At 42.2% G+C, this 288,358-nt stretch overlaps 3 protein-coding genes across 10 annotated transcripts; 1 reads left to right on the top strand and 2 right to left on the bottom strand.

Annotated features, from left to right (window-relative positions):
- Window positions 1–45,127: 45,127 nt before the first annotated feature.
- ankrd40 (ankyrin repeat domain 40) lies at window positions 45,128–58,837 on the bottom strand. The gene is made up of 5 exons (XM_028819311.2): window positions 58,394–58,837; window positions 55,714–55,862; window positions 50,553–51,068; window positions 49,476–49,657; window positions 45,128–47,853 (listed from the first exon to the last, which is right to left on the bottom strand). Exons 1-5 carry the CDS (start codon window positions 58,534–58,536, stop codon window positions 47,704–47,706), a joined length of 1,140 nt encoding a protein of 379 aa, XP_028675144.1. The 5' UTR covers window positions 58,537–58,837; the 3' UTR covers window positions 45,128–47,703.
- Window positions 58,838–60,552: 1,715 nt separating this feature from the next.
- On the top strand, window positions 60,553–78,277 carry luc7l3 (LUC7-like 3 pre-mRNA splicing factor). Of its 2 annotated transcripts, XM_028819309.2 has the most exons (11): window positions 60,553–60,764; window positions 62,236–62,302; window positions 65,306–65,345; window positions 65,447–65,591; window positions 68,391–68,465; window positions 69,141–69,245; window positions 69,688–69,849; window positions 70,716–71,044; window positions 74,708–74,868; window positions 76,195–76,391; window positions 77,661–78,277. In XM_028819309.2, the coding sequence occupies exons 1-10, from the start codon at window positions 60,666–60,668 to the stop codon at window positions 76,356–76,358; spliced, it is 1,347 nt and encodes a 448-aa protein (XP_028675142.1). In that variant the 5' UTR covers window positions 60,553–60,665; the 3' UTR covers window positions 76,359–76,391; window positions 77,661–78,277. The 2 variants fall into 2 exon arrangements, with proteins under 2 accessions (XP_028675142.1, XP_028675141.1); XM_028819308.2 differs by having other exon boundaries at window positions 76,195–78,277.
- An 8,354-nt stretch (window positions 78,278–86,631) lies between these two features.
- On the bottom strand, window positions 86,632–238,236 carry abcc3 (ATP-binding cassette, sub-family C (CFTR/MRP), member 3). Of its 7 annotated transcripts, none has more exons than XM_028819893.2 (31): window positions 237,916–238,145; window positions 187,920–188,096; window positions 185,133–185,258; window positions 178,423–178,560; window positions 158,546–158,671; window positions 157,365–157,426; window positions 156,847–156,978; window positions 156,540–156,758; window positions 155,503–155,680; window positions 149,942–150,103; window positions 149,755–149,847; window positions 146,127–146,330; window positions 142,710–142,856; window positions 139,177–139,264; window positions 137,373–137,439; window positions 131,824–131,950; window positions 129,263–129,439; window positions 128,232–128,399; window positions 127,212–127,404; window positions 124,842–124,950; window positions 122,490–122,643; window positions 119,085–119,292; window positions 105,952–106,265; window positions 95,623–95,822; window positions 94,320–94,446; window positions 94,076–94,177; window positions 90,786–90,932; window positions 89,649–89,807; window positions 89,367–89,533; window positions 87,815–88,009; window positions 86,632–86,751 (listed from the first exon to the last, which is right to left on the bottom strand). In XM_028819893.2, exons 1-31 carry the CDS (start codon window positions 237,949–237,951, stop codon window positions 86,643–86,645), a joined length of 4,611 nt encoding a protein of 1,536 aa, XP_028675726.1. In that variant the 5' UTR covers window positions 237,952–238,145; the 3' UTR covers window positions 86,632–86,642. The 7 variants fall into 7 exon arrangements, with proteins under 7 accessions (XP_028675726.1, XP_051774742.1, XP_051774743.1 ...); XM_051918782.1 differs by having other exon boundaries at window positions 86,638–86,751; window positions 124,842–124,944; window positions 237,916–238,144; XM_051918783.1 differs by lacking the exon at window positions 105,952–106,265 and adding an exon at window positions 112,765–113,075 and having other exon boundaries at window positions 86,638–86,751; window positions 124,842–124,944; window positions 237,916–238,144.
- Between the last annotated feature and the right edge of the window lie 50,122 nt (window positions 238,237–288,358).

The following is a 288,358-nucleotide window of genomic DNA, read 5'->3' on the forward strand; positions in this document are numbered from 1 at the left end:
TTTCAGCAGCAGCTCTCACGTTCTTAAGGGACTTTGGGGGGTTTGTTGTTTGTTTTAACTGTACTTATTTATTCTTTTTTTTTTGGGGGGGGGGGGTGAGCTTAAGTAAAATTTTAATTTCCCCTTAGAGACAAATGAAGTATAATCTAGAACTCTTGTGTAACAGTGTATTTAATTTCTTCGTGTTGTACAGGTACATCCTTCTGGAACTCATGTCATTTATACAATTAAACATCTGCCATGGCCTTGATTCAGCTTCCATTATTGAAGTTCTCTTCACCTTCCCTAAGGATTCCCTTATTCATATGGATTGCTCTCAATCCATATATATGGTATAGTATGCAGGATTAGATAGATAGATAGATAGATAGATAGATAGATAGATAGATGTAGTAGGCAGGATTAGATAGATAGATAGATAGATAGATAGATAGATAGATAGATAGATAGATAGATAGATAGATAGATAGATAGATAGATAGATAGATAGATGTAGTAGGCAGGATTAGATAGATAGATAGATAGATAGATAGATAGATAGATAGATAGATAGATAGATAGATAGATAGATAGATAGATAGATAGATAGATAGATAGATAGATAGACAGACTTTGGTGTAGTAGGCAAGATTAGATAGATAGATAGATAGATAGATAGATAGATAGATAGATAGATAGATAGATAGATAGATAGATAGATAGATAGATAGATAGATAGATAGATAGATAGATAGATAGATAGATAGAGAATGGGTGAGTTGTGTGTATGTGTGTTCACCAAGTGATGGGCTGGTGCTCTGTACAGTGATTGTTCTTGCTTTGTGCCCAATGCTTGCTGGGTTTGGCTCCAGCTGCCCTGTGACCCATCTCTGGATAAGTAGATTTGGAAGATGGATAAATGGATGGATGGTCTTATATGATACGATAGATTAATAATTAAGTAGACAGATGGATGGATACATATAAAAGGCACTATACAATACATAGATAGATAGAGTGCCATGGAGCAGAGACAGGCTTTTCGGCTGAACAACATCATGGCCACTTGCCAAGATGGAAGATGCCAGGGGAGCAGTTCCATCCCCCATACATTAGGTTGCAATGGGCAGCTGGATGTGTCACAGCTTGGACACCAGCAGGGGTTCATGGAAAGTGGAGTCTGGAAGTGCAGCTCTATAATGGTTCCTAGGTGCCACAAGGGGACACTGTTGGAAGAGGACTTTCCTGGTTATTAAACAACCTAGAAGAGCTCCCCACAAGTCATGCCAGGGTCCCTTTCCGGGTTCAGCATTAAAGAAACCTGCTGCCTTACCTTGAGGAGTCAGAGTTGGGAGACAGCAGGAGACACTCAACTGGAGGCAGAAGGAGAGGAAAGAGTTTCATTGTTTTGTATGATTATTGGTTGTGCTTCGTAATATAATCTGCTTGGTGGATTAAAGATCTATTGTTTGTACCTGTGACTGTGTTAATGGGTCTGGAGTTTGGGGCTCGGTGGCGCCCCTACTGGTTACAATAGATTATACTTTACTTGTACCCATGGAGAAATGAAAATTTTACAGGAGCTCCCAAAAAATAAATACATATAATAAAAACTAACACCAACCCCCCGAAAACACCCTAAAGAATGTGTGGCTTGGTTAACAGAGAGCTGCTGCTGCCAATGACAGGCCTGTAGGGGGCAGTAAGATGAGGTCAGACCTGCTCAGGTTGTCCCACGGGTTTCTAGTTCAAGTCATTAACCTTTGGGTGGAGCAGCTCCAGCTTGTAGTGTCCACGGATAGCACATGCCTTATGGACATTCGATTCCATGACTGAAGTCACTGGCATTCAGAATGATTCATCACTGAGATGCTAGCACAGGGTGACTCGTTTCTGTGGATGACTTATCTCCCTGGACAGTGATGTGGATGAATTCAGCTTTCATTTCAACGTCTTGGTCACACACTTGTGCCCTGTGTTCCCTTTTACGGCCATGTTCTGAAGGGGCCCTGTAGTGTCTGAGTATGGGGTGTGAGACTTTGTCAAAGGCATTTCTGGAGTCATTGGATCCTGCATGTAGCCTTCTGCGTTGTTTCGCATGGCTGCTGGATGAGCTCCTCCTCGCCTCCCATGGGTTGCTTTCAGCCGCCTTTTTGTTGCTCTCTAAGTATCTCATTATCTATGATGAGAGTGTAGATTTGGCTTGTTCTGCATGCAGTACGTATTTTGTAGAGCGTAAACAGAGAGGTGATAGGTGTAGTTTTTGGGGTTTTTTTGACTTGGTTATTATTATTATTGTTGTTGTTTATTGTCTTTGTCATGTTATTTGGCAGTGTTAGCATGAACCTGTGTAAAACGGAGCTCATTTCTCATAACTAATAACTCTACCTTTATTGTTGAACACTAGTGTGGCTCATTTCTTAGTAATAACGGCTCTGGTGTCATGCTGACCCTATCATAATGACTCAGTAACACTACACACAGGACTGCCATTGTGTGTTTTTTCTCCATCTCTTTCTCACAGGTCGTTCACTCGGTTTTTAAATCATCGAGCGGCGCCTTTCCTGGTAACTTTGGCTGCAAGGCCACCACAGTTCACTGTTACATTGTCACTGTCATTTGTCACAGGGCCCCATGCCACATCGATTTACACGCTCCTGGTTGTTGGTCACAGTAGTCGGAGTGGCAGTAATTTGGAAGAGCAGAGGACAATGGGCTCTGTGGTGGACAAAGAAATCACTTCAGGTCTTTTGATGCGCGCAGACTACCAGTCTGTAGTAGCCCGTGTGTATCGCTCCACGCAGGGGTCTCCTGGGGAAGCACCTTGAGTTCAAAAGACACACAATGCCTGAACAAACTGATCAGGAAAGCCTGCGCCGTCACACATGCCCACACTGACATGGCGAATGCCGTCATCATGGCATGTTCTTCAGATGTTATTTTAAAGGAATTAAATGGACTGGCGAACAATCTGGACAAGAGACAAGAGACCATTCAGCCCAACAAAGCTCGCTAGTCCTGTCCACATCAAGTCGATTTTTGACGGTCCCCAAAGTCCTCCTGTCCACCACACTACTGGGTCACTTATTCCAAGTGTCTGTGGTTTTCTCTGTAAATAAAAACTTCCTAAAGTTTCCCCTTAACAAGTTTCCAGCATGCTGTAATGTAGCATTCCCAAATCCCTGTAATCACAATTCAGGATTGCTGGTTTGGTGGGCAGCACCTGTTACAGCGGCCCCGGTGGTGGGCAGGAACCAAACTGGGGCACATCTTCTTTACAAGGCCCCCTCGAACAAACACCAGTTGATTTAACATTCATGTGTTTGGCATGTTAGAGAAATGGGGAGAACATGCATTTTCAATGTGGGCATGGGGTTCAATACTGGGCAAACATTGTGACCACAACACCAACATCTTAATCTCATAACATAACATTCTCATACCCAATTAATCTAATTGAGGGTCACGGGGGACCAGAGCCTATTCTAACAGCACAGGCTGTCTGGCAGGAAACAACCGAGAACAGAGCATCAGGCCATCATTGTCAACCCACTGAACCAAGACATGTTTGGGAGTGTGGGTGGAAAAACCCCACATAGACACAGAGAGAACATGCAAATCTATACAGATGGGCACAGGACTTCCAGCATGCCACTCACTGTCACACCATTTTAAGACATGCTCTCGAGTCATTCCTAAACTCAGAATGAGTGACAAAGCATACAAAAAAAAAAGATAAAGATACGACATGGGGGCATGGTGGGCACACTGCTGCCTCACCACAAGCGGACCAGGATTCGTGTCCTGCATGGAGTTTGCATGTTCTCCCCGTGTTTACGTGTGGTAGACTGCCAGTGTCAAAATGGCCCTGATGTGTCCAGGGGTAATTGCTACCCTGCACCTGATGTATGCCTGGAGAGGTGCCAGCTGCCCCTCAACCCTGCCAGGGTTAATTAGGTGGGCTAAGCAGATGTTGAAACAGCACAAGGGAAAAAATAACAAATCATACAAAATAAAGAACAAAAAATGACAGCCAGGAAGACATTTGTCTTTGCATTTTCTTTCTCAGATGTATACATTTTTAATTCTATTTGCTTATCGTGTAAACTGATTTGTGTCAGTCAGTCAGTCATTTTCCAACCCGCTATATCCTAACACAGGGTAACAGGGTCTGCTGGAGCCAATCCCAGGGCGCAAGGCAGGAACAAACCCCAGGCAGGGCGCCAGCCTACCGCAGGGCACACACACACACACCAGGGACGATTTAGGATCACCAATGCAGCTAACCTGCATGTCTTTGGACTGTAGGAGGAAAGCCACGCAGACATGGGGAGAACATGCAAACGCCACACACGGAGGACCTGGGAAGCCAACCCAGGTCTCCTAACTGCGAGTCAGCAGTGTTACCACTGCGCCACTGTGCTGCCCACTGATTTGTGTGTTTCTAGTAAACAAAACAATGTTGTGTATTTTAATAAATCCCCTGGGTATGGGTTTGTGGCAGGATTGGCACTTCAACCAACCGTAAAAAAAACCTGTGTGGTGCTGAGGTGTCACCCATGGCATTCGAGTTGAAATCCAGGTGGTTCGGCTTGTGGTGGGTGCAGCAATGCACTATCGGCGCACACTCCAAACCTTGTTTATCGAATGGGGGGTTGGCAGCTTGTGGCACATTGTGCAGTGATGCCAGTAAGGATTTCACTGCTCTGTAAACATGTAACAATACGACGGCTGGCACCATTTGCTGATGCGCAACATGAGTAACCCCCTTTATAGTTGCACCATCTGGCACAATGCAGGCTCCACACCAAAATGGTTTTCTGAAATACTAGGTAGGGCATGGTATGATAAAGTCCTAAAAATCCAACAGTGCAGATGGAGCTGGGCCTGGCAGGTACTGACACTGGATGCGTTGCCAGTCCATCGTTCAGAGTTGCCAGTGTTCCGCGTGCACCTCATAACCTTTGGATGATGGAGGCCGCACATGGCAGGAGCTCAGTGATTTATGGCTGCTTGCGGATTTCAGATCCCACACTCAAACGCGGCGTACCCGACCACTCGACGAGCGCATTCCTGTCTACCTTCCTTTGGCGTTTTATGATTACTTTCCCTCCGAGCAAACGCCTGACAAGGAATATGGAATTTAAAGAGCAGCAAACCTCATTTCTGACAGAATAAGCTCAAGTATGCGTCAATTCTCCGAAACCGTAGGTGTTCCATTAGCAGCACCTGTCCGGGACTTGTACTAACGTGAGCCGCCAGTCCCGAGTCTCGCTTGTGGGCTTGGCTCGAAAAGGAAGTAGCTGATCTCGTCCAGGTGGGGCAGATTTGCACTTTTGGGGGGAACCGCAGGATGAGATTTCTTCTAAAGAAGGTTGCGGCAACTCTACAAACGCAGAGGTAACGTGGGGCACTCTGACAGTTTTTAACATTCTGTCAGTGGTGGTGGCAGTACCCTGGCATTCTTAAAAGTGAGTGCAGCACATTATACAGCTGGGCATAGGTAAATAAAAAAACAAATTCAATTTTACTCATCACCATTTTCAACACCCAATGTATCCACGAATGTGAAATTTGTGCCATGGAGGAGTACCACCTGGACAGGATGCCAGTTATTCTTTGTCCTGTATGATGTCATCTATTAATGGTTTAATGGTAAGAAGCCAACAAGTGACATGAAGGAGAGGTCACCTGACTCAGTGACTGACAATGTGAAACGGGCCTCAAACAGCTGCTGTGAGTGTTCAGCCCAAAATAACTGGCAGCTTCACGATTTCCATGATGTTTTAGCCTGTGCTTGAAGTGGCAACAAATACTTGCTGGTACTCTCTGCTTTTGTCAAATTCTTGGTCCTTCTTGTGATGTGGTGCAAATTTTACACAATTTCAAGCAAGCTCACTTACAGTATGTTTATAATATCTATGACCATCCTGAGGGTCCACACCTTGGAGGTCAGAGCCAGAGCTGCCAGTAGGCACCTGGGCACAACCTTTAACTGCCAGTACTCCGCCACTGAAACAGAATAAAGCCCGTTCACCGTGGCTGGTGTGTACCAGTCCACTTCAAGCCCTGGTTTTAGCTGATTTAGAGTCAAGTAGCGTAAAGCAGTGGCTCTCAAATGAAGAAATAATTCAGACAAATGTCGTGCATGCATGTCAAAGGGTCACCCCTCCAGGTTCCTCCTAGGTATGGAGTTCCAAACCGGACCAAGAGGGGGCGCTGACACAAACTGTGCTGTCTTCCTTTTCTTTCATGGTACTGAGAAACCACCCATTGAGGGCAACTGACTACCCCTTCTGCTCCCAAGGCCATAAAAGCATAACTGCCCAGAAGGAGGCGTCACTTCATGACCGAGTGACCAGAGAGACGAGGCTCCTCTATAACTTAAAGAAACTCCCAGAATCAGTCAGCCCCACGTTAACTGGAGGCTATTATCTTGTTCTCTTCTGACGCCATTGAGTGTTTGTTTTTGTTTTCCTTTAAAGTGAATACCGACAGCCGGTTTGGCACCCCAAAATGTATTTTTGTCAAGTCTGTCATTCCCTCAGATGCAAATAAATAAATGTGCTGTGAAATTTGACAATAAATAAAAAACAATAATGTGTGAGTACAAATAACTCAATGTTTCATGCAATACTTTTTTAATCGCTTATTTCTTTATGTATATATTTAATGATTTCTTCATTTATTTATTTCAGTGACACTCAGGCAACACAAAGTAAGCTCTGAAATGGAGACCTGTCAAAGTTGAGAGGATGGGCGCTAGTGAGTCCTGCGTCCTGATTGGTGAATCGTCAGTGAGGCGCACGTTTAAAGAGGTGACTGTGCATGTCAGTGACAGATAAGTGCAAGAAAAAGCTGCCCAGAGTTACTGGGCGAGGCAGTGACTTGAATTCAACGAGCTATAAATCTGCCATCAGCATCCTGCGTCTGGGAGGAACTGAAGACGTAACGCGCACTCTGCCGACAATTAACCAATCAAATCGCAGGATTCACTAGAGCCCACCCTCTCAACTTTGACGGGTTCATTTATGCTGAAGACACCTATTTCTTTACTCTTTATCATAAAGGTGTCATATCTTGGATAAAATAGGGGGCAACATTTAGTGTTTTTCAGGTGTAGAGTGATAAAAACAGGTGGGAACCCCAAGAAACTCAATTTCTTGCCTAAATTAGACATTAAGATGCGTCAAATGGAATATCAATATCTGGGGGTTTTCTTATACCGGTGAGTCAGGAGGCACCAGAAAAAAAAATAATGGAAGCTATATCAAAGTGTGCAGAAGTAATTATTAAGAATATAATAAAGAACAAAATCACATTACTGTGTATTTCATGATGTGTGTAAGGAGCAAAATTTTTATCTATCTATCTATCTATCTATCTGTCTATCTATCTATCTATCTATCTATCTATCTATCTATCTATCTATCTATCTATCTATCTATCTATCTATCTATCTATCTATCTATCTATCTATCTAATCCTGCCTACTACACCAAATTCTATCTGTCTATCTATCTTAGTCCTATTTTGACTAAAGAGACTTCCTTTTGCTCAGAACTGTTACCTTCCAGGCAGATCCCATTCAATTCACCTACAGCAGCAGTCAACAAAGAGTAACAGGTGAGTGGAATTCATTTTGGAAAGGGTGAGAAGCTGGTGTTCTGCTTTACTGTTTACCTAAAGCAGGGCTGCCATTCTGGCACAGCCTTTGTGTGGCACTTCCCACGCGTTCCCAACGCCTTGCTCTCAGGCGCGCTGCTGTTCTCCAGCCGGTACATTCTTTTCTTCCAAGCTTAATGATATTCCAGACGCTGTGCTGTGCTGTGAAGCGTTGCGCGGCGGGAGGCCCTGAAATTAACGAGTCTGTACCTGATTATCTTGCAAAACCTCCGCCGCTCCCTTCGAGGGCCTTCCACATCCTGTTGGCTATTTTCTTTCAGTTTTCAAGTGCCCTGCTTTCCCCTGTCTCCACTGGAATCTGAGACCCCACATTCTCAACATAGTATGGATAGATTTAAGTGAAGGCTGTCAAAAAGTGAATAACAAATCTGTGGAGGGCCCCCATGGAGAGGGGCTTACAGCACGTCTATATTTCACACAAGCTTTATCGGCAGGCAGACCTTGGCTTTGACCTTCTTTGATCAGTTACAGTCTTTATGAACTCACGCCCACATCTTTTGTCTCTTGACACCTAATTGCCAGACATTGTAACACTCAGCTACTTAAAATCAACATTTATGTTCATCTAAGAAAAGGTTTAACATAATATGCCGGCTAAACCGCTGTCAGTCAAGCTTTAAGAGGCTAATCCACTTTTTAGTGACGAGAGATCGGACGTTCACAGAGACAGGAGCAGCATGGGAGTGTTGGATGGGCCTTTTCGCTGCTCGCTCCTGCCAGGCTTTGAATGTCATGAAAGAAATCAGCAACAACAAGACAGAATGGTACAAAGTTAGGGAAACACATCATAGTCAAAGGACTCAGCACACATCTCAAGCTTACTTTCTGTGTGCTCACACCTGCCATTACTACAGCAGTATGGCAGCTGGTGAGGTTCTCTGACTCTGAGGTTAGAGGTCAACCCAGAGGGCATTAAAAGGTCTCTCCCCGGATTTCACTGCCAACTGCCAACAGGGTGGCCACGTATCCAAGATAGTGTGCTGATTTAACTATGCAGCATCCAAACCCTTCAAATGGTACAAAATGCAATTTAGGAGCACACAGGTAAGATATACAACAAGTGGAATGGAAAGGAACTACGCTACGTCTGCCATGTTGAGATATGGTTTTCTTCTGTTAATGGTGACCAATCAGAGAATGAAATGTTATCATGAGCAGGATCCATGCTCCCACTTCTGGGATCCTTGCTACTTCTGCTAATCATTTAGGGTAAAGTCTGGAGCAGAAACCCTTTTCGCACTGTTTATTATACAGAAGAGCCTCAGCTTCATATATGAAATAAAAATCAAGGGTAAAAGTCACTCACAATTAGTTGCTGTTGTGATTTTCAGACCACAGAAACTCAAGACAGTGTATACACTCTAAAGGGCCGAGGCCTAAACTAAAATCACTCAAAGAGAGAAGGGAACCAGCTAAACCCCTGGCCCAAAATCACAAAACCTTAATGACGTAATTCACTTTATTAAATAAAATCATGAAGAAATCCTATAAATCAAAATCCAGAAATATAGATATAAAAATAATCACAAATTCCAACGCAAAATTATTAAATAATCACTCGGAACAAAAGAAGCTTATTAAATGTTATTCTGATAATTACCACAAACTCAAAAGAAAAGCAAATGATCAAGAGCCTAAAAGAGCAAAACCAAAATAATCAAAAGGCCGACAAAAACTGGCAATGATTGGGAAGCACAAAAAAGTGAGTCGCGCAACAAGAGATAAAAAAGGGGCTCTAATGACTCAACAAAGAGCAGAGGCGATCACAGGACACACAGAGACGAAAGCTAATGGTGTGTCCCCCTATTACACTTGAGATGTTTAAAAAAATGGATTAAGCCTATACTGCTGTGGGCTGGCACCCTGCCCGGGGTTTGTTTCCTGCCTTGTGCCCTGTGTTGGCTGGGATTGGCTCCAGCAGACCCCCGTGACCCTGAATTTAGGATATAGTGGGTTGGATAATGGATGGATGGATGGATTAAGCCTATAATAGCTTTTTAGTCTTATCATAGCCTGGATACCAAAATTGCATGCAGTACTCCAGGTGAGGCCTAACCAGTGCATTAGGAAGTTTCAGAATCACCTCGTTTCACTTGTACTCCACACATGGGCAGAGTGGTGGTTCTAAGGCTGGGCCCTTGAGCAAGAACCTTAACCCTGTTTTCTGCAACTGCTCCGTCGTGGGTCTGACGTTAACCAGCCCTGCAAGCAAATCAATACGCAATGGGGCTCCGTACTACTGAAATAAGAGTCATGGAAAAAAATTAAAATAAGTAACTTGAATGAGTTACATAACTCATTTGAATGGTGTGGCGTACGGCCGGGGTCCATGATCGGCCGGGACGCCCCTTCGTTATATGCTCAGGGTGAGCAGCCATGGACGGTGCAATACCTCCCGCAGGACGCTAGATGGCCGCCCCCCTGGGTTGGAGCGGTGCCTCGGTTTCCCGCATAGCTCCATGGGAATTGGAGATGGGGGTAGCCCTGTTGGGTCCCGCAGGCGCCGTCAGGGGGGGCTGCAGCTGGAACTCCTGAGCCCTTGTGGGCAGTGTTTTCACCACACCCGGAAGTGCAGCCAGAACTCGGCAATCAAGCATCTGGAGCACTTCCGGGTGAACTATAAAAGGGGCCAGCAGCCACCACTCGAGGAGCCAGAATCGGGAGGAGGAGGACGAGGTTGCCTGGGAGGAGTGGTGGAGAAAGAGAAAGGCAAAGAGTGCTTAGCTTGGTGTGTTGTGCTTGGGACTGTGTACTGCCTGTGGGACACGGGGAAGACGTCCACCCACAGGTGAAGAAAAAATAAATCATTTATTTATTTTACGTGTGACTCCGTGTCCAGCCAATAAAGCGCCTTTTCACAACAGATTTTTTTTTTTTTTTTTACTTGACACCTACGTGGAGCTCCACACACAACTGAATGGTGCAGTTAAATTAAACAATTTCATTGAATGTAGGTCAACTGGGTTATGAAGGATATGGTGATAAATACTGGACCAAACTGGCCCAAAAACAACAGGCCTGGAGTCTGTGACGAAGCAAACATCATACGACTTGTGTGAAAAACAGGTCAAATATTACAGAAGCTATCACTGCACACAGGCCTGTGTGTTTAGGGCGGACATCTCGGAAACTTGTTCTAAACTTTTGGATCTTTGCTAAAATGTAGTCAATCCAGAAGGTCTACACCAGGGGTCGCCAAGTCTGGTCCTGGGGGACCACCATGGTTGCAGGTTTTCATTCTGGTCCTTTTTTTTAATGAGTACCCTATTTGTGCTACTAATTAACTTTCAATTTTAATTGAATTGCTTTTTTAAGATTTGTTCCCCTGAATTTCTTCATCATTCCTCTGAATTTCTTCATTTCTTTCCTTAAATGGCACTCAAACAGAAATGAAACGTGAAGTGAGGGAGCCGAGAGAAGACCACCTAAGTCAGGGCCTCAAACTCCAACCAATTTCACTCCAAGCAGTTGCTTCATGAGGTTTCAGTTCTTGTTGTTAAGTAAACTCGTTCTTTAATTCCGTGGCTTGTTGCTGCTCTCGTGGTGCATTAGCAGACATTTTCTCTTTTCTAAGAGCCCTGATAAAATGTTTTGGGGACCTGAGCAGATCGACATTCCTGAGACCTTCATCTTTCTTTTGGCTCATTTTGTATCTCATTGTTGTTTGGCTGCTAATTAAGGAAAAAGAAACAATTAAGGCATCTGAGTTTTCAAGAGCAAATCAAATAAAATGAATTCAAAACAAGTTAATTAGCAGCAAGAACAGGTTAGAATGAAAACCTGCAGCCGCTGTGGTCCTCCAGGACTGGAGTTTGCCAACCCTGGTCTACACAATTGAAAACAACACACCATTGTTGTAATTTTAAGATGTGAAACTGAATTTTGACGCTCTACAGACACACTGTCACTGTCTTTGATTTTCATAAATTCTTCATGACCTCTCTGAATGCTTTCCAGACAATCTGCATAAGGAATCATAACTTTTGGTGATCAATGATCCTGAATATCTGATGCAGAATTTCTAAAAAGTATTACAATGTCGCCATTTTGTTTTCCGCTCTTTCAGAGCTTTCGTATTTGCTGTCCATCTGGCAATGGTTCCCAGAGTGCTGCACACTTTGCAGGTTGGTCTTGGTCTTGCCATTGGATTGCCAGCTTAAAGATCATCCTCAGCAGTTTTGGGGTATCCAAACTTGACGGACACAGCCAGCTTCACGGTGCTACAGAACTCTACTTTTGGCCTTCTTGGTTATTGAATTTCTGCTCTTGTTTTTTGCCATTGATTTCTGGTTCTCGTTTTGTGTTTGACGCTCAATTGTGTGATCTCCCGGTTTTGACCTTTAACCCCGTCACTGACTACGATGCTCCTGGTCATTTCCCAGTTTTTCGTTTACTGTCTCTCGTGAGTCAGGATACAGACTCAGACACCATGCTACATAAACTCAACTTTCCTCGATGTTTTGAACCTCTCGACGGCAAATGTTAGTCCGTCAAGTAAAACAGAATGCATTTGTGTGTTTTACGTCCACAAATCTTTAACTCAGTTCTAGTTTTGGCTCTGAGCAAGACTTACATTTTCAGTTTTAATGCAAGTTGTTCTGTTCTGTCGATTTCAACTCCTGTTTATCTCCCAGTGTGGCCTTATGCCCTTGTGGTGTGATGTGAGACGCGATAAATTCACCGGGTGCTACTGAAAGATTAATTAAAGGCACCTGGGGCTTGGAGTCGAACTAGAAAGCTTGATAAAACAAATAGCAGCATGACTGATGGATACCGTTACATCTAGATACGTTCAGCTAATTTAAAGCTCATTAATAATTACAACACCGTTAACAGAAATAAAGTGGAACATTTAATGAGAAACAGAAACAGTGAAAAAAAAACGAAACCCCCAGGTGAGACCCCGCTGTATCAACTCCACTCATTTTGGACATCACTGACGTGTTGAGAGGTGCACAGTAGCCAAAGCACTCTTTGTAATATTGATTTATACGTACGCACTACTTCAAAATAAGCATTTGGCATTTGCTGTACGGTACTCAGTGTCTTACAGAACTTGTTGAAATACATTTTTAGCATATGGCCACATTTCCAGTAAGGAGCAATTTTCTGCAGGATAATGAATGCGGTTTTCCTTCTCTCCCCTTTCTTGAGGGTCCAACTTTTATAGCCATATGTTGCTCCTTGGAAGAAGACAACTTTAACCCTTTAGACGTTTTGTTACAACGTTCTCTACATACCAAGTGTTCTTATTTTGTGTCTCGGTGGCACGGCTTCCTCACAGATCCGGGATTCGGGGTTTAAATGACATCCCCTGTCACTGTATGTGTAATCTTCATGTTTCTTCCTGTGTCTCCGTGGGGTTATTCCTAACTGAACTTAAGGAATGAGTACCTCAGGGTAAGCTGCTGAGTGATTTCTATTATTTAAAATGAAATAAAACAAAGTTCTGTATTTGAATACATTCTTGCACTTTCAGTAGGACATTTAAAAATGTAATGATGTTCAAGGATTGGCTTTCTATTTGCAGGATTTAGGTGAAGCAGCTATGCGTAGCTTTCTTTGGAGGGTATGCCATTAATTTCAGGTCAGTTATTAAATGTTGACTACAGTTTATTTATTTATTTATTGTCAATTTCTGTTCTCCTAAATGGAGAACATTTGAGATGATGCTGTTCAGGTATTCCGGATGCCAGTCAGTGAAGAACTCAAGATGGGATAAAATCTAGATAAGAACACACAGATGCTGCCTTTGTTTGTCATGGCACTGGAGATTGGCACCTTTACCCGCTGGTGTGACATGCAAGTAAGAATTTCACAGCATTCTGCATGTGACAGCAGCCTCACTGTCTACTACTACTGCTGCTACCACCCTGACAGCCCAGAGATGGCCATGTTAGGTTCCCTGGTGTTTCAAACTCAATACATGTGAGTGAGGGTGTGAAACAAGCAAAACTCATTCAGGGTGGGTTTCTGCTTTGCACCTGATGCAGCTGAGACAAGTTTCCAATTCCCAACGACCTCAGATTTGAGAATGCTAAGTTACTTTAAATGGCAATGGCACAGTGGCACAGTTATTAGCACTGGCGCTTGGATGCAGTGTCCGGTGTGTGAATCCCATGCCCAGTCCATGTGGAGTTTGCACGTTCTCCCTGTTTCTGTGTGGGGGTTCCTTCAAGAAGACATGGACGTGAAGTGAAGGACGCTGCCAACGTTGTCCAGGGTTGGTTCTCGCCTCGTGGTCTATGTGGCTGGGGCAGGCGCAGGTCTTCAAATATCCTGAGTTTAACTAAGTGGGGTTGGGGATGCCTTGTGCTAAAACCATTTACATTCATTTTCCTCACACCAAGCAGCACTGAATGTTCCAGAATGACAAGGAGAAAATGGGATTTTAGAAATGATTGCACATTTATTAAAAGTATAAAAAAATTGAACAATTGCATTGACACAAGTACTAAATACTTAATTGAAACTCCTCTGGCAGTGATTTCAGCCTGGAGTCTTCTTTATTATTCACTCTGATAGCTTCAGAGGTCGTCTTCTGAGAGGGAGAACCTGCTGGAAGGATGACCACCCATCAGGTGTTTATGGTAGAGTGACCTAACAGAAGCCATTCTTGAATAAAAAGGTTATGACAGCCCGCTTGGACTCTGAGAGCATTGAGGAATAAGATTTTGTGGTGAGACAAAAACTAAACTCTTTGGGCAGAACTCCAAGCTCTATATCTGCCGAAAGTCATGCACTGCTCATCAGCTGCCTACTACCATCCCTACGGTGAAGTGTGACGGTGGCAGCAATTATGATACAGGGACATGGAGACGAGTCAAAACTGAGGGGAGGACAAAGGCAGCCAAATACTGAGAGGTCCTAAAAGAAAACCTGCTCCGGAGTGCACGCCACCTTAGACTAGAGAGATGGTTTCTGTGTGGGGTTTCCTCCAACAAGACATGAACTTGCATTGAAGGACTTTGCCAACGTTGTCCAGGGTTGGTCCTCGCCTCGTGTTCTGTGTGGCTGGGGCAGGCGCAGGTCTCCAGATGTCCTGAGTTTGACTAAGTGGGGTTGGGGATGCCTTGTGCTAAAACCATATGCTGTATATTCATTTTTCGTCATACCAAGCAGCACTGAATGTTCCAGAATGACAAGGAGAAAATGGGATTTTAGGAATGATTGCAAATTTAATAAAAATTAAAAAAACTGAACTATCGCAGGAGTTTGCATGTGTCTGCGTGGGGTTCCTCTGGGCGCTCCGGTTTCCTCCCACAGTCCAAAGACATGCAGGTTAGGTGGATTGGCGATTCTAAATTGGCCCTAGTGTGTGCTTGGGGGTGTGGGTGTGTTTGTGTGTGTCCTGCGGTGGGTTGGCACCCTGCCCAGGATTGGTTCCTGCCTTGTGCCCAGTGTTGGCTGGGATTGGCTCCAGCAGACCCCCATGACCCTGTGTTCAGATTCAGCGGGTTGGAAAATGGATGGATGGATGAACTATCGCATTGACACAAGTACTAAATGCTTAATTGAAAACCCTCCAGTTTCAGGTGCACACCACCTTAGAGTAGAGAGGTGGCTCATCTTCCAGCACAACAATGACCAGAAGCATACAGCCGAGACAAAAGTGGAGTGGCCTTGGGTCAAGTCTCTGAGTGGCCCAAACTTAAATCCTACAGGACACATGTGGAGAGACCTGCAGATGGCCATCCTATCTAACAGTGCTTGAGAGGATCTGCCAGGAAGAATGGGATACGCTGCCCGAATCCAGGTGGGCAAAGCTTGTAGGGACTTACCCAAGAAGAAACAAAGCTGGAATTGCTGCCAAAGGGGATACTATAAAGTACGGAATTGAGAGTCTGAATATGTCTATACAGGAGAGGTTTCAGTTTTAGAGTCTTAAAACATTTGCAAACCTTTCTAAAAACAGATTTTCACTTTATAATTATGGGTCACTGAACGTAGGCTGATGGGCAAAAATAGCAAACGCATCCATTTCAGATTAAATCTACAACGCAATAAAGCGTGCAGAGAGTGAAGGGGTCTAAATACTTGCTGAATCCATGGTATGTATAAAGTGTCTGTTTAAAATTAATAAGTAAAGCATATTACAGGAGACTCTGGGTACGTGGAAGGGATTTCGGTGAATGACGGCCCCAGCTCTAGTGGCAAACGGTGCCAACATGCCAGGTAGTCTCAGTGGCGCACAGACTTGGCGTTCTGTGCCTAGCACGCAACCTTTGCTCAATAATTTAGCAGAATTAGTCCCATGTGCCCACTCGCTACCTGACTCCTACCAACACTAATGAGTCTTTTCCAAGCTTAGAAGGAGACTCACAGACAAGCCAAGTAATCTGCTTCACACGTCCCTAATCAAAGTCACAAGGAGTTTTGTTTGTTGACTAATAACGCCGTGGCCTGTTTTCTGAGAGACCTATCGTTGTGCTCTTTTGCAGCTTACAAACGGTCACCTCAGGACGCGGTAGACTACAAATCCACACAATTATTGCCCTGTTGGTGCTTTTGTTTGGATGGTTAAGTCTTTCATTGGAACAATGTGTGGTAAAAAGATGACCCCGATGACAGTCAAGGAATAATCTGCATGAGAAAAGGCACCGCTCGCAGTATCGGCAGCTCTCTCGCGACGTGATCAGGGAGGGCTCTTCGGTTTAAGGCTGCACCTGCTTTACAGGTTGACACTTTGTCTCTGTGGATTGTCGTCTGCCCATTGTGGCTGTATTACACATTTAGGATTCCCGCAGATATCATCAGTCTAGCCTCTTCCCTGACGTCACCTATGTGGACCGTTCTCAGTCCATGTTAAGCCAACTCTGTTCTTCTACATGGTCCCTGATCCCTACACATTTTAGAGGAGTTTTTCTTTGTATCTATACACAGTAGTCATAAATGATGAGCAAAAAACAAATAAAATAAAAAGATAATTTCCTGGATTATAAATGAGCATTTGGCTGCTTGTGTCCATCTCTGTAGGTGGATCGCTGTCTGTTTTGTTACCAGTCCATTTTCACTGTCCATGCCTCTTCAAGATACTCGATGGTCTCCTAATATGTGATCAGTCTGTTAATTTTTTCTGTTTCTATTAATAGATGCAGAGAAAACTCTACCTGGACCATGGCCTGTCCACTTTGACCTTATTTGTCCTTTCTAGATGTTTCTTGGTGTCCCTCAGTTCTCCTGTTTTTGGTAGATTTCACCTGCTACTTGGTCACTAATTGGGGTCTGTCCTCGGTCCTTTTTGATTGAATGTAGCCATTGTAGATGGTCTTCATTATCTCTTTATATAGCCAGTCTATGTTCTTCTCTATGTGGGTGACACCTTATCCTTGGTAAGTTCTCTGTATGGCCCTTGTTGCTTGTATTTTCACCGCATTTTGCTTCTCTAGCAAGCCTCTACTCTCTCTATATCCCTTTTACCAGTCCACTTTTGTGACATTTTGGATTTCTGCTAAGCCATGACTTTCTGTACATGTGATCTGTTCAAGTTCTTCCTTCCCTTTGCAGATGTCACTTGGTCTTTTTGGTCAATAATTACTGTATACAGACCATTCCCTGTATATGTTGACAGTATTAGGTCATTGTAGATGGACGCCAGTCTCTGTGTATGTGATCTGGTATAGTTTCAGTGCCACTTCTGCTGGTCACAAACTAATTTCTGGGGTTCATCCATTTTGATTATTTTCACCCCGTCAAGATTATTTCGTATTTGAATCTATCTGGTTTTCTCTCTGTCTTTGTAGATGTTATCTTACAGGTATATATAAACGTCTACGTGTGGAAGTGTGTCTGTCTGTCTGTCTGGCCCAGAAGCGCAAGGCTACAGCGTGAATCTCAAAGAAAGCGATTCTGTTGCCAAAGTGAAACCTCCAAGAAAAGAGAGAAACTCGCTTGGCCGCTAATACACAAGTGAGGCGAGCACATCGGCAAAACGAAACCCCTGAGGAGAGAGAAACTTGCTTAGCTGCTGATAGACAACCGATGCGATTGATTGATTGATTGACTGATTGATTGAAGTGCCAGAATCCATGGTTTCTAGGAGCCTGGGCTTTTTACAGCATATGGTTTCACAGCTAGTATTGTGTAACTGGTTGATATCTCATCGTGGTGGATTGCGTCAGTTGTCACTTTCACTGCATGTGGTCTTATTTAGTTTTCCCTTACACTCATTACACATAAATGATTTGGTTACTTCCATGTCTCTGTAGCTGATGCCTAGTCACTTGTTAGTCCAGGTGGGCCTTTGCTGTTCTGTTTTGACTGCATTTGGCTCTTCTACATGATCCAAATACTCTCTATGCATGAGCAATATGGGTGTCTCCCTGTCTCTACAGAGGGTGCCTAGTCACTAATTAATCCGTACAGACTACTGTCCATCCATTTTGGCCATACTTGGCATGTCAGATCTTCCCTAGTCTCTCCACACTTGATCAGTCATCTCTGCTGACACTATTCGGTCACTTGATAATCTTTGCATTCTACCTGCCTTGGTGGTCGCTAGTATCACAATATATGTGGCCAGCTTCTTCTCTATGCATGAAGTCTGCTCCTGGTCTCTAACTAATCAATGTAAAATGTTCTCAGTCCATTGTTAACTATATTTGAACTTTGTAAATGGATCTTATTATTGCCATGTTTGTGTTTTTTTTCTGTCTATGTAGCCAGCACCTTCTTTACCTGGTCAAAAGCCAAGCAAAATGACACCTTTTATTGGCTAACTAAAAAGATTACAATATGCAAGCTTTCGAGGCAACTCAGGCCCCTTCTTCAGGCAGTACATCTTGCCTGAAGAAGGGGCCTGAGTTTGCCTCGAAAGCTTGCATATTGTAATCTTTTTAGTTAGCCAATAAAAGGTGTCATTTTGCTTGGCTTTTCTCTACATTCATAATGGCTAACACGGTACAACACCCTAGTACTACAGATTTACCTGGTCAGTAATTCATCTATGTGGACTTTGGTGAATCCTGTTTTTATACTTTTCTAAAATCTCTCTGTCTGAGGTGTTCAAGCTCTTCTTTATCTTTGTGGACAATACCTTGTCAACCCTGTGAATTGTTTCTCAATATAGAACATTCTCAGTCCATTTGGATTGTATTTGGCCCTACAAGATGTTCCATAAACTCAGCTTTAGGTTGGTTTAGATTTTTCTCTTGCTATATTGATGGTCCCTGGTTGCTAACTAATCAACGGTTGTCCATCTGTTTTCACTGAATTAGGCCCTTTGCTGATCCCTAGTATCTCCACTTGTGATCAGCCTTCCCTACCTCTGCAGATAGTACCTGGTCACCAATTAATCCACATGGCCAGTTGTGCTTCTATTTTAGATGAATTAGGCCCTAATTTCTCAACATGTGATCAGCCTGGTATCTTCTCAGTATCTGTAGTGCCTGCTCTCACTTTATTTGACTGTACTTGCCCTTTCTGGAACATTCCTAATCACTTCACCTTTGATCTGTCTGGATTCTTTTCATTGTGTCGTGTCAATCTGTGAACAATTCTACACATAGAAACAATTCCTGGGTTCAGAAATGTCTGTAGAGTCCAGAATTTGCTTTAAATTGCCTCCATGTAATGTTTTTCTGAGCTGCCCACTGCGACTGTATCTGGGGAGTTCTGAATCGGTCATCATACCCTGAGGACTGCCATTTTCCTCTGCTTCGGGGAGACGCAGCACAAGCAAATGGCAGGAGTCACGATACAGGAGGCCTGCAGCAGTGCTGTTTGTGTGCCGAAAGGCAGTTAGTTCGTTTGGCACTCTAAAGGAAGTCTCCATTGATGAAGAGGGATCAAACAGAAAGGCAAGATGGAAGGAACGCAAGCAAAATAAATTCTACTAGCAAAACAAAGTAAAAACCGCTTAAACATCTGAGAGACATGCATCTGGAAGCAAGTTCTGTGCTACACTGTCAAAGCCGTATTCAGTGTCATGGGGGTTCAATGAGTTCTGTTGAATATTCTCTCCTGGGGAGATCAGAAAGGAGCAGCAAGCATGAAATACAGCCGCTGCCGATTCACACCAGTGAGGTCGTCGGGTTCAAGTTCAGGGTAGACTCGTTTCTAGTCTTGCTAAAGCCTGTTTGACATTTTTGAGGCAATCTGCGATTTGGCGTTTCAAAGCGCTGGCACACTGAGAACCTGACATTAAACGTACCTAAGCTTCTGATTGATTGCCGCACAACTCCAAAATACAACATTCTTGCTTGGCCAATGCAAGAGCCATTGTTTACCTTCCATATGCTTCAGTACCTGAGAAATATAAAATGACTTCACCCCTCTCCCGTGCCAATAATACCGAATCCGAAGAACCCAGCTGTGCTTTTGGAAAAACACTTAAATCATTGATGTGGAGGAATTAATCGGGGTGGGGCTGCCATAAGGCTTGGAGTAGCCTAAGTGTTTTAATCCATCACGTGCTCCTTAACTCTTTCTCTTGGCTCCTAAAATGAATGACCTAAAGAGGTTTACTCAGAGAGATGAGTCTTTAGCAGTACAGGTTTGGCACTGTGCAAGCAGCTGGAGGTCCATGACCCACATGATAAGCCACAGTCAGGAATGGCCCATGGCACTAGGCCTAGTAGTTTTATTTTTACAATGCTTGGACAACACTGAAAGCAGCCATCAATTAGGAAGGGCAGTCTGGTGGTGGCTGCACTTTTACACCATGAAGGCACCCTTCATTATCCCACACTGAACTGCTGTTGACTGTACAGGTAAACATCACCGTCAGCAAAGGCTTAAGGTTGGTCTTACTGTGTGCTTTAGATGGAGACGCCATCAACCTGATTATCCCCATTCTTCACAAATCAAACTGCATTACAAACACTACATATTGGAGTCTCCAGTTTTTCTCCAGCATCGTCACAATGTGAAGATTAGGTTCACTGGAAATTCTAAATTGGTCCCATGTGGGGAGATGGGAGTGTGCACTTCATGACTGGCCAGATACCCCGTCCAGATTTGGTTCTGCCTTGCATTTCGTGCTGCTGGGCACCCTGAACGGGACTGAGACGGCTCACTAATGAATAGCTGGCTGGTCTACAGCTCCATATGTAAGTAATCAATGGAGTCCTCGGCTGACCATTTAGACTCCCAGCTCAACTGTCTATTCAGTTCACTGGGGTGACAGCAGGGTTAGGTACATCCTGAAGATGGCGCTTTTACTTTAATGTGTTAACTTATTTTGTACTTTTTAAAATATTGTTCTATTTGTTTAATATTTAGTGTCTATGAGTTGTGATATGTTTATTCGTCCATCTTGTGTTTTGCAGGTGGAGCTCCAAGAGGCGGGAGCACCGTGATGTCACAGCTGAAGGACCGCCCTCAGCCTTTATCTTCCCAAGCTGAGAGCAGGTCCTTTAGTGAGTCATTGACAATTTGAAGTAGGCTTTGTTTCCTGTGAGTGTTGATCTTTCTGGTTTCGTGAATTATTGCTTGTCCCTGTAGCTCTTATTTTACAGATTTGGCTTTGCTCACCTTGGATTGCCTTCTAAGCAGATCCTTTTGCCTTATTTTGCCATTTTGTCCTAATCACCGCAACAATTTAATCACTCAAAGCCTCAGATAATATGAAAAAATTAAAAAAATAAATCATTCAATAAATACACACAAATAATATTGTCACTTACACAATCATCAGCTGTCACTTACCGGGAAAGGACATAGCAATGGGCCGAGTCTCATCCTGGAAGCCTAACGTGTGAGGAGGTGGAATCGCACACATGGACCTGGATATTCTAGGATTCTCCCAAACATCATTTTCCCACAAGACAATGGCAGTCTGACCCTAAGCCTAACATGAGATTGTTGGACCAGGCTACAATTGAGAGGGAGAGAAAGCAAAGACATGCTAAGTGGCTGTTTTATCTGTAATGTATATTACAGACAATCATTTGTTTCTCACTATCCCTTATCCAATTTTTTACCCTTTAATTGTTTTCCACCATAATGTGTTAAGAAATGGGGACCCAGCTGGTCACCCACCTGTTATTCGGTGTACTTACTCCAGGTTCCTTCAGAACTCCAAAACACTGAAGACTTCATTTTGCCCACCATTTCCTCCATCTATTTGATCTCTTAATTTCTAGGATGATAGATGGGCAGTCATCTCTAGACAATACCAACTTACTGACCTATGAAGAACAGCGATGTTGCCCCTCATTCAGATGAACCTTCATATTACCAACACATTTTCTCCACTACATGACCCTCTTCAGTTATCAGTGTATTAAGGTAAGTCTGGTGTGTTGCCACCTAGTGGCAGCAATGAGCATTTAGGACATCAGAAGATACTTATTCATGGATGGATGATGGATTTCATGTAAATTGGACCCAGCAGCGGAGGTCCGGTAATTTTTTTGTCAGGGTATGAATGTATGCTCAGTGGTTACTTAACTGGGTCCACCTCCTCATTAATACAAATGTGCTCCACTCAAACAGTGGATTACGTGGCTGCAACTCAATGTCCACAGCATGCAGGTATGGCCATGAGGTTTAGATGTTGTTCAGCCAAACTTTAGATAATGCAAGATGCCATTTTGACCATGATGTGATTATAAAGTAGGCACCAAATGTAGTGCTCTGAATGTCCTCCTGGAGACTTTTTATGCATCTTCTGTCTCCAGACAAGAGCCTATTCAATGGGCATAAGGCAAGAATCAGCACACACACTCACACTTGCATGTATAGGGAGGCAATGTGGATTTCCCAAGCAGCCTAACCTACCCATCTTTGAGAATGTGGAAGTAAAACACATAAAGATGGTACTAAATAGAGTAGGTGTACCTAAAAAGTGGCCATCTGACCCCAAACAAGAGATGGTCGTGCTGTACATATCGTGTCTGTAACAATGGCTCTTATCCACAGTTCTCTCCTTGGTGGTATCACATATCTATATAAACAATGAACAGGTGAGACATTCATTGAATTCTTCTTCATTGAGTTTTTGGCCACAGGGGACAGACAGAACAAGATAATTTCCTCATTATTCCAAGTAAAAACGATAGCTGCCAGGAATTACATTTAGACTTGTTCTTAAGATGTTTTTAAGTTTTATGACCTGAAATGTCCTATAGAGCAAAGTTTTCCATTTGCCAAGTTCAACTGCAAAAACATATTAAAACAACAAAAATATTGGCACTGTTTCAATACAAAAAGTCATTTCCTGCAGTGACACTGTTTTAAATATGAAGTCAGATGTGTGTGCCTTTGAATGGCACCCCGCAGCACTGAATGTTCTCCAGCTGAATGCCAAAAACACGCTCTTCATTTGATGTGGCTTGTCGATAGCGTAAAACATTACTTGGCCTCCTGGCAGAGTCTCTCCACGGGCATAGTAAATGGCATCAGATATCACAGAGCGGCATTCTTGGAAGAGAGACATTAGATTTGAAAACAAAGGTGTTTTATTCCGGAAACTCAGTACTCATGAAAACTTTGATTTTCTTTTTTTTTTGCAAAGACTTTTTCCTTCATAATTAAGACAAAATACTCAAATGAAATTATAAACCCTGCACAGCTTCATGGACCTGAGTTTGATTTGCAGCCTGACCACTGTCCATGTGAGATCTGTGTGCTCTCTTCAGGTCCATGTATCTTTGCTCCAAGTGTTTCAGTTTCGTCCGAATTCTGTGTCCTCTTAAGTCGACCTGGTTTAAATGAACGTAGGAGTGTGCATTGCACCTATCACTGCCACAATGTGCCCAAGTTCCTCAAAGCTCTCAAAAGGGCAGTAAGGTAGCACAGTTACCGCTCATGTCTGCATAGAGTGTGCGTGTTCTCCCAGTGTCCAAATGAGGTTTTCTAAAATGTCAAAGACAAGCGGATTAGCTTATCTGATCATTTTAAAATTTTAAACTGGCGCTGAATGGGCAGGTGTCGGTGTGTGTGTGTGTGTGTGTGTTCTGCAGTGAACTGGTGTCCGATCCACTGTTGGGTCCTTCCTTGTCGAGTGTTCATTGCTGCTGTTACACTTTCTGATAAAACAGTGAATTAAAGGCTATTGTGTGGGTTTACCACTATTTTTATTTTATTGTGAAGTCTGACACAAGATTAGATTCAAATCCTGACCCAGATTCTCTGTCCTGGGGCCTCTTCTTTTTATTATTTACCTTCTTCCCCTTGGCAATATCTTTCGTAAATATAACATTAATTTTACTGTTATGCTGATGACACCCAGCTCTGCCTTGCTAGTAAACCCACCTCTTCTTTTCCATCATCTTTGTTTATTGACTGCATTGCTGAAATTAAATCCTGTTTTTCTTCAAATTTTCTTAAACTAAACAGTTACAAAACTGAGGTTCTCCTCATTGGTGCAAAATCATCATTATCCAAAGCCGATAATCTTTCACTTGCTATTGATAACTCCTTTGTTTCCCCTTTACCTCAGGTCAAGAGTCTGGATGTCATCCTTGACAGTACTCTATCTTTCCAATCTCACATTAATAACATCACCTGGTCTGCTTACTTCCACCTATGTAATATTAATCACATCCGCCCTCCCTCACTCCTCATACCACTGCCATTCTTGTTCACAGTCTTGTTACTTCTTGTCTGGACTATTGCAGTTCACTCCTCTTTGGTCTCTCTAATAAATCTCTCCATAAGCTTCAGCTAGTCCAGAATTCTGCCTCCCTCATCATTACTCAAACTCTGTCTATTCATCATATTACTCCGATCTTGCAGCAGCTTCATTGGCTCCCGATTAAGTTTTGAATTGATTTTAAAATTCTGCTGTTAACATTTAAGGCCATTCATAACCTCGCCCCTCCATATCTGTCCAACCTTCTTCATGTTGCCATTCCCTCCCGTAACCTTAGATCCTCTTCCTCCATCCATCTGACCGTCCCTCTTGCCCATCTAACCACCATGGGGAGAGGAGCATTCAGCCGTTCTGCTCCCAAGCTCTTGAACTCACTACCTACTGAGCTTTGAAATATCGAATCATTTTCAACTTTCAAATGTAAACTGAAAACCCATCTGTTTAAAATCTCTTAATGGCAAAGCATTGGTGCTGTCAGAATTCATCATTGACACCAAACTTGATATGCTGTGGTTAACGAAGACTTGGCAAAAACCACATGAATTTATGTCTCTCACGGAGGTGACACCACCTGGTTACACTTTCCTCACAGAGCCTCGTAGCTCAAGACAAGGCGGAGGACTTGCAGTAATTGTCAGAGTGGAGTTAAACATCAAAAGAATCCCAATTGACTGTCCATTGTCTTTCGAATGTCTGGCTCTTAAACTAATAACGGAATCAGGTCCTGTCTTACTCATTGTTCTTTATCGTCCTCCAAAATACAATGTATCCTTCTTATCTGATCTGACTGAACTATTAACCCACTTAAGTTCCTTTTCCCAGAGAGTCATTCTTCTTGGCGATTTCAACATCCATATTGACATCCCCACATCTAAACTGAGAAATACTGGATTGTTTTGACTTGACACAACATGTTAATTTTCCCACCCACTCTGGTGGCCATATATTGGATCTGATCTGCACATCTGAACTATCTGTTGCCAACACCTACAGCACTGATTTGGGACTCTGACCATAAAGCAATACTTCTCACTGTCTCATGACCTCTCCCTCCTCTTACCTGTAAACGACAAATTTCTCAACAGAAACCTTAAAAATATCTGTCCCTCTATCCTTTCTGGATCCATTTCTGATCTTTTACTCTCTTCACTTATTCCATGAACACTAGATAGTCTTGTTGACCACTATAACTCAGCCCTTCATTCAGCATTAGATAAAACAGCTTCTTTAAAACATAAGGAGGTTTCCTTTAAGCGTTCATCTCCTTGGTATAATTCAGAATTGTGATCTATGAAAGCAGCTGGCCGACACCTTGAGAGAATGTCACGTAAGTCTGGCCTCACCGTGCACATCCAGGGTTTCTCTGACCACCAAAGAGCTTACAGAGAAACGCTAACTGCTACCAAGAACACCCATTATGGCAGAATAATAGACTGTGGCCATGATAACACGAGGGTTTTGTTCTCTGTAGTTAATAAACTACTCCAACCCGCATCTGGCCCAAATACCTCTTCTACTGAAGTCTATTCCTCCACTTTTTCCGTAACAAAGTGAAACATCTAAATAATTCAACTAACATAAATAAATACATCATGTTTATATCTCTCCCTGTTTTCTCACTCCATCCAGCTCCTTCTCTAAGTTCTCACCAGTCATATCTGCTTTTGTTAATGACCTGCTTTGTAAGATGAGGCCGACTACTTGTGTACTGGACCCCATCCCCACCACATTACTTAAATCCTGCCTTCATGCCATAATCCCGACTATTACAACAATAATAAACTCATCCCTCGACACTGGCTCTGTGCCGCTCACTTTTAAAATCGCTTCTGTAACCCCAATGTTAAAAAAGTCTGGTCTTGATGCTGACAATCTTAACAATTTCCGGCCTATTTCCCACTTACCTTTTCTGTCAAAAGTTCTTGAGCGTGTTGTAGCTTCCCAACTCACCAATTACTTAACTTCTAATAATTTGATGGAACCCTTTCAGTCTGGTTTCAGGGTGCAGCACAGTTGTGATTTGCTTATGGCAGCAGACTCTGGACAGACCAGCATATTAATTCTGTTAGACCTCAGTGCAGCATTTGACACTTGGGTTAGACATGACATTCTACTGTCCAGAATGGAGAACATGCTGGGTATCTCTGGCACTGCCCTCTAGTGGTTCAAGTCCTATCTGACTGATAGGCAAGAGTTTGTTAGTCTTGGCAACAGCAGGTCCAGCTCAGCGCCAGTCACACAAGGAGCTCCTCAGGGCTCTGTCCTTGGCCCTCTTCTCTTCTGTATTTATATGCTTCCCCTTGGCCATATTATCCGTAGCTATGGATTGGGTTATTATTTTTATGCAGACGATACTCAACTTTATTTCAATGTTAAAAGTGGAACTTCATATGAGCTTTATCAGCTCACAACCTGCCTCAGTGAAATTAATACCTGGATGGAGCAGAACTCTTTAAAATTAAATTGCAACAAATCTGAACTCCTGCAAATTGGGACTAAAGTGCAACTTAATAAAATGAGCTCCTTCCCAGTCCATCTTGGTGGTGATCTCATCAAACCTGCCTCTACTGCAAAGAATCTTGGTGTTATTTTTGATTCCTCCCTTTCTTATTCTGCCTACATAAACCACATTAAGAAACTTTCTTACTTTCACCTCCGTAACATATCCCGTGTTCGCTCCTTCCTCTCCGTTTCTAATGCTGAGAAACTTGTCCCTGCTTTTATCACATCCCACATTGATTATTGTAATTCCCTACTGGCAGGTGCCCCTTCTAATCTCATATCACAGCTCCAGCTTATTCAAAACTCAGCTGCAAGAGTCCTGACATGATCCAGCAGCAGCGAGCACATCACACCCATCCTGCTTCGCCTTCACTGGCTCCCTGTGTCTTACAGAATCGAATATAAAATCCTATTAATAACATACAAAGCCTTAAATAACCTCGCGCCAAACTACATCAGTGACCTTCTCCATCACTATGTGCCTGCCCGCCCACTAAGGTCCTCTGATTCTGGCAATCTTGTTGTGCCCCACACTAATCTACACTCCATGGGTGACAGCAGGGCTTTCAGCTATATAGTGCCCAGACTCTGGAATGACCTACCGAAATTAATCAGCTCAGCTGACTCCATGAATTCTTTTAAAAAACAACTCAAAACTCATCTGTTCAGGAAGGCTTTTAGCTCTACCTGATTTTACTACTCCTCTCTCAGTTTACCTCCATGTCAAGATGCTCATGTAACCTGTATGTGTGTGCTGGACCACCAATTATGTTATCTATTAGGCTTTTCTCTGAATTTACTATCTTACTCTTCTTTATTTATTTATTTGGTTTAGTACAATGCTCCGTACTGTATACCCTGCCGTTCTTTCTTAAATTCTGTTGAAGTGCCTTGAGCATGGAGAGGCGCTATATAAATAAAATGTATTATTATTATTTATTATTATTAAAATGGCTTTTTCTTTATGATTACAGTGGCTTTGTTTGGTTTTAATTTTTATATTTTCTGTATTTTCTGATGTTTTAAGTTTTGTTTATAATGTGCTTTTTTATTTATTGTTTGTTCAATGTCCTTGAGTTCTTAGATTGGATACTAACCCTCACCTATTCTGTTTCTCTTCTCGGTACTCAAATGTGGCACTTGGTGCCACAGCCCACCTGCCAAGTTGTTTTGCCTGCCTAAGGTAAAGTCATCCCTGATGGACAATCACAGGAATCGTGAGAAACAGGGGTCCTTTCATCGGATTGGCTGTCCCAGCGCTGTTTCAGCCGTGGAATGGCCAATAGGGGGAGGCAGCTTGATGGATGAGGTCTCCAGGACTCTAAACAAATCCAAATCATATTATGTGATATCTTCTACTGTTAAATTCTGCTCCATACTTCTAAAATTTTTATTTTTATACTGTATTGAGGATTTGTTCTGTTCTGTGTATTGTATTGTATTGTATTGTATTGTATTGTATTGTATTGTATTGTATTGTATTGACCCCCTTCTTTTTGACACCCACTGCACACCCAACCTACCTGGAAAGGGGTCTCTCTTTGAACTGCCTTTCCCAAGGTTTCTTTCATTTTTTCCTTACAAGGTTTTTTTTGGGGGGAGTTTTTCTTGTCTTCTTAGAGAGTCAAGGCTGGGGGGCTGTCAAGAGGCAGGGCCTGTTAAAGCCCATTGTGGCACTTCTTGTGTGATTTTGGGCTATACAAAAATAAATTGTATTGTATTGTATTAGAAAGGCACCTTGTATAAATAAAATGTATTATTATTATTGTTATTATGTCTCTATGATGTCTGCTCAGACTCCCTGTTTCTGTGTTGATACTTCTGCCAAACCCCAAAAAACTGCAGATTAGGCTAAAGGATTGTGCCATTGTCATTTTTCAATAATTGTTCCGAAATGTATTTGTTCCTGTGTTTGTGAATGGTGTGTTTCAAGAAACCACAAACATGCCTGTGCCAAAGACATTTGTTGTTTCCTGCCTGAATGACTACTGGCCCATTGTGTTAAACTCCGTGGTCATGAAGTGTCTGGAGAAACTGATCATGGTCCACATTATCCACAACATCCTTACTATCCTGGATCCACTACAATTTGTATAACGGCATAACAGATCTTTGGATGATGCCATCTGCTTCACCTTGCAAACTGTTCTGAGACATCTGAAAAAGAAAAACACCTACGTCAGGAAGCTGTTCATCAACTATAGCTCTGCGTTTAACACCATTACGCCCACCCGCCTGGTGCTGAAGCCCAAAGACCTCGGTCTGAGCGGCTCCATCTGTAGCTGGGTGTTTCACTTCCTGATAAATAGTTCCCAGTCCATGAGAACTGGCAACAGGAACTCCTCCACACTGTGTTCCACAAGGCTGCGTCCTCGGCCCACTGCTATACATCTGTTTACCTATGACTGTGCAGCACAGTATGAGGACAACAGCATCCTCAAGCTTGCTGATGCCACCATCCTGAGTGGCCACATCAGCAACAATGAGGAGGCTACATACAGGCGGGAGGGTGAAGGACTTGACTGTGCTGTGTCATGACAACACCCTCCGTTCTGAATGTCAACAAGACAAAGGGGCCACTGCTGACTTCAGAAGGAACAAGGGCAATCATGCCCCACTCCACATCAGTGGCTCCTTTATCCGGACAGTTAGACACTTCAGGTTTGTGGGTGTCCAGATCGCTGACTGCCTTTTGTGGTCTATCAACACCACCTGCAACCTCAAAAAGGCTCAGCAAAGCTAAAGATGCTAAAGAGCTTTGAGCTGAGAAAAAAAAATCCTACTGGACATCTACCTCTGTATCATTGTGGCCATCCTGACCGGATTCATAACCTGACTTGCCTGAATTGCAAGCTCCTCCAAAGGACTGTCTGTACTCCTCATACAATCACGGAGGCTGACTTTAAGCCTGGCATACACTGCCCAAACTGCAATGTCTGACAGATTTTCTGAGTCGGCCTGTATTTCAGCTTCATGGGTCAATGTGTCACACGCAGTACAAGCAGTTGTGATTGCTCTCAAGAGCCAATTTTCTGATATCGTCATCAAATTTTCCAAAATGTATTATGCAGAGAAAGTCACAGAACCCTTTTGCACCATCTACATATATTACAACATGAAAAGAAGTTAACACCATGATTAAAAAATGATAATTACTTCAACAGGTCAGCCAGGTGACATATTAAATATGACTCTGAAGAGAAAAATAACAATAACAGCAGCGAGAAATGATTGGTATTGTATTTCTGGACTTTGTACATCCGGTATTATGTTTGTCCTGCGTATTTCACCTTTCTGATTTCAAAAAGCTAACTATCGTATTACAACACACATACAACTAAATGCCAATTTCAAAAGTATCTTAGTAATGAGAAGTCAAGTAAAATGACACCTTTTATTGGCAACTAAAAAGATTACAATATCAACTCAGGCCCCTTCTTCAGCTTTCAGGTGCCTCAGAAGCTTGCATATTGTAATCTTTTCAGTTAGCCAATAAAAGGGGTCATTTTGCTTGGCTTCTCATTACATCCATAATGGCAAACACGGTACAACACCCTTGTACTATAAAAGTCTCTTAGGAAATGTCAGAAATAAACACTCACAATGGTAATTTAGACAGATTACCTACCTCCAGTTCCTTCCATAAAATAGACAGATCGCATTGTCCGCAGCTTCCCAACCATCTGCATGTCCACTTAAGCCTTTTGCTTTTCTTTGTTGTGTGGGAGAATAGCAGTCACAAGTCCACAAAGCAGCTCTTTTCCTTGTTGACATGTTGAGAAGCTGTTGGCCATCATGTTCTTTTTAAATGGGTAAAGCTTAATTGCAAAATGCCAGTGGGTGAAACTGTCTGTCTGGCACATGTACACATACAGTATAGTCTGAGTACCATGTTGCAGCATGTCAGTTGCACCAAATCTGCTCTTGCAGTTTGAGCACATATATGACTGGTGACTCTCTTGTGCAGAGTGAGTAGTCACTTTCTGAAAACTGCACAGTGTATGCCCGGTCTTGCACATCTTCATAACATCTACTGCACCTGATGTCTGAGGAGGGCTCAATCCATCATCTCTGATGCCAGTCATCCATCTTATCCTCTGTTGTCTATTCTAGTAAACCTCACCACACACACCGCCCTGCCTCAGGGTCAGCTTTGTCCCCCAAGCCATAAGGTCACTGAACTCTCAATAACCTAAATGTACCTGCCCTGTAGTGTGCCCATCTGCTGCTTATCTACACTATTTTTGCACTACCAGCTCTGCACCATGTACATTAGGCCATTCCTGTGCTACTCACCTACTTATTTTAATTATTTTTTATACATCATTCTGTTGTTTAATAACATGTATATCCTTCCCTGTACCACAATTCTCCTAGCCACAGTTACACAAGAATTTTACTATGTTCAGGTCGTGTATATGACCATAAAAGTTTAATCTACTCTCATCTCAGCTAATTTCACACGAACATATTGTGATCATCCGTCCGTTTTTAAACCTGCTCGGTCTAAATCAGAGCCTATCCTGGCAGCTCGGGCATAAGATGTGATCGTTCGTTCTGTGCCCCCGTAGACCTGAAGAGCACAATGAATGACCCAAGAGATGATCGCCCTTCAATACTTTTGCGGCTAACTTAACCTGCGCATGCGCGCTTCTGTTGAACCGCGAAAAGGTCCGTGACACGCGGCTCACTTCCTGCTAGAGGAGTGCAACCAACGCACAGACGATGTCAACCAGAGAGCGGATGACCAAGTATGTATGTGTTCCATACTAATTGGCCTTTGCTTTTTACACTGTGTTTAAAGTGAACCGTTACAATTTGGGGGCAATGTGCCGTTTAACCAGAGTCCTTCTGTCGTTTGCATTGCATGAAAGGTTCGCGCGTACAGCTACCTGGCCTGGTGCGACAGTTCGGATTGACGCCAGAATGAAATCGCTTTGCAGTGCATGGCTGACTAGTCTGCTTATCGACAGGGTAAGTAGATTGGCAGGTGGGGGTTAGTTACGGGTATCCGCATTGCCAAACTGGGAGGACGGCTAGTTTTTTTTTTCCTTCTGTCTTCTGGAAAGTTCTATTCAGGTGGTCGGGAAACCCCGCAGCTTCCGCGCGGGTGATTTAAACAGAAGAGCTGCAGGCGGGATGACACAGACAGGGAACGAGTGGACCGACTAGTCGAGATTAAGAAAACGGCACTTGACGAGGTGAGGAGAACGCAGTTTTATCGTTATAACGTGTGTTTGCCATTTACGATGCGCGAGCTGAGGTTGTTCGCTTTCCCCAAACTAATAAATGCCTCCGTACAGTAAAGGGCCGAACACTACACACGCGATGTTAATACATTTACTGTTTTGATGTATATTACAGTTATTGAATTCTGATATACAGTTACGTTATAGTTCCATGAAGTGCATTTTAGGATTAACCTAAAGGAAAAGAGCTCACTTAAAATTACGTTGAATATGCAGACAGTCGGCGAGTGGGCCAGGCGGGGACTCGTAGCCATGACGCAGTGTCAATCATTCAGTGCTGCGCTGACCTTGACGGACGTTCACATTTTGGGTTTTAGCGATTTTCCAGCCAAGTGAGAAATGAAAACCGTGGAAGAGCTCAGTGAAGGACTATTTTCCTTTTAGACAACAATTAATAATTTCAGAGACTGGGTTTGGGAGGGGATTGGGATACCCCTCTTTGGAGTTTTCAGACATTGGCCCTTGGTGTTCAGTGGTGAAGGAACGGGTTGCCTGATACACTTTTAAAAATACCCTAAAACTGAACACCTCCACATCAATTTGTTTTTTTCACCCACACAGTGCTTTCAAAGAAAGGCAGAAGATTTGGCGGTTAAATTCACACATGGTAACCCTGCTGCTGGTTACTGCTCCAAGACTGGACATTTCACTGGGAATGTGACGGAATTCTATGTAAGCTTATTCCCATCCCTGAAAATATGTTTGAGTTATTTTGCAATGTATATTGCAAAGAAATCCCTTGCTGCCATTGTTGTTATCTGGCAGGCGTGTGCAGCAGTGGTCTGGTGATGGCTATTGAAGAAGAGGGTTTAGAATGCGCATAATGTGCAATCAAGTGAGAAGACCTGAACAGATGTTGTAGGCATATGCTGTACATTTAATCCTACATGTGCTGAGGAGTAAATTTAATCTTCCCAGTTTATGGTGACAAGGAGCCAGTCATTATTATAGCAGTACTGGGTGTAAGACAAGAAGTAAATGTGATGCATAATGCAGCTTTCCTTTGCAGGGCTTGGTCACACAGCCAATCGGAAAAGAGTGCTTGCTTGCGTGCAATCCAGTAACCAAAACCTATAAGTTACCAGTTCAGTTTTAATCCTACTTTTTCGCTATAGACATTTTAAAACCGTGCAATCTGGTGGCACAGCAGCCTGTGTTTTAGGACAGATTTCAAAATCCTTGCTTTAACATACAGTATAATGCCTTAAATGTCTAAGGTCTGGCTTACCTATCTGAAATTATTATTACTTACAAGCCAGTGTGCACATTAAGATCTCAAGGTGCTGGTCTGCTTATGATTCCAACGATTGATAAAATAACAGTGGGAGGTCGAGCTTTTAGTTACAGGACCTCGAAGCTGTGGAATGGTCTACCTGCTACTAGAAGAGATGCCCCTTGAGTCTCCGCTTTCAAATCCCTCACAACTTTAGTCTGGCATACCCTGACTAGAGCTGCTGATTAGCTGTGCATACTGCATCTCTGTTGTTAGTCATTAGTACTAAAACATAAGTGGTGCCACTGCTCTGCTGGCAAGTTGTTTGCCTGCCTGTGGAAAAGTCAGCTTTGGTTAAAGGAGCCCTGGAATCATTTGGTTAGAGAGGAGTCATTTCATCAGATTGGCTGGCCCAGCACTGACTCAGCTGTGGAATGGCCAGTAGGGGTGAGGCAGCTTGTTGGCTGAAGTCTTCAGGACTGAACAGATCAGAATCCTCATGTGATATAATCTACTCTTGCATTTTGCTTTGTAGCTGGTACTGTTACTATTGTAGTATTGTATTCCTGAGGTGGCGATGATAGATTGGCCATCTAGATCTGTGAAGTGGATTACTTGTTTTGTGTATAGTATTTACCCCATTTTTGGACACATATTGCACGCCCAACCTACCTGGAAAGGGGTCTCTTTAATAATTGCCTTTCCCAAGATTTCTTCCACTTTTTTTCCGTAGAAGGTTTTTTTGGGAGTCGAGGCTAGGGGGCTTTCAAAAAACATGGGCTGTTAAAGCCCATTGTGTCACTCCTTGTGTGATTTTTGGGCTGTACAAAAAAATAAATAAAATTGTTGTGTTTATAACTGAAATCTTTTGTAGCCTTAGGTTTGGATTGGAAAAGGGGCTGGATGTTATTTACTTCGCAGCACATGAAGGACTAAATGTATTTAGTTAATCAAAAAGTATTACTGACACATTTCCAGTATTCAGTGTTAAAACGGGTAATCGTATTTGGTTAAGCATGCTCTCTTGTATCAGTCATTCCACAAATGCACAGGACGAATATTCAAACCTCATGCAGACCTTACCACACTGCCTAAATGTTAAACTTAACATAAGTATTAAACTTACTAATCTTTAACCTGATTAAAACTAACTAAACCTATAACTTTTGTTCACTTTTTGTCACTTGATTTAACTCTACACCAATACTTAATTTCTCTCACAGTAGTGGTCATTAGATGACCGGAGCATGCGTGAGTATAATGCTACTGGCAGTAGCAGACAATATTGCTGCAAAGTAAAACAATATTTTTGTGAAGTAGCAGAATAATTATTGCGAAATGCTTTCTTTTTTTTTTTTTTCTTGGAGTGGCATGAATAAGCTTCTGTAATACTTACTTTGACTTGGGTGGGAAGTTTAGTTTGGCAGCCATGTGCTGTCTTTTTAGTACAGTGAAAACATAATGCTTTGATTAAAAACTAACAACAGAACAATAATTCATACTGGTTGGAAGACTGTCACGTAAAGACCTGTTAAGAGCAAACAATGAAACAGTAATTAAAACTATCTGGAAGAGCTGCACTTTCCTCACACATGGCTTCCAAATTGCACTTCTCAACTAAATGAACATGAATGCGATCACATTCCCAGCAAAATGTCCTTGTTCAACTCTGGACTCAAAAAATGGCCAGCAGATGTCACCAAAATACGAAATTCTGCCAATACTGTACAGAATAGTAAATTTGCTGCCCACCATATTGGATAGCAACCCATACGGTTGAATGAACCTTCACATCAATGCTTGGTTGGATGGGTTTTCAAAATGGATTAGAAATGATCTTTAATAATAATAATAATGCATTTTATGTATAGGGGCACTTTACATTAGCAGTAAATCTCAAAGTGCAACATAAAAAGTTTAAACAAAGGCAAAGCAAGATAAAAACAGAGAGAAAACAACAATAATTATAGCATTCTTGTTAATAAGCTTTCCTAAATAGAAAAGTCTTTATTTATCTTTGTGACCTTCAGTGCCACATATATAGTAAGTATGTGTGTGTGTGTGTGTGTGTGTGTGTGTGTGTGTATATGTGTGTATATATATATATATATATATATATATATATATATACACACACACACACGGGGCTATTCAAAGTAAAAGAGCAGATTTCAAAAATTTATTTCAAACAAACTGTATAAGACAGAAACATATTCCGCACATCACTGGATAGAAGAAAGTTTAAAGTTTGGTCCTGTGGTCCTTGAGGTTGCATGCACTCAACATGAGCACCACTTGTACCATGACAAACATCAAAACGGTAGACCATTTCTTGCCACACACTAGTCAACTGGTCCCTAGTTACGGAATTCACAGCTTCCTCAATTCGATGTCGCAAATCTTGAAGATTAGCAGGCATAGGTGGAACAAACACTCTTTCTTTAATGTACCCCCATAGATAAAAATGACAGGGGGTAACGTCTGGAGACCTGGGAGGCCATAGACGATGAGCAAGATCTTCTTGTCCACCTCTTCTAATCCATCGTCCTGGAGTGATGTCGTTCAGGTAACGCCAGACTTCCAAGTAGAAATGAGGCGGGGCACCATGTTGAGTGCATGCAACCTCAAGGGCCATAGGTCTGGTTTAAAAGGAAGCCTGCTGGCTTACTTGAACTGAGTCAGAGTCGGGAGGCAGTAGGCAACACTCAGCGAAGGAGAAAGAGGTGGGGATTTATTGTTGGTTTATTGTATAGTTGTAGCCAATGGTTGGAGAGGTGTTCATTGGAAGTTGCTTTGTGGAATAAAAACCCTTTATTTTTTTCCTATATTGTGGGCTGTATTGCTATTGTCAGTTGTTTGGGGCTCTCTGGTGCCCTCTTGTGGTCACTATATACATGTTTGAAATTTTATTCGTTTCATACTTTGACATCCCATTTTTATAGATTTACTAGGCATTCTACACAATGCTTAATTTCACACATTGATGGTAACATATATACAAAAGCACACTGAAGGTTGTGGCCTCTTTACATGGAAACTAGACAGGATGGGAATCTTTCCCAGTAATATTCACTCTTTTGGTTTAGTGTAGTTTTGCATTGCATTTTTTTACTGAGTTTAGGCTTTGAGTGCTATAAATTACAGATTTTACAAATGACATGATATGCACACATTCAACTTCAGATCAGTTGAAACACACTTTTAATATGATATTTCAAGTTAATTGACATAAGTGGATGCTAAAGATATACGGTACAAAAATTAATAATAATAATAATACATTTTATTTAAATAGCGCCTTTCCCATGCTCAAGGCACTTACAGAATATAATAAAGAACAGCAGCGTATACAGTATATAGCATTGTACAAATCAGATAAATAAATAAAGAAGATTGAATTCTGAAAAAAAAACAGACAACATAATTGATGGTCTCGCACACACACACACAGGTTACATGAGCATCTTGACAGAGAAGTAAACTGAGAGAAGGGTAATAAAGTCCGATAGAGCTAAAAGCCTTCCTGAACAGATGAGTTTGGAGTTGTTTTTTAAAACAATTCATGGAGTCAGCTGACCTGATTAATTTCAGTAGGTCATTCCAGAGTCTGGGTGCTATACAGCTGAAGGCCCTGCTGTCACCCATGGAGTGTAGATTAGTGAGGGGCACAACAAGATTACCAGAATCAGAGGACCTTAGTGGGCGGGCAGGCACATAGTGATGGAGAAGGTCATTGATGTAGTTTGGCGCGAAGTTATTTAAGGCTTTGTAGGTTATTAGTAGGATTTTATATTTGATTCTGTAAGACACAGGGAGCCAGTGAAGATGGAGCAGGATGGGTGTGATGTGCTCGCTGCTGCTGGTTTGAGTGAGGACTCTTGCAGCTGAGTTTTGAATAAGCTGGAGCTGTGATATAAGATTAGAAGGGGCACCTGCCAGTAGGGAATTACAATAATCAATGCGGGATGTGATAAAAGCATGGACAAGTTTCTCAGCAGTAGAGAAGGAGAGGAAGGAGCGAACACGGGATATGTTACGGAGGTGAAAGTAAGAAAGTTTCTTAATGTGATTTATGTGGGAGGAATCAAAAATGACACCAAGATTTTTTTACAGTAGAGGCAGGTCTGATGAGATCACCGCCAAGATAGACTGGGAAGGAGCTCATTTTATTAAGTTGCATTTTAGTCCCAATTTGCAGGAGATGTTTTATTACAATTTAATTTTAAAGAGTTCTGCTCCATCCAGGTTTTAATTTCACTAAGGCAGGTTGTGAGCTGAGAAAGCTCTGGTGAAGTTCCACTTTTAACACTGAAGTAGAGTTGAGTATCGTCTGCATAAAAATGATAACCCAGTCCATAGCTACGTATATAATATGGCCAGGGGGATGCATGTAAATACAGAAAAGCAGAGGGCTGAGGACAGAGCCTTGATGGACTCCTTGTGTGACTGGTGCTGAGCTGGACCTGCTGTTGCCAAGACTAACAAACTCTTGTCTATCAGTCAGATAGGACTTGAACCACTGGAGGGCAGTGCCAGAGATCCCCAGCATGTTCTCCATTCTAGACAGTAGGATGTCATGTCTGACCTGAGTGTCAAATGCTGCACTGAGGTCTAACAGAATTAATATGCTGGTTTGTCCAGAGTCTGCTGCCATAAGCAAATCATTGGTTACCCGTAGCAGAGCAGTTTCACAGCTGTGCCGCACACTGAAACCAGACTGAAAGGGTTCCATCAAATTATTAGAGGTTAGGTAATTGGTGAGTTGGGAAGGTACAACACGCTCAAGAACTTTTGACAGGAAAGGTAAGTAGGAAATAGGCCGGAAATTGTTAAGAAAATTGTTAAAATTGTTAATTAGTGTCATCACTGAGATGTGGCCAGCTAAGAGCTATTATAACAGACAAAGTCAGACACAGCCATAATTCTGGTGACCAAGGCCAACCATCTGTCTGCCCCCTGCCTGCCATTCAGCAGTATTATTTGAGAGTCTAATAAGACAGCTGAATCCTTTCATCCTTGGACTCATCCTTGGATTCCAAAGCTTCCAAGTATTTTTGGCAGCTTTGTCATGGACAGAAGAACATTTGAGCGGTGTAACAGTGGTACGAGAAGCGAAGTAGAGATGAGACAGTAATAGTTTATCATTAATTATTGTAATATTTGTAATATTGTGCAAACAACTAAAAATACTTCCAAGAACATCTAATCAGTGGCTGTAATTAGGGTGTGCTAGATGAGAGCAGTTGAGTCTTCAGACTGGTTTTAAAAGTTGAGGTACGTTGCGTTGTATGTTGGTGAGACATGAAAATAAGCATTTCACAGTACTCCACATGTGAAAATAACATTGAACACACACACACGATTGGTATCTCTCTGTTGACAAACGGCTTTGTGAAAAAATGTTTGTATTGTATTGAAGAGGCCAGAATGTTCTATTTGTCTTTAACTCCATCGTGGCCCTTGGGCAGTGCAGCAATGTTCAAGTTTAATACTGATTTACTTTAGGTAGTGTAAAGCATTTGGCATTCAGGAGCAATTCCACTGCAATCCCTTATTTCTGCTTACCTGGCAGCTTGAAATGCATCTGGTGTGTACATTCAAATTCCATTTGTAAGGAAAGATGAACCACGAGCATTCCACAAAGTGTTTTCATTTGTTTTTGTCCATTTTAAGGATTGTGCCATTTCATCCTAGACAGCACCCAAGGTAATGGTCACAATCCTGGCAGAATCTGGCACGGTGGGTCTCACCTGGACAGTATGCTGACCTGTCACAGGATTTACCCATCTTAGGGTAACCTCTGAACAAAGTAGCCAATAATTCTTTCCAGTCTCTAACTCCAGCAGTTATGTGATTAAAATACTCCCTCTAGTGGTACAATTCCTTAAGATTAAACTTTAGTCAGACAAAATTAGTAATATCTAGGGAAGAACATTACACATCTGTTGTTTGGAAGAATCTTGCCTGATGTACTACTTATCCCAGTTTCAATGTTACTGTGTTTACATGTGTGGTCTTCTAGGTGCTCAGTTTTTCTTCTTGCATCCCCAAAGACATGTGGCAACTCTAAACAGGCCCCGTAAATGAGCTGGAGTGTGATAAAGTGGCACCCTGTTGAGGATGCTGCCATGAAAAAACTGTAGCAGGGGGTAAATGAAGCAAGGAATATGACTGGTGTATATAGCTGACTTCTCTTCAGAAAAATACGGCATTTGCTGCCTTAGAAAGGCAAACAGGATTGGGAAATACCTTCGCCAATCCTGCACAGTCACTTTGTTCACTCCAACAAATGGTACCGGACCAGCGGCTTTTGCACCAGTTGGTTTCAGTGAGAGTTTTCATTCACGGATCATAAGGTTACTGAACAGCCAGCCAGAATAACAAATATTGTAACATAAACACAGTGTGTATAAATAATATATATACAGTATATTTACTTACACAAAATAGTACACATAGAATACAGCATATTGTATCTGTTGATATTTTATTTTTACTGTTTTAAGGAGACTTGCAAATAAGTTTAATTTTACTATGTGAAGTATGTACACATGACAAACTTCATCTTGAATGTCTCCTGCACTTCATGATGCTGAAGAGACTAAGCAGGTTTGAAAATGTTATGTGAGAATGAAATGTAAAATCACTGTAAAGATAACCGTCTACAAAATTGATTTTGCTCAAAATCAATAAGCCTCTGTTCTTTTATAATGTTAAGCTGGCCTTCATTTTTTTCCATGATGGTTAATTTTTTTTCAGCCATCATAACCATGGCCTGACATCTTGACCTGCGTAAAGACAGCCTTCATTTCAGCTTAGACTGCTTACAAGAGTCAAACTGTTTCTGAGACACTCTGATTTGAAGTAGGTATGCCATGCTTTTATCATATCACGCCTCGATTGTTGTAATTCACTTTATTCTGGAATCAGTAAATTTCATCTTTCTCGGCTACAGTTGGCTTAGAATGCTGCTGCTCGTTTTCTTACTGGGTCTCAGAAAATTGTGTCCATTACTCCAATTCTGGCCTTGCTTCATTGGCTCCCAGTTGAATTTGGGATTCATTTTAAAAATTTACTTTTGTTTTATAAGTCGCTAAATGGTGTTGCCCCATCTTAACTGGCAGAGTTGCTGGTTCCATATACACCAGTCCGCTCTTTACGTTCCTCTCAACAGCAGTTGTTGGTTGTGCTGAAGACAAGGGGTGATCGTGGCTTTGTAGTTCTAGCACCAAAGTTATGGAATGCTCTGCCAATTGAAATTAGGTTAGCTTCTTCAACTGAAATGTTTAAATCAAGACTTAAAACACACTTGTTTTCGATTTGCTTTTAACTGTATATGAGTAACTCTGGTATCAATTTTATTTATAATTTATTAATTTTTTCATATCCATTGTTTTTCTATAAATTGTTTATCTTCTAATCGGTTCTTTTAACCTATTTGTTTTAGTATTTATGTAATTTTTGTACTTTGTTTGTCTACTGATTCATTATTAATATTTTTGATTTTATTGTACAGCACATTGGTTTACACTTATGCTGTTTTAAAATTGTGCTTTATAAATAAATTTTGATTTGATTTTGATTTGAAAAGAAACGATGGCAGGGTATTCATTCTTCATGGCCTATTTAGATGATTTTCCCAGAAAGGTAACATACTGGCTGGATGGTATTTGACACCACAGAATAGTAGCAGGTAAGGAGTGGAGTGTCTATGTAAACAGAATGTGGCATAAAAACATGGGTTTTAATTAAGCAGCTGGGTTGCAACAAAAACCTGTAACCACTGTGGCCCTCCAGGACTGACGTTGTTCACCCTGCTGTAGATCGTCAGTTTAGTCTCAGTGTTATTCATGTTTTAGGAGCACAAGCAGATTATCACTGAAACAGTGAAGCACATTTTTTCCTTACCCTCACTGCTTTTTTTTTTTTTAACAAAAAAGACCATTGCTGTCTATTTTTAAATATATACCTGCATAATATTCATCTGCAAAGAGCTGCAAAATTATTTTCATACAACTGCAACTCAGTTTGTAGCACACGTTTTAAACTTAAAGGGATGATAAACGAGAGAGCATTTAGTCCTTCAAGCTAATTTCATTGGCTAGTAGCTAAGCTATCCCTGTGAAACATTTTTAAGGCCGTCAAGGCTTTTAAGATCAAAGATATGGCTTAAGAGTTTATTCCAGACTCCCTGAACGTTTTGCGTAGAGAGAGAGAGAGAGAGAGAGAGAGAAAAAAAAGGGAGATTTCCACTGGGATCCTTGACAAAGATTTGCTATTTAGTGGGAAGAATTCTGCCACATCCACTTTACTGATATCTTAAGAAAATCTTAATGAGGTCCCCATGCAGTCCGCTCTGCTCACAACTCTCCAGGTGCGGTCTCAGAAATGCATTATATAGTGTCCCCAGATTTTTATTCAATAGCTTTTACAATATATTTTATTTGTCCTCCTAACTGCTTCTGCACATTGCTAAGACAATAAGAATATTGCATCAACGTTTTCAGAGGTCACAGAGAGAGCATAAATTGAGTTTTACAATCTATAAAAGTTCTCATTTTAACATTCCTTGCTCTCTGACCTGGCAGTGGTTTATAAACAAAGTGCTTCCATTGGCATCTGGAAAAACACCAGCTTCCTTGTGTAATGTGACAGTCTACCCACGTGGCACCAAGAGAAGATTTCAAATCACAGTTTTGGAAAGCAGACATTTTACAAGATTCAAATGTGAATATCAGGCACAAATTGGAAACAAATTTTAAAAATGCACAATGTCTTTTACCATGCTTTAAATTTTATTTGACAGTTTTAGTAATTACCATAGGTTAGAAAGTGACTAGTATTTATCAAATTACATTTATAAAAATATCAGCCTCTGAATGCATAGGTTAAGTCAGCAAACACCTTTTCTGCTTTTTATATATATATATCTATATTCTAATAATGTAAACACTTTAATTTTAGAACCTGTCATTGTTGGGTAAATGTCCAACATTAACAAACATACAGAAATGCAATCCTTTATTGTAAATGAAAATTAAATGACCATCCTTTTACAATTTAAAATGTGTTAATTTCTCTTTATCCATGAAAAAGCGAGTCCTATAAACACAAAAGAGAGAAGTCAGATGGTATTCTGGCCCTCCAAGAGCAGCATATAGTAAGCATGTGCTGAAAGATACCAGGATACTTGGCTATAGATTTTTTTTCTTCTTTATAATAAAGCATTTCAACAAGGGTTTCTGATTTTTCATAAGAAACCATCACAAGTAGTAAGTTAATGCAATACCTGATGTGTTAAGTATTAAAATAGTTAAGACATTATAGGACTAAACCCATCAATGTTAGTTACTTGAAAAACCTGAAATCCATAAGTACAGCTGACCAAGCTGGGCTTGCCAAAAACAATATAAAAACAGTGGGAAAAAAAAAAAAGTTTGTTTTTGTATTTACTACTTTTTTGGAGTGTATGGTTGTGTGAATTAAGACTAAGATTACACTGAGTCCACAAACAAAGATCACACAACTTTTAAAGAAGTGACTGGAGACGCCACATTGCAACACAGGAGATCCGGACGGTCCGAGTAGTAGTAACTAAAATGGGTGGCTGAGAAGCATTGGTGTGTTGGGAGAAACTTAATCTTACAGCTGGAAAAGGAAAGTTAGGCCTACCCTACCAAGTCCCTACTCCCAAACATACATCTTGTAAGTGTGTATCACACAGATGATATAAGTCCGCTTTTAACATGTACACCAGTGTTACATGATCAAACATCCACAAACATATATTCAAAACACTTTCTCTTCAAATACTGAGCCTGTTATTTTTCAAACACAAACAAAAAATATATGTTCAAATTCTCATGATCAGATTAATAAAAACTAACAGAGGACAACACATGACTGACAGGTATAATTCTTCCTCTGCTACTACCTTATTAGAACGGCAACTGCAAATCTGCCAAGCATTTTAAGGACCCACATATATGAATACATTAGTGAAAGCAGGCTAGTTGCAAGAAAAACTCAATAAAATGAAAGCATCATGATTAATGGTAGCATCTGCTTATGCCAAAAGCCAACTCAAGCATTAATCCATGAATAACAAGACTAAAGAGACATAAAAATTTCAATTTAACTGATTTTTTATCTTTAAGTGAAGGTTGGAATTTTGTTTTGCTCATCTCCACTGCCAGCAATCCATAGCCTACTATACATTTTAAATAACATTTATTACTCTTGAATACTTAAAAGGGAAGTTCATTTTTTTTTTTTTTAAACATCTGGACAACTGTCAGAGCCCATGTCAAGGACAGAGGTGTAAAGGATGTTTGGTGGGTAGTACCGCTGCATAGCTTTTCAGAAGGTGAAGGAGGGAGTACAGGAATATAAAAATATGTATCAGTGTAAAACAGACTAAAAAAACAGAGTATTGATATTGGACACATTAACAGACACTGTAAGTCCATATTGATGTCAGCTTGAAGAATATAATTTAAAAAATACTCTGACATGTATGTATTACAATGATTTGTTTTTGTTTGTAATTAGTTTTGTGGTTTATTTTTACTAATATAATTTTGTAAATGGATGCACTGCTCTCATCAACTAATGTAGAGTGTGCCATCTGACAAATTTGGAGATATGCCCTCAGAAGCCAAAACTATTAGCAGTGTAGCTGTAATGGCTGTTTGTAAAACAAAGATCAATTACATGTCATCTACAACCTGTGAAAGGTGAGATTCTCTTTGTAATTGAACAAATCTTTAAGGACCATAAGAAGCAAAAACAAAAAAAAAATCCCACAAAATAGTATTTCCATATTTTGTTTGATCTGCAATACTTAACATTTTGAAGTGTGGTTCTCTAGAAATGCAAACACTGCATTAGCAGATATTCACTCCAACTTATACTTTAGTCAGAAGTGACTGTCGGCCTTTAACAGTTGTCTGGTTTTCAACATCTATGCTCAGTCTACAGGTTCAAGTATCGTCTAGTGTGCACTTTGTCTTCTCAATAACCTAGTGTAGTGCTTTCATGCATTTCAGCACACCAGAGCATGTAATACGCCTTAACATTGATTAGAGCTTACAGTTAGAGGTGGCTTCATTTGGGAAAAGTTAACATGCATTATATTTTGCCTTCTTATCACAAACAATAATAAATGAAACCTCTGTTTTGTGTTGTACTGTATTCCTGTGCCTTATGATGGTGCTTTCTGTAAATCCCACAACCTTACCTAAAGATTAACTGACAGAAGCAGCTGCTTTCTAAGAACAATTCAAATACAATGTAAGCTAAATCATAAACAACAAGTAGAATAGAGTTTTATTGGAATAGTTATTTAAATTCAAGGATAACTGCAAATTTTATCCAAGAGAACTGTTTACGAAATAGATTTTTGTAGTCTGACTAACTCACTTCCTCCATTGATAATTTTTGCCATTTTTTTTTTTTTTTAGTATATAGTATATTTTAGGAAGAATGATTATCATTTAGAATATGTAAATATTCTGTTATTTAATATTTCAGATGTAACTTGAAACAATCATTAAATGTAACTAATAGGCTATGTTATACAATATTCCAAGGAAAACAGAAAAATGAATTTGGCATAATGAACAAACACTGTTATTTTTTAACACCATGATAAAACACACAATCGCTTACTTTGGGAGGTGAATGTCTATATTAAATATGAAAGTACTAGCCTCAAGCCTATACACATTAAACCAAAACTATGACATGCAGGTTGTAGGCATTACATACGCAGCAACTTCAATGAGCTGCTGCAATCAGTAGTTCCATGCATTTAAATATTACATAAATAGATGAAATCAACCTAAAGAGTATGAATACAACACTAATGGAGAAGTAACGCCATGAGATTCTGGCCTGTTTAGCGGCACTGGTTTTCTAGGCTCTGTATGTTGAAACTTTGGGCAACTGAAATATCCCTGATTTTCTTTTTTCATCTGCAATTATTTCCTTGATATTTTATTACTTTTTACTCAAAGATTAGTAACTGGTGATATATCAATTAAAAATAGCACAAAAATGAGTTTAATTTAGTTTAACTTTGGAAGTGACATTTTGGTTTAAGTTAAAAAAGGAAATTCAGTATTTCTAGGGAAGAGAAGACTAGTTTGTTTTCCTTTGAAAGACTGGCAACCGCACCTTAAAATAAAATAAACACATACAACAGGTTAGTAGCAGCTGCAAAGACACGAACCTTCAAAAACTGTGTAACACTTATTTATCTGATTGGGCAGGTCTCATATTGTTGCAGTTGTTCATAAATTGTAACTTGTTAAACACTAACCCTATATAAACTCCCTATTTTTACATATGTTAAGGGGTACATCATAAATGCAGAGTAATAAGGAAGATTAGGACTGCACACTTTAGTAATAATTATCTAGATTCATCAACCCCACGTTTAAAACTACAGTTTGGGAAGTCAAGTCAATAACAGCATTACAATATTTGTTTTCATATACGAATTTACTTTTGCTATAAGTTTTAACTATTTTTGTTAATGTGTACAACATTGTGCATGTCTGAACTGAATGTGCTGTAATAATTATTAGCTTCTCAGAGATGTCCACCTGTTTATAAGAACAGCTTATAAAATACCACATGAAGATGTACTGTACATAGGAGTCAAACCATTCGATATCTTCTGCACAAATGTAATGTGGGAAGGAAATGTAGGAAACGTGATAGTCTATTATAATTTATATGCAGCACTCATCACTTACTGGCCCTCCTTCAAATGTTTAAAAGAACTTTCAGCTACAGACATAAACCTGACCAAAAAAAAATGCATGATAGAAAAGGTTGTTTTAAACTACTGTTGTGATGAAGGTAGTAACAAGTCTAAAAATAACATGCAGTGCAATTGTGCATATATTGAACCACTAATATGGAGAAATGCACGGTTATACTTTGTACTGAAGGTAAACAAAACATTTGTCCATAGGCTGTCTAATAATTTCAATACTCTATTGTTTTGAATTTTTGCCTTTGAAAAAAGTGCTACATGACAGTGACTCCTTATTCTGGGAAAGAATCCGGCAACAGATTCCTAAGCAAAACTGAAGTCATATAGTGGAGGAAAAAAGCAGCTTCAACAGAGACGGGGACAAAGTTAACATGACATTTAGGTCTCCTCTGCCAGTACAGAGGTATGTGAACAGACTAAAATACCAAATTACAGGCTATACAAACCATAAAACAACAGCACCTATATTATCCTTTCTAAAATAACAGTCATACTACTATTAGCCATTAACATAAAGTTACACCAACAGGTTATAAAAGAACTAATGAATTACTATATTACAGTAAGATTAAATATAAAATTCTTTAAATTGATAGTACTTTTCATGAGGTAAGCTGCCTTTATTTTACAGTCACAAAAGGGTTTGTGTATATAGAAACATGTAATTTAGGTTAGTTATAATCTAATGCTTTAACATAACAAGGCAAATATTAAACCTGAGTGACTGGTTAATAATGATCACTAGCTTTGTCTAGTGATTTAGTAGATCAACTTATTTAAAATAATTGTGCTTTTTAATAGTCACTGTTCCATCCTTAATCCTAGTAATTGTAAAATATGTTAACCCAAATACAAAGTTAAAAATACCAATCATATACCTCTGAAAATAAGATTAAACGTCTTTTTGCAAGTGATAACAAATGCTAACCAAACAGTTAGCCAACTAAGAAAAGGAAAATTGACTTTGATGGCAAATTGCGAAGTGTGATTGGGCAGTACATGTTTTTGTTAGTCAATTTAAAATTAAACAGAAAATTCAAGTAGGAAATTAGACATGGGGAGATAAATGCTCGATTCAACTAAATAGGAAAGCAATGAAGTTTACTTGGAAAGCTGATAAAATCTAAATTGTCAATGGATTTGAAAAAAATTGTTCAGTTTTGCTTTTCAGTGTGCACAGCATGTACTGCTCAAAGCAAGACCCTGTACGTCCACTAACGTAGTGCATATCAGGCTGGGATAGGCTGCATTTTTACACAAAAAAGAAAATGTCTCAAACAGTATAGATGAACACCAACTTAAAAATGTGCAAAACATAACATGGGTCCTACTTTTCAACCTAAGACCTATCAAAAAAAAAAAAAGTGCTGCAAGAAGGGACAAGAACTATCCACTGGCTTGATGCAGGCAGGACCAAACTTGAGAAAAACTGCACAAAAAAATGTATTCAGTCTGCAAAAATATGAGAACGCCTTGACCATTAACTACTTAATAGATAAAGAGTAAGAAACAGCTCATATGCAATTAAATTCCAAAAAGGTTAGTTGAAAGGGCCTTCTTAAAGAAAAAAAGGTGTACATCACAGTTTCTAATGGATAAATCACTCCTTTGCCATCTTATTAAAAAGAAAACACAGAATAATAATCTGAAAAATTATATTATGCAGTATATAAAACAGTAAATTAGTGTTATAAAGAATAAAAGAGAATTTCACAAAAATCAAGAAAGTATCTAAATCACTCTGAATAAAAATTTAGTACGTGAGCTTTGAAGCCTTCATGTTGTAGCAAGGCTTCTCCGTTAAAGTGGCTTGTCCAGCATTGGCCAGTAAAGAAAGATTTTCACTTTTATCTAAAACCAGTTCAAGTTCCTGGAAGTCTTGCAGTCTTGCAACATCTTTGTCCTTGAAAGAGAAAATTACACAAGAAATGTTAAACTCTCTGCAAAGGACTGAGTTTGTATATTTTACAGTTAAGCATACATACGTAATAATACACCTTGAGATATTTGCCTGTTCCCACCAATAGAAACCAACTGTCTGAACACACCACTATATAAATGCTTTATGGCTGATTAGATTTGCTGGAGCACATAGGAGTGCCTGCAGATAACTTATACTGTTACTAACTTTTATCCTTTCTGTCATCCTTTTTTTAATTTGCCATCACTCTAAAATAAATATGACCTATGTAAAGTTAACCCATAGGTTACCAAAGAGGGTGGCTCACTTGTGTGCAACTAGTATGCTTCTATACTATTGCAGCTTGAAAACACTTTGCTTGATTAATGGATAAAGTGAATTCTTGTAAGTAAGCACTAAACAGTGGGCCAGGAATATCTGTCTCAGTCTTGCATCTATTAAGCCTTGCATATGGCCTTTTGGATCTGGATCACACAAATCCTAGGGTGTAAACGGCTGGAAGAGTAACATAAGAGGGCACAGGAGACTCTTGTGAAAGTGGTTTCATTTTACAGGCCATCTGTTTTTACCTTTCCCCTCTGCTGCCCTTCTCTCCTCCCATGTGTTATACATACTACCATATTGCACTGCGTGATTCAAATTTTGTTCCTTGGTTTGTAAATAAACTTGAAAACTGAAAACTTTGCTCATGTTCTTGGCTCTGTTTGCTAGCATAATGTGCAAAGTCTGGTTACCACAGACCGATAGGACAGGAGCAAATACCTCATTTGTCTCTTGCCTTTCTCCTGTGTAAACTTACAAATTCCACAACACAGGAAATTAATAGTTATACTAATGGCATTTTCTTTTTTTGTTTATAACAAATGTCATAAAAAATCATTTTGATTTTAAGTGCTTTGAAATAAGAAAACAATTTCGGCAAATCATGCTATTCAGGAACACTAGAGAAGGTGCAAGGTATTACATCCATCCAGAAATATCACATAAACTTGACAGAATCATAAAACTTGTGCTGGAAGAAAATCTTGCTGTCCTTTTCACGGCTTGTTTAATATTACTACTATTAAATCTAAATGTCCATATTGATATTGTATTGGGTGCTTAGTAAAAGGGAGCATTATATCAAAAACCACATACCTACTGTGACACCACAAGTAAATATAAATTCTGTCAGCCAAAACGCTGTGCTCGCTCAATATATGGTATGCAGCAACATCTTTCTTTAATGATGACTGCAAAGTGCTATACCTGTTCACTTTCCACTGGGCTACAGTACATTAATAGGGAGTCTACAAATTCCTGAATTTCTACAACAATATAGAATAGAATTTGACAAAATACTTCACACAGAAATAACTGTATGGCACTCGTGTTTCTTTATTTCTGGTAATATGCAGAAGAGATCTGCACCTGTTTTATGGGCAGCTTTAAACAAGATATAATAAAAGCTGCCTTCTATAATGAAGTCTTTCAGTTTAGTGAAGACCAAAAAAAATGAAACTTTAAAGTGATTGGACTTTATAAAACATAACATTTGTTTAGAAAACATACCCTATTAGAAATTAAAGCATGTTTTTTAGTAAACCATCTTTAAATCACCTTACTTTTCTTAATATGGTGTTTGGTAGCTTTCTTATCTTCTGCACGTGATCGGTGCTGACTTGAAGTTCTCGACAGCACACCCTGAGCAAAGATCTGTAAGTAAGCTCTTGCCGATCTAGTTCAACTTCAATAAAGTCATTCTCCTTCAGAGCCGGGTTTTGGATTCGAACTTTCAGCACCAGTTCTGAAATATTTGGAGGAAAACAAATGAGGAAAAGCTGCAATTCCATCTATCAATGTAAGCTCTGCCATATCCATGGCCCTCTATACCATTATGCAGTTATGGAAATCAAATAAATTCCCTTTCATCTTAGTAGCCACTTCTTAATTTGAAAATGCAAGATCAAAACTCAAGAGGTCCATAATTAGGAACCCAGGTGGTGTCCCTAATGGCAGCACACCTAAATGACTGAAGGTCTTGTGCAACTTGGCTCAACTCTTAAAAATCAACAGAGACTAACATATAAAGCTGGATGCGTGTTTATCTGGTAACCCATACCACTAAACCGATCTCTCCCAAAGTTTGCACGGATTCCTCATTTGTGCAGGGAAAGACCACAGGCTGCATTTCTTTGTGAAAATTTTCCCCTCTGGGAACATTATTCAGTGACTGCACCTATGCTTTATTATAGAAGTTCCCCTTTGAGACATTTTGGGACTTGCACAAATATGCCAAGTTGCTCCCCACGGTGGGTTTAGTCAGTGTAATTTTAGTTTGGAGCCAAAATTTCCCCCTTAGGGAATTTATTCAGTTTCTGCACTTTACTCCACCCTGAGCAGCACTGGTTCCCCTGCTATTTAAAAGGAAAGGCTGTTAACAAACAACTAACATATAAAGGTAACTAACTACTCATAAATGATTAGATTGCAAAAGGTAAAACAAATTACAGTAAGTAATAACAGAAGAGGTAAAACAATGAAAAAAGTTGAGCATATCATAAAACTCAAATAAATTAGAAACACCTTAACAGCCTATCTACAAATAAATTAGAAACACCTTAACAGCCTGTCTACACAGAAAAAAGACAACAAAAGAAAATAACACTTCCAAAAGCTCTTCAGCTAAAAGTTAGATTTACCTTGCATATTCATGGGAAAAGCACCCGTGAAAAAAAATGGCTGAAAAGCTGGCATGGCTCCCACCTGGGCACTGTGCAGCTGCTGAGGTATTGACTGTTGTCGTGTGGGTGGGACAGGTGGGCCTCCACTTGCACTTGGTGAAAGTAGCGGTGTGCAAACCAGTCCATTCTGTGTTCGGTATTCCCCATGGCTTGGGAGAACAGCTTCTGGAGCTACTGCAGTCACTGCACTTTGAGGAGGGGCGCCATTGTGTTCAGCTGCATGCACGTGAGATTCTCCATTGTGTGAAACTGTGTTGTTGTGCACATTTGCTTCTTTAATTGCTGGAAAAATTGTAGTGCCTTCATCGTGGACAGCTTCAAGTGCCCCATTGCTCTCAGTGTAACATCTGCCTTGGGCGCTTGATGCCGGTGCACTCTTACCACTTACTGCATATGGGAACTGCGGATGTGTAAGGTAGTTTGCTGTTATAGGCAGCTCAGCTTCTTTTGCTTCAATTATTTCATTTTCTTCCACTACACAAATGTAAAAGATATTGTAATTAATTACAAAGCTACATTAGACAGAGAAAAGTGCACACCTTTTATTTGTTATTATTCTGACTTGGCCATTCTGAAGTTGTGCTACAACCTGCATTGCCAAAGTGACTTGTACAGCAAGAAAATGTTAATACAAGCAAATCTGCCAAAGCTCTATGTAATCCTTAGAACTGTTTGTAAAGAAGTAGTGGGAAACATAATACAAGTTTCTATTAGGTGACTGAAAATAGATCGAAACCACAAAAAAACAAGTTTATACTGCAATGTGGTACTAACCCTGACTGACTTTATAAAACAAGTGAAAGGCTGACAGTTTTGCTTTAACCAATTTTTCAGCCCCCTTCCTCTGTCCCAGGCTATGCCAGATAAAAATCTAAGTAGTCGTCGGATGACCATTTCAATGAGCTACACACTTATCTACAGGGCTTATACAGACTTCAGTTTCTGAAATGCAAACAGCAAACATTATGGTTAGATAATGGCAGCATTTAAAAATACCTCACAGGATAGTATAGTATATAAAGTTGCTTTTACTGTTACGCCCAGTTTGCCTTATTCCACATTAAACACATAATTCTGTTGATGTGACACACATTTTTCTCAGGTCATTGGACACCACTTATCCAACTCCTTTAGGCTTCTCTCTTGGTTTCATTCCACCCACCTTTTACCACCTACTGTTTTTGACTCCATGTTCCCAACTGTTTCTCCATGCATTATATGTTTTGCTTTACTACTTTTGTAATTCATTTACAGTATTTTTATTTAAAACATTCCACTAATTAAAACAACCTTTTCAGTAGCAAAATCTTATTTCATGAGAGGCTTATATATCATAATTAAAATAGCACTGTATTTATATGCGTACTGCATATGCAGGATTGAGGAGTTGTTGGAAAAACACTTCTGGCAATCAGACTTTGGAAAGCGTAAAGAAGACCAACTCCAAATGAGACTCCAGTCTTAGTATATGACATCTTTCAAACTATACTTTTAAAGGAGACATTATTGTTTTGATTCTTCAGTTATCAATAATTATTAGTGTGGAAAAACAATTTTATGGCAACATAAATTCATCTTAAAGAAATAGCATAAAAGGTTAATACGTGTCATATAACGGTTCAGGCATATCAAGAAACGAGATAAAGTGAATGACAGAGACAAAAATGTAATACACAAAAAGATGACTAAGAGATCAGATGACTTGTATTTAGCAGCACTGGACAGTTGTTATATACACAGAAATTTCAAAGGTGGTGGCTCAATCCAAATGGTATTAAGAATAATAAGAAAAATAATAAAATGGACTATTATTTTATATAGATCATTTGGGTAGAAACAAATGAACCAATCAAGAGTAAATGTATGCATTGATTGACATCGTATGTAAATTCAGCTGTTTATAAAATTAACCCATATGCTTTATTTCTCATCATGCTGTAACAGACTGCTGTGAGAGATGCTCCCTCCTCAGCATGGTGCCATAGGTGTAATAAAGGAAGCAGATGGACAAGCTTTTCTCCTGCCTGATTAATGACTTAAGGGTTTTATCAGATCTGTCCTGTTAGAGGATAGGTTTCTTTCTTTAATTAAGATGTCAATCTCTTAGTAAAGTAACACATGATGCACACACCCGTGTCATAATAGTATATGAGGGTGCTAGCAAATGAGGGGACCCCATGGCACTCTGGGACTCCTTCACTCTCATGTGGGAAAGAATTGGCTGAATGAAAAACTACATATAATGTGTGATAAAACTCCTGTAAAAATGTTATTGTTTTGAATATGAACAAAAACTATTACAATATTAAAAATAAAACATCCTGTATATGTGTTAAAAATCCAATCATAATGGTGTTAATTGTATTCACCAGATATTAAAAAAGCACACTGAGAAAACAGAACAGGCAGATGGAGAAATGACAATCAAAAGCAAACAGTATTGTGCAGCAGAAAAGCTAGGAAGTCAGAGAATTGGAGCAGGCTGTTACTGAATTGACACTGAGAAGCAAAGGAGCTGAACTATCTGAGCTGTGTTTAATGCTCCCTGGCTAAACCAAATTGTGCTTCAGGGAGAAGCAAGATGTTCTCCACATTTGCATTAAGCAACTGAAAAAAGCAAATTGTGTTGAACATATGGACAAATGTTTTCACACACGTGATCTTGTAGCTGCTAAAGGCTTAGTGAAGCTTGCTCAATACATTGTTGCCACGGTTGCGTAATACAGCCGATTTGAGATCCACATACAGTATGAGTAATGCTTCTAAATGCAAAGCACATCAAAGTATATCCAGAAACCTTTTTTATTTTATTTAATTAACAGCAGCTCTGAAATGTTGGTGTTACTTTTTAAGGGACGCTGTGATACATCCTTCATGAATGTAGCCCTACTACAATGGACACAGTTTCCACATCAAACCAAAGTAAACAAAAGTGTAACTTGGCACCTCAAGCCAAACAAACTCTTTCAGTAAATAAGTGCCCATCTCAGAAACGCATGTCTATGTTAAGATATTTAATTTTGCAGTGACTTAACCACTGCTAACAAATGTTAACTTACTGTGCAGCAGACAGGAGAAGTCAGGGTCTGCTGAAAAAGAATTAAAACAAAACAGTCGAGGGGCCCAGCACTGATGTACACTTAACGGTGACAGCCTGGAGCTGCACTAGCACTTTATAGCTTCCTTTGCACGTTTAGCTTGTGCTGTGTGGCTTAAATTGTGTTTCATTCCCTGCAAAGTTTAAATGCAGTTACATTTAGATAGACTGATAGAATTTTGTATAGTAGGCAGGACTAGATAGATAGATGGATAGACAGATAATTAATCCCCAAGGGGAAATTCACACTTACTTCAGAAATTTACTTTTACTGTTGGTGTTTCGGTGTGTTGTTATTAATGTGTTCACCACTAGAAAATGATAGCTGCCAAGATGGAGTTCTAGTCCTGTTTATTTAAAGATGTTGGACTCTTAAGTGCCAGAGTCAAATGGGAATTTACCAGCAGAGCACATTTGTTGCTGCACTTTTTGCACTTGATACTTTTCTCATACCACCAAATACATGCCTGGGATGGCGATTTTCAGATTTAGTCCTGGGGGACACCCTTGGCTCTAGGCTTTTATTCCAACTAATTGTACAATTAGTGCATCATTCTTACTTTTCTTCATCTTACTGCGTAGACAACTGTCCTACAAATAGTTTTTGAAATCCATTAATATTTGCATTATTTGCTGTATCTTTAAATACTTGTGTTTCTGTGGCTGTTTTCTTCTAATGTTCCCTTTGTTGTACAGTTTGCTGCCTTAATTGTATCCAAATGCCGATGGTTAGCAATGAGCAGTATAGACACAGGTGCAAACAACACTGAATGCTAAAGAGGAGTGAATATTTCACTTATCGGTGCATTAAGAAAAGTTTCAAGCAAATGAGAAGACAAGTGAACACAGTACTCAAGTTATTGGCCTGCTTCAGCTTTAAGATTCAATCAATCAGAGGTGAAAATGTTATAGAAAAAATGAATTTGGAAAAAAAAAAAAAAGCATTTAAAGTTTTGGCAAAAAACAAATATTTCAAAATTTTCTTAAAAAAAAAAAAAAGACAACTCATTAAAGAGTGTGATTACTTCAAAGTGACAATAATGCAAATTGTGAAACTGGTTGGAATAAAACAAAAAAACAGCAGCCATAGTGGTCCAGGGAACTCTTTAGCAGACACTGTTACTGTTTGGATTACCTCAGCCAAACGTTTATCATTGCATCCTAGAACACCCAATCTCTGGTTTCATATTCCAGGAGTGTCATTTGGCACCACAGCAGTGGTACTAGTACATCAGGATACACAAGTTTATTAATGTGTAGATTTTAATTGGAATGTAAATGTTACACAGTTTATTTTCTGTTACTTTCTTACACCTGTAAATCAGCATAAGCACTCTGAACTAAAATTCAGAATAAATGTATTTTTAAACACAGTCTATACTCCCTTTTCCTTTCAATGCCAGACAGCCCTGTCCAGAACATAGGAGTGGCAACAGCTCCTGGACCTCCCATAGTTAGCACTGCCAATTCTGTTCTTCATCCACTTTGGAATTCACCTAACCAATAGAACATCCTTACCTTCTCCAACACAATACCAATGTCCACACCACATTCCTCCACTATACCCAAATAACAAGCCCGGTCTTCTTTTATTTTCAAGGTCGAGAGGGACAGCAAGTATTAATTAATGTTGTTGTCACAATGACATTGTGCTGGGGAAGTATGTTTATTGTGCTGTGTTCATTAAAAAGTGGACAGACACGCAGACTTGGAGGTGCTAGCTGAAGGCGAGATGGGTGTGAAAGGAAGGTCTAGAAGCTGTCATCCATTCTGACTTCTAAAGGACTCTCTCGGGCACTTAGGGGCAAAGCTCTTACAAGCCATTGAAGAGATGTGTTTTACTTCCATAAATCGTAATAGAAAAATGATAAACTAGATAGATAGATACTTTATTAATTCCAAGGGGAAATTCACAAAAACTAGCAAGAATACATGCAACAGCAGGTAATTAACTTGAAAGGCACTTAATGAAAACAACAAAAAAACCAAAACAATATGTCCTTTTCTACAAAAAAGGCTTACCTCCCAAAAGTTTCCTGATATCAGGTTTTGAAGTTAGCTGCGCAGCTCTTTCCCCCTTTGCAGTGAGAATCTCTTTGTCGGCACCTGCATTTAACAGGTAAGACACAATCTGTCTGTGATTCCGCTTGCATGCCCAATGCAAACAGGTCCTAGAAATAAGAAATGGGTGCAAGTATTTAAATGCTAATCTGAGCACCACTGTACATCATGATTGTGCAGTATACTTTGAAAACAACCAAGAGGCAGCTTGGAAAACCACCAACTACAGGTCTACAGGTATCTATTCTTATGTCACCCTTTGTGATTTTCAGCATTTTTTTCATAAAAAAGCTTTTGAATTTAACTACATTACATATATTTATGCAGCTAGTTGAGACATCTTTTGACCTTGGACCCCGAGAGATTTTACTCTTTCCAACATCCATGCTGGCTAGAGTTTCCTCCCACGTCATCACACCATAGCACTTGTTTTTAAGATGGGCAGTTACTTTCTCAGGACTATGGTCTTAAAAATACTCTTTTTCATTTTCTTTTTTGTAAATGTAATGTTTTAACAACTATTATTGTAAAGCACTTTGACCTGCTTTTGTGTATGAAACTGTGCTACAGAAATATTGTGTTAGAAATGTAATATTGTTAAACCTGCTTAATCCAAATCCGTGTTATGGGGCTGCAACTCATTCCAGCTTCATCAAGCACAAGGCAGGATTCCACTCCAGTCCAATGTATGGCCCACTCATGTACACAACCTTACTGGGAAAATGTACTACTGCCCAGCAGCCTACCATGCACCTCTTTGGAATGTGTGAGGAAAATTCTGCATGGACAACAACCAGCCCCTGGTTTCAAACCCAGGACACTGGTCTGTGTGAAGCAGCAGCTACCTACGGTGAATGTTAATTAACATGTTGGTCCCATAGGAGTTAATGCTGCTTAACAACTTTTGGGGTGGAGTGGTGGCTCTGAGGCTAAGGATCTGCGCTGGTATCCAGAAGGTTGCCGGTTCGAATCCCCGTCACTGCCAAAAGAGATCCTACTCTGCTGGGCCCTTGAGCAAGACCCTTAACCTGTAATTGCTCCAGGGGCGCTGTACAATGGCTGACCCTGCGCTCTGACCCCAAGGGGTATGCGAAAACTAACAAATTTCTAATACGAGAAATCGTATAAGACGAAATAAAGAACAAAAAAAAAAAAAAAAACTTGGCTTTGTCAACATTCTACTCACACACCACATTCCAATTACATCTATTGTGATATATATTGCAGTACACTGATATCCACCAACTTCCTGAACCTTTTTATTGCAATACAGGGATGCAGCAAGAAAATGTCTACCCAACAGCACTGGGTGCAAGGCAGGAATGCATACACACACATCCGCCTACACCGATATTAAACAAAAATGCACATCTTTGTGAATGGGATAAAACTCAAGTACTTCAAGAAAAACCATGCTCTCAAAGGGAGAAGGTGCAGACTCGGTTCAGACAATGTCCAGGACTGGAATCGTGCCCAGTAACCCGAAAACTGTAAGTCAAGTGGCTTTATTGTCATACTCTCCATACACCGTACTGTAGCATACAGTATGGCACGAAAAAGGACAGCAGTGTGACAGAAAGAAACACAAGTGCAAGACAAGTAAAAGTATCCAATAAATAAATGGTAAATTAATAGATAGTAATACATACATACGTAATAACATCTACTTAAATAAACAACAGTAGTAACAAATGCACTGTATTTAATTAAATAAATTTGGGGACCGCCAAGGGGTAGACACTTTTACAGGACCTGGCAGAACTGGTTTGGATGCTACGGTTCCTTCTGCCAGACGGAAGTGGGGACAAAGAAGATTGTGGGAACGGTATCATGGACTTTCACAATGATGTTGGGTTCACGGATACAACACTTAATAAAGATGCCATTAATGGAGGGCAACAATGTCCCGGAGACTTATATATAACTATTAATTTACTGGCAAATAGCCCTACCAATTAATACCTTTAGCATATGGCCAATAAAGATGTTAAATGGGAGAGGCGCAAGAATCTTGATTGGCAGGGCAGTACAGAAGTTTATGGCCGTCGCCTCACAGCGCTTGGCCCAGAGTCCTGTTCCTTAACTGGAGTGTCATCTGCGTGAAGTCTGCATGCCCTCCTCTTATTTGTGGGATGTTCTTCACACACTTCAGAGGTAGCTGTGACTGGTAACTCTGTATTGCCATGATTTAAAGGAGTGATGTGGCAATTCCATTCCTGGTATGTTTCTGACATGGTCTCCCTGCTGACTTCCCAATACACCGATTCAGAGGATTAACAGATGGCTGAATCCCACAGTGAGTCTACACTCCGATAAATTGTAAGACAGAAACTGCAATAAGCGAGGAAATACGTTCAAAACTTTATCACCGATTGGGAATGAGGGTATTCTGATAGCCCCTACCAGTCCATGAGGACGTGCTCTCCTTCCATCCCCGAACTCTCGAGTAACACCAAGATAGCAAAGCACAAGCAGAGTGAGCATTACAGCACATACACTGGAATACGACGGGAGCAGCGGAAAGGCAGAGGCAGTCTCTGAGAAGAACCCTCGGGCATGTCGACGGAATTCAAACGCGTCGCATTCATTTTTCAGGAGCGGTTTAGTTCGAGGCCCCTCTCCTCCCTCTTGAGTCACTCACCAGCCGTTGATCTCATTTTGCGAGTTCACATCAACTCCCCTCTCCACCAGGGTCTGAACCTCGTCGATATTACCAATGGCTGACGCCTCCCTCAGCTGTTCCTGCAGCTCTTTGTCTTCCGACGGACATGTCATTTCAGCCATCCGCCACGGAAAACAACATCCACTCACTAACCGGCAGGAAAGACACCTTCAGGCTGCGGTAGTGAGCCGGTCGGCCAGGCGCCCTCCACTCCTACGTGAACCGTTTAAAGTTAAAGTCTGTCATCGCACACAGCGCGAGAACAACCTCAGAAAGGATATATACAGTGCATAAGAACCAACGTAAAGTCAGCTGGTCTTCTTTTTTACTTCCTTCTCTCCCTGTTTTTTTAATTCTTGTAATACCAACCGCGAAAACGCAAACAGTCTGTCCAGCCGCTTTTGCGTCTCCCAGGGGACACATTTCAGTGTAACACCCGCGAGGTGCGGCGCCCTGGTTCCTACCATAATAGGAGTTCTGCGAAGAGCGAGGGAAGAGCTCGTTCTGGGATCTCACCTCGGCAATATCTACACGTCCTATACAGTTATCTATCTATCTATCTATCTATCTATCTATCTATCTATCTATCTATCTATCTATCTATCTATCTATCTATCTATCTATCTATCTATCCATTTATTATATAGTGCCCTTCACATTATCAATCTATCTGCCAACTGGTACACAGGGTAGTACATCAGTGTCTCTATTTATATTTATCTGTGAGCTGTTTGCAAATTCTAATAGACATTCCTAAAGTAAAACTATCTGTCCATCTCTTATCAAACTCGCTTCATTCATTTCAGGCTCATGGAAAGTGAAGCACGTCTTGACACCATCAGATGGAAAGCAGGCACCAACCGTGGACAGACTGCAGGTATTTTACAGAGTGACCTGATAGGGTCTCAGATTAACCACGGGGGCAGATTTACTATGAAACTCTTGAAGCTTCAGTTTCAGGGCCGTCGAAGAGACTTTAATCCACGATGTTTAAAATTATGAGTTTTTTTTTAAAGAAATAAGAATATTAATAATATAGTGTAGTTCAATACAAAGTAATAGTTAAAATGAAAACTAAAAGGTTATAAAAGTTTCGTGTAGGCTAGCGATGTTTCATTCTAAATGTATTTAATATAAAATAATATGTAATTTGAAAACAACATTTATGACAGAAGTTAAAATTATTTCTCTTACGTGAGACGTATTTGACAAAATGAAGGCATATTTTTTTGCTTGCAGTCAGTCATTGTAAAGGACAACATTTCAGTGAGCTTTAATTTATTTCTCACACGTTTCTAAAATAAAATATTATATTGACTGTGGCCTTTTCCACGTCAATATCGTCTTTTCCATATATATATATATATATAACATTTCTCTAATTTTCAGTCCCCCATAACTGAAAAACTGTAAGACATTGGAAATTTTTATTCCCATCAGTATCTTTGACATGTGAGTTAATCCAGTACAGCAATTTTAATCAAAATGTGAGTTGTAGTGATTCATTTTTTTTAACAAATGTGTGATGATCTGTCGTGGAACATTCCCATTGAAGAAGATAACAGTGGCCACCCAGATCTTGCTGCTGGTTGTGAAGAGGCCCCCATAAGAGTTCTAGCTTCAGGGCCCCACACATGTGGGTCTGCCACTGATTAACCTACTAATACAAATTTAGGAATATGGAGGGTAAAGGTAGAACTTAGAAAAAAAAACATTCCAGCTCCTCACAGACAGTGCCAGGGTGTCAAAAGCCAACCACACCAGCTTCACCAAACTATAGAAGTGATCAAAGGGTTCCCAGCACTGAAAAATAAAAGCAAATGGGCCATTCTGCTAGAAGAGAATGCTCAGACAACAGATAGAGCAGCCAGATACATCCCTGCTTGCAAGAGACTTAGAGAAGGAAACACAAGGAGTCCAAGACATTACCTGAGTAAATCTGTTTGAAAATCTATATGTTTGCTGGCATAAAAAACAACCTTTTAAACTCCACGCAAATTCTGTAACTGTCAGCCGTCATTACTGTACTTGCAGCACAGACAGTCCGCCTTGGCACACGGGGGCGCGACAGCACGTGATGTTGCGCGCGCCGAGGCCATCCGTTTCTATGGTGAATAGCTCTTGTTCGCGGTGTGTTCTGGGTAAAGTCTGTTGCACCGTCCGCCATTTCGTCGGTGAAATCAGTCGGTGAGGTGTTGGGAGAGAATTTGTAGGCGAGAGAGGGAGGTGAACAACGCCATTGAGTCTAACAATGCTTTCCGCCGCCCAGTTGCTCGATGAGTTAATGGGCCGGGACCGGAACCTGGCCCCAGACGAGAAGCGCAGCAATGTTCGCTGGGATCATGAAAGTGTAAGTGTTCGGCCTTACAAGAAAGCGGGATGGCGGGGAGATTTGGGGGAAGATTCCTTGTCAGTGAGTTCCACAGTCGTAGGCAAAGACAAAGAATAAGGACCAGATAAAAGTCATAGATCTCGGAGGCTTCGCTTGCTGGCATATATTTGTCTCTTTTTTTTTTTTGCTAGTGAGACTACATTAGAATACTGAGCGTCTCCGTGGGCTGAAAGAAAAACGGCACGAGAGAGCACCTTAGCGAGGGAGGGGGAGGCAGTGATGGCGTGAACTGTTCGCCGTTGGTCAGCACGAGCAGACAGGCGTTCAGTTCTTTCCGTAAAGACTTTTTTTCTTGTGATGTCTGATGTATTGCCGGGTGAAGGACGGCTGTGGTGGACGCCGGCCGCATCTTCAAGTACATTTCCACATCTTACGACTTGGTCGCTTTCGGCCAGGAATTGTAAATGAAGTGAAATCTTTGTAATGTTTGAAAAGAAAGCCGTCTGACAACCACTGGGGCTGCGATCACGTTGTGTGTGTCCTGGAAGAAGCGCCACCAGTGCCTGTGAAATGTCTGAAGTTTTAGAGAGTTTGGTGTCATTTCGCATATTTTTAATAAAATACGCTCCCTGTTTTGAGCGAAGTGTTTTCGGCAAGTGTCCACATTTACTTTTACTCACTGTTGTGCATTAGGACGTCATAAATTAAGAGTAAAACGTGATTTAGAATTTGAACCGTTTTTATTTTGTAATGGATTTTGCACGTTAAATGAAGATTAGTTACACTTAACATTATATTTAACATAAATATGTGTATATTTAGTGTTTGTGTTGGCAAAGTAAGCTAATAAAGTAATCTAATTTTTAAAAACTCTTGTAGATTACCAGACTTGCTAACGATATTGGCGCTGACGTAGATGATTTGGTGTTTATCAGGGGACGAGGTTGAAAAAGTTGGAACTACTCTCAACTGATGACAGACCCCCGTTACACGCAGATCTTTAACTTTAGAAACTCAAGGCGGATGATCGAATTAAAGACCAACGCCAATTCCCCCCGAAAATTGTCCCCCACCCCCGGCCTTGCGTCTTTTTAATAAGGAATGTAGAACATGAATAAAATTCCAGACGTGTAGAATTTTTCATATGCTTCGTGTGACTATTTTAGGTAAAAATGCACCCCCAAACTGCTAGAAGAATTTCTGTGCACATTTTAAATCAGTCTTGTCGACATTTAATCATAAACCTGTCTGTTATAGGATGCAACTAAAATAGCAGATTACATGTTTCTTGGGTGAACGTGACTAAATAAAAACCTTCATCTGTCTTTATGTCCTTTGTAAATCAAATTAGTGTCCATAATGCCTTTAATTCTCATCAACATCTTCTACAGTTGTGTGCTTTGTTTTCTATAACCCACGCATAACTGATCATTGTGTAAAACACTGCAATGTGCTAAATTTGTTTTCTTGGTGTTTTTTTTCTCCATAGGTATGTAAATATTACCTCTGTGGCTTTTGTCCTGCAGAACTGTTCACAAACACAAGGTCAGATTTAGGTAAGTTTAACCCTTCAAAGTCAGTCCACACAGAGCTGACTCAAGCCAATATTTGATATTCTGTCTTATGGGGGTTTGCTTTGTAACTTCTGACATTAACATGCACTGTGGAAAAAAAATCTAATTAATGGATTTGAACAAAAAATAGCAGCATTTATCACCAGAGGTTGACATTTGTAAAACTAACAGTCTTAGTGCTCAGTTCATTGTGATGGCAGAACTTGGACATTTAACCAAAAACTAGAAGTATCTAGAGTCTTTGGGCAAGTTGCACAACTTAGTGGCAAACTGGTCAATTCAGCATCCAGCTGTCATTTTGCATTTCTTTAAAGCTCACAACCTTGTCCAAATCAACATGGATATTTTGAAAAGAATAATTGGAAATGAAGGAGTAAAATTAATAAATATGTTGGGAAAGAATCCAGGTGATTAGATAGCATAAAAAGTACTTGTCAAATTCAGATTCTACTGACTCAAGGATACCTAATTGACTTTACAATTGAAGAATGATTTGTTATTCTGCCAAGTATTTCTCTTTTTTATGATCAAATATTAAGAACATATACATGGAGAAAGTCAAACCAATGTAAGCAAATGATAAAAACCTTAAATATAATGGAATGGACAAATCTAGATGAAAACACAATGCATCGCCTTCTATCCAACAGTACTTACTTACTCCTCTTTTACCATTTCAGAGGCATCCCTCTCCTCTCTTAGTCGTCTTGATGCCTTGTAATTTTCCTATGCTCCAGAGACACTTTGTACATCTGCTGATATTTGATTTTATCTGTGCTTTCTTGTGTTTGTCATAGCAATTTTAATGTGCAAAAATATCTAATAGTAAGGTAATGTGTTGTGTGAGGTAGATGGTTCGTTTTTCTTTTCTTTTTAAACTTTTTGCCCCATTGCACTCCTACTGTGTATGTGAAAACCTCCTGTACTGTCCTCGTGTCCAGCAAAGAGTTAGTGCAGTTTTGACTCCATCGATGGACCAGGTTGAATTTGACTTTTATTCATGATGGATTTATTTATTTATTTTAAGTATATGAGTACTTGCTGCATTTAAAGCAAAATCATAGCATTAATTAACAGAGATCAATTCATGTTTTTATTAGATAGATAGATACTTTATTAATCACAAGGGGAAATTCACAGAATATTAACACAATACAATAATTATTTGTAAAATATTTAATATGAGTTTTTGGACAATGGATTTTTTTTAAGTATGTGTCTACTTGCTGCATTTAAAACAAAATCATAATAATTAAGAGATTTAATTTTTATTAACACAGTACAATCATTGTAAAATATTTGTTTAAAGTAATATGAGTTTGAGTGTGTCCTAAATCCTTTAACAAAACCTAAAGCTGCCCCTTTATTAGTTTCTTTTAAAGCACCTTTCTCACTGATTTTAAACAATTTGGGAGATGTGGCTAATTCAGACAAAACTATGCAGTGAAAGAAGTGCAAATAAGAGCTTGCTTTTCAGACTTCGTGCCAGATGTAAAAACTGAACCAATCATTAGATTTTCTATCTGGATGGTAGTCTGGTACAGTTTAGTTGGAATACTTAAATACATTAAAATGTGGAGACTGTACTGTACTTTGTGGTCAGTCACCCTACCTGTGTGCATTACTGTTGTGCTATAAAACTGGGAGGTTTGATTGTCAGTTACTTGTACTGACTTGGCACTGGGCACTACTCTTTGTTTCTCACCACTCCTGTGTGTGGTTTGATTTGATCTGATCACAGATTTACACCATTTTTTTAAACGTGATAAACTGCTGTCTAGTTGTGGGAGAAAAAAAAAGCCTTAAGCCCGAGTCAGATGGTAGCTTGATGTGACTTAATGGTACTTTAACAAGTTCTGCTAATTTGTATGTGTGTGTACTGATACGTTTTTACTGTTGTTAATACCTGAATTTGTTTGTTTTAGCTAACCTTTTCAATTGTGTTCACTATTTTTTCCCTAAAATAAAGACTTCATTTTGTATCTGTTTTTTTTAAAGCCCATTGTTCTGAGGTTTGTGACTCAGATGATGCAGTTTATTTTCTCATTATCATTCCATTCACCCACTTTTTTTTTTTTTTTTTTGCTAAAATATCTTGTACTAGACAAAGAGCCCGTTTCGACAACGTAAGATGAAATGGGCACGAGTTTGTGTCAGCAGTGTATGAAGAACAAATGATAAGTAACGAAGAAGTTGTTTTGTAATGATTGTAGTCTGCTTTACTCATTACTGTACAGGCTTGTACTGTTAGTTGATGAATTTTCCAGGCCTATAGTATAATATTGAATGATGAATGTTCCAGTACAATATGGAATAGTAATAAGTGTAAGCACCACAAACCTGATATAGGTGTATTGAATGAATGCGTAATTGAATCAGAATGCGTAATTAGGCCTCGAGCTGTAGTCGAAATCGCCTTTCAGGCCTCTAGAGCTTTAATCGAATTTGCCTTTCTCTTTGAATTTTTGCGGCCGTAAATCCGCTGCCTGCCGCGATGTTGGGGTTGGATGTCGGTCTCGTAAGGTTTTTCGGGCAGCTGTGCAGAAGGCGACTGCGCGTTCGGCTTCGGGCGTGCGCAGAAGGGGACTGCGTATTCGGCTTTGGTCGGATGTGAGTGAGTGAGGAGGCAGGTGAATTATGTATTAAGATTGTGCACTTTTTCCAGTTCATTCATAAGCCCCTATAAATGTCATGATGTGTAAAATTTATTAACCCCCACCCCCAAACCTCCCAGTGTTCAATGGTGGGAAATGCTCTTTGGATAAGACATTACACTTAGAGTGTTACTTCAAAGTCACAACATAAACAAAATAATCATGACTCAAATTAATTTAATTCTTAACTTGTTAAAGAATTCTTCATCATACAAAAACGTAGTAAGGCTCTGCTGGAAGACCCCAGATAAAAGTCAAAAGGCTGAAATTTAAAAGTAGAGGAGCTTTGTTATGATGTATTAAGTTATTCTTTAATTTTCTTTCCTCATAGGTCCATGCGAAAAAATCCATGATGAAAACCTACGTAAACAGTAAGTTGAACATTTCAATTTTTGTAAGCTTAAATTTTTTAGATATTTACTTAAGGTGAAATATTGTGAGGTGAATGGATTTCTTTCATGTTTTTTAACAGGTATGAAAAGAGTTCTCGCTTCATGAAAGAAGGTTATGAGAGGGAATTCCTTCGCTACTTACAAACTCTTTTAGCTGAAGTAGAGCGGAGAATTCGTAGAGGTCACGCACGACTGGCTCTGTCTCAATCCCAGCAAAATTCTGGTGTAAGTTGTGGAAAACGAGTGAGCAACATTTAGTTATTCTGAATATATAGTAAGTTATTTGCAGAAAATGTGTGTGTATTCATTACATCACTGGGAAATCTTGTCTGTTTCTTGGTGCTTTGTGGCAGTCAATTAATGCTTAAAGGAGGTAAGTTTGTGTAGTGTAGTGTAGTTTAGTGGTATAGAAGAAATCCGTCATAAAAGGAAAGTATCAGGGCCAGTTCATCTTATTCACACCTGCTCATTGCTAATAAATAAATAAATTGTTGAATTAAAGCAATGACCGTACTTAGCAATGGCCTCAGCTCGGTCTTCTGTTAATGGGTATCCATCTGTCTAATCCTGCCTACTATACCAAATTCTGTCTGTCTGTCTGTCTGATAGTGTGAAAGGCACTATATATGTTACATAGTGCCTTTCACACTATCTATCTAGCATCTATTATATTTGTATATTATATCTCTGTGCTGTATATGTTAATATTTTGGGTGTTTTCTTGACCGTGGCTTAGATGAGCAGAAGGGTAGCTTAATGTATACCTTTTTATGAAGATGTGGTGTCAGGATTGCATTCAGTACTTGTAGGAGACCATTAGGAGACAATTGAATGTCTAGTGAAGGAGAGGTGGCTTGTTGCTCTGATTTGGTTTTTGTTTCCCTTTGCTATGTGACATGAATCCCTGGAAGTTTTTCTCCTGGAATATTGTGTCTTTGCTAACTGGCCTTATTCTCCCTCAGTTCACCTTTGTGTTACATCGCCATTTACTTATTTCTTGCAGTAGGAGTCTTGAGAACACAAAAAGCTGCAAGAACATCACATTTTTAATGAGTGTATATATGCGTACATGTTTGTGTATAACGCACTGTGGCACAGTTGTTGTTGCTGCCTCAGTCCCTGGAAGACTGGGTACAAATATCTTGTCAGTGTGTATATGGAATTTACAAGTTCTGTCCATACTTTTTTTTTTTTTTTTCTGGAGTTTTATGCATTATTCCAAAGATGTGTCCAGCTAACCCAATGCTTATTACATACTGGACTGTTTGAGTGAATGGGGTTGTGGATGAATGAATGGTACTGTATTATGGGCCAGTGTCCAATCCACATTAGTTTCAAACGGCAGATCTGGTCAGGATTGAAACTGCCAATTTAGGATTTAAAGATCAACTGCCTTAGCTACTGGCCTCAATCAAGCCTGTATATTAGTTGTGTTTAAGTTGTAAATCTGTTCATCATTCGGAGACTGTCCAAACAGAAGAGCTCTGTGTTAAGATATGGTGGACATGTTTATATGGTTATGTGCAACAGGATGAGCACCCATGATCAAACTGCCATTTTTGTTGATTTTCTAAGTGGAAACAAGTTAACAAATTCTGTGCAGGGAACCAGCTTGAACACGGACTATTCCTGAAAATTGTAGTGTGCTGTGTTGAAGTGAACAGATTAGGACAAGGATCTTCACTCATGATTCTGGAGGCCTGCAGTGGCTGTAGGTTTTCATCCCAAACAGTTCCCTGATCAGAAGGTTGCCTTTCTCTCTTATTTCTAAACATTATATAAATATTGTTACTTAATGTTGCACATTTACCATTGTAGATGAACCAAGGATCCCTGGATTAGGAAGCAAAAGCCAAAAAAAAGTGACAAGATTGCCCACCCTCCCTGTTGATCCACTAGTGCTGTTTTTGTTAAGTCTTTACAACTTAAATGACTGATTAAGCAAACTTACTTAAAGAAATTCCAGATCTTAATAAGTTTTGCAAACCTTCGAAACTCCATGTGCTGTGCTTACACTCAACAGCCATAGGCTGCCAAACTGATTTGAAGTAAAGGTATCAGTACCTTACAAAGTAGGGGGTGATTATAAGAGGATATTTATATGCTCCATGCTTGCAGTTTTCACTATCCAAAATGTCATTAAGAAATGTAAGTTAAGAGGAAGTGTTGAAAGAAAGAAAAGGTCTGAAAGGTCAAGAAAAATCTCCTTTAAACCTGTGTGTAGTTTGATCTGGTGTGCAAAGAAGCTGCAGGAAGGTTTCACTGGCACAGAGAACAGTGGTGAGCTAGTCAAATGAGCAAATGTGATCTGCACCTTTCCTTTCCCTCCTTCCATCTGATGATTAAGCTTGTCAACAAAAGGAAACTTTACCTGTAATCTCCTTTTAAACGTCACCCTCTGAACTTTGCAACACAACACTTGCATACGCCAGAGGCATTTTGGAACCAAGTGTTGTGGTCTGATTTAACAAAAACAAATGTATGACTGCAGTCACCAAAGTACATTTGCAGGAACAGGGAGACGGCAGTTAAGGATCAGGCAGTACTGCGCAAGCAGAGGGAAGAATTGATTTGTTATGCATCTACAAATCCTGGAATCTAATGCCCCATAGTTGATGAAAAAAGCTGAACAGACATTGGATGTTACAAGACAATAATCCAAAACCTCCCTCAAAATCGCCTATGAACACAAGTGATAAAGGTTTTAGAATGGCCTTCACAGTTCTTTGCAGAAATATGTTGTTTAAGTTTGTTCCCTGCAGAGGTTCTGTTATATTTTTACTTAGAAAATCAAAGCATGTCATTTTCTTTGGATGCCGAAAATGTTCATGTGCGTATAGCGTTTAATTTTCCGGCCTTTCTTGAAACAATATTTAATCTCATCCAGTCCTCTCCCAGAGCACAAAGTCATTATGTGATATCTGCTTTGTTACGGGTGGACTGTATCCTGAAATTTATCTTAATGTTTTATTTTTTATAAATCTTTAGCTTTTTTTTTTTATTCTTCCCATTTCTGATTTCTAGGGTTCTGGACCCTCGGGCAAAAATGAAGAAAAAATACAAGTTTTGACAGAAAAAATTGAAGAACTTTTGCTGCAGGTATGTTTTAGGGAAATTGAAATTCTGATTGAACATATTTTTCTAAGCATTGTGAACCATACTGACCTAACCTCCAAAAATGCACCTGGGGTATCTTTGTGTTTTTGACAGTAAAGTATTGATATTTCAACCTTTCAAGTTAGTGGTCTCTGATTCTGTATAAATTAATGGTTATGCAGTTATTAATGGCACTGTAAAACAGTTACTTAAAAGGCTTTACATCTATAAGTATATGCCTTCTTTTTCTAGCCTTCTGGATTATTTTTTGGGACTCCGGGCATATCCTTGTATTTGGCTGTAAAGCAGTACTAATATACTTATAAGGTTTGGCAAATGTGGTGTCAGTGCCAGCACACATGGTCAGAAACGTTAATGCCATTTATTTATTGTACTCTTTTTTTCAAATAGGAAATGTAAAAGCTTCTCTGACTAGGTTTCTGTCTGTTAAATTATCAACACCAACACCCTCTCCAATTCTGTATTTCCTTCTTTTCCTTTTCCCTCCATCTCTGTGGCAATTTGTTGTTTCCTGCGTGGTGCCAGCTACTGTCAGGATGAGATCTGACTCCTATCCTGGGGCTCTCAGATGGATTAAGGGGGTCTGAGAATGCTGTGTTAAGTTTCTTTGTGGCTAAATTGTTTGAGGTTTATGGGCAGCATTTTCTTTTCCTCCAGATTGAAGAGCTTGGCTCAGAGGGCAAGGTGGAAGAAGCACAGGGAATGATGAAACTTGTGGAACAGTTAAAAGATGAAAGAGAACAGCTTCGATCAACAACATCTGTAAGTGAACTAATCACACGTTCAGCATGGCTGGATTGATGTTTGCTGTATGCATTTCATTACCTTTTATTCAAACAAGGGGTTCTTTTTAAGGAATGGAACTGCCCTTTCATTATTGTTTAGAATGACAAAGCACAAGAAAAAAATACACAATAAAAATAATCTCTGCTTTGGATCATTAGTTCAAACTAGAAAACAAAATTAGGCTGTGGGTATTGGTAGGTGGCTTGTGTTAGTTGTATGATGATTAGAATACTGATGAAAGAAGCCAGTGTTTGTCTACACAAATCATTCGAAGGGTTTATAACCTGAACTAGGCCTAGCTGGCCAGATGTTTGAATTTGAAGTTTAAAGTAAATATTGCACTAATAGTTTTTTCTCATTTTTGTAACTGAGGTTTTGTGTGTCTTTTGATGCTAATGGTTTTCTCTGTTTCCAAAAGACAATAGAAAGCTTTGCTGCTCAAGAAAAGCAGATGGAAGTATGTGAAGTCTGTGGCGCTTTTCTTATTGTTGGGGATGCCCAGTCAAGAGTGGATGATCATTTAATGGGAAAGCAACACATGGGTTATGCCAAAATTAAATCAACTGTTGAAGAGTTAAAGGTATGTAGGAGTCATTTTGTTGAAGGCTAACCAAATATGTAGCAGGCACTGAGGGATTACCAGACTTAAATAACATTTATGTAGCCCCAATTGTTAGATAACAGACTAACTTTTAGGTTTACATTGACTGATTTTTGTTTTATGCCTTTTAGTAGGAGAAATTTGATTTGGATTGATCTTTTAATGAAAACCTAAAAAAAATACCTCATTGGATGAGAATCTGTGCTTGGGTACAACTACAGTACAGTTCAGGCCTAAAACACACAATTGAAGTAAAAGCTATTGGCCACACGAACACTGTGTTTGTGTAGCATTCTTTTCAAAATACACACAGGGAATTTTAGATGGTTCTGTTTAGAGCTTCAGCTGCATCTCAGATTTTTAATTTTTCTTTATATGGTATTTAGTAAAGAGAGACATTTTCATTTTAGATCAATCATCGATATTAAATGAATTCTCCAGAAATGCATTATGCAATGTATGCCTTAGGTGAAATTGTTGTTAATGGTGCGAATGAATTACAAAGTACGATTTGCTGTGCTTTCTTTGTCTTGAGAAAACAAATGAGTGACTGGGGTTCTTACGTACACCTGAGTGACCGTCACCTGAGAATATTTCTTTTAACTGAAATGTTATGTATTTTAATCTGTTTGTATTTGGAAAGAGAAAGTCTGTTCCCGTGGGCTTGAGCTGTTGTGGAATTAATGTTCTAATATCAATTTGAAACTTCACAAATTTGAAAAAGTAAAAATGGATACTTTTTGATTTAATAAAACGTCCAACTTTCACTCCCTTGAGCGCCTTCCTGTTTAGAGCAGATATATTTGACTTCCCTTTTGTGTTTTTTTTTTTTTATTCAATGAAAGGAGAAGATAAGAAGACGGTCCCATGAACCAGAACGTGAAGACAGGGGAAGAAAAGAAAGGGAAGATCGTGAAAGAGAACGAGAAGAGAGAGAGAAGAGGCGAAGAAAGGAGGAGGAAGAGCGAGAAAGAGAAAGGGAGAAGGAACGTGAGAAAGAGAGAGAGCGGGAACGAGACCGCGAGAGGGAAAAAGAGCGAGATCGTGACAGAGATCGGCGTCGGCGCAGTCATTCACGCAGCCGCCATTCAAGCAGGACTTCTGAAAGGCGTCGTAGCCGGTCACGAGACCGCAGAAGGTCCAGGAGTAAGGATCGTGAGAGGAAGCGCAGCAGGTATTTATATTCTCCGCTTAGATGGGGCTGAAATTACTTCAGTTTAAGGCCCTTGCATTGACATTCACTTTGTTGGCAAAGTAACCTAGGAGGACGTTTATTGTTATGTGACAAGCTTATAATTAGCCTTGTAACATGGTATGTATAAATATACAACTGAAGCCAGGAGCCATTAAAAAAAGTGATACACGGTTCACATTTTATCATTTGTATTATGAAAACAACATAATTGAGTGACACCCCTGACTTTTGAAAACTTTATTAAAGGTTTAAGAAAATATTCAGACACTTCTCTATACATAACCTGTGTGACCACCAAGGCTGTCCTGCTCCCCAAACACCCGACACAACAGGCATAGTCCTTAACGTACCCCCACAGTCCAGCAACACACAAGGCTTTTAATAAAGTTTGGGAAGCACTTTCTTTTTTGGTTTTCCACCTGACCAAGCATAGTTTGCAGTCCAAAGCACAATAAGTACAATTAAAGCACCGAGCACTTTGTCTTCTCCCTTTTCTTCTACTGTCTCTCCTTCCACCTCCACTCCTCAAGTGAAGTGAAGTGAGGTGGTCCTTTTTATGCTCTACGTGGGAGCACTTCTGGTGATCCATCATCATCATCTGGAAGTACTTCCATGTGTGGCGGAAATCCAAAGTAGGGCTCTGCAGCTCACCTTGGTGGCTCCCACAGACCCCAACAGGGCTGTGCCAAACTCCAGCTTGCGTGGAGCCCTGTGGGGATCTGAAGTGCTGATGCAACTTGGGAATGGTTTGGGGCTGTCATCTAGTGCTCCAGGTAAGGCAGTGCCCCGTGTACATACATATGCTCCCCTAGCCCTTCTGTTATGATGGCCTCGCGGCTGTCAGTCACACTTGATGATTCGAAACATCCTTACATTTCTTTAATTCTTGTAAATTATCAGAAAGCAACAAAGACTTGATTGACATTTTAGACAATGTATATTTTTGATTGGTGTTTGGTGTCCTGCATTTTATACCCCCTTACACCCCTCCGCCCCCAACCCAGCTCCATTAGGTTTCAGGTGGTTGTAGCACAACCAGACACTGTTGTCTGCATCAGTCAGCTAATGATGTAGATGGGAGGTGAGCGGTGTGCTTTGTATGAAATGGAGTCTTTGGTGGGTAATCTCATCTAGAGGGAGTTGTGAGACATGTTCTGAGCTTTATGGAGCACCTTTGGGATCAAGGATAACTTGCGATGTTAGACAAATGAGAAGAGTTTTCCTGTCAGACATTTCACACATTTCATTTCAACACCCCTAAGTTGTGGTTTCTAAATGTGACAATTCAGAGAAAGCAACTATTTTGAATTCTCTGTGATATAATGCTGACCATTCACTGCCATCAATGTATGAATAATTGGGTCAGCCAGAAATTGCGTTATGGTCCAGTTGTATTACATGGCTCCAAATGCACTTTTAATGCGTTTAATTAGTTCTTTATATTCACATAAAAGTTAGCTTTGTCTTTAAATGCAGACCAAGAAGCAAATTAACATCATCATCCTCGCAGTTCTTCCAAAAATCCAACCTGAAGTTCACATGAATGAAGGTGGCACATCATAGGTAGGAACTTTGAAAACTTCCCAGAACATGTGAGCACCACTCAAGACTGAACTGTGATGTTAAGGCATTGAATCAGAACAGAATAGCACAGCAGTAAATAATTATCATCTTTCAAAGCAGCTTCTCCATGTCATGTTTTAATTGTGAGGCAGCAGTCCACTCCACCATGTTAGCTAGAAATGCAAGGTGGGAGTCAAGTGTATGGATAAGATTATCTGAATGAAGACTTTGCATTTTCATATTGTAAAAAGTGCTATTCTCCATTGAAGTGTTACTGTGCCAAACGTGGAGACTTGCTGGTAATACCCATTTATGTGAGACCAGGACTGTGTACCTAGTGTAGGTCAAGAAAGTGGAAGACTCGACTAAAATAATAATAATCATAATTAAAGGCATTCAGAATCTGTATTCAGGACAGCCCACAGCATTTGGCCTTAGTGGAATTAGACATGCACTTGGGTTGTGAGATGCATAGACAAAAGTTTTATTTAGAAGTAGTTTTTACATTTATCACAGTTTTCTATAATGGGATATTTGAAGGCTGTGCAAGTTTATTAATGGTGGAAAATAAAATGTATATTTCTGTTAATATTCAAAAAATGTTTTTTAGAAATGACATTCCTGTCTTAGTAAGATGTGCCCTTTGTCAAAATGCCAGATCTTCCAGTACATACATGCATGCCAGAGCTAACAATGTAATTCCGAGGCAGTACAAGGTGCAGGCCATGTCAAGGAAACTAAATAACATTTAAAAGCAATAGCATTACAAGAAAGGATACCCTTGATAATAGAACACCCAACGATCGATGGAAGGGAAGGTAATAATGAACATCTACAAGAGAAGATTTTAACAAGTTGTATGTTTCTAAAACTGATGATCTGCTTAGTGCCAAGGTCGGGATGTGCATTTAACACTTCAAACAGAATAGTTATGCAATCTAATACAAGATCCAGCAATGAGGAAAACATACCAGGTGAGGCGTATGGCCCTTGTTTAGTGGGTGGGTGAGCAAGCAGGAAAGTTTGAGTGAACTTGAAGCACCCACTCTGATTCAAATAAAAAGCCCACAGCACGTGTTTCATTGGGAAATCAGCATGGAACTTGCAATCAAGATGCACTGATACAGCAAGACACACGAAACAGGAAGATCTCAGCTGCTCAAAGACATTCTGTAGGCAGTGGATAAGTAAAAGTCAGAGGTCATTCAGAGGCATGAGTACAGTAATCACACTACTCCACCCTTTTGAGCAAATCCTGAAGAAATGTCCTTATTGAATGATATATCCATGCGGCGCTAGTTGCTTTCTCAATTAAGCGTAATATGTTGGGAATTACTTAATAAGGCGTAATGCGGAGACTTAGAAAACTGCCAGTTAGCAAGTGTGTTTTTTTTTATTTATGACTTCAGACTGTAAAAGTGAAATTCTGTTATGTAAGCAGGTACTGGTTGGTCGAATGGCGTGTTGTTCACACTTTCATTGAAATGTCTGCTTACCTCGTGCTGTGTGTGCTGTGTGTCCTGTGCAGATTACGTCTTATGGCTCCGGTTATTTTGAGCTTTTTCTTGTGATCCAAAGTTGCTGTACTTGAAACTATAAATAAGCACCAGGTCCTTCTACTCAAGTAGATTACCAGGAACTGGTCTAAAATATATTTATAGTTCAGTAGAATTAGAGAGCAGTTCATTTACAGCAGGTTAGTCAGATGTCTGAACAACAAATTATTGAAGGTCCACAAAGGTTGAGGGATGTTAGATAAAAATCTGGGAATAGAGCAGAAATGAGAAGGAGCCGCGTCGTTGCTGTGATTTGTGAGAAGCAGATTGTAAATGTGTGGTGAAGGTTTTTCCTTTTCTATTAAAGGAAGTTAGTTGAAGTTGTAGTAGCTGGGCAATTCACTTCTAACTTGATTTCGTGTTTTGTGAGGACCTCCTTCTGAAATTTAATGCATTTGATGCAATGTCACTTCCAAGGGAGAGGGGATTGGGTGAATAATATGAGAACTGAATGATGAACAGTTAGGTGGATGTGTGTTCTGCCCGAGTCACAAGCCAAAATTCTGATGTGCTTTCTTAAAAGGAGCAGGGATAGAGATCGTCGGCGGAGTCGTGACCGCTCTGAGAGGAAGCAGAGGTCCCGAAGCAGAGAAAAGCGACGATCCAGAAGCCCAGAACGGAAATCTCACAAACACAGGAGTAGGAGCAGAGAGAAGGAGAGGGAAGGCAAATCAAAAGACAAAGGTAAGAGCTGAGGAGACTTTGTAAATTACAGGTAGCATAAACGTGTAATTCACATTTCAGTTTGGCATTGAAGCCTCTCTTCTAAATACAGGACGTGGCTACAGATGAAATATCGGTGCCCAAAACCGTAACCCTGATTTATGCATATTGGTTTTCTGCAAGTCTCTTTGCATAAAAGTGCTAAATTTTCAACAAACTATTAGAATACACGGCCCATTCAGCAGTTTAATTTATGATGTGTATATAAGAGTGCCAGTTCCTATCCTGCTACCCTCAGTTGGGTTGGGCATGCTTGATAATGGTAGTGGTGTGGTGAAGGGCCCTCCAGCAGCACTAATGGCAGTTGACAAAACTGCCACAATTGGGTAATTGTGGTACCCCTAGTCCATAAAAAAAAAAACCCCCACGATGTGCAGCAGACTGAATGACACCTGTCGTGAGAAGCAGGCACATTTCTGCTGTCTAGCTGGTCACCTCAACTTTCACTGGACACTCTAGAAGTTGCCTCCACTTGAAGTCCTGTAGTATCCATGCACACCTTTGAGCAGCCCCTTGGATTCTGGGGACTCTCACACTGGCCAACTCCACCAGTTGAAAGAAAGGTTTTGCAGCCCCACCTGGCTTTTGGAAAGAAAAGGAGGGATCTGATGCTGGGCTCAAGGTTGTTCGTTTAACTGATGACCAACCCGACCTACCTGGAAAGGGGTCTCTCTTTCCCAGGGTTTTTTCCATTTTTTCCTTACAAGGTTTTTTTTGGGAGTTTTTCCTTGTCTTCTTAGAGAGTCAAGGCTGGGTTGCTGTTGAGGGCCTGTCAAAGCCCATTGAGGCCCTCCTGGTGTGATTTGGGCTATATAGAATAAATTGTATTGTATTGATGACCATTGTAGATATTTGGCCAAAGGTGTGAACAGGCTTTAGTTTGAAAATGAAGTACACATATGAGAGTTGTGTGTTGCAAGTAAGCATCTCACTGTTCTTAGAGTGTGTGTGACAGAAATGAATTCTATGAACCTACGAGATTTGAAAAACTGAGCCATTTGTGACCTCCAGAGTTGCAGGACACTTGCTAACTAAATGTTCTGATCAGATGATGTGTTACAAGTTTGGAATGATGATTGCTACAACTGGAGCTTGGCTTCTCCTTCCCTGTTTTGGTCTCTGTGTACCTTCATGTGGATTCTCTTTGGTAACTTGATTGTTAGCTTTACCGCTTGAATCGCTTCAGTGGTCGTTCATCCAAGCTCAGCCTTTGCTATATATACCTCTGTGAGTCAGCTGCAGTTCTTTTCAGTCATTTCAGTTTTTAATACTTCATCTGCCTTTCAGAAAAAAGGGATTCTGATGAAAAGCGCAGTAGCAAGAAGAGCAATACAGATGAAAAATCAAGTGATGCACCCAAGGTGGAACAAATGGAGATGGATGCTCCAGAGAGTGAGGTCAATGGCACAAACGAAGACCTAAAATCTGAAGGTGACACTCAGTCCAATTAAAACTGATCTGATATGACCTCAGATCAGGCCGAGGTAAGTGGATTTTTTGATTGTTGGTTAGGTTTTTTTGTTTAATAGTGCAGCGTAAGTATTACGTGGAAGAAGATGGAGCTGCGAAGAAATAGAGAAAAAAACATACCCAGAATGGAAGGACAGTGTAGTCCTGCAAAACATGCGGAGGTACCTTATTTTATACACATTCCTACTGGAATTCCCCCGAGCGTTCTGTGCCTCTATAGTATAGCTCCAGTTCTATTTAGATATAATTCCTTGTTAAATGTATATCCTTTTTTTTTTCTTTTTCTTTTTCACAAACTCTATAGGGTCTCATTAATAACTTTTTTTTTTTTTTTTAACCTATATATTTTTGACTTTAGCCCTTTTAACATTTTAAGTCCCATTCTTAATTGACCTCTGAGGCACATGTAAAGGACCTTTGTTATAACTGACACTCTTTGCAGTATATATCTATTATTTTTGCCTGATTGCCTTGCATTCTAATGCAGTTTGTTCTGTAACTCGAGAGCCAGTAGCATTGGATTGCTGGAAGTGTAGGGTTTATGAATTATTGCAGCTGACTTCCATACCTCACACAGCGTTGGTGTTGTGAGCGACCCATGAAAAGCCAATTTAAAAATCAAGGATTCAGTCAATCTGTGCAGGTACTCACGCCAGGTACTCCTTTCTCTACCCAACTCCATGTTTGAATGCTGTTGCCTGTAAACCTTAAGCTTGCTGTTGTGTTTTTTGTTTTTATTTGTTTAGACATTTCTGAAAGGCTTTTTATTTATTTTTTACTTTCTGTGTTTTACTTGTTAACTCATCACCACAAAACTCTCTCTAACTGTAACTGTAGGGGTGCAGTGATGCCAAGAATTATTTGGCATTAAAGAGTAATTTCCTAAATAAACGGGCTGCTTTATAGCATTTACTGAGGTATGTCTTTAACTTCTCCTGCACTGTAGGAAACTACCTTTTAGAAATCTTGGGTTAAAAGAGCCACGGCTTTACCTGTTCTGCTTTATAAAAATGTCCTTACTAGTGTGGGCAGAGGAGAAATGGTGAATGCAGGTAGTGAAACTGGAGCTTCACCTGCGGCTCACTGCTACCTTAATGAAGGAGCCGCACGTCTACTCCGTGGCCGCTCTTGTCAAGCCGACGTAATCTTAAAATGTCCTCTGACCTGTTGTGTAGCTGAGGAAAGCAGAGACTGTGTTTGTTCCATTTGGCCTGAATGCTTCACTCCCATCTCGTGTTTAGTTGTCCTAACTCACTGTCTCTTTAACGTGTTTCCTTTTGTAGGCCGATCTGAAGTTTGAAAGAAGACCTGAAAACTGTCTGAGCTGACGTGCTGCCGCTGCTGCCGCTGTTGCTTCTGCTTAAAACAAGGTGAACAAGAGCTGTAGTGGCCTAGAAAGAAAGAGAAAGAGAGAGAAAGAAAGAAAGAGAGGGAGAGCTCAAGTGTAATATAAATCAGTTGCCATTATTAAGCTCGTTTCAGGACTGTTGATGTAAACACGGATTCGATCGCACACCCACCAAGAAGTAAATTTGATATTGTACTCATTTTTTTTTTTTTTTTTTTTTAATTTTAATTTTATTTTATTTTGTTTACATGTATTTAGCAGTGAACAAGCAGCACCTGTAAATGTAACTTGTTCGGTTTGTCGTTTTCGGGTTCTACTTTCCCGTTATTCAAGGTCTCATTCGCTCTGTCTAGAAAGTTGTGTTCAGTGTTCTGAATGGAAACATTTCGAATCCCTCCTGCCCCACAGGCGTAAAGCAAACGGCCTTTTTGATCACTTCTACTTTTCAAAGAAGTGCAATCAATATTTTTCATTTCGTTCAGACTGAAAAAAAAAAAAAAACTGTATATTTTTGTGTTATGAATAATAAATTTTTTTGATCAGTGTCTTAAAGCAGTTTGGCGTGACTTGTGTTTATGGAGTAGCGCTTACCGTCAGGATATCGCTGCGTCTTTTCGCTCACTTTGTTTGCTCGGGCGTCTCCAAGGTTGGCTCCTTTGCTGGTGTTTTGCCAAATTGCACGGGTGACTTCCTGAACATAAGTTGGGTCGTCGTTCGCATTAGAAAGGTTGTGATGAGAACAGGCAGCCACTCGGCCCAGCAGGCTCGTATGTCCTACTCACTCAGATTGTCCAAAATTATGTCAAGTTGAGATTTGAAGGTTTCCTAAAGTCCTGCTGCCCACCACGTTATTTGGTCATTCCTTTCAGGTGTCTGCGGTTCTTTGCTTGAAGAAAAACTTTCTAACATTTATGCAAAAACTGCCCTCAAGTTTCCAGCCATGCCTCTGTGTTCTTGTTGTGCCAGCAACATGCAGCCATCTTGTTTTATCATTACAATGATGTTGGGAAAGAAAACATGTAGTACCCCTAAAATGACAGTCCTTTAGACCCTGCTAAGACCAGAGAGGTCAGCGCTGTGTGGAAGATCATTTCCATTGTTAATACTTGGAATTCAAAGATGTGAATAACCTGAGCAGACCCCGTATGTGATGTGCTCAGCTGCTGGATGTTTGGTTTCGTAAAGTCGGGTGAGAGCGACACTCGAGTGGATTGCCATGGGGTATCACCACGGTCTTTCTGATCATTAGGGCACCCTGGTGTACTCCTAAGAAACGCTGGTGCCATGTTGTTAGGCCAGGATGTCAAGTGGGAGCTGAACGTCACTTCAGTCATTAAGAAAGCTCCCCAGAGGAGCAGATGAAGAACTTGAACCTGCCAGTGACAGCTTTGGCGCCAGCCTACCTGATTGTGATGGTGGCACCACTACTAAGGTCCGAATGCAGCAAATCGTCCAAAATGCAGAAAAGGTGCTTGGCCGCCTTCACCCCAGGGCCTGCTTACATGCTGCCAGAATTGTTAGGTGTCACAGCCGACAATGGACCATCCTGACATAAACCTCGTGCCGCAAGAACCCTGGATGGGACCTGATGATTGTTGATTTATTTGTTCAGTCTTGGTGTCACTCTAGATGAAGAATTGTCTTTTTCTCCACACATCAGCAACCTCTCCAGGTCCTGCAGATATATTCTTTACAACATCAGGAGAATCCGCCCCTTTCTCACTACAGAGGCTACTCAGCTTCTCGTCCAGACCTTGGTCATCCTAAGCTGGACTACCGCAACTCTCTGATGTCTGGACTTTCACTCAAGGCAACACGACCACTTCAATTGATCCAGAATGCAGCTGCAAGACTCATTTTTAATATTCCCAAATTCTCACACACTACACCTCTGCTGCGGAACCTGCACTGGCTCCCTGTGGCTGCCCGCATCAGGTTCAAAACCCTAACACTTGCCTTTAAGGCCAAAACTGGAGCTGCACCACCTTACATATCAGCACTGGTTAAGCAGCGTGTCACTTCTCGCTCTCTCAGAACATCAAGCACTGCTCGTCTCGAACCACCCTTACTTAAAAGAAGAGGACGACATGCATCAAGACTCTTTGCAGTGTTGGCTCCTCAGTGGTGGAACGAACTTCCTCTTGCTGTACGAACAGCGGAGACCCTCACTGTCTTCAAACGTCGTCTGAAGACACACTTCTTTAAACAGCACTTGGGGGACTAAAGTCCCCATACTTTTTTTTCTACCCTTTTCTCAAAAAAAAAAAAAAAAAATTTTGTACTAACAACTTATTTTCTTCTAGCAGGGTTTTGTGTACAACTTGGTCAGCGGTAACTTGTTTAATGACAGTAGATTTAATCCTAGCCTTAGACTGAAGAACAGTCGTAGACTACTAAGCACTGTTGGAAGTCGCTCTGGATAAGAGCGTCTGCTAAATGATGTAAATGTAATGTAATGTAAAATGTTCACTCTCGGTTTAGCCCCCCTTTCTTTTTCTTATGTCTGTAGTACTAAGTCAAATTCCAGTGCATGTAAGTGTATGTGGACCGTCATCCATGACTCCTGGTGAATTGCAGTTTGGGATTCTGAGTCCTCGGTTCAGGTGAGTGAGCCTCTTTGATAGATGGCTGGACATGGAGGACACCAACTCTTGCCTCAGCGATGAGGACACAAAGATGGCCGATTGTGATGTGTATTGTACTGATGGGGTGATGATGTGTTGAAGATGTAGGCTTTCACATGAACAGGTTTAACATTGAAGTGACGGGCGTCTCACTCGCTGAAGTGTACACTGCAGGTGCTGTGAGGACAAGTGTGTTGATTTTTGGTTCTCTACACTTCACTAATCACTGAGGGGTGATGGTCTTTTTGCAGGTCTTTTGGAGGTCAAAGCGCAGTGTTAGCCATTGTGCAGTGTCTCTGGAGCAGTTTTCAAGTTAAGGGCCCGACAGAGTAGGATCCCTTCTGGCATTAATGGGATTTAAACCAACAACCTTCCAGGTACCAGCACAGATTGTTAGCTTCTGGGCCGCCACTGCACCTTATGTTTATCAAGGTAATAATAATCTGTAAAGTCCATGTGAGGAAAACACTTCACTGATTATATGGCTGTTATATTATGTACACATGTCCTGATTATATGAAGTGAGATCGTTAGGGGATTAATGAATGAACAAATGGATCTGTGCACTCACGTGTCTGTTCTGAGAGATGTGTGTGTGTGTGTGTGTGTGCAGGAATGGAATTATAATTAAACTGAAATGGATTGCTCTTCATTGACCTGCCTATAATTGGGGGTCCCATGTAATGTAGATTATTAATATTGTTATATGACCAGGAGTGTCCTGTGCTCGTTTTAGGATTAGCCAGCTTTATTTATCAAAATCGGTGTCATTTGCACATACAGTATGTGTGACGGCTGAAAGAGTAGCCGTTTGATAGGCCACTGGAGCTCTGATATTTGCATATCTCCCAGACTACCACAAGCCAAGATCGTAGGCTGGAAAACACGAGGAGCGACCGCCGTGTTTTAATAACAGAAGCAAAACAAAAAGACCATCAGTCTTATTACTGGCATTTAAAGTTGTAATCGGCCTGAATAGAAAACAGCCAACTGAGTGGCCTCATCTTAAATGACTTGACTGAAACTGGCCTTCAAACGTCGGTGCTCGCTCTTTAATTCTGCATTTTTGTTGACGTGTGTGTACAATTGTTTTAGTAAGTCGCTGGCGGCCAGGAGAGCCACGCCGTTTGCTGCTTGTTCTTTTCCAGACTTTATACGCAGGACCGGTAACGAGCACGTAATGCACACAAAAAAGCTAATGGGAGGGAAAATGTGAAGAACAGTTGCGCTTAGTAAGGGTGTATAACGCGGGCCGCGGTCACTGTGCCAGGCTGACCCAGACACTCGACCTGGCGATCATTTCCGAGCCGATGCGAGTCAGCAGAACGAAGCGCCGCGCAACCTCCGTGTGAACAGCCGACTCGGACTTCGTGAAGTGACATCGTCAGGGACAGCTGGCTCTGTCCCCGCAGCCACACACATCTTGGTGCACCAGCTGTAGCCACAGCGGCGTAAACCGCACAAGCGATGCGCCTTCTCGCCCAAATACATACGGCGGATACTAGCGCGTCCCTTTTCTCGGTTTTAGTACCACGAGTTTTTTCCCCTCGTTACTTAACCGTTAATATTTTTACCTAATCTTATTTTTTTTTCTTGTAACTTTTTTTACATAGAGTGGAGCTTTGCATCAAAAAGTGCCGATAAACGCTCTCTCATAAACATGACGTGTTCTGCTGCTGTTGGACGGATGCGCAAAGGTTACCGTCCGTTGTGACAGGTCCCGTGTACATGTGAATGGGAACCGTCAAGGAAAAACAAAAAAACTCGATTAGCGGTGTAGTAAGAACGGAGACACGAAGAAACGACGGTTAGTCTGACAGGTCGAAGTAGGCATTGTGGGAAGCTTATTTGCATACGAAGTGTGATTGGTTCAAAATAAGGCGCGCGGCTCGTAACTGCAGTTTAGCCGAAGGAGCCGCCAGTGTGAAAACGCGCCATTGAGTCGAGGAGGAACGTCGCGGCTTGGCGGGCATTTATCGATTAAAAAAAGGAACCGTTCGCTCGTTCACCAGACTGGCGTTTTAAAAATCGGAACCAATTAGGTGGCCGTCACCTTTGCAGCTGCGCCTCCCTCCGAGAAGAAAACGAACGTCGGCGCCTGCTGGCCTGCTCAATGTCCCCGTGAAAAAGCTCGAAAAAGACAACAAGCCGAGGCGCACGGGACACGCGTGTGACCGCCACTGTGATAAACACCAGGCCGAGACAAAGACCACATCACCGTTACAGAGTGAGGCGCTCCTGCACAGCCACTGCGTGTCGTAGAAGAAAGTGACATATTAAAGTTTAGCAGGACACTATTGAAAGTAAATGAATGGCCCACAGCCTTTATGCGCCGTTGGTCCTGATAAAGGTGGGTGAAGGTTGGCACGTGGAATTGCTCCGTTCGCGACATCAGGTAAGGGGGCGGGCGTGGGGTCCTTCACACGTGAACATTACGTAATAAACGGGCCGCATCATAATATCGGTGTCTGCGTGGAGACCAAGCGGCCCCGTAATGGCAGGCAGCTCTTCACCTCAGGTGGCCGTCACTTTGTCGTTTTGATGGCCTGATCGGGTGACGCGCCGTTGACTTGCTGGTGGGCGTTTGATGTGGCGCCCACTTGGGTGCTTTCATTCTCCCCTCTGTGCTTTAGGCCACGGGAGGAGTAAAAGCGCCTTGAGCATGGGAACGGCGCTATATAAATAAAATGTATTATTATTATTGAAAGGTAAACTGAGCGGCACAAATACACGACAGAGTGAGTCGTCTCTGCAGTTACGAGCTGTGGAGGCGGGGAGCGCCGCCTGGTGGTCTCCCGTGCGGTCGGTTTGAGCTTTGAGTTCGTTTTCATTCAATCAGTTCTTTAACTGTTTTTAGGGTTGTGTGGTCACAGTCGGCTTGAAGGGGTCCTTGTCGTCTTCCTCACTCGAGGCTCATCAGTACTTAATGCTGTGGACTGCTCGGTACGGGTGTGTGTATAGAAAATATTACCACTCTCCATATACTGTAATTCATTTGTGTCGTGTTACGGGCAAGTCTGACAGACACATTGTTGGCCGTTTATAAATGATAATAATAATAATAAAATGGTTTGGACGGATGGATCAGCGTCTGAGCCCTGAGGTGCCTCACTGAAAAAGTATTTATATATATATATATGTGTGTGTGTGTGTGTGTGTGTATACAATTTATTTAATGAATGAAAGCCAAGTTTCCTGCTGGGGACGGACAGACACTCGTTTATCTAGCTGAGGGGCTTTCGTGTTCGGCTGTCTGTCTGTCTACCACCACAAGAGGGCAGCACTTCCCCCCCGCCTTTATCTACTCAGTGCGGGCGCCCCCCTGTGGCTGCTAGTTTTTATTCCAACCACTTTCACAATGAACTTGTTTCTAGCATTTTCTTTTTCTTTCCTCACCTGCTACTGTTCATTGTCATTTTTTTACATATTGGATTTTTCCCCCATCGTTTTAAATGCTGATCTCTCTCTGTTGTTGGTTTCCTGTTAATTTGTCCTTTTTCTGTGTAGTTTGCTCCCTTAATTCCATCTTAAAAATGACAACATGCAGAGAAGATACGGGGACAAAGGACACGGCCGTTCCTTCAGCGTTAGACCCACCACGCTGATTATTATTAAATGATGGACTGCAAAAGCAGCAATCAAACTAGAAAAGGCGTTTTAAAAAGCCAGTTCTGCTCCTGTCTGACTCCCACAGGCGTCTGCCCTTCTAATTCAAACTGTCCCAACTGAGCTCAGTAGTTTGGCCTCGGCTCCTGTGTTTAGTGCTTCAGGTACAATCAGTGCACTTTAATTAGGCCGCCACAAGAGGGCAGCACGTCCTTCACTAATTTGCCACTCGTTTCTTTTTGCATTGTGTTTAATGAGAAGGGACATCAACTCTGGCCGTCCCCTTTATGACCTCTTTATTCCAGGAGTGGCGCGTGTCCACTTTGTCACACTGGATTATCGGCCCCATGCTTGGCTTACCTCAGCCTTGATGCTCCTTGCAGGTTAAACTCGGCTGCTTCCTTGTGTGACCCCGAGTGTGTTTTTAGGGTGCAGGGCCGGCTGTGAAGTTCTTAGGCTGGCTGTAGTGTTTGTATGAAAGTATTAAAGACAACAGCTGAGCTTCTTTTTGGATGGGAGGTCACAGGCCGGGGGGGCTGCAAACTCACACACATCATCTTGGGAGGACTGAAGAACCCACATTGAGATCCATTAGTGGAGAAGTCTGGTGGTGGAGCAGTTAGTGTGGACCACACAGGGAATAAACAACTGGGAGGACTAGCAAGCTTACCAGGGGGCTAGCATGACTGGAGGAGATGATGATGATGATCTGCTTAAGGGGTCACCTCAAAGCTGCCACCACCACAGTGACACAAAGACAGGCTCACACTTTACTGGTACTAGAGAGTCACTTGCAATACAAAGTAGGTCAGGAGATGCCACTGAGTGTTGGCAGGGTGAAGGGCGCTGCAGTGGTCCACACGTCTGTTGTCTTCTTCTCAAATGGCTCTGGTTATTACTGCCAAGGTTAGGGGGTGGCAGTTTATGGGGGACCAGAATTCTGGGCATCAAATCCATGTGATTCTTTTTTTTTGGGGGGTGTCTTAACACTTAAGTTCAAGAGGAAGCAAATCCCATTTAACCAGGAGTTTCACGCTCCTGGCCAGCCATCTCTGGAAACAAAGAAGTTTCTCCTGGCAAAGCCCACCAACCACAACACAAATAAAAAGACAGCAATAAAACTAAAGATGAAGCCGAAGTGAACTCGCATATAAAAAGGTCTCCACATTATCTGCTCTTCGACACACACACACACACACACATGGTGTGAGCAGACCCCCTTTGTGGTGGTGGCACACCTCTTGCTGGGCTCACACACCCCCTTCTCCTCCACGTCGCTCCTTCTTTCCAGCTTCAGCATTCAGACCTCGGTGGCCCAGGAGGCTCCAGTTGCCCGTCTGGCACATTTGTGGCTTTCCACTTCCACACGTCCAGGCAGGGTGGGCTCATTCTGCTGCTCTTTGAGCTTTGTGTCCACTCCTGGAGGGCAGCGGTGCCACATTCAGGTCTGCGGTCTTCTTGGCGTATCACTTGAGGACCCCGTGACGCGGTTTGTTTTGTGGCCCCTCGCCTGTACCCCTGAGTACACTCTATGTGTATTTTTAATAGGTGGGTGGTCTTTAGTTCTTTGTTTTTTACTTTCCTTCTCTTATCAGTTGTCAGGGTGGGTGCAGTTGGGTACTGGCAGTCCAGACTGGCCAGTGTGGCATCTCCTTTGTGGCACGTGGTTCAAGTGGGCTACAAGGAGAGTGTCATGTGTGTGGACCACCGTGATGCTGTGATCGCTGGCTGAGCTTCGATGGAAAGGCGACTTAGCGATGAGTGCCGTGCCGTTATGCGCCGACTGTAAAGCAGGGTCCGTCCAAGCACAGCACGACGTGTCCCTCGGGTTTTTATTTAAGACCCCCCTCTGCATGGTTTCAAAGTTCTAGTGGAGAGAACCTGTGGCCAGACTGTCAGTCACGTCGGACCCTTCATGTGAATTGTAAGGAAATGTGTGGAGTGCTGAGACCGAGGCCACGGAGGGTCCATGGAGCCCCTGAAAAGGCAAATGTGCAGAGCAGCAGGCCCGTTTCACATGAACATTCATGTGACAAGTTGACCCGAGACCCCCAGTTGGGCCGCCGCCGCACATTTAGTCAGGAGACGCATCCCCGGGCCCCTTCTGTGTGTCGTGGTCATCAGTGAGGGCCTCTGCTCTTTAGAAATAGTCCTGGATGGTCTTTTGGTGGCCTCGGAGGTCCACAGGCCGTATGGCCATCCCACCCATCGTCTCTAAACCAACTGACCACACTTGACACGCCTGCAACATCAGCTTAGTTGAACTTAAGTGCAGATTTTTGACAAACTAAAACTCGTGCCGTAACGGCCGCCAGTGCTGCGGACCCCCAGGCCTCCCCTGTCTTGTTGGTGGGATTTCTCAGTTTACAGTCAGAATTGACACGAAGACGGCGGCCCGCCCACCTGGTGCTGCAGCCCCCCTTTATACCTGATGATGTCCCAGCCCACCCGGGCAGTCGGCACAAGCCCCACCCCCTCGTTTAAATATTACCCGCTGATTAAGACAAAACAAGCCGTAAATGGAGTATAAAAATATGAACATCCTTTAGTTTCATAAAAACAGAATAAAATTGGCTTCCTAGCTGCATAGTCTGGCGTGTCGCACAAACACCCGGCGTGTAAAACTCTCGACACGTACATTCACTTCGGAAAAGGCACAGCAGCACGCCCGGCCCCCCCCAGCCCCGCTACACCAGGCCGGCGTCTTTGGCCATGCTGTAGAAGATCCCTTTCTTTGAAATCAGGTTTGCTGGGGTGTCAAATTCAGCGATCTGTCCCTTGTCCAGGACGAGGACACTGCAAAAAAAAAAAAACAAACACAAAGAGGTGGCTTTACAACATTCAACACCAACTTTAGGAGATCACATGAACACCTGATCAAAATAAAATAAAGGACACAAGCGCACGTGTGGGCGCCGACGCAAAAACCCAAACGAGTGTGGAGGGAGACCTTTGGGTACCAAAAAAAATGGACAAGCTGCACATCATTCATCTGGAGCATCATGGGAAACAGAGGTGGCAGAAGCCAAACGTGTGACCCGGCCCTACAGAAATGGAAGGTGACAGACAGACAGACGCCGCGCTTCCTGCCTCCAGAACAATGTGTGGACGGTGGCTTTGATTCCCCCCCCCCTTTTGGATTGCCGTGATGTTCACATTTTCAAGGCCTCTGTAAGAAGACAGCGGGGTCACTGTGGCTAACGGGCATGTCGGGTAAGTGGATTTGCATTTTCTTTCAAAAAATAAATAAATTTAAAAAATGGAGTTCTACAGCAACCTAAAAAAAAAAAAAAAGGTGTCTGTGTGTCCAGGCATTCCAACAGATGGCGCATCACAAACATGCCTAGCATTGCACTCACTGACTCACTTCAGCCATCATAGGCACAGGTTTGCTGTTGGTGCTAACGAGGGCACCGTTGTGGTTTTAAAATCTTTGCTCTCATGGACTGGTTTAGAGATGTCACACCAGTTAACCGCCTGTAGGTCACATTCATTCATGGCTGGCTCGAGTGTCGTGGATGTGGGGCGGGTGCGGGTCCCGCACAGAGGACCTCCCTGGACAGCGGCAGCAACAACAACTTGTGTCCCTTAAGGTTGGGGACTTTGGTGTTGCTTTTTGAAGTAAGTGGCTTACAAAATGGCTGTCCGTGTGTCTGACGTGAAGATTTTCTGACGGTTGCCGCACTCCTCATGTCAAGATGCCTGACGTTAATCACGGTGTTGGAGTGAGTGACACACGGTCAGCCTTGGTGAAGCTCACCCACGTAACACACAAGTAAGACCCCAAACACGTCACCCGAGCCCCAGGAGGACATTTAAACGGGTGTGAGCCGAGGTGCACTGCGTCTTGAACGCTTACCGAGTGTAGTCCATGATGGTGTTGAGCCGGTGGGCGATAGTGAACACGGTGCAGTCTTCAAACTGCGTGCGGATGGTCGACTGGATCAGGTTGTCTGTTTCGAGGTCCACGGCCGCCGTCGCCTCGTCCAGCACCAGAATCCTCGTTTTTCTCAGCAGAGCCCTCGCGAGACACACCAGCTGCCTCTGGCCGACACTGCAGAACAGTAAAGATGGCGGTTAATGGCAGCCAAACCCGTGGGACCACAATGCATTGCAGCGGATCGGCTCCACACAGCCCTTCGTGGTCCTCTCTCCGTGGCATTGGCACCTTTTGACATTTTGATGAACTGCTGGTAGGAATTTCAGCGGACGACGGGCACTTCTGGAAAGCCATTTGAGGTGGGAAAAAAATGAAAGAATTATTCTCATAAGTTAGAAAACTCAAATCGCTCCACTTGTAGTTAAACAAACGGGCGCCGCGAGTCTTTGTGTGCTTCGCAACAACGTTAGAGAAAACGTGTCACAGTACGAGTGGCAGCAGCAGCAGCAGGCGATCCCCGACCTTCCCTGCAGATCAGCGCCTCCCAAACTCGGTCCTGGGGACCCCCCCATGGCTGCAGGCTGTCATTCCAACCCAATTCCTTCATTAGAAGCCAATCTCAGACCTTATTGAATTTGATGGCTTGTTAGTCCGCACTGTAAGGCTCTCGTATTTTCCTTTCCAAGGATGTCGTCCAAGTGATTTGAGGCCTAAAACGTGTCATTTTCAGCCTGTCACTTTTTCTATTAAGTGTTTAAATTAATTCAAACAGAGCAGGATGAACACACAGAGATGGGAATGGAGACAAGCGAGGTGGTGAACTGCTAACTGCTTTGTCTTTATTGCTGATAAGGAGCCATTAAAACAGAGAATGCAGCTGATAAAGATTGAAATAAGCAATGAAGGGTGGGGAACCTTAACAAGCGAGACCACTAAAGTGAAGCATCAGAGTGTCACTTGGGCAATAAGAGCGTCATCGGCAGTAAGTGACTTGTCATTAAGAACACAAACCTGCAGCCACTGCGGCCCTCCACCCCTGCTCGTGTGTATACGTGTGTGTGTTTTACTTGTTCAACATCAGTGTCCCAACTTCACAAATGCAAAATTGTTTAGCAAAAAATGTTTTTTAGTAAGAGCCGCATCCTAGTGGTCTCCTTGGTAGTGCCACGTAATTCACTCAGAAATGAAATGAATGCACTTCACCAGTTCATGATCACCATGGGGGCAGGAGGCTCTTCTGTCAAGAACAGCATAAAAGCCGACTGTGTGGGCACAGACACGCATGGCACATGGGGGGTAAGCTAGACTGACCTCACACACACTGCGTGGGCAGCACTTGTGGGCACAGGACTCAAAGCCAGGACGCCCACTCATAAAGGCTTCCACATTACCCGCTATGAATACTACAGGTGGTAATATGCGATACGTTTCTAACATCCCAGTACGTCTTCACATGCCACACCACAGCCACTCCACCATGATGTGGTGGTGTGATGAGAGGCAGCTGGCAGTACCCGGACCCCTCTGTTACCTGAGATTTTCTCCACCCTCGGAGCACTCAAGTTCGAGTTGGGCTGCTTGACTGCTGACAAATTTATTCAGATGAGAAAGCTGCAGTATCTTCCATACTTCTTCATCTGTGTAATTGTTGAAGGGATCGAGATTCATCCGCAGGGTTCCAGAGAAAAGCACAGGATCCTGGGTTCATAAAAGAAATAAGAGCGCAGGTTTAGTTGCAGGTCACACGCGCACATAAGGCGAGCAGCGAAGGGTTCAGCGAAACAAAGCGCCAAGTGACTGCTGGTCCCCACACCTGAGGTATGATGGTCAGCTTGGTTCTCAAGTCATGGAGGCCGATGTCCGATATCTTGACTTCATCTACTGTGATTTCACCTGCCGCGGCTTCCAGTATTCTGAAGAGAGACAACGTCATGGAGGACTTCCCAGCTCCAGTTCTCCCCACAATGCCAATCTGTAAGAGATGGATATCATTTAATGACTGGATAAGAAATGTGACCCACGAGAGGAGACCACTGAGGCCCTCAGCTGCTTGTCTGGCCTTCATTTGTGACGTCTTTTAATGGTGACTGCTGTGTGCGTTTATACACTCAACTACTTGCACTAAATCTACTAAATGTAATTAACAATAAGGGCTGAACACTACTGGATACGTAATAAAGTTTGTGTTTTTTGGGGTCTCCCGCTCAAAGGTGCGCCACAATGGACCTGAGCCCGTGACGTTTCGGTCCGTCTCACCACCCTGCTGCCTTACCTTTTATTTCAAATGGCTTACAAAGCCCAAGTTCACAGCACAGTTCTGACCGACTCAGCCAGGAATCTTGTGCTTTGGTTAAATGCCACGGCCGGGCACCGGCTTCTTGTTGTTCTGTCCCACTTAACTTGCGCTTGGTGTGCAGTGCATCACTTCTGGAAGACACTCGGCACCACTGAAAAGCTCACACAGCCGGGGGTCAGCCGGTCAGTTTTATACCAGAATACAGTTATAAATAATAAAATGAAAAAAATGAAACGTCCCCAGACTGTGAAATGAGCGCGTACGCTTTGTTGTGTGGGGCGTCACGGTGGCATGGAGCTTGCATGTTCTCCTCATGGTGACACCAGCTTGGCCCGTGTGTGCACCCTGGCTAGGGTTCTGTTCCTGCCTTGCGCTGTATGCTAGCTGGGTGAGGCTCCAGCCCCCCACGACCCTGGTCTGCATTGAGTAGGTTAGAAAAATGACACGACCTTGTTGTGTTTTGCACCGCAGTGCATGCTATGATTTATAAGTTTTATCTCCATTTTTGTTATTTTAAAGTACATATTTAATAATCAACTGGCCAGGCAGGCACTTAAGAGAAGAAGTCAGCTAGGAGAGTGAGTGGGGCCTGACGTCTCATGTGCGCCTTGTCAGTTTGTTGGCAGTTCACCGTTTACTAGCAAGGACTCCCACCTTCTCTCCGCCTTTGACTTTGAGGTTCAGGTTCTTCAGCACGAGGTCCAGACCCTCTCTGTAGCGCACGCTGTAGTTGTGAAACTCCACGTCTCCTTTGCCTGGCCATTCCTGTGGTGGTCTTTTTTCTTTAATGATCCAAGGGGCCTACAAATGCAGGGAAGAGAATAATGCAGAGTTATGGGGACGGTGAAGACTTGACTAAACTTTCTGGAGAAATAATATGCTAAACTGCTTAGGGCCAAACTGTTAAGAGTATTTACAGTATTATTATAGAGATTTGACTTGATACACTTTATTAATCCCTGTGGGGAGCAGTTTTCAGGTTAAGGGTTTTGCCCAAAGGCCCAACGGAGTAGGATCCCTTCTGGCAGTAACGGGATTTGAACCGGCAGCCTTCCAGATAGCAGCGCAGGTCCTTAGCCTAAGAGCCGCCATTCTGTCCTTTAGAGCAGGGGGTCTCAGAGTCGGTCCAGGGGGCCCACTGTGGCTGCAGGTTTTTGTTCCAAGCAGATCAGTGACAACCACTGCTAACACTCGTCTCAGTTCATTAGCTGCCATTTGATTTTTTGTCTTCTTCTGTTCTACATTACGAAGGCACAGAGGCCTGATGTTTACCTTTAGGAGACATTCACAAATATTTCTGCTTTTGATTTACTAGGGGGCTCTGCACTCTGCTCGCCCACCCCCGGGTTTGGATAACTGGATATACAATTTAAAGAGATTATTTTCATGGGAAATGTTACATATGCATTACTTTCACTTTTACTTTAAAACTTTTAGTTAAAAATAATATATGCAATTAACTTTTCTTCACGATTGCATTAAATTTTGATTCCATGTTTGGACTTACATCGTGACAACACAACGTAGAACTTCCTGTGAGTGAATGTCGTTTCTTTCTCTCTAATAAATACAACGACTTTTTCAAATGTTTGTCCACACTCTTTCTTCTTCACTTAGTCTAGAATGTATAAAATTATTGTGCTGAGAGCACACGAAGTGTGTCTGCCAAAAGCATTCACACGACTGAGGTTAGATGACCGCAGTCCTGTTTGAAAGTAGTTGTAAGTAGTGTGTGACTTGAAAGAATCTCATGGGAAAAGTCGCCGTCTCACAGGACTTCATACCACGCCAACGTTTTTGGAATCTTTTAATTCTCGCTGGCATCACGAATTAGACGATCTACAAGTCTCCGACTGTGCCCACTAGAATTCTCTTTTTGCTGTTCTGTTATTTCACCAAATAATAATTTCCATTTCTTAGCACTAATGCATTTTTTTGAGACTTTCGAATTTTCATACTTTCGTTATCTCTAACCTGCTCTGCATGTGTATCACGCCAACGTTTTTGGAATCTTTTAATTCTCGTGGATACACCTCTTCATTGGGAAGAAACAGAACTTTTTTTTCCTGATGGCAACACGACTCTGACGATCTACAAGTCTCCAACTTAAAGTTTAAATCTGAACAATATATTCGATCTCTTTTCGTTGTTCTGTTATTTCACCAAATAATAATTTCCATTTGTTTGTGCTAATGCGATCTTTCCTACCCTTTTTTTGAGACTTTCGCATTTTCATATTTCCATTATCTCTAACCTGCTCTGCACGTGTATCACGCCATCATCTTTGATTTCTTTACGACGTTCTACTTTGTCATCTACTCTTTGTCTTTTAGTTCCGGACCTGGGCCTGGTTAAATCTCTTGGCACAAAGTCTTGTCTCATGGGGCGTGAAAGTGTCTCTCCGAGAAAAATCACGTCTCGTCTCCTTCCAAGATTTTTTTTTATAAGAGAGATATGCTTTCATTATATTTTGCCCTTTCTCTGTGCAGTCCCCCCCCCCTCATTTTATTAAAAACGAGCAGAGCAGACACCCAGGAGATCAACACGGAATCGTGAAAGGCTGAAACTTCTTTAGTGTCAGACACACTAGTTAGTAAATAAATAATGGAGTAATTAAACAATTAGAACACCTGGAAAAATAGACAGACCATCAAGATGAAAATATTGTTAAATAGAAAAAAAAATACATTATTCCCACGTAACTGCTTTGTACATTTTAATATATATTTTTTGTTTTTTTACCAAACTTAGTTTTCTAATTTCTATATTGTTCCCAAAACACAGAACTTGGGAAATAACACTTCACTTAATGAGCCCAGGAGTCCAATTAAAAATATATATATATATATAAAAAATACTTTTTAAAAACTAAAGTTAAAAAGTGTACTAAAAAGTAAAAAATAAGTCTCTTGTATATCACTCGTAAAATAAAAGGTGGGTGCTTTTGGTAACATTTTAAGAAGTGTTTTTTGAATGTTGATTGATGAAAAGCGCCCACACTTTTATTTTATGAGTGATGTACGAGAGACTTATTTTTTACTTTTTAGCACACTTTTTAATGTAATATAAGTGTGGTTTTTAAAAAGTATTTATAGATATCTATATGTATATATATAGATAAAATTATTTTCAGCTTTTTAGTCTTGGGCTTGTTTTACTATAATTTAGTAATCAATATTTGAACACTTCCTTTAATATTTCTATCTGTTACTAGCGCCATCTATTGGTGAAATCTTTAACTATTCTTCATATGAAAATTTCATTTCTTAATTAACAAACTGATCAATTAGTGAAAGTGATTATTGATTCAGGTATTGTCATCAGAAGTGAGTAAGTGTGCAACATTTCAAGTCATCTGGACAATATGAAGTGAGTATCGATTACAAGATTTGTAGCAGACAACAAACAGGTGAAGTTAAAAGAAGCCTGCTAACAAAAATCTGCAGCCACAGGGGGACCCCCCAGGGCCGAGGTTGAGAACCCCTGCTTTAAAGGAGCACGTCCACGATTATGTGCGTCATATTATACACACACACACCCTTTTTAATTCATTACACTCATTTCCTAAACTACCTCATTTCAAAGCTTTTTATGATGGCCTTATTTTTTTTTGGATTTTGATATAATTGTACTTTTGTGTGATTTTTTTAGGGTCACAGCTCAGAGTCAGCCCCTGGAATTTATGACTAGTAACAAAGCTGCGCCAGTAGGCAGTTTAGTAGCTGTGCGTTATTATCAGGCAAGGAATGTTTTAGATATCAAAGCTTCTGACTTTTCAGACGATACGCCGAAGAGACAGCCATTAGACACACCACTGAAAGCAGCTTCTAGTGCAACTTTGAATGTTTCTCCGGAGTTCACCAAAGGTATTTGTGCAGACATCTTCTAGAGGGAAGAAAAGTCTGCGTCCAGAGGTGAATGGCGCTCCCTGCACAAACGCTTACCTCAGTTGGGGTTTCTGAATACTCCTTTACTCTTTCCACAGCCACAATGTTGCTTTCCAGGTCAGAGGTCATACGCACCATCCAGTTAAGGGACATTGTCACCTGAAATTAACAAAACATGAGCTGCTTCACATTCAAACAGATCCTGGAGTGTTTTTAAAGCTGTGGTTTTTTATTTTGTAATTATAGACATGTTGGCAGAGTGGCATGGAGTCTGAGCTGGCATAGGAGTAGAAAGTCTTACCTGCAATGCGTACGACACGGAGAGTCCCACGAGCCCAGGGTTCAGGTTATTTTTGCCAATTACAGCAAAGAGTGCCGCAAATAATACGACACAGTTCCCAATGAATTCCACTCGAATGCCGAGCCACCTGCAAAGGCATCAGAAGAGCCCCCATTACTCCATCCGTCACAAGTGCGAATCAAGGAATGTCACATCTCAGCTGTACAACCTCTAGAGAGACGTCGTCACGTTGGGTCTGCTTACTACACATGACAAACTGCTAGACTGATTCAAGGGCTGTGGCATGTGAGCCGCAGGGAAAGAGCAAGGAAGCTTGTGCCAGTGATCACAACGTGGGGGGCACCACAAGGAGTACGTGTTTAAAAGGGGGAGCGGTTACTGTGAAGAGCAGCTGGGATACGCACAGATCCGTTCCTTCAGAGGAGCACTGGCACAAATGGAGCTCCTTTAGAAACGGTTTCCTCACACAGTCAGCCAGAGACACTTGGGATTCTGAGACCTTCAAATCCTGACCTTAACAATATTTTGCAAATCGGCAAAATGGGGACCACCAAGCTACGCTGGGCACTTGTTAATGATTTGTTCCGTCCACAGGTAAATCATTAGGGATGGACAACTGTGCACATAAAGTGCCTGTGAACTTGAAATAAAGAAGAATGGCAATCATCAGGTTAGCTCTCAAGGAAAGCGAAGTAAGCAAGAGGCGCCCGGGGTACACAGGTGGGAGGCTGGCGTAACATTTGTTAAGATCGGTTTATACAAGTGCTACTTTATCAGCATGCATGTCAACTGCAGCTCTAAGTCAGATTCACTTTATACCTGGCAAGAAAACAAATGACACTAAAGAACACGAAACAAAGCAAAGGACCATTTCACTGTTGCCATTGTCTTCTTTCTGTGGCTGGTGGACCAAGTGGTGCTCTCCAGCATCTGCTCGAGGCCCGTAGTCCGTTCAGCCCCTTTATCAGCTTGCTGCAGTTACAAATGGCGCTCGTTCCCTTTCATTTCTTTATACAAATGATGCTATTACATATACAGTACATGCTTAATATAATTGTTGGGGATTACTACTAAATGACAGGACGGCTTCAGAATAAACGTTAGAGAACAAAAGCTCTACGCATTCTTTACACTGTTGATTACACCGAACCTTGCAGTGAATGATCTTTCAGGGTCAAGTGCCAGCCTGTGGGCACACAGTGTGGTGTGAGTCTATCCAAGACCTTCAAAGCTCCTGTACCCTCAAAGAGAAGAGAGGTTTGTTTTAAAGAGTGCGCCAGAGTAAGAATTGATTTGCACCTACCTGTTTGAAACAATACCAGGGTAATAGCTTTTCTGGTTTTCATCTACTTTCATGTCACTTAGGAGAACAAAAGCATTACAGCGACCATAGGCCCGGATAACACTGGTGCCAGTGATCGTTTCTGAAAAGTGAGAATAGATAGGAGACCTACTGACAGACTCCAGTCGCTTAAGCTGACGCGACGTCGCCACATAAAATCTCTGTATGGGGAGAGAAAGAGGCACCGGAAAAGCGTTAAGCATCTCACACACGACATGTGATACAAACAGGTCATAATCCACGACAAATTATTGGCAAGCAAAATTAACAACTGCACATCATTTCAAATAATGCATCCTTGCAAGGTTTTAAGAAGCAAAGTTTAATAATCGACGTGTGTGTATTGAAAAATGGTATACAAAAAGCACAAGCTCAGCTCGGCGCAACCACCATACTTGTGGGGTCCTCATTATAATGTGGAATACAGTAGAGCCTTGTAGTCTGTGGAGCTGCTGTTTACACATTCAAGTGCTTGTGAACGTCCCACTGCCAGCAGTAGCTGCGGGTCAATGGTGTTGGCAGACTGGAAGAGTCCCCTACCATAATCAACAGCGCCAGCATCCCGCTCTCCCCTCGTTGATCTGTAGCGTATTTCTCAGCACTACTGCTCGTTTTTGGTTTTACAATCTTATTTACCAAAATGAGGTTCATTCTGGTTACGTTTCTCATTGGCTAAAGTTTTAATTCAATTTTACAGGAGTATGTGGATGCTAACGCTCAGACCACATCTGTGCCCACTTTTCATGTTCATCCTGTACTGCACTGTACGACTGAAGCGGCGCACTTTAGGGTTCATCATGTGCTCTTAAATCCATTTGATAAACGTCTCCCACAATTCCCTCAGTGGTTTTGCCCCTTCTGGAGGAGTTGGGCTTGGGGCTTACTCTGGAAGTCTTAATAAATCATGTCTCTCTATAATATAAAAAAATCCTTTGACGCGACAAGACTTTAGATGAGAGATTTTTTCATGTCCCATGGGACGAGACTTTTGCCTTGAGATTTTTTCAAGTCACACCCTCCTCTCAAACATTTTCAAACAAGACCACGGTCCTCTAGCACAGAGAAACGAGGAAGTCAAACAAATTTATGTCAAAAATGACAATCGGTTACACCGCAAATTGATTAAATTTGCCCAAAAATGACAATTTGACGTGTAACCGATTGTCATTTTTGGACGTATTTAAACAATTTGACGTGTAACCGATTGTCATTTTTGGACGTATTTAAACAATTTGACGTGTAACTGATTGTCATTTTTGGACGCATTTAACTTATTTGATGTGTAACTGATTGGTTAAATTTGTCCAAAAATGACAATCAGTTACACGTCAAATAAGTTAAATGCGCCCAAAAATGACAATCGGTTACACGTCAAATTGTTTAAATGCGTCCAAAAATGACAATCGGTTACACGTCAAATTGATTAAATGCGTATCAATAGACTCAGTTGGTGGTGACGGTGCGGAAGATGAAAACATCAACTTACAATATCACGAAGAATATCGACAACCATTAACACCGTCTGTTCTCCCATTGGCCAAATTACTGCTGAAAGGACGATGTATCCAAGAAAGGTCATGTAGTCCATCTTGAGGATAACATCAGACGACAAAGGAGATCTTGATATGCCATTGGTATTAAAACGTTTACAGTTTTCCGTTAGAATAGCTTTTGCAAAGACAATTAACAAATCTCAGAGGCAAACATTCGAAAAAGTCATTTTATTTAATAGAGAGAAAGAAACGAGATTCAATCCCGGGCAGTTACTGTATACGTTGCGTTGATGCCCATGTAACAATTCCCATGAGAATAACAATCTATTTAAATTGTAGATCTGCATCCCCACACGTGAACGGCTGAACCACACAGAGGCGAGTGTGTGGCGCAGGCCCAGGGGGTTGGCGAGTGAAGCCCCCAGCAATTATTATTTCTTTACTCACTGGGACGTGTCTAGAAACAAACTGCACACCACAAACAACAAGGATCTGCTGTACTTTGTCATTAACTTTTGGCACTAAATAGATTTTGAATTTTGCTTTCTGCCATTTTCTTTGCAGAAGATAAAAGATGTAATCAGTTGTATACTAAGATGTTAGGATAACTAATTGGAAGGATTGTTTTGTGTTTTAGACGTGGAGCAGATATTTCACTTGGCCACGTCTCTTTGCTGAGCTGGTGCTAAGGACGTACAGTGCATCCGAAAAGTATTCCCATCGCTTCATCACTCTTTCCACATTTTGTTACGTTACAGCCTTATTCCAAAATGGATTAAATTCATTTTTTCCCTCAGAATTCTACACACAACACCCCATAATGACAACGTGAAAAAAGTTTACTTGAGGTTTTTGCAAATTTATTAAAAATAAAAAAATTGAGAAAGCACATGTCCATAAGTATTCACAGCCTTTGCCATGAAGCTCAAAATTGAGCTCAGGTGCATCCTGTTTCCCCTGATCATCCTTGAGATGTTTCTGCAGCTTCATTGGAGTCCACCTGTGGTCAATTCAGTTGACTGGACCTGATTTGGAAAGGCACACACCTGTCTATAGAAGGTCCCACAGTTGACAGTTCATGTCAGAGCACAAACCAAGCATGAAGTCAAAGGAATTGTCTGTAGACCTCCGAGACTGGATTGTCTCAGGCACAAATCTGGGGAAGGTTACAGAAACATTTCTGCTGCTTTGAAGGTCCCAATGAGCACAGTGGCCTCCATCATCTGTAAGTGGAAGAAGTTCGAAACCACCAGGACTCTTCCTAGAGCTGGCCGGCCATCTAAACTGAGCGATCGGGGGAGAAAGGGCCTTAGTCAGGGAGGTGACCAAGAACCCAATGGTCACTCTGTCAGAGCTCCAGAGGTCCTCTGTGGAGGGAGGAGAACCTTCCAGAAGGACAACCATCTCTGCAGCAATCCACCAATCAGGCCTGTATGGTAGAGTGGCCAGACGGAAGCCACTCCTTAGTAAAAGGCACATGGCAGCCCACCTGGAGTTTGACAAAAGGCACCTGAAGGACTCTCAGACCATGAGAAAGAAAATTCTCTGGTCTGATGAGACAAAGATTGAACTCTTTGGTGTGAATGCCAGGCATCACATTTTGGGAAAACCTGGCATCATCCCTACAGTGAAGCATGGTGGTGGCAGCATCATGCTGTGGGGATGTTTTTCAGCGGCAGGGACTGGGAGACTAGTCAGGATAAAGGGAAAGATGACTGCAGCAATGTACAGAGACATCCTGGATGAAAACCTGCTCCAGAGCGCTCTTGACCTCAGACTGGGGCGACGGTTCATCTTTCAGCAGGACAACGACCCTAAGCACACATACAAGATACCAAAGGAGTGGCTTCAGGACAACTCTGTGAATGTCCTTGAGTGGCCCAGCCAGAGCCCAGACTTGAATTCGATTGAACATCTCTGGAGAGATCTTAAAATGGCTGTGCACCGACGCTTCCCATCCAACCTGATGGAGCTTGAGAGGTGCTGCAAAGAGGAATGGGCCAAACTGGCCAAGGATAGGTGTGCCAAGCTTGTGGCATCATATTCAAAAAGACTTGAGGCTGGAATTGCTGCCAAAGGGGCATCGACAAAGTATTGAGCAAAGGCTGTGAATACTTATGGACATGGGATTTCTCAGTTTTTTATTTTTAATAAATTTACAAAAACCTCAAGTAAACTTTTTTCACGTTGTCATTATGGGGTGTTGTGTGTAGAATTCTGAGGAAAAAAATGAATTGAATTCATTTTGGAATAAGGCTGTAACAACAAAATGTGGAAAAAGTGATGCGCTGTGAATACTTTCTGGATGTGCTGTCATACAAAAAGCCGCACAGGTGGCCACTCAACAGCAGCAGCAGACAGCGTGCGCAAAGGCAAAAGGACTTCAGCAAGTCAGCCCGGCCAGCCGCTTGTTGTTAAGGATTTAGATTTGGTGTATTAGTGGCCTCTGGAAAAATCAAATTATAGGCAGTGCCAAGCCTGCTTTTTAATGCCTTGCAGCTTGGTTTATATTTATTAACTTCAAATCAGTTCTACTTTTATTACAAAACAGACTGTTAGGAAAAAAAATAAAAGTAAATCACAGCTACAATGGACATGAAAACAGGGTGAGGAGAAGACACCGCAGCGTTCATGTTTGGAAAATGCAACACAGTGAAGGATTTGGTAAGCGTTAGTAAAGTGAGAAAATAAAACGCATGCAGAGTTAAAGAGCAGCAAAATCAGGAGACAGACAGACAGACAGAAACAGACGCGTGAAAACCCCAATGACAAAATAATAACTGAACACAACTCCTTAAACTGAAAATCAGCTCTCGTATTCCACTTGGTCTTACTTCTTGACCCGCCGGCCTGCTTTATATTAAATACTCTTAGACTGGTCATACTGCCAGTAAAGGAGATTTATAGCACTTAACGCTTCGCAGACGGAGAGTGTTGCACAGGTAAGATTTTGTTAACAAAATAAAAGAAGGACCAGCGAGCACCAAGATCTTCAACACTGTCACACACCCTGATGAACTTGAATTAACAAACGCTCTGTACGCGTGTGGGATTCACGAAGGGCAAGCGTATTAAAGACTGAAAGCAGCAAGCAGCCCTGGATACAAAGGATTGTGGGAATTTGGAATATCCTATGAACTTGTGAAGGACTTCGGTGGTGTCTGAAACATGTCTGGAGGAGTCGACCTACGCCAACGCCACGGGGCCCCCATCCAAGCGTGAAGAAGAAGTAAACGGTCATTAAAATGATCTGCGGCGGCCCAAAGTTCAGAACTACCCGTCAAATAAAGAGCACCGCGTGATACGTAACTTAACCAGCAGACACTGAGACTCTACCTTTTATCTGCAGTAACTCCCTGGAGCAAACATCAACTTGTAAAGATGACATCAATTTCAGTCAAGAGACTCTTTGCTGTGAGCTCGGCTGTCAGCCATATTGAGCAGCGGGCTAACAAGAAGAGCTCGTCGGCTAACGCTCTGCAACGCCAGCACTGGACGGTTGTGCCTGGTAGCACTTCACATTCTTTAAACTTGTTTACTTGTGGAGACTTGGCCTGAGGAGGGGACCACACAGTCCACCGGTGACAGTGCGTTGTCACACCCACGGTTCATCAGCCAGAACTAAAATATCAAAACGCTTACAAGAGGTGTGTGTGTGTTCACCAGCATCTCAACCAGGCTGAGCTCCTGGAGTCACCAACCACACAGCAGAACCACCAGTGCCCCCTGAACTCCACTGGCATTGCTGTAATCAGCCACCAGAGCTGTAATGGCACACTGGCAACTTTGCTTTGTTCCTCTTCTGAACTATTACTGTTTTGCAAATGATTTTTTCTTCCTCTTCCATTAATTAGCTAATTTTGGTCTGCAGTGGAATTACTGTACTGATATTCTGGTGTTCTGTTTGTTCTTTTTTATTTGCTGTATTATACAGTATAGCGCACACACACACACACACACACGTGTATATGATTCTAGATACCCGTCTAATCTCTATATATAATCTTCATTTGGATCTTGATCTTTGTTTGTCTGCGAATGAATTAGAAGAAGAAGCACTAGATGGCAGTAGAGAGACAGCTAAAACATAGGCATTGCATTAAGAATCTCCTCCAGGCTTATACTACTGAAGACTGTAGTACTCCAGTCACACCTCAAAACACAGACATTCAAACTAAACAAATTGTTGTGCTCTAAATTAACTAATCTTTATATATAATCTTCATTTGGATCTTGATCTTTGTTTGTCCACGAATTCCACGCATGCGTAGACCACCTTCCAGTTTAGTACGTTGTTGTTACTCACAGATGTCAACAATGTGCCGGAATAATGAAAGGGGTGGTGGACAGTGTTACACTGGTTAGCTCCTGAGGCCTGGTTAGAGAATGAGATTGCCGAAGATAAAAGGTACGTGCCTACGTAACATATGAATGAAAGAAGAACAGTGAATAAAATGAATGACAACGTAACAGCACGTTCCAGAAATTATTATTGTTACGTTGTAGCCGGCGAGTGCTGCGCGTCTCACAGTTGTACCTTGGCTTGCTCACATGTCAGTGAAGTGATCCCTATTTATGCTTTAAAGAGCCTGGATACCTATGTGCCCCCCTTTTATAACCATTGCTCCGTGTATATTGCCTTACTCTTTGGATTGCCACAAAGCAACCTGTGAGATTGGAGAAAGGTTGAGAAGAGATCGTGAGAGGAAATGACAGCGTCGTGAAAACGAGACAGACTGTGAACAGAGAGAAGCAGAAATGCTCCTCCACCACCACATAATTACTATTCGGACAGTGATTCTGAGTAGGCCATTCCTATCGAATCAATGTCCAAGGGTTCTGTTTTGTAATTTTGTTTCCCTTATAAAAAATCATAATGCTGTGCGACGAAGGGCCCAGTTCACGACTGGCAGCCGCGTTTAAACAGGGAGCCCTTCACAGACAACTTTAACACGCGCAACGTAGTTGGGCGCACATGGCTAGTGTATCAATAATCAATATACTGAAGTCCATCTATCTCACTAGATCTATGTATGTATCTCTAAAGAGTGAGACAGGGAGACACTAGAGATACACATTCATACATAAAAGAATTCACGTTTGTGTGAAAACGGCAATGAGTGAGAACTTTCAAGGTCCCCCAAAGGGTTCTGAGCCAACTGTCATGTTGATGGAGTTTCTCAACTCAAAGTGCTAGAAAACTGACGAGCCTGATGGACGCCCACACGCAGATCACTTTGCACAGACAGCAGACGTTTGTCTTTGCGCTGCTGTAGCCTTGTGGATGAAGCTTTCTAAACTTGTGATCAGGTCCACGAGCTTCCATGGTGCCAACTGTTCAGTCTGTGTGGACTGTGCTGTGCTCCTTCATTCACCTATGAAAGCCAGAAAATCTAAATTATAGGGAAAGGGAGGTTTTATTACGGAAAAAAACATTTTCAAATCATTGTATTGTGCTGCATATCACTTTGTGCCCATTACTGGGTAAGCAAGAAAAGCAGTTGCCAGGACGGGATGGCATCCATCTGCGAGCTGGCAAAAGAATGATACATGAGATACCCGAGTGGCAGCACCCCCGCCTGACGGTGAGAGTGACTGCATCTTTTCTTAATCCTTAAGAGGATTTGTGAAGGATGGCACAGACAAGGGAAAAATAAATAAATGGGACCCCACAAAGTCGTTAGTGCTGGTCTTGTCCTCTTTGTTTCTGCCGATATGGTGGAAGGCAGAAAGAGACCGAGACTGCAAATACTGTAATAGCAACAGTAGACATGATAAAGAGGAATCTTTTTTTACCCTCAAGACAACACGTTGCCATCTTCTGTGCCCTTAACGAAGTAGAAATGGCTCAACGTGATTGTGGCGGGGAGCTAATTGGTTTGCAGCACTTGACTGCCTAAACCCGCCCGATGAAATATCCATTTTAGTGCTGCACATACCTGGAAGTGGCTGTTCTGTGGGACGCTCATCAGAAGTCCAAAGTGCTGTGGCTTGTGTTTGTGCACTAGTGGTGTCAGGTGGACTGTCCATGTGCGATGGGATTTATCTACGTACAGCACGGGTGTCCAACTCCAGTCCTGGAGGGCCACAGTGGCTGCAGGTTTTCATTCTAACCATCTTCTTCATTAGTGACCTGTTTTTGGCTGCTAATTTACTTCTTTTGCCTTAGTTTTAATTAACTTGACTCTGACCCCTTAGTTCATTCTTTTTCCTTAATGAGGAGCCAAACAATGAGACACAAAACAAGCCGCCACATCAGCAGCTAACCACATAAAGAAAGGTGAGGGCCTCAGTAAGGTTGATCTCCGAGGTCACCAAAACGTCTCGACGGTATTCTTAGAAAAAAAAGAAAATAAACCGTTTTGGAAATGTCTGCTGTGGCAGAATGAGAGCAGCAACAAGCCGTGGAATTAAATAATTGGTTTAAGTAACAGCAAGAACTGGCTTCTCATTAAGGAACTGGTTGGAGTGAAATTGGCAGGAGTCTGAAGCCCCAGTTTAGCTGGTCGTCTGTTGGCTCGTTTCACGTCTCATTTCTGTTTGGCTGCCATTTAATGAAGAAGTGAATCAATTCAGAGGGCTGAGTCCTTAAAAAGAGGGCTATTGAAATGAAGGGAAAACGAGTTAATTAGCAGTGAAAACTGATCACTGAGTAGGAAAAGGGTCAGAATGAAAACCGAGTTTGACGCCCGTGATGTGACGCACATTCTGTCACAGGATTCTTCTGTGGTACACTCCATAGCGCCAGAGCAACAATGGAGCACGAATGGGACCTCCCTGCTAGCCTGGGATATTTCACACACTGCGTCCAGTCTTATAGAAAACACAAGGGACTGCACTAAACAGGGAAAATAAGTTAAAATATAGTTATACTAGACATTAAGCTCGTTACAGTAACGGGCGCTACATAAACATTAGTAGGAACAGTCTATATTAAATGGCAAAGGACCGTCTGTTTTCTGTTACAGTAATACTGGCTTGTATGTGGCTGTAATATGTGTCACTGTATTGTGTGCCTTTAATTTTCTCTCACAGTAATATGTCTCTCCAGCAAGTATTTTAATCTGTGCTGGCGTGCAGCTGATTATTGTATGTATGGCGTCTCCCCAGCAACGCATTTTAAGTGCGCGGAAATAAATCTACTTTTAATAGTCATCCTATTGTAATATCATGAAAATTCGTATATTTAGGAAAACACTTTACCGGGCCAAGTTTGTTAATCACAAATCTGACATCCTCAGAGTGAACACTTACACAACAACAAACACTAATGCCACCTCTTTGGGGAAGATGGTCTCCGTGTCTCAGTACCTGATTGGATTTTTCGTGCCTTATGTTTTAGGTCTTACCTCATTTACCGAAATCCGATTGGATCGGCCGTGCGATATTTTATAGGTCCCGCCCTCTCTGTCTTGTGTGACGGCCTTTGAAGCATCGCACCGTGCCCCGCACACGCGCACTTCACCAGAAGACACACACACACACACGGACACTGGACGCACACAGGGCTTTTATTAAAGAGGATATGTATATAAATATGTCTCAGTGTAGTTCATGTTATTTCTAGTGTCTACTCACTTACTGCTGCAAACGTTAAATTCACTTCCTCCTCCTATTCTGTCACCAAATTCTAAACTGCTGTTGGCTGTTTAAGCAGCGGACATACTTGAATTGTCTTGTTAAAGCAACAATATTTTTGGTTTATTATGCTTCATTTTATTAATTCTTACTGTTATTGTTTTATATTACTGCTAATGTTATGCTTTGTGAGGTGACCCTGAGTGTCATAAAAGGGCCATCATATAAAATGTACAATTATTTTTATTAAGGAGAATTGAAAACAACTAGTTAAGTGACACCAAGTGTCTGACCTTCTCACAAATCATCAACGATTACTAAAAGTTTGCAGTAATTTATCACTCAAACGAGGTGAAGCTAGAATGCCCCTCAAAGATTTCAGTGAAAAATGGAGCGCTGCTCAATAATTCAGAAAAGCAGCAACTCTCAGTTTCTAAAATCAATTAAGAAACTGAGATTAGCTGATTATTTAGTAATACAACACCATGAAAGCGTTTTAAATTTTTCCAGAGCTGTCAAGTTTAAAAGGTATAATATTTTACATCGTACACTTGCTTACAACAGAATCAGCAGAAAGCCAAGCAATGAATCTGGCTTGAGAACGTCGCTACTTGCACGAGAACTCGCACTGTAATGCTAATAGCGGCTGCGCTAGACTGGCACGCCCTCAATATGCCACCATCACTGATGCACCACTGCCTTGAAAAATAAAAACCTCACCAAATGCACGACGATAGTTTGGCACAGACACATACGGCATGTAAACTTAAATGTAACATTCTGATTTTCAGTTTATTAAAAACAAACAACATAATAATAATAATAATAATATTTAACCCACCACACACAACCATTTCTAGACATTCCAATTGGGACATTTTCAGGATTTCTTTTCAGATGATCTCATGACTGCTAAACTTAAACAGAACTTAAACAATGGAAGATGTCTCCATTTTGCTTCTCATAATTAATTGAAACAATTTTTCATGATCAAAATGTTTAATACGGTTAGTTTTAGTGTTAGTGTTAATGTTGGACTGTCAGGCAGGTTAAATCAGAAGACAGCTAATAACTAAAAAGTGGTCAAGACTTTCTATTACCAAAGCTGACAGCAGCCAGGCCCACCCCGCCACCACTAACAACACACCACTACACACACACACACACACACACAGAGGACATGCTGTCAGAAAGAGTTAGCAGACTTATTCCTATTTACCTGGACCCACCAATAGAACATCATTAATGGCACTATGACTATGAGGAAGACAGGGGTGAGGGCAGAGCATACGAGGAACACAGTCACCGTGTACCAGAATGTGCGCATCCAGATATCTATATTGTCAGGAATGTGAGTGTCAATTGTATCCACATCTTTGCTGAAACGATTCAAAATTCTCCCAGAGGGAGTAGCTTCAAAAAAGCCCAGAGGGGACCTCAGGATACTGTGGAGCATTTGCTGGTGGATCATCCCCGCAGCTTGCAGCATACAATAGGCTCGACTTAGAAAGCAGGTGGCCAAGATAAGCAGACCTGTGAGGCAGCACAACAAGAACAACCATAGCTGTAACATGAACATTGACTCATTAAAGGGGGGGGGGGGGTGATAAACAAGCATTCAAAGGAAAGAAGTAACACATTAAGGAGGCATGCAGGGAAAAAAAAAGGAGACATTAGTTATCTTCTGCTTCTTTCTTCCATATGACCCTGTGTTGGTCCAGGCTGCAAATAATTTAAAATAACAACCCCAAGAAGAAAAAGAAAAAAAGGCTCAACACAAATATCCAAACAGAGCTTACCTGCCACTAGCACCTGCAGTCACGTCAGCCTACAAAAAAATGAACTTCACAAGATGTGCCAAAAATGTACTGCTTGTAAAGTGCAGAAACGGACGTGAACCTTCTGAACGCTATCCAAAAAGGTCTCGACGGCTTCAAGACAACCCAATAACTGGCACATAAAATAAGCCAATGACAGAGAAGACTAAAAAGTGTGCCCATCTTTCAGATAGTATCTTTTCATTTAAGGAATCAAAGCTAACGGGTAAACATTCACAACTATAACAGTTTTCTAATTCTTCCTTAATGGAAAAATATAAACTCACTGGAAACATTAATATGCACACAGGCCTCAGACTGTCTACTGCAAACCTAAAACGTCAACACTTTCAATCAAAGCCGATGTTCTAGGACATCAGGCTACCAAAACTATTTCTAGATTAAATGTGGTGAAGATAATAAAAATAAATATTAAAATAAAAAATATATATTGTTTAGTACTTCCACAGAGCCCTAAGTTAGTACCATGTCTGAATATACTTAATTATTAAGGGGTTGTGGGGCACCCCAGCCTATCCACAAGACGAGAACCAAGCCTCAATGATGTGCCGATGCCCAGTTAGCTTAAAATAAATGACTTTGGGATGTGCCAGGATTCACAGAAAAGCACAATGAAACAGCAAGAACATGGAGAACATGCACAGTGCACACAGAAATTGACCTGATCAGGAGTCAAACTCGGGTGCCGGTAACATCTGATGGTCCCAAACAGGATTGCATGTTTATATCTCTCTATTATAAAAGAAAATCTTGAGACGAGACGAGACTATTGCCAAGAGCTTTTTCAAGTCCTACCCTCCTATCCACCAGTTCCAGTTAACGGCCTACGCCCGTGGTCCTCTCATCTCTCATTTGTGTGAATGTTTTTGTCAGACGCAGTTCTTGCGCTCTGAGCTCTTAGAAATTTTTATGTTTTCCTCACTTTAAGTTCCCAATAAAATAAGATGTATTATGTCCAAATCTTATTAAAGAATTTCATCCCGAAGGGTTATCAACAGAAGAAATGAGTACACGGGCAATCCTAGCACTGACAAACGATGAAGTCAAACGAATCAATACGAAAATTGTCAATCGGTTACACGGCAAATTGGTTAAATGCGTATCAATAGACTCTGCTGACACAGTTGGTGGTGATGGGGTGGCAGATGAAAACATCAACTTACAATATCACGAAGAATATCTACAACCGTTAACACCGTCTGGTCTTCCACCGGCCGAATTACTGCTGACAGAAGGACGTATCGTAATGTTATTACGTAATTGATGTCTGAGTGATGGGCTATGCAATACGACAAGATTAGTTGTATTCAAAATTGGCTGAACAATTCTGACATGTAAAATTTGAACATGCAACATCTAACATGAGACACCAAAGGAGATCTTGATGTGCCATTCGTATTAAAACGTTTACAGTTTCCCGTGAGAACAGCTTTTACAAAGACAATTAACAAATCACAGAGACAAACATTCGAAAAAGTCGGTTTACTTATTAGAGAGAAACAAAACGATATTCACTCATGGCCAGTTATACGTTGCTTTGTCACAATGTAACTCCAAACATGGAGTCTAAATTCAATGCGATATTGACGAAAAGTTAATTCCAAATACAAGGGGTCCTCAGGTTACAACGTCTCGACATACGACGTTTCGAGTTTACAACACTCGCTCACATAAAAACTTAAAAAAATGGAGACACGAGTGTTTCGGCTTAAGCCGCTAGCGTCGTACTTACAGACTAGTCTGGTTGTGCGCAGCAGAAGAATACACAGTAAGGCAGTTGGTGAAGTAGTTTGGTTTGTGTGCGGAGGAAGTGTTTCGTTTGTGTTGCTTTGTTTGGCAAATTTTTTGGCCTTTATCATGGCTCCTAAACGAGTCAGAGTCTTCATGTGGCAGTGCTTCGAAGAAGAGGAAAGCCATCACGATGGAAGTGAAAATAGACATTGTAAAGAGATCAGAAGGAATAAAGGTAAGGATTTTTTTACACTCATTTTTTCTGTTACTACAGTACAGTGTACAGTACAGTATATTTATGTCCTTTTCCTTTTTCTGTGGCTTAGTTGTGTTTTTATGTTCTAGATTATGATTTTGCAAATGTGTTAGGACAGGTAAGTGACTTAGGTTAGGGTGTGTTTCGACTTACACCAAAATTCGGGTTACATCACTGTTGTAGGAACGGAACTGTGTCGTAACCCGAGGACCCCCTGTATTGTTTTTACTTAAGTTTTACAGTAAAAGTGTAAGTTTAAAAGTATTTGTGTGTTAATTTCAAAGCTAAACAGAATGAAAACGTATAGCGCAATGAATACCTCTAACGCAACACAAAACAGTTTTCTTTCAATTTGTTATGTTTGACTATTTTTTACTGTGGTTAATTACTCGCTGTAATGTAAAATATTTAGATCTATTATTCATATGTAACAACTCCCATGAAAATAACAATCTGTTTAAATTCTACATCCGCCTCCCCATACGTGAGCGGCAGAGCCGTGAAGTGACCAGCGCATTTAGTGCCCGCCGGGGGGTTGGTGAACAAAGCAAGGAAAAAAAAAAAGGTGCATTTCCTGGATTTAAATTTAATTAAATAGACATGTTAGTAGAATCATTAGCGTCTGTGGAGTAACTTTAAACATTCAATACAAAACAAAGACTCGTTTATCAAACCAGCACTTTGGTCTCGATGCACTTACGTCACAATTACAGTTTTTCTACACATTCTCATGGGCTTTAAAAATGACAAAAAACTGACTCAAAAGCAGACACAGAAAGTCGCTCGCTGTGCAGCTAGTCCTGTGCATATATGCTTTATCTTTTTAAAATAAGCCCCCATAAAGACTGGGATGATTGTCCTTCAGTGTTTTTACTGAATTAGCTGCTCATGCTTTAAATGAGCTCAGAATAAAGGCACACTATTTGGTTCAGCTTCTTTGGGATCAGTAGGCCTAAAATAACTTGTTTTCAATGCAGAGCAGTCTGGGAAAACAGCAAATATTTTGGATTCTGGAAGAAAAGTAGAAATTGTTCAAAAGAAATCCAAAGAAAGTGCAGGAGGAGTGCACAGGTCAACAGTCTACTCTAATTTAAGAGCTAGGTCTTTAATGGCTAGTGATTGCGTATGCAACAATAAATGCAATCATCTACACCAATAAACTGCAGATCTCAGCTGCACAAGCCAACAGGGCACTTTGAGGAAAGAGCAGAGAGTCACAGGTGGCGGCCACCACAGACAACGTCCAACTCCATCACCGTGTTGCAGGGGCCGTTAGACCCTACTGCGTATCTTCGAGCTGGACGGCGTTTTCCTCTTTCAAATGCGTCTCTTTAATTAGATGATGGACTTTTTTCTACCCATCTTCCCGTTTAGACTGTGTAGGCCGCCGTAACGCCACACGTCCCCCTGAGGTCAACACAGCTGAGGTCTGCTTGTGTTGAAAGGAAGAATGAACTCCTGACCTTTTATGCAAAATAACTGCATCCAAAAAAGGAATTTTATACTAATATACTTAACTTGAAGTTCGTTCATTCCAATAGTCATTTGAATCTATAAATGTTGAACTAGAGGTACACAAATAAATAAAAAGGTGGCACTCGCTGCCTTTGCTTCACGTGTTTGTTCCTTTCAAATCCATAACTGAATGATTTTAACTTTTGCTTTTTCTTGATATTCCAATGCACAGCTGCTCCTTATTAATGGAGATTTGGTGGATTTAGTCTGCTGGAATGCTTTTCAAAAGGAAACCAAGAAGCAGCTTTTAATAAGAGTCTGAGAAAAAGTCATAGGAGTTAAAGAAGAGCGGCCTGGGTGACTTATACTTAAATAAGACGGACGTACAGAGCGCATCTGCTTATCTGTAACTCATCTCAGTGTATAAGGGCTTCTTTTTTAAATTAAATATATCAGAACAGAGGAGAAACCAAACAAACACACTGCAATTTGAACTGAATCCAAAGAAAGAATAAATATAATACAAAAAAGTCATTGTCAAGTAATGCTTGGCAGATTCAAGAGCAATAAGAGCTTTGTGTGATGTAGCGCAGATGCATCTCCCACCTTCATACTCAGGTCTGAGAACATAAAAACATTCAAACAAACCGAGTAAACCGCAACATATTTATGGCATTTAAACAATCCCTCTGCAAATGTTATTTTGCTTCATCTTGATTCTACCAAAAAAAAAGGATCGCTGTTTGTACAAGCCTGAGGTCGTGGGTTCAAATCCTGCTGCTGACAGACAGCGTGTGACCCTGAGCAAGTCACTTCACCTGCCTGAGCTCCCAGTGGAAAAACAAAAGGAATGGGATCACTCACACGTCCACTGCCTTGGATAAAGCTATTAGGCAAATAATAATAATATAACAGCTGAAATAATGCACATCTAATTACAAAAGAAATCAGCCAAAACCGAACCACACATTAATCCTCTTCTTCCTGCAGTGTATGAGTTAAAGTAATCCTTCCATCACTCACGAGGCGCTATAATCCAATAGGTTATTAAAGTCTCTGGGAGGAAAAACCAAAAATGATCTCCTGAAAATTCAAGGTTTTCTCTTTGAGCCATCCACAGACTACCACCATATTTGATGCAAAAGTACTTCATCATACTATAGGGTGAAACGGGCCCCAAAATCCCCCAGGAGGTGACACCCGGCAAGTTACAGTTGGGACTTTTTTGCAGCATTGAAACCGCGGCGTTAGAAGTGCGAGCGTGGCTTCTCCAGCGGCCCCCTATATTCTCTAATGTCACAAAGGTGTGGAGGCGAGAGTTTTGGAGTCGTCACGGTTTTCAAATGCCTGCAAAAAAGTTTCCTGCCAAAAGTCTCTTTTATCCAGTAGCAATTAGAAAAGCGGTCAGAACGGCCAGAAGCACGAGGTTTGCTTAGTGCAGAAGAGAGCATCATGACGAGAAACTGAAAGGCAGCTGCTACTAAAGACTTTAGAAGTCATACATGAAAGTCTAGAAGGAGGAACCTTTGAAGAAAACTCCTCCATCTAGACTGGCTTCTATCGGAAACATTACAGTTTAATAATGGAACTAACTGTTAATGACAGCGTGAATTTAATGCTAAAGGTACTGTCCTGACAATATGGTGACACTGGGTCAAATGGCTCGTTATTATTTTGAGTGCAGTTTTAGTTTTTGTGGAATGCAATCACTGTCCCAAACTATGAAGAAAGCATTCATGGAAATAAAAAAAAAATAAAAATAAAATAAGCACAGGAGTGAAGCAAAAGCATAAAAACAGATGGGAGAATACAATGTGCACCAATGAAGAGGCTGGAAAACCCATTTATATTTACAGGTGAACAAGGAAAATCCCTAAGCCCATTTTACTCACATAAAGATGCTCTATTGTAACACTTGGATTGTTTCAGTCCATCATTTTTAACACCTTAATAAAACAAAAAGAACAGCTATAGTAGAGCCCATGCTTAACACAATCTAGTTGTTAAGTCATACTGCTTCAATGTATATATATATATATATATATATGTGTGTATTTAATTACTTAGTGCACTATATATTACGTCCGCCCTTGTTGAAGTAATATATGCTGTGATGTTGGTACAGCTTTACTGATAACAAATCAAACACACACTGATTGGCAATTTAAAGTTTAAAAAGAGCAAAACGGAGTGAAAAGACCTAGGAATCGATGCGGCTCAGAATACATTTCAGACATGACGTCTTAATTGCAATTGTTAGCCTCAAACTCTCGTCAGGTTAGAGTAGGGAGATTGTGAAGTATTACAAATGAAACAACACAGCTTCACGTGAAAACATGTTAGGCTTCACTTGGAAATTGAGAGCCCAAGCAAAGTGTGTTACGTTTATATTAGAATTACTAAGGCTAAGGGCAGACAACTGCATCAAAACACTCGTCACCCTGTAAACGCTGTAACCCAGACCGCTTCAGAGCCAATTCAAAAGCAGCTACTGTACATCCTTCTAGTCATTCAATGCTGCACTTGTTCCCCGAGTAAACCTTGTCAATGAATTTCTATCGACTACAGAGACATGTAGGAGATGACTTGTGACCTCCGGTCTCCCTCAAGAACACAAAGTGTAAATCTGATTATTCTCCTCCGACTTTTTTTAGTGTGCCTTAGCCTTTTGGGTCTGAAACTCCGTATTACAATAGAGCACCTTTAAGTGAATGAAGCTGTTAATAGCAGGTATTAATAAATCTGCTGGTACCTGAGCCAAGAAGTATACTACTGCCAGTGGCAAGATCACCACTGCAAATAGAGGGGTGCTGGAAATTATTACAATCATTGTGGAACAAGACGTAAAGAAGGTTCCCAGGAACATGAGGATAGTAGGTGGAATGACTTCGTCAATCACGTAAATATCCTTGGAGAAGCGATTGATAATGCGTCCTATCGGGGTGGTGTCAAAAAATGACTGTGGTGTGTGAAACTTATTGTCCAGCAGAGCGGAGTGCAGGGCACTGGCAGCCCCTATACCTCCCATTGCCAGAGTAAAAGAAGAAATCATTACCAGGACGCCTGCATTAAAAGAAACAAAACAAACAGACAAATGAGAAATGTTTGCAAAGAAAAGTGTAAAAAGAACCTCCACTTTACCCAAATCACCTGCTGTTCAGCAACTCTAAGGACTGTAACTATGCTAAAGAACTCAGAAGAAAGCTGTCACGACTTTAAACAACAATACATATACATTATTAAATAAATAAAAACAAATAAAAGTGATTTGGATAAGTTATAGTCAAACCGTCCTTTAATCTCGTCTCATCCTCCTTCTTATACTTGTTCAGGCCAAGTCAGCCCTATCTCGACATTATCTCTCCTTCAGTGGTTACAACATCTCCCGCTGCAAATTCCATTTATGACTAAGGCCGTCTGCAGTATTAGGGTTAAACCCTCATTACCTTAAGTGCCTTGAGCATGGGAAAGGCGCTATATAAATAAAATGTATTATTATTACATTAAGAACTCTTTAAAGCTTGGTCACTTCTGAGATAAACACTGCTTGCCGAAGAAAAGAGATCCAGCCATGGATACCATACATCATTTATTCTCCAAGCTGATAGACAAAAAAGGAATCAACACTGTTGGAAGCAGAATTTGTATAGAATTTAGTAAAATAAGATCAACCCTCATCTTTTCTGATCCCCAATAAACTCATAAAACCACACACACACACAGACAGATAGACAGACAGACAGAATGTGCAAACGCACAAACAGACAATGACTAGGCATGGCTTCAGTCCTGGCAAGCTGGATCTGTGACGCAGCGGGGCGCTAGCCACTGTACCAACACCACCCCTCTTTAAATTGAGGGAATAAATAAATAAATAAAACAAACACAAATACTGTTTGGTCTCTGTGCCCTCAGGTGATCTGCTCCACACACAGGTCACCATTAAATCAGAAAGACAGTTCTCAAATACTTAGACTTTGAGGCATTCTAAAGACATTAACAGTTACAACATAAAAACATAAAAACAATGCCCTTTCTTGGTATAATCTGTCAACACCCATGCTGTGTGGAGTGTCTATCATTATTTTAAATGTCAGCAATATGTTGTTAACAACTTTAAATATATAAAAATAAAGTTTTCAGTATGTGAGGTGCTGTGCTGCTGCCACTTTAGGTAAATTACATTGTTAACGTAATGAACATCTGTATTCTGGTTAACTCTGCTATAGTGAAAAGAACTTAAAATTGCCTGCAATTGTACAGTTTATAATGCAGCAACACATTAATATAATACAAGTAAAATAATGGCTTTTTTATTCAATTATTACAAGACTTTTGTTTTTTCTCAATTTTTTCAATGAAAACAGATATTAAGGCCTGAAAGATTCCTTACACTTTTTTGTCTTTCAATTTCTTTATTCAAAATCTTTATTGTATGTTCCCCACACAAACACCAAAAATCCACCAACCCATCCATCCACCTCTTGAATTTGCCCTTTTTCATAACATAAACTCTAAGAGTCAGTGCCAAGTACAAGCAAGATATGAACTTGGGGGAGGATACCAGTCCACTGTAGGGGGGGCACTAATAACTACATAGACGATAATCACCACCAGACAGAAGCACCTGCTCTGCCCCAGTGTGACCCTCTGGTCAATTCTTTGTTCTCCCTAAAAAGTGTCTGCTAAAAATGAACAAGAGCCCACCTTAGTTAGCCATATTTAGCCCTTTCGGCCTGACATCCTATTACTAGTACATACATATACAGTATATACGTGCAGCCGTTACTGTAAAGCACAGCTATGTTTGCAGCCGTTGGAATCGAGAGTGCTGCTATCAGTGCAGACTGGAGAGACTGGCATACAGTCCGCAAAACACACAAGTGAAATAGGGAGTATTTGGCAGCTATTGTATAATAATAATAATAATAGTGATCATTTTTTTGTTTTTTTCATTTTTGAACTTCTTAGACACCACAAAGGTAGAATGTCTGACAAAATAATTTTTCCCATAAAAACAGAAAATCCAGGGCCGAAAGGGTTAAAAATAATTTATCACATGCAAGTTTTGAGAGGAATCAGTCGTAAGATGGCTGCTAGCTATTGTTATGTCTAACAAAATAAATCAAGAAAATGCAAGTGAGAAAAGTATTATGACAAAGAAAAAGAGTAACATCAACTAAATCCTACAATGCACATCACAGTCAGGAACTGAAATTTGATCCAAGAAAAGCGAGGCATCAACGTTGATGTCTGCAACACATAATAAAAACAAAAATAACTAACATTTTATATTCCAGCGATCATAATCATAAAAGGGCAAAGACTTTAGGAACTTTCATTAGAAAACAGAAAAGCAGCCCACTCTGCACCAGACGCCTACCTGTCACTCCACGACTTTGATTTAGGCCAACTTCAATTGAGCAATCGGGGCAATGAATGGATGCAGGGAGGCCTCAAATGCCTACAGTACAGAATTTATTTTCCTAACGCAAGTGGAATCCGTGTGAGATACTGTGGTCAGGATTCTCAGCATGAATTTGTATTTTCATAATATCTCTCTGCAGGTCTGAACCGACTGTTGGCAAGAATGTTTCACTGAAGCAAATATTCTGGGATTATCTTTATATATCTACATGTCTTTTCATTTTTCTACATTTGTAATTAGGCCAACTGAAGTTGTTTAAACAAAAATATATTTACACTCGAATATCTACACTCAATATCCTGCATATATCTGAATAGATTTCAAACAAGCTTTATCTGCACATTAGCCTTCACAATCTTTTAGCAAACCAAATTAATTCTGTGGGACAGCTAAAAGAGACACTTTCAATGATACGATGAACATGCAGAAGTTTTATTTCCTCCTATAAATCGTAAAAAATGACAGATCAGTAGTGCTTAGATAGATAGATAGATAGATAGATAGATAGATAGATAGATAGATAGATAGATAGATAGATAGATAGATAGATAGATAGATAGATAGATAGATAGATAGATAGATAGATAGATAGATAGATAGATAGATAGATAGATAGATAGATAGATAGATAGATAGATAGATAGATAGATAGATAGATAGATAGATAGATAGATAGATAGATAGATAGATAGATAGATAGATAGATAGAGATAGATAGATAGATAGATAGATAGATAGATAGATAGATAGATAGATAGATAGATAGATAGATAGATAGATCTTTATTGTCATTGTCACTTTTACAAAGGAACAACGAAACTGAAGGTGCAGTCGACTCAGTGTGAGGCATAAGAGTTAAAAAGACAAGAAGAGAGAAGATAATAACAAACCGAATAGTAATAAAAGTACTTTACAAAATGTACAAATTGCACTGGCTGACTTAAGGTCTGTATTGCACATTGGTAGAACGATACTGAGCAGATTTATTCTGAGTTCAGGGCCATGATTGCTTTTGGATAAAAGCTGTTTTGAAGGCGGTTTCTCCTGGTTTTCATTGCTCTGTATCTTGTGCCCGATGGCAAAAGCTGGAAGAGGCAATGACTGGGATGTGACGAATCCTGTGAAATGTCTATTGCTTTTTTGCGTCATTGGGAGGTGTAGATTTGTTCCAGAGTTGGGAGGGTACAGCCAATTGTTCTCTCTGCTGTCCCGACGACCCTGTGGAGCGCTTTTCTTTCTGAAGAAGTGCAGCTGACGTACCACACACACACACAGTCCATACGTGAGCACACTCTCGACGAAACAGTGATAAAAAGGCAAGGAGCAGATTTTTGGGTAGATGGTTCTTTCTGAGGATGCCTGAGCTGCCTTCTTCAGCAGATCCTTGGTGTTGGCGCTCCAGGTCAGGTCATCCTCCAGCTCAATGCCCAGAAACCTGAACACTGGGACCCTCTCCACACAGACCCCCCCCCCCCACCAATGATGAGTGGCTGGATGTCAGTTTTGTTTTTTCTAAAGTCAATAACAAGCTCCTTCGTCTTTATGATGTTGAGCAGGTTATTGACTCTGCTCCACTCTGACAGCCTCTCCACCTCATCCCTATATGCCAGCTCACCCTCCTTGCCTGAGATGAGTCCAACCACCGTCGTGTCATCTGCGAACTTTATGATCTTGTTGCTATGGTGAGTGGGGACACAGTCATAAGTGTAGAGGGTGTAGGGTGTTGAGGCTGAGAGCAGTGGAGGTGTGGAGACCCAGCCTGAGCCTCTGGGAGTGACCAGACAGGAAGTCCAGTATCCAACTGCAGGTGAGTGATGGAAGTCCCAGATCTGCCAGTTTGGACACCAGTCATTGTGGGAGGATGATGTTAAACGCCGAGCTGAAGTCCACAAAGAGAAGTCTGGCGTTAACTCCCCTGTTACTCCATGTGGGTCAGGGCAGCATAAAGGGCTGTGGCCACAGCATCCTCCGTGGATCTCTTTGCTTTGTAAGCGAATTGAAATGGGTCCAGGTCTGCTGGCAGGCAGGCGATGACATGACTCCGCACCAGTTTCTCAAAGCACTTCATGATGACAGATGTGAGTGCCACTGGGCGGAAATCATTCAGACTGTTCGTGATGGATTTTTTAGGTAGCGGAACAATGATGGAGGACTTGAGGCAGGATGGGACAGGGACTAGTAATATTGTATACAGATAAAACCATACTGTAAAAGTACATATATTATTATTACTATCTACGTATCTTTATTTATCTAGCTGTAGTAAGTATAGTCAGGGCCTGAACTGTAACAGATCAGGTGGTAAGCTAGAGGGGAGGCCAACATTAACCTCACCAGACAGAACACGTTGACGAGAATCCCAGGAGTAACTAAGCAGGTATAAGATAGTAAGAGTAGAATACTGGGGATGCAGGACACGTGGTACGACTCCCAATCCGACAGATAACAACAGTAACTGAGAGAAGCCTACGTATGTTGATCAGGCCCACTCCTTTCATAGTAAATGGGCCAAAAAAACAGCAGAGAGAGTCCACGAAGGATGGCTGCAAGAGTTTGGTTCACATGTGCTTCTGAAGGATCAAGAAGGAACTCCGTAAGCATTCCTAGAGGTCAACTTAAGGCAACTGGAGTCACAAGGGCTCACAAGTTCAGAGGAACAGTGGGCAGAGCAGTTTATGGGAGAAGGAGAGTGAGGACCAGCCAGGGCAAGGGCTGGCGGGAGGAGGACTCTGTTGTATTCAGCAGATCGAGGCAGGCTCTATCCTTAACTGGGTAGGTTTTTATATTGTAACATTTAGTACTTTACCTACCCTGTGGCCACCTTGGCAGTTTGGTTGAAGGTCTGCTGTAAGACCCCCCCCCCAAGTATAGATTTTTTTAAATATATACTGTACATACAAACACATATACATATGCACACAACCATCAAGTGGTGCAGTGGTCAGCGCTTCGTCAATTTTCAGACTCGTTGTTGTGGACTCCCCACATTCAGGTGAGACGTCTATGTATTCTGGTCTCCACACAAACCCCAAACATGTAAGCTAGGTTACCAGACATCTCTAAACTTGACCTTAATGGGGGAGTTTGGGTAGACTGGTATCCTCAACTGGGTTGATTCCTGCTTGGTGCCCAGTGCAGCTGAAACAGGCCCCAGCTCTTAATAGCCAAGTACTGAAAAAGGTGGATGGATGGATGGGTTTGCATGATTATACATTCATTCCTGTATTTATTTTCTGCAAACACAAAGAATGAAGTCATACGCAGCTAAAGACTTTACAGTCAGCGTCACAGGCAAAGTCAGAACAGATCTGGATGGGGAGCTTTTGATCGCAGGACACATTTACACTTGTGCACAACATGCCAATTTAGATTTGCCAATCAACCACTCGGAACATCTTTGGACTATTAAAGGAAACCAGAAGCTCAGGAGGGTAATCAGCTCTGAGCGATAATGACAAGTAAACACAGGTGGTGACCTAGCAGGACTCAAATCTTCATCTAAGGAAGTAGTAATAATAATAATAATTCATTACATTTATATAGTAGAACTTGCTACATCACTGAAGTCATGTAAAGAGGAAAAATAAAATGTGAACACAAGACAGCTGCTGCCCTTAGAGGATTTCTAAATTACAAAGACTTACCTTGAGTAATCCCTAGCGCTGCATACACCCCGACCCTCTGTTTTGTGTCTTGTTGGGTGCCATTAATGATAACGTCATTTGTCCACTCACTGAGCCAGATATTTGCTCCTATAGCTGCCGCATTCTGGCAGCAGTAAAGAAAACAAATAAAGATGGAGAGAAGCGGTCCTACAGCTTTTATATAGTCCCAGAATACTTTTAGCTTCACCTGAAAAGAAAAGATATGTTTTCAGCAAAATAAATGTGCCAAACATGTTTACCAATTACTAAACACTTTCATATCTGTAGTACTAGGGTGTTAGCCATTATGAATGTAGAGAAATGCCAAGCACAATGACCCCTTTAATTGGCTAACTAAAAAGATTACAATATGCCAGCTTTGGAGGCGACTCAGGCCCCTTCTTCAGGTGAGATGGAATACAGAAACTGGAGTTCCCAGTACACAGTATATAAACACCGGGGTCTCCAGTCTCGGGATGACATCTCGCATGAAGAAGGGGCCTGAGTCGCCTCCAAAGCTGGCATATTGTAATCTTTTTAGTTAGCCAATTAAAGGGGTCATTGTGCTTGGCTTTTCTCTGAACACTTTCAGAAAGGTACAGAATACTATTAGCCAATCAACGACAATTGTATGTTGTAGGCCATGTTACGGTAATCCTTTCCAAGTAGAACAGCAGATTCAGTGTCCGAGTGTCTGGAATGCCACGCTTTGTCTGCATTTACACAAAGTCTGCGATAAACCAGTAACGTGTGTTTAAGACCAGCATCATATTTCCTTTTAAGAGGAAGTGTTCTTGGGATTATGTTCCATGTTCTCAAAGAGAATCTGTGCGGGTATCAGCCCCCGTAACGCTGGCAGGCTAATTCAACCATTAGGTTGCTCAAGAGTGGCTCTTAAAACAGTGGGGTCTCACTGGACTTTAGAAAGCCTGGAGTCTACAAAAAGAACGTTTTATACCACTGAATAAATAAATGTGTCTAGCAGTATAAGCAACAGTAGAACTTTACTTAAATAAAAACCCAAAAAGCAGACTTCTTATTCTCTGGCTGACGATTGCAAAAACAACCATGTTTTTAATTAACTTGACTTTATCATCTGGTTAAAGTTGTTGTTTAAGAGGATGTCATGGGAAGATCATCTTAATTGTAATAACGAGGCCTCAGGGGCTTCAAATCAAAAGTCTTTCTTGATCTCTAACCACAGAAAGCTGTCAGTGTTGTACCAGGACAAAGTGTACAGCAGAAAGCTGGCTGGGGGGGAAGAAAGTCAGTAGAAGTAAACTCTACATGTGCAGGCTTACTTAATACAAGTGACTGAAGCTCGGTATCAGTAGTACGTATGTGTGAAGCAGCAAGTGGTGTAATGGTCAGATCTGGTAAGCAAGCTGCATGCAATTGTGAAAGAACAGCACCCAGTTCTGTTCTTCTGTTGGCTTTGTAAAATACATTTCATGATGAAAATAATCGACTGAAAGTTGTAATCACGATACGCTACAGAGCTACTGACATTTCAGCAGGTCAGCCATTGTGGGCTTTAATGTCAACTAACAAGACAGTTCAGTTATTGTATCACAAATTAAGAAATGGAGTAAAAATGAAAACACTTCCCAGCCTGCAGTGTTAGCTGCCTTCACACACAAGCAGTCAATCCTTAAAACAAAGTGGACAGTGTCGCCAATTTAGAATATCAAGCACATAAGGCACATCTAGTTTGCACATGTCATACGATATTTAACACATACAAGACAGATTGATGTAGGAAGCTGTAGGTTTACTATGGAGTGATATATCAACACAAAGGGAAAGTGCTAATGTCAATGTTATCCTGTTTTCATTTTTTTTTTTTTTTTTTAAATCAAAGGTACACTTTTCATTATTCTTAAATAATAAGTAAGATATCTACCGTATACACTTGTGTTTAAGGTTCTCCTGAGGATAAGTTGGGACTGGATTTTACCGTATAATTTCCAGTATTTTATAATGTCAGCCGTATTAGTCGAATGCAGAAAACTCACACTATTGGCATAAGAGATTACGATATTCTAACGCTCACCTGAGAGAGGAACCACGGGGCACACAGACTTTTTTTTTTCTATGCATTGTGCCTACATGACCACACAGTAATACCCGAAATATTCTGAAGTGACGTCTGCAATGTTTTGTGTTTTTTGTATCTCACACCCTCATACACCTTTATCATAAGAGCATCCCTCATCTACGATGGAGCACTCGATCAGAGGAGAATATGAAGCTGGTTTTAAATTAAACGTCACTGAAGTGGCGAAAGAAATTAGTAACTGCGCTACAGCAAACAAAATTCAATGCGTCTTGGATACTGGTGCGAGATTGGAGGAAGCAAGAAGATGTAAAAAACTAAAAAATAAAATAAATAGAAAAATTTAAGGATCGCATTTTTGAACAGGCATATAAGTCAGGGTCTGATTTTACGATCAATTTTTCGGGTTTCAAGACCCGACTTATACACGAGTATATACGGTAATTTTATTTTCCTTTTTTTTCTAATAACTGAAAGAGCATATTCTTATATAATCATTTAATTACAAATTTATCTCCTTTGCTATTTTAGCTTTTGTGACTTTATAATGTATTTACCTAAAAGTTCATCCAGGTCTGTGAAAAGGAAACAGAAGTAGAAGTGAATTATTGAAAATTTCAGGATGCAGACTAATTGTTATGACAATTTTTTATATTCTTTTGCTCTTTGGGTAACAGTTAAAAGTTTTCCTAAATTTATTGCCTAATAAAACTTTTTTTTTTTTTAATTTATTCTGAAAGGGACATTTTTTATTTAATAATAATAATAATAAAAAAAAAAAAGTGTTCAGTTATTTGGTGAAACCAGTAACTACGCTGTAAGTAAACTACAGCTCACTCCTCAGGGTTTAAATTGCTAATTATGTCTTGTGAAAATTGTAATAAAACACTGTTCAGATACAAAACTGAACTACTTGATTTATTGACTTATAGATAGATAGATAGATAGATAGATAGATAGATAGATAGATAGATAGATAGATAGATAGATAGATAGATAGATAGATAGATAGATAGATAGATAGAGATAGATAGATAGATAGATAGATACTTTATTAATCCCAGGGGTAAATTCACAACGGAGCTGCTGAAAAGGCTGCCACTCTCTTATAATCCTCATATTTGAAGAAGTAAGTTAATCTTCTCATAGACTGAAGATGTTTTATTACCGATTGCCTACTCCTAAAAGGACACAAATTTTATTAAAGTCCCTTTACCGTGTTACATTTGAGTACAAGTGCTGAACTAACACACAGTACAGATGCTTAAAGAGACGACGGTATTTTTAGAGATGAACAATCAGGTTTCAGTTGTTTCGGTGCCTGAGGGTGGCATCTCTGCCTTGCTTACCCTGCCCGTCTCTGCCACTTCAGCTTGAATAAGTTTCTGAACCTCGGGTGCTTTGCTTTCTGCTGGAGGTTCATGCCGTCTTTCACTGTATCTCCTTACTCTGACGGACATTTTTTTTGGGTTCTCGCTGTCTGAAGAGATCACACTGATTTGCCTGAGGAAAGTTTAAAGTACAACAAAAATGGTTAAAGTTAAAATGCAAACATAATCTTAATATTTTAATAAATTAAGTCTCTTAAAGTACTAAAAAGAAATATAAATTGATAGGAAATAAAAAAAATGCAACTTTAAATTACACATTTTATTCATTTCCTTAGATGTACATTTGGATTTTTGATTTTTTTTTCAGTGTTGACTGGTCAGTGATTTTCAAAATATAAGAAAGGCAAACCAACATCCTTTTTTCCCCCCAAACAATCTAAAACTTTTACTTTGTGTGATTTGTTTTTTAGATGCCTAAGTACATTCATAATATCTATATCTCAATACATAGAGGTGAGTTTAAAGCTACAGACCTCTCCTCTGGAATACATCACTACAAAGAGAACCATGGATTACATTAATGTGTCAGCCTGCAAATACAATATTGTCTATAATTTTGTCAACATTTTCCGGAAGTATTTTTCTGCCGTGGCTAATTGGAAGGCATGAAGCTGTAAGTGACTCCCCTGCAGTAGCTCTGTAGGCTTCATTAAACCAGATGGTTGGTCCCTTAAAGATAAAAACAGTCAAAGAAACATGGGGCCACCAGAGGGAGCTCTAGAGAAAAGACATCCTGTGACCAGCAAGTAGTTTCAGGGATTGTCCTGGAGACACTGCCAGGCTGGTGTTTAAAGCTACCACTACCACCACAGGTAAGGAATACGACCAGATGTACCAAGTAGGTGAGGACTCTATTACTACAAGAACATTAACGGTTCAGTATTTTTTGTTTCTGCTACATTTAACCCTGTTTCAGATACATAGCTTTCTTTAGGGCATTCTGTTCCAGGACAGAGTAGCATACTGGAGTTCCATCGGTCACAATCACAAACACAAACACACACAGATATGCCAGGGTGGCATCAAGCTAAAGTTAGAAAATGGGATTTATTAGAAATTGGAATGGACCTTTAACAAAACTGATAATGTCAGTTCTCAATGTATTCTCCAACCGACTCAATGCAATTGCGCCACCTGCCTGGCAGTGCCCAGATTCCAGCAGTTTTTGGTCTTGTCCTCACAACTACTTGTGCATGGCTTTCTTCACGTCGTCATTTGTCTTTTATGTTTTTTTAGCGGACCAAAAAGGTGCAAATCCCACGGTGCCAAATCTGGTGAATAAGGAAGATGTGGCAATACCTCAAAGTTCAGTTTCTCCAGACAAGCCTTGGTGTTCTTAGCAGTGTGTGTGTGGGTGGGCATTGTCTTGCAGCAAAAGGACTTCTTGAGACAGCAGTCTCCGCCAAGTGGATCGAATCGCAGGCTTCACATTGGTCTCCAGCAAGTCAGAGTCACTTGCACTACTGACTGTAGGACCCCTCGGCATGGACGAGTGGTGGTGAGGACAAGACCAAACCTTTTATTCTGCTGGATACCAGGCACTTCCTGGCAGGTGGTGCAAATGCATTGAGAAGGGTGCTGATGACGTGATCAGTTTTGTAATAAATCCCATTTTCTAACTTTAGCTCGACTCCCCCTAGTATATTTATATTATGTATGCATGTATGTGCCTGTCCAGATGTTGTTCCTGCCTTGCACCCACTGCATCCTGGTGTAGGCTCCAGGTGCCTCGATCCTGCCCTATATCTATATTCCATCCATTATCCAGCCCGCTATATTCTAACTACAGGGTCACAGGGGTCTGCTGGAGCCAATCTCAGGGCACACACACACACACCAAGCACACACTAGGGACAATTTAGGATCGCCAATGTACCTAACCTGCTGCATGTCTTTGGACTGTGGGAGGAAACCCACGCAGACATGGGGAGAACATTCAGGGAGGACCCAGGAAGTGAACCCGACGGGTCTCCTAACTGCGAGGCAGCAGCGCTACCCACTGTGCCACTGTGTCCTATCTATATTGATAGACAGAACTGTTATACTATACAACATATTAATGCAACTATATGACACGTCACAGCTAATTTTGCAGATGTCTCACCTTAATACTCTCCATGTTATTCTGAGAGCTCCATATTTTCTAATGTACCTTTTTTACCATCAAAAGAAACAGCATAGTAGTAGAGTAGTAGTGCAAATGATAGAATTATCAGGAGTTATCAATTAACACGTATTTAATTTATTCAGGATCTACTCGATATTCCAACACATGTCAGGTCTGACTAAACAGAAATTGGAGGTCCGTACCTTATAAACTGCTTGCGTGCCTCATTGACTACTGGCTCATTATCAACTATATCGATATGATTGCTCAACGCATCTTCAGGAAATGAGTCTTCTTCCTCAATTTCTGCAACTAAAGCACCACAGTAATTGCAGGTTACTTTGTTTATTAGAATGGAGCCTGAGAAACATTTATTTCAACATAAGAAGAACTGGCGTGTTTTTAACAAGAAAACATTCACAACCCAAAATACATTCATCCCTTACAAGAAAGAAACGAAAAACTGCAACTTTCACCATCAAAAATAAATGCATTATGTAAGAAGAGGAGCAGAGCAGTTTGTACAATGTTGTTACATGCAATAAATGGCACAGAATATGTAAAAATCAAGAATGAACATTTCAAAAGCATTTCAACTACAATACACACTGTATGTAAGCCCATTTCGTGTTTTATTGAATATTTATTAATTATATTGAGTCGAATATAAATGAGACAACAAAAGAAGACCTTTAATAATATTACACCTCACTCAGCAGTCAGAACAAAGGCAGAAGGGTGGCACAGCACTGGCACATCACAACTCCAGCATCAGTCTGGGCACTGTCAGGTCCAGGTGGTCCAGTGGTTAGCGCTGCTGCCTCAGGACTCCACAGTCCTAGCTTTGAATCCCATCTTCAGTTGCACATTCATTCTCCTCTGACTGATGGGTTTCATTTTAGGTGCTTGGGTTTTCATCCCAAATTCCAAAGTCATGTGTGTTGGGCCAACGGCCCTTACAGAGTGTGACTTAGGTGTTTGTGTGCCAGTGGAAACCCCATCTATAACCTAATTCTGCCTTTGCCTAATGCTGCCAGGCTAGGAAATGGCACACTTTCAAAATTCATATCAATTTGACAAATTAATTTCCATTTCTTCTTCTAGCACCTTCATCACAATCCACTCTGCTCCTTAGGGACAAGTTGACAGAGATGGGAGTAGATTCATACCTGGTGGCATGGATCATGGACTATCTTACAGACAGACCTCAGTATGTGCGTCTTGGGAACTGCAGGTCTGACATTGTGGTCAGCAACACAGAAGCACCACAGCGGACTGGACTTTCTCCGGTCCTGTTCAGCCATCGGACTTCCAATACAACTCGGAGTCCTGCCACGTGCAAAAGTTTGCTGATGACACTGCTATCGTGGGCTGCATCAGGAGAATAGGAACCTCATCAAGGACTTTGTTAAATGGTGTGACTCAAACCACCTACACCTGAACACCAGCAAAACCAAGGAGCTGGTGGTGGATTTTAGGAGGACCAGGCCCCTCATGGACCCAGTGATCATCAGAGGTGACTGTGTGCAGAGGGTGCAGACCGATAAATACCTGGGAGTGCAGCTGGATGATAAATTAGACTGGACTGCCAATACTGAGGCTCTGTGTAAGAAAGGACAGAGCCGACTATACTTCATTAGAAGGCTGGCGTCCTTCAACATCTGCAATAAGATGCTGCAGATGTTCTATCAAACAGTTGTGGCGAGCGCCCTCTTCTACGCAGTGGTGTGCTGGGGAGGCAGCATAAAGAAGAGGGACGCCTCACGCCTGGACAAACTGGTGAGGAAGGCAGGCTCTATTGTAGGCACGGAGCTGGACAGTTTGACATCTGTGGCAGAGCGACGGGCGCTGAGCAGACTCCTGTCAATCATGGAGAATCCACTGCATCCACTGAACAGGATCATCTCCAGACAGAGGAGCAGCTTCAGCGACAGACTGCTGTCACCGTCCTGCTCCACTGACAGACTGAGGAGATCGTTCCTCCTCCACACTATGTGACTCTTCAATTCCACCCGGGGAGGTAAACGTTAACATTTAACATTATACAAAGTTATTGTCTCTTATACCTGCATTGTTATCAATCTTTAATTTAATATTGTCTTTTGTATCAGTAAGGTGCTGCTGGAATATGGGAATTTCCCCTTGGGATTAATAAAGTATCTATCTATCTAGCTATCTAATCCTGCCAACTACACTATCTATCTATCTATCTATCTAATCCTGCCAACTACACTATCTATCTATCTATCATATAGTGCCTTTCATATCTATCTATCTATCTATCATTTGCTTCACGACTAGACTGGGTGAAGGGGTGTGATAATCAGGCAAGTGATTGCAATTACTAGGCAGACTGTCCATTAATTTCAAAGGTATTGGAATCGCTGTATGTCACACACACACACACACACACGTTTGTGTCAAATGGGGGAATGTGTAACAGATAAAACAGATTCAGTATTGTCCTATACACTATGAATTAAGACAACTGCAACCTAAATATGAAATAAACTTGAAATTCTAGGGAAAATTTCATTTTAATTAAAACATAATGAAGAAAAAAAAATACATACGCATTGCTGCTTCTTCTTCTTCTTCTTCAGTTATATCTTCAAGGGTGTAATTCCTCAAGAATTCTGCAAAGGCACCATTCTGTCTCAGTAGGTCCTGGTGAGACCCCATTTCAGACACTTGTCCTTCAACCATCACCACAATGTTGTCAACTTGAGGCAAGAAACTGATTCCATGCGTCACCAGTATTCTAGTCTGTGTAAACGAATAGAAGGAGACAGAACCAAATTTCTTTAGTATGCCGATACTGGCAAGCTGGTGCCCTGCCCGGGGTTTGTTACGCCCTGCGTTAGCTCCAGCAGACCCCCGTGACCCTGTAGTTAGGATATAGCAGGTAGGATAATGGATGGATGGATACTGACTATACAACATAACATCAAGCCGGACTACGTCATTTCTGTCTTATATTATCTAGTCAGCCGTGGATAACATAAAGAGGAGTTCAAAACCACGAGGACAAGTGCAGTCTTTTCACTTACACAGCTAATCCTACACACAGAGAGAACGTAGGACCAGTGACATAGGACCAGTCTCTGTGCGCGATGCTACAAACTGGACAGCGTATCCTCCCAGATGTAAACAAATTCTGAAACAAAGCCATGTAACTTGAACTTTATAAAATAAAAATTAAAAAATACATAAAGGACACTCAGGCGGCACAGTGGTAACACTGCTGCCTCGCAGTTAGGAGACCCGGGTTCGCTTCCCAGGTCCTCCCTGCGTGGAGTTTGCATGTTCTCCCCGTGTCTGCGTGGGTTTCCTCCCACAGTCCAAAGACATGCCGGTTAGGTGGACTGGCGATTCTAAATTACCTCTAGTGTGTGATTGGTGTGTTTGTGTGTGTCCTACGGTGGGTTGGCACCCTGCCCGGGATTGGTTCCTGCCTTGTGCCCGGTGTTGGCTGGGATTGGCTCCTGCAGACCCCCGTGACCCTGTGTTCGGATTCAGCGGGTTGGATAATGGATGGATGGATGGATAAAGGACACTCCAGACCAGTGTTTTGGATGAAACGTAATACTCACTTTTCCTTTCAGCTCTCCCTCTGGTCCGATGACTTTGTCAAATATGTGCTTTGCAACATGAGCATCCACAGCTGAGAGAGGGTCGTCTAGCAAGAACACGTCAGCTTCACTGTAGAGGGCTCGGGCAATGCTAACACGCTGTTTCTGCCCACCTGACAAATTAATGCCCTGATGTATTAAAGGGAAACAAAAACACCACTCAGAGAACGGATACATCAACTAAAATGATTTGTCTAACAATTCCACTTAACAGTACAACTACTGTACTTTATATAATACTTTAGTAAAGAAACAACATAAAATTACACATCGACCAGTCAATCTATAGATACGTTGGCAGAAGTTTCTCCAGAGGTTTCTCTGCAGGTTCTCCAAACTCTTAAATAATCCACCCTGAAATGTCTGCATGTCCTAACTGATCTCACTTAATCCGATGCTGAAGTCCTTTTTAGCAGTGCGTAGAGCCGCCGCCACCGCTGAGATCATTTATTCTGTTTTCCTATTGAGGGTAGCGGTCATTTGGATTGGCTGTCTTTCCCATCATATATGACCCTCAATATTGTATGTTTTGTGGACCCTTTGTTTCCCCCCATTTACAAGTGGAGCGCAGACAGGTTAAGAGACTTGTTCAGGGTCACACAAGTAGTCAGAGGCAGAAACTCAACCAGCAAACACGTCGTTTAAAGTCTGACAGGGACTGGCCGAGAACTTCAAATGCTTTACATTTTTTTTTTGTATTAGAAGCCCTGATTAAGTGTTTGATGTACTTTTTGACATGATCACTTTTGTTAAGGTTCATTCCGTTTTCTAATAAATCCCACTTTATCCCCTTTAATAATATTACACCTCACCCTCATCATACTTTTTGATTTTGTGACCTGAGACTGGATTCGTAAGTCTGAAAAATGTGGTTTTAAATTAGGACTTTTAAAAGATGTATCGACACCAAGAATGAATCATTTATAACACCTTGAGCTTATAAATGAATAAACTGAATCTGCACTGCACAAGGCCCTGTACATTTACTGTACCTTCTCTCCTATTTCTGTCTGATCTCCGCCTGGTAAAACTTCTAAATCAGTCAGCAGAGAACAAGCCTCAAGAACTCGCCGATATTTCTGCTCATTATAAGGGTGACCAAACAAAATGTTGTCTCGGAGAGTGGCATTTTGGATCCAGGCCTGCTGGGGCACATAGGCTACAGAACCCTAAAAGAGAAAAGACAGATAAAGGCTAAAATGAGAACTCCGTGCTAGTATGTATAGATAGATAGATAGATAGATAGATAGATAGATAGATAGATAGATAGATAGATAGATAGAGAGATAGAGAGATAGAGAGATAGATAGATAGATAGATAGATAGATAGATAGATATACTTTATTAATCCCAATGGAGAGAAAAGCCAAGCAAAATGACACCTTTTATTGGCTAACTAGAAAGATTACAATATGCAAGCTTTCGAGGCAACTCAGGCCCCTTCTTCAGGCAAGATGTAATCCTGGCTAACACGGTACAGCACCTTAATCCCAATGGGAAATTCACATTCTTCAGCAGCAGCATACTGATACAATAAATAATATTAAATTAAAGAATGATAATATCATACTGTTCTATGCCTTATACTTCCTATTAACTTCACTCAGTTTTTGATTTTTTTCGTTACCTGTGGCTGATGGGTGTGAGGGATTGCCAGCCATATATTCCGGTCAACACCTCCAAGCCGCCAGATGGAGCCCTGCCTGCAACACTGAGACGCCCCGAGTTCCAGCAGGGCATCATAGACAATGGAGTTTCTCATCACAGCCCTGCTGAATACCATGGGGGCCTCCAGGGGTCGCTGCAGGAAGGCCCAGACTATTGTGTGCCCTATAACCTGGAAGTACGTCTTAGTCAAGGCGACAGGAGGAATGACGTGCTTCAGGGATGAAAGAGAGAACTTTTGGATCTGACCCGGAAGTGCTAAGAAGTCACATGGACTGAGGGTGAAACACTTCTGGGTCACAGACTATAAAAGAGACGGAGAAACTCCACAGCAGCGAGCTGAGGTTGGTGGAAGGGTGGCAACGCGACTGGGAGTGGAGGATTGATTGGTTATTATTGTGTTATCTATGAGTGTAGTGGAGTGGAGGGTGCACATAATTATTATAAAATAAAGTCATATTGGACTTTTATCTGGTGTCTGGCGTCTCGAACAAGGGTTCAAGGGAGCGATAGCGCCCTCTATCTGTTACATGGGTTACAATGTTACATCATCAGTTTAAAAGTCCCACTTTTGAAATGGGAGGACATATTTGTGCAGTCTTCATATTCTTCTTGTTTGTGTGGACTGTCCAAAGACAAACTGACAGGCGAGGCTGAACTGATGCACTGGGAAAATTCATATAATTATGTTGGTCCTGCAATAGATTATCACACATTCTAGTGTTTGTGTTGTCATATTGTTTTTAACCAAAATAAATAATGAAGTTGTGACCTGTTATTCAGTAGAAGAGACAGCGGTCTGCCACTTAGTCGTACAGTAAAATATCTTGCATCAATCGTAAACATCACCGATTAAGAGATCCTAAATATGCTCAATGTGTGTGACGACTCACTTGGTAACTGATGTGGCAAAGTCTAACTGAGAGATGCCATTAGAATTAAAATGAAGCTGAACAAATCAGGTACACCACACAACCTGGACTCTTAATATGTGATCAGACAGCCTGGTGTTGTGTCATGTCATACAAGCACAAATGCTTCATCTTCAATTTCCAAATTGCAGAAAAGGAAACTGCGATGGATGGCCTGACTGAGTCGTTTTCACAAGTGCATCAGGACAGGGTGTGTGTGTGTGTGTGAGAGTAAGGGGTCCTGGTGCGGTTTGATACACCTGACTACCACCAACAGCATGTGGGAAAGACGCTGTATGAATAAATACACATTACTATTATTACAAAAATATTCTTCAGGCAAATAATTTAAAAAAAAAAAAAAATATGACTCCATATTTTTTTAAAATCTCAGTTCGCACATACGTATTATAACAAACATCTTTATATAATTAATCTTTATTTTATACATTTTAATTAGCTATCAAAAAACATTTTATGTAGTTTAGAAAAGTGGAAAATTCCAGCACGGTCAGCTTGAGCCAATACCAGCATCCTGGGTGGAATTAAATGAACCGACTCACGATAACACGGCGATTCACACACAACGAAAGTAAACTCGTCAGCCTGAGCCGTGTGTGTGTCGTTGGACTATCTGAGGAAACAGGAAACCCTCACAAAAAAGGAAAATCTATGGCTTCCCAGGCCAGAGTCCAGGCATCGTGAGGTAGACAACCCGCTCACTACACCACAGCGACAAATACTACAAAAAAAACATACTGACAATAAAAGAACAAGACGCTTAAAAAGTGTCAGCATAATAGAGAGAAGGAAAAGTAAAAGCCAACTGAGCAATTTTAGTCTTAGAAGACTGAGCAGAGGCAGGTCATCAGCCTAGATTTTAAAATTAGGACTACAGGAAATCCAAGAACAGACATCCTGACATTATTACAGTCAAACGAGAAGAACGTTAGAAGAACAAACCAGATGTTGTATACCTTAATTGCTACTTTCCCTTCAAGCTTCTCCATTTCACCAAGGAGGGCAGAAATCAGCGAGGATTTGCCACATCCGACGTGGCCAACTACAGCCACTAGAGAGCCACCAGGGACCAACAGGTTGATGCTGTCCAAATAAAAAAGCAGTTTTGTGAGTTGTTAATATATATATAAATAAATAAATAAAACAATGAAAACTCTTCTATAAAAATAGATAGTGAAAAGATTGTTTTGTGAAATGAACACAGAATTATCACCTGCTATGCTTTACTGTTAGGCAGCTGAAATCCTTATCAGGAAGTGCAACTTTACAACTCTGGTGTGAAACTCTCTCCCTAACCCGAACTCCAGTTGGTTTTGGATGCAATTTTAAAATTCTTATTTACGTTGTATATATCTGTGAATGATTGGGCACCTCCTTCACCTTATAGGCAGAGTGGGGACTCTGAGGCTCGGGATCTGTGCCGACAATTGGAGGGTTGCAGGTTCAAATATTCCATATTTACATATCTATATACAAAAATTCAAATGGAGCGGCTGCTGCTTCACCACCTGATGCCACAGGTCCGTCACGCCCTCGACCCTCTGCAGTTTGCATATCAGGAGAAGGTGGGAGCGGAGGATGCCATCATCTATATGCTACACTGATCCCTCTCTCACTTGGACAGAGGCAGTGGTGCAGTAAGAATTATGTTTCTGGACTTCTCTAGCGCCTTCAACACCATCCAACCTCTGCTCCTTAGGGACAAGTTGACAGAGATGGGAGTAGATTCATACCTGGTGGCATGGATCATGGACTATCTTACAGACAGACCTCAGTATGTGCGTCTTGGGAACTGCAGGTCTGACATTGTGGTCAGCAGCACAGGAGTGCCGCAGGGGACTGGACTTTCTCCGGTCCTGTTCAGCCATCGGACTTCCAATACAACTCGGAGTCCTGCCACGTGCAAAAGTTCGCTGACGACACTGCTATCGTGGGCTGCATCAGGAGTGGGCAGGAGGAGGAGTATAGGGACCTAATCAAGGACTTTGTTAAATGGTGCGACTCAAACCACCTACACCTGAACACCAGCAAAACCAAGGAGCTGGTGGTGGATTTTAGGATGACCAGACCCCTCATGGACCCCGTGATCATCAGAGGTGACTGTGCAGAGGGTGCAGACCTATAAATATCTGGGAGTGCAGCTGGATGATAAACTGGACTGGACTGCCAATACTGATGCTCTCTGTAAGAGAGGACAGAGCCGACTATACTTCCTTAGAAGGCTGGCGTCCTTCAACATCTGCAATAAGATGCTGCAGATGTTCTATCAGACGGTTGTGGCGAGCGCCCTCTTCTATGCGGTGGTGTGCTGGGGAGGCAGCATAAAGAAGAGGGACGCCTCACGCCTGGACAAACTGGTGAGGAAGGCAGGCTCTATTGTAGGCACAGAGCTGGACAGTTTGACATCTGTGGCAGAGCAAAGGGCGCTGAGCAGACTCCTGTCAATCATGGAGAATCCACTGCATCCACTGATCAGGATCATCTCCAGACAGAGGAGCAGCTTCAGCGACAGACTGCTGTCACCGTCCTGCTCCACTGACAGACTGGGGAGATCGTTCCTCCATCACACTATGAAACTCTTCAAATCCACCCGGGGGGGGGGGGGGGGTAAACGTTATACAAAGTTATTGTGTGTTTTTACCTGCATTTTTATTACTCTTTAATTTAATATTGTTTTTTATCAGTATGCTGCTGCTGGAGTATGGGAATGTCCCCTTGGGATTAATAAAGTATCTATCTATCTATCTATCTAATCCTGCCTACTATACCAATTTCTATCTATCTATCTATCTATCTAAATCCCATAAACGCCAGAAGTGACTCTACTTTGTTGGGCCCTTGAGCGAGGCCCTTAACATGCAATTGCATTGTTCTTAGTATGACGTTAATCTGCATCTAACCCTTCAAGCAAGTCCTCCAACTTAGAGGGAAACGTCAGGGGGCCTGATGGCAGGATTGGCACTCCAGCCACTGTTTAAAAAAAAAAAAAAAAAAAAGAAAACCTCCCATTGTTCCAGTGGGGTGCTGAGGAGTCACCTGCTGCACTCGGGTCCCAGTCCAGGTGGTTTGTCGTGTGGTGGGTGCAGCGAGGGGCTCCCAAACTCTGTCCTCCTCCTGACCTTATAGAGTTCACTAATAAATGTCCAGTATACTCCACAGCACACACGGCACTGACAAGAATCAGGCCTTCTCAAAATGCCCAGAATAAAGCAACTTCAAAAAGCACAGCCTTTATCCTCAGGGTCCTCAGACTCAGGAGTGACCCGCACACCTTTAATTTTTTTTGATTGTACATGTAAATATGTGTTGTTTTTTTTAGCTGAACATGTTCCGATTAAAACATATTACACATTCACACGCACATCTGCAAAAATTAATAAAAAAAGAAAAGGAACACTATTGAAGGTCAGCCTGAAGTTTTTGTCACGCGTAGTGATTAAGACTTTGGACTTCAGACCCTGAGGTTGGGGGGGTTCAAAGCCCACTATTGGCACAGACTGGCCATAAACAACTCACTTTGCCAGTTTGTGCTCCAATTGGAAAAACAAAAGAAATGGAACCAACTGCATCTCAAGGGCATCATCAGCCAAATAAGGAAAGGTAAATACTGCCTTGTGCTTTGAGTTCCTCGCACAGGAGCCTCATTTCAGCCACTTGTATTCCCCCATCTTACTCTTCCAACCACTATCCACAACTCCTAACCATAACGTTTTTGCTCAAATTTTCATTTTTGGAGCTTGACTGACAACATCCAAAAGGGGATACACCTCCCTAAGTTGGTAGTATTATTAAATATATATATATAACTAAAACTGAACAGAGTACAACATTTACACCATGCATTTAGCTATAGGGACTTGGGTATCTATCATTAAATAGTCCTGTACTGGCATGCTATGGGCTACGAGGGGCACCTTTCTCTGTAGGCCATGTTTCTAACATCCCTCACTTGGTTTCCACCGATACGAGGGGCTTGTTTAATATCGCAGGGTTAACTCTCCAAAATACGTCAGAATTGACTCCTCTCAGCTTGAACTCGCTGCCTGACCTTTCCTGACTCCCTGCATCAGACTTGCGTAAGGGGTCTAGCAGAAAAACGGATTTTATTTTTCCTTACTGCAACTGACTCATAATTCTTGTTCAATTCATTTATTTAGTCAAATATTTTAGCAGTTTGGTTCCCAGAAGGACATTCAGAAGTAGTGCTAATGCTATGCATACAAACAAGGTGAAAGTGCACTGAGAATGGACGCACATCTCACTTTCCAGACATCTTGCAGTGAGGAATAAATGCCAGTTGTGCACAATTTAATTTGTTTCTAAAATCTTTATTTTCTATATTGTACATTTTGTAACAAAAAAAAGTTAACTTGTGCTTTGTTAATATAGGGTTTGGCTGAATCATCTTCCTTGCCTTTGTTCCTGAAACATTTATTATTGTTATTTTATTTATAGATAGATAGATAGATAGATAGATAGATAGATAGATAGATAGATAGATAGATAGATAGATAGATAGATAGATAGATAGATTTTATTAATCCCAAGGGGAAATTCACACTAATTTGAGTAAATAATAAAATCCCATTACAAGCACAGGTGGTATACGCTACTAGAATTTTAGTCCGAATGTTAAGAATGACACCTTTACTTGAAAATAACATGAGAACAGAATAGGGACAGTTTACCGAAGTGTTATGCCAAAAATAAAATGAAGATTGCATTTCTCAATAAACAACAGGCATCACTCTGGCACACAAACAATGAAAATGGGTTTATAGGAATGGCAAAAGTAATAATAAAAAAATAATAATTAATTACATAGAGGATAGAGCTGCCAGGGAAGAGGAAAAGAGGAAGGCCTAAGTGAAGGTTTATGGATGTGGTGAGGGAGGACATGCAGGTGATGGGGGTGACAGAACAAGATGACGAGGACAGAAAGATATGGAAGATGATCTGCTGTGGTAACCCCTAACAGGAGCAGCTGAAAGAAAAAGACGACAGTGGGGCACCACTTCAACCAGCAGCAATGCACAGAACCCACCTGGATGATGTGATGGTAGCCATTATTATTATTATTATTATTGCACACGTACAGTCACCACACAATAGCTATTAGTTAGTGATGGGGTGACAGAGATGGCCAATTAGAGATGGGGGGTCAGAATACATGAAACCGTGATGGGCCACTTAGCTAAAACATCGGGATAAACTCTTCTCTTTTCGAAAAGATACCCAGGGATTTTTAATGACCACAGAGAATCAGGACCTCGGTTTTAGGTCTCATCTGAAGGATGCCATCATATTTATAGCACGGTGTTACTATCAGTGCACCGGCACATTGGGATCCACACACAGGCCTCAGGGTGAGCGCCCCCTGCTGGTCTCACCAACACTTCTTCCAGCAGTAGCCTTACCTTTTCCCAGATGATCTCCCATCCAAGTACGGCTTGGGGATAAAAACATGCTTAACTACAGGCGGATACCCTGTTCTGAACAGCAGGTGGTATGCAGTACTAGAATTTTAACTAGAATGATAAGAATGACGTCTTTACTTGAAAATAAATATCACTGCATCTAAACTGTTGAGACTGTGAAACCCTGTAAAGTCGTCACAAATGGCATTTCTCAGATAACTGGTGATACCATTAACTATCTTGTTTAAATTAGTTTAGTAGCCAAGTTAGCCACTGCTGATCTATACATAACTTATCTGTGGTAACGTTTTGGAGGATCTGCAGAAATGTTAGTATCAGAAGACATTAACTATATTAAAAGAGAAAAGGTAAGAAGGGATTGCAGAGGAGACGTTCATCAGTGATTTCCTCTCAGACTGCTCTGTCTACAGCAGGGGTCCTTAGTCACAGGCTTGGAGGGCCGGAGTGGCCGCAGGTTTTTGCTCCAACCCCGTTGCTTAATAAGAAGCCCTTATTGCTCAAGTAACACTTCTGCTTCACTTTTGTGGTCTCGCTCATTAAGATTTTGAACCCTTATTGCTTATTTTAGTCTTAAACAGAAGTATTCTGGGTTCTTAATGGCTCCTAATTAGCAATAACATACAAATGACAAAAGAGACCAGCACTTCTCCATTTAGCTCGTTACCATTGTGTGTGTTTATCAGGCACTATTGGGTTTAATTAAATACTTGGAAGAAAAGTGAAGGACTGAGAATGACTCCTCCATTTTAGCCTTCAAATCATTTGGATGATATCCTTAGAAAAGGGAAGAAAATCAAGGATATGAGAATTACCTGACATCCATCCATTTTCCAACCCGCTGAATCCGAACACAGGATCATAGCAGAGTTAAAGCACCAACAAGCCGTGAAATTAAAATATCGGCAAGAATTGCTTTGTAATTAAGCAACCGGGTTGAAACAAAAACCTGCAGCCACTGCGGCCCTCCAGGACTGTGATTGAGGACCCCTGGTCTACAGCACGTAGAGCTAAAGTGAAGATTACATTAATCAGAGTTTAATTTAAGGTAATGTGGTTGTGTTACTCACTTGTTCAGCGTAACAGAGCCATTCGGGTCCCAGCTGAATGACCCATTCATTACACTAACTGCATAGCCTGGAAGGCAGACAAGAAAAGAAATCAAAATAAATATAATGTATATATTTGACTGATTACTGGTCTAAATGATAGGTGGCTGCTATAGCAGAGGATAAGTAAACCCTGTTGCACATATGTTCAGGTAACAGTATTTACAAAGTAATGAAAGTTCTCCCAATTGCAGATATTTTGACACGTATTAGCTGAGAATAGTGTTATTACCTTATCTTCATTGCTGCAAGTAGGAACAGATGTACATGAGTGATGCCCAGGTTGTCTGCAGCCTTGGCATCTTCTTGAACCCGGGTCACTGATAGCCATGCCCGGGATGGACTAGTGCAATGAGGACACACAACAACAAAATGGTGCAAACAGAGCTTTATGCAGTTTAATTCAAGCAAAGGCAATGTCCAAATAAATAAAACTGTGGTGCCAGTTCTTCAAAAAATAAATAATCGATACACATCCCATAATAATCAGTACTCTTCAGTGAGAGTTTAAAAATCAATTCATAAATAAACAAATCCAACAAGGTTTAAAATCAAGTCTAAAACCAAAGAGATACAATCAGGCTACTTTTCTGCTCTCTGAGCCTCAGTGACTTTCTTTCCTGTCTTTCTCTCCTCAACACGACTGGGATACCAGCAAGAGCGGCCAATCACTAATTAGATTTCATCCGAGCCGCCTCAGCCAGTCACTGCTGGGATTCCCAAAGCCTGGCTCCATCATCTCGCCACCATTCCTGGGCGTCTGTTGGACTATCAGCAAAGCCCTTGGTCGCTCCTTCTCAACAAGAGTGCCTACGCTCCCTATGGGACATCCTCCTGATCGCCTTGCCTCCCACCCTCTGCACTGGCTCACACTCCCGATGATACTTTATGTTATCTACAAATTCTCCTTCCAGCTTTTTCTTTATTCATCCCTTCTCAATCTTTCCCTTTCTTCTTCTTTTTTCTTTCTTTAATCTCTGCAGGTGCAGGTGCTTTACTTAAAAACCCGTGGATTGTCAATGAGGAACTTGTAAGCCGATTGTGCCTGCACATTAACAGGCGATCAGCATGTTTCCCCACTGATCACCCCTCAGCACCCAGCAGCCTGAGCGGGACTGTTTTTATTTAATGTCCCTGCACATCCACGTACGGGGTCTCCATGCGTTTACCTCCAGGTAACCTGGTTAACTTCCCACATCTCAAAGACATGCAGTAAGTAAGTATGCACGTCCTGAGACGGACTGACACTCAGTCCACAGATGGCTCCTGCCTTGTCCTAACTACCACCAAGGTAAGTAAGCAGCAGCTCCTCAAGACCCTGCACTAGATAAGCAGTTTGGGAAAAGAACAGATGGATGGAAGATTCAACTCCAGCACAATGAATGAATTGCAGACTACTTTGTAAGAATTTACTGGCAAAGTCGGATGCAATGAAACCATGTGTGTGCCGGTCTTCCATTTTTAAAATCATTACCATACAAAAGTGAATCCGCACGAGTACATGCAACTATGTAGCCACACAAGAACTTCCAGGGAAATGGCTGATTTAGCAAATTTTGGAGGATGATAACTCAAGTTATTAAAAATGAATTTGTTGTGCTTGCTGTGTACACAATACGCGCCATTTTTTTTCAAGCTGGAATTCTACTCTGTTAATATGTTTGACTTTTCCCACGGACAAAACAAAATACGGCACAAAAGCAGAAGTAAGACAGGACAATAAAAAGAGACTGAAAGAAAGGCAAAAAAAACAAACATGTCATACCTGGTGATATATTTTTTCTGTCTACACTCTCTGGGTCAAGTTCATCATGATTCAGGAAATGCTGGATACGCTTTAACGACACAGCCGCCTAAGGAGAAAGTCATCCAAAGTTACTGTAATGGACTCCCAAATATGGATGCTGGAATTAGTATATTGGCCAGGTATAGGACATGCAGCACTGGTGTTCGTATTTGGTAGTTTTCAGTCTCGTTCTTCAGCAAGGCTACTGCACCAGTGACATTTACTCTAACTAGCAGACTTGCAGTGTAGGACTAATGCCACAGCATGTGTTTGAAAAGGACCAAGCTCTACCCACATAGCCTGATTCCACCCTCATGCACTGAAACTATACACACTAACTTCCCCTCTACCTAAAATCGTAAAGAAGTAATGGGACGTATCAAAATTTGCACATTTACTATACTGTCTAAGAACCTGAAAAATAAAAACACTTTCGAAACATAAGATGCTTTAGTGATTTGCTGTATTCGGATGGCTGATATAGTAGGCTGGCCAACTTCACTTCACCTCCAGAGGGCACCACTACAAAGACTCTAAAGAACTGAATTAGCACTTGTACCGTATATACAGTATATCAACTATTTGAGAACAATAGCCGTAACAACATGAATGGTTACAGGCAAGAACAGAGAGAAGTGAGGCACAGTTTGTACTGCACAGTCATCGTGATCAGATTATTAGGAAAGAACAGTTAACCCCTTCATTCCACCACCATCAAAACTTTGTTTCATCATAAGTGGCTCAGCACAAAGCACGCATAACTCCGCAGTTGTTGAGCTTTCTAAAGTCTCAAAACCTGCTTGGCAAAACTAAGAAAAAAAATGTAGCAGTACTTAACCTTGTGGTACCATGTAAACGTACCTGCATCAGATTTAGAATTAGTGGTGGTGTTGTTCTTCAGCAATTAAATTTGGAGTATGAAATATTGCATGGTCACTTTACTGCATGCTGAATATAAATCTTTCCATTATACTAAAAAATCTTGGGACGAGACGAAGACTTTTTGAAAAGATTTTTTGGAAGGAAGTCCCGCGAGATGGAGACTTCTACCATGAGATTCCTTTCAAGTCACGCCATACTTACAACTATTTTCAAACAAGACCACAGTCATCAGGTGCATTCCGGCACTTAACCTGGACAAACACCAATCCATTAAAGGGCTTACTTATGAACACACACACACACACACACTTAAGAGCCAGTTTAGAATCACCCATTCATCTAAATATGGCAGTGAGAAACGGTGGAAGTCAATTAATTAACGTGAAAATTGTCGATCGGTTACATGACAAATTGATTAAATGCGTATCAATAGACTATGCTGAAACAGTTGGTGATGATTGTATGGAAGATGAAAACATCAACTTACAAGAAAAGTTCATTCCAAATACTGTTTTACCTGAAATTTTAAAATAAAAGTGAAAATAATGCATATGTAACAATTCCCATGAAAATAACAATCTCTTTAAATTGTATCCCATAGAATATCTACAAGTGTTAACACCGTCTGGTTTTCCACCAGCCAAATTACTGTTGAAAGAAGGATGTATCGTAATGTTACTGCGTAATTTATGTCTGAGTGATGGATTACGCATTGGAACAAGATTAGTTGCATTAAAAATTGATCGAACAATTCTAACATGTAAAATTAACAGGCGACAAGAAAGGTAATGTAGTACATCTTCCGTGAATAACATTAAGACACCAAAGGAGATCTTGATATGCCATTCATATTAAAACGTTTACAGTTTCCCGTGAGAATAGCTTTTGCTATGACAATTAACAAATCACAGGGACAAACATTTGAAAAATTCAGTTTATTTATTAGAGAGAAAGAAACGATATTCACTCACGGGCAGTTATACGTTACGCTGTCACAATGTAAATCCAAACATGGAATCAAAGTTCAATGCGATCTTGAAGAAAAGTTCATTCCAAATATTGTTTAAACTGAAGTTTTAAAGTAAAAGTGAAAATAATGCATATGTAACAATCTCTTTAAAATTGTATATCTGGTTAACCAAACCCAGGGGTTGGCGAGTGAAGCGAGAAGGCGGCGGAGCCCCCTAGTTATAATACAAATTGCAACCTCCTTAAAGTTTGTCATAAGCAATCAGTTTAAAATCTGTTGAAATCTACAATCAACTTATACAATTTTGCTTATTACAGCAATAAAAAGTAGCAATGTGTTGTATGCGTGAATGTAAACACACATATGTCAGGCAGGCAAGTAAGAATTTCATTGTACTCTGTACACATTTTTTATATTTGTGTTAAGATGCTAAAAAAGCAATCCAATAGCGACTGCACAATCATCATATTAAAGTTATTTTGCCTCTATGAAGCTATTTGCTAAATTAATATTTTACTTGTGCTTTTACTACAAGATGAGCGGCTAAAACATTACACGGCAATATCAAATTTCAAAACAGAAAAGTTCAAAAGAAGTGTCAAAAAGGTGCCAAGTAAATCAAGAACAGGCAGGGTGGAATAAAAATAAATCAAAAATGGCCACATAGCAATAGTGACAGACACGCAGTATGAACACACAATGTACATTGAACAAAACTTGAGACACAGCCGTTCTGGACAACATTTTCACTTTCCAGTTAATGTTTGCCACTATCTGCAATCACGTGTAAATGAAGCTTTATCATAACTCGTAGAGTATGCTGTTTATCAGTAAAGAAAGGCAAACAATAGCAAACAGCCCATCATCACATTGGTGTTCTTTATAGTGGTTTGATTAGCAAGCTTGGAATTCAACACGACTAAGGAAAAGCGTCTCAGTATTTTGTTATTTTTTTCCCTATTACTGTCGGCCTGAATAGATCTGCGTATTTTCTGTTGCAGCATTCATTTTCATAATCTGCATAACAGAAGTCTTCAGTGAGGAGTCACACGCAAGAATAAATTTGACCAAACAGCACTACTGCAGCCATGGTAAGAAGCAGTGTGTGTGTGTGTGTGTGTGTGTGAGGTATTGAGGGTCCAGCCAAAGTCTGTCGGTGGTCCAGCGGGGTGCCAGAGGTTCTGATAATTTGATGTGTCAAAAGAAGTAAACGTCATCTTTACATACTGTACTTACAATGAAGTGACCCAATGCAGCTTTTGACCTTATTTTTTTATTAAAGCCAACGTGTTCGTGCAAAATTACATCACAACTCTTTACAGGATATTTTTGCAGTTGCAGCCCTGGCTGGTTAATCAAACTTTTCAGGGTCATTTCATTCAGACAGAGGTGAGAAACAAACCAGACCTTTATGGTTTAAAGTCGAGAGGCTCAAGCTGTATGCTGATGGCTGATACCTGCGCTTTTCTCTATCGTTCTTGTGAAAAATGAATATGAAATGCAGGATAAATGAAAACACTTTAAAAAGGCTTTCTTTGCAAATACATTAAATTTGTCTTAAACGAAACAAACAAAGACAAACACGCTGGTGAGGCACAGAACAGGTAAGGGAAGTGAAGTGCCACAATCTACAGCATATGACAGAAGGAGTTTGACTTACTTGGACTATACTGCTAATGACCTGTGGCAGCATATTCAAGGGGAACCTCAGGATGTTAAACAAAGACAGGGAGACAAAGGCCTTCTGGGCATCAAGAACATTTGCTTCATCCACAGTGACATAAACGGCAAATGTTGTTAAGGCAACCTAAAATAAAAGGAAAATGTCCAATACGAATCAATGAATAAAAACTGCTAGATGCAAGAGAGGCATGAGACGTGCAGCAGGTTTATTAAGAGTGTGCTGCCAGTGAACGGAGCTCAAATGTAAAGTAAGCTCACAAAAATGCACTTGGTGGGTGAGGACGGTTTTATTTTATAAGCCGCTCGGTAAACTGGAGCTATAACAATAATATCGTAAATAAAGAGAGAATCAGATAAAAGAAATATGTAGCAGCTCTATAAAAGGGGAATATGGAAGCAGGAAAGCAGTTACAAGACTGTTTGCTCAGAGATATAATGAAATATAAAATGAAGGCAATCTGGCCCTTGTGTTAATCAGTCACAGCATTACGGTAGTAACAGGCAAACTGGTTAGCCATTTTTGCAATGTGACTTTCATCCAATAAAGTGTTTGGTTTTTTTTTCCTCTGCTTAGATCCTGCTGTATTACTTGTTGTTCACTTGAATGGCAGAAATTGGGATACAAAATGTTAATTAAAAACAAATAAAAGGAAAAAAAATCAAATATAGAAGTTTGGATAATGTTATTTGGTAAAACTGTGACAATATTTGGCATAATAATAATAATAATTCTTTACATTTATATAGCACTTTTCTCACTACTCTCCACACAGGGAGGAGGACCTGGGAAGCAAACCCACAATCTCCTTACTGCAAAGCAGCAGCACCACCAGCGCACCACCTGTGAGGCATCAGCTCTCTTGGCTCTTCAGATAACTTAACGGCATTTCAATCTAGACCCCCACCTTGGAGCTGACGAGAGATCCTAGCCTCAGTAAGTGAAGGTCCACCATCAGTCCTTCGTTAGATCCCTCTGACATCAGCCTGGAACATCCTGTCTATTGTGAGGCTGGATATCTAGGTGGCCATAGCCAGGTACCCCACACTTACTGAGCACTGGAATCTGCGTAGACTAGATTTATTTCTTGCTTCTGTTCCAGCTGGACATCACTTTATGCTCCTACACATTACCATTCACTTATATTACAACAATTACTACAAGGTTAGACAACAATCTGGTGTTATAAAGAAGACGTATCAAAAACAATGAGTAGAATGCTAAATTTAATGCAATAAAAGCAGATTACACAGGACAGAAGCTGCAGCAGAACAAAATAGCCACTAATTTAGGAAGACAACATTTACTGTGTCTCATGGGCCAAAGAATGATTATTATAAGGTGTCCAATTATATAACTACTTTAAAAAATCAGCATTAGTAAAAGCAATAGAATTATGAAACCTGGGGCTGCTAATGAACTATAAATAAAGGAGGTTAAGGGAAACCCAATTAACCAGGAGTAATGAATGAAAGTGCGTTAGAAATGAATGAGGACAAAAAAATGTCCACAACAAATAGCTACACATTCATAATTGTTGACACCAGCAAAAAAAGGGGGTAAGACATGGGTTATAATTAAATATATTTAAAAAAAAAACCTGGCTTTATTGCAATTTTAAAATTTATCCTTAAAGAAATACTCCACCTAAAAATGATATTTATTTTTTAAATGCTACTTATCCCATGTACTTAATAGTGGTGGCCACTTTTTAAATTTATGATATATTTATGATATAAAACACAAGTGAGCAATGCTGCACAACAAACAAACGTCCATTTGGGGGGAGAAAAAGAAAATCTCTGTTGCTAAAATATTGTTAGCATTATTTTAGTAAAAAAAGACGTGTGAATTACAAATTTTGTGTATCCGACTGGATAACCGACATGTGGATTACGTGACACGAGTAACATGAGATTTTTTAACATTGTCTATAGATAGATAGATAGATAGATAGAATATGGTATAGTAGGCAGGATTAGATAGATAGATAGATAGATAGATAGATAGATAGATAGATAGATAGATAGATAGATAGATAGATAGATAGATAGATAGATAGATAGATAGATAGATAGATAGATAGATAGATAGATAGATAGATAGATAGATACTTTATTAATCCCAAGGGGAAATTCACAATGGATGGATGTACAGCATTGGTTACTAATGGCTTCTAGAATATAAAAAACTTTTTTCTCTCCATTCTGCATGTCAGCCATCACTATAAATTACATGGGGTGAGTAACATATAAAAAATATTTTTAGGTGAAGCATTCCTTTGAACCACAGATTCCTGGAGGGCCGCAGTGGCTGCAGGTTTTCATTTGAACCCTTTTTCCTAATCAGTGACCAGGTTTCACTGCTAATTAACTTCTGAACAGCCCCCCGTTTTTAAGGATTCAGTCCTCTGAATTGATTCTTTTCATTATTAAGTGATAGCCAAACAGAAATGAGACATGAAAGTAGCCAACAGATGACCAGGTACATTGGGGCTTCAAACTCCAACCAGGTTCTTAATGAGAAGCCGATTCTTTATTTGTTGCTGCTCTCATTCTGCTGCGTCAGACATGTCCAAAACTGTTGATTTTCTGTCCTCGTGACCTCGGAGATCAGCCTTACCGAGACCTCCACCCTTCTTTATTTCCAAATATTGTGTGATGGGCACAGGTTAGCTGGTCATGTGGCAGCTCGTTTCGTGTCTTGTTATTGTTTGGCTGCTAATAAAGGAAAAAAGAGACAACTAAAGGGGCCTGAGTCATTTTAATTAAAACTAAGGCAAAAGAAGTTAATTAGCAGCAAAAACACGTCACTAATTAAGAAGATGGTTAGAATGAAAACCTGCAGCCACTGCAGCCTACCAGGACTGGAGTTCGACACCCCTGTTAACAGTAAGAAACAAGAATCGTAATCTATTATTTTTATGCAGTGGGTATAGAAAAGAATTCCCCCCCTTTGAAATATTCCCATTTTTTTGCTTTACAGCCTTAAATGTAAATGCACAAACCAATCTTTCTTCCCAGCTTTACTTACTCGGTGCAACCTCTAATGTCCAAGTGAAAGATATCACAGCTACAGTTCAGAAAACTTAACAAAAATCAAAAACAAGACCTACTGAGATTAATAAAGGATCTTCTACATAACAGCATCAGTTCATCCAGCAATGCAAGCTAACATTTTAAAATGGCAAACCTTTCATGTAAACCATTTCTCGACTTGTTTAAATTGGCTGATAGCAGTAATGATAAAGCTTTATTTGCAGTAAACACACAGCACCATCGTCCTTTAAACAGGAAGCACCACAGCTGTTTGGCAGGAGACTCGTTACACGGCAGGAGCTTTCACGTATTTTCTTTCTTTTAGATGACAAAGTACACAAACTCATTTAGGACGTACCAGAAAGGGAGCGCTGGTCCATGCAAATGTCGAGAGTGCCCCAAGATACGCAGCCTTTTTTAGCACATTCAGTTCATTCTGTCTTATCTCCAGAATTTTATCTTTAAATGACTTTTCCCAGGCATACAGCTTTAAGACCTTGATGCCATTTAAAACTTCATTCATTAGCTTGATGCGGGCATCCTTGTATTGCATTTGTTCAACCTGAAATGTTAATCACAGAAGGAAAAAAGAATGAACCTGAAAGTTGTCTTTTGCACTTACAGTACATTGCAGATATTAAAATGATTCTATAGACAAGTGGTCAAGAAGAAAAAAAAAAAACAAGGTATATATCTTGGTGTTGGGCGGCACGGTGGCACAGTGGGTAGCGCTGCTGCCTCGCAGTTAGGAGACTCGTCGGGGTCTGCGTGGGTTTCCTCCTACAGTCCAAAGACATGCAGGTTAGGTGCATGGGCGATCCTAAATGGTCCCTGGTGTATGTGTGCCCTGCCTGGGATTGGTTCCTGCCTTGCACCCTGTCCTGGCTGGGATTGGCTCCAGCAGACCCCCGTGACCCTGTGTTAGGATATAGCAGGTTGGAAAATGACTGACTGACTATATCTTAATGTTTTTTATCCTAGGCATGCATACGTTGTTGCCACGTTTAAAAGGTTTAGTCAACAAGCACGTTTGACGGCACACATGATGGGAACACAGACAAGATCAAAGCCATAGAACTGTTAAAGCTTTGTTCACAGGGAGGGATCAGGTCAGCCAGCTGGCTTTGCTAGGCTTTTACTGTCCTGAAAACCCTCCGACTTTCTTCACTCCAAAACAGTTCATTTTCTTCTCCTCTGTTACTACCATATGTTTCAGTTACTGTGCTTTGTATATTTATAATTTATTAACAGTGTTCTTTAGTGAAAAATGGCAGTTCTTATGAAATCTGAGCGGGAGCACGGTGCAGTGTGTTAGATCAACACAAACTGAACTAACGGAAGCAGAAAATCTACACAGATGATCACACGGATAATCACGTTTAAACTAAGCATGAATTCACCACCATGATGAGTTGTCATGCTGCGATCAGAAGTGCAACTTTTGCTGGGACAAACATAATAAACTTGCAAAAAGCTAATGCATGAATGAGGTTTGAACTGCGTGTGTTAGTAAGGACCACCACAAATGAGAAAGCAAATATTTAAAAGGCGCCAAGTTTATACTTCACTCAGAATGTTTCCACTCAATCTTCCTAAGGCTAAAGAATAAAACTCATCCAATCCAATGTTCCTAAGGCACTCACTGACTAGATTTCAAATTTAAGCACACAGGATTTTAGATCCAAGATGAAGACTTTGACAGAAACAAAAAAATTTACAAAACTTGGTTAACATTCTGCTGGGTCAAATTAAAACATTCGTATCAGCGATGAAAACATTTTTGTAAGGTTTCTTACTGAGCAGATCACAAGTATTTTTACAATTATTGCTATTACTGTTCTTAAAACTAATCTCGGGCAGAGTTGTCACGTTCCCCTTGGGATTAATAAAGTATCTATCTATCTATCTAAATGGAGCCAACTGTATTGACTATTTACTGGTACTCTCCGATTGTACAGTGTTAAAGGGATCATTTTATATAACAACTTGTCCTCAAACCTACTGCTATGAAGTGGTGATTTACTGTACAAAAGAACACAATACTTGGGAAGTCACTTTGTGTGAATAACTATTAAATTAGATATAAACCGTAGATTTGCAGAACATGCACATTAATGTCTCTATTGGTCTCCTAAGGTTATGTTTTCTCGATTCTTTGTTCCTGGAGTGTTCCCTATTTTATTTAAGGATTCCCTCTTTTCGTTAACTAGTAATTCGATTTATTCTACAGCTAGAAATTGTCTGTGTGTGTTCTCTTCTCTCTAATTTCCAAAACAAAATATTCCTCTAGATTATAAAACAGGGAACAATCCTGGAGGATATCCCCTTATTGTGTTACCCCACAGGCCTGGTGTGTCGGCTTTTTTCATTTGATCCTCCCCAACTCAGAGGCCAGAATAATAAAGAGTCTAAGCCACTGACTGAAACAAACAGACTTTAGATCTAAATAACGTTTTTAAAGTGTATATCAACACCAACACACACAAATACTGAAAACTCCATGGGTGGGTATGAGACTGAAAGTGGTGGGGCAGTTTCTTCTAGTTTAAATTCTTTTTAGTGTGGTCTTCAGTTTACATGACTAAGGCACATGGAGTTTATAATGTGCTATATCCATTTATTATACTGTGACTTATGCCCCATCATTAGTGATTTTTGGTTCAAGCAAGCAATTACACCTAACTGACCCTATGTAAGTACAAGCACGTCAATGCACAAGAGTACTCTGGCACAGAGTGGCACCTCATCTAGGTCACATTCCTGCCTTAAGCTCAGTGCTACCAGGGTAAGACGTGGCTTCTTACACTGCTGAGTTGTTAAAATTAATTGATGGATGGCAGTCATAACTATTTACAGACTTTTGTAGATCTTTGTCCAAATCGTAACCTTAGATCTTCAAATGAGCGTCTGTCAAATTTAAAAGAAGTGGTGAGGCGGGCAGCCTTCTGCTGTTATGCACCTCAAATCTGACCAATAGAAATTCACCAGGCTAAAATGGTGGAGCACTTCAAAAACTGCTAAAAACACATTACTTTAACATGGCTTTCTCAGAGCTTCATTTCAGTGTAACCCTGATATATTCTGTTTATGCATTTAATTATCATTATCATTCATGGTGGCTCCAAAATCCGTATTAACCCCTACTTTCTCTGCTGTTCTCTTTCTGGTTTTCTGTGGTGCTGATCTGCGCCACCACCGCCTGATCAAAGCACCATGCTGTCCCTACATTGATGGACTGAAGGCCAGAGGTCCACATGACCGTGATCATCGTCTAATTCTTCCACATGAGGCTTGAAAACCATGAGGACTGATTGAGATCATTTATGTCAGGTAGAATGCCTAGTTTCTCATGGCCTTGGAACCCCTGCAGATTTTGTTTTTCTACAGCCGTCTGGAGTTTTTTTTTCTGCCCTCCCTAGCCATTGGACCTTACTTTATTCTTTGTTAATTGCCTAATTTTTATATTCTTTCTTTCTTCATCTTGTAAAGCACTTTGAGCTCAATCATTTGTATGAAAACGTGGCATAGATATAAATGTTGTTGTCTGTCTGTTGAAGTATTACTATTTCATATAACTGAATGTTATGGTCTTAATTTTGAACCTCAACATAATGCATTACTACTCCTATATTAACATATATCTAATTTAAATATATTGGATTAAAAATTACTTGAAATGAGTTTTGTAACTATGATAGAACAATTCTCAATGTTCTTTGTGACTTACTGAGGTAAGGGAGGCTGACTCAGTTTTCAATGACCTACTGTGTCTGTGTCTCATACTAACATAAAAGCACTAATCACCCCTTTATCCAACAAGAACAATAGACAGAAATAAAAATTTAGACCCAAACTCCCCCCAAATTAATTCCACAGCTCAAAGCATTAACCTTAAAAAAGCCAACTACAGAGTCACTTCAAGCAGCATACCATATAAAGTGTTTACAAACTGCGTTTAAAGTTACTCTGTGGAGTCATCTCCATACCTGAAAGGCCCTTGTCTTCATGGCTATGGCTGCATTGAAAGGTATCAATAAAACCATGACAGCAACACCAGCAAACACTGATGGACCTAATTTCTGAAAAGGGGAAATAAACAAGACCATGAGATTCTAACCTGTAACTGTTTCAAAAGTCAGCAAGTCCAGGTTACAAAAATACCAGTAGAATTACCTCCCAGAGGAAATACAAGGCTAGAATGATCTGCAGAGGGGCAGACCACAGCAAATTGAGGAAGGTTGTAAGATCCATGAAGCGCTGGGCATCGACAGACATCAGGTTGACCACTTCTCCCACTGTCGAGGAGCGTTTCGCAAGATTGGTAATTACTAAAGACTGGCAAACAAAGAAGAAAAGGTTGGAGAGTTTATACAGCCGTGTTTTATGCAGGTATTCCTCATAAACAGAGTTTTGCCCAACTCTTTTCAGAATCTGCTTTAAATTTTTACAGGGTCATAGGGAACTTCAAGCAAGCTCAGTAAGCCATGTAAGTGATCATGAAAAGAAAATGCAGTCACTGCACAGAAGCAGTGCATTACAGAAGAGCACAGACAATTCAAAGCAGCAATCTTTATCAATGTCCATTCGCCTAATTCTTACAAAAAAAACAAAAAAAAATATGACTACTATCTACTAGAAAACCTCATAACTTATTTAAGGCCTCGGTTATCCTCTGTATAAAGAAATACTTTCTACTATGCCCCTTCAGTCTCAGCTTTTAAATCCCGGCTGGAGACTCACTACTTCAGTTTAGCACACCCTGACTAGAGCTGCTGATTAACTGTACAGACTGCATCTCTGTTGTTAGTCATTAGCACTAAAACATAAGTAACATGATAGTTATAAGTTGTTACTAACCCTCACCTCTTCTGTTTCTCTTCTCGGTACTCAAATGTGGCACTTGGTGCCACGGCCCACCTGCCAAGTTGTTTTGCCTGCCTAAGGTAAAGTCATCCCTGATGGAGGATCACAGGAATCGTGGGAAGGAGGGGTCCTTTCATTGGATTGGCTGGCCCAGCGCTGTTTCAGCCATGGAATGGCCAAATGGGGGAGGCAGCTTGATGGGGCTCTAAATATATCCAAATCTTCTTATGTAATATCATGTACTGTTAAATTCTGCTCTGTACTTCTAAAATTTTTATTTTTATACTGTATTGAGGATTTTGTTCTGTGTATTGTATTGTATTGACCTCCTTCTTGGACACCCACTGCACGCCCAACCTACCTGGAAAGGGGTCTCTCTTTGAACTGCCTTTCCCGAGGTTTCTTCCATTTTTCCCTACTACGTTTTTTTGGGAGTTTTTCCTTGTCTTCTTAGAGAGTCGAGGCTGGGGGGCTGTCAAGAGGCAGGGCCTGGTAAAGCCCATTGCGGCACTTCTTGTGTGATTTTGGGCTATACAAAAATACATTGTATTGTATTGTATTGTGCTATTCAGATGAAATCTAGCATTAACAAAATTCCATCTGAGCCCCAAAGTTTTTGGTAAAGAAATCATTTCACAGTAAAGGCTACTTCCATTCAATGTGACCTTTAGTTCACAAAACTGCAAGGATTTAAATCCTTTAATCTTTCCTCGAAGAATAAAATCCCTAAAGTCCTGGAATCAGCCTAGTAGCTTGTTTCTGGATTTTCTTCAGCTGCAATATGCCTTTTCCTTCTCGTAACACAGAGACCAAAACTGTACACAATACTCCGGATAAAGCCTCGTAATGATGTGGCACAGTTAAGCATAACCTAAATATTGTGCTCAACACAGCATGCTATGAAAGCCAACATCCTTTTAGCGTTCTTAATTACTTCTGTACACGGCCTGGTTGTAGGCACTGATGAGTTCCTCCTGTAATTTTTTTGGAAACTGCAGAGTATTCAATAATAATCCTAGCTTAGTGTCACCAGCAAACTTAGCTGGACTGCAAGCTAAATTTAAAGGAGCTGCAGCCCCGACACTGAGCCCTTTTAACAATTACCTAAATCAGGAAAAGTTGAACATATGAGCGCGGACTACTTCCCGTGTTTAAAGCCAGCTTTACATTCATCTGCACACTTTTAGGTAGATCACAATCCAAGCGCCTTTGGAAAACTGATAGCAATTAAACTTATCATAGGTTATAATCATTTGTTTCTGTTTCCAGTGGCTTCAAAGCCATATCGAGTACTTGATGTCTCCCTCAATGTTGTCCTTAATAGTTGCTAGCACTAAGTTAACTCTGAGTTTAAGTCACTGGGATTAATCCCATCACTTTTTGAATGATGGGACATCTGGCATCTTCCAGAATTTGAGAATTTTCCTCCTAATATGTTGATTTATATACACACACCTCTATACATATTTGTCAATCACACAAAAACAGCTGAACAGACTTTCACAAAGTTCTGCATGTGCATTGCCATGTGTCTAACTTAAAATACAGACTATATAATGTACGGGAAAGAAAGGTTATAATGGTGGGCAACCCAAAAACCAATGCCAACACTAGGACTACAATTTCCAGTGGGTAGAAAAAGTGTGCTGGGGCTGAAGGCAGTGTATCTGTATCTGTGCACACAAGGTTTTAGTACTGGTCAAAACCGAACACCATCTACGAACACAGCTAAAGGATTTTCTTCTCAGCTAATCTGGACAATAATGTCATTGCCTTGCTGGATTATTACTTTTGTCTAAGAGTACATCTTTTTATCTCATCGCTGTTTGTGTTTAGCCATGTTGAATTTCCAAAAGACAGTGTTTTCCCATTTATTTTCACCTGGACCCTTTTCAAGTTCAGAAGAGGCATATGGTGTTGCCAAATCCCTAAGGAGCACTGTTCCTTTCTTTCAGCCCCTTCGCCTTTCTCACAACCACCTAATATTTTTTGATGTTATAGTATACATAACTAAAGGACCGAGATTTGGGCTGCCGAATCAAGGCAGTGTTGTCAAGTGTGTGAACAAGAACTTCACCGCATTGTCGTATCATCAGTTCATGTCAGGTTTATTGTCACACATTTTTTATCAAAGCAAAACCATGCACATTTGAAAACGCCAATGTTGTGCACCTGCTTATTACTACTAAGTGCAACAGAGATAAGCCAAAGGAAACAAAATGACAAAAAGGTCAACATTTACAAAACTCATAAGTATTTACTTTCTTATCTGAAACCATTATACAGTAGAAACATACCTGGGCAACAGCAAGTACAGTACCTCCACTGGTACTGTGTGTGCGTGCGTGTGTGTGTGCGAGTATACAGGATTTATTTAGTAACAGTGCTGGGCAAAAGTAGCTTTGGAGTTGTGAGTACATGAAACACAGAGTTTATATTCTTGCATTATTATTATATATTTATTAATTTGCATTATTATTTATTTATTTGTTACGCATGACTGTATCTTAAGTGCACTGCGCCATTGTGACATTCTTTTGAGTTAATAAAGCTATTTTAATAATCATAACCTGCATGTCTTTTTCTATATGGACAACTGTAAACCTACTTTGCCCATCCTAGTATGTATGTGTGTGTGTGTGTGTGTGTGTGTGTGTGTGTGTGTGTATTGTATATCTCTCTAGTATAAAAAAAAATCTTGGGTCAAGACGTGATTTTCTCAGAGACCCTCCCGCGAGACAAGAGGACAGCTGATGTACAGGCTTTTAAATGTTCAAAGTGCTGAGCGACATGCAGATCACACAGCATGGCACAAGATCGAGCATAGAGGGGGGAAAAAAAATTGTTTCCCATTGTATCACCGTTTAAGAGGGGGTTTGGGAGGAGGAACCGCGTCTTCTAGGGGTGTGTTCAGCGAAGGGATGCGAAGTGTCTGGCACATATCGCACCCCGGGTGGTGGCGGTGAAGGGGGTGGGCAAGTGAAGCAATGTAGGGGGCAAAGCTCCCTAGTGTATATTATATATACTGTATATATATATTATACACACACACACAGAGACAGATAGATAGATAGAATTTGGTATAGTAGGCAGGATCAGACAGACAGACAGACAGACAGACAGACAGACAGACAGACAGACAGACAGACAGATAGATAGATAGATAGATAGATAGATAGATAGATAGATAGATAGATAGATAGATAGATAGAATTTGGTATAGTAGGCAGGATCAGACAGACAGACAGACAGACAGACAGACAGACAGACAGACAGACAGACAGACAGATAGACAGATAGACAGATAGATAGATAGATAGATAGATAGATAGATAGAATTTGGTATAGTAGGCAGGATTAGACAGACAGACAGACAGAATTTGGTATAGTAGGCAGGATTAGACAGACAGACAGACAGACAGACAGACAGACAGACAGACAGGTAGATAGATAGATAGATAGAATTTGGTATAGTAGGCAGGATTAGACAGACAGACAGACAGACAGGAGAGGTGTGTGTATATTTAAACAAATCATGAACTACTCTGAGCGCTTTCACATAAACGCTGTCTGCTGCCAGTGAAGTATTTGACTTCAGCTTTTCTTTAGCTGTAGTGACATTCCTCACTTTGCAAGCTCAAAAATCATTTAGTGCTTCACTAACATTCCCGGTTGCTACTGGAACGTTTCTAACTTCTTCTAAGGAAAGATTTCAATTTCCATATATTTCCCTCTTAGTATTCTTAATACACTTCCCCTCTTTTATAACTGTTGCTTTGCTGCTGGCCTAGTGAAAGATCCTCTTTGGATCAAATGTTGCATTCCAGCAATACTTTTCTCCAAATGCCTTTTAGCATTTCTGCTTTAACTGTCACTATTGTTCTTGTATGCTAAAAGCCCTAAGGTGAGCATTACAGCAAAGTTACTTGTAAATATTATAAAGATTTCCCCTTCTGTGATTTTTTTGTTACTTTCTTTTATATTCACTTTTTTTTCTTTTTTCTTTTTTATAAATTTTGGGATGCACTTGTATTCAGCCCTCACATTCCAGACAGAGTAACCAAGGTTACCATCCACCTTTGCAATGATACTAAACTGTTGGACTCCACTAACTCTGGTTTAATGCTCCTGGATAATGTGCTGCTACCAATTCATCATACTAATTTACAACACAGGATTAAAACATTTAAAAAGCTAGGGCATTTGTAATAGGTATACTACATATTCAATGCTTCTTAAAGTCACTATACCCGATATATGCTTCACAGACACTATCATCCAAAGCCATTATTGTTTTGAACTAAATGTAAATTCTCTCCTCCTCACTCCAGTTTCTCTTTCCCTTTCACCTAACCCTGGATGCTTTAATCACATCTGCCTATTACTTCAAACGGCTTTATTTCCTTTAGTTTCACTCTTGAACTTACGCACTACACTAATTTAGATGGATGAAACAAAAAGTCTTTTTTGCATTTGCAAGATAGAAACCATAGCATAGTACTGGTACAACAATCAGAATTTTCAAAGGTTGACTATTGCTACAGTTAAAGCATTTGTCTCATGCATCTGTCCATTCACTTTCTGACACTACCTAAGATCACGAAGTAGGTAGGCAGCTAAATGCTGGTACCAAAGTATTGCATTTTAAAGGTTTCCTTGCTTTCAGCTTATTCATCTTTTGAAAATAGCCATATTCCAATCCCCTCTTTTACACCTTTTCTTAGTTATGTGCATTCACAGAAACACAAGACAAAAATGCAATAGAAATCATGAATAGAATTCTGAACAGGCAGCTCACATAAAAAAAATCCACATATTAAAAAAAAAAAAGGAAAAGTGTTTCTTTTCCAGAAATGAAATTGTTTATGTACCTTCCTGTATATTGCGCCAACAATAGCAGTTCTCAGTCTCATTCCTGTAACAAAGCAGTACTGGAAATGTTGATGAAGGATGATTGTTTGAAGGAGAGCAGAAAAAAACATAAGGAATGCTAAGGAAAAGCCCCACCATGAAGGAGCATCGCTTTTTTTGATAAAAGCTATCAATAAGCTGCAAAATGAAACACAATATGATTAAATTAGTATACCTGCTTCAGACCATGCATGCAGTGAATACAGAATCCAAGCTCAAAGTTAACTACTCACGTTCTGAGGTCAAATTTAGTTACTGGGTAACAGATATTGGCTAAAAAGAACAGGCCTTGTAATTAAAACAGCACACTTGTAAGAAACACCTTGGAGAATTGGTGTTTTCAAAACATTTACTTTTTAAAATTCGCTAATATCTGATTATGATACATATAAAACTTTTAAGATGGAAAGTGATCGAGTCACCTTTTCTAGCAGCTAAGCTTAGGCTGTTAGCAGCTGAACTCTCAGTCTCAAGCTTCATATTGTGTGGAGTTTCATTGTTCAAAAAAACCAAAAAAAGCCTTCCTGGACTGAGTAAGTCTTTGCTAATCTTTAGATTCCGCCCCAGTACAAAGGCAGCGAAACAAACAGAATACTGTAGATAACGCTCTCCCACTTGCATTTTGGGTGAATCTCTTCCTGTACCTGGACTTTTAGATATGTTTAATCTTTCTTAATGTGGCAGATTGGCTTCTTCATCAAAAGGCCTCGACTGCACCAGAGAACGGGAAGCACAACAGTAACAATAAGGAACTTAATTTTTCTTGGCTCAGGTCAAATATGCTGCCCTGTGCTTTCACAAACATGTAATCAGCATACGCAATCTAACATAACAACAAAGGAACAAAACAGCACAGGCCTCGATTAAAATGGCACATCCTAATGAACAAGAAGGTGGTCAAAAAAAGCAAAACAATGTTTTAGGTACTGCAAGACAGGCAAAGCCACTAGTCCCTGCCTAAAACACTTACTCTGCCATCTTCACAAACATCTCTTACTTTAAAAGTTGTGGGTTGACAAAAGAGATGAGATCCTGAAGCAGCTTGTATGCTGAGCCAATCAAGAAGTATGGACCAAAGGCTCTAATCAAAGCCTTTAGGAAAGATGGTTGTTTTGTCACCTTCTTTTCGGATGCCAGCATTTCAGATGCTTCATTACATTGGTCCACGTGATTTGCACTCTTTTCTGGCTTTGAGAACACTTGTTCTTCTTTTTTGCTAATTTGACAAAAACAAAACAACAAATATTTTACAGCAAAATGCAAAAGTTAAAGTACCAAACCATACCTTGGAGTTCGAGTGATACCTGCAATGCTGGGAATTTTCTTTCTCCCATTCCTTCAGCAGTCTGGGAACGATGACGTCAGATTTGTCTTGTCGGTTCAAAGACCAGAGATCCTTATCTTCCAGAGGTCTCTTGTAACCTGTAATGGCCATTCTGGGAAAGAACAGATAGGAAGCATATGACCTTATAAATGAAGAGAAGCAGGAGCCCTCAGCGTCAATCATCCTATTTGACAATTCGTTTGAGTTTTCTCGTCCAGTCTAAACATACACTCTTATCATCTGAGTAAAACAACACAAACTCTAAGGTTACCACAATTTCACAGAAAGTGCTCTTATACATTTACCTCTTCACAAAATGCGTCTTTACAAGTTTAAGAAGAAAAAAAAACTTTATTTGAAAAAAGAAATGTTTACTTTCAGACAAGTAAAATCCAACCATTGAAACAAAGCCAACACTGACAAGCCAAGGGCAAAGCCTACAGTATGTCAAACACACAGAAAAGAAAAGAAAAAGACAGAGATGCCAACTTGTCTCACCTAGTAAACCACCAAAACGTCATTGTGGAAAGGAAACCAGCATTTGACTCTGGACAGGGATTCTGGAAAGGAGAATAAAAGCCAGGTAATGCAGATATACAATACAATTTATTCTTGTATCGCCCAAAATCACACAAGAAGTGCCGTAATGGGCTTTAACTAACAGGCCCTGCCTCTTGACAGCCCCCCAGCCTTGACTCTCTAAGAAGAACAGATATACAAATATATACATTGCATTTCACAATTCAAGGTTATTTTTGAAGTGCAGTGGCATACCAGGGCAGTATTTATGTGTCATCGGTTTGCTTTTTTATTAAAACAGAACAGATCAAGTGTACTGTGAAACAAAATTAAAAGCACACTGTACAAAGAAAAGAAACACTCACTAGGTCTTAAATGGTTTCACATACACAGCTTTAATTGCAGACACAAGTCCTTAATGGATGCTGAAATGAATGGCCCTCTGAGCTTTTAGGTGGAGTGGTGCAAACTGTGAAATGCCAGTGGATCTAACGAAGCCAACGGAGTTACAGCATGAAACCAGAAGCACAAGAAGTGAATGGCATTCACTAATGAAGACACCGTTACCAAGTATAAGGGCTTTTAAAGTTCAGAAGGCTACGAGAAATAGCAACACATAATTCGAGATGTGGCAGCACTGTTCAGGAAATCAAACCACATTAATACAGCCGAATACAGAGGACGTGGCATATTAACACCTCTCAACTAAAATTCACAATAGAAACCAAAGCCATAAAAGCACATCAAAGGCACAGTTATTATATTGCAAATACACCTCCACAGTGAGTCATTAATAAAAACACTCTTCTTTTCAAAATAACTCTTGATAGTTTCAGAGCTTTAGTACATTAACCATTTAAATTTTCTACCGAAACATGAGATAATGAAAGAAGGCTGAAAAGCACATATCAAGTAAACACTCATTTAGTCCAGATGGGTTTCAGCCTTCAGTGTTCTGGTAATAACACACTCTTACCACCCTTTATATGACCATTACAATACACAATACACCAAACAGGTTCTGATCTGTGCTACAAATCCTTCACAACCAGCCCTGAAATACTGCTAGCTTCTGAAGTCCAGTCATTTGGACACACAGAAATTGTAACATTTAGCAGATTTCTTAAGTACGCTTACCTAATTCGGTCAGGTGTACTTACTGGGTCTGTTACGATGTTGGAGAACAAGGGAGGTTTTTCATTAAAGCACGAAAGGACCAGTTCTATTAGGAGAAGTCCAAAATAAATGTAAAAAGTTGTAAATCGTACATGGTCTTCCACTGTTTCCTGTGAATAAAATAAATCGTCATATGATGATTAAGGAGCAATGCATTATGACTAGATGACCTGGAAAGTCTAGCACTTTTAAAATCTAACAGCAGTCATTCTAATTGAGCCGTTCTCAAATGCTTGAAAGAGTGTATAGTAAATAACACACTGCAAGTCACACTGCGATACCATGACAAAATCATATTAGTAAATATGGGCACATTTAACAGAGCATACAAATGACATTTCTGCTAATTCTGAGATTTGAATACAATTCTGAATAAGTTAAATAAGTTACAACAGTTTACCTTCAACACGACAGACTGACTGACTGACTGACTGACTCACTCACTTTATTAATCCCAAGGGGAAATTCACATACTCCAGTAGCAGCATACTGATTAAAAACAATATTAAATTAAAGATTGATAACAATGCAGGTATAACAGACAATAACTTTGTGTAATGTTAACGTTTACCCCCCCCGAGTGGAATTGAAGAGTCACATAGTGTGGCGGAGGAACGATCTCCTCAGTCTGTCAGTGGAGCAGGATGGTGACAGCAGTCTGTCGCTGAAGCTGCTCCTCTGTCTTGAGATGATCCTGTTCAGTGGATGCAGTGGATTCTCCATGATTGACAGGAGTCTGCTCAGCACCCGTCGCTCTGCCACAGATGTCAAACTGTCCAGCTCCATGCCTACAATAGAGCCTGCCTTCCTCACCAGTTTGTCCAGGCGTGAGGCGTCCTTCTTCTTTATGCTGCCTCCCCAGCACACCACTGTGTAGAAGAGGGTGCTCGCCACAACCGTCTGATACAACATCTGTAGCATCTTATTGCAGATGTTGAAGGACGCCAGTCTTCTAGTGAAGTATAGACGGCTCTGTCCTTTCTTACACAGAGCCTCAGTATTGGCAGTCCAGTCCAGTTTATCATCCAGCTGCACTCCCAGGTATTTATAGGTCTGTACCCTCTGCACAGTCACCTCTGATGATCACGGGGTCCATGAGGGGCCTGGGCCTCCTAAAATCCACCACCAGCTCCTTGGTTTTGCTGGTGTTCAGTTGTAAATATAAATAATGTATATACAGTAGTGTATAGTTCATACACTATATGGTTAGTAGGAACAGCCAACATTGGCATTATTCATTCCTTGGAATCACTGCTTTCCCCAATTAATCTGCAATCAACTATAATAACGTAATTGACAAACTTCTGCTGTACACTTCAATAGTTATGGCTACAATCAATCAGCCACATTTTGAGTTTACTTTAACATCCATTTTCATTTTGTTTATTCAGCTACATTGCTAAAACAGGCACACGGAAGATGCATTTATTTTATTTATCAGATTCAGGGTCACAAACAAGCAGCCTAACCAAACAAGACAGGAACTTTGTCCAGATGGCATCCACTTATTGCACATAGTGAGAAGCTCGGAGTTTACTACATTCAAAGACTGTACAAGGCATGATTCTAATGCAAAATCAAAATGTTTACAGGCTGGGTTGAGACGTACAGCAATTATTCACCTTTAAATGTGAACTTAAATTGCAGCACCTCTTAACCAAAAAAACATCCTTTCCTCAGATATCCATCCATCCATCCATTATCCAACCCGCTATGTCCTAACTACAGGGTCATGGGGGTCCACTGGAGCCAATCCAACTCAGGGCACAAGGCAGGAAACAAACCCCGGGCAGGGCGCCAGCCCACCGCAGTCCTCAGATATCTTCATTCATCAACACACAGGTTCAGAACCTGAAGTTATAAACAAACTTCTAAATCAGTCGTCATGTGCTGCAATGAATTACTGGGTTTAAGAAACAGTAGCACAATTCCGCTAAATGAGTGAATTTTGATGAATTTCCATTTGAACCATACTAAATGCACTCTTAATTTATTTATATTCCAAACCTGCATATTCCAATGGAGGGTCAATGTTGCAAGGCTGGAGATGGGACAGAAGTTACTCTAAGAGGGCAGGACCCGCTCAACTTATTGATTTATATATTTGCTGAGGAGGCCAAGGAAAGCCAAACCCTAAAAATAAAAGCTGCTTGTCAACTTTTACAGGCGCACCGTACAGAGCATCCGAGCAAACCGCCTGACATCCTGGTACAGCAGCTGTACCAAGGCGGAAAACAAGACATTGCTGGAACGCAGCTGTCATTCCTACACCTTCAAAGCACTTAATGTGTGAAGAGGGCAAAGAATATCGTAAAGGACATGACACACCCTGGGCACCATTGAGGAGGCGTTTCATGTTAATTTCCACACATTTAAAAACGGCTTCTTTCCAGGAGCTGTGGCACTTTTGAACTCCTTAGTCTGCTTTATCCGAACACGTGCACTAACATACTAACCACGCGTGTCATTTAACACTCCACACACTGCTGATCTTTTTGCACCTTCATGTTGGTTGGTTTTTATACTTTGCATTGTTTCATTTTATCTGCCACTTAGATTTTGTACTTCTCATATCCATCCATCCATTCATTTTCCAACCCGCTGAATCCGAACACAGGGTCACGGGGGTCTTCTGGAGCCAATCCCAGCCAACACAGGGCACAAGGCAGGAACCAATCCCGGGCAGGGTGCCAACCCACCGCACTTTTCATATCACGGAGACATTACATTTCTATCTTTTTCTTATGTTATTTATACTCTGTACATACGTGTGAGGTTTTAACTTTTATAGAAATGCACCATTAGAGGTTGATGCAATTGTCACTTCAGCATGCTTGCACAAGGACAATAAAGTTCTTCTCTCTCTTTTCTCTCTCACAGATGGTCAACGTGGCATCACCAATTCATCAAACAAAAACCAGGTTATGAATTAGCCAAGGAAACCCCATAAAATGGGGAGAAAATGTAATGTTATGACTTGGTGATAGAATCAGAAGTCAGGACTCCGGATCTGTTAGATAGCAGCACAGTTCTAATGCGCCTTTAAGCCATCCATGTCTATATTAAAAATTGCATATAAAATATACAAACAAAAAAAACAAAACAAATGTACTGCTTCAGTTTATTAACCAGCAAAATGCACAGTTCTGCATAAAAAAAAAATCTGGTGAGAAATGCACAAAATGTACACAAGTTATGCAGCTTTTAGAATCTACAAAATGAGTGAACGGTATCTTGCATTTGCAAAGCAACATGTTTCTGTTGCACAACCCAACCTCATTCCTTTTTAACAGACTTGCCTTTCAAGTGGGCAGAACATTTTCCTCTGCCCATCATTTCATGAAAGAAACCATCTCTTACCAGAATTGGTGTACCTGCCGGTTACAGAGTGTCACCGGTAAACGGCACGTGCCAAGTTGTGCTGCTGTAGTTGAAATGTAGCTTCAACATAAAGCAATGTTTGGGGTATTCTTCCATTTTCTTTTTTGGGTCCAAACATGGACACTTCTAAAATTCTGAAAATTTCACAAATCCTTTACTTTACTTTGCAATTTCATCATGGTTAGGCTTCATTACTTACAGGAAGAATGTCACAAAGGTTAAGGACAAAACAAATATGTTGTATGCATTTTCTTTTAGGCAACTCAATGAGCAAAACAAGAAAAAGAACCAACAGATGGGCCAAGTTATTTTGTGTTCCTCGGGCTGCACGGAATGAATACCATAAACACTTAACAGATGTCAAGAAGCCCTCACAAGTAGTTTACAATACAGATGTGCACTCATTTACAACTCCATGTAAATATTGTGCTCTGGTGACGTGTCCTGGGAGTCGCACTGTAAACCGGTCTATCCTACGGATGTGTGCCTGGCCATTTATTGATGGAGTATCATAGAAGGTGGGCGGCATGGTGGCGCAGTGGGTAGCGCTGCTGCCTCGCAGTTAGGAGATCTGAGTTCACTTCCCGGGTCTGCGTGGGTTTCCTCCGGGTACTCCAGTGTCCTCCCATAGTCCAAAGACATGCAGGTTAGGTGCATTGGTGATTCTAAATTGTCCCTAGTGTGTGCTGGGAGGGTGTGTGTGTGTCCCCCTGGGTGGGCTGGCGCCCTGCCCGGGGTTTGTTTCCCCGTCTTGCACCCTGCGTTTGTTTCCCGTCTTGCACCCTGCGTTGGCTTGGATTGGCTCCAGCAGACCCCCGTGACCCTGTAGTTAGGATATAGCGGGTTGGATAATGGATGGATGGATCATGGAAGGTAGAATACACTTTTGTTATGTTCATGTAATTGTTTTTCTGACAAAAGATTATAAAAGTCAAACCAAAAGGCAGCTTGGTACATAAACAGATCAACTTTATAATTAGAAAGTGGAACTCATTCTCTTCAAAATTGCTACACTGAACAACACTAGTCACCCACATAGATGCAAAGTTAACCAGTTAGGCTTTTTAAAAACTGTGATTAAAAGAAGTATTGAATGGAAGATTAAAAACAGGCTTGCAATAATCGGGAAAGTCCTTCAGACCACGCAGAACACACTGAAGTTAGTCTACTGGATGAAAAGGCAGTCCTGTGGAATTTAAGTGAAAGTCTCCTAGACGCCTACGTCTGAACACAGCTTTTCAGACACTGTATGGTTTTCTACACATTTTGGTCATTTTATCTTTTAGTTAAACTAGGGGGCTTTGCCCCCTGCTCGCTTTGCTTGCCAAAACCCCCCCCCCACCCCACCAAGCACTACGCGCCGTTGTGTAGAGGGGGTCTGAACGCACCCCAAGGAGACGCGGCCACTCCTCCGAAACCCCTCTTTAGCGGTGATACAATGGGAAACAAATAACGGTTGTTTTTTTTTACCTCCTCTTTGCTCGACCAGCTGCTGCTGCCATGCTGCGTGATCGTCATCTCGTGCGGTGCTTCAAATGTTTTAAAGTTACTGCCTTGTCTCTCTTCTCCCCCAGACATCCTCAAACATGATTCAATCTCTTTTCGCTGTTCCGTTATTTCACCGAGTAATATTTTCCTTTACTGTCATTTTTTTGAGACTTCCATTATCTCTAACCTGCTCTGCATGTGTATCACGGGACTTGCTTCCAAAGGTTGTAAGTATGACGTGACTTGCCCGTCTCACAGGACGTGAAAGTGTCTCTCTTCAAAAGATCACGTCTCGTCGCAGGGAAAAACTCTCGTCCCAAGTTTTTCTTTTTTATAATAGACAGACGGTTCCTGAACTGCAGTGGGCTGGCGCCCTGCCCGGGGTTTGTTTCCTGCCTTGCGCCCTGTGTTGGCTGGGATTGGCTCCAGCGGAACCCCCACAACCCTGTAGTTAGGATACAGCGGGATGGATAATGGATGGATGGTTCCTGAAGCAATAAGCACTGTTCACAGAAAGCACACCCCGAAATAATCATTTTCTTCAGTTTATCTGGTTAGAAATTGAGGTAGGCTGTTGCACCGTGTTAGCCATTGTGGATGCCATGAGAAGTTGAGCAGAATGACACCTTTTACTGGCTACAAACTACAAACTGCCTGAAGAAGGGGTCTGAGTTGCCTCAAAAGCTTGCGTATTGTAGTCTTTTTAGTTGGCCAATAAAAGGTGACATTTTGCTTCACTTCTCATTGGCTAGAGATAGGTAACCCACTATTCAAGGCCAGAAAGGAAAAGGGGAGCCCACTCTCTAACAAACAATGTGGGACTCTGAGGACGCGCACTCCTCAGCAACAGATGCATTGTTGACAGCTTCTGCAGATGTTTGGTGAGCTCTTCTCCAGCTCCAGGATGTTCAAAAGTGCCAACTCTCGCTAAATGTTCATCTGTCTTGAGGACCAGTGGTTATACTAGGTCTTCAGACCTTCCATTGTCTTCTTACCCACAAGCGCCTGACATTACCTCTCTTGTCTGTTGGTCTCAGTCTCACAATGGACTTCACTATTAGACGTAGGTAAGGCTCTGTGTTTACAGTGTTGTACATTTCATAGACAAATATTTGCCAAGGTTTATCTCTTTTTTTTTTTTTTTTTTTTTTACAATATACTGATGATACTGCACTGGTGGGGTTTTTAAAATCTGACATTTCATTCCAAAAATGTTTTAACAGTGAAACTTTAAGCATGACTAATTGGTGCTCAGATGCATTGCTCAAGGTCAGTCGTAAGAAAACATACAAGGGGAAAAAAAACAAAGAAATACATTCCAGCCTCTCAAATTAATGGAGAATGAATTGAGCAAATTACAGCCTACAAATATTTATAAATGCGGGTGGATGACAAACAACTGGTTAATTCTGACAAAGGCTGACATTCTTTACAACCATTATGTGCGCCTTTTTTCAGCACAATGTCATTTGGTCTCACCTGTGTTTTAGAAATCGTGTTTGCTCAAGATAACATGAAACTAAGTCTGAGCAGAGCCCCTGGGATTGACGAAATGCCCGTGAAAAGGCTGTAGGCAGACCGTTTAACCCTTACAGGTGCAGTTTACTTCTGTCCTATAAATTCCATCATGGAAGTTCTGGTTTGGACTGTTTAGTGTTCAGTCCACACTGTAAAGGACTTTGCATCCGCTGTAAGTGTGCTAGTGTTATTTTTTCTGTGCTACTGCAGGTTCATCTTTTTCTTGGTGTGCAGTTTTAGTTGTTACTTTATAATGCACTAGGGGGTTCCCCCCTGCTCGATTCGCTCACCAACCCCCCCGGCCTGCGCTACGTGCCAGCCACTTCGCGTCTCTGCCACTCGCATTGTGAAGAGGGGGGCTGAATGCACCCCAAGAGGACGTGGTCACTCCTCCAAAAACCCCCTCTTAAATGGCGATACAATGGGAAACAAAATGTTTTTTTTTACCTCCTCTTTGCTCGATCAGCTGCTGGATTGCTGCTGCTGCCATGCCATGTGATCTTCATCTCGTGCGGCACTTCGAATATTTAAAAGCCTGTACAGCAGCTGTCCTACTCTTTGTCTTTTATTTCCGACCCCGGGCATGGTTAAATCTCTTGGCACAAAGTCTCGTCGAGCGGGACATAACTTCTTGATATTTTTTAGTTTATAATCTAATCTGAATCTGAAAATCTAATAACATCACATTAAAGTTCAATAAATTCTGAAAAGAATGATACCAAACATTATATGTAGGTTTTAAAATAAGGCCAATTTTAAGTGTTACAAACAACGTGACATAAAAATGTCACATAAAATCGTTGTACTTTTAGGCTTAGGATTTTATATACATAGACAGTAGATTTGACCAAATGAATTTCACAAGGTGGGGGGGGAGATAAATATTAATATTGAACTTGAACGCAGACACTCCTTCAAGGTTCCAAAAGGTTTGCAGGTTAGTGCCGTTTGGGGGTGGCAAGTGGGGTGACCGCCCCAGGCCCTGCACCTAAGGGGGCCCCGCTTTTGTGTCCCATTCGAGCGGATTTGTCAAGTCATATTTTGATAAAGTCCACGTGTTATCTTGCAAAAATTTAGCTGAATACTGTAATGAGACAATCTGGTGAATGTTAACATTATTTGTATTACATTTGCGCACAAGTTTATACAGTCCACACATACCAGTAACAGCATTTGATGTAACCGGCCCAGCGTGGGGTTGGTCAGCCCTAGGCCCCGGCACACCCCGAAAGCTGTCTCTGCTATTCAACACACCATACAGGTCCAGTGCAAAAATTAATGCGCCCTGCAGTGGACCAGAGCCTCTTTCGGGACGTATTCCTGATTTGTAACCATTGTAGCTGGCACAGGCTCAGGAGCCTGATTGAAGACTGACAGGCACAATGTTAGCAGGTATAAAGACAGTGTGATAGACGGCCAAGAACCCTGCCCCGCCGGGATGCCTGGAGGAAGGAAGGATCCGGGAGAGCAGCACTTCTTTTCCCTGGGTACCCGGCCGGTCCTTGATCCCTGGGGGACAGCATTTCCGGGACACCAGGAAGTGCTGACAGACCAGGGATGGTTTATGCCCGGAGTGCTTCCGGATGCAAGGGCAGCACTTCCGCAACACTGGAGAATGCTGTCAGAAGTCCATCATCAGGCACCTGGAGCACATCCGGGGCTGAATAAAAGGGGCCGCCTCACTCCATTCGGAGAGCCGGGGTCAGGAGGAGAAAGACAGAGGTTGTGAGGGAGGAGTGGAGGCGGCCAAAGAGAAATAAAAGGACTGAGGAAGCGTGAGTGTGTGGAACCAAATTGTAAATAAACCCGTGCATTTTGGACATTGGTGTCATGTCCGTCTGTGGACGGGCTATCCATTACAACAGATAATAATGTGACTTAATTATTTGTAAATCATCATGAGGGTTAAAAAAAAAATCCAAAATATTAAAACTTGTGATATGCAAATGACGCTGAGAGTGTCCACTACTATGTAAATTCAGCCTCAAACGCCTTCCAACCGAGATGCCGTGTAACAATGAATCAGCATGTTTTGGTTTGTTTTTTTTTTTTGGTTCAATAGTCTCAAGTTAATGCAATAGGTCATGATTCAATTAGAAACCAGAAATCATAAATTCTAGACATTCTCATCAGTTATGAAAAGTAGCAGTCATACTTTATATGTGCTGGAATTTCTGATGATTCAATTCGACGCTTCATTAACCACAGCAGAGGAACACAACTGTCAAAACTGAACTGCAGCAGCAAAGAGTGTCAACTCCGAGGTAAATAAAGCACTGCAGGTAAAAATACATTTAAGAAAGATCTCTGAAAAGGAAATTCAGATGTGAAATTGTGAAATACTGTGTGATATTAAAAAACTAGACATTAAGCCCGTTACAATAACGGGCGCTAGAACAGTAGTGCATAAACATTAGTAGGAACAGTCTATATTAAATGGCAAGGGAGCTTAATATTTTTGCAAGAAGCCTAAAGTAAAATAATAATAAAAATTAAATAGAAACGTATATGACAATACAGTAACTATCTGTGGCTGTTGATTGATGTGTTGCGTCTGTTTGAAGATCTCTTATCCTGCCTCTCTTTATTTTAGCTTGTTGCTGACGCAGTGATTTTCGTTCATCCGCAGTAAGACTTGCTCTCTTAGCTCTGTGTGTTTTGGCATTTTTCTGACGCTCGCTTTCCTCTTCTTCAATACATCTATTTGCTCAGCAACGGATTTTATGTGCGCGAAAATAAATCTACTTTTAAAAGTCACCCTATTGTAATATCATGAAAATTCGTATATTTAGGAAAACCCCTTCAACGACCGACACTTTACACTTTACCGGGCCAAGCTTCTTAATCGCAAATCTGACATCCTCAGAGTGAACACTTGCACAACAACAAACACTAATCCCACCTCTTTGGGGAAGCTGGTCTCCGCGTCTCAGTACCCAATTGGATTTTTCGGGCCTTATGTTTTAGGTCTTACCTCATTTACCGAAATCCGATTGGATTGGCCGCGCGATATTTTATAGGTCCCGCCCTCACTGTCTTGTGTGACGTGTCAGGCGGCCTTTGAAGCATCTGCTTTGAAGCATCGTACCGTGACCTGCACATGTGCACTTCACCAGAAGACACACACACACGGACACATGGACGCACACGGGTTTTATTAAAGAGGATAAGAGGATACAGACTTCTAGAATATTACATACTTTTGTATTCTACTTAGTTCAAAGTTCTGCACGCGCTACATTACCGCAAAGCAAGAGGTTGGACTGACAACGAGAGCAAAAGTAATCATAACACACATTCATACACACACACACACACACACACACACACACACACACACACACACACACACACACAATGGCCAAGCCGGACTGGAGTCTTTATTTTCTCTAACCTACAAATCTATGGGGATGTGGAGAAGAACACTGGAGTACCTGGAGGGAAAAAGAAATCTCTGTACATTATTTTACAAGAGTAGTTGACTATTAGGATTTTTACACTTAGTAAGTACTAGCTGTCCCCTGCGTAATTGTGAAACAGGACAGTGAGGAGGGCCCTGCCTGGCTCCCTACTCCTGATGTCACGCTTCGTCCTCCCCTCAGCCTGCAGCCTCTACCTCAGATTAGCGCGAATATATCACTAATGCAAGTGAACTATGATTGTTAACGTGATAGGAGAAGTCACAAAACCAACTGGAATGTTCAAGCAAATTATAGAAAAAAAACTCAATCTAAATCTGCTAAGAAGTTCTCTCATTCGCTAGCTAAGCACAGGTAAGGTACACGCCCCCAAGGCTGGCCCCGCCCCCCTCCCCTCAGCCCACTGCAGGTCTCTTGGATTCGCGCAAATAAATCGGTACCAGAAGTGAACTATGACAGCACGATGAGAGAAATCGCAAAATCAACCGGAATGTTCAAGCAAATTATAGTTTTTAATCCGTGAAGTAGTTCTCTCGTGAAAAATGGACAGACATACAGATAGACAGAGTTGGATTTTATATAGAGAGAGATTTGAAATCTTTCTACACAAGTAACCTAAACTTAATGATTGGTTATAAAAAAAACAAAACACGGTGACCACTGACATTCAATTTCAAGTTGACTTCCATGTGCACACAATATACGGGATATACATTAGACACAAAATAAAGTGTCACATTTCAAGTCACAAGCAGTGGCCTTCAGTATGCTTGAGCCATTTGTTATGCACAGGATACGATTCATCATTAGGTACAAATAACGGTTCTGATTTCACTGCTAGTACATCCTCTTGTTCACCTTTTCTGTCACGCATATAGACAACAAGGTGAAAGTGCTCTCCCAAATTTTTATTTGTCCTTGTATTGGATAACTATGACAGTTCAAGCTCTTGAATGGTGAATAGAAACCAGAAAAAGTATTAACAGTAGCTTCATATTTACCGTTTTTTTAATAAGCAGAAAAAAAATCTGCCAGTCAAATAATAAAACTGGCTGCTATTTACACAAACAAACACATAACCTCCTTTCACCAACCACTCAGTACGTGGGATTTGTAAGCTTAAAAAGTATTAAAATGTTAAACTATTACAATTCTCTGACAGCTTTTGTCTTTAAACGAATTTGTAAATGATGGACACCTTTAATTTTTTTTTAATTTTCTCTTGGGGAGAAGAAGTACCAGGGTGTTGTACCGTGTTAGCCATTATGAAAGTAATGAGAAATCAAGCAAAACGACCCCTTCTATTGGCTAACTGAAAAGACGACAATATGCAAGCTTTCGAGACAACTCAGGCCCCTTCTTCAGGCGAGATATTACAGAAACTGGAGTTCCCCGTGTTTAAATACACACTAGGACAAATACAGCAATGGAAAACCTTTAAGTGAGACATCTTAGATGTAAAAAATTAATAGACCTCTCCAGGCTAAGATTCATTTAGCAAGAGAGGAGAACAATGTATAGCGTCAAGATCTTGTCTTACGTTAAGGTTTTCCATTGCTGTATTTGTCCTAGTCTGTATATAAACACAGGGAACTCCAGTTTCTGTATTCCATCTTGCCTGAACAAGGAGCCGGAGTTGTCTCAAAAGCTTGCATATTGTAATCTGTTTATTTAACCAATAAATGGGGTCATTTTGCTTGACTTCTCACTCTTGGGGACAAATAATGCACATCTACTGAAACTTTACCAATTAAATGAAAAGAAAAAAGAAAAAAAAATGACTTCTGTAGACACTATAGAAAGAGAGGCACATGGCGCTACTCGGAGATGTGGCATGTGATTGAGCGTCAGGCCAAATGAAGACAGCCCTAAAGATAGCACAGGATGCTTTGAGAATCATTTAGTGGAACTGGTTTTACAGATGAGGAGGAAAAGAAAACTTCAAAATAGTGTGTGCCAAAAGGATGACTGTGCATGAAGTTTATAAAGTGATTAGAAACATGTGCTCAGGCTTGATAACGGTTTATAAAAATACTTTCACCGATATGAAGTGATGTGCTAATACTGAATGCACAAAAAGTGGGGTGAGGACATTGTTTGCCAGAAGTGATGCTTACAGTTTTTTTTCTTTCTAAATATAACTACTGTTAGAAGGTTAAATTTTGTTATTATAGTCCAAAACACAACTTACCTTAAAAATGGTTCACTGAAGAAAAAAATGTCATGTTTACTTTTAAAAAACTACAGAATAGCAAAGAAAACATCATCAACATATTTAAAACACAAGATGCAGAGAATGCTATATAGGACACTCATCATCACACATTTTTAAAACGTCTCCTCAAACATTTTGTGTGCTGTCTGGCCACTGTGTGATACTCAATTATAGGCAGACAATGCACACAGTTTTTATTATGCTGTTAGGATCAATAACATGCATTATATTGCAGAGAATAAAATCTCAAACTGTAATGCAAACAGTCACGCTGTGCCCACTTTTTACGCATACAATATCAACATCTTTGTTTCTGGAATGTTCGAATTTATTACATAACTACGCAAAGAATCCAGCATTGCCTTTGAATATTATCATAATGGATGAAACTAAAAAAGTAAACATATTATATTATATTAATATATATATATATATATATATATATATATATATATATATATATATATATATATATATATATATACACATACACACACACACATATATATACCAGTAACGGTTATCATGAGGTGAACACACTTGACTTGAGCATTCCTAGTTTTCATCATCTTTCTCTGTACGTTTAGCATTTGTTTGCTCACAGGTTGATGGGATTGCTGCTTTCTAAGCAGCTCTTCTTCTTTTCTCCATCCTAGCGGCCCACTTCTTCTCTTCTTCCGTCAACATCTTTTTGTGTAAAAACTGATTAAGTCAGTGTTTGTGTTGCAATTACTTAGTACGTTTTCTTTAATTTTTCACTTAAGCTGGCACTTAAATCATTCTTGAGGCAGATTGAAGACTTAAGATATGAAGAGGTAGGGGAAGTGACGGCGAAGCAGGTAGGGAATGAGAACAGCGCCCATACGCATGTGCCACACGGCCACCCTGCTGGCCGCTGTTGAGAGTTGATTCTAAAATAAAATAAAAAGAGGAATAACCTTGGAGGTTAATCATCACCCCAGAAGCGGATAGCAGACATCACGTAGTATATTTGTACCAAATTTCAGGTCAATAGGTCAAACGGTTTGCAAGCTACAGGTTATTTAAAATCCTGGACAGACGAATGGACAGTCATGGTAGTGTATTATATAAGAAGATATATCTATCTATCTATCTAGATATATATCTAGATAGATAGATAGAGATATAGATTGTCACACACGTACGCATGGGAGGCAGCTAAAGGGCTTGAGTGAAGGCAGTTCCAAGGCATGCCAGGATGTGGCAGAGTGCACAGACTCTTTTTCTCCCTTTCCTGTAGACCAGGGGTCCCCAACCCCCAGTCCGCGGCCGGCTACCGGGCCGCAGCCGTCTGACAACTGGGCCGCGAGAGAACTGCTGGCAATGGAGACTCACTCAGACTTTTCAGAGCGCTTGGCGGGCGGGGCTTTGCAGCGGCGCAGAGAGAGGAGAGACACCGAGGTGACAGAGTATTACAACAAAGTATTTTTATGGCCCCGACAGTTTCCCCATATGACATGAGACTATAGAAATCACGTTACTACAAAGTACATTCAACAGATGCTTTCATTACAATGAAGTGACCTTGAAATGCTTGAACGAATCATCCACAGAGCAGTTAGATCTGTGGTCGCAGTTCAGTTGTGCACGTTTGCACAACGATCCCCAAACAGAAACATTGTAAAAAAATCTCTTTCTTCGAACTTTCCTCGTACCGTTTTTTTTTTTTTTTTTTTTGCTGTTTTTGTTGTCTGTGGTTTTCATTGATTCCTTTTGCTTATTGCTTGTCAACATTTGAAAAACATCCATTGGAATTTAACTCATTGTCACCCTCCTATAGAAACGGCAGACACGAAAAAAAGATTGCAGTGTTAATGTTTGTGATGTGCAATCTGTTGGATTGGCAAATGTAAAGCATATGTCTTTGTTATATGCAAAAAAAGAAGAAAAATCTCATATTGCAAACGTATGCGAACTGCTTAATAACTTTAATAATAATAGAAATGTTATGTAAATTGTGTATAAAACTAATCCCCCCCCCCCGACCGGTCCGTGGAAAATTTTGCATCTCATAAAATGGTCCTTGCTGTCAAAAAGGTTGGGGACCACTGCTGTAGACCATTCATGGGAGAGTCCACCTGACTCTCTTGACGTCACTTCCGGGACCGAGCCTATGGAAGGAAACCTTGCCGGCTCCAGCCCCTGTGATGTCATGTCCGGGCTCGAACCAATGGCTGAAGAACATTAGACTGATCCCTATGACCTCACTTCCTGTCTTCCCCTTTAAAAGCCTGCACCTTTTCCCTATTCCCTCAGTTCTGTCTGGACTCAGTTTTGTGCACATCAGTGCTGTGTTATTATTGAAAAGCAACTTTGCAGCCAGGATACCAAATTATACGGGTGGCTGCCCCAAAACTTTATATGACTCTGTCTCGAGTTTGTGACTATATATATATATATATATATATATATATATATATATATATATATATATATATATATATATATATATATATATAGATTATGTATATATTAGATAGACACTTATATATATATATATATACTATATATATCGTATTTACTTGTGTACCACGCGCCCTCATGTAAGATGTGCACCCTAATTTTTACAAAGAAAATCGTGAAAAAATGTTTTGCCCCATGTACAATGCGCGTTGTGATTGTATAGGAAGAGTTTAGGGCACGTTTTCCATGAAATGCCCTCCTGTTTTTGTTGCATGACAAAAGTTTTTCTTTCTCACGCACGCGCGAGAGATGGAGAGAGAGAGACAGTGCACAAGCGAGCGAGAGAGAGAGCCCAAGCAGAAGAAGTAAACATTACAGAAAAAAATTTCCTTGTGTATGACACGCACCTGATTTTCTAATGCTAATTTTCGGGAAAAAATGTGTGCGTGTTACATGCATAAATACAGTATATGGGAAATGGGAGAAGGTTTTTTCATGAGATTAAAAAAAAAAACAAAAAAAAAAACCCTTGCCTTGTCCCACGCTTGTCTGTGTTGGTGGTCTGGTGGTCCACTATATGTTGTTTTTAAATGATGTCCCTTCTTGCAGTTCACTTATTAGTGACAGTGTCTCCTCCGACACCTATCCCCATATTACAACCACTTTTTAATTGAATGGAAGGTCTTAAAGTCTAGATTTTAAGTTGAAACAGTCACATGCATGCAAAATTTCAATAAGATTGAATGTGCAGTTTTTGGGTCACCCCAAACCCCCCCCCCCCCCCCACCCCACATTACAACCTCAATCCCTGATGAAATTTTTGAAGTGTCATAACACCTGTATTTTAAGTTGGACCAACAGTAATCTACACGTAAAATTTTCTGAAAATCGTTGTGTGTGATAAGAGACAACATGCAATCTGAGGGCTGAAGTGAGGCCCTTACTGTGCAAAACAGATCAATAATATCAAACAAAACTCAAAAGACAGACACAGGGTATTACCATTTTATTCATACAAATATCAGATTCTGTATTTCAAAGACAACTTAGAAACATAAAATTTTATTAAAGGATCGTTTTACCAAAACCAAAAAAAAAGAAATCCTCTTTAGGGATAGGGCAATATGTTCAATTACAATATTGTGACACAGTTTGCATTAGAATAAGAGTTTGCATGAATTGTATAAGATGTGCTCAGTTTTAAATAACTAATGATTAACAAATATAAAATATTCAACAACAAAAAAGAACAATTCCACATTCACAAACACCCAGAGGGATGGCTATGTGTGTATTACAAATGGCTGCAACTATCCCATTTTTAAAATGTGAAGAGTGTTCCACAACACTCCAACCTTAACTGCTAATGATGCTCTTACTCTTCTGCGTTCACAAAATGGTCATGTGATTGACAAACGCTCTCCTAGTTTTAATATCCTGCCTGCACTTTTATAATACTTAATAATTTAAATTGCAAGAGCAGCACTGTTTACTTGTCACTGTGTAATGTCCTGAAGTGTGAGTTATGAATGTTTAAACCCTTTGCTGCTTTTCAGAAAATTAGCTACTTTCTCACTTGGCAAATTTTCAGAATTAGAAAGTGAATGACTGACACTGTCATTTGCATATTCGTCCATTTAATATTCATGCTAGGGCAGGTATGTGATTTGTAGGATCCTGTGCTAACTTTCTCATTAGGTCCCGTAGTGTCAAAATCGAACCACCTAAATGCAGGCCTGGTATATTTTTGCTTAATTGGAAATGTTGAGAATGATTAAGTGGTAACCTCTGAATTTAATTTAAAGCTTCAATGAAGGCAAAAACTCATTTGCCAGCAAATTAGCTGGAAAGAGAAACTAAGCTCATTGACCCCCCCCCCCCCCCCCCCCCCCCATATCATTAGTTCTTCTGGAGTGCAGCACAGCACCATAAGTTAACTGCAAACAAAACTGCTTTGAATAATGGGCTGTTTTAATTGGTTATTATTGCTTTACATACCAGCTGAAAAGTTGTCACAAGTCTACAAGGCATGAGCAGAAACAACAAGTGGCACATTACGCATCATTACTAACGCTGAAGTAATCCCTTTTAGTTGAAATGAAAATGCTACACTTGAGAGTGTTTAAAACCCCAAAACATTTACACTGCTGCTAGGTTGCAAGATCATAAAACTCTTCAAAACAGTGATAATTCTCCTTGAAACTTGGAGCCTCGGTGTTTACAACGCTCATGCATGTCTTGGCCTAAGTGAGGCTTTCACGACATTATTATTAATCAAAACCCTTTACTAGCACTCTTCACAAATATTTTATTTTTATTTTTTATTTGAGAAATGTCATTTTTCATTTGTCTGCACAGTGAAAATATAATTAATGTATTTTTTGGAAAAGGTTTATTTATGGGGGATCCCTGAGCCTATCACAAAAACACTGAGTGCACAAAAAGAACGAGGCGTGGACAGAACATACGCTCATCACAGGATACACCCATGGACCCATCCACCGACACCAGAACAGTTTGAAGTTAAACCAAACCATTCTTCTACATCTAACACACAGTAGAAAGTGAAACAACATAACGTACACAAACCAGGAGGCTATGCACACTCCACACAGACATCTGAAATATGCTGCAAGTTCTCATTAGCTGAAGTCACTGATGAAGTTTGAGTTTTACTTTTGTTCACTGGCTTGGTACAATTTTAAAGCTGTGTATGTTTTCCTAGCCCTCTGGTTTCCTGTCACATGCCAAAGACAAGCATGTTAGTGGACAAAAAAACATTTAGCCTAACCCAACATCAAGTCTGAGTGTGTATGAGGGGGCTCGAAAACAAGGTAGTGTCTCTTCCAGGATTACCGGTCGTTCTTTCCTCATAATGTAGGCTGCCAGAATAGCCTAAAAGTCACTATAATAATGAGGTGGGCTTTTTGAGATACAAAAGAGAAGAACAATTAATAAGCAAATGAATGAAGGAACGATGTTCACATATGACATTTGTAATGCTTTATGTGATTTTAAACTGCATACGCTACACCTTTGCTCGCTCAATCCCACTATGTCACTGTATAAAATGTAATGGTAGAAAACTACGGAAATACAGTAACTACATTTAACAGCAACAACACTCATTTGTATAGAATGTTTTCATGCAAATGATGTGCTTCACAAGATGAAGAAAGAAAAAAAATATATAAAAATTAGGCAATACAAATTAACAAAGAATAAAAGTAAGGTCCAATGTCCAGGGAGGACAGAAAAAACAAAAAAAACAAACTACAGAACTGGAGAAAAAAAAATACAAAATCTGCAGGGGCTCCGAGGACATGAGACCACCCAGCCCTCACTAGGCATTCTACCTACCATAAATGATCTCAATCAGTCCTCATGGTTTTCAGGCTTCACGTGGAAGAATTACATTATTAATTAATTAAATTATTATTAATTAAATTAAGTAAGAATTCAAAGACGGGAGCTGGCCTGCATTTAAGAAATCCGACTTTAAAAAACACTAGAATTTTCAAAAATTCTTAAGACTTGGGTTAGGATATTACAGATGTGCTTAAGGGAATGAATGAAGAGACAATTTTATTTATCCCAAAAGGGACATTTATTTATTTATTTATTTTAAATATAATACATAAACTAGGGGGCTCACCCACCCCCGGTTTTAGTTAACCGGATATACAAATTTTAAGAGATTGTTATTTTCATGGGAATTGTTACATGTGCATTATTTTCACTTTTACTTTAAAACATTAGTAAAAACAATATTTGGAATTAACTTTTCGTCAATATCGCATTGAATTTTAATTCCGTGGTTGGACTTACATCGTGACAACGCAATGTATAACTGCCTGTGAGTGAATATCATTTCTTTCTCTCTAATAAATAAAACGACTTTTTTGAATGTTTGTCCATGCTCTTTCTTCTTCGCTTAGGCATTGACGTGTCATCTAGAATGTATAAAATTAATGTCCTGATACAATTTATAAGAGCTGAGAGCGCAGGACGCGTGTCTGACAAAAGCATTCACACGACTGAGGTTAGATGACTGTGGTCTTGTATGAAAATAGTTGTAAGTAGGGACTTCATACCACGCCAGTGTTTTTGGAATCTTAATTCTCGCTGGCAACACGAATTAGACGATCTACAAGTCTCCAACTTAAAGTTTAAATCCGAATAATATATTCGATCTCTTTTCGCTGTTCCATTATTTCAGCAAGTAATAATTTCCGTTTGTTTGCGCTAATGTGATCTTTACTATCCTTTTTTTAAGACTTTCGAATTTTCGTACCTCCATTATCTCTAATCTGCTCTGCATGTGTACCGCGCGAACATTTTTTGAATTTTTTTTTTTTAATTCTCGCGGATACACCTCTTCATTGGGAAAAAAACACTACTTTTTTTCCCCTGATAGCAACATGAATTAGACGATCTACAAGTCTCCAACTTAAAGTTTAAATCCAAACAATATATTTGATCTCTTTTCGCTGTAATAATTTCCATTTGTTTGCACTAATGCAATCTTTCCTACCCTTTTTTTGAGACTTTCGAATTTTCACACCTCCATTATCTCGAACCTGCTCTGCATGTGTATCGCGCCAACGTTTTTGAATTCTTTACGACGTTCTACTTTGTCATCTACTCTTTGTCCTTTATTTCCAGCCCTGGGTGTGGACTCGTCTCACGGAATGTATAAGTGTCTGTCCGAGAAAATCACATCTCGTCTCCTTCCAAGATTTTTTTTTTTATAATAGAGAGATATTTTAAACAAATAAATACACAAAAGAATTGCTGAAAAGAAAAAGTTTGGCTAAAGATAAAAAGAGCAGGCACAGTGGCAGTGAGGCGTTACAAAGGCATATTGCCGTTGCAGTAAAGGCACCCCAGAAGTGTTTCTAGACAAACTTCTGCAGAATACTTTAGCTCAAAGTACTCAGTGATGGCGTATCGGAGAGACGATGTGCAGCTTTGTTTTATGTGAAGGAACTGCACAAAGCTGATGTGTCAGACTAAAGAGCATATTGCAGGTTTACTGCCCAAAGTTGAGGCAGATGCCATGTACTAAGCACTAGCAATAACAGGGCTAAGTGTCTATATAAGGTTTCTCTCCTACAAATAATCGTTTTTATTCCCTTAAACATTTTGGTTCATTCATTCATTAAAAAAAAAAAAAAAAAAACAACAGCCTATGAGAATCATATCCGGTACTGACAATTAATAGGACATGTGAGAAAAAAAAAATCAGTCATTCACTCATGGCACAGATTTCTACTCTTCGGTATACAGTAAGTTCATTTAGTGAATAGGAATCAAAAATAAGAATAAAAAACCAATAACAAATGCTATTATCATACCACTCAGTCAAACAAATCAACATGACAAAAAACAAAATCTCTGATAAAAAGCTTCCTACCTTGGCTGTAGTTTCCATGATCTTGGACCTGAACGGAATAATTGCAGCAAGTACAGATAAAAGCCAAAATATAAAAAGGACTCCAGAAGACTGCACCCCTTTCAGCCGTTCATACTGGATCAGAAATGTGGCAACTAGCTATAAAAGACAAAAACGGATCCGAGTTAGTAGTTTTGAACAAGGAGCTGGAGTGCATCTCCAACATATGAAGAAGCCAATACTTGCCACTAGAATTCTTCAAACATTTCTCTTCTTTGCATTAAATTTATACCTTGACATGCCTTCCACTGTGGCTCTGGGGCTAAGGATCTGCGCTGGTATCCAGAAGGTTGCCGTTTTGAATGCCCGTTAGGGGATCCTACTCTGCTGGGCCCTTGAGCAAACTGGGCCCTTAACCTGCCCTAGCTCCAGGGCCGCTGTACAATGGCTGACCCTGCGCTCTGATGTGAAAACTAACAATTTCCTAATACAAGAACTTGTACAAGGTGAAATAAAGAACAAACAAGCAAACCAAAAAAAAAACACTAGAATATTTCATGGTACTTGGAGTTTTTCCAACCAACACTTACATAAGGCCAACTGCATTTAAATATTGACCTTCTCTTTGGAGATTTTTAAACTTAAAATACACTGCAGCTGAAAAGGCTTTTCACCACAATAGCAGAACAGAGCTGACATTCACTTTTAAAGCATTAAGAAGTCAACTTACACCTGGAAAAGTTGTGTTTGACAGTTGACTGGCACCTTCTGTATTCTTCTATTTAGAAAAGATGACACCAAACTTCCTAGAAACAATTTACAAACCCATTTACACTCCCATATTTCAAGGCTTGTATGTCATTGTACAGGGCAACTGTAATGTGTGTGTGTGTGTGAGAGAGATGGAGGGAATGCTCTGACACCCCCACCCGGGGCAGGATTTAATTTTCCACTTGATGCTGCCTAAAAGAGACTGCAGTTTTGAATTGAATGGACAACTCATTTAACAATTTTGAAAATTCAATAAACTCGGGAAATCAGTAAGGGGAAAAAATTCTAGATACGGTAAGGTGCAACAGCTCTTTTAATATTAAAAAAAAAAAAGTCTAATAAATTATGTTGTCTTACATGAAATGAGTTGGTCTCTTGGGAACGGTATTTATTGCCATTGTATTATTGTCATAGCCATAACATACGGCCCTTCAGCTAAGCGGTATTTGCAGACAAATGACAATCATGTGATGGTCTTGATGCTTTGTGCCATAAGTTAAAAAGCACTTTGGAGTTATTTTTCATTTTTTTCCTCTCAATACCAATATAAAGAAAAAGAAATATAGGAAGTCAAAACAACTTGTAAAAATATGCAAAACGGATGTGTAAACGGTAAGATATTTGAAGCATTGGGTTTAAAAGATATGAGTGACACGTGTTTGGGGCAAAAAAAAAAAATGTTTGAATCTGCTGGACGGCTTTTGATTCTCTGATCTCATTTATTCAGCCACGTCAATGACAACACTGCATGTCCATGTTCTGTTTTAAGGCAGAGGTCAGTTTTGGAGATTGTGAACACCTTGAGGTAGCTCTGATGGGATGAGATTTATTTGAAGATGCCAAAGTCCTTGAAATGTACAGGACATTTGCTATGAAACAGTAACAAGAGTATCTGGCACAAATAATACAATATCAGCCCCCAAAGGCTTAAGTAGAGCCAATCATTTCTGTGTGTATATATTATAGACTTATTATATATACACAGAGTAGTGGAGATGAAAGATATCAAAGGGAAAAAAAACGTTGTCCTCACTTGTTTATTCTGAGTTACAGTTACCTTCTTTACGAAACAGTTGCCTTTTGCACAAAATATTCTTTCACTCTAAATCACTCTGCCCACATAATGCCACGGCATCCAAGACGGCTGTTGTATTTTGAAAAGGGATGAATTTATTTTGCTGAAAAAAACATTTCTGATCAGCCTACATTATATTTTTTTTTATGATTCACGGTGTCAAAGTAAATAATTATCACAAAGGAACGAGGCATGAAATTCAGCTGTGTTGCAAAAACATTGTTCCACCACAATTTGTTTCAATGATTTTGAAACGGATGCTAAATGCATCACTCTCTTAGGATAAACAGAATATAGTATTGTTTTAACAGAAACCCATAATGTGAACATGCATTCAATGGGCATTGTATGTAAAATTTAATTGCACCATAAGACAAATGTGCATAGCTAAATAAAAATGATCACAGGGTGCCTATTACAAAGTTACATTTGTCTAACTCTAAATTGTAATAGGTAGGGCTATTATTGACCAACTGAACTCAAGAAACGCAACAAGTCAACAGATGTATGCAGGCACTGGATGTGGCAAATGTACGTTTAATTATCCACAACAACAGTATGGGATTGGCTCTCTTACACACGCACAGGAAAAATTCCTATTTTTGAATTCACTAGAAAGCTTCTGTTAAATAATTGTGTGCAAACTCCTGAAATCCAAACTTAACTAATCACTTCAATATAAGAGTTCTTTTTGCATAACACAAAGCTACAACAATCTGTCACATTCACTACACTCAATGATTTTTAATTCATTATATGGCCCAAAATTACAATGTCACCACTTTTAAGATGTTTGGGTTTCTCAGCTGCTTAGATGAAGCACCCCTTCTGTTTGACATTTTAAATCTTTTATTCCCGTTATAGCTTTATGTAAAAAAAAGTCAATACCTAGTGAAGTGCCTCATATCAGAAAAATAAGAAGCACAAAAATGGATTGATTTTTTACTTTATCTTGACAGAACTGTTTTTAACCTTATGCTCACCAAATTCTGATTTTAAAATACTGCAGTGGTGAAGCGTGAGAGGAAGAAGAGGGCCTAATGATAGTTATTACTGTACACCTTTAAGTGCTGAGTATTGATGAAGACTGACTTGGCTTTGGTTGTACACTAACATGTTTAATTGCGAATGAAGATATTGTGCTGTAGCTCTGTAGGTTGCTTGTCCCATGCTCCTGGGCTTTGCCAACTTGAGAATTGTCCTGCTTCCATGCTTTGCCTATTAAATACAAATCAGCAGCAGTGTACAGCTCTTCTTAGTCTTGGCAGTGTAACACAGCAGTATCACTCCAGATCAGGGGTAGGTACTCAACTCTGGTCCTGGAGGGCCACAGTGGCTGCAGGTTTTCATTCCAACCAGTTTTGTAATCAGAAGGCAGGCCTAGCAGATAATGAAACTTGGTATTTAATTCTATGACTTGTTAGTGCTTTCGTTCTTACAAAACAAATCTTTTATCACATTGTATGTTTGTTTCGTTTTCTGAGAACGTTATCCATATTTGGTCCTTCCCTTCTCTCTCATTTATTTCACAACACTGGTACTTCATGATTCATGTGCACACATTTAAATGGCAGCACATTAGCTGGAGAGCTGCTAGCTACTTTGTCATTTGCACCTAATTATTAACTGATGGGTGGTTAGGAAGATGGGTAATAATTAAAACCCTTAATGCAGTGGTTTAAAACTAAAAGAGGAAATTACTAGTTTTGAATCATTGCAAATGAGTTAACTATCCATCCATCCATTTTCCAACCCACCGAATCCGAACACAGAGTCATGGGGGTCTGCTGGAGCGAATCCCAGCCAACACAGGACGCAAGGCAGGAACCAATCCTGGGCAGGGCACCAACCCACCGCAGGACACACACAAACACACCCGCACTCCAAGCACACACTAGGGACAATTTAGAATCACCAATGCACCTAACCTGCATGTCTTTGAACTGTGGGAGGAAACCCATGCAGACACATTGAGAACATGCAAACTCGCACACAGGGAAGACCCAGGAAGCGAACCTGGGTATCTTTACCGCGAGGCAGCAGCGCTATCATTGTGCCACCCTGAGTTAACTAAAACAAGGTAAAAAAAAAAAACATACTAGTTTAGTAGTGAATAAACAGGTTCTACTGCGGTGGGTTGGCACCCTGCCTGGGATTGGTTCCTGCCTTGTGCCCTGTGTTGACTGGGATTGGCTCCAGCAGACCCCCGTGACCCTGTGTTCGGAGTCAGCGGGTCAGAAAATGGATGGATGGATAAACAGGTTCTAAATCAAAATGTGGCTAAAGCAAAAACCTGCAGCCACTGCGGACCTCCAGAACCAGAGCAGAGTACCCCTGCTGTACATCTTAATCTATGCTCCAGAAAACAGAAATACTGCAACTCTTCTCCTTTGAAATAGCAAGGGTCCTACAATTGAAAGAGAGGCACTACAATGTATGAAGAAGTTTTGAAATGACACAATATCATGATGTAACTCACTTTTTAGTCATCATCCGGGCATATGTCAGGTCAGGCCTGCACTGGTACAGCACGTTGCCTCACCCAGCACATGACGAAACAGCTCAGGATCCCGGTTGGCAAGCCTCCATCAGACACGCGGTCCAGTCCCACCCTTCGGAAATACCCCTCTATCTGTCACAGCCAGGTGTTACGTGGGCATCCCCTTGGCCTGGTCCAGCCACTCGGGTCCTCAACAATGAGGATCCTTCAAGCCGGATCACCCTCGGGGAAATCACACCACATGATCATAGTGCCGTAACTGACTCTCCCTCATAATACAGGTAATGTGCCTCATTCGGGACTCCATCAGCATTCACTCGATACAAAGTCAAACCAGCAGTACCCAAGGATTCTCCGAAGAGACACAGTACCAAAGGAGTCCAGTCTTCGTCTCAGGTCACTGGATCGCATCCATGTCTCACAACCATATAGCAAGACAGGAAGCAACAGGACTCTGAAGACTTGGACCTTCGTCCTTTTGCACCACACACCCCTTTCCAGTGACCTCATGACCCCCCCATGCTCTCCCAATCTGTCTACGGACTTCATAGGAAGAGCCACCAGAGACATGAATGAAAAAAATATCACATTTACAGATGGATAGATGGATGGATAGATGGATGGATGGATACTCTACTTGACCCCACTGGTAAAGTGTTACATAGGAGACATATCCAAAAATAGGACAGCATGATCAAAATCTTCAACAGTTAATTAGGACTAAGTTATTAAAAAAATGATATCCTGTAGCAATAAATGCAAACTATTATGGCCACAAATATAGCAAAGGTTGTGAATCCAAACAACTAAAAAAGACATTCAGTCATTCAAAATGGCCACACACAGCTGTCAATGAATGCCATGTTCCAACTACTGTGTTGTTCACGACTAGATTTTTACCTTAAATCAGTACAACATTTTACAATTTAGCAACCATTCACTGTTGTATGCGCCACACTTACACAGTCCAGCAGATTCAAATTTTCAGTTCATGACTTAAAAATGAAGGCACCTGCTGCTGTGCCACTTCTCATCAGTCCATTAAAATAGGCGAGGAGTGAACACTGTTGTACCTTTTCTATGAATGATACAGAAAATAAGGATGAAGGGTCTGCACAATGACCACCTTGCTGCCAACTCTAGGTAGGAACAGCTAAACACCCACTCAGTGCCTCTTGCTAAGACAGCTTTGCATGTTTCATGGACTTATTACTGTGATAGATGGCCAGGACACCCTTTGGAGGAGAGGACCGGGGGAGTGGACATATCACCAGCAGTACCTCCCCCGGGACATGAGAGGGCAGCCCCCCTGGTTTACATCGGGGTCACGGGACTGGAGCTTAGAAGCTCAACGCTGCGTTGGCGCCTGGACAGTCCCAGAGCCGTGGTCTACAGCACTTCCGCCACACCCAGAAGTGCTGCCGGAACTTGACCGAGGAGCACCTGGAGCACTTCCGGGTGTGGTATAAAAGAGGACGCCTCACTCCAGCAAGCGAGCCGGAGTCGGGAGGAAGAAGACAGTGCTTGTGGGAGAGGAGTAGAGGCGGTTGGAGAAAAGAAGAAAGAACGAAGCTTTATTGGGGTTTGCGCATTGTGCTGCGCCAAAGAACAATAAACGTGTGTGTTCTGGACATTGTTGGTCTGTGTGTCTGTCTGTAGCCGGGCTGATCGTCGACATTACAAAGGCTGTCTTATCTGCATTTTATTGTGATTTTTTAACACACCGTTGGTGGGACTGGGCCTTGGTACCCACAACTGTAACTAAACTTTTACTGAATGCAGCCTGACATTTCTGGTTTATGGCCTGCTATGAGATTGTATTGATACCACTGTATTTATTAATTTATTCTGTCCTTTTAAAGACTTTTCTTAGAATGTTGCAATCTTAACAGGCCCTCTTCTCTTCTGATGCTTGCACAGATTCTAGTTCTCCCAATCCTCCTCCACTAGCAGTTTCCGATGCGGTCTTTTCCCCACACACTGCTCCATGCGTTTCATTATCAGGTCATGCAAGGTGATAACAGCTTTGTCAAGTTCCAATCCAGTAGCTGCACTGGTCTCAAAGACAGCCAAGGATGCTTTTTGCCGCTTGTTAGACATTCAATTTGTGGGTATAAACAGTTTTTTCAGATTTGCTGGGCCTGGCCTTCATTTAGAAATGGAAACACCTAAAGCACAGAGGCGAGTGTAGTTAACGGTGCTGGAATGACAGCCCTGCATGTAACGGTTTCTCGGAGTTTATTTTTGTTAAAGCCTGATGAAACGACTAGTAATTTGCAGACCGCTTAGGCACTCAGGCAGATCTCAAAGATATTTAAGCAAGCCCAGAACCTTATCATAAAATCAAATCATGCAAGGCAAGTAGAAATAAAAATGGGTACAAACCATGGTGGCTCCAATGATCAGAGGTGTGACAAAGAAAACTGTAGCTTTCACCTCATCTCTTGAATGCTCATAAAATGTGTAGAAGAGATCTATCCAGCTGACCAACCACAGCAACACACCAAAAGCCTGCAAAGAAAACAGCATACAATGTGATGGTGAAGAAATAAAATAAAAGATTCACAATCCTGGGGTCAATTCCGACGGCCACTGTGTGAAAACTGCGCTGCCTCTTCAGGTTTGAGTGGGTCTTCATCTGGGGATTCCAATTTGTCTCCCACAATCTCTACTGTAAAAGTGCAAGTGCGGGTAAAATATAGATTTTTTAAATTGATAGAAAATGCTTAACTTTAAAACACTATTTTGTGTGGCAAATGCATAAACCGTATACCACGTTTATGAAGAAATAACTGTGACCTGAAAAATGGCAAACTTATGTTTAAGCCTCTGTTGCAGACCTGTTTAGCTTTAACTTAAAATGGAACTTCTCACATTTGTGACGATGCGGGTTCTGCTCCACGCTCCCATCTGGATTCTGGGGAGCTCTCGAACCCGACACCGTCGGTAATGTAACCGAATGAGCTGGACAGTGAAGACATCAACAACAAAGCAAGGGGATGGTGCAAAGTGCTTTTATTTAAAACAAAACCAAAAACAGTGTCCAAACAAATAAGTGCAGTGCATAAAGTTCAATAAATAAATAATCCATTAAAAACAAGTGAAAAACGTGGAGGTTAAAATCCAATAAATAAATCCATAAAAACGAGGTTAAAAACAATGGCTGGAAACAAGTCTTTTAAAACGCAAAGCCAGGTGCCTTCTTTCTACTGGCGACTCCCCTGCTTCTCCCATCCAGGCTATGCACCAGGGGAGTCACCCTACCTGCAGCTGACCTTCTCTGCCTTCTGCTGGTCTGTTCGCCTTTCTGATCCCTGGCTCCGGTGGGCTTCACCAGACCGTGACTTGGGCTCCCCAGCTTGGGCTTTCACTTCCCAAGTCTCCTTCTCGGCCTTATGTGGCGAGCCATCCTCCTTCCGGTCATTTCCGCTCCTCACTAATGCTCAACGGGAGCGACCACTACCGACTGCCCCTGGGTGCCGGCCAAACACCCCGCTAGGGCTCACTGCTCAGCTGCTTCATGCACTGGCTTTCTTCTTCTTCTCCCTTAACCTTTCCCCTCTGTACTCACGCTCCTACTATATATAATGGGGACGTGGTTCAGGTGTGGCGATTAGCAGTTCCCAGCGTCAATTACTGATGTGGACGACTCCTCACCTGTGCACTTAAGCGAGGACCGCCCGCATCACAAAGCGCCTGCGAACCGCTCTGGCCACAATACCAGGCCCCCCTCGTTTAAGCTGCAAGTGTGGCTACTATCTATTTAAAAACTGACCTTTTCGATCTGAGCTATGAACCCGATATACCACATTACAGCAGATAATCTTTGTTCCTTTTGTTCGATAAAACCTTTGATACAAAACGTACTGTAAGAGCCAATCTTAGAAAGTTAAAGCTTTGAGTTAAACTCATATTAGTGTTTGCTTAATTTGAACAGAATCTACACTTCTTTCATAGTCATAGACAATATTATGGTATTGTGTCTTCCCCCTGTAAGTTAGTATGGGATGGAACTTTCTTGTTCTAACTGATACGGTGTGTTAATTGTGTCAGTTGTTGTTTAGAATGGTACACAGGGACTTAAAAAGACCCATTTTCAGCTTAGAAATGGGAACGTCTTGAAAACGGTCCAGAAACGTTTTGAAGTGATTTGTAACGATTTGAAATGTAACAAGATTTAAGCTTTGAACAGAACTTTTCTTAACAAGAACGCTTCTTTTTTTTTTGCTATTTTAATTTCCTTTTTTTGTGTGAACTGTTCTACTTTGAATTTTAACTAAAAACGAACGATATTTTGTCAGTGGAATCATTTCAGCGCGTCAGGCTTTTGTTAAATCCCATTTTTTATGCTAAAGCTGCTGAACTTTGGTACTTTTGGGAAAACACAGCTACACTTTGTATTCAGAATATAAGTTTAATATGTCACTGTGCTCTGTGCAAATATTTTAAATCTGCTGTTCTCTTCTTCTCACATGTACAGCTAACACAAAGCCAGATTTAGTACAGGCATTTAGAATTGCTAGGCAGGCATCTTAAGACAAGCCAAGTTAAGGACAACTGCGAAATGGGCAACGTGCACTATTTCTGTTTGTCAGAGTCAGCATGACACTGGATCTTCTTTTCCTTGTTTGGATTGGCGTGATTCACCTACATGGGGGTCTGTACATGAAGAAAGAGTATAAGGCCTTGGCACATTGCCCGGCACACCTTTGAAGCCGACGGACAGATGGGAAATAACATCATCCGATCCTGAAAATCTTTCCAGCGCAGCGACGAAAATGGCAGACTGTATTCATCGAGCTCCCACTTCGGTAATAGTCTTGTCATGGCTTCTTCATCTGTTATGCCGCATAAATTGTCATTAAATTGTGAATTTCCCCTTGGGATTAATAAAGTATCTATCTATCTATGAAAGAAAGTGAAGTTATTTCTCCCATGTGATTTCTTACCACCGTCTCACTAAGGGAGGGGTATCGCCTTTTAATATCAGATCTGTATAGTTTCGGGTTATGTAACATGCCAAAATTACAAAAGAACTTATTCCAACCAGGGAGCTAGTGCTGGATAGACACTTCCATATCTAAAAGGAGAAGTTCAATATGAAAAAAATCCTCACAGCAAGAAGAAAACTAATAAACAGAATGGTGAAGATGAAGTGTTGCTGTTACTTACCGTTTTAAATCTGTTGAGTATGGACATCACAATGTACCCTTTATTGTTCTTCTTGAGACGGAGGAGGTAGAAGGGCAGCGTAATCCATAAATATATACATGGAATCCAGGCCAGAATGGTGCTCTGAAAACACGGCGTCAAGTCAGGATTGTCAGTGTGAATCGTCCGATTGGGATCCTGTAGTTAAACAGAAACACGTGCAACTGGTGAAAGGCGAACTAAAACACCGTTTTCTTTGGGCGAAAACAACAGTAAATGTTTTATGGTATAAGCAACACAAACCAGCTTTGCTACATATGCCGTGGCTCCGTTAGCAGCTTTAGAAACATCACTCGTGCCAAATGTGTAACAATCACTGCCACTATGATATGGAGCAGGTGGATTTTAGTCAGCAATTACACAGAGTTATATTTTTGGATTAGAATAAGGGCGTGTAAGATGACGGGACGGACAAGATACAAGGGTTTCAAATATATTAGAGACAGCTATGCTTATAACAGATGAACATGATAGGGTCGCTCAATGAACTCATTTCATAACGTTTTCATCCTACAACAACATTTTCTGTAGGATTTCGCACTGAACTTCTCTAAAAGTAGGGTGTTGTACCGTGTTAGCCATTATGAATGTAGTGAGAATCTCGCCTGAAGAAGGGGCCTGAGTTGCCTCGAAAGCTGGCATATCGTAATCATTTTAGTTAGAGATTTCTGCACTGAACTTCTGTAAAACAAAACGTTGCCGCTGTTCACGGTAGTTTTTGACTTGAAGCCAATACTAATTACATCAATCTTTAAAATAGCATATCTGACATTATCTGGAAAATCTATCAAGAAGTCGGTACCACCACAAGGTACATTTGATGCAAATATAAATCCTGGAAATGTAAAATATAACAAATCACAAGCCACTGCAATGCAAATTTATAAAAAAGCAGAGCAGTATGGTTAAAAAAGTGACCATAACATGACAACAAATATAATGTGACAATCAAAAATATTAAAGAAAATGAGGGACAGAGCAGTGGAGGCAGAGTTTCAAAGAGGTCAGGTGATGTCTAATGTCCCATCATGCCCTAGTGTGCCCCTCCACACCCCCTTACTAGAGAAGACCGGTGAATTTTGACAGCATGAAATAGTAAAGATTTCACCATCTCCATCCAGTCCAACGTCCACAGGACTGCCAATCGTTTTTGCAGACATGCAATATCTGGCTTTTCACAGAGCTGAAGCAACGATATTTCATTCGCATCCATTGCTTTGTTTTAACTACAATAAAAAAAAAAACTCATTCGCTCTTCACTTTGACTACTTCAAGAATGCCTTTTTTGTGCTCAATTATAGCAAACACTACGAGCAAACCACACACTTAAGTGTTATCAAATTATTTTGAAACATGCAGCTCAGCTTTAGTCGAGAAAATTCAGGCTAGATCTTTGGACTAAAGCAGCGGTTATGCCAAGTCACATGTTGCTTAGATTTCACCCCTGAAAAAGGCAGGAGGAATTGAAGAGAAAATCCCGAACATAAGAAATGAATTCCACAGCTCTGAGACCCTCCAAAAGGTAAACATTCTTGAAGCTCAATGAGATGTGGCAAATATGCTGTGTAACTGCGCCAAGAAGAAGAGGAGCTCAAAACGTGAATGAAAACCCAGCATGGGTGAGCACAAAAGACTGGTATACAAAAAAATTAAAAAAGAGCTTGAATGTCACACTCATAGCTACCATTAGGGGGCCACATACTGAAGAAAACCTGACGGAACACTCCGCTGGGAATGATGGGAGCACCACGGAAAGGTCCTTGCAGTATTGTCATCAATCGATCAATTCCACCTTCTAAGAATGGCCTAGTAACATTTTGGGGTATGGTCTGCTTTCAAAGGAGAGACTACTGTACATCTATGGTGTCTGTCAGCCTGGAGTCACTTTGATGATTACCACATTCACATGCAGACGACATTCTTAAAATGGGGAAAAAATGGTAGTCAGAGAAAGGCCAACCACCTTTATGGCGGATTCTTAAGTACGGTTAAAACCACACGTCAAGGAGGTCCTGCCACCCCGTTGTACAACCTCTAAAAGCAGCTTTCAACATCTTACACAACGCCATCATGTCAGGCAACATCAGCAGTCTCCCTGGCCACTGACAGAGTAGGTGTGGGACGCTCCGCAACTCCAACATTTTCTCTTCCAAACTTCCCATGGACTACTGGTGCATGTAGAACTGACAACCGAGAAGTTAAACCGAGAATACACGACATCAAATGCATGTTAACAGTTTAAAAAAGTGTCTGTGTGTCAATGGCTCAGCTGTGTTCCACATGCTTTGTGGGTGCTTACCCCACCAAGGTGTGGGGCCGCCTGCCAATCCTTTTGCAGAAACCTTTTTGTTGTCATTGTCAACACATGCCTGGGATTTTCTAAATACGAGGGACATTCAAAAAGTTTGTTTATTAAGAGTTTCAAAAACAAATGACATCAGTTTTCGACTTCGTCAATTCATCTGAGATGCAGTTTTCCCCCAGCGTCGTTCCAACTTTTTAATGCCCAATTACTACTCCTCCCTCCCGCCTTCACGGTTTTCAACGAAAATATAAAGATGCGGAAACTTTTTGAACATCCCTTGTAATACTATTATTACTGCATTAATGTGTTCCAAAGAATACATTCCATAAAGTTTCAACTCTTTAAGCACATTGTTAGAACGGGTTTAACAAGCAGTCCGTGTGTAGTAAAGAGCGTTGTGACAGCAAACTAGTACAGTAAAGCTCACAGTGCTATCTGAGACTTTTCACGTCTACTATTACTGTTCATTGTATAGATTCCTCTAAATTTAAGGTAGCTTGCTTATCTTCTTCTTCTTTCGGCTGCTCCCATTAGGGGTTGCCACAGTGGATCATCTTCTTCCATATCTTTCTGTCCTCGTCATCTTGTTCTGTTACACCCATCACCTGCATGTCCTCTCTTACCACATCCATAAATCTAGATGAGGATATGTTAAGTCATGAACTTGGAGATCCAAAGCTCGCAAATCCCAAACAGCACTTCCGGTAATGCCCACTAGAGGGGTGAAACTGTCAACACCTGGTTCTATTCAATAAGGGCGCACAGAAAAAGGCGAGCTTCAAAAGGGCAACCTCAATTGGGCGCAGCGAATAAAGGCAAACGCAACAAAATTATTACAGAAAATTTATTACATAAAGCCAATGATTGAACGTATAAAAAGGCGAAAGCAAGAATATTAAAACATTCGCTCAATTGAGGTCGCCCTTTTGAAGCTCGCCTTTTTGTGCGAGCCCTTATTGAAGGATATCGTCAACACCTGGCTAGTAACGGGACAAATACAGGATCTTTATCAATAACGTATTTAATCGTCCAAAATCAAATTCTGAAACAGTGATACCTGCTTTTATAACCTCTCGTCTAGATTACTGCAATGTGCTTCTTTTTGTAATTAGCCAGGCCTCCATTGCTCGCCTACAGGTGGTGCAAAATGCCGCTGCTTGATTTTTAACTGGCACAAGCAAGCATGAGTATGTTACCCCAATTTTGGCTTCCCTTCACTGGTTTCCAGTTCATTTTCGAATCCATTTTAAGATCCTTGTATTTGTTTTTAAATCATTTAATGATTGTGCCCCATATTATTTGTCGGAACTGCTGCCCCCTTACGTACCGTTTCACCCTCTCAGGTCAGCAGGCCAGATGCTTTTAAGTGTTCCTAAGACACGATGCAAACTCCGAGGTGATCGGGCTTTTGCAATTGCAGCTGCAGGGAGGGGGTGTGGGGGGAGCAGTCAATGGTATCAATTCCTTCATCCTCTGACCACATGAGGCCGGGCATTGTCGTGCACCAGGAGGAACCAGCATAGGGTCTGACAATAAGTCCAAGGATTTCACCTAATGGCAGTCAAGGTGCCGTCGTCTAGCCTGTTGAGGTCTGTGCATCCCATCATGGATATGCCTCCCCAGACCATCACTGATCCACCACCTACATGTTACAGGAAGCATAACGTTCTTCACGGCTTCTCCAGACCCTTTCACATCTGTCACACGTGCTCAGGGTGAACCTGCTGTCATCTGTGGAAAGCACAGGGTGCCAGTGGTGGAGCTGCCAATTTTGGTATTCTATGGCAAATGCCAATCGAGCTCCACGGTGCCCACTAGAGGACGTCGGGCCCTCAGGCCACCCTCAGGATGTCTGGAACAATTTGCCATTGCACGTTAGGCAGACTCCTTCACTTGCTGTCTTTAAATCCTGTTTAAAAACTCCCTTTTACTCCCTGGCCTTTATATAACCCAGTATGACATGTCGACTATCTGTGTACTTTTTATTATGAATTTCTTCAGCTCTTATGTGTTTGTTTCTTTGACCCTTTGGTTATTGTGTGTCTGATATGATTGGGTTTTATTGTACAGCACTTTGGTCAGCCTTAGATGTTGTTTTTAAAGTGCTTTGTAAATAAATAAAGACACTAAATAAGATTGGGCCGCCTCTGCCTTCATCTTTTGTATTAATTTCAGAATTCATCCAAAGTAAAGCCTGACCAAAACTTCTTTTCAACAAGAAATGGTTTCCATTAAAATGTGAAAAGTGCAGCAGTTTGAGTCTCACTCAGTGGGCAACTATGACAGAATTGGAACCCATTCTCAGTTGTGAACATATTCTAGACACCATATGCAGTACATTTCTTTAGGATTATTTGATTTCAACAATAAGGGCCCATTTTCTAACCAGCAGCTGTTCGGTTCCCCAGCTAGGACGGCACTTCTGTTGAGCCAGTTTTGCAGGAGGCCTGACTGGTGTCACTTCTCCTCCCCCTACTGTCCCCTCTCACTCAACCTTCCAAAGTCTGCATGACAGGAGGAGCGACTCTTGGGGTCTTAGAGTGCTTCTGCTTCTTATAATGATCTTTTAAATATCACTCCATGCAGCTCCAACCGAGTTAATCCAATGACTTGATTAACTGGGTTTATTTATAGAGTCTTGAAGGCCGTTTATAAATGAACAGTCAGATCAGACCCACTGTATAGTTAAAAAAAAAAAAAGAAAGAAGAGAACAAACACTGAAAATATGCAATAAGAGCACATTAGAGGAATACGCAATCAACATTTATTTTCATCATTTTTCCACTTACTCAACAGCAGAAGTCTCGGACTAAAATGCATTTGCCCTCTTGAGACAATAAAAAAAAAAAAGAACCGAACTGATTGTGGGCTCTCGTTTCACCCATTATGACATCTTTATTTGCACAATCATGGTGCAGGTGTCATGAACACTGCCACACAGGCAATGCCAGTGCTAGGTTATTTGGTGCCTTAGGCCAAGCTTAGTGTGCCAACCGACTGCTCGTTAGCTAACCCATGCGGCTAGGCCCCTGTATGATCTGCGCCTAATTCACCTTAATGGTGGCGTCGGTCCTTCATACACAGCACTAAACCACATTCACTTAATGCCCTGAGGCAAACGGATTAGAGAAGAACTCTGGAGATGTGAAACAGTTAAGACAGTCAGCCATTTATACGTGACAGCACATCAGTTGTGCAGAGTCGCATGACGTGCATCTGAACCTGAACATATAACGGGCACTGACACACTCAACAGCTTATAGAAATTATGGACACCGGACTCGGGGTGTGTGTAGTCTGGGCTTGACTGTAAATCTCTGTGTGGTGCGAATTCACAAACAGTAAGCCGTTGGTCTTATAACGACAACAACATTTATTTCTAGAGCGCATTTTCATACAAATGATGGAGCTCAATGTGCTTTACATGATGAAGAAAGAGAAAAAAGACAAAATAAATAAGAAAATAGACAGGGAATACTAAGTAACACAGAATAAAAGTAAGGAACCGATGTCCAGGGAGGACAGAAAAAGCAAAAAAAAAAAAACTCCACACAGCTGGAGAAAAACAAAAAATAAAATCTGCAGGGGTCCCGACGCCACGAGACCACCCGGCCAGAGCCCTCTAGGCATTCTACCTAACATAAATGACCTCACAATCAGTCCTCATGGTTATTCAGGGTTCACATGGAAGAATGTGATGATGACGATGGTCATGTGGACTTCTGGCCTTTAATCCATCAATGGCGGGACATCACGGTGCTTTGATCAGGTGGTAAGAACAAAAGAAAAAGAAAAGAAAAAAAAACACGCACAATGTGGATGAAAAATGTTGTTCCCTATTGCAGATCATCCTAAAGGTGTTGTTATTTAAACAATGTGATTTTTATCTCTCCACTGTTTAAAAGGGGCATTTTTACTGAAGAGTACAAATCTCTTCACTACCAACAGTAGCCTACACATTATAACTAACATTCACGTTTCCCCATTTAAACCAGTGCTCCACATATTACATACTGTGCTGTTAATTGTATTTAATTTTTGTCAGGAGTGTGGATATACTGTAACACCAAGAGACGTTTCTAGCAACCATGTGAACCGGCAATACAGGTCATGTGCAGTCCACTTCTATTCTTTAATTAAAACCAGTGCTTCAGTGCCAACGGCACCCTATAAAATTACAAATAAAAGTTGGAAGTTGTAACTGCTTATAAAAATGAAACAAAAGTGCGAACAGATATTTTTAAAGGCCTAAAACACGTGAAGGAGGATGGCAAGCCCAACAATGAGGAAGCAGAAGGCATCACTGGAGCAAAGAATTTTGAGGATTGTGTTTTTAAGTGTTTCGGCCAAATGCCAACATGTGAAAATTCAAAACCACTGCCTGGTTGAAGCATTGGCAGCAAAGAGCCTATTGGACTGTAAACTGTCTGTTTGGATTTAAAACAGAAATGAATCCAAACTCCAGAAGTTCCACTTGAAATATCTACAGTATCTTCAATGTCACACATTTATATTATTCTTACCTGCCAGGGCATTGTCTTTGTTTTTCCCTTCCATTTCCCAAGGCAGATGTACCAAAACTACTCTAACTGTAAACTGTCCAGCTATCACTTGGAAGAACGCTAGCCAACAAAATTGATTAGTGGAGCATTGGAAAGCTCGGCCTATGACAAAGCAACATGGACAACTCGTCAGACAGGCTGCTATCTCCCCATTGTGCATTAGTTCAACACTTCCAAACAGATCCATTATATTTTAAAGGTGTGCCGCATCCAGCCTGCTCCATTGCAGTCAATGGTATCAATTCCTTCATCCTCTTGCCACATGAGGCCGGGCATTGTCGTGCACCAGGAGGAACCAGCATAGGGTCTGACAATGGGTCCAAGGATTTCATCTAATGGCAGTCAAGGTGCCGTCGTCTAGCCTGTAGAGGTCTGTGCATCCCACCATGGATATGCCTCCCCAGACCATCACTGATCCACCACCTACATGTTACAGGAAGCATAACGTTCTTCACAGCTTCTCCAGACCCTTTCACATCTGTCAAACATGCTCAGGGTGAACCTGCTGTCATGTGTGGAAAGCACAGGGTGCCAGTGGTGGACCTGCCAATTTTGGTATTCTATGGCAAATGCCAATCGAGCTCCACAGTGCCCACTAGAGGACGTCGGGCCCTCAGGCCACCCTCATGATGTCTGTTTCTGATTGTTCGGTCCGAGACATTCACACCAGTGGCCTGCCTGCTGGAGATAATTTTGTAGGCTCTGGCAGTGCTCACCCTGTTCCTCCTTGCCCAAAGAAGCAGATACCGGTGGGTCCTGCTGATGGGTTAAGGACCTTCTACGAGGGGCCCTGTCCAGCTCTCCTCGAGGAACTGCCTGTCTGTCTCCTGGAATCTCCTCCATGCCCTTGAGACTGTGCTGGGAGACACAGTAAACCTTCTGGCAATGACATGTGGTATTGATGTGCCATCCTGGAGAACTTGGACTACCAGTGCCAACTCCGTAGGGTCCAGGTATGGCCTCATGCTACCAAGTAGTGACACTGACCGTAGCCAAATGCAAAACGAGTGACAAAACAGATGAGGAGGGAAAAATGTCAGTGTCCTCCCTCCAGCTGTTAAACCATTTATTCCTGGTTTGGGGGTCGTCTCATCGATGCCCCCCTAGTGCACCAAAGCAGCTGAAACTGATGAACAAGCCGCTCTGCTACTTCACTGAGCAGATCGATAGCCCACAAGTTTCATTGACTTGATGCCATACTCGGATTCAAAAGGGTGCCTTTCATTTTTTTGAGCAGCATACATTCTATGCAACTAGCTTTCTTATTGCAATAAAATAATAAGAATTTACTTTGAGGATTAGTTGACTCCAACAGTCCATTAAATATAAAAACAATGTATACGCAGATGAGCATCGCTGCAAAGATAAACAGTTGACAAGACATCTCTAAGCACACAGTGTTACTGTAGCAGTTTGAACAAGGATCATTTTGTTCATCCAGAGATGGAGCTCCAAGTTCAAACTGGCACTCAACGAGAACTGTAAACTACAGAAAGCAGCACGCTCACCAGATAATTTCATTTTAAGAGCAAAAGAGGACGTAAACAACACAAGAGGGCCATTATCAAGATCAGCAGCCCACAGCCTCTCAAAAGAACTGCTGTCTAGCCAGCTGTACCCTCCGAAGCAGACACACAAACACTCTAAGTGCTTCCATGATGAAGCTAGGAAAATAACAAAAAATAAAAAAAAGAACAACCCGCAAATTAAATTCTGAAGAATACTACATAACAGCCAAAATGTAAAAGGACACATATTTTCAAAAGGCCAAGCTCAAAAAAATAAATGGTAAACAAATGTCCAATTCATTTCTTTTCGGAAAACAGCAGTGTATAATTCAAACATGAGACTAAATATTTTCCAAATGTTTTTTTTTTACCACTGAAATGACCAAAGAAAATTGTGAATTGATGAATGTCAAGTAATATTATAATCCTATCTTAATGTGGGGGAAATGGACATTAAACAAGCAAACAACCTCGGAGCCGACAGAATGGATTTTTATCTCTCAACTTTTGAAGGCCGGTGATAGAATACATTTAAAAATATTTGGTATCTCCTGCCCCATGCGTACCTTCAGTGCCTTTCCTCCGTATCCTCGTGTTTCTGAACCTCTCCTGACGGACATTCACTTTCTCGGTCGTGTGCCTATAAAACCCGCTTCTCAGCATCAATCATTTCGAGGCGCCTTGCTCACCTCTTGTCCACTTTCACACTTCTTGTCTTTGAAGGCGACTCTCCACGTGAATCCTAAGCCACCACTCCTCCTCATGCGACTTACACTCGCACTTTCTCTTCTGATCACGTCATCAAAGCCAAACTGACTGTAGGATTAGTAAAGATGGATGGCCTAAATAGTGCGAGTGTCTCTTTAAGATAACTTGTATAAATCGGCCCCGTAGCCGTCTCAAGGCAGGTGTGCGAGGAGAGGAACGTTGAACTGGATGTTTGCAGTAAGGAGTGGTGGCTCTGAGGCTAAGGCTCTGCTGGGCCCTTGAGCGAGGCCCTTAACCTGTAATTGCTCCAGGGGTGCTGTACAATGGCTGACCCTGCGCTCTGACCCCAAGGGGTATGCGAAAACTAACAAATTCCTAACACAAGAAATTGTATAAGGCGAAATAAAGAACAAAAAAACAAAAATAAAATCTGTGCCTTACCTGTTTGGTTTTATGGTAGGGTTTTATTATTTTTAAAGGGTTTTGTAAGGGGAATTTTAAGTATTTATTTCATATAGGTGTATACTAAGAGTCAAGATGTTGTAACTAATTGTAAGTTTTGTTTTTTAGATACAAGGGGGCTTGTCACGTTTTTTCTTTACTCTTTTCACAATATATTGTTAGATTGACTTGCTTTGTGTTATTGTCGCACTGTTTGTTTATAGATTTCTTTTTATTTATTAATTCACTATTGTTTTTTTGATTGGTGGGGTTTTCATGCATGTTATGATGTTCATTTGTATTCAGCCTATTGTATCTCGCTATTTGCTTGTAATACAAGTTATGACTCTATAAGGGCATGAGCATCTGTCTTAAATGCCAGACTTGTGCTACATGACCAATCACATCAAAGCCAAACTGACCAATGAGATAGCGTAGAACAGTCCTGGAGGGCCGCAGTGGCTACAGATTCTCTTTCTAGCACTCAGTCCTTGCGGATAATGAAACTTGGGATTTAACTTTATGACTTGTTAGCACTTTTGTTCATCAAAGAAAATGTTAGTTAAATTGTAGATCAGAGGTCCTCAATTACAGTCCTAGAGGTCCGCAATAGCCACAGGTTTTCACTTCAAACAATTTTTTAATTATTTACTACTAAAGTAATTGGGCTTAATCTTGGTTATCTTGCCTGTTACAATTCTGAACCTTTAATTGCCTATTTTAGTTTTTAGCAGCTGCATTTAAGTTTTAATTGTTGCCTGTTTTTTTTTTTTTTGTTTTAACCAGACATTATTTCATAATGAAATGCAGATAACCAATAAACCAGCAGCTCTCCAGCTAATGTGCTTCCTTTTAAACCTGTGCATACACACCATGAAGAATCTGTGTTAAAAAAAATGTTTAGAAATAAATGAAAGGGGCGCAGTGGGTAGCGCTGCTGCCTCGCAGTTAGGAGACTTGGGTGTTCACTTCCCGGGTCCTCCCTGCATGGAGTTTGCATGTTCTCCCCGTGTCTGTGTGGGCTTCCTTCCACAGTCCAAAGACTAGTTAAATCCCAAGTTTCATTGTCAGCAAGGACTGTCTTTTAATTAGGAAATTAGTTGGAAGGAAAACCTGCAGCCACTGCGGCCCTCCAGGACCGTGATTGAGGACCCCTGGCTTAGAATGACCTGCCATACACACAGACCTTAGTGTTTTATTATATGGTAGATTCTTTTAGGGTGAAAGTAAACCAGACAGTAATTCAATTTGTATCACTTTTGTCTATATAAAAAAAGGTCACATACTATAATGCTTAAAAACACACACACACACACACACACACAATCAGTCTACCTTTGTATATTTAGCTCCTTTCACTGGGCAGCTTTCTAAGGATACCAAGAATAGACAGAAGCATAACAAAAGTATACAGTTACTGAGCGGACTTTATAATACACACATTAATAAGGCAGCAGTGAATGAAAATTGCTGTGGTCAAGGGGACAATTACCGTATATACTCGCATTTAAGTTGTCCCTCAGATAAGTCAGGGCTTGATTTTACCATATAATTTCTGGTATTTTATAATGTCGGTCGTGTAAGTCGAATGCGGAAGACTCCCGCTATTGGTCCAAGAGATTACGATATGCTAACGCCCACCTGAGAGACTCACCACGGAGCACACGGCCTTTTTTGTTTCTATGTGTTGCACCTACGTGACCACGCGGTAATACCTGAACTCTTCCGAAGTGATGTTTGCATTGTTTTGTGTATCTCACACCATCATACACCTTTAATGTAAGAGCATCTGTTATCTACAATGGAGCGTTCGAGTAGAAGAAAATATGAAGCTGGTCGTTGAAGTGGCGAAAGAAATTGGTAACTGCGCTGCTGCAACAAAATTTGATGTGTCTGAGGAACGTGCAGGATTGGAGGAAGCAAGAAGATTTGTGTCGTATTTTTGACCAGGCATATAAGTCGGGCTCTGATTTTATGATCGATTTTTCAGGTTGGGGCGGCACGGTGGCGCAGTGGGTAGCTTTGCTGCCTCGCAGTTAGGAGACCTGGGTTCACTTCCCAGTCCTCCCTGCGTGGAGTTTGCATGTTCTCCCCGTGTCTGCGTGGGTTTCCTCCCACAGTCCAAAGACATGCAGGTTAGGTGCATTGCCGATTCTAAATTGTCTCTAGTGTGTGCTTGGTGTTTGGGTGTGTGTGCTCCCTGTGGTGGGCTGGCACCCTGCCCAGGGTTTGTTTCCTGCCTTGCACCTTGTGTTGGCTGGGACTGGCTCCAGCAGACCCCTGTGACCCTATAGTTAGGATATAGCAGGTTGGATGATGGATTTATGGATTTTTCAGGTTTCAAGACCCTGACTTATACACAAGTACATACGGTAGTTACCTTTGATACTAAATTTGGATTATGTGGACTCGATTTATGAGTTGAACTCGCATATGGAGCACAGATCTGTTACTAGGGGTACTGGTGCTGCTGTTCCTTTTGCCCAGTTTAACCAACAAATCTCCAGCACTGGAGTTCATATTCCCTTAACATCAATAAAACGTTAAGGTCTACAATCCCCAACTGGCCTAATGACTTTCCATGTGGCCCCCTATGGAGCAGCACTGCAAAATGTCAACACCTAAAAGTGACTTCCCAATGGAGGCAAAAGAAAATTCTCCTCTTTACTCTTTAGAACAACAACTACCTGGGAAGCATCTGGACAGGAAATGAAAGTCTCAAATCTGAATAATAACTTAGATAATGTCAGTAATGTATTTTACAGAATAGAAATAAATAGCAAAGCAAATAATAATCTGCATAAGGGCTTTAGCACTCCCTAGCAATGAAGCACCACAGCTACCGAATGCCTCAAAATAAAAGCATCAAAGCAAAATCTCTTAGTGTTGTTACCGAGCTCCTTTTGAACAAACTTCAAACTATACCCCTGGGTGAAGCAAGAACCAAGGCAACAAGCCACCAGTGGGAGAATGGTTAGGAAACACGGGGAAGGCATAAAGACGTCTCAAAGGCTACTTGGTATGTAATGTAGTACAACTAGTGAATATAAAGCAACGGAAGCATGGTGAAAATCTAGTTGGCTTCAGCCTATGGATATTTACCATAAATCCGTAACGTCAAATAAAAGACGTGCAGCAGATACGGCAATAGAAAGCAAGTCAAGGGATAAAGATGACAAATAAGAATCCAACATTCTTTTACTTCCGTGATCTCATACAATACAATACAATTTATTATCTGTAGAGCCCAAAGTCACACAAGAAGTAATAATAATAATTCTTTACATTTATATAGCGCTTTTCCCACTACTCAAAGTGTTCTCCACACAGGTGCCGCAATGGGCTTTATAGAGCCTGGACTCTTGAAGAAGACAAGAAAACCCTTCTAGGGAAAAAATGGAAGAAACCTCAGGAAAGGCAGTTCAAGAACCCCTTTCCAGGTAGGTTGGGCGTGCAGAGGGTGTTAAAGGGAAAGGGGGGTCAATACAACACAATACACAGAACAGAACACAAGTCATCCTTCTGAATCCCAAGTAACAAGTAATAAAGATCCAAACACATTCTTTTCAAAAACAACCTTCAAGTCAGAGATGATGAACCCTTTTGGCCCGGACCTCCTATTACCAGTACATAAATATGCAGCCTTTTTTTTGTAAAGCACAGGTGCGTTAGATAGATAGATAGATAGATAGATAGATAGATAGATAGATAGATAGATAGATAGATAGATAGATAGATAGATAGATAGATAGATAGATAGATAGATAGATAGATAGATAGATAGATAGATAGATAGATAGATAGATAGATAGATAGATAGATAGATGCAGGTATACAGACAGACAATAACTTTGTTTGTGTGCTTCTATTAGCGCAGACTGGACAGACTGGCATACAGTCCACAAACACAAGTGAAAATGGACACACCACATGGTAAGTAGCTCCACTTTCAATTTTATTTCCTAAAGAAGACTGAAGTATTTGGCAGCTTTTGTATAATAATATAGTGATCATTTTTTTGGTTTTTTTTTCTATTTTTGAGCTTCCTAGACACCCCAAAGGTAGAATATCTCACAAAATCATTTTTCCCATAAAAACAGTAAATCCAGAAAAGGTTCTCTTAATAAGAGTTCTCTTCCCCCCCAACACTGGTATATGAGTGACTTTTTCATTATCATTGAAGAAAACTGAATTTCCACTGTAATTGTATGACTCTTCCATCACAGGCAGCTTATCACGTTTGCTTAGAGCCAATTCATTTGAACAAATAGTCTCACAGCAATTACAACTGGCTTGACGGGGGCCCCAAACATTATTATCAATGTGTATTCTGCTCTCCCGGCGCTAGATTACCTGGTGTTAAATGCAAGGTTATCCAAAGAGACCGTTCTTTAATAGCTGGATGTTGTAATCCTCACTGGGAAATTCAGAATTCAGTTGGGTAATACGAAAAGATAACATTTACAATAATTAATTGTCCCAAAATCAAAGCACAAATAGGTGAGGAAATTCTGGTGGGAGGGGACAAAGGGACTAAGACTGGATTGTGCTCTCATCTCCCATTCAGAACACAAAAACGTCCTGTGCATGTGCCGTCTGCAATTACTTCTCTAAGCAAATAAAGGTAATGAAAATCAAGGGTGTAACTCTGACAATTAACTGCCAAAGAGAAATGAATAATAATAATTATTATAATTATACATGGGTGGCACGGTGGCACAGTGGGTAGCACAGTGGGTAGTTTGGAGACCCGGGTTCACTTCCCGGGTCCTCCCTGCATGGAGTTTGCATGTTGTCTGCGTGGGTTTCCTACGGGTACTCTGGTTTCCTCCCACAGTCCAAAGACATGCAAGTTAGTTGGATTGGCGATTCTAAATTGTCCCCAGTGTGTGCTTGGTGTGTGTGTGTGCCCTGCGGTGGGCTGGCGCCTTGCCTGGGGTTTGTTTCCTGCCTTGCGCCCTGTGTTGGCTGGGATTGGCTCCAGCAGACCCCCGTGACCCTGTAGTTAGGATATAGCGGGTTGGAAAATGGATGGATGGATGTGTTGGATAATGGATGAATGGATAATTATACATTAATAGGAAAGCTTGTCTCCCTCGAAGATTCTTGCTTTTAAAAATCAGACCATGTGGACTAGTAACAAATGTGCGAAATGATCTTGGTTTACCATCAGTGGCCTCATTACTCAAAGGAGCGACAACAAAAATCCCTACTTCAGAACCAGCGATACAAACATGTCAAGGATTGCAGAAACGTGGATGTGATGATGGTGGTGGTGGTGAAAGGACCTTTATGTGCTAATTAGCCAGGATCATGAAAGCCCATTGCCTGCTCTCGACGCCATCTTCACATTTTAGGAGGGTATGTTTGCCTTAAGTTTCAGGGTTCTCAGCAGCTTGTGCAGATACACCACAGAGTTTACCTGGACAGACTCCATCATAGCTTGGCATGGCAACTAGTAGTGGGCTCCGAGGATGAATCATGTCTTCACTATGGCCAGTGTGATGGACAGCCGGCGTTTCAGTCGGGCCAGGACGCCCCTCAACAGAAGAAAGCAGCCTTTTCAGGGCACTACATTCCTCGGGACGCTAGATGGCAACACCCCTGGATAGAAATGGTTCCCCGGATTACCGCAGGGCAGCATGGGACATGGAGTCAAACCTCTTCAGCCCTGTTGGGTACCGTGGGTGCCACCAGGGGGAGCTCACAAAGAACCCGGGGACTGTTACTGTTATGCTAACCCGGAAGTACTTCGGGGTCACGAGGACGGAAGCCAGCAGTACTTCCAGGACACTTGAGGAAGGATGATGTGGCGTTTGACCCGGAAGAAGAGGAGTAACATTTCCGGGTCATGGACTATAATAGGACTGTGGGAAACCAAGCAGATCGAGCCGGAGTTGGGTGGTAGAGTGACGGAGCTGCTGGGTGGAGAGGAGGATTATTGTTATTAATTATTGTTTACTGTATTATTGGAGAATTGTGGAGTGTGCGGTGCTTTGGGCACTTTATTGAAGAAAAATATTAAAGAATCTTCTTGGTGCTTTTAACGTGTGTCCTGGATGTCTGTCTGGTGGGTTCAACAGGGCAACAGCGACCCCTAGCGTCCACACCAGGCACCCATCCATAAAGACGTTTACAATAAGACAGGGGTGAGCACAGTCAGTCCCAGAGGGCTGCAGGGTTTGTTCCAACCCATTGTCTTAATGAGAATTGACATATTGATGATGAAGAACTTATCGCTCAAGCAACATTTTAATGCTTCGTTTTAGTCATCTCGCCCTTAATTGCTTTTTCTTTGTTTAGTCTTTAACTGCTACATCACCGTTTTTAATGGCGCGTTATTAGCAGTAAGATGCAAAGGAGTTCTCCGTCTATCTTGTCTTCACTTACCCCTGATGTGTATTCAGCATGAACTATCAGGTTTATTTGGAAGGAAACTCAAGAGAAAAAAGTGAAGGACTGAGAATTACTCAATTAATCGTTAGGGGTGATAGGAAAGGAGCAGACATGGCAGAGTTCAAATATTAAGGGTGTACTCACACGAGGCCCGTTTGTTTCACCGTGCCATTGCCGAGCAGGACTGACCAAATCGCCAACCTACACTCCCACTGTGTTTTAACGTTCTTGGCCGGGGCACACTATCGTCATCACCATGTGACTTTGTGCAAAGCTAGAACAAGATCTGAAGACCGAGTGACAGCATGTATGACAAAATGATTTTCCTTATTTGGTGTTTTTTGGAGTCGTGTAGGGCACTCTGCCCTCTTACAGGTTTATTGAGTGTGCAGCGCAGCATTTTGCTGGTAATTGTGCTCTACGTACAAGGAGATTTTTACAGAGACAAATGATGTTAAGGGAGGAATTTGCAGCTTTTCTTGCCAACTACCAACAACTTGCCCACAACTTGCCAATAATTCACGTTCATCTGTAAGGTGAGCATAAAAACCTGTTTTTAACTCAAGTGATATCAAATGAAATGAGAAATGTTTGTTAACCGACTTGTCGCATCATTGACATTACGTCTCCATTCTGTGCTCAGGCATGTGTCCTGATCACACCGTTCCCAAATCCTACTGAACCGTCCACAGGCCCACCTCCTCCAAGCAGACCAGGACACAATCACACTAGTCAAACGAGCTAGACTTTGGTGTATGGGGGGGGGATTACATGTAGATAAACATGCTTGGGCATGGAACAAATTGCTGGTGTGAGTACACCCTTACAAGCCATGCAGTTAAATGAGATCCATTATTACAACAACAACATTTATTTCTATAGCACATTTTCATACTAAAAAGTAGTCCAAAGTGCTTTACATAATGAAGAAAAGACAAAATAAGAGGACCTGTTGCCACTGCGGCTTTCTGGGGTCAATGTTGCTCACCACTGTGCGAAGACAGTACCCTATCAGCTCTGACGCCAGACACTCCAACAAACGGCAAGCTGCCCGACTGGCATTCAGAAAGCAATATTAAAGTATTCAATGCCACACAACAAGACTCACAATCAATTTTTATTTTGGCTCCTAACTCAGACACACTAACATGTCTGGCCTGATCCAGCACTAAATAAAAACCTTTGCAGTGCCAATTTGTTTGCACTATACATTCAAACTGGCCACTACTCACTTAATCCAATTCAAACTACAAGAAGTAGGAGATCAGGGTGATGTCTCTAGATGGGTGCAGAATTGGCTCAGACACAGGAAGCAGAGGGCGATGGTGTGAGGAACCTCATCAGAATTGGCCGATGGTAAGGGTGGCATTTCACACGGGTCAGTGCTGGGGCCGCTGCTACTTTTAACAGGGCGAGTCAAAATTACGTTAAGATTTGAATGGCAGAAACGATTTATTCACAAAACATACTTCATACGTGCAAGATGATTTACAGGAATGTCTCAACCTGTTTGCCATCATGTTCAACACATGGACCATAGGTGGCACTTAAACTGTCCACAAAAATTGTATACAAGTAGATACTGTACATAGCACCACAGATGCAATGTTTGCTCTGAGGATGTTGATGGAGAAGTTTAGAGAAGGCCAGAAGGAGTTGCATTGTGTCTTTGTGGACCTGGAGAAAGCATATGACAGGGTGACTGAGAGGAGCTGTGGTATTGTGTGAGGAAGTCGGGAGTGGCAGAGAAGTACGTAAGAGTGGTACAGGATAAGTACAAGGGAAGTGTGACCGTGGTGAGGTCTGCGGTGGGAGTGACGGAGGTGGGATTACATCAGGGATCGGCTCTGAGTCCTTTCTTATTTGCAATGGTGATGGACAGGTTGACAGACGAGATTAGACAGGAGTCCCCATGGACTGTGATGTTTGCTGATGACACTGTGATCTGTAGTGTTAGTAGGGAGCAGGTTGAGGAGACCCTGGAGAGGTGGAGATATGAGAGGAGAGGAATGAAGGTCAGTAGGAACAAGACAGAATACATGTGTGTGAATGAGAGGGAGGTCAGTGGAGTGGTGAGGATGCAGGGAGTAGAGTTGGCGAAAGTGGAGGAGTTTAAATACTTGGGATCAACAGTGCAGAGTAATGGGGATTGTGGAAGAGAAGTGAAAAAGAGAGTGCAGGCAGGGTGGAATGGGTGGAGAAGAGTGTCAGGAGTAATTTGTGACAGACAGGTACCAGCAAGAGTGACAGGGAAGGTCTACAGGACGGTAGTGAGACCAGCTATGTTATATGGGTTGGAGACGGTGGCACTGACCAGAAAGCAGGAGACAGAGCAGGAGGTGGCAGAGTTAAAGATGCTAAGATTTGCATTGGGTGTGACGAGGATGGACAGGATTAGAAATGAGGATGCCCAAGAAGGCTTGGCTGGCATGACAATGACCTGGAGGTACACCGGGCCAGCAAGCCAAAGCAGGCATATCAGCAGTTGTGTGAAATTTAAACACAAAGGCTGGAAGGCTGAAACTGTTCTGAATTAGAAAAACCTTTTGATGGCGGCGTTTCCAACAGACAGAGTTGCCCCACTCCACCTTAGGGATGACACTTTCTTAGTCCTGCGTATTCCTTTTTCTTCATTTCTATCTGAGCAAAATGCTAAATGCGTTTGGCCGTGTGAATATTTTTTAAAAATTTGTTTTTAAAGGGGATCGAGCAAGTCTCTGCTGCAGAACTGCTGACTGAATCATTCGACTTCCCGTTTCACAAAGTGAACCAAAAAATGGCTCGTCAGCACTTGTGCCTGTGACAGTCCTTTTTTTAATTCATTCCTGTGAAAATGTAACAAACAAACAGACAGTTCTACAAACTGGAATTGGTTTGTTAAAAAACGTTTACATTTTCATTTTTGTAACTATATATATATATATATAAAAAAAAAATTACAGGCAAAAAAAAAAAAAAAATGATCTTGATGCCATCTGCATGCCTTGAAGATAACAGTTTAAAGTAAAAACACAAGTTATGAAAACAGGAAGCCAAGATTAAGACAGTAAAAGGAGGATATTTTACAGCTGCATTTCTCTATTGGATGTTTTGATCCCATGTAACATTCACACCACTGGTGACAAAGGCAATGTAGAGAAGTAGCATACCAGCTCCAGTTTATAAAACTACCCTCAAGTACAAGGCCAGACCTTTATTTATTTATTTATTCATTTATTTATTTTTTGGCACACATATTTAGCAATTGTTAATTTTTCAAAAGTACTGCAGTGATCTCCCTACGCCTCTCTTCACTGCTCTTGTGTCACGGCTACATCTCACATCCTACAGGAAGTCCATTACACCAGAGACCAAAGACACTTAAGTCAGCGAGGTATCTCACAAATAACAATGTGCCAATCGGGGAGTTGGGAATACAATTAAAATAAAACACGGTGACTTGCAGTGTCCCGAAAATAGTCAGGGTGCCAAGTTTAAATGCGAGGAAAGACAACAAGTACGAAAGTTGCAGGACACAAATCATCCGAATATAAGCAACGTCTCCTTATCGGTAGATCTGACTGGAGGTGGGCGTCACAATTCACAAGTGAGATGCCTCATTCCAGGGAGAGGCATGCGTTTTTATACGCTTTGAACCGGGAGGGCCAAGACTTTTAGGAGTGAGGTCAGTAAGCCTGCTGGGGTGTCAAGAGCGTTAGCAACAGCACCATCTCTGTCCTCGGGATGGTACCACATACTGGATCAGAGCCAGAGCAAGGTGGTCCTCAGACATGCATACGGGACAACAGAAAGTTGTGATCTACAAAAAAAAGTTAGGAAAGCTCCTCGGCTAACAAGAAGTATCCAGTTAGGAGGTCAGAATAGGAAGATGGCCAGGTGTTCGATTTATTTTTTTCTTTAGGAGGTCAGATTTTAAATAGAAGTTTTAAGTCCCTTTCTCTCTCTAGCGTTGGATTGTGCACATAAAACTGTGACTAATAGGAGTTTATAGATGAGATGAGCCACCGTGTTTCAAATGAAATTAAGAGATTTCAGGCGTCCCATAAACAAGAACTTGTAATCCATTTCAGACGACTCAATATTAGCTAGCATGACTGTTCTGCCCCACATGTTAGCTGTTATTTGTTAAGCTGTGCTGCCCCTTCATCTTGTCATTTATTAACACACCAGTCAGTCACGTCCCACACTCACAGTGGTGCTATAAAAGTCTATGAAACTCACGTAAAGCACGTAGGTCCCATAATAATCATTTGAATACAATACACCCTATTATTATTATTATTGACTGTCTGTATACCTGCATTGTTGTCACTCTTTAATTTAATATTGTTCTTTATCAGTATGCTGCTGCTGGAGTATGGGAATTTCCCCTTGGGATTAATAAAGTATCTATCTATCTATCACCCCACGTGTCTCACGTAGGCACCCCTTTATCATCTCTTTGTTTCGTCACGTCCGAAGCGCATCTTTTGGGTATATAAACCCCTGTGACAATTAAAATAAAACACAGTGACTTGGAGTGTCCCGAAAATAGTCAGGGTGCCAAGTTTAAATGCAAGGAAAGAAAACAAGTACGAAAGTTGCAGGACACAAATCATCTGAATATAAGCAATGTCTCCTTATCGGTAGATCTGACTGGGGGGGGGGCGTCACAATTCACAAGTGAGATGCCTCATTCCAGGAACAGGCATGCGTTTTTATACGCTTTGAACCGGGAGGGCCAAGACTTTTAGGAATGAGGTCAGTTGGCCTGCTGGGGTGTCAAGAGCGTTAACAACAGCGCCACCTCTGTCCTCTGGATGGTACCACATACTGGATCAGAGCCAGAGCAAGGTGGTCCTCAGACATGCATGCGGGACAACAGAAAGTTGTGATCTACAAAAAAAAAGTTAGGAAAGCTCCTCGGCTAACAAGAAGAATCCAGTTAGGAGGTCAGAATAGGAAGACGGCCAGGTGTTCTATTTATTTTTTTCTTTAGGAGGTCAGATTTTAAATAGAAGTTATGGTTTATTTGTGGTACACAGCAATTTGAACCTCTGTCTACGCGCTTCTCTTTGTCTTGATCCAACCGTGGAAAACACTCGCCTTGTAAGTGTCTTTTAAAGCTTCGTTGTTTAATGTATACACTCTGCTATGTATTGCTTTGTAAATCATTCTTTATTGTCTTTGGTTGTACACCAGTATGTTTCTTTTGTATATATTTCAGTTTACAACAAGGCACTGTACGTCCAGTAAAAGCCTTCAAGAAAGCTCACCCCTTGTCGTTTTTATGTGGGATGTGCCGAGTTATTTAAGCTCTCTGCGGCCGCGTTGCACGGACAGCGTGGAGTGAGGCAGAACAATGACCAAAGCGTGGAGGGGTATCAGGCCTTTAGCCCCTGCCCAGCCACACCGGAATAAAAAAACAGCTTTAGGTTATTTCCCCCCTCCCCCACACATTATCCCTAGCAGGTGAACTCCTGAAAAATACTTTTAATTCTGATTAAAAAAAAAAAAAGAAAAATGGCCGGATAGAAGAATGAATTGATGCTTCAGTGTTGCTCCAACTTCCACCGGGGATTTGTAAACTTTCAGAAGTCAGCAGTACCAAGTTTTACTAGCTTTGCATTTTAGCTCGTATATATACATTAAAAAGGAATCTCACTATAACCACCATGTTACTTACTGACAAGTTATTGAAAAGATTACCAACACCCTATTCTACCTAGCCTGAGCCAAACTCTGTAAACCACAGAGATGAATGTCATCATGGCAGGCGTGTGAACGTGAGCACTGACTGCATGCAGATCTCTGACCCAGCATTCTACACCCCCAGGACACCGAATTCCACCCATATATTTAATAAAGAAATAAATAAATGAAACACCTGGCCGTCTTCCAGGGCCCCACCCAAACTCAGTTACCTTATTTAAAAAGGTAGAGATAAGGGACTCCCTTAAGAGTTAGGAGGCACAAGTACAGCATGAGCCAAAGTGCAAGGGGTGGCACTTCCGTTTCGTGTCTTTAATAGTTTATAAAAGATGAAAAATGAAGATAGCTCCTTTCGTGTTGAATTGCTGTCTAATAACAGGAGAGATGACAAATAGTTTTGTCCCCCACTGAGGAGAGACAAATGTCTATGAATTTCATATCAAGCTTCCACATCAACCATGTTTTCTCAGTTTTCTCAATCCTGCTGTTATTCTGACTGTACCTACAAAATAATGCAAGAACTGGCCTCATTCCACCAATGCTATAATCGTTATGTTCTCCTTCCTTTTTCCTTCAGCTACAGAATTTGAGCGATCAGGCCCGTCATGACTGGCGCAGAGCACACACTGTACTTTATACCCAGAATACAATGGGCTCTCCAGAACCATGAAGACAGTAGATCATTGAAGGAAGCGTCCCACATGACCAAGGTCCTTGCAACTTGGCGACTCGGTGGCAACATGCTGCACAATGCATACCCTGAATTAACTTTTATAGGCCTAATTATTTTTTCTTCCTTTTGTCCCAGGGCTAAATATTTTCCCAAAAAACACACAAAGCAATGGTTTCACTCATAAGTCAACATAAAATGCTTATGTTGTCACTCTGTTTTATGTTCCAGGAGCCCCTACAGTATGCATTATTCACATACTTATTACATACGTAATACTTTCTGGCAAAAAAAGACTTGAAGTAGTGGAGTGGCTGCTAATCCGTAGTGTCCACCAGCAGGCCACGTTGTTGGGTGAAGTCCAGTTGCTAGCTTGTCTCCCACACATCGATGTTTGTGTAGTCCTCCCAGGGCGAACGTTTTCATTGGCGCGTCAGCGGCACGAGCGTGTCCAACACAACGATCAGCTGATGCAGGCACCGGACTTTCATTTCCAATATCCACTTGTATCAAAATCGGAGTTTGAGAAGTCAGAGCAATATTCAGCAATAATATGCAAAAAACAATGAAAGAAATAAATAATATGCACAGAGTATTTTGCTTTGTGCATTTGCTTCACTCTCTTGCCCGACATTGATGCCATTCTAGATGTTGCTTACTCTACGTTACTCATGTACACGCAGGGTTTCATCATCAAGCCAACGAGTCTAACGGTCCTCCAAGCAAAGAGGGTCTACCTATAACATAACGGTGAGTTTTATCAACATTTACGGCTTTCTTTCGCCCTCTGCCCCTGATATCCATCCTCAACCCCTTGTGTTGACAAAATCAGCCCTAAGAGAGTTAAAAAACGAACATGGGAAGATACATTTATTTTGTTTGCAATGAGTTTGAAAAAAAGGTTTGAATTGCTTGGCCAAATCATTTTTTTGGTAAAGCAAGCAAGTCACTCATGGTACGTAGACAAAAGTGTGAATTCGGTGCAACGTAGCAATAAGAGAAAAACTCATTTCAGGATACTTAAGAACACCATATAGTTACATCCAAAAATAAGAAATGAATGAAAAATGCATGGGGACATGGAGAGACGGTCAGAAAGAAGACGGAACTCGGGAGCCCAGCAGACTGTGGTATATGGCCGGCCGTTCTTCCCGGCCAATACCCCCAACGCCACCAGATGGAGCCCTCCAGGCAACATGGAGGTGCCCCAAATTCCAGCAGGGCATCATGGACCTTGGATTTTTTCTTCACAGCCCTGCTGGAAGGCCCAGGGACTTGTACTTTCCATATAGCCTGGAAGTACTTCATAATCACGGGAACGGAAGAGATGATATACTTCCATGCTGAAGAAAAGAAGAGTTTTGATCTGACCTGGAAGTGCTAAGAATCACATGGACTGGGAGGATCAGAAGCACTTCCGGGTCAAGGACTATAAAGGATTATGGGAAACCCCAGCGAACTGAGCCGAGTTGGGAGGGAGGGTGACTGAGCTGCTGGGAGTGGAGGATTGTGAATTGTATTTGTGATTATTGAGTATTGTGGAGTGGAGGGTGCTTTGTGCACATTGTTTATTATAATAAATAATAATATTTTGACTTTTATCTGGTGTCTGACGCATTGTCTGAGGGTTCAAGGGGACGACAGCGCCCCCTATCTGTCACAAGACACAATCACATACTGGACTGAGTGTATAAACGGGTAAGGCTACTCGGATGAAAAAAGGGTCCGGATTTTGGAAAACGAAGAAGACCTGAAAGAAAAGGAAATGTACCAGATATCTTACTCGGCCGAACACTTTGAAACGTCCCATCTTGATGCTCACTGAAAAAGCTTGTTGATTTAATAAGTGTCCCCCCCAATAACGTAAATGATACAGCGCATTGCCGCACCCACCACGATAAATCCCATTTTTGGACCCGAGTGCAGCCATGTGATGGGCGACACCTCAGCACCACACCAGTTCACAGGGAAATTGAACCAATGGGAGGTTTTGTATGGTGGCTGGAGTGCCAATTCTGCCACCGGCACCCATGTTTTTCCCTGCAGGTTGGCGGACTGGATGCAGATTAACGTCATACCCAGGATGGAGCAATTGCAGGTTAAGGGTCTTGCTCAACGGCCCAACGAAGTAGAGTCACTTTTGGCGTTTACGGGATTTGAACCGATTTCCAGTGCAGATCCCTAGCCTCAGAGCCACCACTCTGCCCCCAATAACGTTGCCTTTGGCAAAAGTAAACAAGTCAGCAAGACTTGCCGAAACACATTTTTTTGAGTATTAAGAAAATGAAACTCAACATATAGAGAGTTGCACAAAACAGATATACCAGTTGCTGCTCACCGTTGTGGTTTCTGGTTTACGGAGGTTAATTAGAAACCACAAACATCAAGAGCAAAAAAAAAAAAAAAAAATTAAATCTGTACCCTGACTTCTCACGCGGCACCAGACACAATAAAGCACAATATGCTTTTCCTGGGAAGAACATTTCGGCTTCAAAAAATTCCATTCATCTCTTTCAATTAAGTCTTCAAAAGGAAAGAAAACGTGGCACCTGATGGAGTAAGCCTTACAAAAGCTCACTGTCCCAGCACAACAGGACAGGGCTATTTAAAATATCCGGTTACGTGTCTAAAGTAATCACATGTGGCATTGCTCAAATGTCACAGAGGTATGTGACACAATTTTTAATAAATGTTGTACCGGCACCTCCAAAAGCTTGCCTAGACTGTGAGTGAATATGAAAAATAACAACAGCGACAACAACAATTCACGACTTGAAGAGCCACTGCAGCCAGAAAAGCCTCCGATTATATACAAGACAAAAAAAAAAAGAAGACTTAAATTTATAGATGAAGCAAAGAAAAAACAATTACAACAACTTACTCCAGAAGAAGGCCTCAAGGGGTTAAATCACCAGGCAGAGTACATTGTACAATTAGAAGGACACGCTCACAAAGAATCAGACAAGGCAACAAAGCATTTCATTGCGTTTAGCGTGTAAAATGTGGCCCCCGGCAAGTTAAACGCTGGTCAGGATCAGACGATAAAAGTCAGATGGAAACTTTGGTTTGAGTCCATCACTCTTCACCACAGCGCTAAACTGTTTGAAGACGTTGTGGAAGATGAACCCCAGGACACAGACAGACAGACAGACACCAAATGTTCAAAAAGACACACATTTATATCCGTCAGCACCTTCCCAACGGCAATGCGTTGTATCAGCGCCTGCTCCTAACCTCCTCCTCCTTTCCATCCAATGCAGTGCACAAATCACTGTCCAGCTCACAGTCCTTTTCCTTCTCTCAATTTCTTCTGCCGCCTTCACTCCTCCTCACATGCAAGCTCCGTCTTACTCCTCCCGACTCCGGCCCATCTAATGGAGTGAGGCGGCCCCCCTTTGTACTGCCCCAGATGTGCTCCAGGTGCTTCCTGATAGTCTTCTGACGGCACTTCCTGGTGTGGTGGAAGTGTCGTATGAGCAGCCAGAAGCACTCCGGGTGTACCTGGAATTACTTCCGGCAGCGGAAGTGCTGTATTCCAGGGCTCCTGCAGACCAGGAAGGCTGCCCTCTCGTGGCCCAGGGGAGGTATTGTCCCTCTCGTGGTCCTTCCAGGTGTCCCAGCTGGGTAGGGTCCCCCATCCATCTGCCACAACGTACTGAAGAAACTCACAGCGCTCGCCTCCCTCAGGTTCGACTATTGCTCCTTTCCCCTAATTGCTTCTTCTCACTTAAACATGCAGTATGGCCACTTGTATTGTTGGCAGGCACAACAATACCCAAAATACAAATGATATTGGACAATGAGAAATTTTACATGCGGAGTACTTTTACAGTTTTGTACAGAATTTTAAAGAAACGCACTTGGTTGTAAGCCAAGTATAAAACTGCATTTAAAAAAAAAAAAGGGTGCTTATTTGATTAAATGTTTGTTTGAAATCGTATTATGTAATATCATCTACTGTTGAATTCTGTTCTGTACTTGTAATATTTCTATGTATTGATGACTACAATACAATACAATACACAGAACAGAACAGAAGTAATCACCACCTTCTTTTTTGACGCCCACTGCACACCCAGCCTACCTGGAAAGGGGTCTCTCTTTGAATGGCCTTTCCTAAGGTTTCTTCCATTTAATTTCTCTTCAAGGTTTTTTATTTTGTCTTCATAGAGAGTCAAGGCTAGGGGGGCTGTCAAAAGCAAAAATCAATTGTATTGTATTTGATACAATACAATACAATGTATTTTTGTATAGCCCAAAATCACACAAGGAGTGCCACAATGGGCTTTAACAGGCCCTGCCTCTTGACAGCCCCCCAGCCTTGACTCTCTAAGAAGACGAGAAAAAACTCCCAAAAAAAACCCTTGTAGGGAAAAAATGGAAGAAACCTCTGGAAAGGCAGTTCAAAGAGAGAGACCCCTTTCCAGGTAGGCTGGGCGTTCAGTGGGTGTCAAAAGAAGGAGGTCAATACAATACAATACAATACAATACACAGAACAAATCCTCAATACAGTATAAAAATAAAAATTTTAGAAGTACGGAGTAGAATTTAACAGTAGATGATATCACATAATATGATTTGGATTTGTTTAGAGTCCTGGAGACCTCATTCATCAAGCTGCCTCCCCCATTTGGCCATTCCACAGCTGAAATTGCGCCAATCCAATGAAAGGACCCCTCTACCCCACGAGTCCTGCAATCCTCCATCATGGATGACTTTACCTTAGGCAGGCAAAACAACTTGGCAGGTGGGCCGTGGCACCAAGTGCCACATTTGAGTACCGAGAAGAGAAACCGAATAGGTGAGGGTTAGTAACAACTTATAACTATCATGTTACTTACAGTATGTTTTAGTGCTAATGACTAACAACAGAGATGCAGTCTGTACAGTTAATCAGCAGCTCTAGTCAGGGTGTGCTAAACTGAAGTAGTGAGTCTTCAGCCGGGATTTAAAAGCTGAGACCGAAGGGGTATCTCTTATAGTAGCAGGCAGACCATTCCACAGTTTAGGGGCCCTGTAACTAAAAGCTCGACCTCCCACTGTTATTTTATTAATCCTTGGAATCATAAGCAGACCGGCATCTTGAGATCTTAATGTGCGCTCTGGTTTGTAAGTCATGATAAGTAAGTAGTCATGATTCCGACAAGTAAGCCGGGCCTTGGCCATTTAATGTTTTATATGTTAAAAGGAGGATTTTGAAATCTGCCCTAAACTTAACCAGGAGCCAGTGTAAGGATATAAGAACTGGAGTTATGTGTTCGTATTTTCTTGTTTTTGTAATAATTCTTGCAGCCGCATTTTGGATTAACTGGAGGCTGTACAGAGAACATCTCTTCACTTCTCTTGCATTTTTTCTGTTTGCGAGTTATGCCCTGCAGGCTTGTGGCAACCCATTAGCAATTTCTGTACCCCAGTTTTTGTATCGGCACTGGCACCGCTCAAGCATTCTCATGTAGAGTATGTCCTTCAAACATCCCAATTCATACGAAGTATTGAAGCAGTTGGAAAACAAAGAGTCCATGGGCCAGCGTCATGCGAGCCTTTGTGCACAGCTCTGTCAGGAGTTTCCAAGTCTGTTTAATTTATGCTCATTCTGCACAACTGCCTAAGATTGTGCATTTGCAGATTTCAGAACTCGAGGCTTAACTTAAGGCCGTCCTCCCCAATACAGAAGAGAACATCAACACACGTAACAACAGTAGCCTGACAGAGAGCAGATCATTCGGTCCATCAAGCTCATTCGGTTAGCTAACAGCTAGGCCATCTCAATATCTCATCCCGACATTAAAGGCTACAGCTTCGACTACACAACTTCCCTCCCCTCTTTGCGTGTTAACAAACACTTCGTGGCTTCCCTGTAATTTAGGCCACTCATTCCCTGTTTAGCTGAAAAAAATGTTGCTGGATCAATTTCATCAATGCCGCCTTTCAGAATTTTGAAGACTTGGATTACATGTCCACCCATCATCCTTCTCTGTTCCAGATTAAAGGGGTCACGGAGAAGGATGTGACCTTTAGTTCGGTGATGCATTTGGCTGGTCATCTCTGTAAAACTTCTGTATTTTATTTTTCTGTAAGGTTGTGACCAAACCTGCACACAGGACCTCACATGCAGCCTCACTTGTACATCATACTGTCTGAGCGTAACACCTCACTATTTAGACTGAGCAGTTTTCAAAGTTTGATTTGCTCTTGAATTGCTTTGGCAAATTGCCTGGACAATGAGAATGAATCAGCAAACCCTCTAAATCCTTTTCACTGGCTACTTCCTGTATGTCAGGGTCAGCCATCCTGTCATTTTTTTTTTTTTTTTTTTTTGCCCTTGTGTAGCACCTTTCACTTCTCTAAATTAAAGTATTTCCCAAATTTTCATCCAATTGTGAATAGTGCCCAAGTCTTTTTGGACTGGCGTTGCTACTCCTCCACTCATATCATATGTTGCATTAATATCTTTCTCAACCTCTATGTGAGGAAAACAAAGGAGATGATCACTAACAAGTCAAGCCAAGTTGGGGAGTATGCACTGGTACAGCACATTGCCGCACCCACTACACGACAAAAAAGCTCAGGATCCCAGTTGGCAACCCCCCAGGCAAACACGCGGTCCAGTCCCTCCCTCCGGAAATGACCCTCTATCTGCCGCAGCCAGGAGTTACGTGGGCGACCCCTTGGTCTGTTCCAGCCACTCTGGTCCCCAACAATGAGGATCTTACGAGTTGGATCACCCTCGGGGAAACACGCCACATGGCCGTAGTGCCGTAACTGACGCTCCCACACAATGCAGGTAATGTGCCTCATTTGGGACTCCATGAGCAGCACAAAGTCAAACCAACGGTACCCAAGGATTTTCCGGAGAGACACAGTACCAAAGGAGTCCAGTCTTCATCTCAGGTCACTGGATAGCGTCCATGTCTCGCAACCATATAAATGATCACTAACATCAGAAAGAAAATAGTCTCTCCTACTCGAGAACTGGAGAATGAGTTAAAATGGTTAGACATTCTAATGATTAGAGGTAGAGGCTGGCGTCCTTCCTTATTATCAAAATGGCTTCCACATAAGCCATACTGCACAAATGCTCTGTGTGTATGTGTGTGTGTGTGTGTGTGTGTGTGTGTGATGTGGATATCAGTCTGCCAAAACACATGCACATCAAGATAAGTGGGGCTGATCAAAGAAATGTCTGTCTTATGGCAATATCTTCTTCTTCTTCTTTTGGCTGCTCCCGTTAGGGATCGCCACAGCGGATCATCTTCTTCCATATGTTCCTGTCTTCGTCATCTTGTTCTGTTACACCCATCACTTGCATGTCCTCTCTCAGCACATCCATAAACCTTCTCTTAGGCCTTCCTCTTCTCCTCTTCCCTGGCAGCTCTATCCTTAGTACCCTTCACTCATTATACTCCGCATCTCTCCTCTGCACATGTCCAAACCAACGCCATCTCGCCTCTCTGACTTTGTCTCCCAACCGTCCAACTTGAGCTGACCCTCTAATGTCCTCATTTCTAATCCTGTCCATCCTTGTCACGTCCCATGCAAATCTTGAACTCTGCCAACTCCAGCTCTGTCTCCGGTTTTCTGGTCAGTATAAAGACACTAAAAACAGCATCAGCAAATCCTTATTGATCACCTTTAACTCTGCACATAAATTTTGTTTTATTAATAAGGGAGGCAAATGTGGAAGGAAGCTAAAGATGCAACCTTATTAGGCTTCATTTGAGTGAAGGTTATTAACATAATCAACATGCATGATGAATGAGTATCTCCAGCATTTCACCGCACCCTGTACACGTGACAGTAATGACGCAATAAACTTAAGGGTTGAGATCATTTGCACCTTCGGCCCAGGAGCCTGTTTAATGATAAAGAGTAGAGCGAGCACAAGTCTGCACATATTCTTTCAAAATTAGCTTTCTCCTTTTTTTGAAGTGAACAGTACATGCTCTTTGATATTTTTGTGTGATTCATCCGTAACACCCATTTATTTTCCCATTCAAGAATAATTACATTTCCCTTGACCTGGACTCTACTCAACGGTCTCTGCCATTTACAATACAATCAAAAGGTATTTCATCTCTTTCTCCCCCAATTTATGTGTAATCATATTAGAAAAATGAAAGAACTGAAATAAAAATCTTAAAAGTAATGCCACATTTCAAAAGAGCCACTAAAAAATTAACAAGGAGAAAGAAAGCAGGTCATTCCAGTGTCACCGCCATCCTCATTATATGACTTTTCCATTATTTTAAAAGACCAAATATTTAAAAGCCGTTGAACCCACTTTAAGGTAAAAACAATTTTCACTTTTTTTATTTATTGCAAGTGCAATTACTGCTACATGTTCTGTAATCTTAGGAGATGCTTTGCCCAGTAAGCACACTGTACCTGTTTGAGAAGAACCTGATGATTATGCTCTGCTGCGTGAACCGGATTACATTTAATTAAAGAAAATCTGAACCCTGCTGATCAAACGTGTCTATAACAGCAAAAACAATTCACCCAAATCCCCACCAACTTAAGGGGCTGGTCATTTTCACAGCTACTGTATGAGGTGTTTAACCCACACAAAACAGATTCTTGATTGTTAATGACAATTCAAAGTTTCATTACATATCAGCCTGCACGCGGCATATGGCTTCACAAACAGTCCAGCAGCGTAAAATTAACAGCACTTGGCCAACAAGCCTTGTAGGCCGCTGGGATGGAAATGACTCCTTTTTCTTTCTTTAAATGAGCCAGCCTGACCAATGTTGCATCACCGTCATGGGCTTTAATCAAATCCATGTTTCCAAAACCATGACGGCACGACTGATGATTTATGAATATTCTACCACATGATAAAAAGCTTACTGACCATGAGCCTGGTGTTGCGGTTATAATAAAGTTATTGCCAGTGGGAGAATGTCCAAGTTCAGTGTGTGTGTGTGTGCGCGTGTAAGGCAGCACAGAATCAAAACAAAAAGCAGTCTTTGTAACAGACATAGTACAGGGACCACGCTTCGAGTCCCAGCCCTGTAACGTCTCCATCAATTTTTGGAACAAGCGTTTACATTTTAAGTTTAAGTGAGCTTAGAGGAAATGTTTTAGTGTTTTAGCCACAACTGCATGGCAAGTAACATATAATAGTTGCCCTTATTGCAAAATCCTGGCCTGTAAAAAGTAAAACATACATGCCGAGTCTGATGGTGGACTTTTAAAGGAACTACAAGGTCAATTTTGGCATATTTGTTGTTTTCTTTACTCGCTTTACCCTTCCAAAGTGTTGAGACCAGTCGGGAAGATAAGAATGTTATTTTTAAAGTCAAGGTCTATTTTGAATCTAGGCAGGTTACTGTTTATTTTGCAATGTCAGTACGATCCAAAGTAGCTGCGTTTTTAAGAAAATTCTATAAATATATACAGGTTTTGTGTTTAATTGCTTGGTGCTTTTTAACTTTTTTTCTTTTGCTATGGTGTCTCTGTCACTATTCTAGACACATGTACAATCTACACACCAATACAATTTAATATTTTTGTGAAAGTCCAGATTTTAAAACATGGTTTGCTATTCACGCTCATCATGTATTTATAGACAAAGTAAGATCAGAAAGAAAGACCCCATTAAATTCTACACTCATCTATACATTCTGTGAACTAGTCTGTTTCGTGGTTATGGCAGGACACTTCACACACACACACACACACCACACACACACACACACAGAGCTCAGCCAACAACAGCTTAACAGCATGTCCTTCCACTAAAAGAGGAAATTAAACTCTGACACACAAGAAATGCGCATATTAATGTAAATCCCCTTTCACTGCCTTTTATTAGTTCCTTCCCATTAACTCAACTCCATCTTTAGAGGTTGCGGGTAAAGGGATATTAAAAAAAATGAATACTTCCTTATCCATCATTTACATTTGAGAAACAATTCTACACAGGAAGGCAGGAAAGACAATGCTGGATTGACCTTAGCCATCGGACAGTAAACACAGCACCTCTCTTCTCTTCTCCTCTCTGCACAGCCTGACTGTCCCAGTCCAGCTTAATGGAACTGCAATTGCCAATGAGCACAGAGTTAACTTTTTTCCCCTCTTCCTTTCTATAAATTTATTTCACTCAAGTACACCATTCAAAAAAAAAATAATAATAATCCAATAATTTTCTCCACTTAGCAATTTTTTTTAAATGTTACATTTACTGAAGAAGCTTCCAGTGGGGACACAAAGGACAATCGGTCATTATCAATCAATCAATATCAATCAATCAATAGATCTTTATTGTCATTGTCACTTTTTACAAAGGAACAACGAAATTGAAGGTGCAATTGACTCAGTGTGAGGAATAAGAGTTAAAAAGACAAAAAGACAAGAAGAGAGAAAAATAATAACAAACCGAATAGTAATAAATATACAAATTCACAAATATGACATGAAAATCACACGGTGACAGACTCCTATTTTACATAAACTTTCCTCAGATATTTCCTTATGTTAAACCAAAAGGCAAATTCCACAGAACTCTGCTTTTGTTTCCCAGAAGGTATTATGGTGTAATATAATCAGTAACATCATATTAATACCTATACCAACAGAAACATGGCAAAGCACACTACAGGAATATTCATAAAAAATACCTCTATCTATTTGTCGATATCTAACTAGATAGATAAGAGTTAGTACAGATATAGTTAGGTCCATAAGTATTTAGATGCAGTTTTTGTAATTTTCTCTCTGTATACCATCACAATGGATTTGAAATTAAATAATCAAGATGTAACGGAAGAATAGACTTTCAGATTTAATTTGAGGGGATTAACAAGGGTATTGCATTAAATTTTCAGAAATTAAAGCCAAATACTTATGGACCTAACTGTAGATTAGATACAGTAGACAGACAGATAGATAGATTATAGCGTAGTTGGTAAGATTACATACATACATACATTATACTGTCATACATCAGCTTTTAAATCCCAGCTGAAGACTCACTACTTCAGTTTAGCACACCCTGACTAGAGCTGCTGATTAACTGTGCAGACTGCATCTCTGTTGTTAGTCATTAGCACTAAAACATAAGTCACATGATAGTTAGAATTGGATACTAACCCTCACCTATTCGGTTTCTCTTCTCGGTACTCAAATGTGGCACTTGGTGCCACGGCCCACCTGCCAAGTTGTTTTGCCTGCCTAAGGTAAAGTCATCCCTGATGGAGGATCGCAGGGGGGTCCTTTCATCGGATTGGCTGTCCCAGCGCTGTTTCAGCCATGGAATGGCCAAATGGGGGAGGCAGCTTGATGGATGAGGTCTTCAGGACTCTAAAAATATCCAAATCTTATTATGTGATATCATCTACTGTTAAATTCTGCTCTGTACTTCTAAAAAATTTTTATTTTTTATTGAGAATTTGTTCTGTTCTGTGTATTGTATTGTATTGTATTGACCTCCTTCTTTTGACACCCACTGCACGCCCAACCTACCTGGAAAGGGGTCTCTCTTTGAACTGCCTTTCCTGAGGTTTCTTCCATTTTTTCCCTACAAGAGTTTTTTTGGGAGTTTTTCTTGTCTTCTTAGAGAGTCAAGGCTGGGGGGCTGTCAAGAGGCAGGGCCTGTTAAAGTCCATTGCGGCACTTCCTGTGTGATTTTGGGCTTTACAAAAATAAATTGTATTGTATTGTATACATGGCTGGGGGTCAGACCCGGCCAGGACGCCTGGAGGGACCAAGAGGTAGCATATTTGTCCTCCGGGCCACGAGGGGGGCAACTGCCCTGGAGCAGAAGAGGGCCACGGAAGGGGAGCAGGGAGGCTCAAGTCCGTGGAGACCCGCATCCGGGACTTATTTACTTCCGCCACACCCATGGAGGACGATCCTTCCAGAGTCACCCGGAGTGCTTCCGGGTGCTCTCCTGACGCTTCCGCCACACCAAGACGTGACGTCAGGTAGAGCACCTGGAGCTCATCCAGGTGAGAATAAGAAGGGCCGCCTCCCTCCAATCACTGAGCTGGAGTCGGGAGTAGGAGCAGGATGAAGCTCCTGGACAGAGAGGACAGGTGGCCCAGGGACGAGAAGAGAGAAGGCCCAGGAGAAGGATGACTGGGGCTAGAGGCACTGTGTTGTTGTGTGGGACTGGGAGTTGTGTTGTGGGAAGACAAATAAACAAGAGATTTGTATAAAGATGTGGTCTCCGACTGGTGGTGTCCGGGCAAATATCTACATACATACATACATACATACATACATACATACATACATACATACATACATACATACATACATACATACATACATACATACATACATACATACATACATACATACATACATACATACATACATACATACATACAATTTGGTATAGTAGGCAGGATTACACAGATTATCTATCTATCCGTTTCTACCACCACCTTATTGTGTTATGTCAAGAGACCACAATTTGTATTCAATGCAGATTTAATTGACAGATTCATTCCAGTTACATTAAAATGAGAGAATTCGAGATGATCTGATTTGACCCCCTGAAGAAGAAAGAAAAGCAGTCTCGCTCTGTTTGAAGTCTATTGTAATTTTATTTTGTTGGCAGCTCCTTACACTGATGGTTTGCACGTAGGCTGAAAAGTGCAGTTTGCCCAGCAATTAATGTTCAACAGACAGGTTCTGCTGCACTTAGGCCTGCCATCATTCAAAAAAGGAAAATTCTCTCAAGATGTCAACCGAGAAACTTTCTGAATTCAGCATGTGAGAAATCCAGACTCAAACCGAAGACTGCTAGCAGCACACTTTAAACTCACAGAAGAGTGCAATGTGTTGTGTGCAAATAAGTAGAACAAGCCTGTATCCTTCATATTAAAATGAAAAGTGTGCACTGCTGAGACTTTATGGTTTTTTTGTACATTTCATTACAAGTTCTGGTCTGACACATCACCACCCACAAAGCACTCAGTTATATATCATCTTCCCCTAAAACCTCCAGAACTAGCTTTCTGCATTTCTGAACAATATGATGCACAAGCCAGCTGGAATATTTTTTATAATAATTTTCATACTCCCTGATAATAAAATATGACCCTCACTTTAATGACAAAGGCATCTTCAGGATTTTAGTACAAGAAACCCAAAGGTAAGCCGAGTCTACATTATCTCAGTCAAGTTGCATTTCATCACTGGGTTTGGTCAGCAAGGAATAAGGAAAGGCGCTCAGGTATGAAAAAGGTGTGAATCCAGGGTGTTGTGTTTTACATTTTCTTAATATGACTATTTCTTAATCATTTTTTAAATGAATAGCCTCAGTGCAGCAAAGCATTGTTAATTGTCCAGTCTGTTACATGTTGAATGTATCATCAGATCAGCAAACAGCTCAGCAGGATATCATAGCAACCATCTGCTAAGCCAAGGTGGGTGTGCAGTAAGACCTTAATAAGGTCATCCTACACTCACTTGAACTGCTTTCTACCAACAAAAAAAAAAAAAAACAGAACAAACAAGCATGCATGTGTCAAGGACTCCTCAAAATGTCCCCAGTGTTGTGGGCACACAATTATACCTCAGGCACATTCTTTAAAGTTCCTCTTCTCATTTACGTCTTGCCAGTTTGCTCGCCAGACTTCATTTCCTTCTGCTAAGCTGCAGCTGCACATTATCCGACAGGTTTACTCATACAGTGGGCTTAGGGAAGGGGAGGAGAACTCATCTGCCAAACAGTAAGATGGGGTAGGGAGGAGAAGAATGAGACTCCTTATACAACATTTGATTGTTTGCATTTTCCAAGCGCAGGACTGTTTTTCCTCTGTGAGCTCCAGTGTCCTCCTGCAGTCCAATGACCTTTGGTTATCCAGCAACCGGACAACAAATGGGCACAGCAAACGGTCCTGTGATGGGATGGCATCTCGTCCACACCTGGTTCACCATCTAACCCTCCTCTACTTCAGCTTCCCACAACTTTGTATGGAAAATGTGGAAATGGATGAATGAAAGCAGGAGAAGTTCAACTGAGGTATTCAAACAGAGTCAAAAGTAAACCAAATTACAAATTAGCACCATTTAAAAAACCTATTCACACCCACATGCTTGTAGGTGTAGACTTTGTAAAAGTCTTGAAATGCAACTGGAATATAAAATGTATCCAGGAAGGCTGTGCCATTATTAACAGAAAATATAAGTTAGTATGAATGTATTAATATAATTCAAATAACCTTACAAAAAGCCCACATTGTCTCTTTTTATTTCCATTTTCCATGAGATGAATTTAAGAAGCTGTAGGGCACACGGTGTGTTTGGAAGAAGTCTTAATGTTTTGATGTTTATTGAACTCCTCAGTTAAACTGGCCATGGACAAACTTACTTACAGCTTTCAAATTTGGACTATTGACCTGCGAATGGAGGAAGCCAAGTACTGTATATGAATTGTCAATTTGCTGATAGAACAGAATATGGAAACTTAAATCAGACAATCAAAATGACTAAATACACGGCTGATTACGCATGGTGTAGCTCTTCTGTCACCACTTTTATTGTTCAATAAGGGGTCCCAAAAAAACAAAGTCTAACAAGTGGCTCGCACTAAGCTTTGATCTTTACTTCACTCAGGGTTTTCTCCAAGATTTTTCTTAAATTAAAGAGACGGAGATCGGCTTAAAATGATACGTGCATAATAAGACAACAACAAGAAAACAAAATCATACATTCTCACAAATATTTGATTATTCCGATGTACGCCTTAGGAGTTCAGGTGGGTTATGAAACAGCAATGCCGCTACATGGCACAACACATTCTCTTGAAGTTGTATGTCCTCCACCATCTTTTTACCTGGCGTATGAAACTACGTGTTCAATAAAATGAGGGCATCCCATAAAAAAAAAAAAGCAAGCCTTTCCACGTTTCAGGATGCAATATGAAACTTGTTGACGTCTTTTTTCCTTCTTTAATTCCATGAATTGTCGATCAAGTTACGAATTCAGTTTTTTCCTTGTAATACTCAAACCACAGCAATTGAAATTTTAACGACTCAAAAAAAAAAAAATAAAAATATTGGAACTTAAGTCCTTGACATTGAAATCCTGCCACCGTAGAGTCAGCATGGCGTTTAGCATTTCATTCACTTGTACTTTAAGTGGATTATGCTGATTTAACCTCACAGTATGGCGAACAATAATAATACCACTGATCAAGGAAAGAGATTACACAGGTTTAAACCCTGTAAGTATAACCAATTAGATACAAAAATTCAGGCTGGTAAAGGTCAATACATACTAACCAGTGGGCCAAAAACAAGACAATGCAAGGGGGGTTAACAATTGTCTATAAATAATCTGCAAAGTACACCGAGATGATTACGTCTAATCAAAGTATCCAATACTTCAATTTGAGTGATGCCGGGCCGAATACAAACAGAAATACATTAGATCCGCATCCAGACACCTGGGGCACAGCTCTAAAAGGGCTCTTTACCTCAGATGACACATCACAGGACACATGGCTGGCATGTGTTACAAACTAAACCGGTCAATGGCGTTCAAAAGTATGTTACTCGACTTTGGTACGTCTCCAAACAATGACCTACATATGTACATTTACAATGATTTTACAAAAAGGAAATAATGTGATGTTAAGTGTGTCATACACAACCACTGAAACAATAAAGTAAACGGTAATGGCTCCATGCCAGTCATTATATTGCTGAACTATTTACTTTACAGTCTGACTGGAAGCCTCTTGGAATAAAAGCATCAACTGAAAACATGCAAGTGTAGAAATTCAATACTCCAAACTAACATGACCAGGAGGCTGTGCTTCACTTGTAAAAGACAACCAGGATATTAACAAGGCTACAAACAGGTACGGCACAATCGCTTCTTTATTTCTATAACGTTATCTCTGGTAGGTGAACGGATTTTTCAGGGTTGCGTGGTGAGCCAACAAAGTGGTGATAAGCAGCCACCTTGCCATTTACATTCCAAGTGACTCACACTGCCTCGTGATAGGCACAGAGCCGCAATCAAAGTTGTTTAATGGAAATATATTTACCTACGGACTACAGGAACTGCACATTGAAGCTACATTTACAACTTTCATACTACACTTGGAATGAGCGACCAAGTATTGTGGCAGACAGTAAGATGTCAGGGACTTTCAAAGCTTGACTTGATGTTTTCTTAGAAGAATTCAGTGGAGAGGACTGACGAGCTCCTTTTGGGCTGAATGGCCTCTCTCATCAAGATTGTTCAAATGTTCTAATCTCTCTCACTCTATATGATATATATTGTATATGTATATGCACGTCTAATTGTTCCACGTACTTGTAAGCAAAATCTACTCATGCTCATCTCCAGTCTATAAAATATCAATATACTAGCTGTGTAAGCCCATACTGTAAAAAGCTCGGGGTCCTAGAAACTATTGAAATCGTCAGAAAAAAAAATGAAAAGTAGAGATGTCAGGTAATTGAAAGGAACTACTCTGGGAGTCTCTCTCCTAGGAGGATTCGTTTTGCTGACGTGCTCGCCTTACTTCTGTATTAGTGGCTAAGCGAGTGACTTTCCTCAGAGGTTTTGTTTTGTCGATGTGCTCTTCTCGCTTGCGTATTAGCGACAGGCGGAAAAGTAAAAGGGATACCATTTTGCCGACATGCTCGCCTCGCTTCTGTATTAGCAGCTAAGTGACTTTGCCCATCTTCTGAGGTTTCGTTTTGCCAATGTGCTCGCATTGCTTGTGCATTAGTGACTAAGCAAGTTTCTGTTTCCTTGGAGGTTTAGTTTTGCCGACATGCTTCCCTCACTTCTGTATTAGTGGCTAAGCAAGTGACTTTCTTCGGAGGTTTCATTTTGTCAAGGTGCTGGCTGGAGGAAAAGTAAAAGGGATACCGTTTTGCCAATGTGCTCGTCTCGCTTCTATATTAGCGGCTAAGCGACTTTGTCTTTCTTCTGAGGATTCATTCTGCCGATGTGCTCGCCTTGCTTCTGTATTAGCGGCTAAGTGAGTGACTCTCTCCGGAGGTTTCGTTTTGCCAACGTGCTGGCCTCGCTTGCATATCCTCGGAGGTGGTGCCCTTACCCCGACTCCACCTCTTACTTCCAGGCCGGACAGAGCATGCAGTGACGGAGAATAATGAAATATATACTTGCATGTATGTGGATATTGCAATCCACCACCATTAATGCTTCACGTATTTCCTTTCATGTTGTGAAGAAAACATGAATTCTCAAATCTGAGTTCTGTGGGTATTTCAACTAGATTGCACATACACTCATCAGCATGTGAAAAACAAAAAATAAATAAATATAAATCAGGCAATGAAACATTTAATAATGTTCCACTTTACTCAATGCCTTTGAGTCCAATATACAGGCTGTTCCATAAACATGAGTTTATAAGGCAACTTTCTAAAGAAACTGACAAATCTGTTTCAAGTCACAAAACAGGAGGCAGAGTACCTTAAATAACCTCAGCCGCAGCAGCATTGCCAAACGCAAATTAGAATACTTAACAGGATCACATTTTGTGTGAAGTGCCCAAGAGCATTAGAGTAACAGAAGCCGGAATCACATGGAGTACCATCAGTGCGTGGACCCGAAGCGTAAACCTTCAACATTAAGAGACGTTTGTGAAGATGTAATCTGGCACTTCCAAAATGGAACCTGTGACATAATTTTGTACTGCAGGGTAGTGCTGACTGGGCATTCTTTAAGAAAAATGCATACAACACATAGAGATCAAATATAGAAACCTTCTACCATCCTGATGGAATACACAAGCATAAAAAAAAATTATAATAATAAAATCTGTTTGATAATAGGGCATGGTGCTCAGTTACCTGCAAGGCTAGACTTCACTGGATCTTAAGCCCCATGGAAAAAAATATTATTCAGTATTCTTTAAATGAGTGTAATATCAGTCAGGGGCATCAATTCTGCTCTTTTCATCTGATTCAGATGGTAGAAAGGCCCTCCTCCACAGCAAGATATGTAAGGTTAATCTACAAACCACAACTCCAGAACTGTTGTGGAAAAAATAAATGCAGACAAACATGATAAACATCTGACAAAAAAAAATTAGATACAAGAAAGTTTATTTTTTAGCATCACAAAAACTGCGCAATATCCTCACAGCTAAAATAATCTGAGCTTGTAATATATTAGAATTAGAAGTGACTCTTTATCTGCCTGCATGTACCTGACTTACCATTTTTCCACACTCTTTAAATATGGCAGACGTGCTGCTTTTAAAAAGGTGTCCATGTCACCGGCAGAACATCAACCCTGGTCACACTGTCGGAGAAGACTATACGGCCCTACCTTCCAAAATCAGTAGTAGCCTCCTGGGCTAAACATGTCAGGATTCCATTCTGTGTTGCTAATTTGTAACGGTTTTGTTTTGCTTTACAACATCTTGGACTCCATTCTGGGTCCTCAAAGGCGGACATTTTGATTCCTGTTGTTGGGTCCTCTTCCTGCATTTCTAGGGGTGTGGACTCTGAGGTTGTGTTACAACGGAATACAAAGGACGGCTTTGAGTTTGTTTCCTTATCAATCATGGAGAATCCACTGAACAGGATCATCTCCAGACAGAGGAGCAGCTTCAGCGACAGACTGCTGTCACCGTCCTGCTCCACTGACAGACCGAGGAGATCGTTCCTCCCTCACACTATGTGACTCTTCAATTCCACCTGGGTGGGGGGGGGGGGGGTAAACGTTAACATTATACAAAGTTATCGTCTATTATACCTGCATTGTTATCACTCTTTAATTTAATATTGTTTTTATCAGTATGCTGCTGCTGGAATATGTGAACTTCCCCTTGGGATTAATAAAGTATCTATCTATCTATCTGTACACACAAGACAAATTAGATACAAAATGGATATACATTCTCTACCATAACATGAGCCTGGAAACCAAGAATTGTGATCTATTTATTGTAATTTTCTTTGCCTTCTGAGAAAACAAGTGGTGGACTCCAAATTTCATTCTAAGAATTATTTTGAGGTTAATATAGCAAAGGAAAACTGTTCAGCTTCCGGAAAATTCTCGTCTGTTTTCATCTGGGCCTATTTCAGGAATGGGCCTAATGCTGCAGCATCAATAGCACCCACCTTAATCCGGCCATGTCCATGGAGGTACGACTGCTTTGTATTTGATCTGTAAGCTGGCAGCAGCAGTGTCCGGCCCTCGGCCACTGCTGTGTTTCAGACCCGAGTGATGGGTGAATATTCAAATAGCGAGGTACTGTGGGGGTGCACCTGAAAATGAAGGCTAATAACTTCGGCGTTTCCTGCATTAATTTGTCCACCAATATAAAAAAGAACCTTATCTTTCATGAATATTTTTTCATGACAAAACACGCATCATAGAAGAGTTAACAGACCCACAGACCACCCGAAACAAGCATTGGGCCAATGAAATTTCTTTATTCTGTACCACATTTTTCTAATCTACTTGGGGAGAAAAATGAAAACACATCTGACCAGATAACCACCAGACCCCAACCTACCCTAAACTTGTATTATCATCATCATCATCAGTATTGCTGATAAAGCTCCTCTGTAAGTGTACTTCTCTCTTCCAAAAGTCAAAATGGGCTGTTTTTATAAAAGTGACACTTGCAGGTACAGTACGTGATTGTGTCAACTGTTCATTTTTGTTTTTGCATCTATTGCCAACAGAAGTAAAATCTTCTAAAGTGGTAAAGGCCCCATCCACAGGGCATGAGTGGTCAAAATATGATTTGCCAAGCATATTAAGAACAAACTGTTCACAAGAACATGCCAATCAGCCTCACGCGGCTGGTCAATCCCCATTTACCTAACTTTTGCCAAATATCAAGTATTTTTCACCTTAATGAATCTAATCAGACAAACCTTCGTATGGAAATATAATCGTGTTCACTGCTAACACAAACCGCTACGCCAGTTTGTTTCAGTTAAATCCGTTACCAGGGACCACCTGATGCCGATAGTGGACGGGGCATGCAGGTGCCCTTAACTACTGCTAATCCTTTTCTGGCCAGCGAGGTGGAAGGGATACAGTTCCGTTTTCCTTCAGAAAGCCTGACACGGCCGTTATGCCCACAGTCTGCCGTTTTCAAATTCTTAGGCGTTTTTCACAGCTGCAGTGAATTCAAATCTTGTACTTGCCATCGTGTCCCCCTTCTGCTATACTCTCCTGAAGAAGACTCGTACTAGGACATCAACTAATAAATCCACTCATGGATGCCTGTTCCCAGATCTACTACATGTTAGCTACGCACGTACTTTTACAAGGAATACGCTTTACACTTTCACTCCGCCTTTTCCACCCTTGTGAAAATGCAACACCACAGCAACAGAAGTATGAGCAACGGACTTTAAATCCATTGTGAGCAATACAATTTTAGAGAAAAGAAAGAAATTGTATAACCAAGGCCCAAGACTCTGAAAAGGTCTGTGTGTGCGTCAGCACCTCCCACCCCACGGTTCAGCAGGGTACTTCAGAGTCAAGGACCACGTACTTTTCTTTTTTTACTAATATATAAAATAAATGAGAGAGAGAGCGCAAGCTTCATTCTGTGGGATTTTCCACAAAACTGCCATTTTCCATGCCTCTGATGCAATCACTGCCCATTTAAACGGTGAAGGGTCACATGGCAGTCACAGACAATTAGTCGTGTGCTTCACTTGATACTCATTTACTTGGAGTTCTCTTTGTCCGATTACCCTTTGGTATTTTTGGACTCTTAAGGAGGTTTTAAAACTGAGGTTTGAATTTTGATATCACCTCTCATCCCAGACACTCAGATTATTTCCTGGACCCCAGCACAGAGTAGTAGGGGTGCAAAGGGCAAAGAGAAGGCCAACTCTGGACAAACCACCCGTCTGTCACGGCTCATACACATACACAGATGGCACCATACCAGTCTGAAGTTTGCTAAATCAACTGGAATGCACGCCAAGAATTGGAGACCCTGGACCAAACTCAGTTGAACTTGGGGAGATCCGGCAAGGTCCACAAAGAAAACATTCTGGCCAGGAATAAAACCAGCATCTAAGCTCTGTGAGAGGACAAGTCACCATTGAAATCCTTGGTCAGTTGGAGATTACCTTCTGAGCATGTGATGCCACCTCTGCACTTCATAGCTACAACGTCCCTATCTTCAGGAGCTCAAAAGCGCGCCACCAGCAACATGTTGTGCACTGACATGATATCACAATCAAGCACACGACAAAAGGCATCCACATTTGAGGTTGACCGTGACTGAGCACTTCCCAGCGCAGGAAAGAATGCAATACACAGCAACAGCGAGCGGACAAGTAGGGGAAGGAGAACACAAACTAAGTAATTTGGCATCGAGTACTGTACTATTCATTTGACATTGGCACAAATTTCACAACAGAAATATAATTTTAAAGATGCAAATTGTGTCAGTGTGTCAAAAGGGAGATACAGTCTGCCCTGATCGAAAGACACAATTCATACGCTTCCTAACGTGTGATTCAAGCAACAAAACACTCCTGTGACTATTCATGGATGTTACGAAATGCACTTTATGGTGTTTGTGTGCCAAGAAGGGGCACTACAGGAGTTAAAAGCTGCAATCTTTCAAAAAAAAGGTCAAAAGATGCTTTACCTTAATGGAGGATTAAAGGGAGCCGAAGTCTCAGCCAGTTAAGCATAAGCAAACAGCCTAACCTCTGGCAAGATCCCGGCTCTTCACAGGGTGTGCTCCTTTCCATACCCACACCCGGTCAATTTTGGGTTACCTGTCAACTTGATAGTATGTCACTGTACTACAAGAAAGAAATGGAGGCATCCCAAAGCAAATCAAATCCATTTTAAACCCCAAAGAAAACATGCAATCGCCACACTGATGCCACCCCAGCCAGGAAGCAGACTGTGGTGGCAAAACTAAAATCCAAGTGAATTAACTTTGATAGCATGCTTAGTTAGGTAAGACTCGCTCGCCTGCAGAGAATCTGTCTGACTTAAACAAGTTTTGGATAATGTACTGGGAAGATTTGGTTTTTTGTTTTGTTTATTTCCCCAAAAACAAATGCCATTCACTTGTTACATACATACAGAGATGGTAACAGGATCAATTTAGTCCATGTAGTGAATTTCACAGTGAGCACCTCAAGGCCTACTAACACTTGGGCACAGACAGCTGCAGACGTGGCCACACACACACATACACACACACAGGTCTGCTTATAGTTCAAGCGTTCAGTGGGCGACAAAGCGCAGCAGCAGGACCCCTGGACCAAAACAGCTTCAAAAACATTTTTTTTCCCCCTTTGCCTTTACATATCAATCTCACAGACGTTTCCATTTCTACCTGCACCAATTTCCATCTTTATCCAGAATGTGGGCAATTTCTTCACATGAATTTGTGGATATCTGGCCGTCGACTGTGTGATTTTTAATGTTGGATTGCGAAGGTGCAGGTAGCGACACCTCACACAACTCTTCCTGCAGTCAGCACATGCGCACTCAACACGTGGTTGCAAAATTCTGGAGGCGAGGCACGCGGTTGCCAACACGAGGGAACACGCACCAGGATGGATGATGAAATTTAAATCAGGCACACCTTCACACGGGATTTGACAAAGAGAACCACCATGTGGTCCCAGCATGCAATTTGTTTTTTTTTTTTTTTGAATTTCAAGTGCTTTTACGATGTCAAGGGCTTTAGACACTTGCTGCGCAAAACAGTCACGGAAATAAAATCCTTGCACGATGTAACAAAGCTCTTGTAGTATTCATACAGCTAAAAATAACTGATGTATCAAAATTTAGATTGTAAGAACTATACTTGGAAATAGCTGATCGGTATGAAAAATTAATACATGTAAATCTTGCATCCACCAACCAAATCTCTAAAAATGTTATAGTTAAGCAGGATTTTTCTTTTTTTTTTTTAATATAAAATCGAGCGTTTGCTGCACACCATTTATTCCTTTGATTGGCAACAATTATTAGCACATCTTTTGCCGGTGCCATTATCCAAAGTGGCTTTACAATACGATGTTTTAAATGCAGCATATTTTCTACAACTGGAACACAAGCAAGTCAGGGTCACCCAGCCAGTTAGAAGTGGAATCTGAACTTGTGATTCAAAGTCCAGTGAACTGACCACTACACTACCCAGTCTGCATGAGAGGAAACACTTTACACATTCTTCAGTGTCTTCATAATGTGCTCAGGCACAGGTACTCTCGCTAAGGTAACCGAATTAGCTACAAAAAGGGTAGAACAGGCAGCAAGGCCCAGATGAATGAGGAGCTGAACTAGACTAGAGCCAGTATCCTCTCCGGTCTCCACGGACAAAGTGTGAAATGATCAAATTGTGCTGTACTGCACATTGAGATAAGGCTCATACTTATAATTATAAATTAAACAAAGACACTAGTTGTGATTTCACGGCTCTGTTTAGTGCTACTTCTAAAAGATTTTATTATGCGTAGAAATATCATATACTTAAGATACTCTCAAAAATCCTAGCTAGAAGGATGGAGAAAGTGCTGCCCTCGGTAATATCACAAGATCAAACTGGATTTATTAAAGGCCGACATCTATCTTCAAATCTCCGACGCTTGTTTAATGTTATACATTCACCAGCAAAATCAAACACCCCAGAGATATTACTATCATTAGACGCAGAAAAGGCATTTGACATGATCGAATGGAATTACCTTTTCACTGCATTGGAGAAATTTGGGTTTGGCCCGAATATTTCTGCTTGGATTAAACTACTGTATACCAGTCCAGAAGCTTCAGTTAGTATTAATAAAATTTGCTCAGACTACTTTAAACTAGAACGTGGTACCAGACAAGGATGTCCCTTGTCGCCACTGTTGTTTGCAATCGCTATTGAACCACTGGCGGTTCACTGATCAGATAAAGGGGATTGTCAGAGAAGGACTGGAACAGAAAATTTCTCTATATGCAGATGATATGGTCTTATATATATCGGACCCAGAAAACACTGTCCCTGCTGTTTTAACAGCACTAACAGAATTTCAAAAGATATCTGGTCTTAGAATTAATCTGAATAAAAGTATACTCTTTCCAGTGAACTCACAAGCATATAATATTAAATAAGACACCCTACCTTTTACCATAGCAGATCAGTTTAAATACCTTGGGGTAAATATCACAAGTAAACATAAAGCTCTTTATCAACAAATTTTGGCGTCTGTATGGAAAAAATTAAGCAAGACTTGCATAGATGGTCAACCCGTCATCTCACTCTAGCCGGAAGAATTAACATTGTTAAGATGAATATCCTTCCTAAACTTCTCTTTTTATTTCAAAACATTTCAATATATCAATAAATCGTTTTTTAAACAGCTAGATTCAATAATAACCTCATTCATTTGGAACTCAAAACACCCACGTATCCGAAGAGCGACCCTACAAAGACCTCAGGCAGAAGGTGGCATGGCTTTACCTAATTTTCAGTTTTATTACTGGGCAGCAAACATACAAGCCATAAAAACCTGGACACAAATAAATGCACATACACAGGCTTGGTCTGCAATAGAAGTAAAAATCCTGTAGTACTTCTTTATATTCCCTGCTCTGCTCTCCAATAAATGAAAGTTATCGCAAATATACTAATAACCCAATTGTGCTTTACTCACTCAGAATATGGAACCAATTAGGCAGCATTTTAAGATCGAAAATCTTTTATCAGTGGCACCTCTGCAAGGGAACCACCTCTTTCAACCTTCGCAAGTATATCCAGTTTTTAATACCTGGAAAAGTTTTGGGATTAAAATGCTCAGAGATCTTTATATAGACAACATATTTACATCTTTTGAACAATTACGTTCAAAATTTAACTTCCCAGCTACACATTTCTTTTACTATCTTCAAATTAGAAATTTTGTTAAACAGAAATTGCCCGATTTCCCCCACCTTGCACCCTCCACAATGCTGGAAAAAATACTGCTCAATTCCGAGGAAACAAACACTATTTCCGCAATATATAAAATCTTATTAGAGTCCCTACCTTTCAAAGATCCAAGAGGACATTGGGAAGAAGATCTCTTAATCAATATATCAGAAAAGGAGTGGAAGGTAGCAAAGCAGAGAATTCACTCGAGTTCTATATGCGCAAAGCATAGAATTATTCAACTAAAAATTATATATCGAGCTCATCTGTCTCGCTTAAAACTGTCCAAAATGTTTCCAGGCCAGGATCCAACCTGCGAGCACTGCAACCAAGCTCCTGCCTCACTGGGTCACATGTTCTGGGCCTGCACCAAACTAACATCATTTTGGACAAAAATTTTTAAGTGCCTCTCAGACAGCCTTAGTATCACAATCCCTCCTAACCCACTAACAGCTGTGTTTGGTGTCCTTCCAGATGGACTTGAATTGGAGAAGGACAAGCAAACTGTGATTGCATTCACTACACTCTTGGCACGCAGACTTATTTTGTTAAATTGGAAGAATCCTAATTCTCCTCTTATAAGTCAGTGGGAAACTGATGTTTTATATTATTTGAATTGGAAAAAATCAAATTTTCAGTTAGAGGATCTGTACAAAATTTTTTCAAAACTTGGCAGGATTTAATCAATATTATTTTAGAATAAGAGAATTAACTATTATTGCATTTAACTCCCTTCTCCATCTCTTATTTATATAGATATTTACTTCTCCCCTTCTTTTGTCTAATGTTGCCTTATTAAAAAGCTTAAAGAAATTCTCCTTTAGCTAAGCTCTCCTTCTCAGGGGTGGGGTTTGATTTGTTTTCAAATTTGTTGGGTTATAAATTGATCTGTTTGTATGGAATGATTACAATGAAAATTAATAAAATAAAAATATTAAACAAAAGAAATATCATATACTTCTAGGATTTGCAATCATAATTAATCTCTACTCTTCTGTGGTTTTCACCACCACCACCTCGTCAGAGTACTGTGATGTTGGAATGAAAGCAGACACTCCCAACTGTCAACGAGACCCACAGCTTCAAAACATCTTGGATGAAGCTTAAACAATAAAATAATGAAGCACATTTATGTTAAACAGAATGCCCAGTGGGTACTGGGTGGTCTTTTGACCTTGAACCCCTGCAGATTTTTTTTTCTTGCCCCTTAAGAGTTTAACTTTTATTCTCTCTCTTTCTCTCTCCCCGGGCCATCTGACCTTAGCATCAGTCTTAAAAGACTTGAACACAAATCTGTATAAAAGGACTCTACGCTTTCTATTATTTGTATCTCTGTGTTATTTGGGAGAGGCTCAGAAGAACCAGTTGAGGTGGTCTGGGCATGACATAAGAATGCCACCCCCCCTCGGGGCAGCTTCCCCTAGAGTTGCATTCCACCTGGGCGGAGCCCCTGCGACAGACCCAGGACACGCTGGAGGGATTGTATCTCTCGACTGGCTTGGGAATGCCTGGGAAGGAAGAGCTGGAATCTGTGGCTTGGGGACAGGGAAGTCTGGGCGTATCAATTCTTATCAATGTCTAATTTGTTTGCTCTTCTTGCAACTTTTTCTTTGACATCTTGTAAAGCATTTTGAGTTAAACTCTTTGTGTGGAAATGTGCTATATTAAATATGATATCCATATTACATGTGATGTTTCATTGTCACTATTTGATTTATGTGGCTACATCATACACACAGCACAGTATTTGCACTATATATGCTTACACTGCACTACTGTATTTATTGTGGAAATGTGTTTTTCTTGCCTACTGTCCACATTGTTTAATTTGTGTAGTTTGATGGCAGGATCAGCATGCAGCACAAGATATTGATTAAATGATACGACTGTTTACTGGACATATGACAAATTTTCAACTCCATGGTTGTTTTTACTTCTCTTTCATGATGCTTACTAAGTAATGACTGAAAGGTCACTTTTTATTTACTTGCTGAGTGTTACGCTTTAGTTTCGCAGCGTTTCATTAAAGTGTGGTTTATTTCATTTTGATGTGGACAAGTTCTTATTCCTCAACTTCCTTGTAACTCGAACATCTGCTGCACTCAGCTCGCTGCTTTAGTTGCCTTTTGAAAAACTTCGTCACGTCACTCATTACGAAGAGTTCCACGCAGGAGACTAGAAGGGTCTGCAGCTGCTTTAAGTAGCGCTCGACTGTGGTCAGCCCGACTGACACAAGGAAGAGAACCTGCCCAGGAACGGATACCCGTGAACATGCTGACGGCATCCCATGCCAGAATGGCACCGTAACTGCAAGCGCTAAGTAAAATGTACCGTGGCTCCTAACACGGAGTATCCAGCTTCGGACCTTCCCATCGCAGGCTATAAACGTCTTTGAGCCCAGCGTGTCTGGGCGTGCTGGTGCAGTTCGTCTCGTGCTACGGTAGGTAGTTAAGCTACAGCCCGCCGGCTCGCACTTTTCAAGGCGACTCTATTGCCACGCACTCCCGCCTGACAGGTCACCTATCGTACCGTCCCTGTGCAGAAGTTTCGCAGGCATTGGAGAGCCCGTCGGGATGACATTCGAGATGCCGGACGCAGCCTGCCAAGTCTCTCTAGCCGCTTGGAAGTTCCACTTCAGGTAGGCGGGAGGAGGTGGGCGACGTGCCCCTTCCACCTCGGGAAATTGACGCGGGACAAGTGACACGTGAAAGTCAAAGGCACCCAACTTCTGTCCAACAGGTGTTCACCAAAAAAAATGACCACTTTCTTCCTTGGTTCACCCAGAACTCCAACTAACCCACAGAAACGAGTAAAGTGTTCTTACCCAGAAGGGAGAATCTGCTCCACACAAGGACTCCATCGCCTCCTTTTAGCGTGAGGCTCATAAACAAATCCCGACAGGCCCTCTGGATCTCGGCGGCGGCTCCTCTTGCTGCTCCTCCCGACTCCTCGCCTCGCGCCGTCTCACCGTTTCACGAAGCGGGTACAGGCAATGCCTGGAGGGAGAGCGAGCGAGTGAGCCAGCCAGCTAGCAGACAGGCAGGCAGGCGGGCGGGCTGACCGATGGGTGGGCAGCGAAGTTGACAAGCGACGCTAGAGCTGCGCCTCCTGGCTAATTATTGACAACAGACGCTCCGCCCCCTTTCTGCGCGCCCCCGCCCATATGTGAGGCAGCGAGCGAGGAGCGAGCCGGGCATTCCGGATGTGTCAGCGACTTTTGCTTTTCGATTTCGTTTCTGTCTTCACAAGTAGCCCGACAAGTTATTAAAAATACATCCATAAAAAGTAGTTTTAGCGTCAGTTGGATCAACTTTCTTTAGACTCGCAAAAAACATAACAACAAACAAACCGCGCGTTTTGCTGCCTCCTCCTCCTCCTCCTCCGCACGCCCGAGGTTAAGCCAGGCGAGCAGCACGCAAGGAGAAAACGGAAAAAAGAAACGTGAACAGGGAAGAAAACGGGAAGTTTTACTCTCGTGTTTTGTCTTTCTACAACGTGTTTATGAAATCCTGCGCTGGAAACTTAAACATTCGACTTGCACCGACCACCACCACCAGACCTCCCCACACGCCAGGACAGATACTCGCGGTGGCCTCCGTTACACTGAACGCGAGTGTGTGAACACGGGTGGCAAATCCTGGCTCTGCCTAACAATTTTAGTTAGCCGATTGTCATGGTAATTAACATACACCCTTTTGCATTAATTTTAATCAAATTCCTTTTAAATGTTCACAACCCGTAATTCAGGGATGTTGGTCTCAAATCCGGGAGAGGGAATTAGGGTTAAGATTAGTGGAGGGGGAAACCCATCTGGGTTAGGCTTGACTGGCACCATTACCTCATCGAGTAACCGGGTACTGCCGCTAAATGACATACTTTTGCCTTTATTTGAATGGATGTCCTTTTTAATGTACTGTATAGAACTCTTTATTTACTGGCTTCAGTCTCCAATCCAACAGAGTGGCAGTGGCTGCAAGTTTCATTTCTGACATTTTCTTAATGAGTAACCAGGTACTTTTGCCTTCATTTTATTTGACTTCCTTTCCAAGATATCAGGACCCCTAACCTGTTGTCTCACTTCACATCTGCTCCAGTAAAAATGAAACACTGAAGAGATCAAAATATTAAAAAGGCAAGAAAGCTAAATTAAAATAAAGACAAGATAAGTATATTCAGTTAGCAACAATAATCGGTTATTAATAAGTAGCTGGAATTTAAGTCTGGAGTTAGTACGGCCTTCCAGGATTGGAGTTTTACCACCCTGCCTTACCCATAAAGTTTGGTATTTTTCAAGTCAAAGTTTTTTCTTCACAAACATGTTAAATATTCATTTGCCACGTAAAATTGTGTTTTAAAGTTAAAAAAAAAAAATCTTGCCGGCACTGGCACTTCACATTGAGGCATGGAGGAAAAGCTTAAAAACTTGCCAAATATGTTGATTTTTTGCAAACCAAGCAAACATTTTTGTGAATTTACAATACAATCTAATCTCCTTCTTCTTCTTTCGGCTGCTCCCGTTAGGGGTTGCCGCAGCAGATCATATGTCTGCATATGAATTTGGCAAAATTTTACACCGGATGCCCTTCCTGATTTATCCAGGCTTGGGACCGACACGAAAAAACACACTGGTTTGTGCATCCTCTGTGGCTGGGTTGTGAATTTACAATACAAATACAATTTATTTTTTTATAGCCCAAAATCACACAAGGAGTGCCATAATGGGGCTTTAACAGGCCCTGCCTCTTGACAGCCCCCCAGCCTTGACTCTCTTTGAAGACAAGGAAAACCTCCCCAAAAAACACTTGTAGGGAAAAAATGGCAAAACCTTGGGAAAGGGAGTTTCCAGGTAGGTTGGGTATGCAGTGGGTGTGAAAAAAGGGGGTAAATACAATAAAATACACAGAACAGAGCTGAAGTTAACCCTTGATACAATATAATAGTGCAATAGAAATATTAAAAGTACAGAGCAGAATTCAAAAGCAGGTAATATTACATAATACGATTTGGATTTATGCAGAGTCCTGGAGACCTCGGCCATCAAGCCGTCTCCCCCTTTTAAACACAGAATGTTTAAGATTGGCTCTTACAGTAACAATACGTATTAAATCAGACAAAAGTCAAGACTAAGAAATCGTCATGAACTGAGTCGACATAAAATACCTGCACGCCGAGTGGCCAAAGAGCAGAAGCCACAGGACGTCCTGTTATGTCCCTCAGGAGACTGCGGTTCTGTCAAGGTTTGTGTACAATTTTTTTTTTTATTTGTGACAGCCATACTTTTTCACTACAGTATGACCTTCATTATCAGTTTTTGCTTTGCGTCCTCCCCCACCATAACCTGTCACCTGTGGGGGTGGAGCAAAAGCTTTAGATTCGTCAAAAATCTCAATCTCTGGTTTTCGACAGATCTCAATGGATTTTAAGGTCCCCTGATACTGAAAACATCGATATCTCAATGATGGGTGTGTGTGTGTGTCTGTGTGTGTATGTGTTTGTCACAGTTTCTTAAGGACAGTCTAGAGCTAAAACAGCCAGAAGGAAAAATACCAAACTCGAAACTTCAGCCTGTTATGAGATGACGATGAGCTGATTAGTTTTTGAGCCAAACCCTCAAATGCCATAATTCTGCAATTAATTATGAATTCTTCTTATCAGTTGCTATCGTAATGACCTGTTTTATGATCAGAATGATCAGCATCAGAGCACTAAATAAGTACTGAAATGTTCTAGAATACTTTGTGTAATTTGCTTCCTAGGGTGCAAAGCCTACTGACACTCATGTCAGAATTTTTCCATCCATCCATCCATTTTCCAACCTGCTGAATCCGAACACAGGGTCACGGGGGTCTGCTGGAGCCAAACCCAGCCAACACAGGGCACAAGGCAGGAACCAATCCCGGGCAGGGTGCCAACCCACCGCAGGACACACACACACACACCAAGCACCCACTAGGGCCAATTTAGGATTGCCAATCCATCTAACCGGCATGTCTTTGGACTGTAGGAGGAAACTGGAGCGCCCGGAGGAAACCCACGCAGACACGGGGAGAACATGCAAACTCCACGCAGGAAGGACCCGGGAAGCGAACCCAGGTCCCCTAACTGCGAGGCAGCAGCGCTACCACTGCGCCACTGTGCCGCCCACTGTCAGAATTTTTAATTTTCATAATTCTTGAGGTATACTAAAAACCACTGTAGAAAGCCTCTTTCATAAAGTTCTAATTATTTGCAGTTTTATTTTTATTCTACTGCAGCAACATTTTGTTTTGTGAATTGGTGCCACCATTTTGTGTCTCAGTGGCTACACGTTTACTAGGGCGCATGTCCACCCAAACTCATCCTGTTAGTTAGTTCGCTTTTGAACTCCACCTTGTAAAGACGTATTTTCTTTCATTTCTGATTGTTCAGTATATGAGGTGGCCATCCCCAAGCTTTTTTTCTGTCTGCTGCCTATTTTTTCCACATTGATGTAGTTGGCGGGATTTTTTTTTTTTGCTTCAAAATGTAAATAGATACTTTATTAATCCCAAGGGGAAATTCCCATACTCCAGCAGCAGCAAACTGATAAAGAACATTATTAAATTAAAGAGTGATAACAATGCAGGTATACAGACAGACAATAGCTTTGTATAATGTTAATGTTTACCCCCCCGGGTGGAATTGAAGAGTCTCATAGTGTGGTGGAGGAACGATCTCCTCAGTGTGTCAGTGGAGCAGGACGGTGACAGCAGTCTGTCGCTGAAGCTGCTCTTCTGTCTGGAGATGACACTGTTTAGTGGATGCAGTGGATTCTCCATGATTGACAGGAGTCTGCTCAGCGCCCGTCGCTCTGCCACGGATGTCAGACTGTCCAGCTCCGTGCCTACAATAGAGCCTGCCTTCCTCACCAGTTTGATTTCAGTCCTTCCCCCGGTATGTTGTACTCATTCATGCCATCATCATCGTCAGAGTATCTGGCTGTCCAAAGATTTTTGGTGTGTTTGTTATTATCGACCTTTTAACTTTCTTTTGATTCTTACTGCATGTACGGTTCCACCACTTTGGTTTGACTAAAAAGTTTGTTTAGTTTCTTGGGTCTGACCCTGTGCTTTATTTATCGTCTTTTTGAGGTCCTTCTGCCGTTCTGTTAGCTACATTTGAAGATGTCACCCACGTTGGGTCCCAATGAAAATTAAAACAGTCAACAGTAATGAGCAAAGGCAACACGCACATAACAAAAATAATTTTAAAAAAAATGATACCCCAAAAATATCACGACATCTTTAAGAGTCCACTTAGAGGATCACTGAATCAGTTCCATTGCCCTTACAGAGGTAAAGCTGGCCGGCAACAAAGCCATGACCCAGTAGTACCAACTCCACTGGACAGGTCCATGTATCAAAATGTCCAGCTGCTCTGTTCTTCTATAAGTCCTCTATTTCCAGCTGAGCTAAAGCAGCTCAAGGTCTACCTTGAAAAGCCGGATCAATGTCCCTGGCTGAGAGACCTACTGTCACTAAGAGCTATTTAAAGTAAAGCTTCATTGGCTAATGAATGCCTTAGGAAGAGTTAAAGTTGACATACATTATGACACGCATGAGAGCGGCACAGCTGCTGCATTCATCTCTTCATTTTCTGACCTACCTTACTCTCTTAAGGGCTCAGAAGTGGAGCCTGTTACAGCAGCACTGGACACAAAGCAGGAAACAATCCCAAAGAAGATGCAAGACCATCAAGTGATGCCATCATGCAGACACCCATCTTGGGGGAAACTAAAGGGTTAATGTGGAAATTCCACAGAAACTGTGACTGGGCCAGAATTTCAACTGGCCAGTAAGGAACAAGGGATGATTAGAGAGTGCACTTGTCAACGTGTGGTGTGGTGAGTGTACTGGCACAAAATGGCTGCCATTGGTGGTGATTGAAGCCCGCTCCATGTAAAGTTCTTTGAGTGTCTTGAAAGTCACTCTATAAATGTCATTTTTGTTGAAGACACTTACTGGACTACTCTTTATCATTTGTGTAATTTCCTGCACAAAATATGGTCCAAAAATGGCCTAAAACTGAGATGTTTTCGGGACTAGAGGGCCAGAAATCTTGGCGTCTTGCATAACAAGACGTCAAGTTGAGGTGAACAGAATATCATATGGTAGTTTTCTCGTGCCGGTGACTCGGGAGGCAACGGATAACAAAAAGCTGATGTGATTTCAAAGCGTTCAAAAGGATTTCTTAGGAGCTCAATAGAAGCCAGTGGTGCCACATGACATGTACACTGGCCATAGTTTCCCATGGTAGAACGGAATCATTGGCTCAGATTCATTAAGCAAAGCCTAACTGGCAGAAGTGATGGCACACAATGATGCCCAATGCAGTCAAGGGATATCACGTGTTTTCATAACATGCCAAAGGTTATTATTATGTGCCAACTGACTCTGTTAGCTAGTAAGGGTCCAATATTGCTGTTATGCAGCCCATTTGTTGCATTGATGTCTTCATATGACATTTGAATAGCATATCTGAGTGTGTCTGAAAGTTAACAGTTAAGATGTACATTCAGTGAGCAATTTATTAGGGACACCTGCTGTCACACATGCTCACCTGGAGGCCACCTTTCAGGCTCCAAGCAGGTAAGTGATGCCAGGGGGCACTGGCGCTAACCGTTTCTTTTCTCTCCATCGCAGGTCCGAGAAGAATTCCCTGGACGTTGTCTAGCCCCACCCACAATGCCAGGAGAAGGCACCGCCCCTTCCATCCAGGACACCATAAAAGCGGGCAATCCCCAGATGGAGCCATTCATTTTGGACCTGGACCTCAATGCTGAAGTGCCATACCCATGGGCTGATTGATGCCACTGTAGTCTGAGTGCTTAGGTTAATATCTCCTTTATTTTTTTGTTATTCTTTGTTCCTGTTGGCACTTCAGCATTTCCCAGGCGTTCCTCGGTCTGTTTCCACCCAGCCACACCCAGTTATCCATGCAATTATCTAATCAGCCAATCATGTGGTAGCAGCACAATGCATAAAATCCTGCTGAGGGAGGTCAGGAGCTTCAGTTCTTGTGCACATCAAAAACCAGGATTGGGGGAAAAAATGTCATATAAGTGGTTTAGACTATGGCATGAAGGGCTGGTTTGATCTCCTGGGAGTTTCTCGCACACCCGTCTCTATAGTTCACTGAAAATAATGCAGGAAACATCCCGTGAGCGGTGGTTGTATGGATTGATGACGCAGTTGATGAGAGAGGTCAGAGGTGAACAGCCACACTGGTTTGAGGTGACCGAAAGGTGACAGAAATTCAGATTGTGTACAACTATGAGGCGCATAAAAGCATCTTAGAACACGCATGATGGTATCCTTGAGGTGGATGGGCTACAACAGCAGAAGACCACTTTGAGTTCCAGTTCAGTCAGCCAAAAACGTGAAGATGAGGCCGCAGTGGGCACAGGCTCACCAAAACTGGACAGCTGAAGACTAGAAAAGTGTAGCCAGGTCTGTTGATTTCTGCTCAGTGTAGATGGTAGGGTCACAATTTGGCACCAACAGCACCCAACATGCCTTGTGTTAACAGTCCAAGCTGCTGATGCTGGTGTAATGACAGGGGGAATGCTTTCTTGGCCCACTTTAGGACCTGATAATACCAATCAATCATTGCTAAAATGTCAACTGAGTGTTCTTGCAGACCTTGAGCTTCCCTTCATGGCCCATCTTCTAATGACCATGATAATGCAGCATGTCACAAAGCAAAAGTCGTCCCCAACTGGTTTCACGAACCTGACAGTGAGTTCAGTGTTCTCCAGACCCGAATCCAGCAGAACACCTTAAGGATGTGGTAGAACGTTGAGATTCACGGTATTCGTGTGCAGCTGGCAAATCTGCAAAATTTATGTGATGCAGTCAAGTCAATGTGGACTGGAATCTCAAAGGAACGTCCTTAACCTCTTGTGGAACCCACGCCACAGAGAACTGAGGCTGTTTTGAGAGTAAAAGGAGGTCCCAACCAGTCTTAGCATAGTGATCCAAAGGATTTACTCCTTTAGTGAGCGTGCGTGTTCATAGGACTTGACATAACTGACAAGTTTAAATGTCATTAGCTCAATGTGCCTGCAAGTTCATAGTTGAAGTTTAGATTTCAAAAGATAAAACTTCAAAGCAACAATATCTGGTTATAGGGAATGCCCCCCTAGAGAGATAAGTGGCAGTACTACAGGAGTATCTGTCCTTGATGCCTGCCCTGACATTCTTTATTTGCATTCACTCTTGTTTTTTTCTTTTTTGCAATGTGCAATGTCAAACGAGCAGTAGGCCACATAATGCCTCTCATTATTTGGAGTCATCTTTCATTCTGTCGACCTCGCCAGTCTTCCCGCCAGTCTGGAACGGCATTTGCATTTCGTAAAAAATGCAGTGGCAGAAGCGCTGTGACTAATTTTAAGTTAATCCTCATCTGACACGGCTCATACTCATTTGACTATGGCTGCTTCCTTGTCCAAGAGCTTGCTAACTCAGAAATTCTCTTCCTGTTTCCGTTTCAGTCAGGCTCTGTACCACGACACCCCAAGAAAAAAAGAAAACTGGCGCCTGTCTTGTGCTGCCTCAAGGTATGGACTACAAGAATAGCATACACTAATTTTGCACCCAGTTTAAATAATGGTGGCACGGTGGCTGTTGTCTAGGATCTGACCCCATGCCCGGTTGATACAAATGTGTTTGCACCTTCTCCCCGTGGCTAAGTGAGGCTTTTCTTGGGGTCCCCCAGCTTTTGCCCCACATCTCAGTGACAGTAGCCCTTGTGGAGGTGTCCTGTGATGGACTAGCACACTTTCCAGGGCTGCTTTCTGCCTTGTACCTCATGCTGCTAGAATTTGCTCCCACACCCTACAGCTCTGAACTGGATTAAGCCGGTCTGAGAATGTTATAATGTTATAACTAATTTGTGACCCTAAAAGACAAATAAAAGGCCGGTTTACAGTTCCAACCCAGTGGTTTTGGGTTGTGGGAGAAAATATGATTGTCTGGAAAAACACAGGAAGAACATGAAACTCCACACCATCAGTGGCAAGCAGATCTGAGGAGCTAAGGGTGGCAGAGCTGGCAGCTGGTGCCGTACCACAGTATTGTCTGCCACTTAACCCAGGAATGACATTCTCACTTTATTTTGACTGAATATGGCATTGCACATAAATCTGCAGGGGGAATTTGATGGTGCATGGGGTCCAACTATGGCTTCACAGGTTCAGCGTGTTCGGTTCAAAGCCCCTCTTCGGCTGTTGTCCACTGGTAATTTTCTTGTCCTCCCCAAGTCAATGTGTGGTTTGCTTCCAGCTGTTCTGTTCCCACAAATTGTGAATTGAGCCCTGTGTGGGTGTCTGCCCTGCCATGGGCTTGTTTTCCATGTAATGAAGCAGGATGTACAGAAAGTCTTCAGACCTTTCACTTTTTTCACATTTTGTTATTTTGCTCCCTCAGTCTAAAATCGTTTCAATTCATCTTTTCCTTCAGCAATCAACACTCAATACACAGAAGGACAAGGTGAAAACAGGATTTTAGAAATGTGTGCAATGTGGAAATAAACACAAAAATCAGGATGAAGATTTGGGGTTTCCACCCGTGTACTTGAAAACTGGTAAGGAAAAATATATATATGTATATGTATATATATACTAGCTGTGTAAGGCCGTGCTGCAAAACGCCCAGGCTCATAAAAACTATGGATTCTGGCACTTCAATCAATCAATCACATCGATTGTGCATTAGTGACAAAGCGAGGTTCTCTTTCCTCAGTGGTTCTGTTTTGCCAACGTGCTCACCTCTGTTGTCTTTCAGCGGCTGAGTGAGTTTCTTTCTGCTCGGAGGTTTCATTTTGTCGACATGCTCACCTCGCTTGTGTATTAGCGGCTAAGCAAGTTTCTTTTTTCTCAGCGGTTTCACTTTGGCGACAGGGTCACTTTCTTTGAGCTTCATGCTGTACCTCGCACTTCTGGGCCGGACAGACAGACAGACAGACACACAGACTTCTACACGTTGACGTTTGTTGTGATGTGAGATTTTGCATACAAGTTGATAAATATTTTGTATGTCTTTATTTGTAACTTAGGCAAAGCAATGGAATATTAGTGTTACATTAGTGAGAAGAAGCATTCATGTTTACAACCCCCCCCCCCCTTTAGGAATGAGTGTCTTTAAATTTTACGACACAGTTGTGGGAAGTGCCTGACACAAGTTTGGTAAATGTTTCTCTAAAGTCTCTCATCCCCCACACAAAGCCAGGCTGCCTAACTGCCAAGCTTTACCTTAACATGTGGTTTGGGAGGATGGCAGGTGTTAAGATGTTCTTTGCCCCATTGGTCTGAAGTATGGCTGTTTGGAATTGGCTTGTATCAGAAGCCTTTAAGTACTATGACACCCAATTGGCTCTAGGGGTTGGACAGAGAATCTATAAATTTGCTCACTCCCTCACTGTCTCTCTCTTACCAAACTGATGCATGAACTGAAAAGACAACACAATGAAGACCTCAGCTCGGCAGCCATATTGAGACAGGCATGCGGCCTGTTCTGAAGAAAGCTGAGCACCAGTGATGCCTTAACTAGAGACATTTAAGTAACTAACAAGTCTGTGTGCCACCTGAAACTACACATCACCATTAACAGGTTGTATGGTTACCAATATTCAAATGTACTTTGCATATTGTTATTATTTATGAACAATATCAATGATACATTGTTTAAATTGTAACTTAACTCCTGCTTGTCTTCTACTACACCTAATTGCTTGAGGTTATAGATGCAGAAGGGAAGGTGGGGAGAAGTTATATGGTACAGTACCTTATAAACAGTGGTAAGTCTTTGGGGTTTTGAGGCATTCTGACAAAGGCTACATATTAATAATACAAAAGGGGAAAGTAGAGCAATATATTTCTCTACCAAGACAAAACAATTGGTGTAGTCGGCAGGATTTTGGGGTAACCATGTTTTGCACCCTGTTTGCAAATACTGTTGATGTATATGTGTGCATGTATGTGAATTTTAGAGCACCCAGTGTACAAATGCGGTGGAAGTAAAACATTGTTTTGTTGTTGAATGGAATATAACCAACAAAGTGTAGAGACTTCATGTGTGTCACAAAGACACCTGCATGTTTGTTAGTGCTGGTGGTAGTGAGTCCCTAATTAAAGTGCTAGGGAGTGGTGGGATATGCATGCGTCATTCATACAGCATATATTCGTTTAGGATCTTTGTGTATGTACGTGTATGTTTGCTTACAGGGGCAAAAGTAGGCCAACCCATAACGAATTTGGCAAATTGTATTAGAGTAGCATTGTAGACTAAATTCATATTAAAAGCAGCCATCCTTCAGTGGAGTGGCAGAAGCAAGCAGGCTAAAGCTAGGAAATGGAAACCTGTAGTGCAGGTAGAGAAAGCAGAAGCTGAGCTGAGCGTACCACAAAATGGAAGGGTGCTGGAAGGATTAAAAGCAGGAAAACAGAGATCAGGTATAAAGAAGACAGCTGTTCTTATAAGAGGTTTACTACCTTGTATTACTGGTACCAAGGAAGATAAGTATGAGAAAGAAAATAAAGTGGATGAAAGTGAAAATGGAATATTGTGTGAAAGTTTTGAGAGATGTAAAAGTTGGTGTGAAAAATGTAAAGTGTTAGCATGTAGAAGTCCCACTGCTAAAGTGGAAAGCAGTTGAAGAGAGTGTATACCGCCCATGGTGAAAGTTAGGGCAGTAGTAGCGGGATCTGACTGGAACCCTAAAACGTGGGTGGGTGACTTACCTGAGACAGATGAGTGCTCAGATAAAGAGTGGGAATGTGAGTGTGAGGAAAAGGAGATGCACGAAAGGAAGGGAAATCAGCAAGGGTGTTTTGTTCAGTTATTCTGCACTGCACCACAATCTCCAGGTAATTCTGAGGTCTGTCCATTATTTAAAGAACATGCTACACCTGTAGATATTTCACCACTGTTAGGAAAGGTAACCAGTGCTGCACTGAAATTTGATTTAGGACAAATAAATCAGATAGAAGGCAGAGATGCTGGTGAGTGTGAATGGCAAATTGTTAACTAGAGGGCATGAAATGGATAATGGAGTAAGGATACTGAGTGAAGAAAGTGTGGAATTTAAACAAAAAACAATGGAAATGAAAGGAATTCAAGTGCTAGTGTGTGAAAGGTCTAAAAGTGCTAGTACAAGAATGGCTGAGTTGGAAAGAAAGTGCACCAGTTTAGGATTTGGTTTGACTGGATCAGGACAAGCCGAAGAACAAAGGATGGGGGAAGGTGCAGCAGGAAGGTATGCAAACTCGGGCAGCAAGTCAAGAATGCACAGGGGTGTGAAAGTCCTAACAAGCTCTGCTCGGCCAGTCAGTAATTAAAAAGTACACACACTTAGGTTCAGCAATTCAAAACCTGACTGACCAGTTGTTTAAAAAGACAGCCTATGAAACTCCATGCCATAAAATGGAGAAAAGTGAGCTGGTGTTTGAGTAAAGAACAAAGGTCAGTTTTAGGAGAGATGCTGGACTTGGCACTTGGATTCTGGAGAGGTTTTAGCTCACACTTTTAGGTAGCAGTTACCATAAAATAAAAAGAGGACACACGGGCAATGACAACAAAATAGAAGGACAGCACAGGAAGACAGGGAAGGGAAAAAAGTTATTTCTGTTTCAATTTTTTGGCCTTTACCAATAAGTGCTACTTCTATTGTAAGGTTTTTACAGACTTTGGGTTGGTGCAGGTAATAAATAGTGAAGGCAATTAGCAGAGTAAAATCCATGCAGGAGATTGAGTTACAACTAGAGCATTGGAGTGGAGTGGCACTAGTGGCCAAGCTGTTCCAATGAATGCACAGAAGAAAAGTTTGAGTGTTGGCACGAGGTCAGCAACCAAGAAGATGAGATGGACAGAAACTGCTTTGTCACCTTCCATTTTGCAGAACTGCCTACAGAGCGGAACGAATAAAGAAGCGAGGAAAAGATGACAAGCAAAGACTAAAGGCAAAGACATGAAGAAGAACTGAAGAGACAAGAAGAAAAAGACACTTGCTGGGGTTTAAGTGAGTAACAAGTCCACAAGTCATGCGATAATAGGACTAGTCACAATAGCTATAGTTTAAAAGGAAAGGTTTGTTCATTACTGCAGCAAATTTATAATCCAAGGGGTGGAAACTGAACAAACCAGTTAGGAAAGCCAAAATAAGGGGATTAATTTTGAGTTCATAAAGTATACGTTCTGGGTATTAATTAATTAAGTGGGATAGCTAATACTATTATTAAGAGAAAGTTATACTGAGCAAATTGGTGAAATTTTTCTAAAGAGCAGGTGCAGCCGGTACATTTGCAAGTCATATGGGCTCCGATGTTTACGTATAGTTAAATTGGGAAAATTCGGAAGCCCTGCTGAGGTTGTTAGCTGTGGTACAGGCACAGGACCAGTGGGCCCATTCTGAACCGAGGTGTTTAGCACAACGAGTATGCATATGGTGAGCAAACAACTCTAGGGGTGGCCTACAGGGGGAATGATGAGAGTTGCATAGCTGTGATGTCTCATGATGGTGATGCCAGCCTATACTGGTAAAGGCTGATGGCAGTCAAAGGTTACACCATGGGTGGAAAAGCACAAGAGGCAACTAAATCAACCCCAAATGTCTGAAGAGGGGCCACAGATGTTGGTTTGTGAACAGTTTATGCAGTGGCACATGTGCTTTCACTTGGGCAGTAGTGGATGTACTGGCACCTGTGGCATGTTACCTTTCAAATTTTGATGTTAATTGTACAGCTGCATATGCTTAAATAGATAGTTTGAGACTGGGGTCTGATTAGCATTTAGACACAAAATCAGCACTGATTAAGAAAATAATTCACACAATAGACTTAAATTTCAGTGGGTTAGGTTAGTGGAAGATGTGGACTTGTCTCATTTTGAACCACCAGATCTGATGACATATGAAGACTGCAGAATGCTAAAGAAACAGTTGAAGCAAGCCGGAGTAGATACAAGTCATCAGGAGCGCATCCAAGTTCTTCAGATTGTCTTTGAAATAAAGAAGATATGTAATGGACAAATGGTCACACACAACGTTTAACACAGGGAGAGCAAATACTGCAAATCAAAGCACAAGTTATTAAACAGACTCTTTAAACAATTAAGACTGTTTAATTATAAAGACATTGTACAAAAGATTTATCGGGGTGGAGTGTTGTGATGTGAGATTTTGCATACAAGTTGATAAATATTTTGTATGTCTTTATTTGTAACTTAGGCAAAGCAATGGAATATATTAGTATTACATTAGTGAGAAGCATTTATGTCTACAATCCCCACCCCACCCACCCCCCACCACCAGAACTGAGTCTCTTTGAATTTTACAGCAGGATTTGGGTGAAGTGCCTGAAAAAACTTTGGTAAATGTTTCTCTGAAGTCTCTCATCCCCCACACAAAGCCAGGCTGCCTAACTGCTAAGCTTTACCTTAACATGTGGTTTGGGGGGATGGCAGGTGTTAAGATGTTCTTTGCCCCATTGGTCTGAAGTATGGCTGTTTGCAATTGGCTTGTATCAGAAGCCTTTAACTCTTTTAGGGCTAATTTTTTTTTTGTTTCTTTTCTCCCAGGGCTGAATATTTTTCCAAAAACTAACATTTTTTAAAAAAGAACACAAAGCAATTGTTTAACATATCAAATCAACAATATTTACTTTTGACAAATGTTACTGTCTTGCATGTTGTATGAGCCTGAATTCTCTATGTGTTGTTTTGATGCCTATTTTTCAATTGTCTGTTGCTGCATTTTCTCACATATATTGTTAGTGTGTACTGTAGAGAGACAAGTCACCCATTTGCCATCGTGCCATGCCACTGCCACCAAGTTTTCTGCCTGCATGAAAACCGTATTGTCACCTCTTTTCATCTTCTGAAACTTTATGAACTTTATGTATGGCATTATAGCCTGGCTCACCCCATGGGATTTGCTTCTGTTTATTACAGAAGTGAATAAAACTTTGCAGCAGCACGTACCTAAGCCACCCGGGGACAAAACACGTTTGGACCAAATGCTCCCTGAAGTTATCTCACCAGTTCTGTCCCATCTCTATTTGTAATGCCACAGCGCGCTTCATCTCGTCTTTCGTTGTGGGTTTCCACTTTGAATAACGAGAATGCGATGCAAAGGCAGCCCGCGATTCAAAAAAATCTCTGCCTACCTGTTTGTCTCGTCTGACAGTAGCTGAAAAGCAGCATCAGGAAAGAGCAGCCTGAAGTACAGCAGCTGGTGATCTGTCGTGTCCAAAAACAAGCGATGCCGTCTTGTAAACTCCGGTAGCCATATCGGCTCTCAACGGAATCAATGTATGTGTATTTATCCCATGCGAACCTTGCCGTACATGCATCGGGCCTGCGCGAAGGCACTCAACTGGCAGCAGATCCGCTCGCGCGGCATCGGCTGGTGTCTGATCAGCTGATGCCTGCTTCTAACTCTCTTGCTCGATCTCCTGATCACTGCCAATAAAGTCCGATTCTGAAAAATCAAGAGTCCGACTCCGCGGTAATGCGCAAAACAACGTCTGCCAAGTGTTTTCTTTTCTGCACTTGCTTCGCTGCCTTTTCACATGTCGGTGCCATCTTGCCATTGTTTACATTTCGCAACTCACGCACACGCAATGTTTATTTGCCGAGTCAACGAGGTCTAGCATTCCTCCAAGCACAGAGGGAATGCCTGTGACGTGACAGTGAGATTTGTCGCCATTAACAGCTGATTGTCGCCCTTTATCCCTGGATGTCGACTTTTGTCGACATTCGCCTTCAACCCCTCCTGTCGACAAAAGTCGACATCCGCCCTAAAAGAGTTAAGTACTATGACGCCCTATTGGCTCTAGGGGTTGGACAGAGAATCTGTAAATTTGCTCACTCCCTCACTGTCTCTCTTACCAAACTGATGCATGAACTGAAAAGACAACACAGTGAAGAGCTCAGCTCGGCAGCCATATTGAGACAGGCATGCGGCCTGTTCTGAAGAAAGCTGAGCACCAATGATGCCTTAACTAGAGACATTTTAAGTAACTAACAAGTCTGTGTGTGCCACCTGAAACTACACATCACCATTTATCAGGTTGTATGGTTGCCAATATTCAAATGTACTTTGCATATTGTTATTATTTATGAATATTATCAATGATACATTGTTTAAATTGTAACTTAACTCCAGCTTGTCTTTTATTACACCTAATTGCCTGAGGTTATAGATGCAGAAGGGAAGGTGGGGAGAAGTTATATGGTACAGTACCTTATAAACAGTGGTAAGTCTGTGGGATTTGAGGCATTCTGACAAAGGCTACATATTAATAATACAAAAGGGGAAAGTAGAGAAATATATTTCTCTACCAAGACAAAACAACATTTATATATAAGATACACGCTCACCGTCCTCTCACCTCTCATTCGTGTGAATGCTTTTGTTAGACGTAGTTCCTGTGCTCTCAGCTCTTATAAATGTTAACGTTTTCCTCACTTTAAGTTCCCAATAAAAGATGACGTATTATGTCCAAATCTTATTGGAGAATTTCATCCCAAAGGGTTATCAACAGAAGAAATGAGTACACGGGCAATCCTAGCACAGAGAAACGATGAAGTCAAACGAATTAATACAAAAATCGTCAATCGGTCACATGGCAAATTGGTGAAATGCGTAACAATAGACTGCTGAAACGGTTGGTGGTGATGGTGCGGAAGATGAAAACGTCAACTTACAATATCACAAAGAATATGGACAACCGTTAACACCGTCCGGTCTTCCACCGCATGAATTACTGTTGAAAGAAGAATGTGTCGTAATGTTATTGCGTAATTGATGTCTGAGTGATGGGCTATGCAGTTGGACCAGGATTAGTTGTATTCAAAATTGGTCAAACAATTCTGACATGTAAAATTTGAACAGGCGACAAAAAACGTAATGTAGTCCATCTAACATGAGACACCAAAGGAGATCTTGATGTGCCATTCATATTAAAACGTTTACAGTTTCCTGTGAGAAATGCTTTTACAAAGACAATTAACAAATCACAGGGACAAACATTCAAAAAAGTCGTCTTATTTATTAGAGAGAAAGAAACGAAATTCACTCACAGGCAGTGTAAAAAAGACACAAATAGTCAAAAAAAGGTTTGGGGTTTTCCGGCCCCGTATACTGTGGGAAAAGTGCAATCAAGTGAATATTCCATACAACTGTCATAACACCGTTCGCCATCATGGCGGACGGGGGGAACATTTATGAGGGAGGGACCGGAAATGGGATGAAGCGCTGCTGGGAAGGAACCAAGATGGATGATGGGACTGCTGACGTCATTGGGCTGCGACAGAGGGAAGGCGGAAGTGGCGTGTTGAAAATCCATGTTCAGCCGTTCATGGCGGTGTTGTGTCTTTCTTTCTGTTGGAGATAAATAGAGAAAGGTTAGTACTCCGCCATTCCCCGTCTGGTATACGTTTTCGCGCAACAGTTTAGGTCGTTCCGCGGCTCCCTAATCGCGCGTAGCGTGACATGATCCCCCCCTCAGCCCAGGACCCATCGGGTCGGGCGGACCGAACCGAGAGGTCGTGAACCCGGGAGAGGGCATCAGCATTGGCCTGAAGGGGACCCCGGCGATAAGTAACGGTAAAACTTGTATGGCTGCAGGTCCAAAAACCACCTGGTGACACGAGGGTTCGATTCCTTGTGCAGGGCCATCCACTGCAGGGCGGCATGGTCCGTTACCAGAGTGAACTCACGACCCAGCAGGTAGTACCGCAGATGAGTCACCGCCCACTTAATGGCCAAGGCCTCCCTCTCAACCACCGCGTACCGGGTCTCTCGGTCCAACAATTTCCGGCTCAGGTAAAACACGGGGGTGTTCGGCACCGTCGACGCTCTGGCTCAACACTGCACCCAGGCCTGTGTCCGAAGCATCGGTCTGGAGAAGAAAAGGTAAAGAGAAATCAGGGGTGTGTAAAATAGGTGCCGACGTCAGGGCCTTTTTCAAGTCACTGAATGCCAGTTCCGCTTTCTGGTTCCATACCACATAGACAGGAGACCCTTTCTTTGTCAGATCAGTCAAGGGTGCTGCCTTTTCAGAGAAACGGGGAACAAACCGGCGGTAATACCCCGCTAACCCTAAGAAAGCCTTGCACCTGTTTCTTGGTCATCGGACAGGGCCATTCCAAGATGTCTTTTATTTTGGAGCATTGGGGTTTCACCTGTCCCCGCCCTACTAGGTAGCCTAAATATTTGGCCTCCCTTAAGCCAAAGTAACACTTACGGGGATTAATGCGGAGGCCGGCTTTCGCTAGTGTGGCAAGAACAGCATACACCTGCAGTATATGTTCCTCCCAGGTGCCGGAATAAATGACTACGTCATCCAAGTAGGCGGCACAATAGGATTGATGGGGTCGTAGCACTCTGTCCACCAGACGCTGGAACGTTGCAGGTGCCCCGTGCAACCCGAATGGGAGGACCTTATACTGCCAATGTCCACTAGGGGTACTGAATGCTGTTTTCTCTCTGGCGGATGCCGTTAGGGGAATTTGCCAGTACCCTTTTGTCATGTCCAAGGTAGTCAAAGTATTGTGCCCTCCCTAGGCGCTCCAAGAGTTCGTTCCACTCGGGGCATAGGGTAGGCATCGAACTTAGAGACTTGGTTCAGACGCCTGAAGTCATTACAGAACCTCCAGGACCCGTCTGGCTTAGATACGAGGACGATAGGACTGGACCAGGGACTATAGCTTTCCTCAATAACATTCATGTCCAGCATCCTTTGGATTTCCAATTCCACTTCCGTCCTCTTTGCTTCCGGGAGGCGATAGGGTCTCTCCCGGACTATCACCCCCGGATCAGTAACAATATCGTGCTCAATCAACGAAGTACGGCCTGGTAACTCGCTAACCACTTCGGGGACGGCATGGATAGCATGTTCCAGCTCCAGCCGTTGTGATGGGGTTAAGTCTGGTCCGAGGTTAAGTGTGAGTTTACTTGCGCAAAGGGAGAGGGCGGTACCGGAGGGTGGAGCCTCGTCCCTATCTCTCCACGGCTTTAACAAGTTCACGTGGTACACTCTCTCGGCAGGTCTACGATTTGGTTGTTTCACCAAATAATCCACCAGCCCTTTCCGCTCCTTAACCTCATAAGGCCCCTGCCAATGGGCCAGTAATTTAGAGTGGGATGTGGGTACGAGCACCATTACGCGGTCTCCGGGGTGAAATTCCCGGAGGGACAGCATTTTTATTATAGGACCGGGCTTGCGTTGCTTGAGCACGGGTCATGTGATCTTTTAGGATGGGTCGGATTTTGTTCATTCTATCGCGCATTTGCGCGATGTACTCCAAAACATTACAGCCAGGTAGAGCCTCCTCCTCCCAGCCTTCTTTTAATATATCCAAAAGCCCCCGGGGCTGACGTCCATATAAGAGTTCAAAGGGGGGAAAAACCCGTGGAGGCCTGTGGGACTTCCCGGTAAGCAAAGAGCACGAAGGGCAAAAGCTCGTCCCAGTTCCGACCGTCCGCGCTGACTACCTTACATAACATCTGTTTAAGCGTCTGATTAAAACGCTCCACTAAACCATCGGTTTGCGGGTGATAAACCGACGTCCTCAGATGTTTGATTTTAAGTAACTTAGCAACCTCCCTGAACGTATCCGAAGTAAAGGGAGTACCTTGATCCGTGAGGACTTCTTTAGGTATTCCCACTCGGGCAAAGAGCCTGACTAATTCCCGTGTGATATTCTTGGAGGTAGCGGACCGTAAGGGTACCGCTTCTGGGTATCGAGTTGCATAATCTACCATGACCAATATGTATTTTTGGCCACGGGTCGAAGGTTCTAGGGGACCTACAAGATCAATACCGATCCTCTCGAAGGGAACATCAATAAGGGGAATAGGAACTAAAGGAGCACGGTCCCTCCTAGGAATCTGACGGATCTGACACTCCGGGCAGGACTGACAGAAACGCCGGACCTCCTCATTTATTCCTGGCCAATAAAACCGCTGTTTAATTCTCTCCAGCGTTTTTTCGGTTCCCAAATGGGCGCCTAGGAGGTGGGAGTGTGCCAGTTCGCAAACCTCCCGCCGGAAGGTTCGCGGCACTAACAATAACTTCCGCGCTCCACCTTTGTGACTCACGACTCAATACAACAGATCATGTTCTAATACAAAGTAGGGCTCCGGTGGCAAGGAATTATCAGACAAATGGTCATTTATTGAAACAATTGCATTCCGGGCGTTTTTTAGGGAATCATCATTCCACTGTTCCCTTTTAAATGACGCGGGGGTAGACCGGAACTGATTGATCATAGAGTCTATCGGGTCCGCATGTACGGGAGCTCTGCAGACTCTTTGGCTCGTGCCCTCGCCCGGATCTTCTTCCGGGTCGGGGTCCGACGCTAGAGACTCTTCCCCCCGGTCACTGTTATTTACGGCAGTCGCCCGTGTGCACGGCCTGGGAGTCGCGGGGGTGGTGCTTCGCGTACCCATAACAAGACCCAACTTAGCCCTAGGAGTGGTTAATTGTTTCCCGCTGTTGCTATCGGACCAGTCGTGTCCCAAAATGACAGGAAAAGGTGGCTCGGGTAAAACTGCGACCATTAATCGAGACAAGCCACCATTCCATGATAGAAAACACTTTGCAGAACTTATAAGACTTGGTCTCCCCATGTACACAAGTTACACTAACGTACTGGTATCGCCATTGTTGCGGTAAAACATAACGGCGAGCAACAATGGTAATGTTACTGCCGGAATCAAAACAATGCAAGCACAGAATGACCATTTACTAAAACCACTCCCGTATTTGGAATAGCCAGAGGGTTTGACAGAGCACAGTACCTTTCGATGGTGGCCCAAGTGCAGTCCATTGGCTCCTGGAGTGGCTGATACCAACGGGCAGGCAGACAACAGGTGACCGAGGTCCCCGCACTTGAAACAGCCCGGGTCTGTCCTTGGCTTTCGGCGGTGCTTCCGCCGCGCGACGTGTGGGCTCGGAGTGACTGGACCGTCCCTGTCGGGCGCCACGAGCTGACTTTTCCGATCCCCCGGCTCGGTGTACCGCAAGTTGACGCTCCAGGACCTCCAAGAGTCCTTTCATGTCTTTGTAGGGTGTCTACGGACCTGCTGGGCGAGATATCCCGGCATAGCGTTTACTAAGCCCTCACAAGCCACCTGCTCTACGACTTTACGTGCCTGGGGACCTTCTGGTCTTAACCAACGCCCCATCTTGCTCCAGAACTCGAAAGCCTGGGCTCGGGCAGGGTGGTCGGGTTGAACTGCCCAGGTTCGCCATTCACTCGCCTGCTGGTCCGTAGTGATGCCGTAGCGACGTAGGATCTCTGGCTTTAGGAGGTCGTAATCTGCGGCCTCCTCCTCGGGGAGATCATAATAGGCCCGCCTGCGCAGCACCCTTCAGGTACGGAGCCAAAATGGACGCCCACTCGCCCGCAGCCACTGGTTGCGAGAGGCGGTCCTCTCAAATATGCCGAGGTATGACTCTATATCGTCTGCATCGGACAATGGTACCATCGGAGGAGGCGGAGGTCTGGAAGGCTCCGGTCTTACCGCTTCTGCCGTTGTCAGCCTTGCCTTGGTCTGCTTCAAGCTCCCGCGTTGTTTCTGCGTGTGCAATCCGGAGATTCTGGATTTGGGCAGCCATCCCGGTCAGCACTTCGTTTAGATCCTGTCCTTCTGTCATGTTCGGACAATCTTTCTCTCCTGCCGACTACGCCACTGTAAAAAAGACACAAATAGTCAAAAAAAAAGGTTTGGGGTTTTCCGGCCCCCGTATACTGTGGAAAGTGCAATCAAGTGAATATCCATACAACTGTCATAACACTGTTCGCCTTCATGGCGGACGGGGGGAACATTTATGAAGGAGGGACCGGAAATGGATGTGAAGCGCTGCTGGGAAGGAACGAGATGGATGATGGGGACTGCTGACGTCATTGGGCTGCGACAGAGGGAAGGCGGAAGTGGCGTGTTGAAAATCCATGTTCAGCCGTTCATGGCGGTGTTGTGTCTTCTTTCTGTTGGAGATAAATAGAGAAAGGTTAGTACTCCGCCATTCCCGTCTGGTATATGTTTTCGCGCAACAGTTTAGGTCGTTCCGCGGCTCCCTAATCGCGCGTGCGTGACAGCAGTTATACGTTGTGTTGTCATGATGTAACTCCAAACACAGAGTCAAAATTCAAAGTGATATTGACAAAAAGTTAATGCCAGATATTGTTTTTACTGAAGTTTTACAGTAACAGTGTAAGTTTAAAAATTATTTGGGTGTTAATTTCAAAGCCAAACTGAACGAAAATGTATAATGCAACGAATACCTGTAACGCAATGTGAAACATTATTTTCTTTCAATTATTACGTTTTACTCTTTTTTTTTAATATGGTTAATTACTCGCTGTAATGTAAAATAGTTAGGTCTATTATGCATATGTAACAAATTTCCATGAAAATAACAATACTGTTTCAATTTTACATCCACTTCCTCATACGTGAGCAGCAGAGATGTGAAGTGGCTAGTGTGCTAGCAACAGCAAGGGGGGTTGGCGAAGCCAAAGCAAGCAGGGGGCAGAGCACCTTAGTGTGTATATATATGTATATATATATATATACTAGCTGTGTAAGCCTATTGAAATTGTTAGAAAATACATTGAAATGTAGCATCTCTCTCTCGTTTTTCTGCCGTGCTCAACGTCATTTGTGTTATTGGCAGCTAAGCGAGTGTCTCTTTCTTAGGAGGTTTTCATTTTGCTGACATGCTGGCCTCGCTTGTGTATTTGCGGCCTGAGTGAGTTTCTGTTTCCTCAGAGGTCGATCCCTTACCCCAACTCCACCTCTCACTTCCGGGCCGGACAGACAGACACACACACACTTCCACCCCTTAGACGTTTTATATGTAAGATATTATAGCAATAGTGAGTTGTCTTAACAGACTGAGTCTCCGACAGAACTGAATACATAGAATAGGATGGTAGTTTTGTAGCGGGTTGACAGGAAGGGGTGTGTTTCTGGGACTGGAACCAGAAGTGAGCTCAGGCAGGATTTCCTTCTGAGGGTCTGCAGAGCAGGAAAGTGACAAGGCATTAGTGGGCAGCGCCACCCCTGGTCTAGCGTACAGTTACACTTACGTATTTAAGCCCATCACTTGCCTCCCATGTACATGTATTTGACAGCAATTTCTTAAAGGTAAAAAAAACTGAACTTTCACATTGACACAAGAACACAGACCCTTTACTCAGTACTTAGTTGAAGGCACCTTTGGCCGCAATTACAGCCTGAAGTCTTCTTTTTGTTTGCCATGACAAGCTTTGCACACCTGGATTTGGTCAATTTTTTCTGCAGTTCTTCTCAGCAGATTCTCTCGTAATGGATGGAGACCAATCATTAGACCGCTATCTTCAGGTTTCTCTAGAAGTGTTCGATGAGGTTCGTGTCAAGGCCCTGGCTGGGTCACTCAAGAACATTCCTAGAGTTGTTCCTAAGCTACTCCAGTGCTGTCTTTGCTTTGTGTGCTGTTGGAAGGTGGGCCTTTGGCTCAGAGGTTTTCATTTGTCTTTCCCTTAACTTAAAACTAGTCTCCCAGTCCCTAATGCTACCACCACCATGCCTTCATCCTTGGAATGGCACTGCAAAGGTGATAAGCGGTGCCTAATTTCCTCCAGATGCGGCCAAGTCGTTCAATCTTCAAACCAGAGAATCTTGTTTTTCACACTCGCACAATCCTTTAGGTGCCTTCTACTCCAAGCAGACCTTCACATGTCTGGTCTGGAGTGTTGCAGTGGTGGTTGTCCTTCTCAGAAGTTCCTCAGAGTGACATTTGGGTTCTTGGTCACCTCTCTTACCAAGGCCCTTCTCCCACAGTGGCCCACTTTGGTCAGGTGGCCAGCTCTGGCTGGTACCCCGAACATCTTGTGTTGAAACAGTTATGGAGGCCCCTGTGCTTTTGGGACTCTGCAGACTTCTCCAGATCTGCGCCTCAACACAATCCCATGTCCCATGCATGTGCATTGAACGCAGTCTAAAGCCTTAACGGAGGATAAGAAGTAGAGTCGGAGGTTGATGAACTGCACTAATGCCCTTTCTTCTTTATCCGCAGAAGGGAAGCCCAGCTAGAGCTCCGCCATTTCCCTTTCTCCAGACCCCCGCCTCTTCCTGCCTAGCCTCTATAAGATCCGAGCCCCTCACTCTCCAGTTTGTCACTGTTTTGACCACTCGCGTCTACTCTTTTGCTGCCCTTGTGATAATATCCGGGGTGGACCCCCCAAACCTTTCTTTGTCTTTTACACCTGTCTATAAACTCTGCAGGTCATTCCTTTGACCTCATGGCTTGTTTTTTTTGCTCACCTGTGGGACTTTCTATGGACAGGTGTGCGCCTTTCCTAATCAGTTCGATCAGCTGAGTGGACCACAGGTGGACTCTAAACAGGGTGAGGAAACATCTCAGTGACGATCAATGGGATGCGCCTCAGCCAAATTTCAGGTGTCATAGCAAAAGGGTCCGAATACTTGTGTCAATGTGATGTTTTATTTTTAATAAATTTGCAAGCATTTACTAAAATCCTGTTTATGCTTTGACTTTCCTAGGCATTGAGTGTTGCTTCATGTGGGGAATAAACAAATTAAACTGATTTTAACAGAAGGTGCAACACAACAAAATGTGAATTGAGGTGAAGGGGTCTGAATACTTTCTGAAGGCACTGGGGTTCCCCCCAAAGCCCAGAATTTGGATTAAGCAGGTTTGGGAATGCATGTACTGTATATACTCACATGAACAAGTCAGTTAAGAAAATTGCCACCTGAAAAATAAGCATAAAGGAATTACAAGACGTTTTTTTAATTACATGAAATCAATAAAAGACCTCATTTAGGTACGAGATCAGAGTAATTAGCTGCGTAAAAGCTGCAAATGAAATAAAGCTGATTGTCCACATTCAGACAAAAGCAATGGATTTTAAAACTGGAATCAGCCTTTCGAAGAGCGTTCATTAACTGGCACAACTGGCATACCCCCGGTACCAGGCTACACACACATGGCCTCACATCACTCTTAGTTGCCATTAGTAATATAGAAATGCCACAGACGTGACGCACGCCTTCAGAAATGCACCCTCTCAAAGTAAACAGAGCTCACTGAAGCGCACCAAATCCAGTTCTGTATCCTTAGCCTTTTAGCTCTCTCTGCGTTCCCCAAGATTCAATTAAGAGGCTGCACCTGCCAACACTAACAGAGTTGAGGAAGTGGTCTTCAGAATCTTAAGAAGTTCATCATTAACCCATGAAGGTGTCTGTTTCCTTATGACCCAGTCACCAGTTGGCACGCACTAAAGGTTAACAGAACTAAAAACTAATCGGCGCAGTTAAATGAAAATCCCCATTTCAGAGCGCGGTCAGCCAGCCCACCTGACCTGCCGTGGTGCTGGACAAGTCCAGATGTGCCTCCACTGCAGGCCTGCTTTTATTTGACATGTTCAAGGCGTGTAATTGTGTTGGCTCCATTTTCCAATTAAAATAAAAACTATAATTAGATACATGTAGTCACACCCTCAGATATTCACAGGGGAACATTAGCACAGAGAAGAACATTCATCAATCAAAGTGGTGCACACGTGGGCAGTGCTGTAGGCGTGGCAGACATCTTTGGCCAAAGGTGGCTCATGCTGAGCAATGAGAAGCTGGAATGAGGTCTGAAAATCAGCAAGGAGACTTTACCTAAAATAGTGCTTATAATTTTCAAAATTTCCTTTATTTCAACCACTTGTTTGATTGGGGTAGTAAGGTGGCACAGTGGTTAGTACCACCACTTTACTGGGTTAGGATTCCAGCCTGGTCACTGTCCAAAGAGATCAGTGATCACTGCTGCCTTACAGATCCAGTAAACTGGGTGCAGATTCCACCTTGGTCATTGTCTGGACAGATTGGCACAGTTGGCATCTGGTAAACTGGGTTCAGATTCCCAGCTGGGACGTTGCTATGCAGAGTGGTACATTGGGTTAGGACTTTAGCCTCACATCTCCAGCTGGGTTCAGATTCCAGCTCGGTCCCTGTCTGGGTAGAGTGGCACATTAACTATTAATGCTGTCTTACAGATCAAGTAACCTGGATTTAGATACCTGCGTGGTAATTGCTTGTACAGATTAGCAGAGTTGGTATCCACTAAACTGGGTTAGGATTCCAGGCCGGTCACTGTCTAAAGAGATCAGCAATCACTGCTGTCTTACAGATCCAGTAAACTGGATGCAGGTTCCACCTTGGTCATTGTCTGAGCAGATTGGCACAGTTGGCAGCTGGTAAACCGGGTTCAGATTTCCATTTGGTAACTTGCTATGCAGAGTGGCATATTGGGTGGTCACTGTCTGGGTAGAGTGGCACATTAGCTATTAACGCTGCCTTACAGATCAAGTAACGTGGATTTAGATACCTGTGGGGTGTGCAGACTGGCAGAGTTGGTATCATTAGAACAATGTGGATGAGAACAGGCCATTCAGCCCTACAAAGCTTGCCAGTCCTATCCACTCAATTCTTCTTGAGAAACGTCAAGTCAGGTTTTGAAAGGACCTCAAGTCTTACTGTCCACCACACTACTTGATCGCTTATTCCAAGAGTCTGTGGTTCTCTGTATAAAGAAAAACTTCCTAATGTTTGTGCGAAATTTCCCCTTAACAAGTTTCTAACTGTTCTTGATGAACTCATTTTAAAGTCACCGTCTCGATCCACTGGACTAATTCCCTTTATAATTTTAAACACTTCAGTCGTGTCACCTCTTAATCGTCTTTTCCTTAAACTGTAAAGGCTCAGCTCTTTTAATCCTCATAACTAATCCCCTGTAGCCCCCCATAATCAGCGTAGTCGCTCTTCTTTGGACCTTCTCTAGTGCTGCTATGTCCTTTTTGTAGCCTGGAGACCAAACCTGCACACAGTGTCCATTAAACTGGCTTCAGATTCCAGCCTGGGCACTGTCTGAGCACAGTGGCGCTTTGCCTTTCACTGCTGCCTTACAAGATCAAGTAACCTGGCTTCAGATTCCAGCCTGGTAAGTTGCCATGCAGAGTTCCACATTGTTTAGCGCTTTTGCCTCACAGGTCCAAGAATGTGGGTTCAGATTCCAGCCTGGGCACTGCTTGTACTTTCTCTGTGTTCTCCACCAGCTTTCTGGTTTTCTTCCCAAATCCTGAAGACACGCAGCTCAGGTTAATTGGTGACTCTAAAGTGAGTGTACGTGTTTGAGTGGGGGTGCCCAGTTTATTCGTTTAAGACTGGATGGCATCTTTTCAAAGTTTGTCTTACTGAAGGTAAATGTGAGAGTGTCACTTTTGTGCTCTGCCAGCGTGCTGTGCGGTGGTCAGACATGCAGACAGGAATTTCCCTGTGCTCTGTATTTGTGACGATAACCTTTGTGGTGGTCGGCTGGGGGCTGTGCCCAGTCGCGACACCTGGACGGACAGGGAGACGGACTGTGCCTCCCCAGGACCACGAGAGGGCAGCTGCCCTGCCTGGTTTGGGGGCCACGGGGTCTAAGCATGGAAGCTCAACCCTGTAAGGGCCTGTGGCCACTGCCATGACAATGGTGGAGCCTTGGACAATTGCACTTCTGCCACACCTGAAGGTGTTGGTGGAAGGAATACCGAGGACACCCGGAGTGCTTTCGGGTGCTCATGCGGCACTTCCGCCACACCTGGAGGTGCCGTAGGAAGTCCATCAGAAAGCACCTGGAGCATGTCCGGGTGGATATAAAAGGGACCACCTCCCTCCAGTTGGCAGCTGCAGTCGGGAGGAAGAGGATGGAGCTCGGTGGAGAGGAGTGGAGGCGGTGAAGACTTGAAGAAGTGGGTGATTGGTGCAAGGGCACTGTGCGCTGTGGACTTTATTATTAATAAATGTGTGCTTTGTGTAACCATCGGTGTGTGCCTGTCTGTGTACGGGGCTGGACTTCCACACCCCGTCCATCATGGATTCCTGCCCTGCACTTCACTCTACCTACGTTGGCTCAGGCTGCCCACAAGTTTGAAACTGGACTGAGTGTAGGTGGCAATCATTTTTAAATTGCTCCTATCCATCCATCCATCCATTGTCTCCCGCTTATCCGAGGTCGGGTCGCGGGGGCAGCAGCTTGAGTAGAGATGCCCAGACTTCCCTCTCCCCGGCCACTTCTTCTAGCTCTTCCGGGAGAATCCCGAGGCGTTCCCAGGCCAGCCGATAGACATAGTCCCTCCAGCGTGTCCTGGGTCTTCCCCGGGGCCTCCTCCCGGTTGGACGTGCCCGGAACACCTCACCAGGGAGGCGTCCAGGAGGCATCCTGATCAGATGCCCGAGCCACCTCATCTTAGAGGAGCAGCGGCTCTACTCTGAGCCCCTCCCGGATGACTGAGCTTCTCACCCTATCTTTAAGGGAAAGCCCAGACACCCTGCGGAGGAAACTCATTTCAGCCGCTTGTATTCGCGATCTCGTTCTTTCGGTCACTACCCATAGCTCATGACCATAGGTGAGGGTAGGAACATAGATCGACTGGTAAATTGAGAGCTTCGCCTTGCGGCTCAGCTCCTTTTTCACCACGACAGACCGATGCAATGCCCGCATTACTGCGGATGCCGCACCGATCCGCCTGTCGATCTCACGCTCCATTCTTCCCTCACTCGTGAACAAGACCCCGAGATACTTGAACTCCTCCACTTGGGGCAGGATCTCGCTACCAACCCTGAGAGGGCACTCCACCCTTTTCCGGCTGAGGACCATGGTCTCGGATTTGGAGGTGCTGATTCTCATCCCAGCCGCTTCACACTCGGCTGCGAACCGATCCAGAGAGAGCTGAAGATCACGGCCTGATGAAGCAAACAGGACAACATCATCTGCAAAAAGCAGTGACCCAATCCTGAGTCCACCAAACCGGACCCCTCAACACCCTGGCTGCGCCTAGAAATTCTGTCCATAAAAGTTATGAACAGAATCGGTGACAAAGGGCAGCCCTGGCGGAGTCCAACTCTCACTGGAAACGGGTTCGACTTACTGCCGGCAATGCGGACCAAGCTCTGGCACCGATCGTACAGGGACTGAACAGCCCTTATCAGGGGGGCCGGTACCCCATACTCTCGGAGTACCCCCCACAGGATTCCCCGAGGGACACGGTCGAATGCCTTTTCTAAGTCCACAAAACACATGTAGACTGGTTGGGCAAACTCCCATGCACCCTCCAGGACCCTGCTAAGGGTATAGAGCTGGTCCACTGTTCCGCGACCAGGACGAAAACCACACTGTTCCTCCTGAATCCGAGGCTCGACTATCCGACGGACCCTCCTCTCCAGGACCCCTGAATAGACTTTTCCAGGGAGGCTGAGGAGTGTGATCCCTCTGTAGTTGGAACACACCCTCCGATCCCCCTTCTTAAAGAGGGGGACCACCACCCCCGGTCTGCCAATCCAGAGGCACTGTCCCTGATGTCCATGCGATGTTGCAGAGACGTGTCAGCCAAGACAGTCCTACAACATCCAGAGCCTTGAGGAACTCCGGGCGTATCTCATCCACCCCCCGGGGCCCTGCCACCAAGGAGTTTTTTGACCACCTCGGTGACCTCAGTCCCAGAGATGGGGGAGCCCACCTCTGAGTCCCCAGGCTCTGCTTCCTCATTGGAAGGCATGTTAATGGGATTGAGGAGGTCTTCGAAGTACTCCCCCCACCGACCCACAACGTCCCGAGTCGAGGTCAGCAGCGCACCATCCCCACCATATACAGTGTTGACACTGCACTGCTTCCCCTTCCTGAGACGCCGGATGGTGGACCAGAATCTCCTCGAAGCCGTCCGAAAGTCGTTCTCCATGGCCTCCCCAAACTCCTCCCACGCCCGAGTTTTTGCCTCAGCAACCACCAAAGCCGCATTCCGCTTGGCCTGCCGGTACCTATCAGCTGCCTCCGGGGTCCCACAGGACAAAAGGTCCCTGTAGGACTCCTTCTTCAGCTTGACGGCATCCTTCACCGCCGGTGTCCACCAACGGGTTCGGGGATTGCCGCCACGACAGGCACCGACCACCTTACGGCCACAGCTCCGGTCAGCTGCCTCAACAATAGAGGCACGGAACATGGCCCATTCGGACTCAATGTCCCCCACCTCCCTCGGGATGTGGTCGAAGTTCTGCCGGAGGTGGGAGTTGAAGCTACTTCTGACAGGGGGCTCTGCCAGACGTTCCCAGCAGACCCTCACAACACGTTTGGGCCTACCACGCCTGACCGGCATCCTCCCCCACCATCGAAGCCAACTCACCACCAGGTGGTGATCAGTTGACAGCTCCGCCCCTCTCTTCACCCGAGTGTCCAAGACATGTGGCCGCAAGTCCGACGACACGACCACAAAGTCGATCATCGAACTGAGGCCTAGGGTGTCCTGGTGCCAAGTGCACATATGAACACCCCTATGCTTGAACATGGTGTTCGTTATGGACAATCCGTGACGAGCACAGAAGTCCAATAACAAAACACCGCTCGGGTTCAGATCAGGGGGGCCATTCCTCCCAATCACGCCCTTCCAGGTCTCACTGTCATTGCCCACGTGAGCATTGAAGTCTCCCAGCAGAACGAGGGAGTCCCCAGAAGGTATGCCCTCTAGCACCCCCTCCAGGGACTCCAAAAAGGGGTGGGTACTCCGAACTGCTGTTCAGTGCATACGCACAAACAACAGTTAGGACCCGTCCCCCCCACCCGAAGGCGAAGGGAGGCTACCCTCTCGTCCACCGGGGTAAACCCCAATGTACAGGCTCCAAGTTGGGGGGCAATAAGTATACCCACACCCGCTCGGCGCCTCTCACCGGGGGCAACTCCAGAGTGGGAGAGAGTCCAGCCCCTCTCAAGGAGATTGGTTCCAGAGTCCAAGCTGTTCGTCGAGGTGAGCCCGACTACATCTAACTGGAACCTCTCAACCTCGCGCACTAGGTCCGGCTCCTTCACCTTCAGAGAGGTGACATTCCACGTCCCAAGAGCCAGCTTCTGTAGCCGAGGATCGGACCGCCAAGGTCCCCGCCTTCGGCCACCACCCAACTCACACTGCACCCGACCTCCTTGGCCCCTCCCATAGGTGGTGAGCCCATGGGAAGGGGGACCCACGTTGCCTCTTCGGGCTGTGCCCGGCCGAGCCCCATGGGTGCAAGCCTGGCCACCAGGCGCTCGCCATCGAGCCCCACCTCCAGGCCTGGCTCCAGAGTGGGGCCCCGGTGACCCGCGTCCGGGCGAGGGAAAACGCCATCCAAAATTGTTTTTCTTCATAGGAGGTTTGTTTAACCGCTCTTTGTCTCATCCCTCACCTAGGACCAGTTTGCCTTGGGTGGCCCTACCAGGGGCATAAAGCCCCGGACAACAGAGCTCCTAGGATCATTGGGACACGCAAACCCCTCCACCACGATAAGGTGACGGTTAAAGGAGGGGTAAATTGCTCCTATCAAACTAGAAATGTTTGGAATTTCAGATGGACTTGTGCCTTAATTCCAAGCCTCACACTGAACGTATATAATGAGGCCCTTCCTTATTAATTAACTAACCTCTCACACTTTCGCAGAATGTGATCTCGATAACCCGGCGTGTGTTTTTTTCCTTCCCAAATTCCAAGCCATTCTAAACTGACTGGGTGGTCGTAGTGGAAGTCAGGGGCACCAAATAGGGGCAGAAAACGGGAACCGGGCATCCGGGGGCCCAGGATGGTCTTCATTTTTAAGCAAAAGAAGGTGAAGAGGAGACCTGGTTGAAGCGTTTAAAATTATGAAGTGAGAGGTTGACTTTAAAAAGGGAGTTCATCAAGAAGTGGGGGACATGCAGTTGGACACTTGTTAAGGGGAAATTTCACGCAAACGTTAGGAAGAGAACCGCAGACACGTGGAATAAGTGACCAAGCGGTGTGGTGGACAGCAGGACTTTAGGGACCTTCACAACTCCACTTGATGTAATTTTGGAAGAATTAAGTGGACAGGACTGGCGAGCGTTGGTGGGCTGAATGGCCTGTTCTTGCGTAGCTTGTTCTAGTTTTCTAATGGTCACACATGGAAGTTTCACATGTAGCTTAGCACCCATCTTCCACCCAGCTCAGATAGCAGCATCGTGAAATAGCCAATTTGAAGTACATGCAGTCCCTCAAAGACCAACCCTGAACTCATTTAAATGGCCTTGACGATCTGATGGATGAACTCATAAGAACACCATCACTAACAAGAGTGGGGCCACAGAATGCTTAGTGACTTGAAGCGAGTCGGTGCCATTATGCAGATTGACCCCCCGCTTCTAGTGCCCCACTGCCCGCCACAGTGAGATAAAAGCCACATTTCAGTTACTCCACATGGCAGACCGAGTGGATCTTTTTACAGAAAGCGACCTGAAATCCATGAGAAATGGCAGACTTTAGGCATACCAGTGTACCAGAACTGGCTGACTAAACCTGCAATCTTTTACTGGGAGGTTGGAGTGCCAGGTGAGGGTGGCAGGAGTCCCTAATCAAAGTCAAAGTGAACTTTATTGTCATCGCAACCATATACAAGTATACAGACAGACAAAATTGTGAAGCTCAGGGTCCACAGTGTAACAACATGAAGTGCACATAATAAATTAAAAATAGAATTAAAATTCAAATTTAAAATTAAAACACAAACAAGACAAGACAAGGAAGTAGCAGCAATATTGACCTGTAGTAAGCAATTTGAACATTGATGCAATGTATGGTACTATGAAATCTAGATACATAAATATAGTCAATAGATATCCATCCATCCATCCATTATCCAACCCGCTATATCCTAACTACAGGGTCACAGGAGCCAATCCCAGCCAACACAGGGCGCAAGGCAGGAAACAAACCCCGGGCAGGGCGCCAGCCCACCACAGGGCACACACACACCAAACAATTTAGAATCGCCAATGCACCCAACCTGCATGTCTTTGGACTGTGGGAGGAAATCCACGCAGGGAGGAGCCGGGAAGCGAACCCAGACGGGTCTCCTAACTGTGAGGCAGCAGCGCTACCCACTGCGCCACCGTGCCGCCCGTCAATAGATATGTAATATAATAAATAGATAAATAATAGATATAGAGAATACAGAAATGATCAGTGTATGATGATAGTTGTTCAAGACGTGTGTAAACAATGACAGGTCAGAATGTTTCACAGCAGAAGGATATCAAGAGTGTCCAAATCCTTCAAGGTCAGTGTGAGATTTTCAGTTCTTTTCTACCTGCACACTCGTCTTCACAGGACAGGGGCTCGCATGTATAAAAGTTTTCGAGGTGGTTGAGGCCGTGTGGAAGATCCCAGGGGGCAGCCTGGTGTTAAGGGGTTAAAAACTCTCCTGCAGCCTGGCAGATCTTGGCTCTGATGCTGCAGTATCTTCTCTTGGATGGCAGAAGTGTGAAAAGTCCACGTGAGGGGTGTAAGGGGGTCCTGCATAATGCTGTGTTTGTAAAACGTGTCCTGTGGTGAAGGGAGAGGCACCCCAATAATGTTCTCTGCTGTCTTCACTATCCTTTGCAGGCCGGATATGTTGCAGTTGCCATACCAGACAGTGATGCAGCTGGTCAGAACACTCTCAGTGGTGCCTCTGTAGAACATGGTGAGGATGTCAGGGGGAAGACTTGCTCCCTTCAGCCGCCTCAGGAAGTGTAGTCTCTGCTGGGCTTTCTTGATTAGTGATGAGGTGTTAGATGTCCACATAGGTTCCTCAGTTATGTGCACACCGAGGACCTAACAGTCTCCACATCTAAACCGTTGATGCTGAGTGGGATGTGGGCAGGATGTGATTGTCTGAAGTCCATGATTATCTCTTTTGTCTTGTCGACACAGAGAGAGAGATTGTTGTCTTCACACCATGCGGAGCGCCGTTCCACCTCATCTCTGTATGCTGTTTCATGATCGTGTCGTATCATCTGCAAACTTGATGATGTGGTTGGTGTTGTGCGTGGCTGTGCAGTCGTGAGTCAGCAGGGTGAAGAGCAGTGGACTAAGCACACAGCCCTGTGGCGCTCCAGTGCTCAGTGTGATGATGCTGGAGGTGTTGTAGCCCACCCGAACTGACTGGGGTCTCTCTGTCAAGAAGTCCAGGATCCAATTGCAGATGCTGGTGTTCAGGCCCAACCTGCTCAGTTTTACAACCAGCTTTTGAAGGCGGAGCTAAAATCTACGAATAGCGTCCTGACATTTGTGTCTTTTTTATCCAGATGTGTCAGGGAGAGATGACGGGCAGAGCATTTGGCTTCCTCAGTTGACCCGTTTGAGCGCTAATGACGTCACAAGTCTGAGGTGGACTCAGTAGAAGCTAAGGTAGGACTTGTTAGTTGCTCAATTTGTTAGGTGATGTTCAAAGGATATTTTCTTTTTGCTTTGGGTTTGCAGTGAGTTCAGATACAACTGGGCAATGCTTTGCATTTGGTTTGAAATGAAAAAGAAAATGTTTTGCATTTGAGTTGAAATGTCACCCAGTGTGTGTTGATCATGTTTTGCATTTGGTTTTTAATGTTATGAAGTACACCCTGATAAGGTTGTGCTAGTGACGTGGTGTGAGGCTGAAGCTGAAGACGAGCCCATTAATACAGTCGTGTGCCAGGCCCTGACGGGTATTTATATGAATGGAGCGCCTGTCCTTCCAGCGTGCCACCCTGTGACACAATGACAAACGCATTTTAAAGGTGACACAGCTTCAGGCACAAGGTGCCAGGGCACTCGCGTTCTTGTTCAACCAGGCCTAATGCAAGGTGCCTGGACCACCTGGAATTTGGAAATTTATAGGATGTTGCAGTAAGCTTGAGAATTCCACATTGGCAGCCACCACCAAGGCTGGCATTTGAACCCCTGTCACTGGAACTGTGAGGCCACCTACTGCTAGCTACAGTAAATTCAGAAAGTATTGAGAACACATTCACTATCTGCACGCTTTATTCAGTTGGAGATTTCATTCTGACTGGACACATCTGCTGCTTTTGCCCACCATTGTACCCTCAACAACCCATAATGACAAATTCAAGGATTGTTTTTGGAACATTTTGCACATTTATTACAAATCCAAAGCTGACATCTTTCCCTCCTAGACTTCTTCAGAGCCTCTGCTCTACTCAGGCCCGTCCTGCTTGCTTTGACGGTGTCTAGAAGTCCACCTCTGGCCCCCTGCGTCATTTTCGCTATTATTGTTCGGTTTCCAGTCGTATCTTTTCCTCTTGTAATTGCATCAGCTCAGACACCAAATAAACCGAAGTAAAGCACGGGTGCGCACAGACCCAGTTTAATGCCAACGGCGGCTTGAAGTTGAGTCCCCAGGGGGAGGAGCTTAGTGGTGCCACTCTTTCACTGCCCCTTCAGCCGCTCGCAGCAAAACAAACACCGAACGCTCTTTTCTCCTTTCTTCATAAAAGCGAAAATCCTCTACGGATTTCTTCCATTTAGTGAAAGCAGGTACTTTCATGAATGTGAAATTGAACTTTCGAAAAAGGGTAGGGATACAGATTGATAGGAACGCACACACACACACACACATAAATAAATCCTTCAAGTTGGACGTCGTAAGAGCGCTAATGAAACAAAGCCAGAAACACGTCACTGGAAGCCAACCCTAGAAATCCGTCGCCAAGGCCCCAACACTGACTCTCGCCGATTGCCCCTAGTTATCCTTTAACTAAGTTGTCTGTTTTTTAATTTATTGGGGATCCGAAAGCGTAGCGTCCAGACGCCGTTCTCCTACGTCTCATACAAGCAGGGCATGATCACACAGACATAGAAATAAGAGGTGGCGCTGCTGCCATGCAAAGATTGTCACAAAATGGCGGCAACCATTCAAACATCAAACAACAGAACACAAAATGGCGTCACCGGAATAATGACAATAATATAAAAAAAAAACACAAAACCAAACCTAGCGAAACAGACGGCACCTTTTGAGAGTCCGGGTCCATCCCCGGAGCTCACGTTATGCTGTGTTTTGCATGGCACACAGGGCTTGGCAGTGACTGCTTGCAACCTCCTGTTAGTCATTAGCTATACAGTATATAAATGAAAGACCTGTGTGTGTGTGTGTGTGTGTGTGTGGAGTCGTCTGCTCTGCTCACGCTCAACCACAGCCACTAGATGGCGCCTGCATGCACCTCACTTCTCACTATGAAAGACCTGTGTGCAGCAAATGCCACCGCGGCGTACTAATGACACAGGGGAAGAGACACAACGTGGAAACGAAGCAAACGCCGCGGCTCAGCAACGTGCAGCGGAGGGCAAGGCTTGAAGTCCTCACTAAAAACATCGCCTGTCTGGAGGGATTTTCTCGAGACAAAGATTATTAGAACATCTAAGATATGGCATCGCCAGTGTCTTCTCACGAAAGCCAGTGGGGCAGCGAGCACAATGTGGGTCCACGTCCCCTGAGTCAGCTGACGCCTCTCCAGCTTCACGAATACTGTAGACGGAGTGTTGCCTCTGAGGCTAGGGATCTGCACTGGCAATCGGAAAGGTTGCCAGTTCGAATCCCATAAATGCCAAAAGGGACTCTGCTCTGTTGGGCACTTCAGCAAGGCCCTTAACCTGCAATTGCTGAGCTCTTTGAGTAGTGAGGAAAGCGCTATATAAATGCAAAGAATTATTAAAGAATTATTAGAGTAAAACTGCTAGGGGGTCTTCAAGTTGTGTTTTTGTCCCAAAGACCACACGCAGCTTGTTTGCTATATTGAGGAAAAATGAGTTTATATCCCCTTTATCTAGTACTAGCTGTACCCGGTGGCTGCGCCCAAATTGTAATGAAACAGAACAAACTTTAAAAATCAATAGACGTTGGCACTGTATCTGATCGTGTTCAGCTCTGACTGGAGAGCGTTCCCCGTGTGGCCTGTGATATCTCTGCCAGTCAGCAGCTGCCCTCTAAAACACACGAAGCTCTGATCTCTCTCTCAAAAACGTCAAACGCTACTCCTTAACGATCTCTAGATGATAATGTCTGCTGAAGAAACAGGTATCACTAGCTGAGCAGAGGCAAGGTGCACTCCAACATGTGGCGCGAGGTAGACCAACTCGAACAGAGGCTGGCGAGTGAATGAGGAAGGCCGCGCCCCCCTGCTCTCGGCCCACAGCCACTCTGTTGGATTTGCATAAATACGTCGGTACTGCAAGTGAACTCTGGTACTTGGCGCGATGAGAGAAACGTTATAGAAAACAACCCGATCTAAATCCGTGAAGTAATTCTCTCGTGAAAAGCGGAGAGACAAACAGACGGAACGCGCTTGGACCACAAAATTTTTAAAACCGTTTCTTAGGGAGCACCAATGGGCCGAGGGTAACCTACATTCCAAATTTCAAGTCCCAAGTCCGAGAGACTTCGTGATAAGTGAGCCAGTGGGATTTGGCTTTTATGTACAGTAATATAGATTTGTCCACAACTAAAATAAAATGTTCCCTTTTCAGGAATGTGTAAATAGTTCATTAAAACTCACCCAACTGTTGCACAATCGTCCATCTCCAGGACCAGAGCATTGAAAGCGAGCCAGGAAGTGACGGGCAGAAGTGTCAGGCCAAGAAACCCTTAGCTGCTGCATTTCAAAGCCGTCCTGACCAGCGCCTGTGTTTGCAGAAGTGCAATTCTTGTCACTTTGACTTCTTTAGATTTTGTTTTTACATCTGCACTAACGGGCGGGGGGGTGCGGGTGTGGGCACTGTCGTAGAGTTCTGTGCACCCCGATCAGTGAAGTGGAGATGAGCAAAGGGAGAAACGTGAAAGGAGCAGATGAGAAAACGGTCCGACTGGGCAGGGGTGTGCAGGGTGGTCTTTCAGTCTGCCACTTCAGAGGGCCCCCTTTTCTACCTCCACTGTCTGTTTCTCTCACTCCTTCCTCCTGGGGTCACGTCTCGCTTGAACCACAGAACCACTCATGGCTTTCTCCAGAGACCCAAAGCTTGGGACTCCTTCAGTCATCAGACAAGGATCCTCAAACGCAGGCACTGAGTTATCTCAGGCCGGGACCCTACTGAAACCCCTCAGTAACATCAGAACCCTGCATGGAGCAGCACTAATGCACCCAAAACTCACTGCAGCATCCCTGGCGTGGGCAACAAAGGTACCCGCAGCAGTGCTGGACATGAAGAAGTCCTTCACCCTGGCATGCACCCACAACACCCACCCTGTAGACCAATGGGCTCACGTCTAGACTGACGACTCAGCAGAACGGGCGATGGTGGAGCCTTCATCAGGAGGAAGAGAGGACAGGTGGCCTTTACTCCATGGGTCTCAAGGATGAAGCAGTGGCCATTTAGACCCGGCCCTGACACCTCCAACACGCCCTGCAGTCTGCCAGGGACAAAGAGAGGAACTCCATGTCTGCTGACCTTTATTTTCCAATGCAGAGTCCACATGTTAGCGGTGGATTCCTTCTCACAGCAACGTACTTGGCAATGAAGTTGGTGACAAATGAGCAAAGGAGGGAACTGTAAAGGAACCGTGGGACAGGCCTACCATTTACCATGAAACCTGGACCATCATCAAGACACAAAGTGGTTGCATCATCACCCACACTATCCCATAGTCATGACCTGTACCACCCGCTTACAAGACCTGAGCAGGTGGCTATCTTCAGACTTTGGTCAGGTCACAGCAGCCTAACCCACCACCTCTACACCAAGTTCCAGATTAGTCAGGCAGACCAGTGGCCATGTAAAACGGGCAGCCAGTCAACAGAGCATCTACTGCTGCACGGGGCCATGAGAGGCCCAATCTGGATGGAGGAAACCCCAGAGATACAGACCTACAATGTATAATGTAGATGCCATATGGGCTGGACGGGCATCCTGGCCAGAAGAGGGGATGGTTCCTTAACCGGACAGGAGGGAGGAAGGACAATCCACTGGGAAAGAGAGACGTCACTTTTTATTTCCCCTGGCATACAAGATGGCAGCAGCCCCGGATGTCGGTGCCAGGAGAGGGCGCTGCGGGGAGACAAGCTCCCTATTGTAATGGACTTCCTTGCGTCCCTGCTATCATCGGGCAGTCGCCCTGGCACTGGAAGTACTTCCGGGTCTGTAATTTAAAGGGAACTGCACCCCCTTATCCAGGAGAGTCGGAGCTGGGAGGAAGTGGAGGAGGTTAGTGTGAGGGGGCGAAGGAAAGTATAGTGGAGAGGAAGACCTGTGTTTGCGCTTGTGTCACGTTTAGAGGTGTTTATAATAAAACCTCCCATTTTTTGAACCCGGGACGGTGCAGGTGTGTTCGTGTTAGGGGTTGGGGCTCGCTGACGCCCAAATTATGTCCCAACAACAGCATTCATGTAGGAGGCCGGCGTTAGTTGAAAATAAGAACTCCCCCTACTGGCTGTGCAGTACCATCTTTAGGAGGTTTGCTGCACTTACGGGGCAGCACGTTCTCTTTGTCTCCTTCCGTGGTCACTTAACTGCCAGGGAGTGTGGCAGACACTGAGGTTTCCTGCTAGACGAGGGTCAGACACCCCTTTCATTAAGTGGGTCGCCTGCCTTCGTGGGACAGGAGGAACGCTGCACACAAGCACTGCGCCTGGCCGCCTCTCTCTGTCCCTCTCGTGCTGATGCCGATGATCCCGTGTCACTCGTTTCCAGCTCACATGCAAGGCTCCTCACCCCCTGGTGACACATCTCCTCTTGCCATCTGACCAGAGCCACGTTTTTCTCTGTACTTCGGCTGTGTTCATGCCAGGTGCCATGTGTCTCAACCTGCCATCCTTCTGCTCGCTGGACCTTCCACCACCGTATGTCTAAATATTTCACCAGTCTGAGAGCTGAGATTTAGAGCGACTTGCCCAGGAGCTCATGGTTGACTCAGAGGTGGGATTTGCTCCAGCGTGTTTGTAGTTTCAAGTCCAATGCCTTAGACACCAGGGGGCCTAAACACACAAATGGTGTCAACCAAGTGGTTTTATGAAAATATATTGGATAACGGAATAGAGGAAGTGGCGGGCAAACACAGAGGCATCATTCATAGCGCATATTCTATAACATGACAAGCTAGATGTTTCCAGAAGCCTCGTTTACATAGATGTATTTTTGTGACAGGCTACTAGTAATCTTATAAGCTTCAGAACAATGGCGCAGTCATTAGGCCTGACACTGGCTGACTTTAAACATCACATCACCCAGAAAAAGTTATCAGCTTTGGGGGACTTTGTAGATAGAAATGGATTAGTGGACAAATTCCAAATTATAGCCTTCAGACAAACAGAATGGATGATGGCTCAGTGTGTCATCGATATGGGCATTCATGGCATTTATGTACAGTGGGGTGGATGTCTCCTCATAGGTCGGTCAAGCGCCTTGTGAGAGTCAGGTCTGGTCAGGTCAGGGAGCATGCACTGGTACCCCACCACTCGACGGAAACAGCTCGGGATCCTGGTTGGCAAGACACCCTCCAGAAATGACCATCTATCTGCCAGGGCCAGGTGTTACGTGGGCATCCCCCTTGGCCTGGTCCAGCCACTCGGGACCTCAACAATGAAGGTCCTGTGAGCCAAATCAGCCTCGGGTAATTGCACCACATGGCCGTAGTGCCGTAACTGGCACCCCCCTCACAATGCAGGTCATGTGCCTCATTCGGTACTCAAAGTCAAAGCAGCGGGGCCCAAGGATCCTCCGCAGAGACACACATGAAGGAGTCCAGTCTTCATCTCAGGTCACTGGATAGCGTCCATGTGTCGCAAACAAGGCGCACCAGGACTCTAAAGACTTGGACCTTCATCCTTTTGCTGAGCGCCACGCACCCCATTCCAGCGACCTCATGACCCCCCATGCTCTCCGAATCCGTCTACTGACTTCATGAATGTCACGGCCAAGGTAAGTAAACCTCTCAACGAGGTCGACGCTCTCTCTGCAGATAAGACACACTGCTGAGGGTGGCTGTGCCCAACAGGTCATTAAAGGCCTGGACACTTTGACCCCTTGCTCAGTCTCTCGAGAGCCCCCACCAGAGCCTCCATTGACTCCATGAAGATCAGTCAAGATCAGTGAATCTCTCTTCACCAACAAATAATGAATAATAATGAAGCCGGTGCTAAGTTAGTAAGGGCTGCTTGTGTCACTCGGTGGGGTGGGACGGGCTGTCGGTTCAGAGTTTGTAGGCCCAACATCGTGTCCCATGTACTACAGTGAAATTCTAACATGCAGCACATCGTCGCTCTCCGGCACCAGAACTGCCTCACCTCGACACCTCTGTCTTCTTTACCTGACGTTTGTATGGGGAGTTAAGCGGCCCGCGATGTTCTCAATATCTACTGTCTGATCTGGGCCCTCGCTTAGTTCTTTTTTTATCAGGTAGTCCATCATCAGGGTTTCCTTCCCTGTGGTGAACTCCGACTCCGACGCTGACTGCTTGCATGATGTCAAGAGCTTAGCAGAAAAAATTCAGGCCTCCGATAAGATCATCAATACCACCCCGAGCATAGAGGGGGTGCTGTTAGTAACCCACAGTTCAGAGGCTGGATGATGAGTGGGCTCATTTCTGCGTCTGTCATTTAAGCCCCGCCCCTTTGGGGCTGGCACTATAAAAACCATGAAGCCACCAAGAGTGACATAATAAACCCGCAAACCTATCTGTAAACATGTGTTCAGTTTGTCATGATGGGGTATTGGGTGTAGACTGATGGGCAAAAGCGGCACACCTGTTACCTTCAAATTCAATTTACAATGCAGTAAAGTTTGCAGAATCTGAAGGCCTTCTGAATCACTGTACTGTATATGTCTTTGTATGTGTATATGGATCCATGTCAAGGCTCTGCTGAGGTAAGCGATACCACTCCAGGTCGAGAGGGGGCGCTGGCGCTAACTGCACCTTCTCTTTTCTCCCGTCGTTCCAGAAAGACGGCCAAGTCCCGCCCACAGCTAACCATGCTAGCTCCGCCCCCTCTGCTATAAAAACGAGCCATCCCTGGAAGGTGGCACCTCATTTTTGACCGTGTCTTCAACTGGGACAGAACTCCCACCGACGGAGTGATTTTTTTGAGCAGCGTCAGGCTAACCAGAGCCGAATGCGTTTTGGGGTCCAGTGCACCGTTTCTGTTGTTTTTGTTTTGGGCCGATTAAACAGGGGTGCCTGGTTGGCGCCCCAACACTCTCTTTTGCTCCCTGCAGTCTGTTCACCCGGTCACTCTATGTATATACTGTATATATTTATATATGCCGGTCAGTCAGCAGGGTCGGGGGGGCTGCTGGAGTCTATCCTGGCTAGCACAGGGCACAAGGCAGGAACAGACCCTGGACCAGGGCTTCAGTGTATTGTAGGGCAAACACACACATACCAACCACACACTAGTGCCAATTTAGGCTCGCCAATCCACCTGACCTGCATGTCTTTAGACTGTGGAAGGAAACTCGATTAGACACGGGGAGAACATGCAGACTCCACGCAGGGAGGACATCTGACACAAACCCCAGTATCCTTACTGCGAGGCAGCAACACTGTGCCACCGTGCCATCTATATACTGTATGTTTGTGTATGTACGTCATTTTTATCTTACAATATTGGTGTGTGTGCCACCTGTCCTGGGCTGTTTGCCAGGAGACAGGAGTGCCAGAGGTGACTGTGCAGATTGCTGGAGGCCTTCACTAATCCATCGGCGTGTGTTGTCAATGTCCTAAAGAGGAGACAGTCGTCCGAGTCTTTGCTGCCTTCCTGGGCCCCTGCAGTGCTTCCCATCCGTAGGCTGAGCAGGTGCCATACCAGGACGTGGTGTGGCCAGTGAGGATGAACTCCATGGAGCCCCCATAGAGGTTCATGAGAGCAAATGCAGAAAGCTTGTACTTTGTACTCAGATGTTTGAGGAAGTAGCGGCGTTGGTAACAAGTGCGCTGTGCCCACCTCAGTTTTTTATCTGCATTGTGTCATAGGCACCGTGTAATGATTCAGCTGCTTTGACGTTAGCTGGCTGTCCTCCTGGTCTCATCGGCAAGCTTCACCAGCCTTTTATTTATATCTTTATTTATATCCATCCATCCATTTTCCAACCCGCTGAATCCGAACACAGGGTCATGGGGGTCTGCTGGAGCCAATCCCAGCCAACACAGGGCACAAGGCAGGAACCAATCCCGGGCAGGGTGCCAACCCACCGCAGTTTATTTATATTCTTATCCAGAAATTCTGGTTATTGACTTCTGATCTGGAAAATTCTGACTGCGTCCTGAGTTGTCACACATTTGTCTGTCTTTCTGGTTTTGACCTTTGCTAACCTTTTTTGACTTTGGTTTCGCCTCCTGGGCCTTATTCCTTGCCCTTGTGGCCTGCCAGTTAGGGTGACTAAAATGTCTTCATTTATGAATAAACACCACGGTCCAAACAGTAGAGAAAAGCCGGCGTTTAGAGGGGCATATCCAAGGGGGCTAAACAGGCACAAGCAAAGGAGCAGGGGATTTGATGAAGGCTCCTGTGCAGACCCCCAGTGAAGACCCTCTTTTATTTCCCCTTTACTGCCACGTGACGGATGTCAGCACAGCAGCACTGGCATGAGGGGGCCGGGCAGTCTGTGAATCAAAGGAGGGGCTAAGGGTGCCCACCCAGCTGGATTAGTGGGTGAGCCGCATCCACAGACGGTCTGCGTAGAAACGGATGAGGAGGCTGAGTTGGCCTTCTTCTTGGGTGTGCTGCCTGCCCTGGCAGTGTTGAAGGTGTACACATGCCAGCCTTACCTGCTGTGATTCCTTGGCCTTATTCCAGGTGAGGTCAGGGGACGTGACAGGGCGTGTTCTACAACCGACCTCGCCATGTGCTGCCCGTACTCATCACTACCTGGCTTATCCGGGATTTCACAACCTCCTGGCAACGAGTTTCGAATTTCATTCTTTTGCGTGTCTCTGAAAATCCCCTGCTGTAAAATAATGTAGGAAGCCAAAGTCTTACGCTGATCTTTACGGAATTGAAACAGCAGCTGTGACGACACGCCTGCTTCTGTGCTGGGCTGCCAAAGCCATCCGGAGTCGGGCGTAAATTGTGGCAGAGGAGAAGAACAGCTCTGCGCATTTAAGGGCTGCGATTGGCAGCAGGACCAGAACTCAATGGGGGGGTTAGAGGGAGCCAAACCCACCCATATGGAATGCTGTTTGCTGGGTTGGCCCGTTGTGAGTGGCTATGGCAGGGTGAGGTCAGGACATCTTATATGGTGCCAGTCCTTGGGCTCAGCCCTGTCCTGGAAACGTGTGGGTTCAGAAGATGGCTGGATGATTAGACAATGTGCAGAAGAAGGCTAAGACAATGTCAGGCGCCCTCAAGTCCAGGGAGGTTCTGCTCCACTTTATAATGCACTGGTGAGGCCTCATCTGGAGTCCTGGGGTCTCCATAAAGACATAGCAGCACTAGAGAAAGTCCAGAGAAGAACGAGTCTAGGGGACAAGTTATGAGGGAAAGATTCAAAGAGCGGAGATGAAGAGGAGACCCGACTGGAGTGTTTCAAATTACTGAGGGAGTCGGTGCAGTGGGCCGAGACGGCGACTTTAAAATGAGCTCATCGAGGACACAGGGACACACAGTGGGACACTTTGTTAAGGGTGATTTTCACACAAAGGTTAGGAAGACAACCGCAGACCCATGGAATAAGTGACCAGGTAGTGTGGTGGACAGCAGGACTTTAGGGACCACTTGATGTTATTAAGGACTGGCAAGCTTTATTCCCGGGGGAGTGTAGCCCATGACCATATTTCTGGTACGCTTCCTGACCCCTCAGTGAGAAACGGACCCCACTTGGCAGGGCAGACCCTCAGCCGTAACGTTGTGTGAGCTTCCATCCTAACTGTCAAAATAAAACATAAAACACTTGTAAATAATACATTCATAAAGAAACAATATATAACTATGAAGACTGCAGCTTGATCAATAACAACATTTACAAAGTCAAATTTAAAAGACATCAAAAAAAGAAAATACAGTTGAGTCAAGAATGAGACCCTGGCTGAGAGTGAAAAGCAGCGTCTGATGCAGCAGAGCAGGGACCCCCAGAATAAGACAAGCTGGCATGCATGCGGTAAAAGCCCACCTGACTCCAAATCCACAAAACGAAGGCAGTCCAGGCAATGGGGGGGAATTCACTTAGAAGCCCCTTTCAGCTCCTGATTGTGCGAGTGGCAGCCAGCCCAGCCAGTGCTGGTTATGTTGTGCCCCAGGCCAAGCTTATTAATGCGCCACCTGACTGTTTAGTAGCTAACTGATCTGAGCCCTTGGCGAATGCCTGATTCACCTTAATGGTGGCACCGGCTCTGCTTTCAGCTCGGCCCTGAAGTGACAGTTCCTCCTTTTTATGATTCATGCAGAGGAACTGTGAATTGAGGACTTGGTGCCACCTAGTGGTGAAGAGGGATTCATGCCATTTTACTTGACCACTTTTGGGTGATCTGTGCTCTTCCATGGCCTGGTATCTCATCTAGAGTGAGTGTCTGCCTTATTTTCAGGGCTGGTAGGATAGGCACCCACCCCAGCAGTGCGTAACAGAAATTAGCGAGACAAGAAAATCGATAATTGAATCACCTAATTAAAAGAGAGGTAGGCAGAGGTGTGCCACCTTCCCCAGGACCACAGGGCCAGTTCATCAAGTTGGGTTTTGGGGGGGCTGAGCTGAAGCCATAACCTCAAGAGCTCCAGCACAACTCATTGTAACTGGCAAGGAGTGGAAGATGTGAGTCAACCTCGGGCATCAACTCCACTTACATCACATCGTGACCTAGTGGTTTGATTGACGACTGTCAAAGCGGTGGTCCTCACTGAGCCAAATATCCCACGGGAGAACAGAGAAGAAGCGTCCATGAGAGGAAGAGGGCCATGTCTGGCTGCCAAGTGCAGGGTGGCCAAGTGGAGATCATTCGCTTGCCCCATTGAGGTGGGATGCTGTGGATGCCTCAGCATGTCGACAGGCCACCTGCTCAAGGTCATGGGAGCTTCTGGAGTGAAGCAAGAGAGAGGAGGGGTAGAGAAGGGTGCCACCATCTTGGGTAGGTTCCTGCATTGAGAGCTTTGTCTCTCTGTGACCTTGAATTGGATTTAGAAGATTCGAGAATATGAATATTGACCGGCCAGAGCTGTTAAAATGGCAGGCCGCACAGCCAGAGAATATCAGAGAGTCAGAAGCAGGAGGTCACACAGTCCAGTCGTCAGAACCAAAACCTAAGCAAGAATCGTCAGTGAAGAGTTTAGTTTAGCACAAGGTTCAGAGCCAACAGGTCATCCCAAGAACACACATTTAGTATAATTCTACACACATTTTAATTTGTCCCCAGACTGACTTTAAGTGTTTTCTTCCTTTTTTACATTCTCAAATACGAAGTAAGTATAGGGAAAGTATTAGAATTGTCCAAAAATTCAGTTTCAAGATTTTGACGTTTTAGGCCCCCTGAGTCCAAAAATACCATTTTTGGAATTGTGTCTGTGTGTGTCTGTGTGTGTCTGTGTGTGTGTGTGTGTGTGTGTGTGTGTGTGTGTGTGTGTCTGTCTGTGTCTGTCTGTGTGTGTGTGTGTGTGTGTGTAAACACGATAACATGAGGACGCTTCCACTTCGGTCAACCAAGTTTTGTCTACAAGTATTAGGTACAAATTGTAGATTTCTATCAACGTTTAAGTTATTTCCGCTAACTGGGAGTGGTACTTTACCTGAAAAGTTTCCCCAAAAATGTAAAAAATGTGATCATTTCACATCATATTACGGTAAAGCACCACAGTCTAAGCATTTTTTCGAGAAAAGACCGGTTTTCGAGATAATCTCAATTTTCCGTTTAATGTTCCAATGGTAATACGTACGTATTTGCGAACGTATTTGCGAACGTCTTTGCTTTACGTAAACGAAATTTTGCGTCCAAGTGTTACATTACACACATCACCAACATCTCTTGCAACTTTTGACCCACTTCCGCTTACTGAAAGTGGAAATTTACCAGAATTGTTTGCCGAAATAAAATTATCATGGCAGATTTTATACTCACGTAGCTGCAGAGTCTATAATAATTGTTCAATATATTATTCATTTGATTTGATTTGTTGCTGATGATTCTTTAATGCACATAATATTAAAATATAATCCTTGTCTTGCGGTTTATCCATTCCCATATCTGAGTATATGAGAAAGTCGAGGGGAGAGCACTCCCGATTTTTTTCTTCCCTATTGAGGGAATTTCTTTCCGTAATTCTTTTGAGTATTGCAGGTCATTTTAAAAGACCTAAAACTCTTTCACACTTGGTGTGCCGCCATTTTGTTTTCCTTGGAGAGAGTTGAATTGCTTCTGTCCCACTGCTGCCGCGGAATAAGCAGAAGCTGCAGAATGTGACGTCACCGTAGCCACAATGTACCCGTCAATGCCGCGCACTTCCTCCTCGTCCAAGATTGGAGTCAAACCAACAGAGACAGTTTAGTGGAGGTAGCCAGAGGTTTAAAAACGATTGCGCGTCTCTCGTTTGCGACTTCTGTCATTCCATATTGGGTTTGGTGCTCCAAACTCCATGAATGTCCCCTTGCTAGTGTCCTGATTTTGATTTTCCTGATCGGGTCCCTCGACGTTTCTTTCAGATCTGAACAACGTTGCGATTTTTCTTAATCTCCGTTGCCTTAGACAGAGAGGAGCAGGTGACCCCCGCTTATAAATTGTTACGCCAGTGACGTCACATGGTGAGACTTCCAGGACATTCCCCCCTAGCAACCGTTGTCATGCCATAGTAAACGTGTCACAAAATGTGGGCGCCCACAACACAAAATTGTTGCATGTAGGATTATAAAACATAACCACAAATTATTAAAGCTTTACTCAAAACATACAAAGACCTATTTGGAATATTTCATATGCAAAACCTCAATAAAAATAATCAAAATGCACTGACTTTATAGTGACGGCTTGGATACATCCGAGTCTAAGATGGCAGGCCTGGCAGAGACATAAAGTGGAATGCTGCAGGAGGAAGGGAAGGATCAACAAGCATTAGAAACAATCAAAATAGCTCCTCTGCTCACGGGCCAAATCCCCTCCGAGGTCTAAGGAGCTTAACGTTTGTGGAGGGGAACGTTCAGTTTAAAGTGCTGATGGTCAGCCATGCACGTACGAGGGAGAAGCACTTGAAGCTGAAGTTACAAAGGGGCACCATCTTAGTTCTTTAAAGTGACTTTGCACTGTTTAGAGGGGCAGAGACGTGAGGCCCATGAAAACAGCAAGAAAGGCGATGCGGTGGTCCGTCCTGAATGGTCTGCCAGGCGAACTCCGGGTGTCCACACAAAGACTCCCAATAACACAATAAAACTGTAGCAGCTAGCAGACAGCTCTTCATGGATGGAGCAGGGTGGGGCTTAGCAGGGCGGGGCGGGCAGGTGTCTGTGAGCACTTCAGTCTGGGCGGAGCTAGAGGCTTGAGTGGCAGCAGCCTGCCTGGCCGGGGAAGGATTGGAAGAAAAGGGCAGAGACTTTCAGCGCCTTTTCTTAGTCTCGGTGATGCCAGCTACTGGTGCTCAGGTTGTGGGGAAGCAGTGCCAGGCTACCCGCCTCCTGCCCCGAGTTTTTATTTGTTGTTTTGTGAGGTGGACTTTAAGAAAAGGGGAAATGAGCCAGGCATTCGTTCATTTTTTTGGTGTGCGGTGTCACCTTTACCTGTTATTTAGTAAACACGGCCGTTATTTGGCTGCACTGTCATTGGTGTGTGTGTGTGTGTGTGTGTGTGTGTGTGTGAGTGTGTTTGTGTGTGTCTCAGTTCCTCCATCTCAGGGCTCACTGCAGTGTGTCTTTTGGATCGATAACTCAAGTGAACAACTCATACGATGAGGCAACAAAACACAGCCCTCTCAGCCACCATGCGCCCCAGCTTTTTGCCATGGATATTGAACCACTGGTTCATGGTGCATCTTTTTTTCATATTGTGAGTAACAGGGAGGAACCAAAAAATTCACAGAATTTTCCGTTTTAGTCACCATCAAAATATTCCCCTTGAGATGCAATGCACCCGTCCCAGCGCTTCATCCATTCCTGGAGACATTTCCTATACTGTAGAGCCTCCTGGATTTCATTCACGGTAGCAAATCGTTTTCCCTTCAGTCTCAGTTTTGGTTTTGCAGATAAAAAGAATTCACAGGGAGTGAGACCTGGCAAATTCAGGGAGGTGCAAAGCAACAACCACAACACTTGGACTGACAATGCAGCGGGTGCAGGCGCCCCATAGTGGTGCAAAATGCCGTTTTGTGGGCACCGCTGCCCAGCTCCGGATGTTTTTTCCAGATATTTTTCCACAGACGCCTCAGCAGTTCGATGTAATGTTGATCCTGAACTGTCTGTTCACGGAGATCACATCTTCCATTGTCGAAAAATGCCATCATCGTTGCGTTGATGTTCGATATGACCTGACGTGCTTTCTGTTTGGCTTGAAGGAATAACAAAAATTGTCAAAATCACGCACATGCTTGTAGAATAAATGTTAGAAATGTGCGCTCCAGCAGTTCAGTGGACTGATTAGCACGACTGTAGGAGTACGACACCTAGTGGTCTGCTCGATATCTACACCTTCCTCCCGCGCCATTCACCGATTAACGGGAATTTTCGGGTCCCCCCTCGTATACAGTGGATTAAGAAAGCATTCGGGCCCCTTTGCTTTCTGCACACTTCATTGTACTGTAGGTTTAATTGTAAATAATTCATTAATTACACTTATATAGCGTCTTTCTCCCTACTCAAAGCACTTTACATAGAGGTGAACCACTTCAACCACCACCAATGTATAATAACTCACCTGGGTGATATGATGGCAGCCATTTTGTTTCCGTACAGTCACCACACAGTAGCTATGAGGTGCTGAAGGGGTGAGAGAGAGAGACAATTAGAGAAAGGGGATGACTGGGGGCCAGAATGGACGAGACCGCGGTGGGCAATTAAGCCGGGACATCGGGATACACCCAAATCTTTCTGAAGGATGCCCAGAGATCTTTAATGACCACAGAGAGTCAGCACCTCAGTTTTATATCCCATCTGAAGGATGGCGCCATATTTACACCACAGTGTCCCCGTCACTGCACTGGGACATTCGGATCCACGTACAATCCTCAGGGTGAGCGCCTCCTCCTGGCCTCACCCACACCTCTTCCTGCAGCAACCCGAGCCTTTGCTGGTTGGTCTCCCATCCAAGTGCTGGCCAGGCTTGACCAGGCTTAGCTTCACCTGCATGACCTGCTCTGAAGCACGGGTGCTATGGATAAAGCATCACAGAGGGTATGAATAAATGAATAATGATGACAATAACTCATAATGACAAAGTGACAAATCTCCTAACAGCCAAACACTGAAATCTCTCGTTGGTCAACGTATTCAGGCCCTTTGCTGTGTGCTCAGGTCCATCTTTAATTCTCCTTGAGTGGTGCCAACCTGTGCCCAAGTGACTTGACTGGACATTGTTCAGAAAGGCCCACCTGTACCTGTGTATAGAAGGTCCCACAATTAGGGTTAGGATTAGGGTCCCATGATTCACACCGTACGTCAGCACAAAAACCAAGCCATGAAGTCCAAGGAACTCTCTGGAGACCTCCACGTACGTCATGCTGGGGTGAGGCATTGTTCCGGTCACGGGGATCACACCATTTATAAAGCACAGCAACCTCAAGAAGTGTGAAATGGAAGAAGTTTGGAACCTCCAGGATTCTTCTAAGAGTGAGTCGTGCGGCCAAACTGAGCAACTGGACACGAAAGCCTTTAGTTAGGGAGGCGACCAAAAACTCCATGGAAACTGAAAAAAGGAAATAGCAGATTGGTTCTGGAGAATATACCGGGAATTGTGTACAAGACGTCCCATGCGGTCTGCATCACAGAAAGACGGCAGCAGACCCCACGGTGTAGCAGATGATTTATGACATGCTCAGTCCTGTCTACTTGTTTTTTCCTTGATGTCGTTTTTCTCCCATTTCAGTTTCTTTTTGCCATTTTCCTCTTTCACTCATATGTTTGTTTTCCATGCCTGAAGACAGGCCGGGGGGGGGGGGGGGGGGGGGGGGGGGGGGGGGGGGGGGGGGGGGGGGGGGGGGGGGGGGGGGGGGGGGGGGGGGGGGGGGGGGGGGGGGGGGGGGGGGGGGGGGGGGGGTGAAATATTTCTGTGGAGTGTTTTCCATTTTCTCAGCTCTGGCACAATATTTGTTTTCATTTTTTTTTTTTTTATAAGGAAGTGTCTCTTGTTGGCCAATATTTGGAGTTGCAAGGCTTCAAAGCGTTTCGTCAGCCTGCAGCGTGCTGGTGAGACTGCGGCATCCATGGCTCGTTGCGCTGGCACTCACTGATGTGCTCTCTACTGGGCAAATAAACAAACTAAAATGAATGTGCGCCTCTGGCAGCGTTTACTTTGCCCTCTGCGTCTGCCTTCTT

This window comes from Erpetoichthys calabaricus, chromosome 14 (genome assembly GCF_900747795.2).
Source record: "Erpetoichthys calabaricus chromosome 14, fErpCal1.3, whole genome shotgun sequence".
In the NCBI taxonomy this organism is placed as follows: domain Eukaryota; kingdom Metazoa; phylum Chordata; class Cladistia; order Polypteriformes; family Polypteridae; genus Erpetoichthys; species Erpetoichthys calabaricus.

Bases quoted from the DNA above. Each gene is read 5' to 3' on its own strand.
- ankrd40 (XM_028819311.2), bottom strand. From the start codon at position 58,536: ATGGCTGAAATGACATGTCCGTCGGAAGACAAAGAGCTGCAGGAACAG. The intron at 49,658-50,552 runs GTAAATCTAACT...CAAATATTTCAG, and splicing joins TTTTCCCATGAATATGCAAG to AACTGGTGCTGAAAGTTCGA. The intron at 47,854-49,475 runs GTAAGGTGATTT...TTCTCTTTCAAG, and splicing joins CAAACACCATATTAAGAAAA to GACAAAGATGTTGCAAGACT.
- luc7l3 (XM_028819308.2), top strand. From the start codon at position 60,666: ATGCTTTCCGCCGCCCAGTTGCTCGATGAGTTAATGGGCCGGGACCGG. The intron at 65,346-65,446 runs GTAAGTTGAACA...GTTTTTTAACAG, and splicing joins GATGAAAACCTACGTAAACA to GTATGAAAAGAGTTCTCGCT. The intron at 65,592-68,390 runs GTAAGTTGTGGA...TCTGATTTCTAG, and splicing joins AATCCCAGCAAAATTCTGGT to GGTTCTGGACCCTCGGGCAA.
- abcc3 (XM_028819893.2), bottom strand. From the start codon at position 237,951: ATGGAGTCCTTGTGTGGAGCAGATTCTCCCTTCTGG. The intron at 156,759-156,846 runs GTATCACTCGAA...TTGTCAAATTAG, and splicing joins GAAAATTCCCAGCATTGCAG to CAAAAAAGAAGAACAAGTGT. The intron at 88,010-89,366 runs GTAACAGAGGGG...ACTGTTCTGCAG, and splicing joins GAGGGTGGAGAAAATCTCAG to TGTCGGCCAGAGGCAGCTGG.